The sequence below is a fragment of the Arvicola amphibius genome, chromosome 7, assembly GCF_903992535.2.
Source record: "Arvicola amphibius chromosome 7, mArvAmp1.2, whole genome shotgun sequence".
Lineage (NCBI taxonomy): Eukaryota > Metazoa > Chordata > Mammalia > Rodentia > Cricetidae > Arvicola > Arvicola amphibius.
Genome location: NC_052053.1, coordinates 23,949,545 through 24,237,902, shown reverse-complemented (window position 1 = coordinate 24,237,902; position 288,358 = coordinate 23,949,545). Strand labels below are relative to the sequence as shown.

Below are 288,358 nucleotides of genomic sequence, written 5' to 3'. Positions count from 1 at the left end.
AATGGGTTAATTCAAGATATAAGAGCTAGCTAAGAATATACCTGAGTAACTGGCCAAACAGTGATATAATTGATATAGTTTTTGTGTGGTTAATTGTGTCTAGGGATTGGAAAATGAAAGAATGGTCTCCATTTACATAATGGTGCCCAATATTCGACAATGTAATTCACATAAAGCCTAAGAAAGAAGACAAAAAAAAGGGCTTCTAGACTCACAAAAACAGGAGTCAACTGGAGCTTTTTTGTAGCCACATTTTTTCAGATAGGCTCTATTTGCTGGTGGTGAGCAGAGGCATAGCTTCTTCAAGAGCAGGCTTCTTGGTTTGTGCTGGCAGCACAAATAGCTCTGGTTCTTCATTTCATTTTCCCATCTACCTATATTCTGTCCTGCTCTAGGCCAAAGCAGCTTCTTTATTATCCAGTGGTAGTAAAACATATTTATACCATACAGAGGGGAATTCCACATCAAGAACTATCAACATACTCAAAAGCCAGCCAGAGATACTCTGAAGCTACTTTTCCAGAAATCAGAGCATTTTGCCCCAGATTGCCCTAGCCATTCACATTATTTAGTTGTAAGATGGAACTTTTATCTTTTGCAATTCAGCTATTGGAAGAAGGTGTACTCGTTACATTTTTTTTTTTTTTTTTTTTTTTTTTTTTTTTTTTTTTTTTTTTTTTTTTTTTTTTTTTTTTTTTTTTTTTTTTTTTTTTTTTTTTTGCTGCGTGTTGCTGTCACCAAAGCAACTTAGAGAAGGAAGAGTTCATTCGGGCTAAGGATTCCAAATAGCTAGAATCCATCACAGAAGCAAGGCATGGAGGCCAGTGCAGGATGCTGAGAACTCAGTCGCTCAAGTGCAAGCCCGGAGCAGAAAAACCAAACTGGAAGTAGGGTGAGGCTTTTGGCTCACAGAGCCCACCTCCAGTGCACAACTTCCATTGGTAAGGCCACACCTCTTCAACCTCCCCAAACACCACCTGGGATGGAAAATTCAAATATCAGAGCCTATGAGAGACAGTTCTCTAGTAAAACATCATGGAAACAATGGGCAGATTCTAGACATTTTAAATCAGAGGTCAGAACAGCGAGGAAAGCAATGTTCAAGGAAAAGGTCTTGTTTAACAGGTTTGGCAGGGTACTATAGCTGATTGTTGCAAACCTTTTCACAATTCACTCTGACAGAGAAGTAGCGGTAACTTCTGTGAGTAAAAAAAAAAACCATATTTTTGCCAAAGGAGCAAAAAGGACAAATGGAGGCTTCCAACAATAAGAATCTGTTCTCTTTCTGTTTTCTTTCTCCCTTTCTTCCTTTCTTTTCTTTCAAATAAAATCTTCACTGTAAGTTGAAGCCCAGGGGTTGCTGGAAATGAAATGTTGTATCTTTTGGTTCCATCCTGAAGAATCATGGACATTGTATATTGAAAGTCATTTTCCTCTGGTATTATAAGATTGTGCTGAAATTGCTGTCACTGGCCACAGGGAAGAGTTCGGCTGATAAAAATCAGCAGTAGCACCTCAGAGGCAGCGACTGGCGAGAGCAGGGCACGGAATGGGCTCCCCGGGAAACCTGCTACCCAGGGTTGAAAATCGCACCTATCTTCCATGGAAGTTCCATAGTGTTTACATTCCTCCCCCCCACATACCCCTCTATTTAATCAGTTCTCATCCCTATGAGTACTCAATGATATCTATATGAAGGCATAGTACTGTAAGTCAGCTATGTAGTTATGTTGGGCTGATGATTTTTTTCTAATAAAAAATCTAAACTCTGCTATAATATAAAACAGTAAATTTAACATCTTAACGATTATAAAAGTTATACTTATTTTATTAACTGATTGATTACTCATGGAGAGCACATGTGCAAGCAATGGGGAAGATACGGAGGTCAGAGGGCAACTAGTAGGAGTTGCCTTTCCATCCACCATGTGAGTCCCTGGGATGGAGCTTGGGTTGTCAAGCTTGGAGGAAAGTGCTTTGACCCACTGAGTCATCTTGCCTACCATTCTTAACCACTTTTAAATGTGTCATTAAGTACATGCTGTGAACGATCACCACCCTCTTCTAGAACTCATTTTATCGTGTAGATCTGAACTCTGTATCCATGAAACATTAACTCTCTCTGGGCCTCGGCAGTCACTGCTCCACTTCCTGTTAGTTGTACTTCCGATGGACCACACAGAAACAGAACCTTAAATATTTTTCCTTTTATGGCTGGTTTGTTTCACTTATATAATGCCTTCAAAGAATATTCCTTGAAGACATCCATCCACCCATCCATGTTGCAGTGTGTGGTGGAATAGCCTTCCCTTTTAAGCCTAATTAGGATTCTGTTGTGACATAAGTTACATTTTATTCATTCTTTTGTCAGTCAAGGGATACAGCTTACTGCTGGCTTTTTTTGGCCCTGGTGAAACTTGATGTTGTAGGCAATGGCTCTGGATAATGAATTTCATGTGCTATCATGCTGGGCCTCAGGTGGAGGAGACAGAGGCAAGTCTCTAGGTGTTTGTAGTTTAGATTGGTGTTACATGGGGCCCACCATTTTTGGTATTCCAGTAAACCTCTTACTCCTTCACTCTGTTTTACTGACATTTTGAGAACCTACTAGATACCAGTGAATGGAACAGAATTCAGTCTTGGCTAAATTAAAGATCTGGCTGTGTGCTACCTCTTGGAAGTAGTCTCTTGGTCTTTTGAATGCTGTTCCTGATAGTGGCATCTTTGTTTGCTGAGAACTTTTGCTCATGCTGGGTAGTCTAACCATGTGATTAAATGAGGTTGGTTGTAGTCAGAGACCCTGTCTCCAGAAACAAAGAAAACACACCAAACAGAAACGGCAAGGAGTCGGGCTCAACTGATCTTTTAAGTTTCTCGTGTTTATCAGAGAATGGACACCTCCATTCATCCAGTTTGTCAACCACAACATCCAGGAGTTTTCATTGATTTCTCTTTCATCTCCCTGTCCACATGAACTGTTCATCACTATAGCCCATCATTTTTGCCTTCAGTATGTCTCAGGTCTACCTTCTCCTCCCCATCGCCTCCACCATCTCTGCTGTGTCCAGCAACCATCAGCCTCCCATTCCAACAGCCTTAGCAGCCTGCCAATTCCTTCTCCACACTGCAGCCAGAAAGATGTTTTAAACATCAGAACTGGCAGTCTCGTCACTGTATCCTTTCCACAAATTCCAAAAAAGAAAGAAAGAAAAGAAAAGAAAAAAAGAAAGGAAGGAAAGTTTCTTACTGCTTTTAGGCAGAAATGAAGTCTTTGCTGGCCTGGATTCCCGCCCTGTGATGCCTAGCCTTTGTATCTCTGTGTGCCATCTTACACAGTACAGCCTACTCATTCTGCCCTCATCATGATAAGCATCCAGTCTCTTGCCCTCTGAGTTCATAGCCAGCACAAGGTCTTGGCTCATGCACTTCCCTCCACCCAGGATTTTGTCTTCTCCATTCCTTGACACGCTGTCTTCACACCTCAGCTTAGGTTAGATGCCCTCGTCTGCCTCCTCTAGCTTCTCAACAGAAAAACACTTCTAAAAGTCCTCTCAAGGCACTGGAAACTGTTTTTGTGAAGAATTTCTGCAAGTTGTGAGCTGAAGTTAAAATGAGAATTTGCTATTACTAGTTATTACGTCAAAGGGCAACAGTGGCTTGAGGCACAATGTACTTCAGGAGACCCAGCTGTGCTCCCAGGCATCCCTCTGGACTGTCCCCTATGTTAGCTTTCTTCTTAGTTAAGATAGATCTCTGTGCATGGCTATGATGACACAGCTCATCCAGCCAGCAATCCCAGCTTAAATCTCAGGATGATTTGACAATGATTAGCGTGATGGTATTTCCAGTATCTGTCCCCTTCCCTGGAAAGCAAGGTCACTTTTTCCTCTACATCCCTGCCACATTTCCTGGCCCAAAGTGTGTGAGTAGATTATGATTAGACTCCAAATACACGTGTGCAGAGAGGAGAGAAACGATGGAAATGGGACGGAATTGGGATGAGGGAAGGCTTTTTGTGGACAGGTTCCTGAATTTATATTAATTACACAATATTTTTATTGATTATTTGGGAACTTTACACCATGCACCCCAACTATACATACTTACCTCCCAGTCTTCCCAGGTCTGTGCTATGGCAGAGAGTCGTGTTGATATCTGTGGTCTATACTGCTGCACTGCCTCCATGCTGAGGTCTGTAGCATGTGCTGTCACCAGAAGCCATGTGGAAGTCCCTAACTCATGCTCCTGATGACTATTAAGGGTAAGGAAGCAGTTGAGAAAGACCCAAAAGAGACAAACTAGACAGAAAGCCATTGAAGAGAACTCTTAAGTGATAAGGATGCTGATGAGTACACTCCACAACTGATGGCTTCTGGCAGAGGTGTGCAGCTGGGGAAGGACTCAGTTTTCTTGGAGGGGCTGGCCACTGGGAGTTTGACCATATTCCAGTGAGTATATGGGCCACACAGATTCGACCGTTTTTTTTTTCTCTTCTTCTTCTTTTTTAAATGGGGGTGGGTGTCCTCAGTCCAAGGACATCAACATGACCTCAGGTGGCAGTGCATGCCACTTACATCAACAGGGCCCCTGGATAGTGCAGGACCCAAGACATCCACAGGAAACTCAGACTCCAACAAGGCCTGGAGCAGTCGATGGATACTAGTGAGGCCTCCCAGGAAAGCATGGACCCTAGAGGTTTTTGGAGGTGGTTCAATGAAGAAAAACCATTCTTTATCTCAGATATCCTATCCTTGCTCAGAACCAGGGCAATTGCACAGCTAGGAGCTGAGTGTGGGCTAGCTCCAGGCTAGGGCACACCACCCTATTGTTTCTACTCAGCAAGTACATGTTCCCCCATCTACCACAGTTTTCTCTCACGACCGTTGTATCTCTAGTTCCACCTCTCTCCCGCTCACATTCCTTCATCTTTACCCCATCGCATATTCGTTTGTAGTAGTGTGTTGGGGAAGGCCACTTGTTTGTTTCCCAGCTGCCTACTCCCAAAATAATCACACAGAAACTATATTATTTAAATCACTGCTTGACCAATCACTTAAGCATATTGGTAGCTAGTTCTTATATCTTTGGTTAACCATTTCTATTAATCTGTATTGCCACATGGCTGTGGCTTACTAGCAAGATTCTAGTGCTTCTGTTTCTGGTGGCGGCTCCATGGCTTCTCTTTCACTCTACCCTTCTTTTCCCAGCTTTCAGTTTAGTTTTCCACACCTAGCTCTGTTCTGTCCAGCTGAAGGCCCAAAGCAGCTTCTTTATTAACCAATGGTAATCACAGCATACAGCGGGGAATCCCACATCAGTTGTGGCATGGTGTGGGATTTCCCTTTCTATGCTATGAATACCATTGGTTAATAAAGTAACTGGATTGGCCTGATAGGGTAGATGAGAGCTAGGTGGGGAACACTAAACTGAATGCTGGGAGAAAGAAGAACCGAGAGAGAAGTAATGGAGCCGCCGCCAGAGACAGACATACTGAAAACCTTGCTGGTAGGCCATGAACCTCGTGGTAAAATATAAAATAATGAAGATGGGTTAATTCTAGATGTAAGAGCTAGCTAGCAATATGCTTAAGTAATTGGCCAAGCAGTGTTTTTTTTTTTTTTTTTTTTTTTTTTTTTTTTGGTTTTTCGAGACAGGGTTTCTCTGTGGCTTTGGAGCCTGTCCTGGAACTAGCTCTTGTAGACCAGGCTGGTCTCGAACTCACAGAGATCCGCCTGCCTCTGCCTCCCGAGTGCTGGGATTAAAGGCCAGTGTTTTAAATAATATAGTTTCTGTATGATTACTTGTGAGCTGAGCTGTGGAGCAGCCAGGAACCAACAAGCGGCCTCCTTCAAAAGTGGCATTGGAAACTGTGGTGTGATATATATATATATTCCAAACAGCTTTACATACAAATATTCATGGCAATGAGTCATTAGTCTGATTCAAGTTTTCTGGTTTCTGAAGCATTATAAATACTTTGCCATTACCAAGATTCGACTCAGATATCCGACTGCATCAGGGTGATGTTGCAACTATGCAGGCCATGTTGGCTTTCAGGGACAAATTCTCTGCCAGCTCCTGGCTGCTGCACACCTCCCGTTGTCAGTGTCTGTTATCCTGAGGCTCCCAGGCTCGATCTTTATGCTTGTAGCCTGTGGACAGCACCATTGCCCCACACTCTTGTCTCCCAGCGGGAAAAAGCAGTGCAGACTTCAGAAGCTGCATCACCTCCATGTTAAGAGGGGCAACCAGCCAGTGGGCCTAGGGCTAGCGCTATTCATTAACAACAGATTTCCACAGGAGCGCTGGGTGGCCACACATCTCCTGTGCCAGCAACTTCGCAGTTCATCGTGTGCGATCTTCATGAAGGGTATAAATTCGGCAGCTCCAGTATGCCATCTTTCTTTCCATTTTCATGAGTCCACTTTTTAAAACCATCTTCCTATAAGACTTGCCTTTTTTTCCTTTTAGTTGTTCTGGAGCTGTTGGAGGCTCCGAAGGCTCCTTTTCTGCTGCCTCATCACTCCTCGGAGCCTCCATGGGGCTCTCAGACTCCTTGGAGCTCCACGGCAGCACCAGCCGGTCATAGCCATCTTTGTTGCCTTTCTCAGGCTCCTGAGTGTTTAAACTTGGGATACACTTGATTATCAACCGTATGAAGGCAGATGACTACAATCAAATCCAGGAGGAGTTAAGTGAATTCACTATTAACAGTCGCCGAAATATGGAGACTGAAGTGTGAAGGAAAGCTACGATCGGACACGATTTTAGGCCCAGCACTCGGGAGGCAGAGGCCTGCGGATTTCTGAGTTCAAGGCCAGCCTGGTCTACAGAGAGAGTTCCAGGACAACCAGGGTTACACAGAGAGACCCTGTCTGGGAAAAACATGTGGAGGAGGAGTGTAGAGTGTGTGACCAAGCTGGCCTTGAATCAGAGATCCACCTGGCTCTGCCTCCAGTGTGTTGGGATTAAAGCTGTGCACCATCATAGCCTGGTTGATTTTTTTTTTTTTTTTTTGGGATGAGTGCTTGCTATGTAGCTCAGGTCAAACCTTGAACTCTTTCTTCCTCCTTCTGCCTCACCCTCCTCAGTATTAGAAGTAAAGGTGTGAGCCACTGTGCCCAGCTACAAAATGGTTCTTTTCAAAATACTTTATTTTATCCAGCCCTAAGATTACTTCATAAATACCCTTTTATCCTGCCACATCAGCAGGTTGATAAAGGAGCCATCAAATTTGTCCTCTGTGTTAGCAAATATCATGTGTGTCCCGGCTTAACTTCTTCTGGAGCTAAGCTTTACCCTACTGCCGTAGATACTATTGTTGCAATCACGGCAGAAGGAAAGCATCATGCTTTGTGTGTTGGTGTCATGAAGATGTCTGCTGAAGATAGTGAGAAAGTCAACAAAGGAACTGGCATTGAAAATATCCAATGATGAGCTGTGGCATGTGAAGACATATAAATGAGCCTCAAAAGGAACGTGCTTGGGCTAAATATGGCTATTATGCTATATCTCTGTTTGTGTCTGTGTGTGACAGCATGGAGACAATGCCTCTATGGTTATGCTGAATAAATTCTGCAGATGCTAAGGAAAATAAAAAAATACTATATTTTTAGAATAAGAGTAGCTTATTATACGAATACTTTTTACACTTATTTATTTATTTGTGCACATGTATGTGCATGTGTGTGCCCCTGTGTGGGGCACGTGTGGACGTTAGAGGACAGCTTGCAGGAGTCTGTTTTCTCCTTTCACTTTGTGAGTCCTGGGGATTGAATTCAGGTTTGCAGGTCTGGCAGCAAGTGTTATGCCCACAGGTCCACCTCCCTTTGGAAGGGTTTCTATGGGTACACTGTGTTAACATCTCAAGAAGACAGTAGAGTTCCCATATGCCACACTGAACCTTCCCACACAGAGCTCCAGAGATGCTATGACTCACTTCCTACAACTCACACACACATATAGTGACACACATTTAAATGACCGCAGCTCACAGTTTATTCGGGTTGCCACTCCTCTGTCCTAGTGGCATCAGGAGCTGTGGTGTGCCATGCAGTATGTACCTTTTCATCCAATCAGCCCCAACTGTTCAAGGCCTCTGGCACACCATCATCACTGGACCCTCACTGGAACACCTCTCGGATATCTTGTTGTTGCCCTATTGATTAAGTTTGTGGGGGTTCTTATGTGTGTATGTTGTGTGGATAGGTGTACTTGTTCATGTGTGCATATGTGCAAAGACTGGCGGTCAATATCAGGTGTCTTCTGATGAACCAGCCTGTCTCCATCTTAGGCTTGAAAGGTATTTTACAGTAGAGACTCGTTTCTGTTTATAACTAAAGCACTGTCGCTCCAGGTCGGGCTATGGCCACAAACAGTTCTGTGCTGCCTGTTCCAGAAAATGACAACCTTATCTTTGTTATTATAACCATATTACAACCCTACCTTTGCTTCAAAAGGTTGTTATGACCACCTTGTTACGACCACCTTGTTGGGACCATCTTGTTGGGACCACCTTGTTGGGACCATCTTGTTGGGACCATCTTGTTGGGACCATCTTGCAATCATGCCTGTTTCAGGAGGTCTTTATGACTAACTTGTTTTGCTTATGATCTGCTCCTATAATTCTGCCAGTTTTGTCCACCAAATCACCCATTAGGAAACCACATGCCCTGGGGCTATAAAAACCTTGTCTTCCTTACATCCAATGCTGATCTCTTGAACCCTGGTTTTAGGGAGAGATAGGCCATGTGTGTGTGTGTGTGTGTGTGTGTGTGTGTGTGTGTGTGTGTGTATAAAAAGCTTGCTTTAAATAACTGCTTACTTTAATTAATTTGGCCATGATGATTTGGGTCTGTGGTCTTTCTCCTTGCATCTTTGGGATTAACACTTCCCTTAGAACTTGCCACATCATTTGTTGAGAGATGATCTCTAAACCTGGGGTTTGCTATTTAGGCAACACTGAGTGGCCAGCCAGCCCAGCGATTTGCCTGTCTTGACTCTTCCAGCATTGGGGCTGCAAATATTTGACACCATACCTATCTTTCATGTAGGTTCTGGGGATTTCAACACAGGTCCTCATGCCTGGGTAGCTTAGCAAGCATGTTACCCACTGAATCACCTCCCATGGCCATCTTCTTCTAAGGAGACCAGCCATAATACACTGGGGATATATTCTGCTTTGCATGGCCCTACTTTAACCAATGACGTTGCATGGCTTCATTTCTAATAAGATCACATTCTGAAGTCTTGACAGTTAGGACTATTTTAAAACATACCTGTCTTTTCTTAAAGAAACATGACTGAGCTCATAACAGATCTTGCTCGTTACAGCACGTCATGTTTAGATGTCACACGTCCTTAGACTCTTCTTGGCCTTGTGATTTCTTCGACTTTGTTTTCTGATGACTCCCAAAATTTGATGGCCAGGTGTCCTGGAGAGCACACCACTACCAGCTGCTTTACTCACGGTCTTCCTGGGGCAATGTGTCACTGGAAGGAAGGCCACCAAGGTCATAGGTTCAGTAGATCTTTGGCTATAGCATGATTTATCTTTGTAGACCTTAACCTTGGTCACCTGACATGTCTGTCAGATTTTTATGCTGTGGAGTTATTGTCTTTTTTTCCACATTGTGCAAGTTGGCAGGAAGTTAATACAGCCCACGGTAAAGCAATAAAAGAATGGCGGGAATTGTGCTCTTGTTCTGTAAGGGTTTTATATGTATGTGTGTGTGTGTGTATATATATGTATATATATATATACACACACACATATATATATGTGTGTGTGTATGTGTGTGTGTATAAGTTACATGGAATTCATTTGCATGAAGCTCTGTCTTTTATACCTATTACTAAATTATCCAATCACTTCTGTGTATCAATATGAACTGGTAGGGTTCTTATCCATTATATTTATTCATCCTGCTGGCAAATCGTTCTGGTTTTGCAATTGGGAGTTCTTTCAGTCGAGTCTGTTTCCATTTGGTACAGTTACATCATAGGCATGAATGCCCTCAAAGTCATGTGCTACAGTTTTAAACCTGTGAAGGGGGAGGCAGATTACAGTTAGAGAAAAGGTCTTTAGCAGATGACGAAGGTAAGTGGGGTTGTGAAGGCAGGACTTTAACCTGCTAGGACTGGTGTCTTCTCTTCAGGAGGAAACATGGGCAGACGCTCCCACCTGGCTCGCCCCAGCCCTTGGGTCTGTACGTGCGCATAGAGGAAAGGCCCGTGAGAATTTAACGGGCAGGTAGCTGTCACCATGAGATACTACGCCATGCCTGGGGCTCACATTCTGTACTTCCTGCTCCAGACCTAAGGATTATTAATTCTTTTGATTAGGGTGATAATCTATTCATGGGCATGCAATTGGGCTCACTCTATTAATTGTCCTTTCAGGATATGTTCAAACTAGATGTCTTTCAGATTTGATTATCTCTGAGCTGGATAAGGAAGTAGGGTCACATGATTCATCTTGTCCTGCAGCATTTGACATCACTGGGCCTTGGCGGCAAGAGGCTTAATAGAAGCCATGGGACTGGAGCCTGGGTTTTCCCTCTAAGTTTTCTGCCTGCAATTGCTCCATGCACAGATTCAATCACAGGGCTGGTGTGGCAGTAGGCGTGAATTAGCCACAGCTGAACTCCTGCCAAGGCACAAACATTCTTTTCCTCGGCCTTCGTGTCATGAGAAAGCATTGTACTGCAGCATGTGCTTATTTTCACGTTTGCTAAGGAGCACAAAGGAATTACAACGGTTTTTTAAACAAAGGGTTTGAACTTCTGGGTTTATTCCCTCAACCAAGGTAGAGGGAACATACATAGTGCGTAAAGGCGCTGGGGTCACCTACAGTTCCCAAAGAGTTCCCCAAGCTGTCGTTGTCTCTTCTGTTTAAACAGTCTGTTTGGGGAGTGGTTTGTTTGGGATTGATTTTTTTGATTTGTTTTGATACAAGGTCTTTCACTGGGGCCCAGTCTGGGCTGGAACCCATGGCTATCCTCCTGCCTCAGTGTCCTGAATATGGGCATCATAAGCGTGCATCACTCCCCTCAGCTTTGGGGTTAATTTTCTGAGTTCCTTTCCTTTCTTTCTTGGCTGTCTGAAGATGGTTTCCCCCTGTGTGGTGTATTTGTATTATCCCAGTGCACTAACTCTGGCCTGCGAGTGCATAGCCTTCCTGCGGCAGACGGGGAAAACACATGATGATGTCAGAGGATCCAGAGTCTTCCGTCTCTATCAGGAGTTTACAGACCCAATACAGGACCCAGGTGTAGTATACAAGAAGCAAACTCTGAGCCGGGCAGTGGTGGTGCACGCCTCTAATCCCAGCACTCTGGAGGCAGAGAGAGGTGGATCTCTGTGAATTCAAGGCCAGCCTGGTCTACAAGAGCTAGTTCCAGGACAGGCTCCAAAGCTACAGAGAAACTCTGTCTTGAAGAAAAAAAAAGAAGCAAACTCTGTAACCTTCTTTTTTCACAGGCCATTGGGTGTGAGTAGGCAGGTATCTCCTCCTCTCTCATGCAGCCCGGACTCCCCTCCCAATCTGCTGCGTACACACAGATACAGCTGCATCTCCCGCTTCCCTGGGCAGCATCGATCGTCTCCCCTCTGAGGACTCTCAGATGGATGAAGCACAGAGACAGAGAGCAGCTTAACTCTAAGGGAGGTCCATCATGCTGGCAACTCTCAAAGACTATCCTTGATAGAACTGCTGCATTAACTCGATTTATATGTGGTTAAAAGCTTGACTGTGCTCCGATTCAACACACATTTGTCGGGAGCCAGGCATGTTTCAAGCGCTCAGTCCATTGTAAGAAGGCCTCCCACCCCTACCTTCTGTTTCTCCTCTTCCATCCACGAGCTGACCAGCCTTGCTGCCCAGTAATGCCTTTGAATCTGCCTTCAGCGGTTCTGGATCTTGCGAAAGAAACACAGCGTTCTCTTGCATCACTTGCATCTTGTCTGCACCATTTTCTCATGTGGAGCACGTTTCCTGATCACCTCATGCAGATCAGCACCACTCACCCTCCTGTATCTGCATCCTATACTCTTGGCTGCTACCTCCGTCTCTATACCTGATGGCGGCTTCCTTAGTTAATGTCCTATCTCCCTATTTGACTCCCTGCTCTTGTCACTGCTTTCTGCATGGCACACCAAACAGAAAACAGGCCCTTAGCTGCTTTGGAATGGATGAGAGAGTCAGGTTATACCTTGTGGTGTAACGTCAGTGTTTAAAAACCAACTAGTCTTCTTTATTAACAGGGTTATGCTGGCTCCCAGAAAACTGAAGCAGGAGGATTAAGAACGCAAGGCCAGCTTTATCTACAGAATGACCTTAGAGGGGACAGAGGGAGAGAGGGAGAGGGATGGGGATGGAAGGAGTTAGAGAATCTCTCCTCATTTCCCTGATGGACAATTTAACAACATGGCCTCCTTCCAAGGACATGGATTGAAAACCCAAACTGGAAGAAGTGGATGGCAGACCCAATGTGCTGACATCTCTAAATTCTAGGTTATTCTTTAAAGACAAATTCTTGCTGAGCCTGTGTTGTAAGCAGAGACTGTGCTTTGGTTTCCTGGCCATCCAGATCTGAATAATCACACAGAAATTATATTAATTACAACACTGTTCGGAGGCTCCAAAGCCACAGAGAAACTCTGTCTCGAAAAAAAAAAAAAAACAACACTGTTCGGCCAATGGCTTAGGCGAATTCCTAGCTAGCTCTCATATCTTAAATTAACCCATTTCTATTAATCCATGTATCGCCATGAGGCTGTGGCTAGCTGGTAAGGTTCTGTCATCTTTCTCTTTTGGCAGCTACACGACATTTGCCTGACTCGACCAGAAGTCACTATCTCTATAGTGATATAGAGATAGACCCTGCACCTCTGCTTGGATTTCTCACCTTTCTATATTCTGCCCTGCCATAGGCCAAAGCAGCTTCTTTATTAACCAATGGTAATAAAGCATATTCACAGCATACAGAGGGGAATCCCACATCACTGTGTGGCTTGGCTTTTGGAACCCAGACTGTGGACACTGAGGGAATGAAGAAAGAACAAACACACAGAAACACATACAATAAAACTGTTGCAGGTGGGGTTCTCTAACTGCAACTACAGGGGCCACCTGGAAACTCAATGTGTTTCCTAGGTGCAGCCTGGTAGGGGGTTTTGGGAGGTTAGGAGTGGGGTGGTTTAGCTAGCTTCTGTGGGTTAGTGATCTCGGGCTGTAAACATCCTGGAGGAGGAAGACGCCACAGCTGCTAGTGTTTTCACACACTGAACAACTGTTCATACACACTCATATAGATTCCTAAGGAAAACTCTACCATCCCTCACCCAGCGATGGCTTGCTACCATTGTGTGCTGAGGCCTTGGAGCCCACGCCAACAACACACACTCAACTGTGTTTCACTCATCCAGGGCCTTCTCTGCTCCCAAAAGAGTCTTCCTGTTTTCCCCAGCAGTTCTTGAACTCCAGCACCAAACCATCTTCCTGCTTCACTCTCCTAAGCAGCTGGCTGGGGCTATATGCCGCTGTTATCAGTTTGCATTGTCCACTTAAACAAACAAACAAAAAACCCCCACCAAACTTCCTTTTATTTTGCATTTTAAAAATTTTTATATTCTTCAGCTTTTAAGTAAATGCTTGGGATCAAGTTATGTTTGTAACTAATTGTAATGTTTTCAAAATACGCTCTACCATAGCCTCTTTAAATTGTAGTGTGTCTTAAATCAGAATTCTTTCTCAGAAACAAAGAGGTAATAGTGAGTAAAAGGCCTGGTTATTTATTTTAAAAGAACCACTCCACGTAAATGCATATCATTAACGTTGCCAAAGCATTGATTGCTACTATCAACACTATCAGCAATGCTGCAAAAGACTTTGAAATCAAATTTTCTTCCTTAAGAAATTATTTAAGAATTGGAAATGGGCTAACATTTCATTCTTATTTAGTTATTTAATGGCAGTCTCATGGATTTCCTATTCTGGGGAAGTGGTAGAAATCTCTACCACCTCATCGCATGGAAAGTAATGGCCCTGAAGATGGAGAGAGAGAGAGAGAGAGAGAGAGAGAGAGAGAGAGAGAGAGAGAGAGAGAGAGAGAGAGAGAGAGAGAGAAGCAGAATCATGTAAATGGTTTTGCAGTAGTAATTACAGATGGTGAGGTGCTGGCTGTGTTGAAGGGATTTTGAATGGGATTTTAATTTAAGGCACACTAAATATCAGGGTAGTTAACCCGAGGACAAGCGAGACTTGATAAGCTCGGAGTTATTTTCTTGCCATGGGGGATTACCTGGTATTTCAATAAACTCCTGATTTTATGCAAATGAGCAGAGCCTCTGCTGTACAAGCGGTCCACATCCAAAGCAAACCTGGAGAGAAATCAGCAGAAAGGACCGTGACCTCCACCCTGTGTTTTGTTTGACCAACAGAGGTGGTGTAGGGACAGAATTGGCCGAATTTTAACAATAAGCATATTGTTAGATCTCTCTGAGATTACGGATGAGTAATTGAGGGACCGCAGAAGCTTATATTATGAGGATCTGACATCTTTGTGGGAGAAGCTTGCCTACTGTTCACTCTGGTGAACCGGACGTGGCTTCCCTTAAGCCAATCCTATTCAATCAGCCATCTTTGGGGTGGTTGCCTCTGGGATGAGTGATAGAATGATACAGTCTAAGAATTTAGATCTTTTTTTTGGGGGGGGGGACAGCTCTTGAGGGCCTTCTGCATGTGTTAATGATTCATTGCCTCTCAATTCCAAATTGACCCTTTTTTTGTGCAAAGTGCGGCTGGGCCCTTTTGGTTTTTCTTTGCACATTGATTGAGTTTGCCAGTAGAGGGTGCTAGAGAGATATTATAAGAGAAGGGCCAGCTTGCTGTTTTTTCTGCCCTCACCCACTTCTTTTCTCTTTAGGCTGGGGATTAAAGGATTACACCCATTGCGTCTGCTTCACGAGGCGCTTTGGCAGCACAAGCTCCTATAGGCACAGGGCTTCTCTTACTCATGCCCCCCTTACCATTAGTCACTTTTCAGGCCACCACCCTCCTGCCGTGTATTCAGCTAGACTGTGCCCAGCTCCCGCAGGGTACCAATGCTGCTGACTTTCCCAGGAACCCCTGGGAAACATTTACAGCAAAGGAAAAAAGAAATCTCCCCACTGAGATATCTCCCTTTGGGTAGCTTCCCTGACAAGCTGGAACTCCAGCAAGCCATACTGGTGAGTCACCGATGACCTCATGACTTCATTGTCCCCTGGCTAACCACAGGTCCAGTCTTCAGCAATGGCTCCATCAGTTCAGGGTGCTGTGACAAAGTGTCACAGAATGGGCAGGTTGTAAGCAACACGAATTTATTTCCCATGGCTCTTAGGTCTGGATCTGAGGTCAGTATGCCAGCGTGACTTCGTTCTGGTGGGCTCACACAATGCCAGGGGGGCACACTACTGACTTCTTGTACCCTCAGATGACTGACAGGCTAAGAAAACTCTCTGGACTTCCTTAACAAGGACATTAATCTCGATCATGAAGGCTCCACCCTCGTGACCCAGTCCCCTGTAGTCTGGATCTCAGGGTCAGGGAGAAGGAGCGGTGTCTCCCATGTACAATCTCAGCCTGGGTTAGTGCTGAGAAGTCTACCACTTCCATGTTTAGGGTGTTCCATACTTCTTCGTAGCCAAATTCTCATTTCTCCAATGTCTCCTTATAGCCAAGTCTGGGCAGTAAACTCCTTGTTGAAAAGACTGGCTCATGATGGACTCAGAGTGAAGCATCCAGAGCTGCTAGCAGTTCTGCCACTTCCGTTGCTGTCATTTGTCTAGAGCCTTCATGCCCAGTCGAACAAGCCACCTCTGTCTGTGGCCACATGGAAACCAGACAGGATGTAAAATACACGTTTGGCTTGTAATAAAAAAAAAAGTATTACTTCTTGGCTTAAAAGAAGTATTAGTCATTCACCTTCATTTTATAGAAGAGATATCTAGGGACATGAAAGAAGTATGGGATTTCCTCATAATTGAACATCAAGTTAAAAATGGGTGAGTTAACCATGGAGTTTGGGACAGAACCCTGGTATTCTGACTCCAATCTAATGTTCTCTCCTTGCTGCTACACTGAATTTATTCAGAAAAAAAGTATTACTTTAGCAGTTATTTGCATATGGGTCCATTAGATGTTCATGTCAGGTCCTAGGTATGCTCCTTGACTAGGAGGAGCAGAAATTGAGCAATCCTGGACTTCAGCCTCAGAGAGTCATGGGTTCATTGAACCACAGAGAGGCTCACATTTTTTCTTTGGCATGCTCTATAATTTTAAACAAAAGCCTAAATAATATAATAAACGATAGAGAAGAAGTGGTGGCTTAGTGGCTAAGAGCTCTTCCGGAGGACTAAGTTCACAACACCAGCACCCACAACAGAAGGCCCACAATCACATGTAACTCCAACTCCAGCTCCAGGGCATCCTATTCCATCTTCTAGACTCCATGGGCATCTGCACTCCTACGTGTGCATGGGTGTGCGTGTGCACACACACACAATTAAAAATAAATCTTAATAGAAGATAGCAAATGACACTGAGGTAAAAAAGTTTATATACTTTATTGTGTTCTTATAAAACATATATATATATATATATATATATGAGAGAGAGAGAGAGAGAGAATGGCAGAGGCGACCCTAGCTCCTGCCTAGAAGTGACAGAAAGGGAGTGTGGTGGTAGTGGTAGTGGTTGCGGTGGCCTGGAAGCATCAACAGCAGCGACTTCCTGAAACTATATCAAGAAGTCCCTCTGTGAAAGAGTACCTGTGCCCCAGCCAGCATCCAGTGCCATTCTCTGTATGAGGTGCTCCACTGGATCTGCAACCACCAGAGCCACAGAGCCACCTAACCAAGAGGAGCGATCAACAGAGCTATGACTCTATCTGCATCTGGAGGAGCAACCACCTAAGCCTCAGGTCCACCTGTACCTGGAGAAGCCATCACGTGAGGCTTTGTTCTTCCTGTGCCTGGAAGAGCTATCAAAAGAGTCACAGCCACTAACTGCACCAACTGGAGGAAGAGGGACCCCCTGGAGCAAGGCTTCACCTGCATCGATTGGAGGAAGAGATGGGCAGACAGCAGTGCAAGAATACACTCAACAACATAAAGAGCAATACGGCACCACCAGAAACTAGTGGTTCTGTAACAGCAAGACCCGAACATACCAACACAGATGAAGCAGAAGAAAATGACCTCAAAAATAACTTTATGAAGATGAGTGAGACCATTAAAGAGGAAATGAAAAATTCCCTTAAGGAAGTGGAAGGAAAGACAAAAAATGGAAGAAATCTATAAATCCCTTAAAGAACACCAAGAAAAAACAATCAAAGAGGTAAAGGAAATGGTTCAAGCCTTAAAAATTGAAATAAAAGCAATAAAGAAAACACAAACCAAGGGAATTCTGGAAATGGAAAAGTTGAGAAAATAATCAGGAACTACAGATGTAAGCATAAACAACAGGAATACAAGAGATGCAAGAGAAGGAAGAGAGAATCTCAGGCATAGAAGATATGATAAAGGAAATAGGTTCCTCGGCTAAAGAAAACGTTAAATCCAACAAATTCTTAATTCAAAATATTCAGGAAACCTGGGATACCATGAAAAGACTAAACCTAAGAATAATAGGGATGAAAGAAAGAGAAAAAGTCCAGGTCAAATGCACAGAAAATATATTGGACAAAATAACAGAAAAAAAGTTTTCCAACCTAAAGAATGACATGCCTATGAAAGTAAAAGAAACTTACAGAACACCGAAAAAAAAAGTATTCTTACCACATAATAATCAAACACTAGACATACAAAATAAAGAGTATTAAGAGCTGCAAAGGAAAAAGGCTAAGTTACAATGAAGGCAGACCTAGCACAATTAAACCCAACTTCTCAATAGTAAAATGAAAGTCAGAAGGTTCTGGCCAAGCATTATGCAGAAACTAAGAGACCAGAGATGCCAGCCCAGACTGCTATACCCAGCAAAGCTTTCAATCACTGTGGACAAAGATAACAAGATATTTCAAGGCAAAACCAGATTTAAACAATAAATACCTATCCACAAATCCAGCCCTACAGAAAGTGCTAGAAGGAAAACTCCAACCCAAAGAAGTTCGTTACACCCACAGAAACACAGGCAATAGATAGTCCCATACCAGTAAATCCCAAGGAAGGGAAATGCACACACAATACCACTACCACCACCAACAAAAAATAATCAGGAACTAGCAATCACTGGTCATTAATATCCATTAATATCAATGGACTCAATTCACCTATAACAAGACACAGGCTAATGGACTGGATATGAAAACAGAATCTGTCCTTCTGCTGCATACAAGAAACACACCTCAACTTCAAAGATAGACATTACTTCGGAGTAAAGAGTAAGGAAAAGATTTTCCAATCAAATTAACCTAAGAAATAAACTGGTGTAGCTACCCTATTATCTAACAAAATTGACTTCAAACTAAAGGTAATCAAAAGAGATGAAGAAGGTCATTTCATATTTGTAGTAGGGAAAATTCATCAAGATAAAGTCTCAGTTCTGAACATCTATGTCCCAAATACAAAGCACCCACATTTCTAAAAGAAACATTGCTAAAGCTTAAATCACATATTAAGCCCCACACACTAATAGTGGGTGAGTTCAACACCCCACTCTCACCACTGGACAGGTCTGCCAGACAGAAACTTAACAGAGAAATAAGAGAAATAAGAGATGTCATGACTCAAATGGATTTAACAGACATCTATAGAACATTCCACCCAAACACAAAAGATCATACTTTCTTCTCAGCACCCCATGGAACCTTCTCTAAAATTGACCACATACTCGGTAACAAAGCAAACCTCAGCAGATACAAAAAAAAAAAAAGTAGAATAAGCCCTGTATCTTATCGCATCACCATTGCTTAAAGTTAGAATTCAGCCGGGCAGTGGTGGCGCACGCCTTTAATCCCAGCACTCGGGAGGCAGAGGCAGGCAGATCTCTGTGAGTTCGAGACCAGTCTGGTCTACAAGAGCTAGCTCCAGGACAGGCTCTAAAGCTGCAGAGAAACCCTGTCTCGAAAAACAAACAAACAAACAAAAAAAAACCCAAAAGTTAGAATTCAACAATAATACAAATTCCAAAAAGACTACAAACTCATAGAAACTGAATATTGCCCAATCACCCCTGGGTCAAGGAAGAAATAAAGAAAAGAAATTAAAGACTTCTTAGAATTCAACGAAAATGCACAACATATCGAAACAGATGGGACACTATGAAAGCAGAGCTAAGAGGAAAGTTCATAGCACTAAGTGTCAACATAAAGAAAGTGAAGAAAGCGACTTACCAGCACATCTGAAAGCTCTAGAACAGAAAGAAACAGACCCACCCAGGAGGAGTAGAACACAGTAAATAATCAAATCGAGGGCTAAAATAAATAAAATAGAAATGGGGAAAAACAATACAAAGAATCTATGAAACAAAGAGAAAATCATCAAGACAAACTGTTGTCCAAACTAACCAAAAGGCAGAGAGAGAATATCCAAATTAACAAAATCAGAAAGAAAAAAAGAGAACATAACAACAAACACTGAGGAAATCTGGAGAATTATCAGGTTATATGTCAAAAACCTGTATTCCACAAAATGGGGAAATTTAAAAGAGATGACAATTTTCTAGACAGGGAACACATATCAAAATTAAATCAAGACCAGATAAACAATTTAAATAGACCTATAAGCCCCAAGGAAATAGAAGCAGTCATTAAAAGTCTCCCAACCAAAACAAATAAACAAACAACATCAACAAAAGCCAAACCAAATCAAAACAACAACAACAACAACAACAACAACAAAACAAGACCAAACAACCTAGGACCAAGTGGTTTCAGTGTAGAAATCTAACAGAACTTCAAAGAAGAGCTAATACCAACACTACTCAAGTATTCCACACAATAAAAACAGAAGGAACATTGCCAAACTCCTTTTACGAGACTACAATTACCCTAATACCCAAACCACACAAAGAAACAACAAAGAGAACTACAGAACAATATCCCTCATGAATATTGATGCAAACATACTCAATAAAATACTGGCAAACCGAATTTAAGAACACTCAAAAAAAAAAGTCATTCACCATGACCAAGATGGCTTCATCCCAGAGATGCAGGGTTGATTTAACATACAGAAATCTGTCAGTGTAATCTACTATATAAACAAACTGAAAGAAAGAAACCACATGATCATCTCATTAAATGCTGAAAAACCCTTTGACAAAATTTCATGATAAATGTCTTGGAGCTATCAGGGATACAAGGGGCATATCTAAGCATAATAAAAACAATTTACAGCAAACCAACAGTCAATATCAAATTAAATCAAGAGAAGCTCAAAGCAATTCCTCTAAAATCAGGAACAAGACAAGGCTTTCCACTCTCTTCGTATCTATTCAATATTGCACTTGAAATCCTAGCTAGAGCAATAAGACAACAAAAGAAGATATAGGGGATACAAATCAAAAGGAAGAAGTCAAACTATCACTTTTCACAGATGATATGATAGTATACATAAGTGACTCCCAAAACTCTACCTGGAAACTCCTACAACTGGTAAACATCTTCAGTAATGTGATAGGATACAAGATTAACTTAAAAAAATCAGTAGCCCTCCTATACACAAATGATAAATAGGCCAAGAAAGAAGTCAGAGAAACATCACCCTTTAAAATAGTCACAAATATAAAATAACTCTAACAAAACAAATGAAAGACCTGTATGACCAGAACTTTAATTGTCTAAAGAAAGAATTTGAAGAAGACATCAGAAAATGGAAAGATCTCTCACGCTCTTGGATAGGTAGGATCAACATAATAAAAATGGAACTCTTACCCAAAGCAATCTACAGATTCAATGCGATCCCCATTAAAATCCCAACACAATTCTTCACAGACCTGGAAAGAACATTACTCAACTTCATATAGAAAAACAAAAAACCCAGAATAGCTAAAACAATTCTATACAATAAAGGAACTTACAGAGGCATCACCATCCCTGACCTCAAGCTCTACTATAGAGATATAGTAATAAAAACACCTTGGTATTGGCATAAAAACAGACACATGGATCAATGGAATCGAACTGAAGACCCTGATATTAATCCATGAACATATGAATACCTGATTTTTGACAAAGAAGCCAAAACCAGACAATGGAAAAAGGAAAACATCTTTAACAAATGGTGATGGCATAACTGGATGTAAAAATGTAGAAGATTGTAAATAGATCCATATCTATCACCTTGTATAAAACTCAAGTCCAAGTGGATCAATGACCTCAACATAAAGCCAGTTACATTGACCCTGATTGATAGAAGAGAAAGTGGGAAATAGCCTTGAATGCACTGGCACAGGAGACCACCTCCTAAATAGAACATCAGTATCATAGACACTGAAAGCAACAATCAGTAAATGAGACCTCCTGAAACTGAGAAGCTTCTGTAAGACAAAGGACATGGTAAACAAGACAAGCGACAGCTTACAGAATAGGAAAAGAGCTTCACCAACTCCATATATGACAGAGGGCTGATCTCCAAAATATATAAAGAACTCAATAAACTAGACAACAAAATACCAAATAATCCAATTTTAAAAAAGGGGGGGGTGGAGAGCTAAGCAGAGAATTCTCAACAGAAGAAACTCAAGTGACTGAAAGACAGTTAAGAAATTGCTCAACTCCTTAATCATCAGGAAAATGGAAATTAAAACAACTCTGAGATATAATCTTACACCTGTCAGAATAGCCAAGATAAAAATTACTGAGGATAGCTTATGCTGGAGAGGATGTGGAGTCAGGCAAAAATTCCTCCATTGCTGGTGGGAGTCAATCTTGTACAGCCATTCTGGAAATTGGTGTGGTGATTTCTTAGAAAATTGAGAATCAATCTGCCTCAAGATCCAGTGATATCACTCTTGGGCATATGCCCAAGGGATGCTCAATCCTACCACAAGGACACTTGCTGAACAATATTCATAGCAACATTATTCATAATAGCCAGAGCCTGGAAATAACCTAGATGACCCTCAACTGAAGAATAGATAAAGAAAATGAGTATTACTAAGCTATAAGAAACAATGTCATCATGGAATTTGCAAGCAAATGGATGGAATTAGAAAAAAACATCCTGAGTTTGGTAACCCAGACTCAGAAAGACAAACATGGATAGAAGATATAAAGCAAAGCAGAGGATAACCAGACTACAATCCACAGCTCCAGAGAATTGGGAGCATGGGGCAGGACCAGGGAGGAGGGTGGAAGGGAGAAAAGAGGAAGGAGGAGAATGGGAAAAAATATATAGCTCAATAAAAATAACTTACTAGTTCCAGGACAGGCTCCAAAGCCACAGAGAAACCCTGTCTCGAAAAACCAAAAAAAAAAAAAAAAAAAAAAAAAAACCCAGATACTTCAGATATATTTTCTCCTTGCAATAATTGTCATTATTTACACTCTACAGGAAAAAATTAAATGTGGAACAATGATGAGATTGCCTAATAACACATGGGTCCGTTTGGCTTAAAAATTATCTTTTCAGTTGACCGCACTGCTTCTTTAGCAGTGACTTGTCAATCATTGTGAAACAGCACAACACTCAGACTTGTGTTAGAGTTGTGCTTGCTGTTTCCCACTGCGTATGGAGGCAGGAGTGTGGTCTTTCTCTGAATACAATTGCTTTCCATTTATTCATATGCAGATTATACTCAAGAACAATGCATCATTTACTACATTGTTGGCCCAATTTTATGTCTTGATGCTCTACTCTCTTTGAATTTATTGAATCTATAGTTTTTCTTTCCTTTTCTCTCTCTTTCTTTTATAGCTCAGCTCAAATCAGAACAGACTAAAGCTTGGCAATAATTTTTCTGCCTTAAAACAGAATTATGACTTTTACCATAATGCTAGTTATTTTGTACTTTATCCATAAGTTTGGGGGGGGGGGATGAAAAAGGGATTGAGGCAAATGAGTATATGGTGAGAAGAAGCCTCTCTGGTCTGTGTGCCCTTGGCCCTCTTCCCACCTCAGAAGGCTCTGAGGAGAAGAGAGGAATGGAGAGGAGAGGGGAAGGGGAAGGGAGGGAAAGGAGGGAAAGGAAGAAGAGTTGTTAAAATTTCAAATTGTTTGCTTCAATGCTTCAATTTGCTATAAACATATTTTACAGCATTTCAAAATAATGTCTTAAAGACATTTATTTTAAAGTATTTTCAAGTAAAATCTGTAAGAAAAAATATAAAGTTCTGTGCCTGTGTCCTGTTCTGAAGATTGTTTACATAGCTGTCACCCTTCACATGAGTTCCAGACAAGGTTCAAGGTTCAAGAGTGACCAGGTCCATTAGAAATGGTTACACTCTCTAAATTAAATTAAAAATATGAAGTTCTGTGCCTGTGTTCTCTTCTGAAGGTTGTTTACATAGCTGTCACCCTCCACATGAGTTCCAGACAAGGTTCAAGAGTGACCAGGACTATTAGAAATGGTTACACTCTCTAAATTAAATTAAATTCTGTATCCTATAATACTACAATACAGCAGAGGCATGTGGGGTGCTTGGCTTGGGAATAAGATGCTCATTCATGCCAAAGTCTCCTCACATCTGTTCTTCAGTGGCCAACAAGGATAGAACAGGTTCTTAATGCTTGCCAAGAGGCAAGGCTGTTTTAAAGAAACTCTCGTATCCTGAATCATGTTCTTTATACAGGATGTCGTTCTTTTCTCTGAGTGCCAACTCAGTTTAAATGTTTACTAACTATTCTCTCTCAGTGTTATTTTTGCTCATCAAACAAAACATGCAGAGCAGCAGCATAGACAAGTGGGTCCCTCAGGCAAGCGTCTTAACACATACAAGGTGTGCCGAGAAGAGGTTCGTGGGAGTCTGCTTTAGGGAATGAAAAACATCACCTAGCATTATCTGACATGAAGACTAATTAGTCATATGAGTTGATGTTACCATTACCTAGGGGAGTTGAGTAGACTTGCGTCAAGTCTTCATGCCAGGTTTCTGGGGCTTGCAGGATGGGCACACTGCTTTTGCCCGGCAAGAAGTGGTCGTGAAAGCCCTCAATAAGCTAGGTTCTTAAACATTTTGGACATTTTGGCTAGAGTGACTTAACCATCTCAGTAACCAGTATTGAGATGCAAAGGAAGTTTGCCAGCAGATATTGGGAGAAAATGGTTGCAGTGTGTCCCTGGAATACATTGCCCTGTGTGGTTATAGAAGGACAGTTGATGGCATTGCATTATGCTAAAGCTTTCAGATGATTACATTAGTGCAAAACAGGTCCTACAAGGGAGAGGTACTCAGCCTCTGGTGAAAGCAAATGCCAAGCTAATGTCTAGGAACACTTCACAGGTCAGTGTGTACTGGACCCCCATGAAGGAAACAGATGAGACTCACACAAAAATTATAGCCAAAACCTGAAACAATCCCCTCCGGGGGGTGGGGAACAACCACATCCAAGAACAAGGGAAAACAGAAAAGTTAGGAAATATCAATTTTTATATTATAAACCAGGCACTTTCAGTAAAATGGTGGGCTAGAAGCACTGTCAACATGAGGTTGGTGACGGGCAAAAAACTAAAGGGACCAGGCATGTTTTCTTCCTCCATCCGCTACTTCTCAAATCCATAAATGGACCCAGAAAACAGCCCAGTAAACCTCTTCTCCCCTCAAACTCATCAACTTTTACCACCATAAAACTTTGTTTCCCACCAGACCCACTGACTTCCTCCACCATCAGACTGGACCTGCTGTTGTGATTAGAAACACCACCAGTAGCTGCCTCCCTCACAGTGGGGTCCTATCCCCACCCCTACCAGCTACACTGGGCTAACAGACTCCCGCTAGGAAACCTACAACATCGGGGCAGTAGAGATGGCATCAAAGGGGTTTCCAGTGCTACCAGGGTCACCATCAGTGAAAGGCAAAGCCGCAAGAGCCAAGCCAACAGAGTCAATTCCAGCTGGGGTCCATAACAAGGTTTCAAAAGCAAACCGAGACAAGCTGAAGTCGCACTCACAGTGTGAGGGTTTTGTTTTGGAGTAGCTCCTCGATTCTCAGGGATTAAAGGTTTTGTCACTATCCTGTGGCTCTATAGGGAGACAGTGGCAGCAACAGTTGGGCTAGAGTGGGCTGTAGCCAGCTTTCTTGGACCACCAGCCCCCAAATCATGACACAGAGACTTGTTATTAATCATGAATGCTTGGCCTTACCTTAGGCTTGTTTTTCTAGCTAATTTTTTTTTTTAAACTTAAATCCACGCTTTTCTATTCATTGTTGTGCTGCCCCAAGGCTCACTTACCTCATCTATGTACGGTCCATTTTGCTTTCCTGCTTCCTCTGTGTCTGAGTGGCTGTCCCCCCTCCTTTCTCTTCACCAGCCAGCCCTGCCTATCCCTCTACTGCCTAGCTCTTGGCCATTTAGTTTTTTTTTTCAATTAGACCAATCAGGTGCCTTAGTCAGGCAAGGTGAAAGAGCAACACATCTTTACATAGTTAAACAAATGCAGCATAAATAAATGCAGCACATCTTTACATTGTTAAATAAATACTCTATCCCACAACTCTCCAAGAATGCATGGGACTCAGCCCCCTCCATTCTCCCTCCTTCCCAGCCACCCTAAGGTAAATGGTTTTGTTCTATGGGATCGCCACCATTTCTTCCTCCTACAGGTCCAAATCAACATGACCATGTGACTGTAGATTAAAACCTCCAAAGCAGAAAGCCAAAATAAATATTGTCTTTTAAACTGTTTACCAGGGGTGTTTTGCCACTGTGGTGGAGCGCTGCCCAATTCAAAGTGCAAGGGCATGAACACCTGGTGTTGTTTCATTTCCCCCCATTTTTCTTGATAAAATTGGTGACATAAACAAAAGGGGCAGGGCAGGACATCCATGTATAAGAGGACTTTGTAGGACATTGCATGATTCACTGGAATAAAGTACGGATAAACAGGAGAGTGGAACACAGAGAACACAGCTGCAATTGGGCACAGACATGGTTAATCACAGGTTACAGACATGGCTAATCACAGGCTACAGACATGGTTAATCACAGCTAGCAAACAAGTGAACAGGAAGGACCCGGGAGATCATCTCAGCTGGTAGCAAAGAGGCAAATGGAATACACACCATATAACAATAACAGGGCAGACTGGAGTGACCTCCTGACGTCTACTACAAATGCCAGAAGGACCTCCAGAGAGAGCGTAGGCTCGAGGCTGCTGCTGTGTGACCCGAAAAAAGAGACAGGATGAGAAAATACAGACTTTATCCCAAAGACAAAAATAGAGGGGAATCTTTGAAAACCCACAAAGGAAGCTAGGCAACACTGGCTAGCAGCAAAACCAAAGGCACAGGGTATAGAACAACAAGCCAAGCACAGTCCCAGTCCTGAAGTTCTTTGATAGGGAAGGGGATTCAGAAGCTGATTCCAGAAGGGAAGGCAGATGAAAGCCAGGCAGCCCTACCCTCTGGATAAGGCCACAGACCTCTTTGGCCTCAAATCTAGTTGTGGGTTTAGGTGGTAGAGCAAAACTCCTGGCAAACAGGTTGACTGCAGAGAGAAACACATTTGCACAGTAGATACCATGGTGAGCCCTTGCTGGGCACCATAGGAAGTGAGAATTTATTGTAAAAATCGAAGAACTTCTGAGACTGGGTATCAGGGAGCATCCATAGTCTGAGAGTCTCAGTGTATGAGAGAAGGCCCAGAAAGGCGAACCAGGCAGCCAGGAGGGGTGGATAGCAATAAGTTCAAGGGTGCAGTTGTTCAGATAACCGTTTTATACACTGTATGAAGATGTCTTTGTCCTTCTTCACCTGCCTAAGGCACCTTCTGGTTGGTTTACTAAAGCACCGAATGCCCAATAGCTGGGCAGGAGACGATAGGCAGGACTTCTGGGGGAGAAATAGAAACTCTGGAAAGAATCAGAGGCAGAGGAGATTCACCTGGATAGATGCAGAGGAAGTCAGATGCACAATACTGAAGAGAGGTAATGAGCCATGTGGCAGAACGTAGATTAATATAAACGGGCTAGTTTAAGTTTTGAGAGCTAGTTAAGAATAAGCCTAAGCTAAGGCCAAGCTTTCATAATTAATAAAAAGTCTCTGTGCCGAGTGAGTTCCAGGATAGCCAGGTGGTTACACAAAGAAACCCTGTCTCAAAACAACAACAACAACAACAACAACAAAAAGCCCAAAAAGTCTCTGTGTCATTATTCAGGAGCTGGTCCATCAGGCTGGGAAGTGCCTAAGGAGAGCTATCCCTGCTCTTGGTTTTTGGGAATAACTCTCATAAACTGAGAATAAACTGGAGTTGGATGGCTCTGAGCCTGAGGCCAAGAGGCACATCGGTTCTCAAGTCTATCTGCCCTTCACTGCTGTTAAGCTGGAGGACTCCGAAGAGATACCTACATCGGCATCACGTCAGCAGGGCGGCTAACACCCATGAGGTCTAGAAAGTATGAAGGCAGGGCCTCTGGCATTGCTGGTCTTAGTGCTGCTCTTGCTTCTCACATTCCCAACGGACTAGACACCTCAACATCCCGGGAGAATGGACACTATCGGGAGCATAAGAGAATCTGTCCAGCCACAGATGGCGAAGTTGACCATGGCCAGAAGATGGCCCATACACGAAGAGGGAAAGCCGCATCCGTGAAGATGGCAGTAGCAGACACAGACTCACCAACAACAAAAAGGAAAGATGGGGTCCACAAGTTCAGCTGACCCCCAACTTCATGGAAATAGTTGCCAGCCTCCAACTCTTGAGGATAAAGAAAGAAACTTCTCGGATACTTCGTTTTCCCCTAAATATTTAGCTGTATTTTTACTGCATTGATTTTTACAATTTTTATGATTTTTTTGTTCATCTTTATATGTTTATTTAACTCGTTTACACATTTCCTTACATGTTTTAGGCAACGTGTTTTCTTTTCCTTCGTTTTTCTTTCTTTTTGTTCCCATGTTTTCTCTTTGCCTCCTATAAATTTAATAGCATTTTGATCTGATCATATTGGTTTTAAAAAATTCACATTTTTATTTTACTCCTGGCATTTACTAATTTTGTTTTTTGAACTTTTTCACTATTGTAAAATATTTCCTTTTCTTTCTCTTTTTTCTTCCCTTCCAAAGATTTTGCTTTACTTTTCTTCTCCTTTCTCTTGTTTTTCTATTTTACTTTATTTTTCCATTTTTAAAATACCCTTCCTTGTCTCATTTCCATATCTCATGCATTTACTATTTCCACACTTACCCTACTTCCCTCTCTGTATATAGACAGTCAGTCAGTTAGACAGACAGATGATAGATAGATAGATAGATAGATAGATGTCCAAGACTGACCTTGAACTTGTGACTTTTGTGCTTCAGTTTCCCTTGTTTCCCTAGTATTAGAATCGCAGCTCTTGCCACTACAACTAGCATCATATTATTTTTGAATGTATTCAATGCTGATAAAAGATGGAGTTTTCATTTCAATGTGACAGGGTCTTACTATGTAGCCTAGCCCTTGTTATCCTGGAACTTGCTATAGAGACCAAGGTGGACTCAAACTCACAGATTCACTTGCCTCTGCCTCCTGAGTGTCAGGATTAAAGGTGTGTGCCATCATACCTAGCATAAATGTAATATTTTAAAAATCAATGTCTATATTGTTCATTGGATAAATTCCTAAAACATAATGGCAGAAAACAATTGAACATAAGAACAAAAATCTACAGCCTACAAAAGATTAGTATCCAGAGTATATCAAGAATTACAAATGAGTGGGCCAAAGATGAAAACCCAAAATATAAACAGAGACTATGAATAGGTAAATAACAGAAGAAGGAGCTCAACTATATGCCAGCCATTCATAAGAATGTTTAACTTCAGTAATAGTCAAGAAAATATAGACTATGTCATTTACAACAACCACATTGGCAAGACAGCTATGGGGCTAATAATACCAGACTTAGTGGCAAGCATATGGGAAAATAGAAAATCATGCATGATTGGTCCAAATGTAACTTGGTAAATTATTGTGTAGGGTAGTGTCAAAATATCTAATTCAAATCGATTGAATATGATCATATGTAATAGAGAAACTCATGTGCACACACATACATATGTGCATATATTCATGTATAATTATGGATGTTTGGAGGAAAACGTCAATGCAGTACAAAGGAGCAAATAGTAGAACACATGTGTAAACACATTCATGCCCATGCACATTCGCATATGCACACACATACATGCATCTCTAACTCAAACATACTAAGTCTGAAACGTTCCGAAGTCATAACCTTTTGACCATTGACATGTCCGTCCACAGATGCTGAGTTGCATATCTGATCTCAGATGGTTCAGCGTAAGCATGTTTTGTTTCAAGCGTAAATTACTAAAAATGTTCCCTAAAGGTGCGCTCAGACTAGGTGTATATGAGACACTTGTTAAATTTGTGTTTGTCCTTGGGTCCTATACCTAAGATACCTTATTATTCATATATAAAAACTTTAAAAATATGAAGGAAGTTCAAATTCTGAAAAATTTCTGCTCTCTAGACTTTGGGATAAAAGGTACTCAGTCTGTAGTATGATATAAATGCCGTATACCATGTATAGTATATAGAAGTATCTGTAATGTTGTCTGAAATGTTATAGCTAATATATAATGTGTACATATATATCTTCAATCACCTCATAAACTCATAAGTAAATACTGACAAGTAATTTTCCATCTCCTTTCATAAGGATGTCTACCCACTTCCTCCCTAGGGCACAGGGGTCTTTTCAAGAAATGCGTAAAGTTCATCTTGAGTAGGGAATGCAGTGAGGGCTGCGATAAAATCTTTCCTTTTAAAAGTGAACCTTTCATCACCTATGGCAGCATGTTAATGAGATATAATTTGTGGGCTAACTACCCAGGCAACTATATTAAATATATATTTCTTTGTGTTTTAAATGTTTTTTAGCTGAACGTTTTCAGTGTGGGAACACACAGTAGGAGAACCAGCAATAGTTACTGGTAGAACAGAAAATAAAATGCAAACCAAGGTGAAGGGCTAACGAGCCAGCTGTGAAAGGTCATGACGTAGCTAAGGCGGAGGGAGATCAGCCACGGTTGTGTAACTGTGTAACGAAGGGCTCTCTCCCCATAGAAAAGAATTAATGTTTAACCAATGTGTTGCACTCAGTAGTGATGAGGGAATTCCATAAAACACGCTGTTCTCAAACCCAAATTAAAATCGACCACTTACCTTCTGAACGTCATAACCCCACAGTGTTAGCTGCACTGGGCGGCAGCCCCGCAAATCTGAATCATATGTTTGTGGTTACGACCGACTTTCGTCCTTATAAAATTCTTCCCCTCTCCTTACTGAGTTCAGTTACCAGCCTTATGGGCTCACGGGTTCCTTTCCAGTCCAAGGCTGACTGCCTTGGACAGTGATGTTCCTGCGTGTGTTGCTGAAAACAAACACGGGCTCAGGTCACTGGGAAGGTGAGGACAGCCAGCCAGCTGGCGAGGAGGTCACAGAAACAGCCTCGGGCTGTGTGTCTCCCACTCACCTTTCAGCGCCCTGCAGAGAACAGACCGTGCTGCAGGTGGTGTATTGAACCAGGCCTGGCTTTTGACATAAAATCTTAGGAAAGTGTGCTCCTGACACGAGCTAAAACACCAGGTGCCTGAATTTTAAATCGAAGGTCAATTTCTGGCAATAAGTTGATTTTGGCGTCAGCTTTCCTACCGGGCCTGTCTTTCAACGGGACTGTTTGCTTCGGCAGTGCGTGAAGAACATGAATCCACCATGCCTAGCCACGGCTTCTTTTTCTGTAAATGAGTTGAATAAATTCTTGTGACTTCCAGGAAAAAAAAAATATTACAAAGATTAACCCAAAATTCAGATCCCACGTCACCTTGAAGACTCTGAGTAAATCAATTCCTGTCTTTGCAGTGTGTCTTTGGCCTCTTGTCCTTGACAGATTGTATTGTCACTGGTTAAGTGGGCGGGGTTTCTGTGAATTAGTCCATCACCTCTTTCAACAACTCTGAGCTTCAACCTCCTTTCTGAAAGCTACAGAAACGAAAACAGTCATCCTGCAGGGTCCTTACCTGGATTAAAGGAGATGTGGTGGGGTAACTGCCCAGGCCCCAGCCCAGCCCAGGCCCCAGCCCACGCCCCAGCCCACGCCCCAGCCCAGCCCACGCCCCAGCCCAGCCCACGCCCCAGCCCACGCCCCAGCCCACGCCCCAGCCCAGCCCAGGCCCCAGCCCAGCCCTGGGGAATCTGACTCAGATACCCTCCCTCAGCCTTCAGATTTCCATTCTAGATGGAATGTGCTTATTAATTTTGAAAGTGGTTATTTTGAGCTTAGTAAAAAAGCTTTAAAATCTGATTCCCTACTGCTATTGATTTCAAATACCCTGCTTGTTTCAGGAAGATTAACTTTTCTTTTAATCTTCCATGCCCTGTCCCTCATGCTTCCTTTCTCAGAACGTGAGAAGAGAACAATTCTAAACGCAAAGCCCCAGCATATTCTGAAGGCCAGCATTTTCAGTCGCCTGCTGGTTTCCAGTGCTACTGTGTTTGCTTTAATATGATCCATCAGAGAATAAGAATTTTAAAAAAACTTATTTTTAATAGTCTATGCATGAGCGTTTGCCTGAATGCAAGGGCGGTGCTCACAGGGGCCACCAGGGGGCGTCAGATCCTCTGGAACTGGAATTGCAAAAGGTTGTGAGTGACTGCGTGGGTGTTGGAAACTGAATCTGGGTTTTCTTCGAACACAAGTGCTCTTAACTTCTAAGCTCTCTCTCCAGCCCTGAACACAGGGTGTTTCACGTTTGGCCGCACTCTGTACTCGTATCCCTAGTAGGGAAAACCACCAAAGGAGCCAGGGCAGTTGTAAATTACACTATGTCCATTAGGATGTTGTTTAGAGAAAAAGGAGCTTCTCCTCTCCCTTCTTGACTCTAAGCATAATCGACTGTATTTTCCACCAGTCTGGCCGTAATATATGCTATAAACAACCTCAGAAAGAAAGTGTTGTTTCCGCTCACAGTTTCCATAAATTACGGTAGGAAAAGCAAAGGCATCAGCTCTATCTGTGATTGTGAGAGCATGTGGCCCAGGTAGCTCAAGATGGTCAGGGAAGCAGAAAAGAAAGCAGGAACTGTGGCCAGGCAACGTTACCTTTAAAGGTCCATCCCCAGTGATTTGCTTCTGCCAGCTAGGCCTCCCCACCTGAAAGTTCCATACACCCCCCCCTCCCCCCCGCCCCAAGACCAGTTAGAGACCAAGCACTTAAAACGTGAGCTCGTGTGGGAGGTGGGGTGTTAGAGCCGGAGTCTGTGTATTTGATTCCTGGCTGTCCAGGCCTGACTAATCACATAGAAACTATATCAATCACAACACTGCTTGGCCTATTAGCTCAGGCTTCTTATTAACTAACTCTTATATATTAAATTTAATTATATTTACAATTAAATTAATAGATATAATAATCTTACATCTATTAATCTGTATATTGGCATGAGGCTGTGGATTACTGTGTAAGGGCCCAGCATCTGTCTCTTTTGGCAGCTACATGGTGTCTCCTCGACTCTGCCTACTCTCTCTCTCTGTCTCTGTTCAGATTTCCCACCTGGTTTTTCTCTGCTAAGCCATTGTCTGAAACACGTCATTCATCAACTGATAAAAGCAACACATACACAGAATGCCATCCCACATCAGGGTGGTGAGATGGTTCAATGGTTAAGAGCACTGACTGCTCTTCCAGAGGTCCTGAGTTCAATTCCCAGCAACCACATTGTGACTCACAGCCATCTATAATAAGATCTGATATCCTCTTCCAGCATGCCGGAGTACATGTAGATAGAGCATTCATGCATTAAAAAATTAGGTAATTAATTTAAAACATGAGCCTGCAAAGAAGATTTTAGATTTAAAGCAAAATATCCCCTTTCTAGTCTTCAAAGACTCATTCATAGTGATCCTGTAATATAAAGGGTGACCCCAGCTAAGAGTCCTAGCAATAGTGGGTAAGAAGCCTGAACTGGCCATCTCCTGTAATCAGATGGTAACTACCCACTGTCCTCAGAGAGCCTTCAACCAGGGACTGATGGAAACAGATGCAGAGATCCACAGCTAAGCCCTGAGCAGAGCTCAGGGAATTCTGTTGAAGACAGGAAGGATTGTATGAGCGGCGCGCGCGATGGGGGAGGGGGAGAGTGTCAAGGTCGTCCCAAGGGAACCCTCAGAAACAACTAACCTGGGCACATGGACACTCACAGACTCTGGATTGACAGCTAGGGAGCCTACATAGTACCAATCTAGGCCCTCGACACATGTGTGATAGTTATGTAGCTCTATCTACTTGTGTGTGGGACTCCTAGTGATGGAAGCAGGGCCTGTCCCTAATGCCTCGTCTGGTTTCCGGGAACCTATTCCTCATACTGGATTGCTTTGTCCAGTACTTAGTAGAGCGGGAGGAGTTTTGTCCTACCTCAACTTGATTTGCCATGCTTTGTTGACACCCATGGACGGCCTGCCCCTTTCTGAATGGAGACAGAGGAGGGGTGTATGGGGGGAGGGAAAGGAGGAGGTTGGGGTGATGGAGTGGAAGGAGAGGAGGGAGGGAAACTGCAGCCGCATTGTAAAATAAATGAATAAATTTAATAATAATAATAATTTTAAAAAGCACTTAAACGCAGCTTTAAGAGTCCCCACAACTTTAACAGTCTCAACACTATTTAAATGTCCAATTTAAATTCTCTTCTGAGTCTCAAGGCAAACTCTGTTATCTGTGAGCTTTTGTAAAATAAAAAGAGGTAAAATGTATTTTTCCAATATGCCATGATGTCAAGTAATCATTCCTGTTCTAAAATAAAGGAACAGGAGAACAGCAAGGAAAGGTTGGACCAACACAAGACCAAAACCTAAAAGGGGATCATTACATCCTGGAGCTTTCCTGACTATCATCCTGGGAGGTAATGATGTGCTGTGAACTCCAGTAGCCTTAAATGGCCCTGTAGCCTAGCCACTTGCAGTCCACACGCCCGGCTCCACTCAGTTTCCAGAGTGCTCCATAGCAGATGTTCTACCCTCCTGGCACCTCCAACTTCCTGGTGTCTCCAGGGCAACGGGGCTTCACCCTCACATCTCAATGCAGCAGCACTCTCCTGGGCTCTACCTGCTGGGAATCCAGCCTGTGGGCTTTGTCTGAATTAGACTTCCATTAAAGATCTAGGTGCAAGCCTCCATGACCAAGCAGTTCTCAATACTGAATGTCTAAAAGGAAACCCATCCCATGTGGCCCACACCAAGTCACTGTTAGCTGGAACACCAGCAGAATCTCTTTGAACCATGGCTATAGTGGGTCATTGAGTGCCTAGGTGGCTGAATCTAGGGACACTTGGCCATGCACAAGTTTTGCCAAGGGTGCCCTGGGGCGTGTTCTCTTTAAAGGAAAAATCTTTGAAATGACCGACAGTTTTATGTTGCCCTGCAGTACCTGAAGAATAGTCTTGATACTTCCTTAAATGTGTTAATTCATGTTTGGTTTGGGAGGTCCTTCTGTCTATGTGTTGTTTTGATTGGTTAATGAATAAAGGAACTGCTTTGGGTCTACAGCAGAGCTATAGGGGAACAGAGCTAGGTGGGGAAAACTAAACAAAATGCTGGGAGAAAGAAGGGCAGAGTCAGGGGACCCCATGGATCCGCCGTGGAAGACAGATGTGCTGAAACTTTGCTGGTGGGCCATGACCTCGTGGTGATACACAGATTAATAGAAATGGGTTAAATTAAAATGTAAGAGTTATCCAATAAGAAGCTAGAGCTAATGGGCCAAGCAGTTATTTAAATAACACAGTTTCTGTTTGATTATTCAGTTCCAGGCAGCTGAGACAAAAAAGTGGTTCCTTGCAACATATGTTTCCTACTGTTTTAGTGCAAATCACCTGGATTATCTTTGATAATGCTAATCTAGCACCTGAACATTTAAAAAAATATTTTTATCCTCCACATTTTATTTCAAAGTTTCACTGTAAGTTTACTTAAAAGCAGCTGCAAATACCCAGGTCATAGACTGAACTCTGGGCTGCCTTGAGATCACCTTCACCAAAGTATTGATTTTTGAGTTCTTACTCACAATATTAGATCATGGACACGATATAGATAAACAGTTTCCAGAATGGAATGCAAATGTCCACTAGTCCACTTCCCAGTAGAATCGTTTGCATCTGAAGTCTCTTGAAGCTGGCCCTCCCTGCACACATCTCTTGGCTGGCGTTCTGATATTGTGAGCTCCAGTCACTGCCTGTTAATCTTTGCTCATAGCATTCTAAGGGTTCTCTAGTTTGCATCTCCAAACTTCAAATTCGCAAAGTTAGTTCTAACGGTCTAAGAATCACACGGTCACATGGTCAAGCTTACTCACAACAATAAAAACCACTTCTTTGGTCCCCGATTCCTAAATTTGTCTCTCTTGGGTCTGTGCTCACAATGCCAGACTAAAATAGCTAAAGGGACAGAGATTTGTGTGGGCTCATGGTTTCAAAGAGTTCCAACATTTCATGGCAGGAACGGCATGGAGCAGCAACTTAGTCTTTGGTAGTGGGAGAGAGAGGGGGCTAGGGGTTGTTCTTTACAGATCAGGACCCAGGAAGATGTCCCTCTAGTGGTTTCCTTCTACCAGTGAGCCATTTCTCCTAAATGTTGAGTGGTCTTTCAAAAGAGTAACACTAGCTAGGGACCAAGTGTTAAAACTGAACTTGTAGATGATATTTTATTTTTAAATTGTAACATACACTTAGGATGTAGTAGGTACTTCTGTCAGGCAACAGGCATGACACTTCACATGTGGAGTCTTCAAGAACCTGGAACCAATTTCTATGGAATGATTAATAAGAGTCAAACTATTCTTGCAAAGCAATGTTCACATGCTTGAAACTTGTCTGTGTGTGTGTGTGTGTGTGTGTGTGTGTGTGTTTTAAAGACAGGTTTCTCTGTGTAGCTTTGGAGACTGTCCTGGAACTCATTTTATAGACCAGGCTGGCCTCAAACTCACAGAGATCCACCCGCCTCTGCCTCCCAAGTGCTGGAATTAAAGGCGTGCTGCACCACTACCGTCCAGCTGAAACTTATATATTTTTAAAAATTCCTTTAGATTTGTTCATGTATTTGTTTGCCTGTGTGCATGTATATATGTGCACCATGTTTGTCTTGTACCTACAGAGGTCAGACAAGGAGATTGGATCTTCTGAAACTGGAGTTATAGATAGATGGTTGTGAGCTACCATGTGGACACTGGGAATTGAACTTGCATCCTCTGTAAGAGCAGTCAGTGATCTCAATTACTGAGTCTTCTCTCCAGCCTCTGAAACGTGTTCCTTTATTTACTAGTTTAAGCCATTGTCCTAAGGGAGGTCCACTGTTTATATATATATATATATATATATATATATATATATAATATATGAATATAATTCTAGAAAAATGAAATTTTATAAATCAAGAAGAGTTGGGTCTTAAAGAAAATCTGTACTTTATAACTTTATAAAGATTCCAAATGTCAGTATTCTATGGGTCTTGGAAAAACCTACCATTGTTTTGGTTTGTCTGTTTTTAAGAGACAGGGTTTCCCTGCATAGACCTGACTGCCTTGTAACTAGCTCTGTAGACCAGGCTGGCCTTGAACTCTCAGAAATCTGTCTGCTCTGCCTTCTAAGTGCTGGGATTAAAGGAGTTTGCCACCACCATGCAGCACTATCATTGGCTTATATTTCTTAATCACATACAGAATTATGAACACTTTTCCAAGATGACCATGAGAACATTGACCTGAGAACAGAAGGCTAACATTTTGTGTGAAGACTGAGGGGTTCTGAAATCCTCCCCATAGCCTCACCATGAGCCAGCCTCACCAAGACCACCCTCAGAGTAACTTTCTCATGGCAAAGACTTCTCCTACCTCCACGCTGCAAGGCTCTGCTCAGAAGTCAAATACAGACAGCCTTGCCTCGTCACAAAACAGCAGAGAGATGAGCACCTTGAAGAATGGTCACAGGATGCTTTTATTTGTCAGGTGCTGTGGATCAATCTCTTGACATACTGTAAAGATGCATTACTCTCATTGGTTTAATAAAGAGATGACTGGCCAATAGCTATGCAGTAAGTGTTTAGGCCGGAGAGACAAACTGGGAATAAGAAAGGGGGAGTCACCAGCCAGATGCAGAGGAAGCAAGAAATGAACATGCCATGTGGTAGGCAATATGGGTTAATTTAAGTTGTAAAAGCTAGTTAGTAACAAGTCTAAGCTATTGGCCAAGCATTTATAATTAATAAGTCTCTGTGTGGTTTTTAGGAGCTGACTGATAGATAAAGTGCATCAACAACCAGATGTGTAATTCATCGCCTGACAGTGAATATAGTGGATGCAACCAATTTGAACATCACTGAGAACTTTTCTTTCTTTCTGTGTGCATGGCTGTATTAATGCCCTTGTGTGGTTGTGACTATAATAGTGCACATGCACCAGAGAGGAGGAGTGATTCACTTTGGCTTGCAGTTTCAGAGAGTTTGAGTCTATGCTCCTAGAAGTCATTGTAGAGTAGCACAGCCCACAGCATAGCATCCGTAATTTGTAGTAGAGGCCTGTTTATATCCCTACAAACCAGAGATTGCAGCAGAAACCAGAGTCTGAGTTAAGTTTACTTCCACCAGTGAAGCCCCTCTCCAGTGAAGTCCCTCTCCAGCAAAGCCCCTCTCCAGAGAAGCTCCTCTCCAGTGAAGCCCCTCTCCAGTGAAGCCCCCTCCAGTGAACCCCTCTCTAGTGAACCCCTCTCCAGTGAAGCCCCTCTCCAGTGAAGCCCCTCTCCCTGTTACCAGATCCTGCTAAAAATGTATATAAGCCTGTTGAAGACATTTTCAGCTCAAGCTACAGCAAAATTCCTCTGCCTGCCCATAATTCTTTCTATCTCCAAGAATTACAGGAAAGAATTGGTGTAGTGAGGAGCTGTGGGCTGCGTTCCCGCGGCCCTGCTCCCAGCCGCCTGGCTCTTGCACAGCTAGCTTAAAACCTGAAATAACAACACACAAACTGTATTCATTTAAACACTGCCTGGCCCATTAGTTTCAGCCTCTTACTCACATCTTGACTAAGTCATATTTAATAATCTGTGTAACACCACGAGTGGTGTCTTACTGGGAAAGATTCAGCATGTCTGACCTGGTGGCTGGCTCCATTGTGTCTGTCTCCCTGAGGAGAGGCACGGTGGTCTGACTAACTTCCAGCATTCTGTTCTGTCTACTCCACCCACCTAAGGGCTGTCCTATCAAATGAGCCAGGCAGTTTCTTTATTAACCAATGAAATCAACTCAAACAGAAGACTCTCCCACATCAAATTGGGGTTCTTTGAGTGGGACTTTTGAGCCTCTAGTGGGGGCAGTATGAGAAAAGATAAGAATTTTAAACATTGTTGTGCTCCTATCAACACATCCAATCCTAGGTCTGGTGGACTTGAAACTGGAGATTACCAACTAGAAACTAGAGGGAATTCAGCATATGAGAGGGTAGACTCACAGCAGCTGGCAAAAAGAAGTCAAGGGGGCTCTCACCTTCTAGTTTGAGAGAGAGCAGACAGGAGAAGCATAGGAGTTACTCTTTACTCTAGGGGATGAAAATCAAGGGAGAGAGAACAGCTTTACATCCAAGGGGGCATATCTCAGCCTGGGAATCCTGGGGGAGGGGCCTGATCCTTCCCCCTGGCTCTGGAGGGGCTTCAAGGCCAGGGGAAGCTCTCTACTGTGCTCAAACCACAGCCAGCAATTTCAGGAAAAGTACCACGGGCCGCTAAGGTAGAGGTTCTCAACCCATGGGAGGTTGAGTGACCCTTTTACAGGGGTCACATATCAGATATCCCACCTATCAGATATTTATATTACAATTCATAGCAGTAGCAAAATTATAATTATGAAGTGCTACAAAGAAATTTATGGTTGGGGGGTCAAGTGTTGCAGTATTAGGAAGGTTAGGAATCACTGCACTAAGGCTAGACAGCCTAGCTGTCTCTCAGAACCCATAGACTACATCCAAGTAGTCCCAGGCTCCTCATGAGAACAACAAACAGCCTTTGATTTGCCATCTATCGAAACAACCAAAGAATGGTAAAAGAGACCTCTTCGTCATTGCCACGAAATAAAGGAAACTCTTTCCTACCCACATCCCTTACCTGTTGTCACCTGAAGTGACATTAATAGTGGAGTAGTGTTAGAAGGAAGGAAGGAAGTCAGATATACTAGCATTTCTCTTAAAGAAAGTGAGCAGGAAGTTGAAAGCCATTGCTCTGACTCCTGGGAGGGTGGGAAATAGTAAGGAAGACTAAAGGGTAATAGAAGATAATAGCTCTTTCGAGCTTCTGCATACAGAACAGATAAAAAACATTATTAAAGGAGTTAGGCTGCCTTTCACTAAGTGTGACTATTGTAAGTGTGTTATAATCACTGAAACCTTGTTTTGGCATTTAAGTTTTGAAATTTGGTTTTTAAAAAAGGTCACCAGTGCAGTTCTGTTGCAAATACTTGGACACGAAAACTGTGTAGCCCTACTAATGGGGTTTCTGGTGTTGTTAAAGCAACATAATGCCATACCATTCGGCTGCACTGAATCTACAATGCACAGGAGAACCGTGGAAGGAGTCAGGAAGATCAAAAGTTCTAGAAAGCAATACCGCTTGACACAAGGAGCTGCAGCAGATAGTTACCACGTGTGCCTTGACGTAAGGATGATCAGCTCGAGGAGGGTGGGAGCGCCTGTCTTCTCTGTTCATATATTGCATTCAGTAATATTAACTGAGCACATAGTGTGCTCAAGATGCCCAGGAAATGCTGCAGATAAAGGCATTACTCCTGAATGAAAGGGGAAAATGTAAACAAACTTTGTGGCCCAGGGTGGATGGACGAAGACACTTTTAGAGCTCCTCTCCCATTCATAGGCCAGTAGGGGAATGAGGTTTAAAAGGGGGCATTCCCATTGCTGCCCCATGCCTGCCCTTAGCCACCTGTCCTGAAGAAGGAAAGCCGGATTGGAACCCTGCACATTGCCGTTATGAGGGCACGCATACAAGCTTCTGCATGCCTGTCAGGGATGCTGTTTTGAGGATGGGGTGATTTGCTGCTATCTAGCTGCACAACCAGGCTGGACAGCTTGAGGAGAAGTAGCCTGCCAGTAGTGACTCATAGCACTTTACTAAAGAGGTTAAGATGGTCATTATTAGGTGTGGCTGCTGAAGTCTATTATAGTGAAACCTTGCTTTGGTGTTTGAGTTTTAAAATACTAGAACTCAAAAAAATAGAAAGAAAAAGAAAGAAGAAAGAAAGAAAGAGAGAGAGAGAGAGAGAGAGAGAAAGAAAGAAAGAAAGAAAGAAAGAAAGAAAGAAAGAAAGAAAGAAAGAAAGAAAGAAAGAGAAAGGCCACTAAAGCTGTTCTGTTGCAAATACTGATACATAAAATCCTTATAGTACTAACAGTGTTACCAGAGTTTGAAAATCAAGCTCCTCTTCAGGGTGACAGGGCACTGCCTTAGGAGGTGGGTAGGCTGGACTTTAACTCCACATGTGAAGTCTCCTGGACTCAGTGGAAGCTGCAGCCACTGCGGAGACACCTCAAGTCAGCCGGCTGAATGTCAGGGGTTCAGAGGCAGAACTAAGCCTGGGAGAAGGCAGTCTAGGTTGGAGGCCATCCAGTGGAGGGATAGCGCGGTGGAGGAAGGCCGGAAGAGGTGTTGATTGCAGCTCAGATGCCACAGAGTGGGACTTCGGTGGAGCTAATGCAGGTCCTTCCTGAGCCATGCTGTGTGGAGCTGTAAGGTTTTGCAAACACTGAGCTCGAATTGACCTTTTGCATGTTTTCCATAAACACCCCCCCCCCCCCACATTCATGTTAGATGGACAGACCTTCAGGTTAACAGCCCAGAATTACAATATGAATTAGTCTACAGAAGATTGAAAACCAGGAGAGAATGACTTCCAATTTCTCAAAGATTCTAAACTTCCCTTACATGATGATCCCTGGTCTCAATGACCAGGGGCAGGACAGAGTTGTTATAATGGACGACATAAATTTTAGCTCATTCTAGCTGACATTATTAGTGACCAGGGTCGCTGGTTGACAGGATCTGCGCTGGAGACAGACACGTTAATTTGCCTAATTTGCTCACAGAGGTAATGAATGACCTAATGCCTAATTAGCTAACACTGTCACCTGTCAGAAATGGTGGTAAATGCCAGCTGCACTTTGGTTATCTTCCTATTGCCTACAGATAAATGGAGATATAGGGCTTATCTAAAATGAAAGGCCAGGCAGGGTGACAGTCCGTGGGGATTGGAGTCCCAATGCTTGCAGTGACCGTTGGGAAAGAGCAGCTGGTAGACCAGCTGGCAGTGCCAAGAGGTCTGAGATGTACAAATAATTATAAGCCCCAGGAAGGAGCCAAGGTCCCAAGTCCCAAGGCAACACCCAGGTCCAGGGTTATTTTGTCTCATAGCTAGCATGCCTTTTCTGAGATAACTTTCATAGTGGCTTTTAGATAATTTGGGTAAAATTATAAATGCCTGGTGGGCAGTAGCCATGCCAGGGCTTAGGTTACCTTGGTTATTCCCCAATATGTGTTTGCCTTCCCATTCTGAAAACTTTGTTGTGTGTCTACAAGTACCCCACCCACAAAAAAAAAAACAGATTTGAGGATTTAAAAAAATGGTTTTCAGCAGAAAGTAGGGTAACTTACACCTCAAGTTAAGTTCCAGGGTATCGGCTTCTTGGCTTTAATGTCCATTCTTAAAGAGAAATCACATGCACCAGGAAATGCCACATATCTTCTATTTGGCACTTGCGAATGTTTTGTTCTGATTTGTTTAAAACCCATGATACTAATGTTCTTGAAGCTCTGCTCCATACAGAACGTCAGCAGATTCCCATGGGAACCGTGAAAGAAAGGGTCATGAGGAAGTAGATTTCTGCAGTCCTGAATGAGATGCACCAGCAAACAGAGGATTCATAGTTTCTCTTCCCTATTTCTCCTCCCTCCCTCCCTCCCTCCCTCCCTCCCTCCCTCCCTCCCTCCCTCCCTCCCTCTCTCTCTCTCCCTCCCTCCCTCCCTCCCTCCCTTCCTTCCTTCCTTCCTTTTTTCTTTTCTTCTTTTTTCCTGCCTGCCTGCCCCCATCCTTCCTCCCTCCATCCCTTCTTCCCTTCCTTCTTTCCTTCCTTCCTGCCTGCCTTCCTTCCTTCCTCCCTCTCTCCCTCCCTCCCTCCCTTCCTGCCTGCCTGCCTTCTTTCTCTTCCTCCCTCCCTTTTTCCTTCCCTCCCTCCCCTCTTTCCTTCATTGTTCTCATTCCTTCTTTCTTTATCAAGCAGGGATTGCTTTATGTCCAATATATTGTGGAACTCTCTAGACCAGGTTGCCCTCCAGCTCCTGCCAGTTCTCCTGTACGGACTCCTAAGAGCTGGAATTACAGGTTTTCACAAACATAGCAGGCTACCAATTAATAGACTTCTTTAAAACTATCTTTTCGGAAAATATTAAGCTATAATTCTTTATTCTGGCTACATTGACATCCAGAGATTTGGTTTAGTGGACATTAGAGATAAATAAAGAGGCCCCAGGAAAGCAGCTGTGTTTAATCATCAGACCTCTGTATAAACTCAGAGGGCAAAGTTCCGACCAAGGGGCTCTCTGAGGTCCTGACTTTGGATGTTTTCCTAACGAATAATTACATGGAACCAAAGCAAATTGGCAAGTAGTGGGAAATGATGGGAAGACGAAATATTTGAGAACTGACAGTCCTCACGCTTACTGGACACAGTTTTGATGAGGCTGGCATGGAAGCCGAAAGCTGGCTTGCACTCATCTACAGGTGTTTAAAAGCAAATAAGTTGGTGTGTCACGCCAGGCCTATGCTGGGGCCGAGGTCAGAAGCCGGGGAAAGGTGCAGTGATCAAAGTTAACGAACTAACCAACCTGGTGAAAGAGAAGGATGCCACACCTTCCAGAGGAACCTATCTTCTCGGGGAATGATGCTCTGAGAGCTGGGGTGTCATATAAAAGGCCCTCTAGGGATGGTGTTTCGAAACTGACAGAGAAGTCTGAAACGCTAAGGGAAGAATTTAGAAGGAAACTTTAGAGGAAACCTAAGTTTGCAGGGAAGGTGGTGGTCTAACTTGGAGCTGCGTCGCTGTGATTAGATCTGCAGTTTAACAGCAGGCCCTCATATTGCTTTTTCCTGATATCTGTGCACCGTAGAGTATGGCTTCCATTTTACCCTCTTCTGATAGATCCACGAGACCTGACAAGAATACATATGAGGGGTGAGTAATTTTGACCCTTTCTTGTTTCCATCAGATGAGTGTCCCTGGGATTTGATTTTAAATGCAGAGAGGACGTACATCTTTCCATGTTGGGCATTAAATAATAGGAATAGTGTCCTATATGATACTGAGCCACATGAGAGCTCTGAAATTTTTTCTTCTTTGATTCTTCTGGAGTTGGCCCATTGGTTCCTGTAAGAATGTAGAGCAGAGGCTGGTGGGTTGGCTTTGTGGATAAAGGTCCATTCTGAGCTAGCCTGGTCACCTGAGTTCACTCCCCGGAACCCACGCGAAGGTGGAAGAAGAGAAATGACTCCAAAAAGTTGTCCTCTGACCTCCACGTGTGACTCCTGGCCTGTCCACCTCCACACAACTTTATAAAAATAATAAATAATACTCATAAGGACAATACATAAAAAAGAAAGTAGGTCAAAACACACAAAAACCAGGAGAAGTTTAACCCACTCACAGGAGCAGACAAATTCAAAGTACAGCCTGGGAGTCACTGTGCAGTGAATTTAGCATTTAATTCCAGGACCATAAGCTGTACCTGGGACGTAATGAAAGGGCCCCACAGTGCCGACGGCATTTTAACGGTGTTGAGTCTGTCAGGGGGTAATTTCATATGCTTTGTGATGGACAGACTCGACAGAGAATCAACTTCTGAAATATCATGGATGTTATTCATCTCAAAGGTGGACATAAATCTGCCCAAGCTTCTTGCAAATTGAACTCTAATTTCTGCCTCAGGTTAACAGAACATAATAGAGCATTAGTCTTCATGAGGCTTAAGGAACTTTTGTAAGTGCCCTCTGATTTGCTGAGAATTGTGGGAAATGTCTTGTGAGGTCAGCATACAGAGAGTGCTTCATTCTCAGGCTTAAAAAGACCCTCCTGCCACCTTCATTCCTTCAGGGAAGCCAAGGAGAGAGAGAGAGAGAGAGAGAGAGAGAGAGAGAGAGAGAGAGAGAGAGAGAGAGAGAGAGAGAGAGAGAACGCAAAGGAAAATGGAAAACCTTCCGGCCCAGCTAGCACTTGTGTTTGTGACCAATATTTAGAGCATGAATTTGGAAAAAGAGTGAAAATAGGTTTGAAAAGAAGTTTTGAGGAGAAAACAATATGTGTGAGTCTATTTAACAGTAGCTAGAGATTTTGGAAAGAGCAAAGCATTGGAAAAAGTCAGTTTCTTACGGGTTTGAATTTGGTGGCAAAGTCTCGGGCAAGACTTTCCTATATTATGAAAAGACTTTCATTTATTTGTTTTTAGTTGAAAGTGATGATTGACATATACTTATGGGCACAAAGTCTTGGTGGATTTTTGTTTGTGTGTTTGTTTGTTAGGTTGGCTTGCAATGTTAGGGGTTGAACCCCAAGGCCCCATGCATAGCAGATAAGTGCTCTGTTACTGACCTATATCCTCAGCCCAGCAAAAGGACCAAGAGAGTAAACAGTGAAAGACAACCAACAGCAATTCTCAAAGATTCAAATGGCCGACAAGTATATTTTAAATTTTTCAGTTTTGCTAGTCATTAGGGACATGAAAATCAAAAGCAATGTGCCATCTCTTCACTCCCATTAGAATTACTATCAAAGCCCACTGGTTACAGATGTTGACAAGGTCTAGAGACAAGAGAAACTTTGTATACTACTGGTGGTGCTCTTTTGGGGGTGCCCGCCACCCACCTCCCAAAGAAGAGACTTATTCTTACGTATAAATGCCCACCCAGCCTTAGCCTGGCTTGTTTCTAGCCAGTTTTTCTTAACATAAATTATCCTGTCTACCTTTTGCCTCCGGGATTTTATCTTTTTCTATTTCGGTATACCTTTTCTATCCTTATTCTATGTCTGGCTGTGTGGCTAGCCCCTTCTTTTCTGGCTCCTTGATCTTCCAATTTTCTCCTTCTCCTTAATTTCCCTGCCTGCCAACCCTGACTGTCCCTTCTCCTGCCTTGCTGTCGGCTGTTCAGCTCTTTATTAGACCATCAGGTGTTTTAGATAAGCAAAGTAACACAGCTTTACAGGGTTAAACAAATACAGCCTAAAAGAATGCAAAATATCTTTGCATTATTAAACAAATATTCCACAGCGTAAACAAATGTAACACACCATAAAATAATATTCCACAATAGTGAATGTCTGTCCAAATCTTTGGCCTATGCTTAACCATATTTTACTTCTTTGCTATTGAGCTATTAAATTTGGACTTTTCTCCCAGCACGTGGGGTGTCTCTTCACTCTCAGGTTGATTTCTTTGGTATGCAGGAGGTTTTTAGTTGGATACAATCCCATTTACTTATTTATTTGCTTACTTGGGTTTTCCTATGGAGTCCTACCTGAGCAGCCACTTTCCAAACCAATGTGGTGCAGTTTTTCTCTGGGGCTTTCTTGTGACACAGCTCCAGGTTTTAACACATTAGTTACTGTCTACTCTGAATTGACATTTGGACATGGTGCAAGATTAGGTTCAGTTGCATTCTTTTGCCAGTGGAGATCAAGCTTTCTCAACACCATTTATTGAAAAGCTTTTCCTTTCTTCATTGTGTGTTCTTGGCAGTTTTGTCAAACACCAACTGTCCATTAATAACCGGGTCTATTTCTGGATCTGCCATCTTATTTCCAGCATGGATGTGCCAGGGTCACACTGTTCTGATTGCAATCACTTGTGGGTTTGTGTTTGCTTTTTTGCTTATAGACGGTGTCCCCATGTTTGGCACGGGCTGACTTGAAACTTTCTATATAGACGAAACTGGCCCTGAACTTAGGATCATTCTGTCTCAGCTTCCCTAATGAGCAATTGGATATCAAGGAAATCCAAAGGATATCTTCAAAGTGTATTAAGGGTAGTGGTCCCGTCTTCCTAATGCTGCAACTCTTTAATACAGTTCTTTACATTGTGGTGACCCCCAACCATAAACTCATTTATTGTTGCCTTATAACTGCACTTTTGCTATTGTTATGAATCATAATATAAATATCTGATATGCAACCCGTGAGGGGTCATGACCCACAAGTTGAGAACCACTGATTAAGGGACGATTATAACAAGCATCATACAAGAGAATGCAATTTATGGCTATGTTTGAGCATGGAAAAGGTGGAGATCGACAGATTTAGAAGCTCTAAGGCCAGGTGTCCTTGGCCAAATGAATCACAAAACCCAAGAAGGGACTGAGGTATCAGCCAGCACTCTCTAAAGTCCATCTAGCGATTCCAATACGTGCTTAGAGTTTAGTTCCGTGTGATAGGTGCACACTGCCTCGTGCTTTACTTTTCACTCCCTACAATTGCTTTCTATTTCTACTCAAGGGCTGTGGTGTCTCAAACTTGGCTATTTTAAAGACACCAAGATAGCACACACACATACACACACAACAACAACAACCCAAACACCTATTAGAACGAATAAATGTGGAGAAGCCATAGTTTATAAACTCAGCCATTGAAGATTAACATTGTTTATATATACTAACAAGAAACTCCCTGGAAATGAACTTAATAAAACAATCCCAACTAAGCAGAGTACGGTATATAAACTGAAAAGATCTGTATATGGGAAATCATAAAATATGGATGAAAGAAACTCAGGACAATATAGAAGACATAAATAGATGAATGGAAGCTCACGTTCTTAGGCAGGGAGACTTGATCCTACTGACAAGTCCACACTACACAAAGTAGCCTACAGATACAGTTCCAATCGAAGATTCTCATGCCCTTCTTCACAGAAATAGAACACCCCTAAAATTTGTATGGAACCTGAAAAGATTCAAATGGCCAAAAAACTTCTTTGGTGGCTGACAGAATGGTGGTCGCCTTAGAAGTGCTTTTCCGTGGCCCAGGAGACAAAAATCTCTGTCAGTATCAGACTCCAGGAGGCTTTAAATCTCCCCCAGTGATTCTGAGAAGTAGTTAAGGAGCGGCTGGAGATGAGTGTGTTTCGTAGTGTTATGGTTTGAAGACGCGGTAGGAAATCCAAAGGAAGCTCTCGTGGTCATGAAATCAGCTTTGGTGGAATGAAATAAAGAGTAGAATTGAATTTGGAAGAGAAAGGGAGTGGCAGTGTTTCTTGAGCTCTTGTGTGCACGAATGCATACGAATTACCAGTGGCTATTAAGATGCACGTTTGGAGCCAATGGTTCTGCGGTGGAAATGTGGTTTGCCTTTTTAACCAGGTTCCTGAGCCAGACTGTAATGCCCGCCCCCCCCCCCCAACCCCACCAAAGCTTCCACTCAGTACACTCTGCATAGGGTGAGGGTGGAGGTGAGGGTGGGGGCAGAGGCCCAGTTTCTCTTCCTAACTGCAGCAAGGAGGTACTGTCCCGCTTCTGATGCAGGAGCTTGTCCTGCGGGACAGTAGGCAGCTCCACGGAGTCCTCTTTTTTTTTTTTTTCCCAAATGAGGTATGATTCACAAACTAATTAAGAACCTGTTACTTCTAACGTTTTTAAGGAGGGGACAAAAAAAGCTAATAGTATTTTGTTCCACTTTCTGAACGGTTAAATTTAGGTTCACAAGTCGGATTTGTAACGTCTTAGAGATTAAAGAAAGATGCACTAGACAGTTCGCATCAAGGAATTTACAATCTTTCCGAGGAGGCAGAAAATTAACTGTATTTTGACAGCCTTAGCACAAAATAGATGCGGTAGGAACATAGCGAGGGAAAGATATTGATTAGGGATAACGGCTGCTTAGAAATCGCTCCTGGAAGATGTGGTCCAGCTGGCCTGAAGGAATGAGGAGGATTTTGATAAGTGAGTCATGAAAGGAAGCTGGGAAAAACAGTTCATGGGCAAAGGCTTAGAGCGGAAATTAAACAAAAAAAATACGTTCTGAGCATCCAATTAATTTCAGCTAGGTCACTAGTGGTTCCCCTTAGTGGATTTTCAAGCAGGGCTCTCAAGAATTTCCGTATGATTCTTTGTAAGATGCCTTGCACGGGACAGATACTTTGTTACCACTGATAATGGAAGAAATATATTATGATAAAGTCACCCAAGACTGTAAGGGGTGTGCTTTGTAAATCTAAGTTAGATTGAATTAATCTCCCACCTGCAGAGGCAGCTCACTGCCTTGTATTACATCCATTAGCCAAATGAGAAAGGAAGGATGGGGGCTGGATCAGGGGCTTTAGGGAGAAAGGAAGTCCTACGTTCAGCACGGCTGGTAGGGTTCTCAAAGGCAAAGATACTCATCATGTTCTCATAGATCAGTGTCATAGTGATGTGTATACACAGGGAAAGATGGGGGCAGGAGGGCGGAGGAGAGAGACACACACACAAAGAGACAGAGAGAGACAGAGACAAAGAGAGACAGGGAGAGACGGGGAGAGAGAGAGAGAGAGAGAGAGAGAGAGAGAGAGAGAGAGAGAGAGAGAGAGAGAGAGAGAGAGAGATCTAAATCTGGATTTTTGAAAGAAGATCCACCCAGGCAATTCTTCATGGTTACTTGTAAGAAATGCTGGCAAATGAACGAGACCACGGGATTCATAAATCGCTTCCCTAAGTACACCCAGACACAGCATTCACACCAGGGAACGGAGGAAGTCAAGAAGTGTGCAGAAATGGAGATTCAGAGAGGTGTACTCGCTGGAGCACGCGGTCCACTGTTATGGGAGCACACAGTGCTGCCTTGCAGGACACAGTGGGGAAGGGCAGGGGTCTGGCAGCCATGCATGAGCAGAATGGGTGCTGGGTTCAGGCCTTGAGCAGGATGTTGGCTCCAGGATGTGAGGGTGAATGAGGAGCCACTGGACCATCCTGGGTAATGGAGCTATGGGTTTCTAGGCCTCCCCACCCCACTATTGTTCCCTCTCCAGGGCAAGTCTGTCTTTCCATTGCACACCCCTCTCACACTCTTCTGCTGCCAGTGGAAGGATGCTACTGGACATTTCTACCTTAAAGGGCCTTTCTAAAAAACAAAACAGAAAAACATTTTGTTTGTGCATTTTTTTTTTTTTGAGACATGGTTTCACTATGTAGCCCTGGCTGGCCTGGAGCTCACGATATAAATCAGGCTGTCCTCAAATGCACAGATAACAGTTTCTGCTGCCTTCTGAGTGCTGGGTATAAATGTTAGCATCACCATGCTTGGCTGAGGGTTCATCTGACCTCACCTCCTTTTTCTACATTTTGTGTTTCTTATGATGATAGATTTAAAATTTTTGTTTTATGCGTTTATTAAGATTAGCTCTTTTCTCCTGTTACCCCACCTTCTCCAAGTCCTTTAGCCATTTTTTCCTCAGCTTTCCTCTTAAGTGTTTCTCTTCTTGGTTCACCAACTTGTATTTCTCCAGGCCTGTAGCTAGTCCTCCTTTCTTTGTTGCTGATGTACCCCAGTTCACACTCCCCCAAAGCCTGTTCAATCTCACTGCATTCACCTCCCAATCCTTGATCTCAGCAAAGCCTCATAATATCGCAAGTATAATGATGATGGTTACTTATTCTATCACTGCACATAAGGCTTTTTATAGGCTCTTTCTTTCTCTTTCTGTGTGTGTCTGTATCTCTGTCTCTGTCTCTCTCTGTGTGTATGTGTGTGTGCATGTGTGTGTTTGTGTGTATGGTGCTGGGTTGATGCATGAAGGTTAAGTACTTTGTCATTGTACATCCCAATATCTTATAATTATGAAATTTAGGTCTCACAAACTTGCCAAGTGAGAGTTTTCACCATTCCTACGTCACAGATGAGAGAATGGGAGGACATAGCGAGCCTGCTTGCACAATAAGTGCATGTCCAGTTGATTTGGCATTAGAACAAAGGTGGTCTGAGAGCCAGGCCCCTAAATTCTGCAGCCTCATACTGAGAGGATGACAGCTAGGGACATAATGAACTGAATAGAAACACCTATAGATTTTCCGGTTACATGGGAGTGCTCAGCTTCTAAGAGCCTCCGGGTCTTCATTTGTAAACTGGGTTATTAATATTATTCATCCTGTAGGTGGATTTTTCTGTCCCACCAGTCAGCTTCCAAGTTACGAAACCGAGACTTATTATTAACTATGAAAGCTCGGCCAATAACTAAGGCTTGTTCATAAGGCTCTTATAACTTAACCCATTTCTATTATCTATGTGTTGCCATGTGACTTGTGGCATTTCTTGTCCTCCAGCATGTCTTGCTCCCTCTCCGTCTGGCTGGCCACTCTTCTCCTTCTCTTCCTCCTCCTCCGCCTCCTCCTCCTCCTCTTCCTCTTCTTCCTCCTCCTCCTTCTTTTTCCCAATGTCCTGTATGCCTGAAAATCCTACCTCCCTGTTGGCCATTCAGCTTTTATTAAACTAATCAGACTGACAAATCTTCACAGTGTATGGAAAGATTATTCCACAACACATCTAATGGATTGGTTATAGTATTGAGCTAATGTGTTTATTTTATCAGTATTCTGGTATGATATAGTTTTTATACTTAGTTCTAAGTATGGTACACAATAATTGTAAAACAAACATTATTCACTGTATATCAGATTTAACTGAGAGGTTTATGTGTAGTAGCTCTGTTAGTGGTGATTACAGGAATAGCCAGTTATTCTGTCTCGGTTGTGCTTTCTCTCCATATGTCTTTACATCATCTCTGTGTATGTATGTTTTTTCCCTAGAAAAAGATCTGTATATGTTAAGAATCCTTACCTGGATGCTATGGATGAAGACATCCTCTACCACTTGGATTTAGGAACCAAAACACACAACCTTCCAGCAATGTTTGGGGATGTAAAGGTAAAAGGATTTTGAATGTCAGAAAAATGACTATTTCCTTTGCAATTTTTTCTTTATTATTTTCCCTAAAATAAACTCCACAGCCTTGCCTAAAGACATGTCAGAGGTCCCAAGAGCACATGAAGCCACCCTAATTTAGAACGTGAACATCATGAACAATCATTTTCACTCCAATAAGACATAAAGGCTTCCAAACTAAATCCAATGCAAACATGATTACTTGGCCACTCTGTTCCCTAGAGATAAATATAATTTTATTGACAATGCTGTTGGGTATTCAGAATTCATTATGTCTTAACAGATTCAGTTCAAAACTTAACATCTATGTTTATTACTGAACATCACTAACTCTCATCTTACTAAATCATAAAAGAATTCAAGACTAACAAAGCTCTATTAATCTCTTACTGAGAATGACCATTGTCTGTATTTTGTATCGTTAAGATTTTTACTACCTTGTAAGAAATATTCATGAGGAAGTTGCTTATGGAATAGTAGTGAGAGAATTGTATTACTATGTTACTTATTTTTATCTTATACATAAATTGTAAAAGCAATTCTTGCTCCTTATTTAAAATCAGGAAAACATAGGAAAGAAATTCTGCTTTTAAAAATATACCTTATAATCCTACTTTCTAGACCAGGACACCATCTGCCCACTTTCTTTTCTTCCATTTCATTTATTCATTCCTTTACATTTTTCTATTAGCATATTTTTATTTTACATGGCACTAGGTTACCTAAGGACACTTTCTTACAATATATAATGTGCAACATGCTTGAGCATATCTACTTAGCATCTAGTTTTTAATGAAAAAATGTTAAAATGTTTTTAGACTGAGGGCTTAGACTGGTGTAGTGGTGAAGGCCTGTATGCCCAGAATTTGGGAGGCTGAGGCAGGAGGATCAGAGGTTGACACTCCAGGTCATCTTTGGTTATATAGCAAGTTCAGGGCCAGCCTGGGATAAGTGAGACTCTATTTTTGTCATCGTATAGACTTTTGTTTAATGTTATGTTATTACTATTTCCCATATTATTTTGTTTTGTTTGAAATCCATTGCTCATGGGGTCAAGAGACATGTCATAAGTTATATAAACTATTACTAACTTTTGTAGTAAATGTTTCTGATTAGAAACAGGACTCGGGTGGATATTATTTCTTGTAAGGTTTTTCACATGTAGGTATATTAGTTTAGGATGATTCACAGAAATGGTCAAAGGGAATGAACTCAGAGGAGGTTAAAGTTACTCGCGAGTGGGCAGCCCTGGTACTTAGACCATGTTCTTCTAAGCCCAGTTCCCTGGGATTTTATTCATTGTACCAGGTGGATTCTGAGTTATGAGATCAGAATCCCCAAAATTTAAAAGGGGAATGGGTATGGGAAAAGAGATAAAGAGGGTGAGTTCAAGTAGAAGACGAAAGGAAGGTGGAAGAAGGAAGCAAGTACAACTAAGTTGTCCATTGCCGGTGCTCAGTGCCTCCTCCCTCCATCTCTAAAGGAGCAGTTAGTGTGGCTGGGTCTCCAGGCACCAGCGCAGCCTGTGTCCCCACTCCTCTCCAGGATGCAGCTCCCTGCCCTTGTGCAGCCAACCTCCCTCCTCTGCTTAGTCTTTTTAATACAACCTCTGTCACATATGTCCAGTCTAATATTGAGGCTCCAGGAATCTTTGATCAAGTCAACTTTGGTGCTCATTAACTAGACTGAACCCGAATTCATATGTTAGGTGTGAGGGTCATGCCTCACTGTGATTTATCCAAGACTTTTATATGAGGATGACTGATAGGAATAGAAGAATTGGCCTAATTAACAAATGAAGGCACACTGTATTTAATACATTAAGCTAGGAGGTGTTTTGATACAGCGTGACCTGATAGATAGATAGATAGATAGATAGATAGATAGATAGATAGATAGATAGATCTCCTACCCAGTCCCCTCTTCCTTTCTTCTACCTATGTGCCTGTACTCAAAACACATGGGATGTGTAGACAGGAGGGTCAGGAGTTAAAGTCTGGCTTTGATTACATTAGAAACTAGATATTACCTTCTCTATACAGAGGAGGACACTAGGGATCAATGTATAGGTGGTGTTAAAACACACCTGTTATTTCCATGAGTTTGAGGCCAGCCTGGTCTAGAGAGTGAGTTCCAGGACTGCCAGAGCTGTCACACAGAGAAACCCTGTCTCAGGGAAAAACAAAATAAAAAACCCACTTGTTATATTTATCTATCTATGGGAGGCACAATACAACCAGTACGTGAATAAGCTGAGGTTAAACCCAGGTTTCCCCGATGAAACAGTTTGTTTCTTCCTATATATGCTTTTTTTTAAAAAACACTGCATTTGCTACTCTCTTAGTTGTTGGTAAAACATGGGATCGATGGCTTTGTTTTAGAGATGAGAATCACACATGTTATGTGCACGAACACATGAGTGCGTGTGGTCTCATCTCCGTTGGTCTCATCGCCGGAAACTGGAACATCTTGTTCCCACTTTTCTACCTGGCTGGATTCCCATCAGCCCTTTAGCCACACTGTTTCTCAGAACCACTTAGCTACTCCCACACCAGTACAGTCAGATGGATAACAGACATGCTCCATTTCAAATAGGTTTGTTTCTTTAAAGAGCAACCCCAATCATAACCCCATTTTGATGGATAGGAGGCAAAAAGTGTGTTTAGATGTAGGATCAGAACAGAATTATAATCAGAACAAAACAGGATGTTGGGAGCAGAAGATAAAATCGGCTTTCTTCTTCCAGATTCTGCCCTCAGAAATGTACCTTCATCCAGCACTCTCTTATGTCAGGTTGAGAACATTGTAGGTTTGATTTCTTGACTCCCTTAAGTCTCAGGTCAGCAATTCTGACTACAAAGCAAGGGCATACCCGCCAATACCTGAAAATTCAACCTTATTCCTCAAAAAAAATGGTAATAATTAGTATCAATACTAACTTCGAAGGGAGAGAAGATGGTAGGGTATTCCATTTAAATCTGAATGGAGGCACATTAAAATCTGAAAGGACTAGGTTTGGTGGTGCATGCTTTCAATCAAAACACATGGGAGATTTAGGCATGAGGGTCAGGAGTTCAAGCCTGGCCTTGCCTACATAGTGAGTCCAAAACCAACCAGTAATACATGGGGTCCTGTCTTAAACAAACAAAAAAATGAAAAGGAAAAAAACAAATCTCAGTGATTTTCCTTCATATCTTCCCCATATTTTGATGGATTTTCCTACATGGTACTATGTAGTCTCAGTGGCCTAATACAATGTAAATTGATCTTTAATTCAGAACAAGCATAAAGCAGGTGTGCCTGGTTGGTGGCTGAGCAGGTCGAGTGGAGGTGCCAAGACTGGTCCCTGGCTGGTCCCATGCTGCAGATGACGGAAGTTATGTATATGCCCTCCTCGTGGGATGGGGGTAGGGTGCATGCCTGCACGAGCCTGGAAATGGAGCACTTCAATTCTGCTCATATTCTAGTGGCTGGAACTCGGGCATATGTCCTCCCCACCTGGGACGTCAACATTAACTGTGAACCCAGGAAGCAAAGGGAAGAGTCTTGGCATGCAACTCATCAGTCCCTGCCATACTCACCAGAGATGGAATCTCTCTCTTTTTTTTTTGAGATGGAATCTCTTGAAAACTGTGGCAGAGGTGCTAGAAAGATGCTTTTCAGATTCAATATCTAAATACATATCTTATCATGTCTTTACAGGTGTCTTTTATAAAATCACTGTTACACCCCATAATTCATCCAAAAATTTTAATTTATCTCTAATTTCTAGATTATAGTATAATTACATTTGTCCCTTTCTTTTCCTCTCCAAACTCTCCCATATACCCTTTCCACTCCCCATTCTCCTTCAATTTCATGACCTCTTTTTTCATTAATTCATATTGCATGCACACACACATATATATGTATTCTTAAACATTGTCTGGTTCAGTTCATAAAATGTTGTTTGTATGCATTTTCAGGGCTGATTATTTGGCACTAGCAAACCATTTGGTACTCTTCCCCAGGGAAAAACACCTCTCCTGCTCCCAGCTTTCCTCAGCTGCCTACCGTTCTCTGTGTCGGATTGAGGTTTCTCTCCACCCACGTTTGCATGCCCATTAGCATCGTCCTTGCTCTCCTCACATTTGGGTAGGTGAGACTTCATATGAGAGCAGCTTCTGGTTTTATAGGGGATACAGTCTCCCAACGAACTCCCTGGTCCTCTGGCACTAACAGTTTTTACATCACCTATTCCTCAACGTTCCCGGAGCCTTAGGTACAGGAATGCTTTGAAGATGTATCCACTGGGACTGGGCTCCACAGCTCTGCGTTTTGACTGGCTGTGGTTCTCTATAGTGTTCCCCATCTGATGCAAAAAGAAGTTTTCTTGATGAGGGGTAAAGACGACACTTACCTATGGCCATAAGGGCAAATGTTTGGAGATCGTTGTTAGAGATCATGCTGGTTTAGTAAAGTAGCGTTTGTAGATTCTCCTCCAGTGACCATGACTTTCCTAGCTCTGACTAGTTAGCTAGGTTTCCAGGACCTTCCTTCTTGTCTAGTGAGTCCTAAGTCCAATTAAAGAGCTGTTGGTCACTACCAAGGCATGCGTGACACTACTTCACTCTTAAAGTTACCATGCCACCCTGGTCATTGATGTGCTTCCCAGGTATCATAGCTAGGAATGATTTCTTGTTGGCCCCCTCCTTTACAAGTTTGTATAATGCCTTCTGATCCCAGGAAAGCTCATCTTCAGGTAGGGGCCATTCAGATCATTCCCAGATCAGGAGGCTCTGGGCCGTGCTTCTGAAATGCATGGTGTCTTCAGAATTTTAAGTAACAAGGAAAATCATTGCTTCATAATACTTCACAATATGCATTCAAAATGTTTAGAGGCCTTCTTAATACAGAGAATAGATAAGCTGTATTTATGCCCTAAATTAATGCAACCTGGCAAAATCATCTAAGCACCTGGGAATGTTGGAAGGTGAGTCTGTTCTGGAAATCACCAGGCAAAGTCCTGAGCATACTTTTATTCCCGCCCAGTGTGTTTCTACCTACTTTGAGAAATCAAATCTTTTGGACAAAGATCATTTGGTTTGGAACATAAGTCACAGTCAGTGGCACTGGAGACCAAAGTTGGCTGGTGGTCTTCAGCGGGACGTCACTCCTCATTAAAGCAGCCAGACTGGCAATTGTGTCTGCAGGTGATGCTTAGTGAGTCTGATTTAGGAGTCAGCGTCAGGAACTAGATTGCTCCTGTCCACGCTTGTCATCTTTATGTCTCGAGAAATATGCAGACGTTCCTGTTGATTCCTGCAATGACTACAGTTCAAAGCAGAACCCACACTGCAAACTATTCTAACATCTGTTTTGGTTTTATGGTCAATCTGAACCGTTGTAATTCAGATGTACTGGCCCCACGCAGTGGAGTTCTTTTCAAACTACTGTATTTTTGTCTATAAAAAGGGACCTCCTTGTACTTAGAATTTGACTTCCTCATAGTAAGAAGGTGCTTAACTACTTATAGCAAGAAAGGGGCAAAGTCCACAAATAATCTATAGTAAGTAATTGGAGCTCACCTTAAGCAATGGCCTACCTTGCTCTATTGTCCGTAGCCTTGGTGACTGACTCCCATTGTTCATTACTACCCTAAGGTCCTGCCAGAAAAACTCCTACGACATTCCAGAAAGGATATCAGTGAGGGTAGATGACAAGCAGAGTGCCAGAGGAATAGTTATGTCTTGTGATGGAGAATGACTGTATGCTGCCCAGTAATTACTGTGAAGTGGAAGCAGGATGCATCACACAAACAGACCACCCAATACTTGTGTTGATCTTTTGCATGAGGGGTGCCCACTCTACAACCACAGGAATTCTTCAGACATCCCTGTGAAGGCCCTTACTAGCCTTCCTTGGCTCCTCTGCCAGTGCTACCCACATCAGCCAGGCACCACGAAATAGCTTTCTCTGTTCCAGAAAGCTCAAGTCAGCTTCATTTTTCCTGAATCCTACAGTAGAGAGATGTGAGCTCAAAGGGCAGGCCTGGGCAGTGTTGCCTGATCTTCAAAGGAGAAGTCCACTTTTGTGATCACCGAGAAGGTGCCAGGATCTATGCATGCACCTTTTCATATTCAAGCCCACTTCAGCCTGATTAAGCCTGAGAGCTCTGACCATGGTGGTTTCATGTGTCCCTGAGCAAGTTACTTAATCAGGGATAAACCAGTTTTGCCTACTACGTTCAAATGGCGGCTTCCCAGCATTCCACAGCATCTGCTCTCTGGGCTTCACCCCATACACCACACTGTGTATGCCACACGACATATACACCACAACTCTCACACCAAACTTCACACACCATACCTCATACACACACCATATATACACAGCTCATACACACACCACATATACACACCTCATACACCACACCACATATACACACCTCATACACCATACCACACACACCACATCTCCTACGCTACATCACACCACACTAGCACCATGGCCTGTGGTTTTGTTGCTAAGCGGTTTTCTGCCCAACAGGGTCTGTGTGCTCTGCTTCCTCCCGACCTCTGTTTCTGACACCTGCCTAGAATTCACCCGGTTGCCTTCTCATGCAGGCCTGAGGCAGGCCGCTCTGCTCCCTCTCTCTGGCACATTCTTCTGTCTTTGGGGTTGGTGTATCCCTAACAACTTGTGGAATGAGCAATTACAATTTATTTTTGGTATAGGGTCTTATAATGTGTTCCAGTCTGGTCAAATGCACTATGCAGCTGGGTGTAGGCATGTATGACCACGGCTAACTGCCAAAGATGACCATATTCTAATAGATATGACAACCTTTGACTGCAACATCTACCCCCAAATCAGACAATACAAAAAACCAAATTAGTGGCCTGGATGAAACCCTGTAGTCAACTTCTGATCTTAACAATGACAAGCCCTGCTCCATGACGAGTTTTTCTCAGTAAAGAGCAGAAAGGCCTTGAGATGAGTCCTGTCAAGCCCGAAGTTATCACAGTACATTTAAAGTCAAAGTCTCTTGTCAGGACAGACCATCAGAAAACAGTAAAACTGGCATCTGTCCTTTTATTTTCCCCTGGTTACGGTCCACGTCCTCTTGACACTAAACATCTGTCCTCTGAGTGCCCACCACCACTGCAGTGATTATATCGATGACAATGCCGAGCTGATGCTACTATAAACAAAAACACCAGGAAATACGTCCTTGAACAATGCCAGCACTTAGGATTTTCTTCACTAGGCCAGTACATAATTCATTGCACGTAGTTGCCTTCTTTCAGGCTAATGATGTAAATGAGCCAAATTTTGAACACAACCCAGAACCTCTGCCCTTGCTTAGAAGTAAATTCACTGTACAACAAAGTAAAAACACCAGAACTGAATGTTGACCCTTGCTCTTATCAGAGTGACCTTGACAGATTCCTTTTGCTTCTTCTTGACAGTTCGTCTGTGTCGGCGGGAGCCCCAACAGAATGAAAGCGTTTGCACAGTTTATGCACAAGGAACTCCAGCTGGAGGGAGATGGAGACGACATTGAAGACATCTGCGCGGGTACAGATAGATACTGCATGTTCAAGACCGGCCCTGTGCTCTCCATCAGTGTAAGCACGGGAAAGCTGCAGGCCAGCCAGCCCTTGCAGGCTGGAGCCCAAGCTGGGACCTTCCGAATACAGCTCTCCCCCAACTCTGCCTTGCCTTCACCCATGCAAGGAATACAAGCGAAGAGGCTGACACAGTGAAAAAGGTTTTCAGGGCAGGGCAAAGCTTGCAGGGTCACCACTACCTTTACACTTAACTTACTACTTAACTGTTTGAGGCAAGGACAATGGTCTTCAAGGCTCATGCATCTTTCTATTCTTAATTGATCAACATGCTTCCCTCTCCAGCCGTTTTCCTTCCTCTGTCCTTTATCCAGCTTTAGGAACACTGAATTTTTCATAGAGGCCAATTCTCGGTATCGTTAGAACTTAACATGAGCCGGGCGGTGGTGGCGCACGCCTTTAATTCCAGCACTCGGGAGGCAGAGGCAGGCGGATCTCTGTGAGTTCGAGGCCAGCCTGGTCTACAAGAGCTAGTTCCAGGACAGGCTCTAAGAAAGCTGCAGAGAAACCCTGTCTCGAAAAACCAAAAAAAAAAAAAAAAAAAAAAAAAAAAAAAAAGAACTTAACATGAATGAGCTTGCTAAGAAGCTGCAAGTGCATTTCCACAGAGCTCGTGTGGCATGCTCTCCTCTCCAGAACCTGATAGCTGCTCTGGACACAGTTTGTCTAAAGACAAAGTGAAGGCAGAATGAGATTTGCAAAGTAATGAGAGAGAGAGAGAGAGAGAGAGAGAGAGAGAGAGAGAGAGAGAGAGATTTTAAGAGAAACACATGAGTCTATTTATAATTTTATCACTGAAACATAAGTTCTGAGCCTAGGTTAACAAATGGCTCATTTAGAAGAACCTAAGAGATAAAACAATAGCTCATCCTCTACTTTACTGTTGCAGCAAATGGTAGTTTATTAATCCATTGCAGAGCCAGTGCCAAAGCCCCAAACTTGTCAATCTTGAATACACAGATCAATACACATTTGATTCCTGGATCCAAGAGGCTTACTAAGTTTTTAGAAATCAGGGCATATTGAATGGGGGGCAGGAATGGTGACCCCAGAGGCCCCTGGTTTCCACAGTTTAATATTTTTGATAAAGGGAAGGAGAGGGAGCTCAGGTTGAGGACATCATGACCAAAGCTCTAGTGTTTTTCCAAAGTCTCTACGGCCGTGGGTCAATATTTTGCCATCATGTTAAAAGTGCAATAGCCACTACTGAAACTCAACTCCAGTTTCTACAACTTACAGCATGGAAGGTCTTTCTGAAGATTTGTTAGATGTAACAGAACCACCGGAAATCACTAAATCCTCTAGCCTGTGTTAACTGACCCCTTAGTCTGGTGTCTGTGATTGTTTTGACATAAATGCTAAGTTAAACTAGGCTGTGGTCATGATCCATGGCAATTTAAACTGATTCATAAGTTTGGCATAAGAGCTTCAAACTCTTGAGTGGTATAAACAGAGGTTTCTCTGTCCCTCCCCATCCCGCAACTGCTTCTAAATGATCACTCAGGGGCTTAATATAAATTACAGAATGTTTGGCCTATAGTTCAGGCTTATTAATAACTAGCTCTTACATTTAAATTAACCCATTTCTATTCATCTATATATTACCACATAGCTGTGGCTTTTACCAGTCTGCTTCTTTCTCCCTGTCTTCAGTTTGGCTTCCCTACCTAGCTTATATTCTGCCTTGCTGTAGGCCAAAGTAGCTTTCATTATCAGCTGATGAGATCAACATATACAGTGTACAGCATATATGTATATGAACTCAGCGTACAGAAGGGTTATCCCACAGGAGAGTAGGAACTGAAGCCATATTTCTCCCTTAAAGTCCTTCTGAACTCACATGGAATTAACAGCAAACAGTTGAGGCTACATTTGAACAACAACGTTTGTTTCTTTCCACTGGCTAGGGTGACGTAAGACTGGCGAAATGGCAGCCAAAGTTATGTCTTTTCAGTTCCATGTCAACTGTGTATGAAGAGGGAGGCTCTTCACATAAGTTCGTTGACAAGAGCCTCATAGGGAGACGAAAGCTGACCTGCCCTGGCACACCTGTACTCTGCCCTCCCACCTCCGTTCTCGCCAGTTTAACTGGCAGTAGGATGTCTCTCTCAAGTCCTCACAGATGGACACATCCATCAGCGTGCCACGCAGGCATCACTTAGAGATGACTTGGGTTTTCCCCAGCATGGGCACAGTCTTAATGATTATGTAAATTTATACAAGGGCTGTTACCTTACAAGGAAGAAAAAATACGTCCTGCTCACTTCTGCGTGTGTGAGATGTGTAACGACTCTCCCCTCTCTCAACAGCACGGGATGGGCATCCCCTCCATTTCTATCATGCTCCACGAACTCATCAAGTTACTCCACCATGCGCGCTGCTGTGACGTTACCATCATCCGAATCGGAACGTCAGGGGGAATTGGTGAGATGGACTGTTTTCTACCATTAAAACTGAGCAATTCTTCGTACATCTCTGTGTTAATCCACAGAATAACAACATACATAGAGCCCAACAGAAATCCAGACAAGTTGCAAAGTACTAAAGGATTTAACTCCTCTTCTCCCCCTCATTTCTCTCTCTCTCTCTCTCTCTCTCTCTCTCTCTCCCTCTTTCTCTCTCTCTCTCTCTCTCTCTCTCTCTCTCTCTCTCATGTGTGTGTATGTGTGTGTGTACTTGTAATTCCACTTTCGTTCACATAAAAAAAGTGGAATTATTAGAAAGTATGGTTTATGGTATGTTCTAGTTTGTTCCTTTGTTGCTGTGATAAAAGACTTTGATCAAAATCAACATGGGGATGACAGAGGATGGGGTTCTACGGCTACAGAGCACAGTCTGTCATTGAGGAAAGTCAAGGCAAGACGGAATGCTGTTAGGCCATTCTTCCGGAGGCCAGTCCTCGGTTGAGGCTCCCTTTTCTCAGGTGACTTTAGTTTGAGTCAAGTTGACAAAAACTTTTCAGCACATGGAAAGAGCTGGCTTCGAGCCTGAGAAATTTTATCTAACAGGAATGAGGGTGTTCAGGTCAAGAAAACTGCATGGATTTTTGCCTGTTTTGTCTACTAAGTATCAGACCTTCTAGCAACTAGCGACTAGCAACATGCTGCTTTTGGCTCTTCTTGGTGATCACTGCTGCTCTTTGCTTGGTTGTGTCTTTTACTAGACTGCATAGCAAAAAGGATCATGCGGCCTGCTAGGGAAAGTCTCTGGCTACCTAAGTTCTTCCAAGAGACTCCCTGTCTTGCTTCTATCGTTTCTTAGGGAGTAGATCTTTCAGGGTGTCATTTGACCATGTCACTACATGCAAATGCAGACACGCCATTCTCAATGGGAAGGTTGGCTGACGGAGTGGCAGGGACTACATGGTTACATAATAGGGAGTGAGCTTTTAAAAGACAAATCCCTTTGCGTTGCTCAAGTAAGCATTTTGGAGTGAGAGGAGCTCTCAAAAATCTTCAAAGGATCAGAGAAGTGGCATGTGTCACAGACGGCACTCGCTAAGATCAAGCAAGTTAAAAAGAACCACAGCCTTTCCAGAGCTATAATCTGAGAACAAAGCCAGGCAAAGCCCCGCATATGTGGGCAAACAAACCAAGAAAAAAAAAAAACAAACATTTTTGGGTCGTCTTTTAAATGGAAATGGAGAATATAAGCTTCCAGTGTTGATCAGACATCCTTCTAGATGGTGGTTTTCCCAACAGCATCCCAAATAATCAGTTTCAGGGAACAGCATGCCTGGGAAAGACATGGTTACCGTAATTCTTGGTTTGTAATTCTTCATTTGTGGGATACACTAATTTGCCTTCTAAGGTCACAGATACACATTCTGTTCTCCTGACTGCTGCAATTGTCACTTGATATGAACGAGTCTCCAGTGATATGATGAGTCACTCTAGTGACCATCCAAATCATGATCATGGTCTTGTCTTTCATGATAACATAGTACATACGACAACAAGATAGCGTGATGGAGGCCTGTCAACAGAAGCAAATTAAACTGTTATACTGATGGAAACAGCTAATTCATTTCAGAGTTGCATCTTCATTACTAATGCTATAACTAAGACAAGCTCATTTGTTTTGTTTGAAGCAAAACTGTATTTGAAGATGGAAAATATAGATACTACTTATTCTTTTGCTGACATCAGTTTCTTAACTGAGAAAATACTTTGATAAGGGAAATATAAGCAATTAAAGTGCATTTTTTTAGACAAAAATGCTATCAATGCTTCTTTGATGAATCTATGTGTCACGGCAGTGTAAAGAAAACACATTTTCAGCATCTCAGGACATTCTCAACAATGTAAGCAGTCCCTTATTTTTGGCTGACTTAAAATGCATCTTACCTAACAGAGCTATATCTTCAGAGGCTACTGTGATGTAGCTTCCTCTGTCGACTTGACACACCTAGCATCCTTTGGTGAGAGTCTCAGAAGCATTGTCTACCTTGGGTCGGCCTGTGGGTGTATCTGTTTGGAGAATGTCTTGACTAAATTCAGTGATGTGGGTGTGACCATAGGCAGGGGGTCCTGAATTGTGTAAGAGGAGGGAAATGGAATTGAGCACAAGTAAGCAAGTACATGTGCATTCAAATTTTTTTTTTTTTTTTTTTTTTTTTTTTTTTTTTGCTCTTGACTGTGGAGGAGATCGACTGCTTCTACTTCCTGCCTTAACTTCCCCATAATGATGGATTATAACCTACAACTGTTAACGACATAAACCTGGTCTCTCTGTCATGGTGTTGTATTCCAACAACAGAAATTAAACAAGACAGTCGTCTTGGGTGTCTAGGTGGAAATTTAAAGTATTCTGTAATTAACTCTAGTTTGGCATATTGGAATTTATCCTAAACCAGGATGTGTCTGTAGTCCGTATCCAGGGTTGCTAAAGCATTTTCTGTAAAGTGCCAGATAGTAAAAGTTCTGGGCTTTGCACACTATGCTCTTTCTGTTGCTAGTTCTCAATGCCACATCATAGCTCAGAAATAGCAAGGACAGTATGTGAATGAATGCGCGGTCATGCTGCAACAAAGCTTCATTTACTAAGACAGTGGCAAGTGGCCTGTGGACCAGAGTTTGCGGACCTGTGTTGTGTAGCATCTTTACAGCAGCATGTGCTCGCTGACCACATTTCTACCGAATACTAATGATGTGATAGTCACAGCACCAGACCTGGGGAGAGGGCAACAACCTGGCACTGTTTTTTAACTTGATACACCTCGTATTCTTCCACTAGAGAGCTAGACAAACAAATGACTATAAACAGTGTGATGAGTGTTCAGAGAGAGGCTGCCCAGGGTACCATCGAGATACACCTTCTTCCCCAGGTTATCAGCAGAGATCAGGGCAAATCAAAAGGTGGGTCCTGGAACACCCCAGGAAGCTCACCGTAACCTATATTTGCTCCTTTGATTTAGTTATGCTTGTTTCATTGGTTAGCCCTCCCATGGCTCAGACTTTTGGACAGGAGTGACTCCGGATGGCAGCTGAGGAACGCTGGCATCAGTGTAAAGAAAGGGAGTCGGGAGAGGAAGAACACACCCAGGCAGGGAGAGGAGGAGTTGACAGAAAATGGCATCTCCGTGGGTCCAGGCCCCTTGAGCAAGGCAGGCTTTGCAGCAAGGGAAGGTCAGCCAAGAGGCCTAATTTGCATGGAGCCCGGGAGGAAATGGAGGCTATGTGAAGAGCATCTGAAGGAAGAGTGGAGAGAGCTGCCAAGAAATCATAGTAATCGAGGAGTCTGCAGGGAGATTAAATATCAAGCAGTCACATCACTTTGTGAAAGCTACTTGCTGGCAGGCTCACTTACGTTATTCCTGACCTAATTTATTCAAATTTGAGCCCGAAGGCTGGCACTAATTTGCACATCTAAGAGTCATGTTTGTCTTGAAATCTAAACCCCACCACATTGTAAATGCGAATCTGGGTAGACAGCCAATGAAAATGCCTGTTCTAAAGGTTATCCGACGGCTTTCATACAAAAAAAAAAAAACATTTTTAAAGATGAAAGCAGGGCAATCATTAACAAACAGCATTAATTCGTGTTGACAGAGTAGGTTCCATACTACATGTCACAGAAGTCACTCTGCGCAATCTTCTGGGATCACTTATTTATTCTGCATTGCAGGGATTGCCCCCGGGTCTGTGGTAATAACAGACACAGCGGTAGACTCCTTCTTCAAGCCTCGGTTTGAGCAGGTAATCTTGGACAACGTGGTCACCCGAAACACTGAACTTGACAAGAAACTGGCTACTGACTTGCTTAACTGTAGCAGAGAAATCTTCAGCTTCCCAACCCTCATCGGACACACGATGTGTACCTATGACTTTTATGAAGGTGAGAATCCTGTACACGCCGCGAAGACAGTAGGGAAATACTGGCGGCTGGTTATACAAACCCACAATTGATATTAGAACTGCATACTAGCAAATTAATCATGGAGATTTTTAAGGGGGCAGCAAATAGCCTTTTTACTAAATAAAGCGTAGTATAAGCATTTGAGAAACATGCAGAATGAGTTGATATTGAGAATGGGTTTAATCCTCTATCAGTTTGAATACTAAAATGCAATTAGTGATGTTGACAGCATCCTCTCTCTGCTCATGACTTTTACTTAGATTGTTAACTCTAAGACAGAGGGGATATGCTGGTCCTATGCTTCTGCCATTCACCTGAACACTGGGCAAGAAATAACACCGGGAAATGGGGAGAAAAGTTCAATTAAACAGATCCTATGGGTGGATCTTTTATCCCATAGCCAAGAACATAGGGTCTCTACACCTAGTTTAGAGTTAACTTGAAGGTCATTGCCGAATAGCAGTTCTTATTCTAAGGGATGAGGGGCAAGGCAAAACCAAAACAAGACACAACAAGCCCCAAGGACAGACTGTGTTCATTACAGAAGAATCTACACTACCTTGATGTCATAGTACATTGGATTTCCAGCAAATCTTATGCTATAGTTGTATTCATAGAATAATCACAGCTAACCTTAAGATTTCATCATCTTTTACTTTTCTCTATATCAAAGTTTATGTAAGACTTTAAGAATCTAAAAGCCATGCACGGAGATAGATTGTATTCTCTTGGCATTGTCCAGGTTAGTGAAGGTGTTTGAGGTACTGATGGACAGACTGTTCTAGGGTGTCGGCTCTTAAGCCCTTCATTGAGAGGGTCACCCACCCATGCGTTTGTGTCATAGCTCATAAACAGAAGCCTGGCAGCGTTGGTGTTCCCATTGGCCCGTGAGATACTGTTTCAAATGTGAATTATTTTGCCAACATTTGTAATTTCCAGAGCTGTTCATATGAGAAATTCAGATTTTTGGCTTCTCGGAATGACATAAAGTAGCGTTAAGAGCTACAAAATGTTCCACGCACGACGGCCCTGGGAAACCCTGGCCCACATCTGGGGCTGCTTATGATCTGTGAAGTGAGGCCACACCGATCTACCTAGTCAGACCCTTCCATTCTCATTACCCGTGGCTTCTGAGCCGTGTGGGTTTGCCTCAGCATAAATAACACCGTCAGAAGTGTTGGCAGGCAGCACCGGAGAAGAGAGAAGGAACAGGGAAAGGCTTACTGTCAGGACAGAAGCCACGGAGAACAGGAGCGTGGGACAGGAAAGGCTTCCGGAAGGGACAGTGTAAGTAATGGATGGCAATTGGCTTCCATCCGGATACCGCTGGGTAGGAAAATTCAGGATGCACACATGGCAGCGGGCTCGGGGTTAGGTAACATCAGACTGTACTCCGTCTCCTTCTGTCCCCACTGGTCAACCGAAGTGAAGTAAGCCCGAAATAATGGGACAATCTGGAAGGGAAAACTCAAGTGAAAGGCTAGCATGGAGCCCGAGAGGTCTGTGAGGGACAAAGGACACCCCATTTGCCTGTTTAGCCATGGTGGTCATACGGAGAGTGGCAGTGTCCAAACCGTTTGCCTCAGGAGCGTTACTGAGGCATGGAGGGTAAGAAGCCTCTCTCCCCCACCACCCTGCCTGTCCCATGTCTCCACCTGGCCTGGGGCCCTGCCACTGGGACAATCTGAGTTTTTCCTCAGAGGAAAACTTTCTCTGTGACCTCCTCACCCGACCTCTGATGTCCCCGCTGTCCTTTAGAACTGGGGCACTCCTTCCTGTATGGATGTCCTACCCTTTTTAATGAGATTTGAGACAGGTACATCCACGCTCTATAGTCCTTTGGAAGAAAGATTCAGCAGCCAGGTTAATTCCCCAGAGGAGGATCACTCCAGAGGTGGGGACAGAAGCAGAGCCCTGCACCACTGGGCAGTCTTTGGCCGACAACAGCGCCACCGAGGTGAGACATCAGCCGCTAAATCACTCTGTCCTCTCTCAGGCCAGGCCCGCCTAGATGGAGCCTTGTGTTCCTTTTCAAGAGAGAAGAAGCTGGACTACTTGAAGCGAGCATACAAAGCCGGAGTCAGGAACATCGAGATGGAGTCGACGGTGTTCGCAGCCATGTGTGGACTGTGCGGTCTGAGAGGTAAACTTCCTGTGAATGACAGGACGCCGCCCCTCTTTAAGGCCGTCTTAGGCTCATTCTTTGGGAGGAGGGAAGGGGGCCCAGATAAATTTTGTTTTGTGTCGAACGCATGCTTTAAAATTACTCAGAATATACATTACCTCATAGTGTTTGGTGAGCAGGTAGGACATTGCTCTCATCACAGTTATGAGGAAACAAAGCTCAAGGACCAAAAAACCCAGGGCACACGCTGGCTGATGATGTAACTAGGACCCAACTGCAAGCTCCTTGTTCTCCATCTTGGTGGTGGCTGCTGGTTTCTCTCATAATTGAATTTGTTGAGAAAGGATGCAAATGAGAGATTCCTAAAATAGTCTATCAGTCATAATTTTAATTAGCATGGTCAGGAAAAGGTAGGAGGGGAAGGTGCCATTTGGGAAAGGCCACATGGGAACCTGGGAAGCACGTTCCGGAAAGCGTAAATCGAAAGCTAAATATATCAGGAGCACACAGGTGTGCTGTGGGAGCAGGTGGAGGCAAACACGGGGTGGAACGGTGAGAGATGGGAGGTGTCGGGGAGAGGGGCAGGTTGTGAGCCTCCCTGTTAAAACGTGGGCTTTCTGTCTGGAAAGAGGGAGGCGCCGGAGAGCTTTGAGTAGAGAAGTTTCGATAGACTTTCTCTGGGTTCTGAGTTCTCTGGTTCTCTGGAGCCAGAGAAGAAGCAGGAAGGGGACTAAAAAGGACAGCACAGCTTCTAGCAAAGCACGAAGAGCCAAGGTGATAGTGGAGGGTAATGGGATGACGTCAGGCTCTGCACGGGTGGGTTCAGAAGAGAACCCCAGCAGGAACCGCTGAGGGTTCGGTGTGAGTTCCAGGTGCGAGGCTGACTCTATGGATTCCCAGAGGAGGGAGCTTGTCACTATGGGGATAGAACATGTTTAGGTGAGGATTTGGTGACAGTGACATGCAAATGAAGGTCAGGTAAGCAGGGGGACTTCTGACTCAGGCTCAGTTGGAGGGTTTGAACTGGAGGAGTATTTGTTGATGGTGTAAAGATGGCATTTGAAAAGAATATAGTAGAGGAGAAGCAACGAGCATAGGCATAGATAGGAGGAGGCCAAAGTTAAAGTTAGGGACATGAGGAAGACTCTGAAGGGGATCAGTGATGTCACAGAACCTGAAGAGGATCAATAATGTCACAGAATACCAGGAGAGTGTTCCCTGCTGCCCAGAGGATAAAAACATCACAAAAGAATCCTGAGTTCTAACATTAAAGTCAATACATTTTCATATGCATGCTATAAACACTGCACTTAGGGTAACATTTCTGAGGATGGACTTTGGAATGAGAGAGATTCTATAAGGAGATTAATTAAGAGCCACTGTTTTTAACCACTCCTGCTTCAGAATACACGTCCAAGTCAATCCCTGTACTCTACAGGTGAAGACCCACAAACTGTTCCTCGTGCCATTTAATAGTTCCCCTATCATGTGTAGGTATGTGTGTGATGTGCATGTATGTATGTATGCATGTTAGCATGTGTGTGGGCACATGTGCATGCATGGGCATGTCATGTGGAAGCCAGGGATCAGGAATCAATCTCAGTTGCCCCTCCACCTCAGTCGGACCCTGAGCTCACTGATGTGGCTGGTTCTGCTGAGCAGATTGCTGGGGTGGGGGGGAACACTTCCTCTGCCTTTGGAAGCTGGAATTGCATGCAGGTCTCTACACTTACCAGGTGTTTAGTTAGGTTCGCACAGCAAGCAGTTTAACCACGAGCCGTGTTCTCAGACCCCACCCCGCCCGCATTTGCAAGCCCATCTAGAATCCTCATTTTCAGAGAAACCATAGGCCCCACTTTCCCCTAAACAAATTAGCAAGCATGGGGCCCACTTGACCTCACTTAGGCAGCAATGCAGAAGATTTCTGCTCCGGGAAAGGCCTTCTGGGCTTTCTCTATTATGGAAACAAGTGACCGCTTAGTTCATACCTCTGCAAATATGTAAATGAGCAGATTCTGATATCCAATATGGTCGAATGTAAAATGCTGAGCCAGCAGGCTGCAGGTGTAGGTGTGGTGATCGCCATGGGTTCTTTTTGCAAAAGGAATCTATTGGCCCCCAGGGACGACTGTAGTCTTGTGAATCCTGGGTATGGTATCTATCTGCCTTTGTCTTTTGAGACTCCTGCCGAGACCAGAGGGAAGCTCTTCTCTTAAGAGAGCCTCTTTGTCCTGGAGGCAGATCTCATGACCTTGCTCTGACCTCCACCTGCAGGTGTCTCTCCTTCACAACTTGCCTTCCTCTCTCTTTCTGCATCATTCCACTCTCGCTGCTGCTGAAGCTTTGGTTTCTGCTTTCAGCATCCCTGCAGGTCTCCGTCTTCCCAGCCACGGCCGCAGCCTCCTTTACATCCTGCAAACCTCTTTTGGCTGCCAACAGGCTCCATCCGCAGCTCTGCAGCTCCTCCATTCTAGTTCACCCAAGTATTACTGTCCAGATTTCTTCACAGTCATGGGGGCTGCTTTTATCCCTAAGACATCATTGTTTTAAAAAGTGCTTCTGTGCTCTGTTGGCTGGGGAAGATCCACTGTCAAGGCCCAAGGCCCGTGCACGGGTTGCTATCATGTTTCATTGCCACCGCGTAGCATCTTCTCCCTCAGCCCTTCCCAGAGGTAAAGCTTGGGCACTGCCACACAGCCCTTTTCCGCTTTAGCCCATTTACTGCCCACTCTGTGAGCTGGGAAAGCTTTGGGGGAAGGGCTTCTCATGCATTCACGCTGCTGCTCTAGCAGAAAACCTGAAAGGACATGAGGCAAGCAGCATGAAGAAGTCCCACCCGACCCCAGAGCCCAGAATCCACAGGCTTCCAGCTCTCGAGACACTGACTCCCCCTCCACAGTTATTACCAGCCCATTCCACCCTACGCTCCTGGCTGCCTTCTCTGTCTTTTTATACTGTCAGACAGCTGAACAGCCAACAGGAGTTCACAGCCATGTGAGAACTGATTGTTTCTGCCTTTGGATATCACCGTACGTTAACACAGCTCCTTCAGGAACCCGAGTTCTAACTCGGAGGACTCAGTAGCAGAGTTGGAACCCAACCCAGGCAGAAGCGGATCATTTCTGCATCTCTCTGGTCCATGGAGGGCTTGTGTCCATGTAGCTCACCACTTATCTTCACAATTAATATGAGGCTTGGCCTCTCAGGGGACCATTGTATGAGTACCCAAGCCCAATCATTAATATTTAGATCATTTATTTTGCTTTTCTGTTGCATATTCAACACCATTAGCTCAATTTCTGGTTTGCTTATACATTAGCCTATATGCATTGCTTTAGCGTCATGCCTGCTCTAGTTCGCTGTCTGTTGCTGTGGTACACACTCTGATGTGGGGAGGAGAAGGTTTGTGTGGTTTACCCTTCCACCTTACAGTTCATCAGGCCCTAGGATGCTCCTGGCTGGCTCCCCATGGCTTGCTCTGCCTGCTTTCTTATATGACCCAGGACCACCTGTTTGGTACTGTCCACAGTGAGCTGGGTCCTCCCACATTGATAATTAATCAAGAAAATGCCCCAGAGGCGTGCCGTAGGCTAGCGTGATGGAGATGGCTCCTCGACAGAGGGTCCCTCTTCCCAGCTGACTCTAATTTGTTTCGAGTTGACAGAAAACAAATCAGCCCAGTGCATAAAGGTGATATTCATTCTCTCTCCACTGTGATGGAGCGCCCGAAGAAAGGGAAGTTTGTCATTGCTCTATGCCCAATGCCTAGACTAATGTCTGCCATATGGGAACTCAATACATATTTGCTGAGTGAATGAGCATAAAGAATGGCAATGAGTCTCTACTTGACCTTGGAAAATGGCCATCGAAAACCAGCTCCTCCATTCCCGGGTCACATTAGTGGTGCAGAATTGTTTGAAGGACGGGAGCCAAGATTTCCCTTTGCTGTGGGATTTCTGCAAACCTGCAGTCCTGGGGTCTGTTATTGTTTGGAGGTGGACAAACCGCCTGGAACAAGGCCATCAACACCCATCTGTCATGGCTGTTCTTTTGCTCACTGCCCCAGACAAATGCAAAAGGGATCCAATGCCCCCTTAACAGAGATCCAGGTAAGGAGATAGTGGACTTCTAAATCACCCAGCATCAGCGAGCTGCCCCTTCAGAATAATGCAAAACCACTGAACAACAGAAAAGCAACATAATGTTGACTAGGCGCATCTGTGACACATTTGTCCCTCTCTTAAAGTAAAATTTACTCCCGATTAAAGAGGGATAACCCTCTTGGGCTGTGAACTTGAGATAAATACATTTAGCCTGTATCTAGTTTTTAAAGTCAGAGCTGCCTTTTGCCACAAGCTTGCACAGTAATAAATGAAACCTAATATTTGTCTAAGATTAGGTTCTGCTCAAGCTCATCTCAATGCCTTTAGTTTTCTGCAACTCACGGTGGCTTTGCTTTAGAGTAAAGGAATAATTCCATGTTATTTCTTTTGACAGCTACTTGTAACTTAGGGAGGCATTCATTCTTTAGAGAATTTCTTTGAAACTGTTCAATAAAAGGAAACAGAAACCCTGACTCCAATTCAATTTTTTAAATTCTTCTGTGGATGTTCTCAGCAATGAAGGATCTTTGTGTCAGGGACCTGCATGGTGACCATCGATAAAGCCCAAAAGATGTTTCCACAAAATTTTAATGGCTATTTTAGGTTTGTAGCTGTCATATTTCTTAATCCCAAAAGGGAAGAAAAATCGGGTTTTTGAAAAATTGTTCCACAAGGATATTTGGCAGCCATTTGTAGATCTCCACACCTTCATGAGAGAAATAGCAGCTTGGGGTTCGTTAACGTTCCCACCACCATCTCTGGAATTTGACCTCAGCTCTGTGTGACTTGGGCCATTTGCTCCAGAAAGACTGCTGCTTCTGGCAGCATCCTTCCCATGGAAACACAAGGCTGTGGAGCGGGGTGGTTCCTGGACCAAAGCACCCAAATGTGTACCATTCAAAATCAGAGGCCAGTGTTGTGCTGCAGAGACTGCGAGCAGATACTTATCTTACTTCAGCCAACAAACCATAAGGACAGGGTGGTCCCAAGAGTTGGTGCTGGAATCTAATAAAAAGTTAAGCAGACACAGAGTAGCGTTGCATAGCCGTGATCCTGCCATGATCGTTCACCTTTCAAATCTGAAAAATCAGGTGTAAATGTGTAGCTAACTTACTATTTTATTTGCCTGGGGTAATGGTGAGGAGTTACCATATGGCTCCAGCTGGTCTTGATCGCTTGCCTCAACCTCCAGGATTCAGGAGTTACAGATGGGGTCACCACACCACACCTTGTATTACTTTTTTTGTTGAATAATAACTGTGCAAGTTTCAATATGTGTACAGCCTGTATAATGATAAAAATGGGCTAATTAATATATCCATCGTCTTAAACGCATCCTCTTTTCTTTGAGATGAAACATTTACAAATTCTAAATTCTAACATTTAACTATTGTTTGTCTTGTAAATTTGACAAAGACAGGATTAAGAAAATATAACTTACTCTGAGATACTCTAACATATTTTGAATTAAAGCCGGTATACTTTTGGTTGACTGGCTTTAATTCTAATCCTAGCCTTCTCTCACCACTGCCAACACACCCTCTGTGTAGCTGGCACAGCCTATACTGGCCTCACTCTGCTATGACCCCAAGACCAGGGATCAGGGACTAGCATCTCAGGCTCCATGGCCTGTCTTCCCAAGTCATCTTTGTTTCATGACCCGGCATTCAGCAGATCAAAGTCCTAGCATCATCGCTAGGCCTCCTCAGGGATGACAATATGGTCTTCCTACTGACAAGATGATGTGAGGCCCGAGGTGGAAACTGGGAGGCTGGGAGGCCCAGAGAGACATCCTTTTTCTGAGAGGATGAAGCCAGGTCTGGAGGGAATATTGAGCAGCCTAAGGAAACACGGCTGAGCAAGAACAAGGATGGAACGGGTCCAACATCACGGCCTCTTGGCTGTTGCTTTTTTAAACAGTGTTACGAACTGCAGTTACTACTAGAAATGAGGAGTGCACACCAGCACTGCAGAGAACACTAGCAAGAGCTTTCAATGGCTCAGGGATGTTTAAATAGCATTTAAAACTAGGAGAAAAGAATCAGAGGTGGGTATGTAAGTGAGTGGGCATATTCATAGGGGTCTCAATTTCAGAAACACTACCCAGGAATTCAACGCTAATTGTAAATATCTGGACTGAACTCTGGGCTTCTTGGGTGAAAATGAAAGCAACTTGTGTTATTCTGCTCTCATTATGGTAATGAAAGGAAGCATCGGAGGTATTTCCTTTCTTGGTTTGTCTTGGCAAAACTTTCTTCCAATGTTAAACTTTATTCGGAATTATTAAACAAGTGAAATTGTCAGCTATGCTGTAGCGGGAAGCATCTTTAGTAACACTTCTGTAAGAGATGAAGGGGAATCAGAGGGTGCACTCTGAAAGCTTACTTCCGGTTAATTCAGTGTGTCTTTGTGAACTTAAAGAGTTAGGGTCCAGGTATGTACCTTTGTGGTAACTTAGTTTGATTTGGGAAAGGAGTTGAAAAATCTTTAAAGTAGTTTTCAGAGAGGTCAATGAAAAAGACCTGTTTTCTACAAGTATTTACTGCCTGGCCCCCTCTTGTTCCAGGTGTCTGGGATGTAGCATGAGAATCTGCATTATCTGTAGTCTCTGGATACAGGTGGCCAGCAGACCAAGTTTTGAGAAACAGAAATAGGTTATTTGTATGTCCCCAGTCCTGCTGTCCCCTCTGACTTTGTGATAGGTCCCCAACAGCCTGAGCTCAAGGTCTCAAAGGAGACACGGGCTTAGGCAGGTGGACCAGGACAAAAGCGTGTTAGCTTTATAAACTCAACCATTGAGGATGGAGATGGAGCAACAGAAGATGGAGCAGAAAGGGGGAGGAGCTAAGAGGAGTGGCCAGATAAGCGAGGCCAGGAACTGTAACACAAACCTTTGATGGGTTCCCAGTTTTCCAGCATCCGGCTCATTTGGTTTCTGCTGTGTGCATGGGTGTTGGCTTCCAGCCCTTTTAGCTTTGTCCCCCATTAATGCAAAAACCTTGCTGGAGGTTTGATTTGTATCAGAGAAAGGCTGTGAACACGGCAGAGCAGAGAGTGGTGTAGCATCTAAAGGATTTTATATGTGAGCCCTAGAGGCTCTGGCTCCCTAAAATTATCCGCAGATATTTTGTGTGCATAGAAATATATGTCTTTTTTTTTAATGTGACAGAGACACAGTAGCAACTTTCATCAGCTTCTCTGTACAGCCATAGATGATGCCAGAGGGCTGGAATTGCTAGGCATTATGACAAGACTCAGCACACAGTAAGCTCTGCCTTAGACCTGTGTGTTCCCATTACACTCTGCCTGGGTCAGGTAGCTGGCAATGTTCTTGGTGACAGGTAGGTCACTAAATGTCCCTCCAGCCCCCAGGAGCTCCTTCCATTCCTAATCTAAGGATCATGGCAGCAAAGCTCCAGGCTTCATTTTGACAGGTTGTTCTGGGTAATTAGTCCCTTTTATTTGTTCCTGGAAATAGCTGGGTGACAACATCATTTTACATGAAGCTTGATAGGGCTCTCCAGGGTGAAGAAAGCAAAGCCAAAGATCGCTGTTACTTGTTCTCTCCGGATCTGACCTGACCCTTGAAATCCAAGGGAAACGGTCTACTCTGGACTCGAAGCCCACTCTGTGGAGAGCACAGAGCACCAGGTTCCTTTTATCCTTCTGCCATGTGAGGGATTGGAGCTGGACTCTCAATGGTCCCTGCATCTGCCAGCCACACTGCCCTTCACGGACCTGCTGCTCATTAACTTGAAAAATGTGTGTGTGTGTGTGGGGGGGGGTCGTTAACTCTCCTGCTTTGGTCACCTGTTTAGCCAAGTTGCTTTACAACCAAGCGAGTGAGTTTCGAGTAAAAAGGACCCTAGGTGGTGAAATATTATTCAGATATTATTCAGCTCTTCTCCAGTTGGATATTTTCATTGCTTTTTACTCGACTGTGAGCATCATTTTGATGGGTGGGCCGGGGCAAATCGGAACAGTTCACCGTGTACTGGAGAGGAATGGATGCAGCTGTTTGGCAATTTGGGGGATTTACTGGCTACTTACTTAGCAGTTGCATCATAATGGGCCATTTGTTTAATTTTCCTAAGCCTTCGTTTAATCATCTGTCTAAGGGAACAAACTGTTACCTCATTCACGACATGGGTACCCGAATTATGGGGTCATAATGACTGAATGCAACAAGAAATAAACCAAACGAAAGGACACACGTATTGGAAAATATTTGCAAGTTGAATAATAAGATGTTCATACCACAAATATCAAAAAAACCCCATACAATTTAATAGCAGGGAAGCAAGTAGCCCAACGATCATTGCCCTGTGACAATGACAATGGAAAGGCAAACAATTACAAGCGCTAGTAAGGAGGTTAAAAATAAAGGCACCCTAGTATGTTGGCAATGGAGATATGAAGGAGCACCTCCATCGTGGGAAACTGCACCACGGTCTTGCAGACTAAAAACAGACCCACCACAATATCTGACAATCTTACCACTGAATGTCTAAGTTAAAGAACTGAAACCAGTATGTGGGAGAGATGACGCCGCCAGTGTTCACTGCTGTGTCACCCACAACAGCCACCATAGCAATAACCACCCAAGGGGTCACCAGGGATAACTGAATGAATAAAATACACATAGACACACATAAAACAGAACACGTCCGCCTTATAAGGAAAAAGATTTGGGGGTTTGGGGCAGCACAGATGAACACTGCAGACTCTGCGGTAAGTGAAATAAGCCAGGGATGGAATGTGATCCTGCACAGTCTCATTCATGTGTGGAATCGAAAACACCCCTGTGAGAAGAGATTAGAATTGTGGCTACATGAGACGGGAGTGGAGGGGGGTTGGGGTGGGAAGGGTGGACATGTTGGCCAAAGGGCACAAGGCTGCAGCTAGATGGAAGAATAAATGTTAAAGTCATAATGAATATTGTAAGAATTGTTGATAATTATGCATATGTCTAAATATCTAAATGAGTAAATTTCAATTGTTTTTTATGAAAAATAAGGATGTGAAAGGATGCATATGTTAGATTGATTAAGTCTTTCTATAATGCATATCTCTATTGAAATATTTCACTGTATCTCTATAGAGAGGTATCAATTATCAATGGAAAGTAAAAATTTAAAAGATAGCATGAGCTCTTGTGATTATAGTATACTTCTTCCTAAATTCATACATCCCAGTGACTCCCAAAGCAGCGAGTCAAGAAATAGATATTACCCAACTCTATTTTTGTGCCGGCACAGGTTGCCCATGTCCACAGAGTTGACCCCCTTTGCAGAAATGCACTTTTAGATGCTGACCAAGGTTACTGCCTCCGTTGTCAATCCTAAGGGCTCAGCACTGATCCCAATATAAGTAAGCACATTCCTTGAAATCAGAGACTTGATATGAAACTGATAATAAAAACTTGATATAGTATCCACTTTTTCTGTCTGGATTTTCCCAATAAGACAAATCAAAGATACTTCCCTTGGATCAAAAAAAATGAGAACTTTGCTTTCTCAAATGTATGTGTTCTTTCCTGCACATCATTGTTTTATTTCCTAACACAAGATTTCCCTCATTCTCTGGAAATTAAACTCTCATGTGTTTTTGGTCTTTCATGCGCTAAAATCTTATTTCAAGCATTTGATTTACGAGCTCAAAATTTATCAGAACCTGTGTTTACCGTTTTGGGTATCTTCTGGCCAGCATCCCACAGCTGGTTCATTGAACTTGCCTCAAGCACATTCATATGCTGCCCCCAGGAATAAACTGTCATTTCAGACGTATCCTTGAAGAGGAAGAGCCTCCTTCCAGCATTAGCAAGTGCAATTGAAAGTCAGGAAGTTTGTGTGCCTTGGATTTTTGTTGTTGTTGTTGTTCTCTTCTGAACACAATACTTTCCTTATTCTACAAAGGAAAGGAAATTTTTAATATTTTCAATTAACTAATTTAGATGAGTCTAGGAAGGAAGGAAGGAAGGAAGGAAGGAAGGAAGGAAGGAAGCAAAGAAGGATAGAGAAAACTAGAGGATCCAGTGGATTACGTCTGTATTACAGAGGAACAATTTAAAATGTACATGTTGTGAATGCCAGCACTTTAATCTAATATCCTATAGAACAGATGAGCCCGTTCGCATCACTAACCATGTGACTTGCTTTCCTAGCTGCCGTGGTCTGTGTGACACTTCTTGACAGACTCGAGAGTGACCAAATCAATTTGTCCCACGATGTCCTGGTGGAGTACCAGCAACGGCCACAGCGGCTAATCTCGAATTTCATTAAAAAACAGCTTGGACTTTGTGGCCAGATGTCATAACTCAGAATCCCACCCATCCCCTGTGAGTTGGTAGATACAATTGCAATGCTGAAGCCATGTATTATTGTCTATAACATCCTTATGTAATTCTCATCCTTGGACTAAAAAAAGAAAAGATTTTTTATGAATCCCTTTATCTTAAAGTAGGACTTATTGTAAGAGAATTTAATACTCATGTGAAATTAAGTTCAATCTCCATTTTAGAACCAGTTAACCAAATCAGTGTAAGAATTAATATTTTAAACTCATGAACTGTGCCATTTGGAGCTTCATATGCAGCATTAATTAAGCGTACATCAAAACAGAGCAGCCATTTGTAGATGGTTGCCAGTTGCTCGCTGAAGCAGATCCAGAAGCGTGTGTTAGGATGTTGTCAGCACTTCGAGGTGTTGGACAAGTGACAAAAATCGATTGTGCACATTCAAAATATTTACAAAAATGTGTCATTGTAATATTGGTCTGCATGGAAGAATTATCCTCAGGGAAATATGGCCATGCCTTTTTTTTTTCTATCCGTGCACGATTTCAGTGCAAACAGAATGGAATTAGACATTTTTCAATGTCTCTATTTGTGATTTTCACAGATTGTAATGGCTTGAGATCACACTTTTTTTTTTAAATGAAACCCTCAGTAATGTAAAGACCTTTTCGCTTCAGAAATCAGAAGTGACTAAATTGCCTTCGAGCAAACTTTTTTTTTCCTGTAAGGAAATATATTGTGAGAAAGCCGTATTTATGGACGTTGTTGTTTCAGTAAGAACTGGATAACTAAAGAAAGAGTTAACTAAATTGAAACCCGAAATCAAGATGGTGAACAAATCCCTCTGTGTAACTTTAAGGCAGGTTTTGTTCTGAGCCTGCACGTAAGCCTCCTCTGATTGATCCCGAGAGGCAACGTGCAGCAGAGACTCCAGTCTGATCCCACCTTGAAGGTCCTTATGAACATTTAGGAATTGGAGAGACTGGATGGAATAACAGTGGAGGATGCCTTGCGAATTTGTGTAATACATAATGTTGTGTATTTATATTTATATGGTTGAGGAACAAATAAAGCTTGGCTCCTACCATGCTGCAGAGTGTTTGGATCCAGGACCACACACAGCAAGATTCCCGGCTGGAATCAGCAGGCTCCCAGGCTAGCTGAGTCTGAACCAGCCTGTGCCTGTGACAGGAGTGGATTTCTCTTTTAAGCAGCAGCAATAAAGGAACCCCTACAAGGTGTTTTGGTTGTGAACTTCTTTTGGAAGCAGAAATGCTGGGAGTGCAACTTTCCAGGTCTCCCAGTAATTGACCATCAAACACAAACATCTGAACTACAAAAGCGAAGGGCGAGGCAGGAGAGCGTCTCTTCGCTTGCCGGAGTTTTCCTTTCCTTCCTATTTCGTTAAGTGAAAACCACTTCAAAGCAGTTCAATAAGCTTTTGGGTTGAACTTTTATCTGGCTGCCCTTGAAAATCTTGTTTGCTTCCTGCCTTGCTGCGAGAAGGGGAGATTCTGAGAGATGAATGAGAGAGTTCCCACCTAATCTTCCTGTCACTTCCTGACCAAGGGTGTGCTAATGTTCTCCTCGCCTGTAGCTCCCGTGTCAGCAAATATAGTGTCTGGCCAGATACCAGCAAAACTACTTTGAGAAGTCTGCCTCCCTTCGTTTGTTGTTCCAATAGTCAAGGAGTCAGATGAATGGACAGACTCTCCTGCATCATTCCTCCATCTAGCCTGCTTTCCAACACGCCACTCCCCCACTACTTCGAGTCCAGATACCACCTTCTGTCTTGTAGACCTCTGCCAGGGTCTCGCTCTCAGTAGCCACACCTCTCTTCTGAAAGTTCAGTTCAGTGCTCACAGAACATAGGCCCTACTTCAACTCCTGCTCCTGATTTAAATCCGAACTCAGTGTTCCCGTCCTCCTGAGCCTCCAGTCAAGTCCATGCAGCCTTGCTTCCCACAGCACTCTCTACTACTTCAAAGCATGCATCGTAGCTTGAGATTTTGCCGTGATTTGGGTCACTGTTTAATGAATCTTTAAGGTCTAGACACTAAGACTCCTGAGGGCAAAGAATATGTCTGCTTTAATGACCGTGCCGTCTCCAAGCACCTAAAGCAATGCTTGTCAGTCCTGGATGCACAGATGGATATTTGTCAAATGAGGACTGTATTTCTGGAAGAGCCCTAGCTTTAAAAACTTTTGCTGTACTGAGCAGGTTGTGGGCATCAGCTGATTAGCTCCAGGACACTGTCTTGTGTTTCTCAACACTGGGGCATATTAGGGCTGCCAGGAAAGCTCATCAAGAGCATCGCCTGAGGCCTCACTTCAGACACACTCAATAGGCCTCATTGAGAGTAGGCCTAGGCAGGTCTGTGGTAAAGGATAGCGGGGGAAGACAGTCACTGATTTAGAAAAATGTATCCTGCAGGTGCCCCTCCAGCTGAACTATTAAATGCCTTTGGCCCATTCTCCACGGGAGTCGTTGCTCAGGAATAGTATCTAAATCATTTTCTATTCTAAACACTGACTGTACCCAGGAAGCCTGGATGGATTAAGCATACATGTGTACTATTATCTGTTCATAATATACTAACAATCTAATAATCAAACATATCGTTAAGTCAATGGTTCTAAATAACTGGATTACCTTAAGAGATAACCCTTTCTATAGGAATATATGCCTGCATTTAATAAGTCTCATAATCTCTACAAGGACTGCAGCTTTAGAAACATGGTGCTCGACTTATTTTGCTAACAGGCATCCCATGTGGGGTAGAAATGAAAACGTGAATGAAAGATACATGGACTCCCTTACTTGCCTTCAAGCCATCAGGTCCTGTCTTTTGTCATGGAAGGAGATTAAATTTGTTCAACACATACAGAGTTTCATAAAGCCACACTGTTCCTCCGCAGGATCCAGCATGCCTCTGGACACACAATAAGGAGTCTGAAGATCCGGCCTATAATCCTGATATCCGATTTAGAGCCAAACAAACTAATCTTGCTGATCAGGTTTCCTTTGGTTCCCTTTAAAGATGAGATTTATGTTTGTATGCATATACACACATACATGTATACACACACAGATGCCCTTTGCTCCTTTAGGACTTTCTCCATCTTTTAAGAATCTTAAAATAATAATAGGGTCCTCATCAGAACGTCTCCTTAAATGAGTATCTGGAAAAATTTATGATTTGTAATCTGCTTCATTACTCACTCCCTAGTGATGTCCCCGCTTCTGATGTACTCTTCCCAATAGGTGTCATTCAAGGTAGAATCAATTTAACATTTATTTTTCTACAAACTGAGCATAGCAATTTTCCCTTGAGAACAAACCCCACCATTTAAATGCTTTGACTTCTGAAACATTAAATGTGATATTAATGATATCTTATGAGCAGAAAGTAGTTTTAAAATTCATTAGATGAACAACCTTGAAACAAGTATCACATATTTTGTAGAAGATTGGTCTAGAATTACCCTGCCAAGGTAGTAATTTAGGGTTGTGCTTGTTTTTTTTCTTTCATAATTTAAATTTTCTAAGGAAGTATGTTATCTTCTACAAGAACCTAAGTGTCACCACTTTGAAGGACTGTGTCTAGTCCAAAGTTATAAAAATTATCCAAGTCCTCCAATTTTGCCCCATCTCCCATTAGACCAGAAAGAACAGATCTTTAGAAATATAGGTTATGCTTTCAATTTCAAAAATCACATTATTTTTCACCTAAGAGAAAAGCCTCTTTGGAGTTACATTCCACCCCCATCTCACTCCCCACCACCGACATTACAACCCACAGAAACACTGATCAAATAAAAGCAAAAGGACTGTTAGTCAGGCCTCGCTTTGGGTCAACGGTCAGCAGTGAGCAGCGTCCACCTACCCAGACCTGCTCCCTGCACCTCCCGGGTGGATCTGCTGTCAGGGCTATCTATCTGCCTTCTTTCCACTGAGATCCCAGAAGGCTCATGCCAAATAGGACAGTTTCTATGATTGTCCTAGGGTTTCAAGGGCTTGGACTCCAAGCAAGCCATGGGCAGAACAAACAAACACATTTATAAAGAACGCATTTCATGCAGGTCACGAGGTTAGGTATCTTGAGACAGCAAGACGGTCGCTTCCTTAGCAATTCACAGCCTTGTATACGTGAAGGACCAAAATGACCCGTGGGTCACTGCCATTCAGAGAAAAATAACATAGACTCCAAAGGAGAAATAGAAACAAGCATGTTTTGAGGGGTCAACAAAAGGGGTCACCATGTACAGTAGGGAGATGTGAGAACACTTCCTGGACAAGATGGACGTCTGAGGCAAATTTTACTTCAGGTGGAATTTTGGTGAGAACTCTGTGTACAATGCTTTCAGCAGATGGCAAGCGGGAAACAGGAAAAATGACCAGGGCTAATGTACTGAAGCCTTCCTGGATGGATCTAGACAGGTAATTTGCGTTATGTGCTCTATAAACTAAGACAAGGAGATTGTGTTTACTGTGTAGACTAAGAAAGGTCATTGACAGTTGTGCAGTAGGGGCTGTCAGGGGCTGTCAAGGGTAGGGTAGTTAGAAGGAAGGAGAACGAGAGCGAGATAGGGACCTGCAGCGAGAAAAAAATGCCTGAGTTCAGGGGACTAAGACTGGGCCACCTGCATCACATAATGATGAGACCTCCAAATTCATCATTGTTGCTGTAATTGCATTAGTATGTACACACACACACACACACACACACACACAACAAGGCAAATGCCTTCAAATTTTCAGTTTATAAGTCAGTTTGGGGGGTTGGAGAGATGACTCAGATGACTTTGGAAGAGGCAGTTCTTCCAGAAGTCCCGAGTTCAATTCCTGACAACCCCATGGTGGCCTACAACCATCTATAATAAGATCTGATACCCTTGTCTGCCTTGCAGGGATATATACAGGCAGAACACTGTATTCACAATAAATAATTTTTTCAAAATGTCTTTAAAAATAGGTCAGTTTCTATATATCAGATAAAAATTTCTTTTTTCATGTGAAGATGATTCATTCCCAAAGTCTCCTTTTGCTGCAAGGCTCAGAAGAGCTCATAGGTGATGGAGCTGGAATGGCCAACGCTTAAAGGGCTTCAGAGTGAGAGATGCCAGGGATGATGTCAGCAGTGATGGGATAAAAAGTCTGGTGGCCGTTTGGCTAATACAAAACTAGATTTCCAAAAGAGGTGTGTGTAACACGCAGCCCATTAAAATGTGAAAATCTGGTGCATGCTGTAACACGACTGGACCTCTAGGGCATTACGTTAAGTAAAATAAGCCAGTCACCAAAAGATGAAAATGTTCTGAGTCCATTGATACATGCAATTCCTAGAGCAATCAAATTCAGAGGAAAAGGAGGTAGAGTGATGGTGTCAGGGCCTGAGGCAAAGAGAAAGGAAGGATTCTAGTTGAACAAATATATATATATATATATATATATATATATATATATATATTTCAATTTGAAATGATAAACGAGCTCTAGAGGTGGTGATGATGGTTGGAAATGAACATGAATGTCCGTGCCAAAAGATTTGGATGGTAAATGCTTTATACAAACACACACAATGGAAATATAAATTGCTATGAGTAAAAGATTCAATCTGTTTGGTGTTTTTTAAATCCCACTAACCACTAACTGAACCCATATTAGGGAGAAATTTCATGTTAGTGGTCTGATTTTCACACCTAGGGGTTGGCAAACAAATGTCTCTGAGAAGGTTGCTTGGGGTGGGGAATCAGAAAAAAAAAAAAAAAACAAAAAAAAAACAGGCCGGGTCATAGCAGGGAGAGTGGACTAATTTCTACTTTTGACCCAGCAAGATCTCTGCCAAGAGCCTTCAGCCTTGCCTCAGCCAGCCCCAGCACCCTGGCTTCATCTATTGTATCTGCCCAAAGTCATTTTTCAAGGCGCAATTCATCAGCGTCGGGAGTTCTGTGAGACGATATGACTAACACATCAGCAGCTATCAGAGGGGATGATTAAATTTAAATGACTCACTGGAGAAAACAGAAGAAGAAAGGCATCGGGGACTATTTCTACAGGATCAAAGACTTCAGGTTTAAAATGACATTTCCCCGCACCAGCCCAATATGCCTCGTCCTGGGTATAAACGCTTTTGGCCTCAGTGACGGCAGAGAGCCTAATAATACTATTTATAATAATACTATTTCTCTTTTCTGGTTGTCATTTCCTATGAGACTCGGTGGGACTAAATGCCCTGCCAGAGGAGGAAAGAAACTGGTGTGAAGAACAGGAGCAGGGGGGGGGGGGGTGGTATTGAGAGGAAGGGAGATGGTTATAAAATGGCATCCCAAGAAGGACAAGGTTTACAGGGCTCCTGCAAGGTGGAGACTAAGGACGTCTACAAGAGCCACGTGAAACGTTTGTGGAAGTGAGCTGAAGCATGCAAGACCAATAAATGGGGGAATTCCAGAGTGGAAATGGAATTCCCTGAGAAAGCCCAGCTCTGTCGCTGAAGTCAGGTTTGGGGTTTGAATTTACATTTTTGGGGCTCCCACTGTAAAATGTAGACAGGAAAATGTGACACTCCTGGTACGATAAACACAAAAGCGTTGTCAGGGGGCAGACATACTGAAGTGGAAGGGGATCCCCACAAGACAAGACACCTCACTGAAGGAGACAGACCTGGGCTTCGAAAATGGGACCCAGCAAGTGACTGCCAGAGAAAAGCTTTCAAGTGGCTAAAACAACAGAAACGGAACGGGAGGTGGAAAAGCAAAAGGCTACAGAAATGACGTTGGTGGTCCCAGCAGCCCAACACCAGCTGCGTGCTGAAGAGCCTTCTACACACACTGAACAGATTAACACATTTAATCCTCACAACCACCTGATTCCTTGTGTACATGACATGGTCTTTCTACGTGTAGATGAAGAAACGGGGTCAGAGAAGTCAAGTAACTTTCTCCGTCACCGAATTAGTATTGGCACAAGGGTACATTTTTTTTTACCCGTCATAGAGGGTCTTAAGTAACACATTAATCCAAGGTCCAAACTTTATTTCTAAGTGAAATAAAATTATTTGAAAAATTGTAATCGTAAAGACTAATTAGCAAGTAAGTTAAAAATCAGATTAGGCACAACCAAAACAAGACTTGGTAAAGGTCATGATAGCTGGAAAAATCTGAGGGACAGAGAGAAGCGAGAATGGCAAAAGCAAATAGCAAGACCCAGACCAGAAGGACAAGGGCCAGGAACTTCTGGGTGGCCACAGAGACAAGGGTCCCGTCCTGCTGGGTGTCCCTCCCGCAGCTGTTCACTTTCACTCCCAAGTATTATTTCATTTTAATAAGCCTCAAAAGGAGACCGATTTTAAAACAGTCTTTCCAATCTAGGCTTGGAACAGTTCACTACTAAGGCAGTCTTGGCAATGCGTGGCTCTTAAGTATACTGTGAAGGTAAGCGGTTCAGATTAGCCCAGTGTTTATAAATGCCGAAGAAGTGAATGCAAATTGTTTTTGCAATTTTTATAAATATTAAGAATTTTAAGCATATGTGGTGCTAAAGCAATACTGGCATATCAGGGAAAATGTGTAAAATAGAAGGGAAAGAAGACAACGAATCTTTCCTACATATAAAGTCATAAATTCTCTGAGGACAAAAGATATTTTATAAAATTAGTGAGAACGACGGCATCATTAGAAACATGCATTTGTCACAGTGGGGGTGACTTTAGGCCAAGACAGTGGGAGTGTATTTCAAAGAAGCAAGCAAGAAAGAAAGTACTGTTAATGTTTTCATGACCAAGTTGATCATGTCTGAGGACATAGCAACGTTTACCTGAATTTGAACATTGCACAATGTCAGTATGCATTGAAATACCAATGGTGGCCATAGAGAGCAACAATACCTAGGTCATTTGAAAAATGACAGGGGTCTGGGATATGGCTCAGCGTTTAAAGTGCTCATTGTGTAAGCCTGAGCAACTGAGTTCAGGTCTCTAGCACCCATAGAAATCCAACCATGGTGATGTGCACTTAATCCCAGTTCTTGGGAGTCAGAGACAGGGAGATGCTTGGAGCTCAGGAGCCAGCTGGCTAGTCAAATCCCTGAGCTCCAAATTCAGGGAGAGTTCCTGTCTCAAAAACTGAGGTAAAGAGTGATTACAGAAGACACCTATCATTGACCTCTGCCCTCCACATATGGTGCACATTTGCCCCTGCATACCTGCACAAGCCCACATGAACATGTACACACAGCACACACACAGACTCGTAGACGCGCAGCCCACCCACTGCAGGTAGGGCAAAAATGACGAATGCGAAAAATTCCCCGAGAAATCGAATCTTCAAGAAACGTTGCACTGGGGGGACTTTCTGGGAAGCTGCCAACCCCGAGGCTGTCTCTCTGTGCTGTGGCAGAGTTGAAGAGTCAGAACCAGACAAAACAGACTCTTCCAAAATTAAGATGAGATGAAGAGTTTCAGAAATTCACGATGGTGATGCTAATAGAAAAGTGGGGGAGAAACAGACGGGAAGAGCATGCGCGGGAAACTACGAGGAACCGCTGTGTAGCACCCCAATGCGGAAGGGAACAAAGAATCCTCCTGAATGTAAGCTGGGGGACCCTGGTGGAAAGAGACTGGCAGTCCTACCCACGGGACGAGCCACCAGCCTCCATAAGTCTTAAAGTCAGCAGGTTTTTCCAAAACAGGACTTCTTCCGCAGCTGGATAAATCAGCGGTGAAGAGCAATACCATCCTGTCTGACTTGATAGGCAGAACCTGGTCGCCACCTTGAAAGACAAGCTAATGTTTGAAACTGAGCTATCCTGGGGTCCTAAGAACAGGCATGGGCACAAGATTGGAAGCCTGAATTTAATCTTCCACGGCTCCAGGCTGCAAGAGGCAGTCCTGGGAAACAGCTGTGAAGAGCGGGTCCGCAGGTGATGTTGAGCCAAAAAGGTGCCGGTGGCTGGTGGTTTGTCCCAGGTAGTTCCCAAAAAAAAAAAAAAAAAAAAAAACAAAAAACAAAAAAAAAAAACAAACAAACAAAAAAAAAAAAAGTTACCCCATTGGTGTGCACCCGGGACAGGTATCAAATACTGAGATAAACCGAGTTTGGTGGCCCTAGCCCCACGTGAGGGAACAGATCAACTTCTGAATACACGCCCACAGCAAAGGGTTGTAAAGCCTGAAACAAGGAGCAGCAGTCACATGACATTCTGGGCTGAGTCTCTCTAGCAGGCTGATTAAGGATGTGGACCAGCCCTCTGCCTGTGCAGAAAGATGTCAGTGATCTGGTTACTTCCCACAGTTGCAACACAATTGGGAGGACCAACAGCTACGACCTGGACAGTCCGGAGGATACAATCTGGGGAGCAGCGAGGGCAAGCCCACGGTCTGCAAGGCTAAGTGTGGCCAGAAGGCTCCGGCATTCAGAGAGGAGAAATATGAAGTATAGACAGCTCTGGTGGACACTGAACCCTTGGCAGGCTCAGCAGCAGCAGAACCGTGGGAGGTACAAGAGTCTACAAGCTCCTCCTGCATGCTTTTGCTATATGCGTAGAGCCAACAGTCTCCAAGTTTCAAGGGTTCCAAAAGAAATAATGGCCACAAAACAACATAAAATTGGCCTTATAATTCACAAATCCAAGCAGTGACAAATATCTGAAAAAAATACATTAAAATGCAAACAGAAAAAAATAATGCCTAACTCCAATAAACTATAAACAAAATAGCTAAAATGGAAGCATTTAAATAGAATCATGAATCATCTTGGACATAAATACTGTTGAAGGTAAATGCAGATATTTATTAGTTCATGAAGGATTCATGTGAAAGTTTCAAATCATCTTCCTGGAGATTAAAAAGCATAAAAGCAGCATTAGAGTTTATGTTCTGTTCCCCCTAAGGACCGAAAGACATCCTTGATTCTACAGAGGCCTGCGGCATGTGGAGACGCCGTTGTCCTGTGTGAAGTTCAAAGCAGACTAGTCACTCAGCAGCTACTGTCTTAGTTCTGTGAATGGCTCCCTTGGGGGCCTCGGCAGTGTTTGGCAGACATCCATTCAGGGTTCATCCTGAGATGTATCCACAGCCTTGCAGTCAGTTCCACTCAAACACACCAGACGTCAGAAAATGTAGAATTCAATGTCCTTCTCTCCTGGTTGGTTGATCAAATGTTATTATTTCTGGGCTTTGACTGAGGTCTTTTCAAATGTCTCTTTCTTAAATTTTCTTCCATCACCTATTTGGAAAAATGCCTCCAGTTTTTCCTCAAATTTCCTTTAATTTTTCTTTATTTTCGTTGGTTTTCTACTTTGTCTAAGAGTCGAAGAGACAATGGAGTTCAGAGACTGACGTAAACCCCGAGGAAATATCAAGCCTGTGAGGGAGAACTATACAAATACATGCCAAATAGAAGCCGTATCGATTATACATATATATATGTATGTGTGTATATGTATATATATTATATATATAACATATATATTATATATATTACCACATTGGGACTTTTGATACTAGAAAGTAAGCTGTGCTCTTTAGTGGGGAATACAATACTCTCATAGCTGGTTCTTCTTATAGTGGAAATTATTGCTATGAAAGTCAGTACTCAGCAATTACGGTGATACCCAGAAAAATTGGAATGTTCCTTTCTTCTATTTTGTGAAGAGAATGGAAATGGCAGTTGAGGAGATGAACTATCAAGATGGTGGGATTATCTGTGGAGGTCACAGGCTGGGATCAATGTACTAGAAAAGCTTGAAAAAGACCTTGGTTGGGCTCATTGCATCAATGGTAGCAAACAGTGAAGCCTGCTTGAGTTCCTTTAAGCAGAAAGGCAATCTTTAAAGGCTGTGAAAGTTTCTAGAATTTCTATGAAGGTCACAGAGTCAGTGTTTAGGGCTTTCAAAACAAGAAAGATGCTCAGTCTGCATCAGGAGACTGTTCCAGTAAAGATCCACTCTACCCCAGCTAGTCCTATGAAACTATGCTTATACCCTGAGTATTGGGTACCGTAAGACTGGAGAACTGTTACCCTGCAAAACTGAAGGCCTCCATTGCTGGACATCCTCCCTCTGTCATGTAGGTCTTTTATGAAGTATTCAATTAGCATCTCTGAAGATCACTGTATCACGAGCTGTTGTGGAAACTGAGCCTCTTGTTCTGAGACATGGATATAGAATGTGAGAGATTTACTGATCATGATAATGGTTTGGATAGGCAGACAAATACAGCCTACCAGCGGTCTACTTCCATGTGGGCCCTAGAAAGTCCTGACAGCCTACATGCTGTGTGTGAGAGAAACCAATCAATGCGACAGACTACTAGATTATCTTAGCAGAATGTGGCAGATGATGGAGCCATGACTCAGACGAAGAAGGTTTTGTGTAAGAAAGACATTTATATCTAAAAATTAGCTTTGAGCGGATTTTAGGAAGATGGCAGCAGAAGTGGGTTCAAAACAAAATCCTCAACTAAAGAACAGAGAAGGCAAAAAAACACCAAGGCTCTATGGGAATGATCTTGAAGACTGAGTGACAATGAATTACCATCGATGACAAAGTATGAGCGAGGCGAGGACACCATTGGGACCTTTAGCTGTGTTGACATCTCTTTAATAAATAAAGCTTGCCCGAGAATCAGAAAAGTTCAACAGCCACACTGGCCAGCCTTACAGGCAGCAATGACACACACCTTTAATCCCAGTAGCCACACTAGTTTGCCATAGAAACCAGGCAGTTGTGGCACACACCCTTAATCCCAGCCCTAGAGAGGATTATAAACGGGAGGAAACAGCTCTCACACACAGTCTCATCCTGAGATTGCTGGAGGCAGGACCGCCATTGTCGGCTGAGGTAGAGGTAAGAGCCAGTGGCTGGCTGCTTTGCTTTTCTGACCTTCAGGTTGAAACCCAGTTTCTCTCTTTGAGATTTTATTACTCATGCTTCAGTTCTGTGACATCAGAGCAAGGCTCAAGCTCATCAGAGGGACTTGAAAACCCTAAATTAGCCAAACGGCGACTTCTGGAAGTAAGAGGAGTTCCACAGTCCCTGCCTTGCTGTAGTGGTAAAGCCTGGAGGAACCAGGAATGTCTGGGCCCTTTGATCCAAAACTAAACCCATGGAGCTTCTCCCAGAACAAAGCCCTAAACAAGGAGCAACTGAAAGATGCAAACTGAGCAGTACAGGAACAAGACAGGAAAAAGAAAGAAAGATGATCTGAGTAAAAGTAGGGAGTACACATCCCAAGAGAATACTTGCTGAAGGTTTGGAAAATGCTGCAAGATATCCAAAGAGAGAGTTCTGGAGCAATACCATTAGAACTATATTGAGCCATGATTAGTTCAAGAAAATAAAGGAAGTCAGTACCAAGACAGGTGAGGGAGGAAATGGATCAAATCTTAAAGTTAACACTAGGAAACAAGTCAAGATGCAGAATACCATTTTTAGTATAATGAGTGTGCACCAGACAGGCATTATGAGAATTAAAATGAAAACAGCAACGGCAGCAGCAATGCCCCCAAAGAACTATAATTTTTAAAGTACTAAGAAAAATTACAGGAGAGATAAGTGAACATTAATCAGAATTAAGAAATTAGGTAAAATAACTTGGGGGCTATTATAGACAAGAGAAATATATTTCTGAAAAGAAGACTAAGCCAGAAGTTGCATCCAAATGAAAAAAAAAATGCAACAAATAACAAGTTGTGGCCGAGCCTCCAGGGAATGACTGTAGAGTGGGAGGAGACCACCGGCAAGCAGCCCACCACAGGACGCAGGTGAGGTAGTGATGGAGGACAGGAATGAGAGAGGAAATCACCCACCTGAGCGCAAATCCCAGCCAAGCGTGGCCACTGGGGGTCCCAGGAGAAAGAATTTCTAGGTGTGGAGGCCAACAAAAAGGAATGGGCATGGGCTAGAAGTTGAGAAGGTCCACAGGAAGGAACAGAGTTGGGTCCACAACAACGTTCTGGAGGACTCTCCAGGTAGCAGAGGTAGAGCAGACATAAAGAACTTCAAAATAAAATAATGAACTTTCTCACCAACCAAATGGACATTTTAAAAATGACATTTTTTGTTTTAAAAAAAAGCAAATTGAATTTATCAGTATATTAAAGATATCATAAGCCTTGAAAAGTTGAATTTCTTCTTGGATATTAAAACAATCAATGCAATATATCGTATTTTAGAAGAAATAAGAAAAAATACATAACTAAATTGATACAGAAATAGTATTTGACAAAATTCAATATTGTTTCATAATACAAACCCCAGCAAAGTAAGATTAGAAGGAAACTTCTACAATATAATAAAGGCTATAGTGAGAAACTCACTGCTAATAGTCAAAACAATTTTGAAAATGAACAACGCTGGAAGTCTCATATTTCCCCATCCCAAACAGCACAAAGTGAGAGTAATTCAACAATGTGATGCTGGCCTGCAGAGAGATACACTGAACAAGTGAAAAAGAATATGCAGTAGCTAGAAAAAAAAAAACATCCTCACATGTATGCTCAAATGATTTTTGACAAGGGAACTAAGATGAATCAATGGAATAAGGACAACATTCTCCACAAACAATTCTGGAAGAACTAAGCAGTCACCTATAAAACAATGCACTCTCATCTTACTGCATATAAAAAAAAAAAACCCTAAAAATGGACTAAGATCTAAAAATGCTGAAACTATAAAATCCTTAGAAAAAAACAGGGAGACATCATTGCGACACTGAATTTGGTAATGACTTTTTACGTGTGTCACAGAAAACACAGGCAATGAAAGAAGGAAAGAAGGAGAGAGTGAGGGCGAGAGGGTGGAAGGGTAGAAGGGAGGGAGGGAGAAAAAGTGAAACAAACTTGAACATCATCAAAAAGTTGTCATATATACCCCCAAGATAATGCCAAAGGGTAAAAATCTAAGACTAAAAAAACCGGAGAAAATATTTGTAGACCCTTTATCTAATAAAGGATTCATATCCAGAAAATGGAAACATCTCCTACTATCTGAGGACAATAATGACAAATGATCTCATGTAAAAATGTGTAAATGACTTGAATATGTGTTTCTTCAATGAAGATTTGCAAATGGACAAGAAGTACTTGAAAAAATTCTTGGTGTTATTAATCAGGGAGATGCAAGTTGAAATCACAAGGAAATATTAGTCTATCAATGAATGCCCACCAGAATGGCTACTATTTAAAAAGAAAAAAAGTAAGGGGGAGAGTAGGGTGGAACAACATGTGATGTGAAGAAAGTGAAGAAATTGGAACATCTGAGCACGGTTACTGGGACTGCAAAATGTGGAGGGCACTGTGGGAAAGAAACATGGAAATTTCTCCAACATTAAATGTAGAAGTAGTATATAATCTACCAACACCACTCATGGGTATAATCTCAAAAGAATTGAAAGCAGGGATTCAAATGGATAGCTAACTATATATCAATATTTATAACAGCTCTGTACAAAATGTAATATACACATAGTAGAATATTATTCAGCCTTTAAGAAGAATAAACTTCTGATTCATGCATGATACAGGTGAACTATGAAAACATAATGGTGAGTAAAAGAAGCCCATCAAATGCCCTCCTCACACAAATAAATTCTGCATCATTCACTGACGTGATGCACTTACAGTGCATCACATTCACAGGGCTAAAAACTAGAGTATTGGCTGTCAGCGATGGAAGGAAGAAGGAGGGTAGACTTAGTTAGTGGGCACAGAGTTTCAGGATGCAATGACACAGTTCTGAAGAGGGATGGCAGTGGTGTTTGAGTAATAATATGAATAAACCCAATGCCCTCAAGTGCACATCTACAATTGGCTAACGCAGCACCTTTCACATTACAATTACATATATGTACCACAAATAAAAACCCAATGCCATAAAAGACAAAGCTACAGAGATGGACCAGATTAAAGGAGCATAAAGAGCCAATAATAAAAATCAATAGTCAACTTCTGCCTGGAACCCTGATGTGAAAGCAGAGGCTACAGAGGCTGCAAATGGCTCAGAGGGCTGAAACATGAGACTAGATGGGGAGGTCTTATAACAGTGATACGTTTTACTGGGCTTGGTTTTCTGTACTTAGAGAAGCTAGCATTCTGACCTTTAGTAAGCAGACATAGACTCATAGAACAGAAAACTTACTCTTAAATGGTCAGGGGAAAAAGTGTGTGTGTGTGTGTGTGTGTGTGTGTGTGTGTGTGTGTGTGTGTGTGTGTGAAAAGGGAGAGAGAGAATACGTGTACATGAATATGTGTGCATATGCATATGTGTGCATGTATGCATGTGTGTGCATGTATACATATGTGTATGTGTGCCCACACATATGTGTGCAGTAAGAACAGAGAAATGATAAAACACCTTGAATGTGAAACAGTGCATGACTCTTATTAAAGAAAGGTATTACTTTTTAGGTTTTAGCCTTTTTGTAGAGTTGAAACTATGTCCATCAAGAAGTTTTCACAACCGGAGAAAACATCTGTAAAGTGCAGTGTCTTCCTCTACGCTCTATAATATGGTATACGAGCCGGAAACTAGACTGGAGATTTAAGAACACCTGCACACAGACAGAGACACAAGGACACGGGTCCTCCTTGAAACAAGAATGCCAACTTTATTGTGTTCCAGAGAAGCTTATATAGGGATCCTTAAGTGATAGCCATGCCCCAGCTCTTGGGATTTTTCAGCTGTAAATCCCACCAGGAACCTCTCCCCTGCCATTAGGAACTCATGAGGGTCTCGTGCTCAGAGCAGCTGCAGGCACAGATAAACAAGTTGTTCCACTCCAGCAGGCAAAGGGTCTGAGGCAGGCAAAGGAAATCAAGGGGCCAGGGGTCTGCAGCCCCAACAAACATCAAGAACTGAGATCAAAGGGCCGAAAGGACTGATCAGAATAGCATAGTAAGAGGCCCTCGGGAAATCTGAAAACTTTAATAATATAACAAATACTGAAGAAGTAGAATTTATAAACAATCCCTGGAATAAATTTGAATCTGTGTCATAAGAGGGAACTGGCTTTGCTGACTATGGCTAGCCAGAGTGACTGGAATCAGCAGAATTTCAGTGACTATTACATCATAAGGAAGGCAGGGAAATGCTTTGTGCAGCCAGGCAAAAAAAAATGAAGTAAATTGTCAGGGAAAGAAACCCATTTACAACTGGCCTCCTGACATTTATGCTAAGGGAAGAAAATGTAAATATGGCATTTTATTCCCGAAAAACCGATTTGCAACTATAAAGGCCTCCAACGGTCTTATTAACACAGTCAAAATACGGTTCCCACAAGTAACTCCGAAGGAATTTTCCCTAGGACAGGATTCAGGCCACCAAGATGACAAGTGGGAAGCTAATACAGAGCCCACGGACATCAGCAAAACACGCCGACTTACAAAGTGAGATGAAAGTACAGCCTGAGCCCTAGAAAGGTTACTATCACTGTTTTGTTAAAAGGCCCTGTTGTCAAATTACCTCCTAGATATTCATGTTTGTACCTATAGACCTGAGCTGCTCTCAGCCTTCATCAGAGAAGCTTCTTTCTGCAGAGGACAACCGTCAGTACTGAGATACAGAACTAATCATAGTCCTGAGAATAAGTGACTGTGAATGGTCAGGCTAAATGGGACATCTGGTCAACCTCTGTGCCCAAGCTCATGCAACGCTGAAGAAGAGGTGGAAAGATTGTGAGAGCTGGAGGATACAGAGGGCTGCTGTGGAACGCTGTCATCATGACATGGCCATTGCACCCATGGGCGTACAGTTGCTATGGTGACCGGTGCAAGATTAAGTCAGCTAAAACTGTAGTATGCATGGAAGAGGATCTCGTGAATTTCTAGCCTAACTGAAGAGGTACGGGTAGTCAGGGGAGAATCACTTTTGTGGTGTATGACCACTGAAAGGTTGCTGCAGAGACTGGACCAACACTCACTAACACTAGCTGGACTGAACTATTTTGTTTCTATAATTTTAAAAAATGTTATTTTATGTGTATGGATGTTTTGCCTGCATGTATATCTGTGTACCACTTGTGTGTCTTGGTGCCCTCAAAAGCCAGAAAAGGGAAGAACACGTGGAACTGGAGTTATAGACAGTTGTGAGATACCGTGTGGGAACTGGGAAACAAACCTGGGTCCTATGGTGCAGTGAGATCTGAACCAGTTCTCTAGCCCCTTAGCAGGTTATTTAGTAAAACGAGAGGACATGAAGATGGAGAAATTATGTGGGGCTGGGAAAGTAGGAAGAGGATGACATGAGGGGCTAGGGAAAATGATATTTACATGATTCCTGACAGCAAAGATACAATGGATTTACAACAAAAGAAGAAAGAGTATGATGTACACAGCTATTATTGCTGTTTATGTCATAATGCTATTTTATCTTGACTTTTCTGTGCATAAAGTGTGGGATAATACAATGAGTAATGATGTCATATTTTGACTTCCTGTCAAGGAGCACCAGAATTCTCAGTAAGGAGAAAAAGAAAATACAAATGAAAGTGGAAGACATGAAGTAAAAACCCCATTGCACCTGAGTGAGAAATAACAGAATGGACTAATATACTAATATATGGGCTCTTCACATATCTTCACATATTTTATATATATATATATATATATATATATATATATATATATATATGTATACATATATATACGAATGCATGTTTGGATGTACATGTATGCACACAAATGTATATTCTAGCAATGGTCATAGAAAGGGCCTACAACAGAAGGAAAATCCAGCAGCAATATTGAACCTAGGCATCCAAACTGGTGTCCTGGCAGGTTATTTCCCATCCCTGGGACACTGGGATGCTGAGCTTGTTAGAGAAAATTCTAAGGTCCAAAAAGTAAGTGTAAAGAAGCCTGGCTAAGTCTGTTATGCCAGATAACAAATGTGACAGGTTTTGAAAGATAGTAGTGAAATATCTTCTAATTCACACAACTCTTCGGCAGAGGAGGCCAGCCGTTGCCACACATCCTGTCAGGGGTGCTCATGTCTCAGCCCCTTACATCTGAGGGAGCACTGTGACTGCTCTGAGGAGTGCAAAGTCAGCCGTCAGGCCAGGTCTAGCAGCATTTCACAGGCCTTGAAGTTTTAACACGCTTACTTCTCTGTTTCTTCCCAGAACCCAGCTCATAGAAAGCATGTGTATCTAGTCCAGTGTCGGGCGCAGGTGAGCTCCTAGCCAACAGACAGCATCCTTTGCCAGTTAAACCAGTAAGTGATCATCTAACCACCCCGAGCCTTGAGATCACTGTGGCCTCAACTAGCAATTGACTGCAAAGGATCAAACATATTGTGGCAGATAAAATGACTCCAGAGATCCTGTCTCCTAAACCCAGAATCTGGAACTGGATTATATAGTAAATGACATCAAGATTACCAATCATTTGGCCTTAAAGAAGGGAGATTGTCCTCACTAGTATGAGTTCATAGTCATTGCAGGAGTCTTTACTAGTGGAAAAGAAAAAGGTAGAAGAGGAGGGTAAAATATGAAATGTGGGAAAAGCTATACCTGTCACCCGTGGTGTGAAGAAAATTAAAGGGGACCTCAAGCCAAGAATGATGGACATGTTCTAGAAGCTCTAACAGACAGATTCTGTGCTTGAGCCCCAGAGAGCAGCATTGTTCTGCTCACACTTTGATTTTAGATTACAGGTCCAATTCTGATTTCAGATATCCAAAACTATGATAAGACTGGACTTCAGGAGCCTTTTACTTCATGGTAATCTGCTACAGACATGATAAGGAATTAATGCAGACTCTGGAGTCTGTAACAGATCAAACCGATGGGGTGATAAAAGATAAAAACCAACTAGTTTTGAGCACAGGTTTCTGTTCAGAGCACTAGAAACAGGAACAGCACAAGACACCGAATCTACCAGATTGTTTAGTCAGGCTTACTGAACCACTGCTCAAGAAGGGGATAATTGGAATGTGAGAATGACTCTTCAATAGATTATAAGACTATACATTAAAATCTATGACCAGAAAGATACAATAAAATCAATCATCTTTGGAGGCTGTCAGAAAACCAAGTCATTATTTTAAAAAAATGTTAGGAAGCAAACAAACAATTTGGCTTCTTCTCTTATACTACTAAATACCAGGAGAAGAAAAAGGGTTACTTTAAGGTTCTGAGCAATAAAGGAAGAAGGCCTGCTTATATTGGATGGTGTGTCCCACTGAGCTTTATGCTGCTGTGACCAAAAACAACATGGGAAGGAGAGGGTGTATTTCATCTTACAGGTGACAGTCCACCATCCAGGAACTCAAGGTAGGAGCCTGAAGCAGAAACAACAGAGGAACGCTGCTTATTGCCTTGCTCCCTCTGGTCTTCTTAGTTACCATTCTCACACAGACCAGGCCCACACCTTGTCCACAGTGGGCAAGAGCCCTTCTGCATCAACTAGCAATCAATAAAATGCTCCACAGACATACATGCCAATCTGATGGAGGCCATTTCTCAGTCTGAGGTTCCTTCTTCCCAGGGTGCAATCATAGAATATTCCCATATGTAGAGCTGGATAGAGATGAGGGAGTTGGCAAAAGAAGGTGAGATGCAGCCAAAGTGGCAGGATGTAAAACAGGAGGAGTAACAGAAACCAGAAGAACCTGTTTTCTTATTGCTGTCCCCTGGACCAGTAGCTGCTAAGGTATCAGGGAGACAGAGATTAAAGCCCGTCAGGTGCCAGCACGGAGCTCATTGTTGATCTTGCTAAGAACAGTGCCAGAAGAGGACAAGGCTGGACCTGAACGAGCGAACCAGCAGTGGGAAGACAGGAGAGGCTTTGAGTGTTTACAGGCAACTCTTTGAAGCTGCTCCCTGAGCAAAAGCAAGAAATAGCTGGGTAATTAGAAGACAACATGGGGCTGACAGACATTTGCTCAAACACTGGAATTTATTCCACCATATTTGGAGATTCAAGAAAGGCTTAAAGATAAAAGTAAGGAAATGAGCTGTCGCAAAACAATTCTTGTAGCGTTGAGAAGGAAGGAAAACCAAAATAACATGAGAGCAACTCCCTCCACAAGAGGAAGTAGAAGGGGAGCCTAGATTGCGGGTTCAGGGAGGGCCTTTCTACAAGACAGAAGACACAGTCTTCTTCCAGATGGAGACAGCCCGCTGCCCTCAAAGATTGGGAGATGAATCAAATGGGGCAATTTAATAGCAATGGAATTGAAGGTAGTGTTTCCTTCCTTTCCTCTTCTTTTTTCTTTCTTTCAAGATTTATTTATTTTAAATTGTGTGTGTGTGTGTGTGTGTGCGCGCGCGTGTGCGGGTATATGCGGGTTCATGCACGCATTCATGCATGAATTTGAGTATAGATGCCTACAGAGATCAGAAGAGGACATCATCAGCTCTCCTGGAGCTGGAGTTACAGATGGTTGTGTGCTGCCCAGCATGGGTGCTGGGAACCGAACTAGGGTCCTCTACAAGAGTGGCACATGCTATTAACTGCTGAGCCATCTCTTCAGCAGGTTCAGTTAGCTTTGAAACACTACCAAGAAATTCATTTTTGTTAAGTTATAACCCCAAACATACAGACACATGTACAAGTGCCCATGTATATAATGCTTGGTGTTTTGGGGTACATACTTCTTTTTTTCTTTTTCAAGCCATCCAAGACAAAAACCAAAGTGCAAGAACCAAATTGTAACAGAGCACTGGACTGGGAAGCAAGAACATGTCAAGAGAAGGAAGACTCCCAACAAGGGACAGGTCTTCCTATCACAGAAATGTATGTAGACTGGGACTATTATACCAGAACTTAACTGAAAAAAAATATTCTTGATGCATATGTACATTAACAAATTATGCTTTTAATTATTTGCTTTTTTATGTTCCTTTTTTTATTTTCCTGGAATTTGTCACGTAACAGTATGTAAATTACATACATGATCCTGAGAAACATTCTGCAGTCACATTTGGTTAAGCAATATGACACCTTCAGGAACTTGTGGGGCTTCAATCCTTCCTGTCTCCCTAGCTACCCAAGGCAATCCTCACGTTGATTTTTATTTTCTTGCTTTGCCTCCCATGTATCCATAAACATTACAGATTATCTTGGCAGGTTTTTGTCCTTTTAGATAAATGAAATATGACACTTCATTCCTTTTGGTAAATATAATGTGCATATTGATAAAAATTCCCCCATTTTATTTGTAATTTCATAAACAAATATACCATAATTTTCATATCTGTCCAGTTTGATGAAATTTCGTTTGTTTTCTTTTCTGAACCCCAGTGTCTGCCGCCCCACACTGATGTGGGGCTTCTCAATTGCACACATCTAGGGGGAGAGTTGCTGAGTCAAAGGGTAGAAAAACCACTACCTCAGCAGGCAAGGGTGCCCTTTGTCATTTTAAAGATACAGAACAGAAATAAGTTCAGAAAGATGAAATAATATACATTTATCAGTTGCCTTCAAATAGAGATATCAAATTAATGTAATGAGTGCAGTGGGATTTCCCTCTGTTTGCTGTGAATATCTTTTTATTACCATTGGTTAACAAAGAAGCTGCTTTGGCCTATGGCAGGGCAGAATATAGCTAGGTGGGAAATCCAAGCAGAGATACAGAGAGAGAGAAGGTGGAGTCGGGGAGATGCTAGTAGTTACCAGAGGAGTAAGATGCTACACCATTACCGGTAAGCATAGTGATACATGGATTAGTAGAAATGAATGAATACATATGTAGAGCTAAGCAGCAAAAATCCTGAGCAATCAGCCAAACAATTATAATTAATATTAATATTAAGCCTCCAAGTGATTATTCTATAAGCGGCTGGGGTACCAGTGGGCGGGAGAGAAACTGGTCCAGCAGAACCGGGAGGGACAGAGAGAAGTCTCCAGATACAAGTGAGTCCTGACCATTTTTAAGTAAAGTGAAAGAAGACAGTCTGAAATCCAAATGCTAAAAATGCTTATGATTTTAGTGTTAGCACACTAACACGTGCTTCCTATTTCCTCTTCTTTCCTTTTCCAGACAGTGTCTGATACACTCCTGTACACATGAGACTGCCCTTGAACCCCTAATCCTTCCGCTTTCACCTCCCAAGTGCTCCTATTACAGATGCGTTCACCACATAGGCGGTTCTGCCCCTTTGGCTTTGTACCATGCAGCCTAGGCTGGCTCCACCTATACAAAGCCGATGGAATTCCTGACCCTCCTGCATCCATCCCCTTTGCAAACGCTGGGGTGACAGCCTGTGCCACCACACACAGTCTTCCCATTTCCCTGCGGCTACTACCTCCATTGACAATGCTGACTGTCTGGTGGCTGGATACTGGTCATTCACTGGGGGTCTGAATAAGCATTTTTTTCAATCTTGTTGTGTGTTTTTTCATCATTTAGATTTCAGATCGTTTCTTTCATTTTACTTAAAAATGGTCAGGACTCACTACATTCGTGTAATGTCTCTGCGTGAAGACAATTGACAAATGTATATTATCTCATCCTTCTGAACTTGGTTCTAGATCTTTAAAATGAGAAGAACCATATCATAAGACTGTGAGGATGATCAGGCATATGGAAAGCACATACTGATGCTAAGTATTCAGCGTATACTCAATAATTAACAGCTACTATTAGTACAATTAAAAAAATAAAGAAAACTGTTAGCATCGGAGTCTGGGCACAGCCAAGGGCTAGACTGCTGGCCAGATTGCAACTCGGCTCTCATCATGGCAACACATGACATCTTCATTTCTCTCAGAATGGCAGTGCTACATGCCAAGAGGGTAGTACCAGCTAAGAAACTTGAGCTATTAAGAGAGTTTTAAAAAGAATTAACATTTCAGTACTGTTTGAATGTGATCCCAGGACTCTGGTATGGATGCCCAAGTCTATCAAGATCCACAGACTCAGCATCATCTGTGTCTTGCTGTTCGCACAGGGTGTTTTCTGGTTACAGCAGGTTTTCATGGGTTTTTAGTCAGGGCCCCATAAAAACAACATTTCTAACCCCTTGAAAAGTACCCAAGACAAATCCATGCCCAATACTCCCCACCTTTTCCTAAAGACCCCCCCCCCCACCACTTTTTGATGAAATATTATAAATGATGCAAAGAGCTGAAGTAGGAAGGAATTGGAATGAATTGTGAAGTATGGGTAAGATTTTTTTCCCCTGTGGAACTCTTACAAATAAGGCAATGTATACCAACAGGCTGGCTTGGTTTTCCTTAAACTCACGATGCCGGGGGTGGTCATGAAGAGTCCCAATCAGACTGTTTTTCACGCTGCTCGTTTGTCTCTTCCTGCATTTTCCCTCCCATTCCTTCACCTCCCCTGCACTTTCTCTCTCTTCATCTCTCCCTCTCTCTTTTTGTCAGTGGGGTCTCCTGAAGTACAGGCTGGCTGTAAACTCGCTATATAGCCAAGGATGACCTTGAACCTTTGATTCTCCTGCTCCCCATCTCCTGAGTGCTAGAATAACAGGTGTGTGCTACCACATCGAGTTTATAGGGTGCTGGGGATCAAAGTTAGGGCTTTGGGCATTCTAGCCACACTCTGTCCTAACTGACCCTCATCCTCAGCCCTGGATTTTATGGTTTGCAGAGCATTCTCCTAACTACCTAGAGACAACAACCCCATGCTAGAGGAAGATGGGAATTACAGGGGAATCGCAATAAAGAGGGGAAAAATGGCTAGTCTTCCTACTACTACACAAGAAGTTTTAACAACACATTTTCTTGCTAAAATCTCTGCTTTTTAAAAATAGCTGAAAATTTATGGGTGAGTTTTATATGAAATACTTCACTTCAAGAAAATCATTTAGGTATTTCTTAGGCAATTTGCAACTTTTGATATTTGAAGTATCATAAAATTTCAGTGTTCCTTCTAAACAACCACACAGCCATGTCTTCCCAGACAAATACTCCATCAGTATTCCCATGATGGAGAAACCACTTCTATTGTCTTCTTAAGCCAAATTTGAAAATAGAGATGGTTCAGACAACTGACTTGCAGTAAGCATGATGTATCCAACTGGTTTCTAAATATAGAGAAAGGCTGACACTCCTCCTCCTACACACACACACACACACACACACACACACACACACACACACACAAAACCAATAGATGTGTAACTGATAGTGGAGCTTCCATAATTAAATGTCAAATGGTGGAAGAACAAGCTGAAAGGAAAGTAGCTGTGGATATGCTTCCTACAAATGGTTATTTTAAACTCCTGGAAGAAATCCTCTAAAATAACACCCTACCAAATGACACCATATATACCAAAGTCCCATAACTTTGGTGAATTTGATAATAGTGCATGTTACCTAAAGAAAAATGGAATAGTGCATAATACTTTGAAGATTAAAAAAAGGCAAAGCTGTTTAATAAATGCTATGATTTCTATGTCTGGTGGTTTTTAAGCATCCAGAAGTGGTGATCATCATTATCCATATCCATATACTGTTTGCGTGTGCCCTCTAGGTTTTGAATACAGTCGACTCTGTGTCCTTCCTTGGAGGCTTCAGAGGACCAATTTTTGGTAGCATCTCTTTGGCGTACTGTGTCTTATGGAGTCCAGCTTCACGAAGCGCTAGCTCAAATCTAAGTCTAGGATCAGAAGTTATCTGCAGACATAAAATACAATTTAATTAAACAACTCATTTAGTTGAAGTAAATTTTATCACTAATTTTTATACTTTTCCAAGTCGCATATTTTTTTAAGGTATAGATAGTTAGATGTCAATAAATCTTGCTAGCTCTGTGATTGCAAAGTTTTTAATAGAAACGTTCAAACCGTTTTTGAGATCACCACTTTCCAGTGCATTATTTATTTCCAACATAAGCTACATTCAGTAGTATGTACTATATTAATCAAATACAATATATTAAAATTATTAAATGACGAAATAAAAGAACCTTACTTCCAGTACTATTATTATTTATTGCTGGCTAGAATCATATAAAGCATTATAAAATAAATCTACTTTAATAAATAAAATTAATCTTCAGAATATATTTTTTTTGTTTTTTTTTTGTTTTTTGTTTTTCGAGACAGGGTTTCTCTGCAGCTTTAGAGCCTGTCCTCTTTTTAAGTAGCTATCATTAAGAAAAACATATTAAGCATATGAGTGTGCGTCCGCATGCAGGTATATGCACCATCTGGGTGTGCAGTGCTTACAAAGGCTAGAAGAAGGAGTGGTAATTTAGTTAAGGATGGTTCCATAATTTAGTTAAGGATGGTTGGCCTAATTCTAAAATTACAAGCAGAAAGAATGTAGCTATGGAATTTAAATTTCTTGCAGATGGGAAAACAACCTCCAAAATACAGCTCCCCAAATGATAGCATGGGTAGCAAACACCCCATGATCTTGGTGAACTTGGCAGTATTAACTCCTAGAACTAGAGCTGCTCAGAGCTGAGGTGCTAGGTGGATGCTGGGAACCAAACTCCGGCCCTTTGCCAGAGCCCCAGGGGCTCTAAACCACTAAGTCACCCCTCCACCATTTAGTCACGTGCAAGGTATACATCAACACATGGTCACTCCCTGAAAAAGAGAATCTGAGGTTGGCCCTTTATTTCAAACAGAACTGGAAACGCCCATCCATCCCATGCTAAGTGGGAGGAGACACACACATAGCTCAACTTTTGTTCGTATTTATACTTGACTGGACCTTAGTCCCATTCCTATGAATCTTAAATATCATCACACTCTCTATCATGATAAGAGGTGGCCACAAACGGATTTATACCAATGAGGTATTTTACCTGAATCTGAAGTCCAACCCCACAAAGGGATTAAGTCATAAACTTTGAAGATAGTTTCCTCAGTGAGTTCCTGAGAGAGTGGAAGTAATAAGATGTGTGCAGATGACATGCACACTGTGTGGGCTATGCTTCATGTGGAGAAACACGGAGGTGTCGGGGGTACTGCTTCCAGGAGGATGACCTCAGAGAAGAAACAACTGGGCAACAGTGAAATCTGACTTAATCTTTAAATCAGAGGGAGGAAGAGAGATCAAATCACGTACAAATGCCGAGAGAAAGCAGGTCGATTTTGGGATCAGGGGAGTTGGGGCAGAACACTCTGCCACTGAGGAGCTCTATCAAGAAAGGACACTCAGAACTGGGGTGTGGATTTCAAAGTCTCGATGTCTGTCCATGTTGGTTACTTCTGCTTTTAGCATGAAAGTGTGGATCTGATCATAAAGTCAGAATAAACGAAGGTGGTAGGGGAAGAAGAGAAGGAGGTGGGGTCAGGAGTCCTTTGACTTTCTAGTCATGAAGTAATAAATACCTAAGCATGCCCAGAAGTAGTTAAGAAACAACTGTCAGAAATACCCTGAAAGGAAGATGAAACAGCAACCAATCAGAAGCAGGGCTGGTGCATTGGGAACAGAGCTGGGGTAGTGATGTGATGTGGGACTCCCCTCGGTATGCTGTGAATACGATTGGTTAATGAATAAAGAAACTGGCTTGACCTGATAGGGTAGAGTAGAGCTAGGCGGGGAAAACTAAACTGAATGCTGGGAGAAGGAAGGCGGAGTCAGTAGAAGCTATGGAGCCATCACCAGGGGCAGACATGCTGAAACCTTGCTGGTGGGCCACGAGCCTCGTGGTAAAATATAAAATATTGGAAATGGGTTAATACTAGAGTTGGGCTGTGTGTGGCACATACCTTTAATCCCAGCACTCGGGAGGCAGAGGCAGGCAGATCTTTGTGAGTTCAAGGCCAGCCTGGTCTACAAGAGCTAGTTCCAGGACAGGCTCCAAAGCTCAGAGAAACCCTTTCTCAAAAAACAAAAAAAAAAAAATACTAGATGTAAGAGCTAGCTAGAAATACACTTAAATGATTGGTCAAGCACTGATTTAAATATTATAGTTTCTGTGTGATTACTTTGGGAGTCTGGGCTGCTGGGAAAGGAATAAGCGGCCTCCTTACAACAGTGATACATTGGAAACAGGGCTGGACTGGTGATGCACTGGAAACAGGGCTGGGCATGCACTGGAAACAGGGCTGGGCTGGTGATGCATTGGAAACAGAGCTGGGGTAGTGATGTGAGTGAGGCCAGGAATAACCCAAAGGTCCTTGTTGGAGAGACAACCCATTGAGCCTAGGATCCAGGCTTTTCCTCTTCTGTCCCCATTTTTCTCACACATTTTAAGGAGTCACACTCCCTCTGTGATCTGTGTGCAGTTAATTCCCAAATTCTGCCCAGGATTCACCCAGGCCAGGGCTGTGAATCTTTGACTTTTTTTATTGTTCATTTTTTTAGTAAAAATTAAATGAAGAGGGGAGATTTCTCCTCCCCTGAGACCAGTAATCGGTTTCTCAAAAGCATGCTTTCCACCTCTTCACCCTAAAAATGACATGAACGAAACTAATTCTCCCCAGGCTTTGTTTCCCCTTCTGGATTCTTGCATGGTTAATGGCAGATCTGCAAAATGGCAATAATCCGCTGACTTACTGCTGAATGCAGGCAGTATTCTAGGTAGTTGATATTCATTATTTCTAATCCTCACAAGAACTTTGCAAGTAATTATTTTAAAGATGAAGAAAACAAACATAAAGATGCTAATAGCTTAGGCAAGCGCACATAACCAATAAATCGAGGGTGTGGCTTTGCATGCCCAATGCGGGCTCTTCGCGGTGGTCCTTGTCTAGCCTGGAATCATCCTCGGCTGCTCATGACTCTATCACCAGCACTTCCACGCCCCCATCCCAACGCCCATCCACTTTCTATTCAGGATACAAGGATAAATTACGAATGTCGTTATTTAACTTAGCCTGCTTTCAAATACCCTGTCTACACACAGGATCCAGGTCAGTCTGAGTAGAAAGGGTTTTGTGTATCGCAGTTGGGCCCTCGCCCGTTTCTACTCTCACGTTTTATCACTCAGCCTGTGCCCCGGTCTCACAGTGAAGACACTCAAGGAAGCGCCTCCTTCCCCTCTGCCTGGGAAAACCCTGGTGGTTTGGTCCTGCTCTCTAGGACTTTGCCTTCCTCTGAGCTTAGCCCCTTTAGGGTGCGGCTGCCTCCCCACACGGGCAGTTGGTTCTGGAGATACACGCATACGTTCTTAGAAGGAAGTCTCGCTATGCACACTAACATTTTTTCCCTTTAACTGTAAACCATCTTGTTGCGGGAGCTTGTGACTTACACCTTCATCATCTTTGGATGAATTTAGGAGCTACTGCCCCAAGTCCTCAAGCTCAGATCTCCATCTCTCTAACCTGCCAGACAGAGTTAACCATTCTCTCCCCACAGGCGGCACAGAAGTGGCCTTGCCCTGGTGCGTCACTTCTGTATATCATGCTCGCCGTCTTGACCTGGACCCTCTATTCCCTTCCTCCAGGAGAGACCAGTCTGGCTCTTTTGGGATAAAAACAAGAGCTACATGCTCACACCGAACCAGAATACAGTTACCTATTTCTTAAGTACCTGTTTGACTATTAATGAATGGAGTTTGCATCTTACTGTTCACTACCAAGTATGCCGCACACAGGAGAGGCACTCTGGATTCATTTGGTTTCTTCAGATTTGGGCTTTTTTTTTTTCTCTCTAGGTCTATAAAATTCCAGACTGCTTTCTTCCTTAATTTTGGCTATATCCATTAATTCGTATGTTGTCTTTCCCAACCTCCTCCTCCTAAAAGTTCTTTTCAATCTTCCTTTTCAGTTCCAGCCACAACTAACACGGAGTCTAAGCTCCCACCAACAACTTTGTGATCCCTCAAGGGCGTCTCCACAGGAGGTGTTTTACCCTTAGCTTTAAGAACACACATAACCTGGGACAGCGGTCTTCAATACTGCCTGTCAGTCTCATCGACTGCTTATTTAATGGGATTTATGTCGTGAATTTAGATATAAATTCTTAATACAACAATAGAGATATCCATGAACTATAAAACAATATCAATAACCTTTTTATATCAACGACTTTTGAATAAAACATTGTTTTTCAGTGACAGACATGATTTTTTAAGCTGTTTTGGTTTATGTCACAATTCTTTAATATTTAGATTCACGCAGTAATTATGCATTATCATTTGGAAGTAAATATATGCTAATATGAGGGTGCTGAAATGTAAATCTTGAAAATAATTTGTACCTCAAAGCACCCACTTCAGCAGGTCTTCCGACTCTCGGCGTGGATTGTACACCAATCCCGCTAATTCCCCCAATTACCTGCTGCTCGTTGTACGTAGTCAGTGTGAAGAGAGGCTTCTGAAGGATGAATTCATCTTCACATTCAGGGCCCGTCCTAGCTTTCCATGCCATTGTGTCTGACATCATCCTAACTGGATCAGACTGAACAACAACAACAACCTGAGAGAAGAGAAAGTGTTGGCACTCAGAAGAGGGCGCAAGCTAGAAGCCTCTGGGTAAGATTGTAAGTCTGTTTCATGACCATTATGGAAGTGTTATAAAATAGAAAATGGTAGAGGAAAGAGCAAAGGAATGCTAAATCCAGGCCAGTCCCAGAGACTTGCAAAGCAGTTAAAACACATGTCAAGCGAGTTATTTAACTATCATGGTCATTTGCTAATGATTATGATTGATTTCAGATACAAATGTATTTGTCTGGCAAAAGTCAAATGGAATCTTACAAGGAAAACCTGTATCACTGGAAAATGACAAAAAGCAACAAAACTTCATTTCAGCAGCAATCGATCTCTGGTTATAAGTACCAACACCATGAGGCTCTCAGGTGAAGTCGATTGTGCCCTCATTATCGGAAAAGCTGGGAGAACTTCCTTCCTAACTCTGCGAGTAGACTCCCTGGGTCCATTAGAGACAATGAGTTACCTTTCCACTGTAAAATTCAATTGCAGAGTCATTTTAACACAAAGCCATTGTCCTACGTCAAAATAACTGCTCTGGCCCAAATCTTTTTTTTTTTTTTTCTTTTTTCTTTTTTTGGTTTTTCGAGACAGGGTTTCTCTGCAGCTTTTTTTTTTTTTTTTTTAGAGCCTGTCCTGGAGCTAGCTCTTGTAGACCAGGCTGGCCTCGAACTCACAGAGATCCGCCTGCCTCTGCCTCCCGAGTGCTGGGATTAAAGGCGTGCGCCACCACCGCCCGGCTTCTGGCCCAAATCTTAATGAAAAGAAGCCACTAATTTTGTCATAAGCACCGTTATTAACACCGGCTTGTTAATTCTGCAAGTCAAGAATTCGCGTGGAGTAAATGGTATGTTAATGCCATTTCGAAACAGCTGTAGTAAAATAACTGTGGTCAAAAGTAGTTTAATTATTATAGGCTTCCAAGCTCTAATGCCTTAATACTACAGTTCCAAACCCTGACTAGAGGTGAGGGAAACAGAAAATGTCCTCCTTCAAAGGACTACTGGATAGAAAGAATTCTAGTCACATGGACTCTGTAGTTATCAAAATTGTGTTTGCAATAAGAATTTTCAGTAACTGTGACAGTAAGCCTGTCTCCAGGAAGCCATAATATGTACTTATTTGCTAATAATTGAATAATTTGTGTTTTTCGGATTTATCACAAGGAATTTATGTTCTTATACTTTGAATTCACCCCTACAGCCCCTTTTATTGAAGAGGAGGGTGATGTAGGAGCCGTCTCATCGTGTCCCAGTGGACGCTTACTAGTTATGTGACTTTGGAGAAAGCACCTGACCGCTTGGTTTCCTCCTTAACAACATGGGGGCCTTAAAAACACTTTCCTCATAGGGATGCTGAGGAGGTTAAGCCAAGCTTCACCAGAGAGCATTGGAACAGGGCTTTGCAGTTAGTAAGCGCTCACAAATTATCTCCGATTACCACAACCAATGGGGCAGGTACTGCCATTATTATCCCCATTTTCCAGATGAGGAAATGGAACCAAGGCAGATTAGGTCAACGACTCAAGTTTTTCCTGCCATTGAGTACTTAGACTGCTGTTGCAGGACTGAAGGACACCCAAAGTCAAGCATCATCCATGGGTCTTGTAAGACTTCTCACTTAGAAACTACACAGCCACTGCCTGAGCAGGCTAGGTTGTGCAGCCATCAGTTCAAGAAATCACCTGGGAGTTCAAGTTTAGGAAAATTGCCACAGGAACTCCCTCACATTTCCCAATCTCTTAAATCCTTGCATTTGCCATGTACTGTCTACTTTCATCTACTTCCACCTAGTTCTATTAGGCAGGGCAATGGGAGGCTTTTATTTCTCTACAAAAGGGCTATTTGTAACGTGGTACTTAACAGACTTGTTGGCTGTGGGATTTTTTCCAAGCCCAGGTTCCCACTCCAGAGTGGATTATCTTGTTCCACCACATTTTTGAGGACAGTCCTTTGACTGGAAACAGATTCACTGCTGCAAACAGATACTGTGTGGATAATGAACTAGAGGAGATAGGGTCGCATTTAGATCTTGGGAGAGCTTTTGAAACGCTGCTGATAAACTTCTTTAAATATATTAAGAAGCTGGACCTGGTTCAACATAAACCTAACTGGCTCCTGGGAATGGAAACCATGTCCTAATTTGGAAAAGTTACATTTTTCTATAGCAGATGTCATGAACTGAGTCCCAGTAATAATATCATTAGCGCGCTTAGGAACATTAACAGAGTAAAAGATTTCCAAATCGAAAACACCTGTTTTCGAAGGGCTTCCAGCCGCCTCTCTCGCTCTTCCTCTTCCTGAACTTCTTGAAGGGCCACTTTTTTTCTCTCCATCAAACGCTTCTCCAGTAATTCTTGTCTATATTTAACCCTTTGGGAAAAAGACACAGGACAGGTAGGTGTACAATAATTAACTCACACAGTACAGTGTGACAGGAGACATCTCAGGGGGACATTACCCCCACGGGGTGATTTGACTTGTTTTGATTTCTCAGATCCAAACAGTGAGAGGCAATTGACTGTGATTCTAGTAACCAGAGAGATACGGGAAAGCTTGGAGTGAAATCCAGCTGGACTCAGTGTTCGCGGCCACCATTTAAACTCTGACCCCGACAGCGAGCTGCCAGAGCTACAGTTACAGTGCCCTGAGCAACAACCACCCAACCCTGAGTTATGGCACAGCCTTCTGATGACAAGCTTGAACACAACTTGAGGGGTTAGAAAGACTGTATTCCTGACTAAAAGCTCATACTTTTTTAAAGCAGGGCAAATAAATTACTGTAATAATGTGCTTCAATTATTTAGGTTACTATTACTTAAACTACACTTTATATGTAGTGTGGTTCAGTGAAGTGGGCTTGTGGGCATGTTAAAAAAAAAAAACCTTAAACATTGCACTCTGACATCTGTAGATGGCAGCAAAAACATGACTTTCCCCCTTCACCATTCATTTTCCATCTCCTTCCAAATCATCAGACATTAAAACATGGTGTTTTTAAAGCACAGCTCCGTGCCACGAGCTCGCCTAGCCTTCTCTGTGGCATGTAGCCTCGATTATTGCTGTCTTCGTGTCAGGAGGATTCGATTGACTTTCAGAGAGGAGATTTGCCATTTCACAAAGCAGGCACCTGGGCTCTCAGGAGGATTGGGCTACGCTGGTCCTTCTCTCGGTGACAGCTTAGCTTTATCCTGCTTTGTCACTTTAGGTACAAAGGCCCTTTGCCCCTAGTATACCTAGGCCGGTATTTTCTACAGCAGCATTTTCTCTACACCTTGTGTCTTTAGGTTTTGATATTCGCTGAGTGCGCGTGAGGCAAAGGTCTTGCACTAAGTGCTTCATGATTTCTTTTTTAGGCTCCACAACAATCACAGGTAGGGGTATAATTTTGTACGTATAATTTTGTCTTTTAGAGATACAGCAATGGAGGCTCAGACAAATGGTGCAATTTGTTCAAAGTCTCATGCTGATTAAGCGGCAGAGCAGAGACACAACCCAGAATGACGGTTCTCAGCTCCCAAGCCTAGCCTGCAGCCTCCCACCCCCTGCAATTAACCTCTGCGAAGTTAGAGCTCTCCTCCGACACCAACTGCCCCCTAAACATCCACTGTACTAGACGGTGCAGGCATGCTGAGAAAAAGTCTTCCTTAGATGCTGGTATCTTCACATAGACACAAGGCATGCCTAAGAGCCGAACGAGGGAGGTCTCCTGGAGGCGGAGAAAAGAGAGATGGCCACTTGTTGGAGGTATTGTTCAGGTTGTAACAAAAGCTTCGTGGAGGAGCAACATTTGAGCTGGGTCGTGAGGGTGGGGATTTGGAGAGGCAAGGAGTGTAAGAGCAGAGAGTATGGGACAGCAAGTGTGGGACTGGCGCGCAAGAATGGGCACCCTTTTTGTCTTATCCTGGTCCCAGAGAGCATGGGACAGAGTAAGTAAATGGTAGCGGAGAGGGACAGGCAAGCTGTGGTGGACTGAGCCTGGCTGTCATACCGTTTCCTCAGATGTGTCCCGGGAGCGGTGCTCCCGACAGTCAGCTTGCTCAGGAACCGGCAACAACGGAGATGTGCAGGGAGGGCTCAGAAGGAAAGCGTGTGAAACAGAAAAGTGACAACGGACTCTGAGCAGGGCAATCCTAGCCTTCTCTGAAGGTCGTGGCCATACTGTCGCTCTCTTCTGTGTCAGGAGTCAGTACCAACCGAACCAGTGGACTCAAGAGCCACAGCTCAGCAGGCTCCCCATCTCCCCTGCCTCCATGTAGGAAACTGTTTCCCATTCTCTCCGTTTTCACGAAGGCATGACACAACCCAACCTCCTTAATGAGGTTCTCCTCAGTTGCACCGAGTACAAGCTAAGTGAACTTCTGTGAAGGTTCAATTAAAAGATACCCTGGGACTTGCCTGTTACCATATGCTAATTCTCAGAACCTTGGCAAGTTTCTCTTCCTGTGGGACATATAGGTTGCTTTGTCTGCAACAAAGTTTTTGTCTGCTTTGTGGGAGAGTAATAGCCGGTCCTGCCAGGGGAGCTTGACTAGTGAGGGAAAAACTGCAAATGAGGCTTTGGCATTTATTTATTCCCGTATCATGTAGAAGGCTGACTTTTAGTTCATTTTGAGGCTCATTTTTCACGTAATAGATGTTTATTGAGCTCAGTGCCAGCCATGAATCAAATATTGCATTGGGTATATGCAGTCAATATGGCTGAGACACATGAGTCTTTGCACAACAGACACTACAATAGAAGTTTCAAAATGGGCAGCTGTGAAATGGGGGCTGGGGGTCTTTGATGGGACAATGAGGCGGAAGTCATGGGGGAAGGACCTTTGCCAGCCTTGGGAGCCAGTCTTAGAAGTATTCTGAACCTGAGACTCAAAAGAGGAATCGCTTCCAGCCAAGAGGGAGAAAACGGAAAGAGTGGACTAGGAAGAAGAAAGCCCAGAGATGAGAAGTCATGGCAGGCCTGAGGAACTGAAAAGAGATCCAGTAAGACCCAATACAAATGTGGCAAGATGCAGGGCCACAACGACTCAGGCTGAAGGGGTGAGCTAGCCACACTGTGTGGCTTTGTGAGGAAGAGAAAGCACTGGCTGCTCTTTCAGAGGTCCTGAGGACAATTCCCAGCAACCACATGGTGGCTCAGAATTATCTATAATAGGATCTGATGCCCTCTTCTGGCATGCAAGTATACATGAAGAGTACTCATAGATTAAAAAAAATGTAAATACATAAAGTTAAAATTAAAAAAGAAAGAAAATAGAAATAGGTTAGGACTGATTTCCAAGGAAACAACACCTAAGAAAGGAACAAAGAAAGCAGAAACTAAGGAAATAAGGAGAATAAACAGTCCCCAGAAAAGGTAAGAAAAATGAGATCTAAAACGTCAAATGCTACAGAAAGATTTATTATAATCCAAAGCGATTACTGCATTGAATTATGGGGAGTCGTTGGTGATGCTGGCCAGAGCAGACAGCGGTGAGGTGGCTGAGGAGGTAGAGGGAAAGGAAGAAGGAGGGACAGAGGGCGAAACCTTTTAGTAAGACGGATTCAGGTGGGAGGCGGGCACAGGGTGGGGCTGCAGAAAACACAAGCTGGTTGCCGAGACCCAGCTCCTCAGGGAATGTTCTCAAGGTTATCCAGACAACCTTAACCTTTGAGTTAATTCAAGGGCATGGGCAACACAGTGATTCTCAGTTTTTAAAGATGCTGTGGCTTAAACGCGAACAACACTTTGCGTACAAGAGGAAGACCCCTGACGCTGCTTGTGCTCTGGATAGCAAAATGCCTTTTCCTGAAGAGAAGGGATGCAGAAAGGAACTCTTGGGAGAAGGCCAAATACTCACATATTCATGGGGGAAGAAAATGGCCACGCAGTAAAGCCAATCATTTGGAAAATTTTCCACATAAATACTTTCAGTCATTTGAGGTAGCAGATTTTCTCCAAATTAAACTGTTGCTATGAAAGTCAATGTCAGGAAATGGCTAAACTCAATAGTTTCTAAGCTGTGCACTGAATCCCCAAACAGGAGCCTGGCGTTCATTTTCTCACTCTATTTTACGCTCCCTGCGTCCACAAAGGTGGAACGCGCTGCCGAAGAGGCATTAGCAACTTCTCTTGGGGGAGGAGAGCGTCATATTGTTCGTTCACAAGCAACAGCTGCTGCCAAGTCAGGCCAGGCATTAGCAATAATCGGAGAAGGACTCTAAGCTTCCCGGCCTTCGGGAGGCTTGAGGGGTGGTAAGCTTTCCTGTAGAAATAGAGAATCTGCGTGTCATTGAGGAGACTTGAATATGTACTGCACTCTAAGGAGTGAGTGGACCTCAAAGTGTGGTAACACCAGGTGTCATTGAGCCCTCAGAAAGATCTAGGCAGACTTATATAGGAAAATCTAGGTCTTCCTCCTATCTAGAATCATGAGCTAACTGCAGTCTAAACGGTTATGGCAAACAAGTGGGGAAGACTTTGCCAAGAAGGGCATACAGGGACAAGCACTTCAACTAAGAAACAATAATATTCTCATAGGACAACATAAGCAGTAGGTAAAATAGAGCAAAGAGATGGAGTTTCAGTTAGGGTACAGTAGCCAACACTGAACTTCCCACTCTTGTGTACTGGGGACATGATTTACTCTGCCGAAGTCAACTCTGTAAACAAACTTCCTTCATAGAGGTGAAGCCATGAACCTGAACACTCAACATGACAGTGTTAAACAGGTACCTGCTGAGGTCTCCTTGCCAGAGGGACCACAGCAGCCGTGTCATGGGGAACGGGGTTTTGCCTGTTGGGAAATCCATTCTGGATTCAAACCTCGCTCAGAAGAGGATTCTGCCCACCAAATGGAGGAGAGCCTCCCGTTAGCAGTCGGGGTGCCCAGGGAACAGTGTGTAAATTGAAACAGAGGAGGTGAGCCAGAAGCCATCACCTTCCAGATAGGAGTCTGTCCAGAGCAAACACTGAAACCCCGGATTACACCACCATGATTCATCCCTCCAGCCCCACAGAAGGGGAAATTGGCTCTACTCAGCTTTGGAAAGAGCATCAGCAGAGATGGATCCCCGCAAATAGTTCTGTGAGTCCTGACTTGAGGCGGTGACAGATGGTACAGATGTGCATGAGGCAAGAACAAAGAGGACTCAGAGCATGTTTGCAGAGCCAGGAATGGATGAACCAGGCCAGCTCCAGACAGAGCCCATACTCATAGCTTTTTCATTTGTGAGACTCCTGGAACTGACTCTATATCAATGCAGTTCATCAACATTGCTATCGTCCCACCTCCTTGGTGACAAACACTACTTCAGGTGCCTGGGGTACAGCAGTAGAGAAGACGAAAAGAAACATTCCCACACTATGATGTTTTACATGACTTGTGGTTTGCTTTGTATACAGATGACTAAGTCCATACTCTGGTGTTGACGGAGGCTGCTTGTTCGCTCCCCAGCTGCTAAGACCTGAAATAATTTCTCAGAAACTATATTATTTGCAATATTGTTTGGCCAATAGCTTAAGAGTATTTCTAGCTAACTCTTATATCTTAAACTAATCCATTTCTATTAATCTGTGCATCACCACGAAGTTGTGGCTTACTGGCAAAGTTCCAGCATGTCTGTCTCCTCTGGCAGCTACCTGGTGTCTCCGACTCTACCTACTCTCTCTCTCTTTATATATATATATCTCCTCCAGCCTGGCTATAATATTCTGTTAAGCCATTGGCCAAAAGCAGCTTTTTTATTAACCAATGGCAATAAAACATTCATAGCATACCAAGGGGAATCCCACATCACTCTGGTCTGGTCAAATGGTTCTCAATAAGTTGGTTTTGGATGCTCACATCCTGGGTTGGAGAGCCATTTCTTGGATCACTATGGGACAATGGTTTTTAGCTGTAACCATAATTAGAACCACTGGAACTTACCAAAAACAGATGCCAGGACACTACAAATTCCATTGACTCCTACTGGTGGGGTCCACGCACTAATACTTGGTTAGACATTCTCCCAGCGATGCTCATGAACAAGAAAAGCCCAGGTTGGGGACAATGCCAGGCAGCTCGGCCTGAGCCTAGCTACCTGGAGGCTGGGCAGCTAGCTGCCTCTACCCCCTGGGCCTCTGATTTAAAGAAACTGAGTGGAGCCTGCAGTCAGCATTTCCAGTATATTTCTGAATGATAGGAATGCTGCTGGCCTGGGGACCACATTCTGAGAACTGCAACATAGATAAATATATACATTAAAGGGACTTTACCTAACTATTGTTATCAAGGCAAAAGCAGGTACAAATTACTATCTAGGCAGGGCTTATTTCTGTCTGTGTGCTTATACATCACAGTTACACGCTTTGGGTCTAATCCAGACTAGAAATTTCTGATGGTGCTGTTGGCATCCAACCCTGCCCTCTCCTACCTGCCTGTGTCTCCAAAACATATGGATGGCAGACTCCCGGGGTGACCACAGCATTCTCAGGCTTGGAGTGGTATCATTGATGGGCAGTCTTAACAGCAGTTGTTACAAAGCTTGTTTTTCCCTCAGATGAACAAAACATATCTTGATGACAGCTGAAAACCTCAGGCTCATATTTAGAGTCTGTTCAGTGAACTCAAGGCGGAAGGAAGTAAGTCAAAGCTTATCCACCTGAAAGAGGAGGCATGGGCTGTTCACCCTGGGAATAGACCTTTGAGCCGCAAACAGATGGGTATTTTATCTCCAGCAGCGAAACCCACAAGTGAAAGTGAGGTCCATTTCCTGTTGGTTCTAATAGGTTCTAAGCCAGATACACCACCTTGAGATGGAATACGGACTTGACCTGGGAATGCAGAACTGAGAGCAAGCAGGCTAAGGTGTGACTAGGCAGGCACAGGAAGGGTGTTGCAGACGGCACATTGGTCTTTTTCCCACGTTAATCCAACAAGCTACTTCTGCCATTGTTCATTATCGATCTCTAAACCCATCCCTAACTGCTTCTACGTGACTTTCTGTAATCCATTTTAAATCTTTACATACCCTCACTATTTTTCCTACACAACTCATTGCCAACAATATAATAAGTGGGAGTAGAGAATATAAGCTGTGGTATCTGCTGAGATTTTAAAATAATAATAAAACTGACAAAAAGACGATTTTTCCCCCTAGTTATGTACCAGAAATGTTAACACAGCTGACAATAAAATACCCCTCTCTGGAGCAGACTACATGACCCCACTTATAATTGCTCCTATCTACAGTTGTCTTCAGCTGAAAACCAGTGTTTCTTGGTGACAATACTTCTGTGGCAGCCCCTGAAATAGAGGGTACCTAGGGGAGATGATTGCTTTGATCCCCAGTGACACTCACAGAGATTTCTCCACTGACTTTACAGTTACACGGCTCTCTCTCTACCGTGGTTCTTGGGCTTCCATACTGGCTGTCTGGGCCATACCCACCACTGGCAGTTATTTGAGACTGTAACCAACAGTCCTTTCTTTCCCAGTGGTCATCCCTCTTCTACAACCTGCTTCCTTAGACCACCTTGGAGCTTATTAGCATCAGTTATGACTGTTGCCATGGGAGATGCTGTTGATGATGCCAGTCTCTCAGCTCCCTGTATCCGCTAACAAAGACTGCAGACTGCACGGCTCTGGGGACTCATTCTTACAGACTTCCTAGCAGCTTCCTGCTGGCTCCTAGTTCATCTTACCCTACCTGCAGCTCTAGCTCAGCAAAATTTGCATTCCTCAACATTGTTCATTGGGTACTGTGTACCAGACATGGGGGCTAAGTCTCTCTCTTAAAGTTTACAATATTTAATTCTTCCTCTAGCTTCCCTTCCAGACCTGATCAGGTTTTATTACATTTTCTTCCTGGTTTTTGAATCAAAGACCCACAGCCACCAAAATCCATTGATTATCTTTCTTTCTTTTCTTTGGACAGCCACCATGCCAATTCCCAGCCCTAATTCTTTGTTGAATGTATTAGACATTGACTGAAAGCTTTACAGCACGTTCAACGCATCCCACGACCATTTTCTGTACTCCATCTGTTTTGGCATTCATCCTTCTTAGTTCATACGTAAGTACTCCCCCTCCTGAGCAGAGAGAACCTCAGGCCCTGCTTCGCTAGAAAAGGGCCTTTGGCCTTCCTTTCTCATGCCTTGTCCTGACGACCTTGCCAAAGTTCATCTTCTCGCATCCTCTCCATGAGCCCAGGATCTCATTCCCATAAGCCTAGCGGTTGTGCTAGTATCACACTCTGAAAACAGACCTCTTCCTTGCTTTTGCTCCGATCTCCATTTCCAGCCACACTATCCATGCTCTCCTCCTGTACATACAGCTTCTTCGAGTGGGGTGAGCAATGTGTCTCTTGGCTCGGACTCCCTTGTCTGATGCCATCTTTCCTTTTCCTTTCTCCTTATTCTTTCTACAGAACCATTTTGTAATTGAAGGAGCTCTATTCTCTGTGTGAGATTCTTAGTTTGGTTCATGCTGGCAGAAGTCTGGGGTCCGCTCATTCCACTCCCTGGAAATAACTCTCTTCAATGTTACCACAGGCTCTGAACTGTACACTCTGGGGTCTCTTTCAGAGTCTTTTCCTCTGACCTGTTGGCAATGACCAAACTGATGGCCATCTCTCTCTTGGAATGTGTCCCCTCTTTCTGGCTGCTCCCCACAAACTCTATCACTAACTCTTTTGCATCTGTCCACCCAAGGCCCCAGCATGAATCTCCTTTATTTTCTCAATTAAAAAAGACTCAGAATCTGGACTCCAAATGTAGGCAGCTCACTGAAAACATTAAACTTACCTCTCCTTCAAAGCTGTAAATAAATCCTTTGATCTTCTTCATCTTTCTTCTGTAAGTTCAGGATTATTCTCAGACAAATCCTTCACGAGCAGCTGTGCTACACTGAGGGCTCAATGCAGAGCTACTGACTTACACACTGAGCAGAGTTCATATAACCGATGGAACAAACTCACAGCACGTCTAAACAGAAACCCACAAGGCCTATTACAGCCCCTTAGGGGTAAGTCACGTGTGTCTTGAGTAGAGCCAAGATTCTGTACAATCAGTTGTTTGGAGATCACTATAGCTAAGGACAGTTAAGTTTGTACTGCTAATAATATACCTTATAACACGAATGTGAAAACTTTCAACCTAAAATATTCATAGTAGATTGATTTTAGCTAAGAAAACCACTCACAGAGTGTATTACTTTGAGCAGTGTGACATCTTGGGGCCAAGTAAGTCTTGAATATGCTCAGGGAAATGACTGAGGTGACTTTCTCTTTGGATTTATTAGCTCGAAACTGCCTTATAAGTTAGAGATGTCTTCTAAAAATAACAACTTAAATATTAAAATAGTTGACTTTTTAGTCTTCTTCTTCTAACAGAAATTGAAAACCAAAGCCAACTGCCTATTATGGCCAAATCTAGAAGTTAATAATTAAACCGCACTGTGGTAGACATCTGTTGTTTTGAATCTCTCTAGCATTTACTGTGGTGGTTGAGAATTGCCTCCCAGAGGCTCGAATATTTGACTATGTAGTCCCCAGTTGGTGGGGCTATTTGGAGAGGTTTAGAAGGAACAGTCTTGCTGGAGGAAAATTGCCACTGATTGGGGGAGGGAATCTTTGAGAGCTTGAAGCCTGGCTCTATTTCCAATCCATTTTCTTTGTTTTGTGCTCCTGATTGAAGATGTAAGGACCGAGCTAGCTTCCTGAGTTTCAGCTGCCGTGTCTGCTGCTTGCTGTCATTGCTTTCCCACCAAGAGGGACTCTTCTCCCTCTGGAACCAATAGGCAAAATAAACTATTCACTAAGTTGTGTTGGTCATTATGATGGTTTAAGTGAGAACGTCACACATAGGCTCCTATGTTTAAATACAAGGTCCCAGTTGGTAGATTATCTGGGAAGGATTAGGAGGTGTGGCCTTGTCAGAGGGAGTATGTTACTGGGAGTGGGCTTTGTGGTTCTAAAAAACGTATGCCATTCCCAGTGTTTTCTACCTTCTGGATGTGGTTTCAGATGTGAGCCCTCGGATGCTAGCCAGTTGCCTGACACCTGCTACTTCTACTTTGCCAGATTCTAACTCTCTGCAAGACCCAAATAATAAATTTTCTCTTAAGTTGTCTTGATTACAGTGTCTTATCAAAACAACAGAAAAGTAACCAATGCCTCACCAAATGCTATCAATCCTCTCCTGGTGAATTGCATCTCCTTATCTCTTGTATGTCTGTTGAGGGATTAATTCAGAGAATTGCTCCCCTTCCTGAGAATAAGGATGTACCTGTAGTCAGATATACATAATAATAATAATAATAATAATAATAATAATAATAATAATATACCATAGAGATGACAACTGTGGTTGGTGCTGGGTGAGCATATGACTTCAGCTGAGACAATCAGAATCTTTGCAGTTTATACTGTGGATACGGAAAAAGGAAATCTTTCCTCTCCGAGGACACTATGCTAGGAAGATCTGAACCTGGAGCTACTAGTAACCAATCCGCCTCTTCTTCCTAATGTCCTTCCCATCCTCACAGAGGAAATTTATATCCATACACAGCCAGCTGCTAGAAAAGGAAGAGGAGGGTTGGAGGGACGTAAGACAGCTGTTGACTCTCTGAAATAGGACCCAATGCTGGGCTTCCATGCTTTTCTGTCTAAGCTATTTTATGTGAGGCTCTTTCAGTTGTCTGGGGCGGTGGGGAAGTCCTGATTAATAAACGTTTTATTTATGAAGAAAATATGTATCTTTTAATCTCTTTAATAGACTATCATACCACCAACAGAGCTAGTTAGTAACTTTCAATGAGTAAGTTAAGTCCTGAGTGGATGTGTGTTGTTCTACAGGGGCATGGACATGTCAAGGACTCCAACGTCTCAGGATCCACAGGTGTCGCAAAGGCTTCCCCCAGTGGAGCTGAGAGGGATGATGGCCAAGGTTTTTGCTAGCCTGTGTATTCATGTTGAGTGTGTGTAGAAAACTTCTGCTCTAGCTTTCTCCCCGGATGTTTATGGCCTGAAAATCCTTCCCCTGTGGAGATTGCCTCTACCAAGATCAGCTAAACCTGCCTCCAAGTTCAGTCATACAGAATAACCCTGCTTCCTTGTTTATCTCTGTGAGCAATGCCATCCTTCTTGTTGAGCCGTATACAACCGCCTCCCTATTTAACTGCATATAACAAACATGCTGAGTTTCCAGGGTACTGTGGCTTCTCCATCAGGACGTCCAGTCCCCTTTTCTGTGTCTATGTGTGTCATTTCTTCATCTCCTTGTTGGCCCACAGGGTTCCCAGAACCAAGCCATGCACAGATGTGGCACCTACTGGCTCATTTCCCAAACTGATGACTCATGGGATGTAAATATCTCACAGCATATTAACATGTGGATGGCGATACGTGTGTTCAAGCGAGTATTGGAAAACGTGAAATGCAGTAAAAAGGTGTCTTCACAGAGAGTGGCTCTAATTATCTATAATACTCCGGTGGCATATACAAGGAACCATCAAGAGGGAGGCTTAATGTGCTTATTGTCCAAATTTGTTTGATAGCAGAAAATTTGTCACCAGAATCTAGTTTGGGGAATGCTACTTGCTTGTTATGAGCCAGCAGGGGTTTTCACACATCCACTCACAGGCATGCACTATAGTTTTATGCCTTTCTTCATTGCTATATTACGTTTCCTTTGCACAGGGGCTGTGGCTTCATTTCCTCGGGTACTGCCAAAGGCCAACAACGTACACGAGACAAAAACAAGCGCCACTGGATGACAGACACAACGAATGGCGAATGAAGTGAATTCCGATGCAAAACATCCCACCAGCTGCCCCAGGAAGCAGGGGTGACAAAGAAATTATCAATACAGTAACCATATACCTCCCATTATACCTAATAAATAAGTATACCTATAAATAAGTATTGCTTTGTAGGATGTTTAGTTACTTGAGGAGTTGGAAGAGAAGAGGGAGCGAAGGAGAACAAACCTCATATCTGATTTCTTTGAACAATCAGGAACGTTAAAAGCCAAACTTGACAGATTTATTAAGACTGGGACTAGGGAGGAGCATTGTGAACATCAATGCCCCACTGTTTTTCCTTTATCATGAACTGAAAGCCAAAAGATCACTCTGGCAGATCACTGTTAGCCTTATTGCCAATACAAATTCACTTACTAAATACTTGCATATGAAAGCACCAAGTGCACAAATGTGCAACAATCATATTTCTGCAAAGCAAATAAAAAGCCCTGAAGTGGTGGTTATTTTTTTATCATAACTCAACTAAATTATGAAATGCACAAGTGAGGCCTGCCTTTGGGGGTATCTGTAAGCGTGCTTCCAGAGAGGCTTAGCGGAAGAGGCAAAATCCTGTCCAAATAGGGGTAACATAATCTCAGGGGCTGAAGTCGCTAACTGAATCAAAGGGGACAAAAGGGAAAATGAATTAAGGGCTGGCATTTCCTTCTCTCTGCCTCCCGATACACTCAGATGTGAACAAGCAGCTTCGCTCTCCTGCCGCCACAGTCAAGAGCCAATACTACCAATACCACCTTTCCTGCCCCGATGAACGGAAGCTTTCAGAGTTATAAACTGTTGTGGGATATTATTTTAACTAGACAAAGATGTGTTACGTTTGTTTATGCAGTAGAATATTACTTTCACTGTGTAAAGGTGTGCCGCTTTTGTTCATGCTGTATTTGTTTAATTATGTAAAGTTATGCTGCATCTGTCTCACCTTGCCTGCATGATTGGTCTAATAAGGAACTGGATGGCCCATAAGTAGGCAGAGAAGGCGTGGGCAGGGCTAGCAGGCAGAGACAATAAACAGGAGAAATCTAGGCTCAGAATGAAGAAAAGGAAGAACAAGAGGAGGAGGAGGAAACAAAGAGGAGGCACACCCAGGGCAAGAGAAGCCAGCCAGCTGCCATACTGACAGACAGACCTAAAGAAGCAGTGAACGTAAGATATACAGAAGAAAGGTAATAAGCCGAGACAAAATACAGAAGAAGATAAACAGGTTAATTTAAGTTAAAAGAGTTAGCCAGAAAACGTGCCTAAGCTAAGCTGAGCATTCAAAACTAGTAATAAGTCTTTGTGTCGTGATTTGGGAGCTGGCTGGTGGCTGAAAAGAAAAAGCATAGTATAATAAACCAAGTAAATCCTTCTTAAGTTTCCTCCTGCCAGGGATGTAGTCAGTCATGAGCAAGCACGCTGCTGTAACAGAGCAATGGGGACTACCCACTGTGTGGGCAACACTGGACTTTGGAAAGTACACACAGGAGCTAGCGCTTGCCACGCGATCCCTGGCACCATGAGGAAATTTGCAAAGTGGATCTCGAGCTCATAAATGGGTCGATGGCAGACTTCGTTTAGCTTCGTGATTAATATGCGTTTGAATTTTTAAAAATCTTTAAGATGGTAAATGGGCATTTTAATGGCTGTATAAGAAGGGAATTCATGGATGCAGGTTTGCTTAGCAAAATAGAAGCTTTCCTTAAGTTCTTCTTCTACTTTTATTTGTACAGAAAAAAAACCAATGTTTTTGAAGGCAAGAAAATAAAAATAAAAATAAACATGAATAGCTAGTTTCGTTGGACGATGCTTTAGAACAGTGGTTCTCAACCTGTGGGTCATGACCATATCTGATATCCTGTATATCAGATATTTACATTACGATTCATATAGTAGCAAACTTACAGTTATGAAGCAGCAATGAAATAATTTTATGGTTGGTGGTCACCACAACACAAGGAAGTGGATTAAAGGTTTGCAGCATTAGGAAGGTTGAGAACCATTGCTTTAGAAGAATCCTCAAAAGACACATAAGATTTTTGATGACTAAAAGTCCAACAGATGTGTTTTATAGAACTTACACAAACCATGCTAATAAAATATGCTCCCATGCGATCAAATTCTGATTCCTAGCTGGGCCTCATCTCCCTTAACTCCAGGTGATAACAGGCTGTAGTGGCCACCTGTGTTTCTAAGACAGACACTGCACCATGAAGCTAGCTAGAGCGGGCGGCCAGACTTTACAGGCATGTTGGAAGATACAGCCTCGAGACATCACAAGCAGCCCAACCCTTACCCTCCAGCGAATGATCTAAGTAAACAAGAGTTGTAAAGTCTGGCTTCTCAATAGTGCTTTAAAACCCGCTTCCCCTTCTCTTTCTTCCTTCCCATGCCTCTCAGAACTTTTACAGTCAGCAAACATCAAAAGGACCCGAGAATTTTTTTAAAAAAAATAGTGATTCAGCTGCCCACAGCAAGGTAGTCAACCTTGATTTTCTTTCAGTCTAGGAAATGATCACCAAACAGCTTTAACATTTGAGGCAAAAAAACATAAACCAAACCAAAACAACAACAACAAAAGCATAAAAATTGACTTTCATAAATACCTTTGGGGAAGATCGCTGCCTTTTCCTCTTTTTTTGTCTTTATTTATTTCTTTTTTTTTAAGTAACCTTTCTTATTTCCACTGTAAGAATATTATAAAGTGTTTACGTCATCAGAACTCTTTGGTGAGGGCTGGAAAGAGAGCTCATTTGGTAAAGTGCCTGCCTTGCTAACATCAGAGCCTAGGTTTAGATTTCCATGGACCCATGCAAAAAAAAAAAAAAAAAAAAAAGCTGGGCATGGTGGCACACACTTACAACCGAGAGTTCTAGCACTAGGGTATGTGTGGGAGGCACTGGAGGGTCGTTGGTGATGACTGCCAGCCAATCTAGCTTCATTGGTTACCTCTAGATATAGTGAGAGACATTGTCTCCAAAAATAAAGAGGGAAATGGAAGAAACCTAACAGCACACAAACATGCGCACGCACGTGAACATATACATATAAATTACCTACACACACACTTGTGGTTGACACTTAAGGAATTAACCGTCAGGTCTCCAAGAGCACACACACACACACACACACACACACGCACGCACATCCTGTACACATGTGCACTTGAACACACAAATGTGCACATAGACACACACACACATGCAAACCTTTTTGTTTAGCCATTTGAAATATACTTTAAGAAAACAAACAATGAGATATACTAACAGTGGTTGTTACTTTTCTTGGATCCTTTTCACTTCTTGCCTTCAAAGCTGACTTACTCTTGCTACTGCTAGAGTGTCAGCCAGCTTCTTTGGTGGCTCGGCCCCCACTGTGCCTCCCTGAACAGTCTTTTCTCTGCCTAAAGACCCAGCCTTCCAGACCAAGCCCTGGGATAAATGGTTAGATTTTCTTTAGCAAAAGACAACAGCAGTGCCCCTGGCTTCCCGCCAAGGTAACCGTAGCATTGAGCGTGTTTGGGCCTGAGCAGAAATGAGGCTTCAGAAACCTGGTGGTTTCCTTGCCTTTTCCACATAAAGTGGGGTAGATATGTCCTCACCAGCCTTCCAAAGGGCATCCTTTGGGATGCCTCTCCAAGGAAATGGAGGAGCTTCGGGAGGAGCATGCTATACCAGACCAGAGGAATACAACGAAATTGCCTTCCGATAACACACAATGTGTAAAATTTCATGCCTTGTCAGAATTTTAACCAAACCCCTAAGTGGGGAGTAAAGAGGGAAAGGGGAACCTGAAAAACACACAGAGGAGGTGGTCTCAGGCACATTGCTGGTAGAAACAAGACATTTAATGCTATTAAAATTCTGTTTTAATGAATTCTCAAATATCGGTCTATTTTGATATAGTTGACAAAAGGCAATAAGAAATAGGCTGTGCCTCCTTGTCCACATTCTTCCCAGAGTAGAGTAACAATTTGAAAAGCTCCTCAGAGAAGAAACCCATCTCCCTTTCCAAAGACCACAGTGATCAGGACTACAGAACACAGGCCTGTGTCCCCCGCCCTCCTACAGAGCTTAAACATGACCCCTGTAAATAGTGAGGCCCGCTGGTTCCACGTTAAGCTAAAAAAGGGGGTATCAGTGCTGCTTCTTATAGAGGGGCTTTTGCTCTGACCTAAGCTGCTGGCCAGTCAGTCCCATTGCCTGAGGCTGAGGCAGGTAAATGGCTAAGATTTTAATTCTTAGAGGCGTAGCCAGCCTTGTCGCAGGCGTGAAAGGTGGTCACAGGCTCACTGCAGATTTGCAGTTTACCTTTTCTTTCAAGAAATACTGTGTCTTATTGTTTGTGTATGGATGCACACGCCACGGTTCATGTGTGGAGACCAAAGGACAAGCCTGGTAAGCTGGCTTTCTCCTTCTGCCTTGATATGGCTTCCACGGACTGAACTCAGGTTGCAGGCTCACACAGCAAGCACCATTGCCCACTGAGCCATCCTGCCGGCCCCACATTATAATATTAATTGTCCTCTTTCAGATGTCACAGGTCACATCTGTCAAACTCTATTTCTGTGTTCTGAATGTGTCATGTCTTCCTATCGGCTCACGTGTTTGAACATTTTGTCCCCAGCTAAAGGTGCCGTTTGGGAGGGCTTTGGAGTCTTTAGATGGAGCGCTTGGCTGAAGCGAGGCTGGAACAGGGGGTCTCGAGGTTTGATAGCCTACCCCCCTTTTCTCTCTACTATCTTCTTGCTTCCTCACAGTGAATACAATGTGACCAGCCATCTCAAGAAAATAAATAATGTACCCCATTATTTCAAACAAGAATATTCCTGAAGACCTCCTTCCGAATACGCCTTTCTGATAACCCTGTCCCTGCTTTCCGAAAGACTGTCGTCAACAAATCTGTCCTCTGCTGAGATCCTGGGCTGAGAAAATAATTTTATCACTTTAGCCAGACACAGACAATATTTCCTCCTTGTGTGCGCTCTTTAAACAGAAACATCCTGTGTAGACAGCTCCAGCTCTATGCTTTAGAGTGATCACATGCCAAACTGGCATCCAAGTGGACAGAAACAAGCCTTTCCGAAAATAGACCACTCACCCGCCATGATTGGAGGAAGCCCTGTCTGAGCCTGCTCCGACATGAGGTCACTTATGGATGTCCTCGGAAGGGAGGCTTTGTGGAGGATGCTTTGATTAACCAGAACCTCTGAGTGTGAGGGAAAAACAAGCCTCGAAAAGCCCAGGTCTTTTAAAACGTTTGCAGCTTTCAAGCCCACACACGTTCGCCTGGTGATGATAGCCCTTTTCTGTTTGTGGGATTTGAAAATGCCGTAAGATTAAAGAGCAACAAAAACTTAACAAAGGGAAGACTTCTCTGAGCATTTGATGGAAATGTAAGACTGCTTCCTCTTCAATTAATAAGGCACATTAAAAATGCAAACAGTTGAGTGTTTATAGAAATGCTATAAATGCACACTTTTTTTTTTTTTTTTTTTTTTTTTTTTGGTTTTTCGAGACAGGGTTTCCCTGTAGTTTCTAGAGCCTGTCCTGGAACTAGCTCTTGTAGACCAGGCTGGCCTCGAACTCAGAGATCCGCCTGCCTCTGCCTCCCGAGTGCTGGGATTAAAGGCGTGCGCCACCACCACCTGGCTATGCACACGCTTTTTAAGTATATAAAAATATCATGTGTTTAAAACTGCCTATTTGTATTAAAAATTAATTTTAAAGATATTCTCATTACATATACATACATTTGCAAAAAAAATAATTTGCCACTCAACTAATATTTCGGCAGTGCCATTTGCCCTCTCTTTTAGACTAGGTGTGAAGAAGACTGGGTTATTTTTCATTTATTTCCAAGAAATATTTGGAATGATATTTATAGTATTAAGCATAAGGGAATACATCAGAATTAAAAATCAAAGTTACCAGAGCCAAGTAAGAGGAAGAGATGTTTCCAGGCAACTGCCACAAGTTAATTGTCACAGCGAGGCCTGGAGCTTGCCTCTCGCAGGGCGCTTGCTGTCCAGGTGGGAGTGTCAAAACTATGCCTGTTCAACACAGTGTTTCCAGCCCTGTCTCAGCAGCAGGGGACTGGGATTAATTATATTGTATTTCTCAGAGAGTGGGCGGTAAGTCAACGTCACTAAAATCTGTTTGTAAAATGCAGTCACTTGGGTCTACCTTGGGCTCTCTTCAGGGAGGGCCCCGACATGCACTGGAGTGTGGAATCTTCTGCTTTGCTGGGATTGCAGCCTCTTGTAAGAGCACTGCAGGGGAACTCGCCACCAGAGGTAGACGTTATTCTAATGACCAGTGCCTTGGATACAGCACTAGCCCTGCTGTGTTTCCCTGTGCCAGTAATGCTGTAGGCCTCCTGGTCCAGAGAGCCCACTTGATAGTGGCCCCAAGTGTTTGACCTCTTCTGAGGGAAACCTGCTCTTTCTCTAGCATCCTGTGGGGCTTTAAACACAATGAGTTCATAGTCTACAGTGTTTGAGTGCTTGGTCCCCAGTTGGTGGCACTGTCTAGGACCACTTAGGAGGTGTGGCTTTGCTGGAGAAAGTGTGCCACTGGAGGCAGGAAATAAGAGTTTACAGACTCCTACCATTCTAGTTTGCTTTCTCTGCTCCCTGCTTCTGGTTCGAGATGCAAGCGCTCAGCTTCTGCTCCAGGCCCCGCCTGTCTGCTGCCACACTCCCTACCTTGATGATAATGGAAGCTAACTTTCTGGAACTGTGAGCCCAAACACCTTGGTCATGGTGTGGTATCGCAGAAGTAGAAAATCACGAATACACTCCCGTGTCATCCACTGTGTTTTAGTTCCTGTAACACACTCGAGACAGTTGTGTGTGTCCCCAAGGCTGCTGGATCCTCCCGGGCTCACACTGATAGGTCTGTGTAGGCTAAGGTTTCCATTTATTTTGATAGGGATCCATCCTATTGCTGCTCCTGGGCATGCGTGAAACCCTCCTTCCACCATGTTTTATGTGGGCCCACTAGGAGGAATGATTTGTTCTTTACCCCTTGTTGATATTTACAATTGATTGACACTTACTGGCTTATTCTCTGCATTTGAGGTATATAGCTTTATGAATGCCATAGTCTCCAAATGTTCTAAGACACTGTCTACTATAACCCTTGTACTAAGATATTTATTGACTAATTGTCTTCCAAGGTACTTTCCACATTTGATAATTTTGTATGAAACTACAGCCCTAATTCCTATGCTATATCAGCCTTCCGGCATAGCTCTGGAGAGTCACCATCATTTAACATTCATTTACCATTGTGAAGCTGATTATCAACCTGACTGGATTAAGAGCTGCCTACAGCATTAAGGGATGTATTCTGCTGGGTGTGTACCAAGAGGATTAACTGATTGGTGAAGATCTGACCTGAATGTGGGTGGCACAATTGTTTAGGGTAGGGGTCCCTAACTGAAATAAAAAGGGGAAAAAGAGAAAGCTGGCCTTCTTTCTCTGTTCCATGTCTGCTGAGAGATGAGCAAGCAACCTCGTGTACCCTACAACCACAGGGAACTAATACGACCACGCCCTCCTCGCCATGATGGACTTATATTCTCTCAAAGCATAAATGAACCACATCTTCCCTTCCTTAGGTTGCTTCTTGTAAAGCATTTGGGGGGCAGTGACAAGAAAAGCAACTGCTATAAACATCAAGTAGTTTTGTCCTTCCTGCTCATTATTACTTCCTGAGAGCTTCTGCCTGTCTCTTAAAACTGAGGCCGGTGTCTATTGCCAGGCTTTTCCTGGAGATTGTAAAACTCTTGTCAAAAAATATGTCTTGCACCCTTGAGACGTGCCTCTCATAGCCAGCTCAGAGGCTCTCTTTTTGGTTGTAGATTACCTAGTAAATCACTTTTTAAAGGTCATGTTCAGCACATCTCGAGATTTACTTGTCTTCCAAAGTTGCCTGCATTAGGAAGCAGCTATGGTAGAAACATGCCCTCCATTCCCAGCCTCATTGGTTTCCTGCTCAAGGCCTGAAAGTTCTCCAGCTGTCACCCATTGACTTCAGACTGGCCCCACAAGCCAGGACCAGAGCAAATCACCTGCTGAGCACAATATAACTGTGGCATTCTGGGAAAGTGAGCTGGGGAGATGGCACAGCTGAGAACAGCACATTGGGTCTTGACACTAGCCCTTCCATGGCAAAGCACAGAGCCCAGCAGGCTCTCCTGGGGACTTAGTTACACACCTTCTTCCTTCTGCTGTGGAACTTAGGGCTCATACATTTGTAAGAACCCCATATCAGCTAGAGAGAACCAACTCTTTTTGTTGTTGTTGTTATATGTATATGTATATATGTTTATATACATATATTCTTTTTTAATTTTATTGATTTTATTGATCTCTACATTTTTTTCTGCTCTCCTACCTTCCTCTCCCCTCACTTTCAACCCTCTCCCATGGTACCCATGCTCCCAATTTACTCAGGAGATTTTGTCATTTTCTACTTCCCATGTTGATTAAATCCATGTACGTCTACTCTTAGGGTCCTCATTGTCTAGGTTGTCTAGGTTCTCTGGGATTGCGAATTACAGGCTGGTTTTCTTTGCTTTATGTCTAAAAGCCACTTATGACTGAGTACAAATGATAATTGTCTTTCTGGGTCTGAGTTACCTCACTCAATATGATGTTTTCTAGCTCTATCCATTTGCCTGCAAATTTCAAGATGTTACTTTTTTCTACTGTGTAGTACTCCTTTATGTAAATGTACCACATGTTATTTATCCATTCTTTGATTGAGGGGAATTTAGGTTATTTCTAAGGAGAATCAACTCTTAAATGTTAAATGCAAGCCAGTTCTTAAACATGCCCATTATTATGCATTAAATTAAATAAATTCATAATGAAATAGGCTATATTTCCAAAAAAGTATTAAAAACTCAAAACTCATCACTTCTGATTATTATACTAATTTTCACATTATCCATGCCTGAGGTTAATGATGCCTATTATTAAATCGGCATTGCAAAAATAAAATATCTTAGTGTATAATTGCACACCTCTTACAAACTCTGTGCTCAGTGACACCCAGCTAGTCATTTAAAACAGGCTACGGCAGAGGCATCTACACTGCTGAAATTTGTGCAAACCACAAATTAGAACTTACCTCATTACTTCTAGGCCTGCCTGACGAGTTGGCAAATATTTACCAGCACATTATTGCTTATGAACCAATTTAGCACTAAGCAGAAAACCACAAAAGCATACTATGGTTAGGGGTTAAATTTCTCATTCTTGCTTCAAACGTTGCCATTTCTCACAACCTGCTTTCCTTCTGTATAGTCCAGCTTCAAGCCAAGACCCGTGGAAATGTCACCTATATCCAAAAAACTGACCTAAACAAAGTCCACACTGACTTACTTATTGGACTTACTCTTGAAGCTGATGTTAAAAAATCTTCTACAGGGGCTTTTACATCTTTTTTGTTTGTTTGCTTGACATCTGCTCAGTACTTAAGAACACTGGCTATTCTTCCAGAGGACCAGGGTTGGATTCTCAGCACCCATATGGAAACTCACAAACTGCCTGTATCACGTGTACCAGGGGATTCAATATCTTCTCCTGGATTCCATGGGCATTGTATGGCTGTGGTGCATAGACATACACTCAGGCCAAAATACACATAAAGTAGAAATAAAAGAAAATACTTTTTAATTCTCTCACAGAAATTTTGTATCTTAGATATGTGAGCCTCCGCATGTGTGTTTGCATCTGCATCATATATGTGAGCCTCTGCATGTGTGTTTGCATCTGTGTCTCTGCATGCATGCTTGCATCTGCGTGCACCTCTGTGTTCTAAACAGTAGCTGCATTGTTACTTTCGACTGACAAACTTTAACTTAAAATATCTTCAAGTCCAGCTTAGTAACCGCTAAAATTTGAGAGAGGAAGGTCATTGTATGTCTTGGAATCAATACTGGAGTGCTGAAGAAGGAATTTCCAGAGGAGGTCAGCCGACATTATTACGGGAGCAGAAAACTGACTCAGGATAGCTGAGGAAAGTAGGACTCCTTACATAGCAACGATAAGGCTAATGGCACACTGCAAGATCCTGGAGAGTGATTGGGAACTTTTTACAGAGGCATCTTTGTTCTCTGTTTCCAGCATGAGTAAGCCAAAAAGGATTCAACTTACAGCATTTTATCAAAAGAACTTTAGAGGAATTTAGTAAAAGAAAATTGTCTTCAGATTTTTTCTCTTATGTTTTTAATCAACTATTTTAATCAGGGGTGCCTAGAATCTTAATTTGAAGGTAGAGAGTCTTATTACTAAAAATGATCCCCTAGATAGTCAGTAGAATGTGGGGTAGCTGAATTTTCTCTACAAATAGATATAGACTAAAGAATGTACTTCTTTCTTTCTTTGTTGGTATGCATGCATGCACATTATTTTAAGTATGTGTGTGCATGCCTATGTGTGCTTTTGCATTTGTAGATCACAGGCCAACACTGGGCATCTCCCTCATTCTCTGCTTTATTTTCAGAGTTAGGGTCTCCCTGAACTCAGAACTCATCAGTTCAACTATGCTGCCTGGCCAAGTCAGCTCTAGGGATCTGACCGTCTCTGTCTTCCCAGCTCTGGGACTGTGCGTGCCACTGTGCCTGACTTTTTGTGTGGGAGCTGAGTCTCTTAACTCATAGGTTCTTGCTCTTGTGTGACAAGCACTTTTTCAACTGAGCAAACTCCACATCCCTGGAGTCAAAGTTCTCAATTCAACTGAAGATCGTCTTTACTAAGGCTCCCCAAAGCAGTGAGTTTATATAACCACAGGACAAGAATAAAATACTCAAGAATCATGATACTTAAAATTCTGTTCTAAGTGATGTTCCTGAGTCCCTTAGACTGCAGAATACCCCAGGGCCTCACATAAACTGCTTCCCCTGACAACTCACCCATCCATCAGTGTGTCTAGCCCCATTTGAATCTATTTCAGTATTAAGATGTAAATCTTCCTATAACAATTGCACTCCTGTTGTTGGTTCTTTATTACTCTTTACTCTTTGCGGGGGCCCACACCCCAAATAAATACACTGAGTCTTATTCCCACTTTTGAATGCCCGGCCTCAGCTTGTCTTATTTCTAACCAGCTTTTCTTAAATTATCCCGTCTCTTTTGCTTCTGAGCTTTTATCTTTCTCTATTCTGTTACCTTTCTTTACATCTTATTCCATGACTGGCCCCTGATGTCCTCCTTGCCTTCTCTTTTTCTTGTTCCCCCATAGTTCTCTCTTCCCAGGTTTCTTCTCTTATTTATTCTTTCTGCCTGCCAACCCCACCTATCCTTTCTCCTGCCTAGTTATTGGCTGTTCAGCTCTTTATTAAACCAATCAGGTGTTTCAGACAGACAAAGTAACACAGCTTCACAGAGTTAAACAAATGCAACATAAAAGAATATAACACATCTTTGCATCATTAAACAAATATTCCACAGCATAAGCAAATGCATCACATCTTTGACTAATGTTCCACAACACTCTCCTATTCTTACTACTACTTCGATGGTCAACACAGTTTCTACACAAGGTTCTTCTAGTATCATAGGGTCAGTGAAATCTCTATAATGCATCATAAGTAACTGATTACCTTTAAAAATCAAAGGTATTAGCTACTGTGTGTTCATTCACTAATTGCTTAAACAAACTAGTCAAAGTCCTCAGAATTTACCAGATGTAAGGCTTCCAAGGGACTTCCATAAATTGACCTTTACTTACCAGTCTCTTCTCTCCCAACAAGCCTTTCTCTAAACCACCAACCTAGTCAGAAGGACATTTACCATTCCTTTCGTCTTCTGACTCATCTCTGCTGTACCCCGCCTGGTGAAGGGATATCCCCACAGCATCTGACGCTTGTCCTTACCACGCATACATCAACCTCCCACCAGGCCAAGGGGATCTTGAGGACAGGGATATGTGTTTTTGCTCATGACAGTAGCCTAATAATAATTATCAAGTTTATAAATGAAATGGGTAGCGGATCTAGCAATTAACCACCACTCTGCTCCCTTATTAGAGGCAAACTATCGATTGTTTCTCTATGAGAAATGACCCAACTCTGTGACCATTATAGTCACTGTTTTCTGAGTCATGCTAGGAATCAGGGTCCTCCAGATATACAAGAGTGATGATTTTAGTGGGTGCTGGTCCACGCCTTTGCTTTCTCTCCTAGTGGTGCCTATGAGTTCATCAGGGTTTTGGTAAAAGACTAAGATTTTTACAAGAGAAAAGAGAGTATCACTGACTTTTTGAAAGGTAGCTGCAGGAAGTAATATTTCTTATGATTTTGAGCTTTTATTTCCATTTACAGATGATCATTTAAAACTACTATCCTGTAAGTATGGTCTGACAAACAGGAAACTTAACCAGGAACTTGGTTTAAACTTGCCCTAGGTTCCATCTGCATGTTGCCAGCAAGGCAAACTTTATGTTCTTTGTTGAAAAGAACAGAAGAGCCTGTGCAAATTCAAGGCCATCACCTCCTCAAGGAGTAAGGGCAGGTGAAAACTTTCCTTGCAATAAGAAAAAAACAATCAAAGAAATCTTGGTTTGGAAACAGCTTTATCCTCACAAAAATGACTTCTTAAGAGAGGCCAGTAGGTTGGCTGGGTTACAGAGGGCTATTCCATGGCTGTATATAGGCTTTCAGAGAGCAGCACAGGGATGTGGCAGTGAGGTACAGATTCAGAAAAATGTCCCGTCTGTGAAGAGCTCTTATTGCTTTGATTAGTTTCCTCTAAGATATATGAGGGAACTTTAAGCATGGAAAGGAACTGTCTTATAACTTTTAAAGACATGTTGATATTAATTTAAAACTGATTGCTGCATTCTAAGTTCTTTTAAATTATTTCTTTCTAGGTACGTGCTGTATCACCAAGCCGTAGTGCAATCCTTTAAAGTGTTTCCCTCTGACAGACCCTAGGTATTTCATGACGTTTTCTGAAATTAACTGAGATTTTTGACTCCAAGTCTTGCGTCACGGGAAAAGTGTAGGAACATAACAGAGATTGTCTTATGACAGCTATAAGTAGAAATATTGTTAGCATAGAGTTTAGGAGGATCAAAAAAAATCTCTTCCTTTGAGAGGAAAAGGGTCAAAAGGCACAACTCCCCTCTTCAATGAAAAGTCGTGATTATGCACAGGTGTCTTTCCACATCCTGTGTCATAAAGCTATTTTTCTATCTGATTTTCATTGAAAGTCTGGAGGAATACAGGATTGAATTTATTTCAGGAGACTTTGAAGAGCAGCTCAAGGGGATTGGGAGGTGCAGCTGGCGACTCCGGCAATGATGGCAATCACTGTCGGGGAGGGTGACTAGGGCATGGCTGGCGTGGCGGTGGGTAGTCTTGACTGTAAGAAACTAGGTTCCTGCACCCGTAATTTGAATCTGAACAGGACCACATTTCTCCCAGGACACTGGTTTTTTTGTTTTGTTTTTAAGTATATGTAGCACTTCCTTAGTATTAAGTTCCTTTGGACCCCCATTCCCCTTAACTACCTGTAGACAGGAGACTGAGATCCAAATCAGGGCTGATGAATTAAGAAATAAATCTGACCTGGGGACCAGAGCTGATCTAATGATTACTTTTGTAAACATGGTTTTGTTTTGTTTTTGTTTTCCGATACAGGGTTTCTCTGTGCAACTGTCCTAGCTGTCCTGGAACTAGCTCCGTAGCCCAGGCTGGCCTTGAACTCACAGAGATCCACCTGCCTCTGACTTCGGAGTGCTGGGAAAGGCGTGTGCTGCCGCCACTGCCTGGATGGAAACACGATTTTATTAGAGCAAAGTCACATCCATTTATTTAACTACTGTCACATCTACCTTTGCCCTATAACAGCAACTGCTGTTCGTTTGTCTGACCAAGGCAATGATGGCCAGGTTTCTCCACTGTAAAGATCCATTGTTTTCCTTTTCATATGGTATTTCTTAGTCATAGCTGGCTCTATAGAAATATCCCATTTCTCCCCCAGATCCTTCATTTAAAGTGTCTGACATCCACTGGTATTTGTCTGAATTGCCACATTAAGAATTAAAAATTGGGGCTGGTGAGATGTCCCTGCAGATAAAGGATCTTGCTGCACCCGAGTTCAGATCCCCGAGATTCCATGTAGGCACATCTGTAATCCCAGGGCAGCTACAAAGGAAGGGAAGGTAAACATGGGAGGATGCTATCCGCTGGAGGACACAGCACAATGACAGAGAGACTCTGTGTCAAACAAGGTGCTGCTGGGATGTCATTATTTCTGAGTCTCTACAGTATCGTTTTCTAGAGGAAAAAAAAGTTAAAGGAAAAACTCTTAAGTTTGTATTGATGTTTTCATTCCATAGTACTTTGAAAATTTTATTTAACATATGCTTAATCCTCGTTTTGGTAGCTGTAATATGTCCATTTCTATGTTTGATCTATGTTTTATCATTTCTATGTTTTCCTGTAAGGATAAATTATTACACTGTACCAATATTAGTGTTATCTAGTGGTCAAAGCCTAGGATGTATATCCTGGATAGTTTAGCAGTCCATATTTAAGTTTTTTCTTTTGAAAATTACATGCATTTATTTATATTATTTATGAGTGTATATGAGGTCACAGGCATGACACGGTGAGTATGAAGGTCAGAGGGCATCTGTTGTCAAGGTCAGTTCTATCCGTCTACCAGGTAGATAGATGTCAGGACATTCATGTGGCCATTCTTGGTGACAAGAATCTTTGCCTGATGAACCATCATGCAGGCTCCATATTAAAAGTTTTCTTGCCAGGTGATGGTAGCGCACACTTAAAAGGCAGAGGCAGGCGGATCTCTGTGAGTTCGAGACCAGCGTGGTCTATAGAGCTAGTCCTAGGACCATCAGAACTACACAGAGGGAAAAAAGACAAAAAATTCTTTGTCCTGTGAATGTTTCTTATAACTCCTCTCTTAATGAGAGAAACGAAATAAGAAAGAAAGAAGAGGAAAGGCCATGGATGTTCCCAGGTGTGATGGGGGAGAAAGATCATTGTAGATCTGTGGGCGAGCATAGTGAGAGCAGGGACACCTGGGGGAGTCCAGAGAGGACATGACCCTAAGCCATGTGGGGAGAGGCGGGGAGGAAGGGAGGGGAACAGAGAGGACCCAGGTGCAGCAGCCAGGAGATTCAAAGAGTAGACAAAAAGTTCAGGCAGCCAAAATGGTTGATAATACAGAGAGAGGAAACTGGGAGAAGGGCAGCCTAGCTCCTGGACTACAGAAGTTTAGGGTAGGGAATGGGGCATGCCAGGCAGAAGGACCCTGTAATAGGTAGGGTGCTAGGGAGACAGGGAGAACCTGGCTGTCAGTGTCTGCTTTGATATGCTAAGTGGGCACCTGGCCATTTGTTTCAGGTTTGAAGCCAAACATTCTCAACTCACCTAACTAATTACCTAGTCATCTCTAACTAACAACATGAGCCGGCTCCATGGGTAAGAATGCTTGCCAGGCAAGCGTGACAACCTGGGCTCAGCTCTAATTGCCCACATAAGAAATCAGGCAGGCTTATACATGTGCCTGTAACCCCAGCGTTAGCGATGGTACTGGGGCTACTACAGGTTCCGTCAGAGACCCTGTCTCAGAGGAAGACAGGAACTGGCAGAATAAGGCAGCCAACCCCCCCACTTCCCAGCCTCTGCACATCCCAACAGGCATGTATATGTACACTGTGCTCACACATATATACTTACTAACACACACAAATAAAATAAAGATAGCGTTCTGTACATCCTCATAATAGCCTTGGATAAGTAGTTGCCCTTTTCTTAGCTAACTCCCAACAAAGTAGTGGTACAGGGCAACCATATTATCAAATGGTGAATTTGGGCCGAAATTCTTGTACTGTGCTTAGGACTTCTCTCAAAACTTTATCAAAATACAATATGAATGGAAAGGTGAAAAGAAAAACAAAAATATAAGTAGTCCATGCCCACATGAAGCTTTGCTTTTACTGGGTAACACATGCATTTTGGAGCCTCTAGTTCTGCCCTGCTTAGAAGTGTTGGGTCATACCCAGAGCCCTGTGTTGGATGCTTCCCTGTGGAAGAAACAGGCAAGGGATGCAGAGGAACGGGATATGAACTAGCTTTAATGGGATGCCAAGAATTTTCAGTTTCCCTTTCTTTCAAATTATCTACTGGCTGGTTGAGCCTAAGAATGTAAAAATAACTAGCATTCCATGGAAACCCGTGAGCTGTGCCAGCTAGGAAAACATGTAGGCTAATGGCAAAATTTCTGTGACCTTGGTCAAAAAAAGTTAGATTAAAAAAACAGTACAATACATCCAGGAAAATGAAATATAATAAAAAACAAATCTAAGAATAACAGGAAGAGCAGGAGGAGAAACATGGACCAGAGGCATAGAAAGTATTTTCCACAAAAATCATAGAAGAAAATTTCTCTACTCTAAAGAAGGAGATGATTATCAAGGAAAAAGAAGCATACAGAACACCAAATAGAGTGAACCAGAAAGTTCCTTCAGCACATAAAAATCAAACAGTAAGCATACAAAAAAAGAAAGAATATTAAAAGTTGCAAGATAAAAAGACCAAGTAACATACAGAGACAGACCTATTAGAATAACACCCAACTTCTCAGTGGAGACACTAAAGGCCAGGCGGGTCTGGGCAGACGTTCTACACACTCTAAGAGACTATCTACTATACCCACTAAAACTTTCAAATAGCATAGATCAAAAAACCCAAGACATTCTGTTACAAAGCCAAATTTAAGCATAATATCTATCTATCCATATCCAGCACTATAGAAGGTTCGAGAAGGTAAACTCCAACACAAAGAGGTTAACTACACCTAAAAGAAAACACATAGAATAAATAATCCCAGACAAGCAAATCAAAACTGGGGTAACACAAACACACACACACACACACACACACACACACACACCACCACCACCACCACCACCACAACAACAACAACAATAGAAAAATAACAGGAACCAACAAATACTGCTCATTGATATCTCTCAATATTAAGGGTCTCAGTTCTCCAATAAGACACAGACTAACAGAATGGATGGAAAAACAGGATTCATCCTTCTGCTGCATCCAAGAAACATATCTTTATATCAAGGATGCACATCACCTCAGGGTAAAAAGTTGGAAAAGATATTCCAAGCAAAAGTAAGTACCTAAGAAGAAAGCTGACGAAATAGACTTCAAATCAAAATTAATCAGAAGAATTAGGGAAGGAAGCTATACACTCATCAAAAGAAAAATCCACGCCAAGGACATTGCAATTAACATCTATATACCATGTCACCCAAGTTCCTAAAAGAAACACTACTACAGCTTAAAGCACGTATTGATCCTCACACACTGATAGTGGTAAACTTCAATACCCAACTCTTTCCAATAGACAGATCATCAAGACAAAAACTAAATAGAGAAATGCTGGAGCTAACTGACATTATAAACCAAATGGATCTAACAGATATTTACAGAACATTTTACCAAAACACGAAAGAATATACATTCTTCTCTGAACCTCATGAAACCTACTCCAAAACTGATTACATATTCAGAAAAAAGCAAGTCTCAACCCTGAATCCTGTCAGACCCCCATGAGTTAAAGTTGAAAATCAATAACAACAGAAACAAAGATAGAAAACTCATGGAAACTGCACAACTCTCAACTGAACAAAAAATGGGTCGAGACAGAAATTGAGAAAAAAAAATCAAAGACTTTCTAGAATTGAATGAAAATGAATAACCAACATTCCCCAAACTTATAGGAGACAATGAAGGCGGTCCTAAGTGGCAAGTAAGTCTACAGCACTAAGTATTTACATTAAAAAATTGAAGAGATTTCACTTTAGTAACAGTACATCTGAAACCTCTAGAAACAAAATGAAGAAATCATAGCCAGAAGTAGTAGATGAAAAATCATCAAACTTAGGGCTGAAAATAATAAAAAACAAAACAAAATAATACAAGGAATCAAAGAAATAAAGAGTTGATTCTTCAAGAAAATTATCATAAGGAGCTAGGCAGTGGTAGTGCACGCCTTTAATCCCAGCACTCGGAAGGCAGAGGCAGGTGGATCTCTGTGAGTTCAAGGCCAACCTGGTCTACAAGAGCTAGTTCCAGGATAGGTTCCAAAGCTACAGAGAAACCCTGTCTCGAAAAACCAAAAAAAAAAAAAATTATTATAAGGAGATAATTTAAAAAGCTCTATTTCACATAACTGAAAATCCAAAAGAAATGGATAATTTTCTTAACCTATACCATTCACTAAAGTTAAATCAGATAAGCAATTTAAACAGACCTAATGAACTCTAGGACTTTATAACCCCTAATGAAATAGAAGCAGCTATAAGTCTATCAACCAAAAAAATGCCCAGGGCCAGATGGCTTTATCACAGAATTTTACTTTCCAAAAAGAGTTTACACCAACACTTCTCAAAGCATTCCACAAAATAGAACAGAAGGAGCTTTGCCCAGTTCATTTTATGAGAACACAGCTACCTTGAAGCCCAAACTACATAAAGGCCCAACAAGAAACAAGGATTAGAGACCAATTTCCATATACACATAAAGGCAAAAATCCTCAGTAAAATAGATGCTAACCAAATCTAACAAACAACCCATTAAAAAGATCATCCACCATGACCAAGTAGGTTTCATCCTAGAAATGCAGGGATGGTTTAACCTATGTAAATCAATAAGTATAACCCACCATATAAACGAAGTGAGAGAAAACACACAGAAACACACACGCGCACAAACACATAATCATCCCCTTTGGTGCAGAAAAGTACCTTTGACAAGAACCAATGCCCTTCCATGATAAAAGTCCTAGAGAGATTAAGGATGGAAGCGACATCCTACAACATAATTAAGGCTGTTTACCTCAAGCCCATAGCCAATATCAGATTAAATGGAGAGAAATTTAAAGCAATTCTACTAAAGTCAAGAATAAAACAAGATTTTTCACTCTTTCCTTATCTACTCAACACAGTGCTTGAAGTCTTAGCTAGAGCAATGCGACAACTGAAGACCAAGGCATACAGATTGGAAAGGAAGAAGTCAAGGTATCTTTATTTTAAAAGGATATGATAATTAATACATAAATGACCCTAAAAATTTCATCAGGAAACTCCAACAGCTAAACACTTTTAGCAAAGTAACTAGATAAAAATTTAACTCACAAAACAGTAGCCTTCCTATATACAAACGTCTGAGAAAGAAACCAGGGAAACACCACCTTTCACAAAAGCTTTTAGTATAATTTATCTTGAGGTAACTAAGCAAGCAAATTAAAGACTTACATGATAAAAAAAACACTTTAAAATACTGAAGAAAGAAATTGAAAAAGATATCAAAGATGAAAAGCTCTCCCCATGCTAATGGAAGAGTAAGATTAAAAATGATGACCTTCCAACCGAAAGAAATCTGCAGATTCAAGGCAATTTCCATCAAAATTCATATACAATTCACAGATTTTAAAAAGAAAAATTTTAGCTTTGCAGGGAAACACACAAAAAATGATGATAGCTAAAACAATCGTGAATAGCTGGGCATGTCTTTCCTTGGGCAACTGAGGAGAGGGTGCCAGAAATGTCCAGATCCTATTGCCATACTCATGAATATCTTGCATATCACCGTAGAACCTTCACCTGGCTTTGGATGGAGAAAATGACAGAGCCCCACATAGGAGCACCAGACTGAGCTCTCAAGGTCCTGATGAGGAGCAAAAGGAGGGAGATCATGAGCAAGGAAATCAGGACCGTGAGGGGTGCGTTCACCCATTGAGACGGTGGGACAGATCTAACGGGAGACCACCAAGTCCAGTTGGAATGGGACTGATGAAACAGGGGACCAAACCGGACTCTCTGAATGTGGCTGACGGTGGAGGAGGACTGAGAAACCAAGGACAACGGCGATGAGCTAGAACTGTACAGCATGGACGGGCTCACTGTGAGCCTTGTCAGTTTGGTTGCTCACCCTCCTGGACTTAGGGGGAGTGGGGAGGACCTTGGATTTAACATAGTGAAGGGAACCCTGTGGGAGAGTCTTCTGTTTGTGTTGATTTCATTGGCTAATAAAGAAACTGCCTGGCCCATTTGATAGACCGCCCCTTAGGTGGGTGGAGTAGACAGAACAGGAAGAGGAAGTGAGGTAGAAGGATCAGTAAGATGCCACGCCTCTCCTAAGTTAGGCAGACTGCCGTGCCTCTCCTCAGAGAGAGAAGCCAGACGCAATGAAGCGCCAGCCCAAGATGGATGTACGCTAGAAACTTCCCGGTAAGGCACCACTTTGTGGTGCTACACAGATTATTAGATATGGGTTAATCAAGATGAGTAAGAGGCAGAAAATAATGGGCCAGGCAGTGTTTAAAAGAATACAGTTTCTGTGTAATTATTTTGGGGCATAAGCTAGTCAGGAGGCTGAAAGCAGGGCGGTGGGAATGCAGCCCACAGCTAATCACTACAGAAGAACCCTGATGGCTCTTTGGCTTGGAGAGGGAGGGAGTTGGGGTATGGGTGGAAGAGAGGGGAGGGAAGCGGGAGGAGGAGGGGAGGAGATGGAAATTTTTTATAAAAAAATAAAATAAAATAAATAAAAAAATTAAAAAAATAAAAAAAACAATCGTGAATAATAAAGGAACTCTGGGAGGTATCGCCATCCCTGAGCTCAAGCTGAACTAGAAAGCTATAGTATTAAAAAAAAAAAAAACAGCATGGTATTGGTGCAGAAACAGATATGTTGATCAATAGAACAGAACTGAAGGCCCAGACATAAATCCACAAACCTATGGACACCTCAAGTTTCGATTTTTAAAAGAGCCAGAAATGCAGACTGGAAAAAAAAGACCACCTCTTCAACAAATGGTGCTGATCACACTGGATGGCTGCATGTGGAAGAATGCAAACAGATCTATACTTAGGACCCTGGACAAAACTGAACTCCAAATGAGTTGAAAAGAGTGGCTCTCAATTCTCTTCATGTTACAATCCTTTAATACAATTCCTCATGTTGTGGTGACCACACAACTGTAAAAAAATTTTTGCTACTTCATAACTGTAATTTTGTTACTGTTATGAATCATAATATTAATATCTGTATTTTGCAATGGTGTTAGTTACCCCTGTGAAAGGGTCATTCGATGAAGGCGTAAGTCACAAACAATCCCACACCAGCTTGGAATTATGATTAATAGAATGGTTATTTATTTAAAGGAAAAAACTTACAGATCACGGTCCCAGCCAACAGCCCTCTGCGCGATCAGGAAGGGAGCCTAGTCGCTGGAAGCAGAGCTGGAAGCCAGAGCACGAGTGGAGGGAAGTGGCCGCATTTTTAAAAAGAGAGACCATGACCCAATAGGCTGGTATCTCAGCGGCTATTAGCTGAAGGAGCGGAAGGAGCTCCCACAACAATTCAATGTGTGTGTGTGTGTGTGTATGTACATACATTCATGTGCATCCCTCTGTGTGTGTGTGTGTGTGTGTGTGTGCAGGTGATCCAAATGAAATTGCCAAATAATGAAGGGGATATAGTGCCGCAACTAGACATCTTGTCACCAAATGGAGTTTCCAGTACAGGAATGGGTTACATCTAACTGAGTTGTTGGCCAAAGGAGTCCCATAATTCCCCTTTCTCCCTGAGTTAATGCTCACTTACTGCTTTCATGTCATATATTGTGTACTTCTGTGAAAATATCCCTATGTAACCCAGTGCCATGTACAAGAAGATACACCAGTGAAAATGAAACGGAACAAAACAAAAACAAAATAAAATCAGATCACAGGCCAAGAGAGAGCAGCAGTATAGAACCCCTACCTTTTCTGTCATTCTGCTAGGCCATGGGATCCATAAACTTGTGCTGTAAAGAGCCAAATAATAAACACTTTGGGCCTGTGGGCTGTAATATTTCTGGGACATTAATTAAAATCAATCATTATAACACATAAAAGGAGCTAGAGACAAATGATTAAGCTTGGATCTGCTCCCATAGAACTTGAGTTATAACACAGCAATCTCAATTTCATATTAAAAAAATTCTTCAGTCATTCAAAAATCTTAAAACCATTCTTAGCCTGCAAGTATTACAAAAGTTTGGCAAAGAACAGGATACAGCCCAACCAGAGAGCAAGGGAAACACAGTTGACTGCAGCGAAGGATTGCGGCGCATGGATGGGGTGATGGATCTGAGCAGCCCTGTGCTCTTAAGCCACTGAAGAGACAGCAGGAATTGCATCCTGGATCCCTAAGCTTGAGGAAGCTCGTGAACTGTTCTATAGAGAGAGGCTGGCTCCCAGTCTGCCATTCGTGTGGTTGACAGGACGTGTGACATACACAATAACCAGAGCATTGGTCTGTGAGCCCAACAACCACTCAGATCAGAGAAGCCACCGTACCCACTGTCTGTACGTGGTACCTTTACTTGGACAGGGCAAGCTAATACTTAGGCCTCTATATAAGAAAATTGACTTGTTTTTACATATAAAATTGTCTCATTAAAATAAATGTAAATTCCATGCTGATACAAATTGCCTAATACATTTTACTTGCAATAATCCACTTCCTGTAATAATGCTTCTCCACGCTCCCAAGCCATAAGGTATGTGAAGCATCATGATGGGCTGCTTTGGTCAGGGATGGCTTTCCTCCTGAACTTTCTCCATGATAAACAGCAAATGAACGGATACATACTTCAAGTAAGCAATTCTCATAGAAGAAAGACCTTAAAGAGATGGGGATGGATACAGGGGAGGGAGTGCAAGCACCCTCCACATTTAAATGGTTTCCATGGAAAGAAGGCTCAAATTTCTTTTATTTGCTATCAGGTACTAGAAGGATCATTAATGTATTAAACTACTGGAGACAGACTTGGGCTTATTACCACAAAGGAGAAGGAACTCTATCCCTGTGCTCGAAAACCCAGCATGCTCACCATGAAAGATGTGCGCGTGCCTAGGAGGGATGAACATGAACTGGAGAGGAAATAGAGGGAAGTGAAACATGAAACATGAAAACCATTGACTTCTGAGAGCTAGAACCCCTCATGCTTCAACCTAAGTATTTGGATATGGCATTCTTTGTCAAGAGTAAACGGCAAACACAAATGACCAACGAGAAAGGCAACTTCTTATTCCTCCAGTTCAACCAGAGTGTAGACCAGTGTGCTTCACCCAACAGCCACAAGCCAGGCTCAGCGGTTGGCTCCAGTGGCATAACCCCATTATATGGTTCTTCCTGAACAACTATGTATTGAGAATGGGCTCCCTATGCCATGCCAGATAGCAAAGCATGGGGACAAAGACGGATGCAAATCCACTCTCACGGAATTTATTGGACTTAAAAGTTTAACAAGTAATTTTAAAAATTGTGTTAAGAGTGCACAGGTCAAGGACACTGTGGTTATGTTTAAAGATGATCACAAATTCTTTGCTCTTCTACCTTTTGAAAGTTTGGCTCAAAATCCCTTTCCCTTACCTTTGAATGGGCTTTTTAACTACATTGCCAGTGTATAAAGTCTCACTATGAGGTTTCAAAGGCTGTGTCATGAAAGCCACAGGTTCTACCTTCCCTCGTGGAAAATGAACCATGGAACCCTGAGGCATCATGAAGAAAGCCCAGCTTCCCTGAGGTTAACTTGCTTTGAAGAAACCATACATCATGGGAGGGGATATACATTACTCAAGGTGACAATTCCTGGCTGTGTCAGTGATCTGTAATCCACCATGAGAAAATACCTGAGATAATCAACTTTAAAGGAACTACAGATTTATTCTGCTTTACAGCTCTTGGGGCTTCAGTCTGACCCAGTTGCTTTAAGTCTGGGGTGAAGCAGAACATCATGACAGGGACAATGTGGTAGATAAGAAACACACACACACACACACACACACACACACACACACACACACACACGGGGGGTGGTGGGAAGACTGAAATTAGAGAAGTTGATGTCTTCTTCTATGGAATGACCCAATTACATCACCTCCTTCTGTTAGCCACCATCTGAGAAGTTCCATCATCCCCCAACAGTGCATGAGCTGGGGAACAAGTCTTTTGGGGAAAACTCTAAGAAGCAAACTCTAACACCAGTTCTTACTAACAACCCAATTAAAAGAAACCAGCGGATCATTTACTCAGTCCGGTCACTGAACTTTCTCCCAGCCATTCACATCTTTCCAAGGTGAAATGTCAAACAATATAGAACAGACAGGCATCCTTTCCATGCCTAGTTTAAATATATGACCTGCTGAATCTGTGAGCATAGAACATCATTATTGTTTTTGCTAGGGAGTAAAATGGTGACTTGATTTTTTATTTTTAAATTTTTTATTGATTTTTTTTATTGACCGCTACATTTTTCTCTGCTTTCCTCCCTTTCTCTCCCCTCCCTTTCAACCCTCTCCCATGGTCCCCATGCTCCCAATTTACTCAGGAGATCTTTGTCTTTTTATACTTCCCATGTAGAGTAGATCCATGTATGTCTCTTTTAGGGTCTTCATTGTTGTCTAGTTTCTCTGGGATTGTGATTTGTAGGCTAGTTTTTTTTTTGCTTTATGTTTAAAAGCCACTTATGAGTGAGTACATATGATAATCGTCTTTCTGGGTCTGGGATACCTCACTCAAAATGATGTTTTCTAGCTCAATCCAATTGCCTACAAATTTCAAGATGTTATTTTTTTCTGCTGTGTAGTACTCCATTGTGTAAATGTACCACATTTTCCTTATCTATTCTTTGGTCGAGGGCCATGTAGGTTGTTTCCAGGTTCTGGCTATGACAAACGATGTTGCTATGAACATAGTTGAGCACATGGCATGGTTGGGCATCCTTTGGATATATACCCAAAAGTGGTATTACTGGGTCTTGAGGAAGGTTGTTTCCTAATTTTCTGAGAAATCGCCACACTGATATCCAAAGGGGCTGTACTAGCAATGCAGGAGTGTTCCCTTTACCCCACAAGCTCTCAAGCATAAGTTGTCAGTGTTTTTGATCTTGGCCATTATTACAGTTGTAAAATGAAATCTCAGAGTTGTTTTGATTTGCACTTCTCTGAGGACTAAGGATGTTGAGCATTTCCTTAAGTGTCTTTCATCCATTTTAGATTCCTCTGTTGAGAATTCTCTATTTAGATCTGTACTCCATTTTTATTGGATTATTTGTTTCATGATGACCAATTTCTTGAGTTCTTTGTATATTTTGAAGATCAGAACTCTGATGTGGAGTTGGTGAAGATCTTTTCATCAACTGTAGGCTGTCATTTTATCTTGTTGACCATGTCCTCTGCTTTACAGAAGTTTTTCAGTTTCAGGAGGTCCCATTTATTAATTGTTTCTCTCAGTGTCTGTGCTACTGGGGTTATATTTAGGAAGTAACCTCTTGTACCAATGTGTTCAAGTGTACTTCCCACTTTCTCTTCTATGAGGTTCAGTGTGGCTGAATTTTTGTTGAGGTCTTTGATCCATTTGGACTTGAGTTTTGTGCATGGTGATAGATATGGATCTATTTTAATTCTTCTACATGTTGATATCCAGTTATGCCAGCACCATTTGTTGAATATGCTTTCTTTTTTCCATTTGATACTTTTTGCTTCTTTGTCAAAAATCAGGTGTTCAAAGGCATGTGGATTAATATACAGGTCTTCAATTCAGTTCCATTAGTCCTCTTGTCTGTTTTGATGCTAATACCAGGCTGTTTTCAGAACTGTAGCTCTGTAGTAGAGTTTAAAGTCAGGGATTGTGATGCTTCCAGAAGTTCTTTTATTGCCCAGGATTGTTTTGGCTATCCTGGGATTTTTGCTTTTCCATATGAAGTTGAATACTGTTCTTTCGAGGTTTGTGAAGAATTTTGCTGGGATTTTAATGGGCACTACAATCAATCTGTGGAGATAAGATTGCCATTTTTAGTACGTTAATTCTACCTACCCAAGAACATGGGAGGTCTTTCCACTTTCTGGTGTCTTCCTCAATTTATTTCTTCAAAGATTTCAAGTTCTTGTCATACAAGTCTTCTATTTGTTTGGTTAGAGTTACTCCAAGATATTTTATGCTATTTGTGGCTATTGTGAGGGTGATGTTTCTCTGATTTCTTTCTCAGTCCATTTATTATCTGTGTAAAAGAGGGCTACTGACTTTTTGAGTTAATCTTGTATCCTGCTACATTACTGAAAGTGTTTATGAGTAGTAGAAGTTCCTTGGTAGAATTTTTGGGGTTGCTTATGTAAACTACCATATCTTCAGCAAATAGTGAGAGTTTGACTTCTTTTCTGATACGTACCCCTTTGATCTCCTTTTGTTGTCTTATCACCCTAGCTAGGACCTCAAGAACTATATTGAATAGATATGGAGAGAGTGGACAACCTTGTCTTGTTCCTGATTTCAGTGGGATCGCTGCGAGTTTCTCCCCATTTAGTTTGATCTTAGCTGTTGGCTTGCCTTTATTATATTTAGGTATGTTCCTTGTATCCCTGTTCTCTCCATGACCTTTATCATAAATGGATGTTGTATTTTGTCAAAAGCTTTTTCAGCATCTAATGAGATGATCATGAGGTTTTTATTTTTCAGTTTGTTTATATGGTGGATTACCTTGACAGTTTTTTGTATGTTGAATTATCCCTGCATCTCTGGAATGAAGCTGACTTGATCATGGTGGATGATGGTTCTGATGTGTTCTTGGATTCTGTTTGCCAGTATTTTATTGAGCATTTTGCATCAATGTTCATGAGTAATATTGGTCTGTAATTTTTTTTCTTAGTAATGTCTTTATGTTGTTTGGGTATCAGGGTAATTGTAGCCTCATAAAAAGAGTTTGGCAATGTTCCTTTTGTTTCTATTGTGTGGAACAATTTCAGGAATACTGGTATTAGTTCTTTGAAAATCTTGTAGAATTCTGAGCTGAAACCATCTGGTTCTGGACTTTTTTGGCAGGGAGACTTTTGTTGACTGTTTCTATTTCTTTAGCAGTTATAGGTCTGTTTGATTTGCTTATCTGGTTGTGATTTAATTTTGGTAAGTGATATTTATCCAGAAAGTTGTCCATTTCCTTTAAGTTTTCCAATTTTGTGGAGTACAAGTTTTTGAAATATGACCTGATGATTCTCTGGATTTCTTCCACATCTGTTGTTATGTCTGCCTTTTCATTTCTGATTTTGTTAATTTGGATAATCTCTCTCTGCCTTTTGGTTAATTTGGATAAAGGTTTGTCTATTTTGTTGATTTTTCTCAAAGAACCAACTCTTTGTCTCATTGATTCTTTGTATTGTTTTCTTTTCTATTTTTTGACTTCAGCTCTCACTTTATTTCCTGCCATCTATTTCTCTTGGGTGAGTTTGCTTTTTTTTCTAAAGTTTTTCAAATGTTCTGTTAATTCACTAGTTTGGGATTTTTCCAGCTTCTTTATGTAGGCATTTAGTGCTACAAACGTTCTTCTTAACATCTTAACATTGCTTTCATTGTGGCCCATAAATTTGGGTATATTGTGTGGTCATTTTCATTGAATTTTAGGAAGTCTTTAATTTCTCCCTTTATTTCTTTCTTATTCCATTGATGATTCAGGTGAACATTGTTTAATTTCCATGTGTCTGTGGGATTTCTGGAATTAGTGTTGCTGTTGAATTCTAGTTTTAAGCCATCCTGATGGATAAGATACATGGGATTATTATGTGATATATATATATATTATATATATATTATATATTTTCATTTTCAACTCTTGCTGAGATTTTTTCTTCTTCTTGACTTTTTAATTTGACCCACTCATCATTTAGTAATGTCATTTAATCTTCACGAGTGCCTTATCTAGGGTTTCTGTTGCTGCAGTAAAACACCATTACCAAAAAAGCAAGTTGGGGAGGAAAGGGTTTATTCAGCTTATACTTCCCTGTCACAGTTTATCATCAAAGGAAATCAGGACAGGAACTCAAGCAGGACTGAAACCTGGAGGCAGGAGTTGATGCAGAGGGGAGGGAGGAGTGCTCCTTATCTTGCTTGTTCCCTCCAATTTGCTCAACTGATTTCTTATAAGCCCGGGGCCCTCTACAGAGATGGCACCAACCACAATGGGCTCAGTGCTCCCCCATCAGTCACTAACTAAGAAAATGCTCCACCTGTAGGCTTGTCTATAGCCGATCTTATGGAGGCGTTTTCATAATTGAGGTTCCCTCCTCTCAGATGACTTTAGCTTGTATCAAGTTAACACAAACCTATCCAGCACAATGATGTAATTAATAGAGATTCTTTTGTGGTTGATTCCAAACTATATTGCCTTGTGGTCAGATAGGATACATGGAGTTACTTCAAACTTTCCATATTTGTTTAGCTAGGTTTTGTGTCCTAGGATGTATTTTTCTCTCATGTTTAATACTGTGGGGGCACTGCAGGGCACAGGTCCTTTTGCTTCAGGGGAGGGCCAGCAAAGTATCTCTCCATATTGGTGTTAACATTGAGTGAGAGAAAGAAAATGCAGTTTCAAAATAAGCACCGTACAAAGAGAAACTTTCAGTTATCTGTATCACAAACTATGGACCAAGGCAAAGTGTTTTTGCTGGTGGTGTCCCACCCTGAGCTAAGGAGCTATTGACATTTATTGGGAGAGTTAGGTTTTATTTAATAATGTGGAGCATGGCATATGAACCACACTCCAGGGTGGAATCCTGCTGTGGGCAATGGTCTTTTATCCTGTTACTTGTATTATTTTTAATAAAACACTGACTGGCCAATAGCCAGGCAGGAAGTATAGGCAGGGCAATGAGAACAGGAGAATTCTGAGAGGAGGAAACAGTCTGCAATCATCACTCAGATGCTGAGGAAGCAAGATGAGAATGCCTTGCTGATGAAGGTACCAAGCCACATGGCTAACATAGACAGGAATTGGCTAATTTAAGATGAAAGAGTTAATTAATAAGAAGCCTGAGCTACTAGGCCAACCAGTTTATAATTAATGTAGACCTCTGGGAATGTCTTTGGGACTGAATGGCTGCAGAACTGGGCTAGACAGAAACCTCAGTCAACAGAATCCATGCTCAGAAGTAGTTGGTTAATACAAACTGGACTTGTTGGGTTGGGGGTATGGTAGGGTGAACATGAAGTTGAGTGGGCACAGGTGAATGGGGTAAAGGTGTGGGAGGAGTTGAAAAAGAGTAATGATTATCAAAATTCATCATATGAAATCTTCAAAGAATTAATAAAAACATTTTTAGTGTTTTGAGCTAGAAATGCGGGTGCATGGTTGTGTACCTAGCACATCAGAGGCTGAGGCAGGAGGACAGAAAGTTTGAGGCCAGCACGAATTATGCAACACAACTCTGTCTCAAATTTGTTGTTGTTGCTTCTAGGCAAAAGGACTTAGGATAAACGACTCTCCAAAAGACGATAGCACATAGACGTCCTCTCTGAAATGAGAATATCTGTGGAAATATCATGGGTGTGTCCAGATGAAGCAAAAACAATGGCTGTTAAGGAAATGTAGTGGTGTTCATTTTATATTAAGACACATCATAAAGCATTCCTGAATATTACCTATCCTCTACCAAACACACACCAAGTAATATTCCACCTTATGGCCTGAACAAGTTACCGTAAAGACAGATCAGCTTGTCATGCAATAGAAACCCAGTTGTCTTTTCAATGGATATGATTTCTAAAGTCCTAGGTCAAAGTTGTAAACAATAAAGTAAGAACAGCCTGAATGGCTAAACAAAAGACACTCTCAGTGTCTAAAAGGGACCATGGGTGAGCAGCTGGACTTGCATATTTTACAAAATAAATCCTGGCCTCCGACCTTTAGAATGACCCTCAGCTGTGCCATCTTTCCCAGCTGGTGCTCAGTCTGCATGCTGGCCCTAGCTTGCTTGATTTCCCCATTAGAATGGCTATGCTTGCTTTTGTTCATTAATGTCTTAGTTTTCATGTTTCACTTCCCTCTATTTCTCTCCAGTTCATGTTTATCCATCCTAGGCACACGCACATCTCTCGCGGTGAGTGTGCTGGGTTTTAGAGCACACGGATAGAGTTCCTTTTCCTTTTCTTATTTCTGTTGCAACTCACAGGGTCCATAGTAGAGGTGTAGACAAAATTCATTAAGACTTCAGAAACCCTACATTTGTGGAAAATGTCCTCCATAGTCTGGGGCATTTAAATGCTTGGTCCCCAGTTGGTGGCACTGTTTGGGAAGGCTTAGGATCTGTGACTTTGCTGGAAGAAGTATATCACTACAAGCTGGACTTCAAACATTTTAAAGACTTGCTTCCTTTCTAATGTGTTCTCTCTGTTTCTTTGGCTTCAAGATGTAAGCCCCCAACGTCTCCTGCTCCAGTCCTCAAGCCTGTTGCCTGTGGCCTGTTTGCTGCCTTTGCTCCACTTCAGAGACTCTAGCCCTCTGGAACCATAAGTCCAAATAAACCCTTCCAAAAGTTGCCTTGGTCAGGGTGTTTTATTGCAGCAATAAAAAAGTAACTAATACATCCTCCAAGGGTTCTTCTTAGTACTAGTGTCAAAATCCTTCTCTCTGAATTATTGATTTGGGGCTGGGGAGCTAGCTCAGTGACTAAAATGCTTGCTTTGCAAGTGTGAGGATTTGAGTTCCATTCCCAGAATCCATGTCGGGCACAGTGCTGTGTACTTGCCATCCGGTGTTGAAAAGGCAGAGACAGGCAGATCCCTGGAGCTCACTGGCCAGCTAGCCTAGTGTCCTGGAAAGCTCCAGGAAGTAAGACCCTGTCTCAAAACAGGCAGGAAAAAAAATGCATAGAATTCCTGACAACAGTAAAGGACAATAACAATGAGGTTATCCTCTGGCCTCTACACAAATACACATACACACACACAAAGAAAAACATGTTATTGGTTTAGTTGATTTGGGGGTGTCAGGAGCCTTGGGACCTTCGGGTGTCCCCAGGGGTCCCCGGGTGATTCTAATGCTGCAAACAGAAGAACTACTGATCTGCTGACATTAGCCCCAACTGGTGAAGGTCTCAGAACCTCACTGTCCACTTGTTGTCCTACTCAGCTTCAGTTTCTGTTCATGCAATGACATCAAGAGGAGCTGTTTTGCTAAGTGAACCTGCATCTGGATATTCTTATAGTTACCTTACAGGTAAAAAATTAATACATAAAACTCCTGCAAAGAAAGTAAGATGAGAGAGGCTGCTTATTTATAAAAGCATAAGAACCAGCAATGAAAATAAATAAACAAAAGGTTGAAATTACATTTATCAGGAAGATTGCTCGGTGGGTAAAAATATCTGCCAGCAAATCTAAAAACCAAAGCTCATGTTCCAGGATTCATGTGTTAGAAAGAGAGAACCAACTCCCACTACCTGTCCTCTGACTTCCACACATGTGTGCATGCATGCACACATACGGACACACAGAAAATAAATCTAATTTAAAATTACATGTATTGCCATAAAAAGTAATTAAAAAGTATTAAGAAAGGAAATCATCTAATAGCTATAAGAGAAAGGGACTCAAGAAATGTTAGGGGGTTGTCTTAGGACCCCCACTGATGTGACAGAACACCGTAGCCAACAATGTAGAGAGGAAAGGGTTTGTTTGGCTTACACTTCCACATTTCAGTCCATTGCTGAAGGAAGTCAGGAAAGAAACTCAAACTCGGTGGGAACCTGGGGGCAGGAGCTGATGCAGAGGCCATAGAAGGGTGCTGCTTATTGGCTTGCTCCTCATTGCTTCCTCAGCCTGCTCTCTTTAGAACCTAGGACCACCAGGACAGGGATGATACCACTCACAATGGTCTGGGCCCTTGCCCATCAATTACTAATGAATAAAATGCCTTACAGGCTTAACTGCAGTCTGATCTTATGGAGACATGTTCTTAATTGAGTTCTCTCCTCTCAGATGACTTCAGCCTGTGTCAAGTTGAAAACTAGTCAACATAGGGGTTGAGTTTTTTTTATATTTATGTGTGTGTGTGTGTGTGTGTGTGTGTGTGATGGCATGTGCCCTACAGCATGTGCATGAAAGTCAAAGAACAATTGGTGGGAGACAGTTCCCTCCTTCTACCATGTGGGATGTGGGGACTGAACTCGGGATGTTAGGCAAGTGCCTATAACTGCTGAGCCAGCCACAGATTGAAGATTTTATTAAACATCTACAAGATTCATAATAAGGAACAGAAGCCCTTTTGTATGGAAGAACAGTCTAATTTTTGTTTATGTTGCAATTATTAATAACAAGAGGAAGTGATGATGCTAAAGAAATGTAACAAATGAGGTGTAATTGCTGAGTATGCTCAGGTCCTCCCCCTCCTCCTCCCCCTCCCCTCCCCCTCCTCTTCCCCCTCCTCCTCCTCCTCCCCCTCCTCCCTATTCAACACAGAGACTCCACAGTGAAGTTCTGAAGACGGAATAAACAAAACAACAAAACCAGAAGTAACAGAGGGCCACTGAAGCCACAAAAAGCCGCACACCGAGGCGACGTTGGTTATGATAGTGGCCAACCCAGGTTACTTAGGAAGGATGTGGGAAGAGTACATTCAGAACCACATGGAAAATGAGATAGGACCACCCCATGAAAAAGAAGCTGGAAGGAGCTCCCACAAGCAGGTGGGAGAGATAATTTGAGAGAAAGCTAGGAAAGCCAAATAGCAAGGACCAATATTAGCTAAAAAAAAGGGTCTGGAAAGTGGAGCTATACCAGTGGCCATGTCAGAGGAGCAGCAGGTGGCAACTGACTTCAGGGAAACAGCCCACGGGGAAGCTAAGCTCTGATGGGTGAATCTAGGATAGGCAAGGCCTGGAGAATCTCGGCCCCCGGGACGTCTCTTGCTACTGATGTGCCTTTGCAAGTTTACCGCTGCCATTTTTCTCTGTTATCCAGCATGGTGTGAATGGGCGTGGGGAAATCCCCACTGCCCTTAATGTCATCCTGAAAATATCCTGTTCTACTGGGTATTTTTACCTGTGTATTATTATGAAGATGATTTTCTCCTAAGGAATACTGTTTAATTGAAGCAAAGACTGTATACTATAATAGTGTCAGTTTAAAAAGGATTTTGATGATTGAGGGGTTTTAATAAATACAGTGAGGGATTATGATAGAGATTAGCTTAGTAAGAAAATTAATATAGGTTAAAAATAGGATGAAATATTGCCCATGCCCCTGATAAAAACAGGGGCTACAGAGGATAGAGAAATAAACCAAGGGAGTATCACACAGTTAGAACACATGAATTTCTATCCAGGAGCCATAGAGATTGTGGCTTAGGTTAATGATGAAGAGAAGCAGTTGAGCCCCAGAAGCCCTGCTAGCTCAAGTTCTTTTCATCTAAAGGTTGGGAGATGTGCTTACAGGTTTCTGTCTGCATCATAGCTGAAACAAAGCTTTAAATATGACTGAAGGTTAGGCTATGATATTTGCTAATGGCTTTGAGGTTAAAAAAAAAAGAAAACAATCTAAAGTTTAGGAAGGCACATGATTGAGTGGGGGACTCGTTAGGCCAGGGAACAAAAACAATGCAGCTCAATTATTATTAGCTGATGTGACTTTCATGCTAGCATTGGCTGGTGATCAAAGACGATGATTAAATCCTTGCACCCATGTCTGCCCTCAGTTTCCTGATATGAAGAACTGACGATTTAACGCAGAGCTAACTGATTGTTTCTCATACATAAAAGTTTATGTTTGTGATGTTTTTTAAAGAATCCTTATAAGATTGCCTTTCGAAATAATCAAATGATTGCCCCTTTCTTTGTAACCACAAAATGCAGCCTGCCAGTAAAAGAACTGGCCGAGAAAAATACTTTGCTTGCTCACACTCTGCTAATCTACAACAACTTGCTTGCACATGAATATGTGTGGGTTCTTGGAAAAACTTGTTTTTCAGCTATAATACATAAATCATGTAAGGGATATGGAAACCATGCTGTTTTTTTTACTTGTATTTATTGTAAGCATTCACTTGAAATAATAGAATGTAACCACATTGTAATTTTTATATTGCTTGAAATATTTTGGTTAGGTATATAAGCTGTAAGAGAAAAAAATAAAGTTAGTTAGAAGGGAAATAGCAAGAATGGGAGAAGGAAAACAGCAGAAAAGATGTAGAAGGAAAGCTAGGAGGAAGACATCAAGACAGACAGAAGGAGCACATCTAAATAGAGATAAGAAATAAAGAACTGAGACAGAAGATGATAAAAATGACCTTAAGTGTGAGTGTATGTGTGTGTGTGTATTCTTTTCCTTCTTTGCTTGCTCCAGAGAATTAAGTTTTACTCCCTCGGATAGAAAAGTCAAAGGTCTGCTGACCCTGTAGGCTCGGCCTCAAGCCCTGAGCTGCTAGAAGCTGGTTATCATGGCAGGAATAGAGTTGAAGAAATTAGACAATATGAGGAATGAGCATTTTGTAAAAACTAAAAACAGAAGTGGTAGTGGCACATGCCTTTAATTCCAGTACTAGGGAGGCAGAGGCAGGCAGATCTCTGTGAGTTTGAAGCCTGGTCTACAGAGTGAGTTCCAGGGCAGCCAGGACTGACCCACAAAGAAGCCCTGTCTCAAAAAATAATAAATAAATAAATGGAAATATTTACATTCATGGCTATGCTGAAGATTCCTGTTTCTATTCCCTACAAAATGAAAGGCATTCTCTATTTAACATGTTTGAATTGATATTTTACTTTGACATTGCACTGGATTGTCTTTGTGTTTTTGAGGGTATTGTGACTGGCATCATTTCCTTGATTTCTCTCTCAGTGTATTTGCCACTGGGATATAGAAAGGCAATTGACTTCAGTATGTTAGCTTTGTGCAATGGCACTCTGATTAAGTATTAGTCAGTCCTATGACTTTTTTTGGCAGAGTTTTTAGGGTCTCCTATGTGTAGAACTACTGTCTCCAAATAGGGGCCCTCTGCTTCTTTCCCCATTGGGTCCCTGTAATTTTCTTCTTTTGTCTTATTTTTCTAGCTAAGACTTTGAACATTACATTGAACAGAGGTGGAGATAGTGGACAGCCCTGCCTTGGTCCTGATTTGAATAGGATTGCTTCAAGATTTTCTCCAAATAGCATGATACTTGTCATAACCTGTGGGTTTGTTGTACACAGCCTTTGTTATGTTGAGGTATGTTCTCTTCAAGCCTACTGTCTCTAGGACATTTATCATAAAGGGATGTTGAAATTTGTCAAGATGTCCTTTGGGCATCTATAGAGATGATCATATAATTTTTGGCTTTAAGTCCCTGTAGATGATGTATTACATTTATTGAACTATGTATAGTGAACCATTCCTACATCTCTGAGATAGAGTCAACTTGATCTTGTTGAAGGAGATGTTTAATGTTTGTGTGTAAATTCAGTTTTCCAATGTTTATTGAGATTATTTTAACCTGTGTTCATCAGGAAAGTGGTCCATAGTTTTCGTTTGTTGTTTTGTTTTTATCTGAATTGAGTATAAAGGTGATACTGGCTTCTTAAAAGGATTTGAAAGTAGCAGTTGTGGCTGTTTAAACAGGTGGTTAAATTCTGTTGTGAACCCGTCTGGACCTGGACTTTTTAGCTGGAATATTTTTCTTTAAAAGTACAGCTTCAGTTTCCTTGTTTATAGCAGATTTGGTAAATTATTGGTCTCATCTTTGTTTAAATTTGTGTGTTAGTGGCATCTAGAAATTCATGTTTCTTTTAGGTTTTCCAACTTAGTGGAAAATGGGTTTTAAAATATGCCCTCATGGATAAATATGATTGGCACTTATTGGCTATCTCCCTGTTCATTTCTAATTTTATTAATTTGGATCTTCTTTCTCTTCTGGTTACTTTAGATAAGGATTTATCAACCATTTATTTTTTTCAAAGTACCAACTCTTTCACTGATTGCTTTTATGTTGTTGCTATATTTTTGTTTTTGTTTTGTTTTTTTTGAGACAGGGTCTCACTATGTAACCCTGGCTGTCTTGGAACTCACTCTGTAGAGTGGCTGGCCTTGAACTCAGAGATCCACCTGCCTCTGTCTCCCTAGGGCTGGGATTAAAGACGTGCACCATCAGCGCTTGACTTGTTTCATTGATTCCTAAAGCTTCTATTTCACATCCATTTCTGCCCTGGTGTTTGTTAATTTTATGTCTACTGCTTTGCAACTTGGTTTGTTTAGGTTTTCCCACACACTTCTGGTGCTCCACCAGTATCTGAGTTCTTTTAGAACTTTGGCTGTGAGCTCCCACAGCTATGAAAGCTTTTATTGTGTCTCAGAACATTTTTTGTATGTTATCTTTTCATTTATTCTGAGATTTTAAAAATTTCCTTTGTCATGTATTCAAGGACCTGTTTATCAGTCGACAGTGTGCTGATTAGAGACTCCATGAGTCTGTATTTTTTTATTTAACATCCAGAGCTTTTTTTTTTTTTTTAACAGTAAGATCCAGGGTTAGTTTTTGTAGCCGCGGCTGACCCTTCTGCCTCTGGCACGTTCAAACTTCCGGCCCTTGGAGCGGACATAGAGTTTGGTGTGGCTGTGTGGGGCTCTTGGGGCCTTGCCAAAATGCCGGTACACCTCTCAGCCCTTCTGAGGTCCAAACAGGAGCACAGTGTCATGGTCCTTGGGAGACTCCAAAGCCATCTGGTCGAAGGTGAGGATCTTACCCCTAAGCCTTGCGGATGCGACTTTGGGCCTGGCTGCTCACCCGCAGTGCACACACCTTCAGTTTGGGCACTTCGAGAATCCTCACATCATCTGTGACTGTCCCCACAACCACAGCCGTCATGTTTTCTAGGCCAGGAAGCTTCATCTTTCTCGGTAGATGTCCTGGCTCTTGGGTTCCTTGTGCTGAAACTTTCGGTCTTTGTTGTGGCGGATGTCAACATCCATGATGGCGCCTCCTGCTCGGCCAGGTCTGGAAAGGAGTCTGTGTATTTTCACGAGACTGGGCAGTTTCTTTTGCTAAGGATCTTCAGCTGTGTGGCCAGATGTAATTCATAGACTTACTTCATTTTCCTAACTTTGATGAGATTTGCCTTTGCGATCCACTGTGCAGTCTATTTTAGAGAAATTTCCATGGGTTTTAATAATGGAAAGTCTGTCGTGTTTTGGTCGAATATTGTGTAGACTTCTATGAGATGCATTTGGTCAAAGACATCATTTAACTCTGATGTTTCTCTGTTTATTGTTTGGATGATCTGTCTATTGGTGAAAGTGGAGGACTCAAATCACCTACTGTTGGTGTTTTGGGTTTGGTTTAATGTCCAGTAGTATTTATTTTATGAATATCGGTGCACCTGAGTTTGGTATGTATACGTTTAGAATTGTAATGTCCACATGGGGAACTGTTCCCTTTACGGGAATCAAGTGTCCCTTGGCAGTAATTTGAATGTAATTGAGTCCCATAATTTCACTGGGAGGAGCACTGTTAAGAGGTGTGGCTTTGTTGGACTGGACATGGCCTTGTTGGAGGAAGTGTTGTGGCAGTGGACGTTGAGGTTTCCTGTGCTCAGGATACTGCCCAGTGTGTCAGTTGACTTCCTGCTGCCTGCAAGATGTAGGACTCTCAGCTACTCCGCCAGCACCACATCTGCCTGCTCCCTGCCGTGATGATAATGGACTGAACTTCTGAAAGTGTAAGTCCCCTCAATAAGATGTTCCCCTTATAAGAGCTGCCATGGTCATGGCGTCTTTTCATAGCAATAGAAAACCCTACCTGAGGCACCTCTTTATCTCTTCTAATTAGTCTAGGCTTGAAGTCTGTTTTGTCAATCACTCGGATGGAGATCCCTGCCATGGCACTGTTTACTTACAACACTCTTCCCCATCTTCTCACGTCAAGGTAGTGTTTAGCCTTGAAGGTGAGGCATATTTTTAAGAGAACAACAAAAAGGAGGGCTCTCTTTCCTAATTCAGTAAGCTAGCCTGTGTCATTGCATGGCAGAATTGAGGCCATTAATATTCAAAGTTATTGTTGAGAGATCTGTATTAATTGCTGTCATTTCTATTTGGGGTCTGTTGTTTGCTTTGCTGTACTTTTCAGGGCAGCTATCTTGATATCATTTCTTTTCTTCCCTAAAGCCTCTTATATTTGACCATCTTTCTTTTCAGTCTGAGGTTTTGTTTCTAGTCTTCTTCACTGTAGGGTTGACTTAGTGGTCAGAAGTTTCTTTAGCCTGTTTATCGTGGAAAGTTGTTCTTTCTCCTTCTCTTCTGACATATAGTTTCACAAGGTAAAATACTATGGGATGGCCTCTGTGGTCTTTCAGAATTTGAAGCACATTGCTCCAAGTTTTCAAACCTTCTGGCTTTTACTTAAAGTTTCCATTGAGAAAGAAACGGTTATCCGGTTGGGCCCACCTTTACATATGACTTAGCCCTCTCTTCTAGAGCTCCCAATACCCTTTCACTGCCTTGAGCGTTTAGGGTTTTATCTATAACATTGCATGAAGAGTTGCTTTCTGTTCTGTCTACTTGGCATTCTCCATGCCTCTTGTACCTGGATGAGCATCTCTTTTCCTAGATTTGGGGAATTTTCTTCTATGAGTTTTTTGAAAACATTTATTTTGTAGGCCGTTCACCTGGGTTTCTTCTCCTCTTTTAATGCCTATAAATTCGTAGCATTGATATTTTCACTGCGTAGTCTATATAAAACTTTTAAAAAATGTGTCATCTTCTTTCATTGAATGGTCTAATTCTTTACCTTGTCTTCAGGTCCTATCTCCTCACATTCCTACTTTGCACATGATGCATTCTGTTGATAAGGCTTTCCCCTGATATTTTCACTCATTTTTTTTATTATACTTGTTGACGTTTTCATTTCCAGCTGCATTTCACTTTGGGTTTCTTTTAGCATTTCTGTCTCTCTCTTGAATTATATTTTCATATCCTGAATTTCCCTCCTTATTTCATTCAGCTGCTTTTTGTGTTTTGTTTCCTTGGGCTTTAATCAGGATATTCTTCCTGCCCTCTTTAAGTTCATTCAGGCATTTACACATGCTCAATCTCTTTGATTATGTTCATAATTGTTCTTTTGAATTCTGTGTCCTATGTTTTGTCTAAGTTGTTCTCACAGCCATCATAGAACTGGTGATCAGGGAGAATGTAGGGTCTTGGTTTTTGTTTGTTTTTTTCATTGCTTGTCTTTTTGTGATAACTTGGGTATCTAGAGTTAAGCTGTTGGCTGTGACTTTTGACAAGTGTTTCTAGTTCACCTGTTTTTGATTTGTGTCTGCTGTCACCTTGATTTGGTTGCTTTTTGGATCAGCTAGGAGATGTTTGAAACTCAGGCTGCGACCATTCTGTGCTGATTCACAGATGGGGTCTCTGGGTTGACTCTAGCTCAGTTAGAAGAAAGCATAGCTTCTGAGAGTCTGGATTTCCCAATAGTATGGATGATGTGCTGGACAGCAGAGTAGGTGAGTACTCCCTCTGCAGGGTGAGCAGACACTGGCTACAGGTCCTTGGATGGTACAGGCAAAGGATACAGATCTGGCATAGGTTTTCAGATGGTATGGATGAGATACTATAGGGCAGGGTAGGTAAGGGCTCCCTCTGCAGGGTGAGCAGACACTGGCTACAGGTCCTTGGATGGCGAGCTTAGAATGCCAGAGAGAAAATGATTTGGCTTCCACCTGCAAAGTAAGAGGCAGATTCCCGCAAAGAAGGTTGAGCGAGTCCTGGGGTAGTGAGGACAGGGCACCCTGAGGAGAGAGTGAGGGTTCTACCTCAAAAGTGAGTGTCATGAGTCCTGCAAAGTAGGAGAGGAATCCTGGGAAATGGAGGACTTGGGGGTATTCCATGGGGGAGCAGGGCTCTTCCTAGCTACTGGGTGGTGGGGAGTCCCAGGTTTGTGGTATCTGAATGAAAAGAGCCAAGAGGAGCAGGGGTCTTGCCAGATGCAAGGGCAGCTGGGAAAGTCTCAGAAAGACAAGGAGCTTGGAGTGTCCAAGAAAGTACCTGAGGTACTTTATATATAAATTAAACACTTAGAAAATATTAACTTCACACATTGATTTTTCCTGGAAACATTTCCTAGCAGCCTTTCCACTGATGAAAGAGCAATGTCTAACAGTTTCCAGATTCTGCTCCTTAGTGAACCTGGCTGGGATGGTGGGGCTGGGGGGGGAAAAGTGCAGGAATGGAAAACCTAACAGCACAGACTCATTCCTCAATGCTCTAGAATAAGCTGAGTCCAGAGAGGCCCTGCATTTGGCATGCGCCATGCCCTACATGACACAAGAGCAGGTGAGTTGTCCAGAGAACATGGAAAAGCATGTATTTCTCATAGTTCTAAAAAGGTCTTATTAGGAGCACAAGCCAGTTTCTTCAAATACTAGGAGCTAGCAGGTTCTGGAAGGATAAAGAATTAAGAGGGGACTATCAGGAACATGGGTGATGTCCATGTATGGACTGTGGTAATAGAGGTGACGTTAAGGATAAGACCGGTTATGTCACCAGCAGATTCCTTGGCCCCCCACCAGAGATAATAGACACAAAGGGCATCAGGGCAAGGGCAGTGAAGACCCAGAAAGATGCAGGAGGATGGGCAAACAAAAGCAAGCTTCGAAGTAAGTACCTAGCGGAATACCAGTTCTCTAAAGCGGGCAGTCTGCCGGCAGCTGCAACCCAGCTCTCCTCCTCCAGGAGACTGCCGAGTTTGACTGCACACGTCATTTTATGATCCAATGGCCATCACTGATGACAGCGGCTATTCTGCAGCTGAGGGTGACTGGTTTGAATTTAAGTACACTCAAAGTATAAAATGCAGTCCAGATGTTAAGTACTTCAGATGAGGAAAGGGCTGTAAAATACCTCATTAATGATTTTTTTATATCGGTGATATGTTGAAACTATAATGTTTGGGGGTAGTTATTGAATTAAGCAGATTATTAAAAATCAATTCCACATGTTGCTTTTCATATTTTTAAGTGGATGCCAGAATGTTATGGTTCCATCGCTGTTTTTGCACCCTGGAAAGGGACTGGACACTGAGGTAATTAAGAGAGTCAGTCATCCTATCCAAAGCTCCATCACCAACAGATACTGTGGTTTGTATCCTTCCAAAAGATAGCATCTGAAATGGCATTGTTCTGCAAGGAGAGATTGAGATACTTTTTAAATACATGCGTGTGTGCACGCCTGCCCAAGGATACAGATGTGTGCACACCATGGTGCGCCCATGGACACCAGAGGGAAGCCTTGAATATTGCTCCTCTCCTCTGCCCTTGTTTAGACAGGGTCTTTGCTCACTGCTTATTCCAGGCAGAGTGGGCTGTGAGCTTTCACAGAGTCTCCTGCCTCTAGCTTCTTTTTTGCACATTCATTGATTCTTTGTGGATTTCACACATTCTCACTTCTCTCCCTTCCCTCGCATCTACCACCTTCTCTGCCCTTACAACCTCCCTCCTAAACAAAACAGAATCTAAAAGAAAAAACAAAATCCAAGCAAAATAAAGAAACAAAACAAAGAAGAAAGAGAATGAGGAGGAGGAGAAGATGAAGAGGAAGAGGAGGGAGGGGAGGAAAGAAGAATCTTATCATGGACACCGTAGTGTGCACACAGTTTACCCTTTAGTCCGTTCATCTTTATTTGCAAGTGTTTATTACCACAAGTTACTGGTCTGGCTCAAGGCCTCTGGTTTCTGCTGTACCACTGATAATGGGCTGCCACTGGGGCTCCTCTTGGACATCCTGTTGTTGTTCTGTTGTTAGAGATCCTGCTGTTTTGGATCTGTGGGTTCATCCCCTGCACATCCCCAACAGTTAATAGATTTGGTGGACGATAGCTTAAACCAACTCATCCCTGTTTCTGGGCCTGGTGATGGGCTGGCTGGTCAGATGGCTAGCTTTGCCTCATGGTCACTGCTGGGATGACCCCTCTGGCACTGCCTCGGCCAGCTCACCCACTGCGGAAGGCAGCAAGGAGCAGGGCCAGATCTCCTGCTCTCAAGCCCTCAGATCCAGGTCCTTCTTGCTTATATTGTCAGGGTCAGCTGTACTCTTTCAACCAGCGAGGCACAGGGTCCTCTCTCTGGATTGCTGTAGGGAACATGCTGGGAAGGTGGGATGTCAGTTCTCCTGCTCTCATGCCCTCAGGGCTGGCTCATCAGCGACCCTGACAACAGGGTCAGTTCTAGTGTCCAGTCTCTATCTTGGCCACTGGCTTTGTATATAACGGTCTGGCTTTAAAGAGGGTTCCAGAGATCTCACCTCGGGTGTCCATACTCATGCAAGCTGACAGTCCACTCACCGAGCCTCCCAGCCCTGGAGGTAGCTTTAATGGAAAAGTTTCCTTTTTTCTTTGCTACCCTATATCTGGGGGCCTAATGAAGAAACTGGGGTCAGTTATTGAGAAATCGAGGAACCCCTAGTCTTCAAATGGGGAGGATACAGTGAGTGAGCTCTGTTAGGAGCTGATATCGTATTACATATAAATTTTGAGCAATGATTTTATTTTTTTTATTTTATTTTATTTTATTTTTTTGGTTTTTCGAGACAGGGTTTCTCTGCAGCTTTAGAGCCTGGAGCTAGCTCTTGTAGACCAGGCTGGTCTCGAACTCACAGAGATCCGCCTGCCTCTGCCTCCCGAGTGCTGGGATTAAAGGCGTGCGCCACCACCGCCCGGCTCTTGAGCAATGATTTTAAAAATAACACTTAATATTTATCTGTTCTCAACAGGAAAATATATGGCTCTGAAAAACAGAAGGTAGAATCAAAGTAAAATAATCTTCAACAATAAAAAAAAGAAATCGATGATACACAGATGAACCTCAAAAACATTATGCCAGAAGAGAACACAGATGCATCCCATTTGTCTAACATGTCTAGGACAGGCAAATTCACTGTGGCAGAAAGAGATTAGTGGTTGGTGGCTCGTGGCTGGAAGTGGGATAGACACCAAGACAAGTGAGCAGGCGAGAGCTCTAGATGTGACAGAAATCAGTGACAAGCTAGCTGTCACCGTGGTGGCACAACTCTATAAACTTACTGAAAGACCGCCGAGGCAAATACTTGGAACAGGGGCCTTTTGTGATACATAAACTTTTCTTTGGTTTAATGTTTTTAAAAATATAGCTGGGTTTAGTAGCTTCCGAGAAAGTGCCAGAATTTTGCACCTTTTTATGAAAGTACAAAAGTATCCTAACAGCTACTGATTTATTGTTAGGGCAGTAAAAAATAAGACAAAAGCCACTCAGAAATAAGATAGTGAAAAAGGTCATTTCAGAATGTTGGCCAAAGATACAGATGGAAGATTACAGGCAAAAAACATGGGGTGTAAAATAAGTTTTAAAAAAATAACCAAGGGCAAAAACAAAACAAAATAAAACAAGCAAATGTAAAACCCAAACAACAAAAACCAAATAAACAAAACCTCTTAGCCCCCTGCAGAAGATCAAGCCAACAAGACCAGTCAACAGTCTAGTGGGTACAGAAAGAGAGAGAGAGAGAGAGAGAGAGAGAGAGAGAGAGAGAGAGAGAGAGAATAAACAGGACATATTGGAGAATGGGGACTGAGAGGAGAGAGATGGGTTGGGCATGATTAAGACAGATTGTATAGATGAAGTTGTCTAAGATGAATAACAGAAACTAGAACAGCAACAAAACAACAGCAACCATTCTCAGGGTGAGGTTTCTTTCTCCGACTTCATCTTCAATGACATGAGTTCCCAAAGTTAATTAATTTCAATACTTCATAAACATCCCAGCCTTTATACCTCTGCACTCCCCGTGGCTGCTATCTGAAGGCAGACATTTTCTCTCACCTAACAGGAACTTGAAATTACCTTCTTGGTCACAAGTGTCTACCTCAATGAAGAGAATTTCTAAACTTTCACTGGAAAAAAAAATCTATGAGAACCTGAGAGAAAAAAAAGAACCAGAAAGCTATTTTGGCAGCATATTTTTAGATTGGAGATTAGATTTTGTGTATATATCAAACAGCTTTCCTTAACATTATTTTAGTGCAAAAAGTCTACAGATTATGTAAGAGAAAACGGACATAAGAGTAGCTATTTTTGAGAATACTGGTCCTGCTAGACAGCCTAAGAGAGTGACTGAACCGCATGGTGCCCATGCGGAAGCATAAACAGATCAGCTTTTATTTGATCTAATTAAGAGTCCATAAGGATATAAAAGCATAATTATAAATGTGATATATAATAAAGTGGCGTAGCCAATCAAAGGGTAAGAATGAATCATTATCAACTGGTTCTGAGATAATCATCATTCACGAATATAAATCCCCGATGGCTACATGGGTAGTTTTCAGAAGAGGCATGAACAGCACTTTCTCTGTCTTAAAAGCACAGGCAGAATTTTGTTTTGAGGATAACCATGGATCATTTGAAGGTTGCTCCGGATCTTGCTTGTGTGCGCCATGGTTCAGGAGCAAAACCTTTTTTTTCTTTTTTTTTAATTGACAAATAATCACTAATTCTTTTAAAATTTATTTATATATTAATTTTATGTGCACTTGTGTTTTGTCTGCATGTATGTCTATGTGAGTGTGTCGGGTCATGGAGTTACAGACAGTTAGTTGTGAACTACCATGTGGGTGCTGGTTTTTGAACCCAGGCCCTCCAGAAGAAAAGTCAGGGCTCTTAACCTCTGAGCCATCTCTCTAGCCCCGAGCAGAACCTTTTCTAGTTTTTCCTTCTGCAGCAGGGGCTGACTACACATCACTGCCAGACCGGGGTACCTTTTCTAATTGCTCCAATGATATCATTTGCTAGCAGCAACAAAACATAGCTAAGTTAACAATCTTCAGTTTGACAAACACGTTTTGCTTTCTTCCAGATAGTTGCGTTGAACATGTCTGCCGCAAATTCACATGTGCATGCCTTCATTTCCAGTGGCTTTGGGAAAGGGTGAAGCCTTTCACCAGGGCATGAGTGTCCTTACAGGAGGAACTTGTCCCTCCTAGTCAATGCAGTGAGCCTCCATCAGAGGCTGCTTTCTAAATGCCAGGGAAGGATTCCTCATCAGAACCCTGGCCCATGTTGGGTTTGTAGCCTCCAGAACTAAGAAAATAAATCTCAGATTTCAAAACCTCCCAGTGAACACATTTTTTATGACAGCTCTAGCTGAATAATACAATGGTACTATATTTGGCAGTATACTGAAGGATGTTTGGTTTTTCTTACACTTGTATTTTTGTCTGGGTATATATAGATAATATATATGTACTCTGTTAAACAGCTGGTAATAGCAATGAATTCCAGATAAGACAGTGCATGAGGACAGGCATTAAGGAACAGCTTGCATTAATATAAATGGTTTCATTTCTATAAGAATGGCTTTATTACTACATATTTTAAAAATATTTTAAAATCTAAATATTTTGACAAAACTCCATTAAAAGCGTCTTGTCATAAGAAAAAAATCAGTTCGTGAAAAATCACTTTTATTAAACGTTCTTACTATGGTCCCAGCAGTGAGTGACATTCAGTATAGATCTGATACTTGTAATCTTTTGAAGTAGATACTATTTATGCATTCATTATACAAATGTCAAACTAAATGACAGAGACCCTAACTATAAAAGATAAAGCAAGGCTCTCATGGTAACACCCCAGTTCTGGAGTCTTCTCTCTTGTGCTCAAGAACATGATCAAAATGGGGTATTTAGAACATAGAAGGCTAGTGGAAACACTGACAAAATAATTTGAATAAAATGAAATGTGGATGTCATTGTTATGTCAAGCCACATGAAACCGTCAACACGCCGCTATCTTTAACTGCAAAATTAAAGTTTCATATTATTCAACCACCAATTTCTTGGTGAATGTGCTAGTCTCGTGAGCCTTCATCTTCCATATTCAATTATGAAGTAATCGAGCAGAACTATCAAACTCTCGAGGAGACATCTGCATACCATGGTGGGAAATCTGGATGCTAATATTTAGGTCTTTTTCTTATGTGAAGAAAGTGCCTTAGGTGAAAATATTAAACATGATTTTTATTGTATTATACCAATAAAGAAAAAATGTTTACCTATCTACCAAATTTCTTAGTGCCAGAACAGTTACAGATGAATCTAGGTTCTGGTCATTGTCAAAAGTGAAAGCTTTTTACATGCTAGACTACATCTCAAAACAGAGAATGAGAATTGCATTTCTATCTGCATCCCCCCCTCCTTTTTTGGGGGGAGGGCAGGCTCTCATGTCCTAGACTGGCCTCGAACTTGCTAAGTAGCAAACTATGACCTTGAACTTCTGATTCTCCTGTCTCCATCTCAAGTGCTGAGAATGCAGGCATGCACCACCACACCTGGCTTTTGTGGTGTTAAGAACTGAACCCAGGACTCTGTGGATGTCATGCAAGCCTTCTTCCAGTGGTGCTACTTCCGCAGCCCACACAAAATCACAGGTTTTGTTTTGGTTTTTTTTTTTGTGGAGAACTATATCTTGGAGATATCATATTTGAAAGCCCTTCCTTGGTATGCAGGGACTGGCTTCACAATTCTTTAAATCTGATATAGATAGATAGATAGATAGATAGATAGATAGATAGATAGATAGATAGATAGATAGATAGATAGATGATAGATAGATGATAGATGATAGATAGATGATAGATAGATAGATAGATAGATAGATGATAGATAGATAGATGATAGATAGATAGATGATAGATAGATAGATAGATAGATAGATAGATAGATGATAGATAGATGATAGATAGATAGATGATAGATAGATAGATGATAGATAGATGATAGATAGATGATAGATAGATAAATGATAGATAGATGATAGATAGATGGATGGATGATAGATGATAGATAGATGTATATATTTATATATACATATATATGTATATATACATATATATACATACATACATAACTCATATGTATCACAACTCTTAAAGGTGCTCAGCTCTTTAGCTTTTCAGCTTTCCACTGTTTTCCAGTGGACAAGACGGAGCCTGGAGGAAGGTAAACAACCGATGTTCCCAAGGTCGTACACTGTTCAAAACCGAGTTAAGAATAAAATCCTGAGCTACAGCACTTGGTTCCCAGCCCTTTTTGCTATGCTGCAGTATGGCTATTTTTTCCTGTTATGTAATACACACTAATCTGATTTTCGCTTTCTTCTTTTCAACCGAAGCTCTGAATCAGCTAATCTTGCTAATTACTAGGACAGGAAGCCGAAGACCGAAAATGGCTCTGCAATCGGAGAAGCTCCCCGCGATGAGAGCCGTTTCTATTAGAAGCACGCCCCAAATGTTGGAACTCCACATCTGCTCTGCTTTCCGTCCCCCTTAAGTTCCCGTGGCTCTCTTTCTTTTCCTGGGGGAGCTTAAACGGCCCCACCAGCCTCCTGACCTTTGCCTTTGCATTGCCCTTTGGTGCACGGCTATTCGGGGGCTGCGTGTCACACATCACAGCCGTCCGAGGGTAGCCACTTGTATCTTGGCCTTCACTTGCTGTTTGCCTTTTGGTTGTTTGACCTGACTTTGAGCTTGGGCTTTGCTATCCTCTTGGTTCCATACTCAACTCTTAAGGACTGAGATACCAGGAAAACAGTATGATGACTATCCAGGAGACAGTTGGGACAAGGAGCACCTATAACTCCACAGACAGGTTCTAATTCTAACATCTTCCATAGGAACTCTCCCTCAGCCCTAGAAACTTCCTTTCTGTCTCCTTGATCTCTTTATGTAACAGGGGTTTCCTGAGAGGGAATGCAGTTCTTCATTTTTGGATTTTCCTTTCCAAATTAGGATTTTTACTGTTTTCTTTTAGGCCCCGATAAGGTAATCTTTAAAAAACATTGTTTTAATTTCTTGGTGTAACTCATAAAATAAAAAGACGGAGCTCATTATCTCAAATGTCCTTCCCAGCTCTGCAGTTACATAATTGTAGGAAACTCTAGGGCACATTTTCATATCTGGTGCACAGAGTTCACTGGAACATCCACCCAGCTCTGGATAATCATGGATTGCCTTTCTCAGCCTCAGTCACAGTGCGTGGACCCCTTTCTTATTAAAATAATGGTTTCCTCCTCCAGGGTCAAGATATGAAGTCACAGCAGCCACCAGCATCATCTCCCTCACGCAGTGGGCGACCAGTTGCCAGAAAACCCTCCGTGAGATCTTTAACTAGGAAGCCATCAAAGGACCGGAATGGAAAACTGGAGATTTAAGTATGAAAGTGAGAGTTTAAACTATATTATCTATATATCGCTTTATCTATTTGTAGATATAAAAATTGAATGGCGATATCTGATGTGAAAGACCCTCGCTCTGATTACCGCTTATCCTAACATCTTGCAGCAGGCGCTCCCCCAGCTCAGGATCACCGTCTCAAGTCCCTCCCCCCCTTACCTTTCTCTGTCTTTCACTGACTGCTCAGCCATGAATGCCTTCAGTTCTTCTAGTCGCTGGAGATCTCTCGTTTCCATGTCTTGCCACTTCTGCTGCTTCTCAGCCCAGTATTTCCTTATCTGCCATATAAATGGTACATCAAATGTGAATTAACACGAGACAACATGGAGGAGGGGCGACATCACATCATCGCTCACACGTGAAGGTCAGACTGACGGATGGGCTTTTTTTTTTTTTTTTTTTTTTTTTTGGTTGTGCTTTAGAACTGCCTATAAAATATTGGCAACGGGGGAAAAAATAAATGAAAACATATAGGCACAAGTCTCGAACTCTCCTCCGTTAACGGTTTCTGAAGTGGAAATGTAGTGTGTACTGAGACCTAGGTTTTAATCTATGGCTGAAATCATCGACTTTCAGGGAAACGCGCACACACACACACACACACACACACACACACAGTGTGTGTTTCTGCCTCTAAAGCATATGACCTACCAGTTACCTACAAGTATTTTTATTCTCTTATGGTAATGCAGTCTTTAGCAAATATAACATTTGAAACTATTTTTACCTTAAAAGCGTGGGTTTATTTATGCTAATGGACAGCCGGATGCTAAAAGCTTTATGCTCCCGGGGAAATGGCAGGAGATGGGCGGGAGGAAGGGAGGGAAAGAACGAATTAACAAGGTTGTGGTAAAGAGTAGTCTCGACCTATGTGGTAAAACAAAGGTCGTGCTTCTCGGGTTCACGAATGTGGAAGGCATTGTTCTTCCGGAGCCCGTTTTGCCTCTCTCAATGGAAGCAAGCAATAGGCACTCTTGGTAGGGAGGAGAAATCATTTCGGGGTTCCACAGTGTGCATAGGCAACTCGAGCTAATAAAAGCCCCTTCCTTCTATTACTCTAGGCTGCCATATTGCTGGCTCAAGACACTGGATCTTGCTAGTGAACGACAGAGTGGCACCTCAGTGGTGGCAGGCAGCGGTCCGCAGGGTGGCTGGCTAGCCTCACCTCCAGTGTGGCACTTTGTCTTCTGAGAGTTTGGGTATGAAAAGCTAAGTGGTTTCCCAGCTGGCCCTAGCAGCTCCCTGGGAGCCTCTCAAGAGGCAGCCTAGAGAGGCAGTCGAAGGTCACAGCCAGAGCAATGCTGCAGCCGCAGGGGAACGTGGCACAAAGTGGTACCCACTCAACATGACTCAAGACAGAGTTTAAAGAGAGAAACCAGAAAGATGCCAGCAACAAAGATGGTGTGTGTGTGGGGGGGGGGGGGAGTGGAGGGTAAAGGAAAAGCAGTACAGTCCTTGTGATAAACTCCAGGAATCCCCAAGTGTCAGGTAGGATAATTATTATAGCATCTCCATTGCAAGTACAAGCGATCTTTAGACGTTTCTGTTTTGTTTTATTTTCCAAAAAAGTATCTTTCATTCTCAAGGTGCTGCTGCTACTTCAAAAGTAAGTTTGAAAAAGCACACGTAAGAGACAGAAGAGAGCTTCCCCCTGGGTCACACCAACGCAACTGCCATGCGCTTACTCTTGGCATTGGCCTGGGAGAAAGAGCAGCGCTCCTCCTGCGGACAGGCTGCTAAAAGCTCTGTCTCTGATAGGACTGGATGTGTTGCCTTTTGCAGACCAGAGAGTATGCTATCCTCTTCCCTCCCTTAATCCCTCCTTTCTTCCCTCCATACCTCAGTTCTTCCTCCTTCCCTTTCTGCAGTCCTTCGTCATTCATCATTTGCAGTGCTCAATCCTGAGCTGTGCCCGGGGAAACCTGATCTGAAAGTTTCTCACAGTTTCAACAGGTCAGAGCACCCCTTCCTGCTGCGACTACAATCCTGTGGTAGCGTGCTAGCTCGCTCACTCTCTGACACAGCAAACGACAAGCACTCCCCAGAATGCTATTAACTATGACTTTAAGAACACGATCACATCTTTCTCACATGTAATTCCATCTAGTCTTCATTTTTGTATTGTCTGAATGTGGCATCCTTTGCCTGTTCTTGTCAGTGCTCTGTGTGGCCTTCCAGGGCACCCCCCCCCAGGTCCTTGTCAAGCCTTGCAGCACCTGAGTCATAACCTCAAACCTACCCTGCCTGTCTGGGAGACATTCGAATTTCCTTTGAAGCTGCCATACTTATAGGTCTTCTATGGACCTGTGTTCTCCTTTGGCATTTGGCTATCATTGGTGCTCTACTCCTAAAATCTTCAATTATATAGCAACTGACTCTTTGACAAGAGCTGGCTCCTCTCCACCTCCATCGTCCGGGTTCTAGTACAGTTTGGTTTGACCCTCAACATGAGGCTTTGCTAACTAGTACAACCTCTCTCCTGCTTTTGATTGCAATACATGTGATTTACTAATCTTGGCACTTTGAGTGTCTTCTAGAACACTGAATAACCATTTGATTGATGATACAATTGTATGAGTAGGTACAAAATTCATGGCTTTAGTGGGACCTTCAGTGACCTTTTCAATGAATTCTTGGTCAATAGTTCCAAATTCCTCAACATTCCAAGACACATTCCCTATGTTCTGTTCTGCTCTGTCCCGGCCTCCTCTTTCCCACTCATCATAGGCCATGAGGAAGTTCTAACTTTCCTTCATATCCCACCAAGGAGAGGAAGGGTTATCATTCCTTCAGTGGTCATAAGTACATGCTCTAAAGACTCAGAAAGATCCTTACCCCGTGTGCAGGACTCAACTCTTAAATCTCCCTGCCTACCACCGGCCCCCTCTTCATCCCACCTCAGCTGTCTGTGCTGCTTCCTCCTCTGCGATACAGTTAAACACAGACCTCTCCAGCTCAAATCTTCAAGGAAGACTATTTGAAAACCACAAGGATGGTAGTAGCAACAGGCCATTCAAAGTTCTTTCTCATTAAAACATCTAAGACGATTTGCTGTTTTCCACTTTTCCATCTAAATTATTTCCCGCTCACAGCATTCTTACCTCTGCCTTCTGCAGAGGAAGGATTTACCAAGCAACAGGGAAAGGAAGAGCAATTCTATGCAAGTAGTCAATCCAATTATGTCAGTAATGATCCAGGCAAACCTGCTGCCTTCTCTGGTGACTCACAAGGGATCAAATCAAACAATCATTTCAACTTTTATTTTATCAATAGTTGGTATTTCTGTATGTTTCCATTAACCTTTAAGTCTACTGTTAAAACATTATTGGCCTTGGCACTCATTTGTTCAGTAAATATTTGTTAAGGACATGCCTGGAGCCATATACCATACTACTTACTTGGAATATGGTATTTATAGCAATTGTCATCAAATTGGGACTTAGTAGAGGAAAGACACAGTAAAGAAATAGATGAATAAACAAGTCCTTACATATCCTGCTAATCCCTAAGAAGGAAATAAGTAGGGTGATGTTTCTGAAGAGTTCGGGTGTCTTTATTAGATGTCGTGTTCAGATGCTTTCAACGGGACTTTTGGAGGAAAGGTTGAAAGATGATGGCGAGACACCTTTGAGGAGCTAGAGATCAGTGGGGGACATGGAAGCTGTGGGTTCAATAGCTTTGGTCAGGAAAGAACTCTCATGTTCTGGAAATCAAGATGAGACTGAACTAAAATTAGCGGGTAAATCTAGGAGACTAGAATTGGTTGGTAAGTCAATGCAGGAGTCCAAACTGGAGAGCTGGGGGGTCCGTGACTCTGACACAAGGAATTTCAATCCAGCAGTGACGAGGTGTGACTCTGCATGGAAAGGGTTCTGCCTGGTAGCTGGAGAATGAAGAGCGAGGTGCCAAGGAGTTTGCAGATCACCTAGAAATGTAGGGCAAAGGTGGTCACTTGGGCTAAAAACTGGAGCGTGGTGTAGGGGTGAGGCGTGCTTGAGTGTGGGATCCGCATGCTTGTTAAGCTTTGCTTTGCATATTCAAGGCCTGGACTAAAGAGCAAGCAGTGAGTCCTAGCATTTTGCTTTAGCAACTGTGAGACTGAAGCATTAGTAACCGAAATGAAAGAGTGGGTTCCTAGCAGGCTGGGGGTGGGGAAGCAGAAGGTCTATTTTGGGCGAATAGATCCTGATATGCCCACAATACCTCTAAACAGACACAACAGACATCTGGAGGGGTGAACTGCCACAGGGAGAACTCAGTCCTGGAGGCCCATATGAAGCATCTATTTACAGGAAAAATATCTGCTGTCCAAGACTAGGGAGAAAAGGTGCCAACCTTATTTACATCTTCATTTTCACAGCTTTTCCTAGGAGAATGGCTTCCCTTCTCACCTCCGAGGTGACATCTCATTATGTTGTCAGGCCTAGAACAAGCAGCAAGCTCCCCTGCAGCAAGGACCCTTGGCTTATTATTCATTATGCTCCTTGCCTTGATTCTTTCACATGGCACTTCCTGGGATTGTTCCCCGTCTAGGGAGCCTTTGCTATGTGCCTGGGGTTGTGCTGCCCTGCCTTTTTGATTGGGAAACCCTTCTTGGCCCTCTTTTAAGACTTATCCTTCAGAACTGACTTCTTAGCCGTTCTTCCTTTCTCCTCTCCCACATACGGCAAGGTGTGCCTGCTAGAGCATCGTTTTTTTATTATTATTAAAAATTTCCACCTCCTCCCCTCCTCCCATTTCCCTCCCCCACTCCCCCCATTGTTTGTTTTCTTGGCACAGCATTTCCCATACGGGTTTTATTATTTAGCATCGTATTCCTTGTACTTTGTCTGGAGTCTGGCGTTCACTAGAGTTTGGATGGTCACTGTTAGATGAGCAGACACTTCTAGTCCCTGGCCCAAGAATAACAGCTGTGGATTGGAACTGGTCCAGCAGTTTTATTTGTAAGAGGGTGAAGTCTGGACTAAGTACTTCCCCAAGGAGTGTTCCATTCACTTCTCATCAATTAATAGGAGCAGAAAGCGTGGATCGAGAATTATTGGCTCTGCAAGCTTCAAATTAAAATCCTGGCTAAGCATGTTCAACAAGACCTTTGAGATACTTGTTGAGACACAGAGCCTAGATATGCTGGGTTTTAGATTTCTTGTGTAATCTTTAAAACATTCAAGTGGAGGCTGTTCAGACAGTTAGTGGAAGTGATAAATCGAATGTCAAGTTCTTGGACATGAAGTTTCTAACAAAACAAAACAAGCTCTCATCGCCCTGCTCTCCTCGGGGGGGATGCTGATTTGTCCTGGATGCAAGCGGTCCCTTTTCCAGAGTCCCCCATCATGGTCATTTTAGTAGACTTATACCACTGAAGTGTGGACAAAGCAAGGAAAATAGTCTCTGCACAGAGTTATGTATCAAAATGTAATGCTAGTTTTTCCAGAGCATTTAAATTGTTTCTATATCCTATCTTCCTTTAGCAATCTTCAAAAACAATTTGTTTCTTATTAACAATCCTGCTAGAAAGCATGGTGTTTATGCTTTAAGCATACATCAGAGTTTAACCTTAAAAAAACTTAGACGAGTGTCAAACAGCCATTAAATTCACCATGCAATAAGACTTTACTTATAGATAGAAAGCAGAAGCTTAGAACGAATGCATTATCACAGGAAAGGGGTTGGCCTCTAATTTCAGGCTAGCTGTGTGATATCGAATATTTGAACAAACAGACTGCTGTACCATGTTCCTGAGTTATTATCTCCAGAACTTTAATCACTTTGCAGCAGGGGGTCATAACACTTAACCAGACATGCAGACGATATGGGACACAAAGGTTAAAAGATTCAGTCTTTTCCCCAACAAAGCATTAAGACAAAGCAAACTGTGATTTCATCTTCTGGTTTCTAATTTATTTAGATAGCTCCCTTTCAACTTGCAGCCATCCTTTCTCCTTTTGACCTGTAAAATGCCACCCCATATAACAATGTAGCATTTATCATATATAAAAACACTGCTGGGTGTCATAATGAACGTATTCATTTACTTTTTTCTGCTAATTTAACACATGTAATACATAATAGTACAACCACCTCTGCACTGGCACATGATTTATGACCTCTTAGAAGGCAAGGGACATTTCTTATACAATGGCATTTTGTATCTAGTATCATCTTTTAGGAAGGAAATAAAGACTCACTGTACCAGATTTTCTTTTACTTTTGGGCCACCAACCAGCTCCCCCAAATCATTACAGAGACTTCTTATTGGTTATGAATACTTGGCCTTATCTTATGTTTGCCCCCTTAGCTCTGTTAACATAACCTGTTTCTCTTCTATATTTTGCCTCTTGGCTTTTTCTCTTTCTCCCTGTGTGTCCCACCTTTCTCCACTGCTTCTCGTGTCTTGGCTGGGTGGTGGCTGCTTGGCTTCTGGCCACAGGCATCCACCCTTCTCTTTTGCCCTCATCTCTCCTCCTCCTTTCTCAAGCCTACATTTCTGCTCCTTTCTGCCTGACAGCCCAACCTATCCCTCTCTTACCTAGCTATTGGACATTTGACTTTTTATTAGACCGTTCAGGTGCCTCAGACAGGCAAGGCAGAATAAGCACAACGTAACTCTACATAATTAAACAAATGCAAAGCAAACAAATGTAACACACCTCTACATAGAAATAGTCTGCAGATAAACAAATGTAACACACCTCTACATAGAAATAGTCTGCAGATAAACAAATGTAGCACAGCTCTACATAGTTAGTCTGCAGATAAAAAATGTAGCATACCTCTACATAGTTAAATAGTCTGCAAATAAATGTAACACACCTCTACATAGTTAAATAGTCTGCAGATAAATAAATGTAGCACAGCTCTACATAGTTAAATAGTCTGCAGATAAACAAATGTAGCACACCTCTACATAGTTAAAGTAAGTTTTCAGATAAATGTAGCACAGCTCTACATAGTTATAGTCTGCAGATAAACAAATGTAACACACCTCTACATAGTTAAAGTAATAGTCTGCAGATAAACAAATGTAGCACACCTCTACACAGTTAGTTTGCAGATAAATAAATGTAGCACAGCTCTACATAGTTAGTCTGCAGATAAACAAATGTAGCACACCTCTACATAGTTAAAGTTTTCAGATAAATGTAGCACAGCTCTACATAGTTATAGTCTGCAGATAAACAAATGTAACACACCTCTACATAGTTAAAGTAATAGTCTGCAGATAAACAAATGTAGCACACCTCTACACAGTTAAAGTTTGCAGATAAATAAATGTAGCACAGCTCTACATAGTTAGTCTGCAGATAAACAAATGTAGCACACCTCTACATAGTTAAAGTAATAGTTTTCAGATAAATAAATGTAGCACACCTCTACATAGTTAGTTTGCAGATAAATAAATGTAGCGCAGCTCTACGTAGTTAAAGTAATAGTTTGCAGATAAACAAATGTAGCACAGCTCTACATAGTTAAAGTACTATTCCACAACGCATCTGCTAAACTGATGCAATGAAATACAATGCAGATAGGAGAGAAGCACTGAAGTAAATACTCCTGGGGTTTAGCTCATATAAATCCCAGTATTCCTGAAAGGGATAGTGTTACACAACTATAGACAAGATTAATACTTTATACAGTAGCCTGTCATTGAGCTTGATACAAGTCCTTACCAATCACTGAACTAATTTATAATGTCATGGGGACATGGTAATTAATCCCAAAACCATGCATACCTGGTCCCTCTGAGTCAAGTTGCTTGGGAAAGCCAAATCAAGCTATTTGATGCTAAAGATGAACACTTAGCCACTCTTACTCTTAATCTTTCAGTCAATGTTATCTCTCCTGTACTTTGTACTAGAACAACATCTCAGTGATTCGACCTAAGACTGACTTAAATTTCTGAATTTAAAAATACTAGTATTAGGCTGGGCGGTGGTGGCACACGCCTTTAATCCCAGCACTCGGGAGGCAGAAGCAGGTAGATCTGAGTTTGAGGCCAGCCTGGTTTACAAAGCAAGCTCCAGGACAGTCAGAGCTAAACAATAAAACCGTGTCTCAAAAAACAAAAAACCTAACATCAGGTTGGAGAGAGAATGGTGGCCCAGCAGTTAATGCTTGCTGCTCTGAACAGACGGTCCCAGTTTACTGACCCGTGTTCAGGCCAGGTGGCCCATCACCGCTTTAACTCTGGTGCCGGGCATCTGAAATCCTCTTCTTACTCCCTAGGTAGCTTTGTGCACCCAGTGTACACGCCTACACATAAACACATACATGTACATCTTATTAAAATGAAATTTAAATTGTAAAGGTGTTTCAGTGATGAATTTGCAGGAAATTTATCCTATCAAAGCTCTCTACATGAGGAGGAAACCAAAGCTAGATCTTTGGTATCCAAAAGAGGAAGTCAATTTTACAACTAACTACCTGGTTATTTGAATTTCATGGGTCTCTTTCTGGCCAGAATCCAAATGCTCATGTTTCTGACACATTCCCTTGCCCCAAACTTGACTATTTCAGACTCTGAACTACAAACTGATAAACAAGTTCATCCCCGGCTAGTAAGAGAATAAACTACCATACATTTTCTCCTGAATAATTGTATCAGACTATGAATACAGAAATAGGACCAGCAAGATAGCTAAGTGGATAAGGGCAACTGCCCCCTATTCTGGTGGCCTGAGCTTTGCATGGTGGAAGGAAAAAGCCAATTCCTGTAAGCTGTGATCTGACCTTACATGTGTGCCACAGAATGCATGCGACCTATACATGTGTGCTCTGGAATACATGCATGCATATATTTACACACATAAATAATTACAACTTTTGACTAACAAGACTCCCCCCAGAGAACTTAATTACTAAGAAATAAGCTTTTAAAGCGCAACAAGCATGGAAATTGACAAAGATCAACATATAGGTTTGTTCATTATAGCCTTAAAAGAATGAAAAGGGCAAGAAGGGAAATATCCCACACTGTGAGATTATCAAATGAATTCTTTGATAAAACACTACACAAGCAATAAGAATACTGTGGCTCACCACGCCTGTCTGGGCTCTATGCATTGCCATACAGTTCGTGAACCAGGCAAGGGGCTGGAGATTGAAACACACAAAGACAGACAGACAGAGACACGGGTCATCCTTGAAACAAAAATGCCCCTTTTATTGTATCCAAAGGCAGCTATAGGGATCCTTATCTGATAGCCTGCCCCAACCAAACACACCAGAAACCACCTCCTCTGCCATCAGGAACTCCTGAGGGTCTCGTGCTCAGAGCAATTGCAAGCTGTCTCAGAGCAAAGGAAAACAAGTTGTTTACAAGAAATTCAGAATCTGGGGGTTCACAGCTCCCAACAGAATACTACATAGGAAAGGGGGAAATATATGAATATTGACAAGGGGAAAATAAAGTTTAAAATAATACATTTATGTTTCTAGAAACGTTTGAGACCATTGCTGTTAAAAAAAAAAAAAAACTTCTGGAAGTGACGCAGGTCTGGAGTGTTTTTCATAGTATTTTGTATGTTTGTATTTCTGCAACAGATATAAAACACTTTGTAATTACAAAGGTTTGCTTTTTTACAACTTAGGCAAAGAAAGTACACTTTTAGGAAGTGCATCAAGGAGCATTGTTACTATTCATTCCTGAAGTTTTCAAACTATCTTCTTGTATCAAGCCCAATGGCAAAATACTGTATAAAGTATTAATCTTGTCTATAGTTGTATAACGCTTTCTGCCACCTTGTGTAACCTACAAAGTGAGTTCCAGGACAGCCAGGGCTGTTACGCAGAGAAACCCTGCACCCCCCCCCCAAAAAAATAAAAGAAGAAAAAAAACATTTCATGGAATCATGATTTAATTCTATGACATAGGCTTTATAAAGGCCTCATACAAAGCTTCCATTAAAAATGCTGCCAATAGGATAGGTCACTCTTCCTTTCAATATATGTTCCAGCTTCTGACTTACTGAAATGTCCATCCGTAACAAATGGGAACTAAAGCCTCTTTATTTAACTGAGTCCAATTCCTTTTTGGTTTGCTGACAGATATGTCAGCATTCCTATCCCTTTCATTTCTTGCCGATTTCTCATATCAGTGATTCTTACTAATTAACATACAGTTAAAAAATAGGATAAACTAAAAGATGTGCCCCAGGAGAGTTGAAGGGAAAGGGAGAGTGGAAATGCAGGCAGCAAGGAGTTGAGGGGCACAGAGCTGTTGTAGAATGTTGGTCACAGCTGTGTCACAATTGTTTACCGTGTGGAACATTTGCTTCACGATGCAAAGATGTGTTGCATTCCTTTCCTTTATGTTGCGTTTGCTTAACTATGTGAAGCTGTGTTTGCCTGTCAACATCTGATTGGTCTAATAAAGAGCTGAATGGCCAATAGCCAGGCAGGAGAAAGGGTAGGCGGGACTGGCAGGCAGAGAGAATAAATACAGGGAGAAATCTGGGACTAGTAGAGGAGCAAGGGGAAAGGAAGCAAGCAAAGGAGGGGTCAGCCACACAGTCGTGTGGCTATAAGACGTGGAATAAGAAGGAAAGAAAAAGATATTCAGAAACAGTAAAGGGAAAAAGCCTAGAGGCAAAAAGTATATGGGATAAGTTAAGAAAAGCTGGCTAGAAAAATATCCAGGCATTCATGAGAAAGAATACGCTTCCTGCCGGGCGGTGGTGGCGCACGCCTTTAATCCCAGCACTCGGGAGGCAGAGGCAGGTGGATCTCTGTGAGTTCGAGGCCAGCCTGGTCTACAAGAGCTAGGTCCAGGACAGGCTCTTAAAAAAAAAAAAAAAAAAGCTGCAGAGAAACCCTGTTTTGAAAAACCAAAAAAAAAAAAAGAAAAAAAAAGAATACGCTTCCACGTGACTTGGGAGCTAGGTGGCAATGGCCTGCCAAAAGAGCCCAAACAGTAAAGAGTAAACTACACTGAGCTGCTTCGGCACCTGTAGTAGACAAGAGACAGCATGGTGGGGGGAGCAGCAGACAGGAGCAGAGACCTTTAGTAGAAAGAATGATGCTCAAACACAACCCACCAGGGCAGGAAACTGGAGGGCCATCACCACCCTCCTTCATTCCAGCCTCCCATCTTTGCTAAATGCAGCCAGAAGCCAAGGTCAAGGAAAACGCCAGACAAACCAGGAGTCACTGAATGAAGGGTGGGGATATTCGACTAAGTATTTAGAAGTAGTTAATACCTACATGCTTGCAGAAGTAACATTTGAGGTAGTGCTCGCTTTGGCCACTTGGGTGAGCAATCCTTCATAGCAGAGCTTCCCACACAAATTGGCAATAAGCTGCTTTCTGTTGTGATGTATTCTATGTCCATATAATAGGATGAGCCAAGAAAGTATTCTCGGGTAAACACATTAGTTATCTCATTCTTAATTGAAATGCCAGGTGGATTTAAAAATAACTGTCATGGCTTCTTTAGGAGGAAACGTCTATTTTCAGGATGGGCGATATTACATAATGATCGTGTCGTCTGTTGACACTGCTAAAATGAATTTGCTCATAATCTTGTTTAATTTCTCTTTTCACTGTTCATTAGAAAGGGAGTTGATATACGAGGGATGTTGTATTTTGAGACACGAAGTGTCGGGGAGATTAAAAAGTAATGGGGCCTCGGAGTCGTTCAATCATGACGTCCTAGGGCTCAGGTGATTTTTGTGAACATTTAATCCAAACACTTCATTTTACAACTGAGAGCACAAAACCCCACACAGTCTGCATAATGCGCCCAAGGTCGTTCAACATCTTAGGGCCCCTGGGACTGTCATAGCTTCCTCTCGGCTTCAGCATCGAGGCATGTGCTGTGTACAGCTAAGTGGTTATAGGTGGCGCGTGCAGCAAACACACCCATCCAATATCCTGTGCGTTCCCGCACCATGCACTGGGAGTTAAAGAAATGAAGAAAAAAAACCACAAATTGCCATTTCTTATAAGCATGCTTTCTAGAAAAATAAGTGATGGTAGTATTAAAAAATATGTATGCCAGGTTGAAAAATGCTGAGACAAAACTAGGCCAGGAGGACAGGTCACAGTGGGAGGAGAGGGTCATGGAGGATGTGCTCGCTAGTGTGGGTCCTTTGCTGAACTAAGAGGGCTGTGTAGACGTCATGGAGGACGAAGAGGGTTGTACCTAGAGTAGAAGCAGGTGGGAAGGGGTGGGATTTGAGATCCAGCACACGCTGGGGACCGCCCAGGGAGGAAGACGAGGCACACAGGGCCTTTGAGACTGGTGCACTTTGGATTTTACTTCAAATGGATGGGAACTCTGTTGGTACATTTCTGGCCCGGGGGGCGGGGGTGATACAATGCAGAGGAAGTTTTTATGAAGATCAGCATTGGCTGCTTTTGTATAAAAGAATGTGGAGGTGGAACATTTTAGAGAGAAGAGTTGGGGATAGAGGAGCTAACTTAGGAGACCAAGAGGCCACTGCAATGCTTTAAAGTGATTTTAAAGACAGAGCTTCTATCCGTGTCAGAAGGTAAATGTATGAAAACAGGAATCGGCAATGACTGTTGGGCTGAGCCCTGGGAGAACAGAGTCCGTTGGTGGTGAGAACAGGAAGAAGAGATAGGTCTGGAGGGAAAGACAGAACGACAGCATGAGCATTTAGATTTGAGATAGTCGGGTATGTCAGTGCAGACTTCAAAAGGACTATTAATCGATACTATCCAGCATATAAATCATGTAAGGTTATTTTAAGTTGAGATCCACAAGATGTACAAACGTAGCAGACTAAGCCCAACACAATCCCAGTTTAAGAAACGGTAGAATGAGGAAAATCTGTCCAAGTTAACTGAGAAGAAAGTACCATTGTGGTAGAATGACTTGCTTAGAAGTAAGTCAAATTGTTTCCCATAGACAAGGCTATGATCAGTTCTGTCGTGGTAGTTCCAGAAAGATTGACCCACTGGGGTTAGCCAGTGGAGCATAGAGTTCAAGTGTAATCCTGGCCAAGTGCAGTGTTGCTGAAGTGGGAAGCCGCGGTGGCTCAAGAGTAAAGACGAAAGTGTTCCACATTACCAATCACCAGAGAAACGTGACCCCACTGCAGCTGGGAGAAAGGGACAAAGGTGATAAGAGCTGGAGAGGATGATAAAGTGACCATGTGCACATTGGAGGGGAGGGCAGATCGTGGAGGGGACAACACGGAGGGTCTTTCAGAGATGAACCAAGAACCCCCATAACCCATCAATCCTAAGACTGGGGCTCTAGTAGAAAACTGGTGTGGTGCAGAGGCATCCACGTTGGCGTGCTCACAGAAGCACTATTTGCACCCATGGAGAGATGAGAACAACCCACGTGCCCGTCCGCACAGGAACAGTTAGGAAGTAAAAACACACATGAGTTGAAAGAGCTGACCTCTTGTCAGGCGTGGACTCTAAGTCATTGCTAAGGAAACAAGCCAGGGCAGGGAGTCAAGCAGCGCATGATTTCACCCAGGTGGAAGTGAAAACGCTGATCTCAGACACTGAGAGGGCCGTGGTTCTTGTAGCCTGGGGATGCGGAGGACAGGGAAAAGTCGTCAGAGAGCACTAAACCATAGCCGGAGAGGCATAAGAAATTCTCACGCACTGTACCATAGTAGCCCTACTGATTTACCGTGCATTTTTACAATGCTTGAGGAAAGGATTTTAAATGCTTCACCATTTAAAAAAAAACCGGTACAGGCATAGATAAATTTACACTGACTGAAGCACCATACACATGTACCAAAATATCACGATGCATTAAAACTATGTGTTTCATGTGTTAAAGGAAATTAAAATAAAATTTAAGAGAATTGGAGCTGGACACTGAGTTCAGGCTATGGAATGGTGTTATTGTCTGAAGAAGGGTTGGGACCAAGAAAGGATTTGATAGAAGACATTATGGCATACATTTGGAAAAGATCTGGAGGATGACGGGTGGTGGGACAAAGATTGGGACAATCTTGAGTAGGAAAGGCGATGAGACTCAGTGCTCAAACAGTGGACCCTGGTTATGAAGCGTTATGAAAGAGGGCTGTCGGGGCCATAGGTATGGACTCCAGTGGGTTGGTAGATTTGATCGTAGAAACCTATGGAAACTCTCTCCGGTGAAAGTAATGTCAATATGTTAAAAAGAAATGCAGCCATGGCAACTTTCTTCCATCTTCCTTAACCCTGCTCAAAAAATATCAAAGAGGAAATGAAAACAGAGTTCTTAAAAGCAGCTTGTAACATAATTTTATCATGATTATCTGATTTCTCATGGAATGTTTAAATTACAATGCCTCGTTAACCCACAGAAATCATAACTATGAAGAACATGGAATCCGACTGTCAGTTTGGGGCACTTTTAAAACATAACTCCACTACAGCAAATAGGTACTGCTGGAGAGTTTTAATATTGCCCTTTTCCTATCTGCTAGACAGATCTGTGTGAACAAGGGTAGGGCTGGGGGAAAAATAACCCCAGCTCCAATACTTTGGTATTGGCTTCTTGAAACTGAGGTTTCTCAAAATGGATTCATCTCAAAATTAATAACAAATAGCAATCCCAACGAGGGCATCAAACAGTACAGCATCATTTCAATGAATAAACCAGGACCACCGCATCTAAGCCCAAACCCTAGTCACCCACTTCAGGGCTCTGTGACTCTGGGGAAATTATGGAACTTCTCTATTGGGTCACAAAGTGATGGTCACATGGTTATCCATCCATCAGAGTTGGTAAGATTAAATGAACACAGGTGTAGCATTGAACACTGCAAACACTGTATAAATGTTCACTATATCTGATCATTCTGAATAATCAAGACTTAGCAGGGAAATATAGCCAAACATGGCACCTGGAGTTAATCCTTAAATTTCTCTAAAGCTGCTAACTGGGAAATACTGCACAAAAGAACAAATACATCTGGCCCTTGGTTATCCTAGCATTTTTTTATATGACCTTTCCTCAAAATTGTATCAACGGATGGTAAGGTCTCTTGCTGGGCATGAGACTACATGCCTTTAATCCCAGCACTTGTGGGGCAGAGGCAGGCAGATCTGAGTTTGAGGCCAGCCTGACCCTACAGAGTGATTTCCAGGATAGCCAAAGTTACATAGAGAAACCCTGTCTCAGAAAAAAGAAAATTATATATGAAGGCCCCATCATGTTTTACTGGAGCGATGGTTCAGTGGTTAGGATGACTTGCTGCTTAAGTCTGGTTTTCAGCACCCACACCTGTTGGCTCACACCTGTTGGCAACTAGCTCTAGAGCATCACCTGCAAACCTCTGCTTGGGGGTACAGGTACACAGGGCTCAGCTTTTTATGTATGTGTCGGAGACTCGAACTCCGGTCCTCGCACTCGCATAACAACGAGCCGTCTCTGAAACCCTGACGTTTTCATTTTAAAAAGACAGTTCAAAACAAGCAAGTTAAGCTTACCGTTGGCCATTTCTGGATCGTCATTCTACAATTCCTGTCACTTGTGAACTTTATGTTGAGAACTTCTTTCAACTTCAGTCTCATGTAAACAGGGCGGAATCGGTTCACTTAATAAGGTTACTAGGCTCATGTTAAAATTTTTAATGACCTACCAAAGAACACTGGGAGCACTTTTAACACTAGGTGATTCTTGATTTATTTCTTTCAGTCAATTAAATGTCCTGCTCAACATTAGTTCCTTAGCCTATAAAATACTATCTAGAGGACTGATATTAAATTTTCAAAAGAGAAAATTGGAATCCCAGTTTAATTTTGAGTTTTCTGCATAAAACATCTACCATCTTCTATCTAGCCATTGTTAAATGACATTTTTCTGTTATTTAACTCTGTTCAGGCTGATTCCATCAAATTCTAAAATTAAAAAAGGGGGGGCTGAGGAGGTTGCTCGGTGGTTAAGCGTACATACTGCTCTTGCAGACAGTCTCATGGGTGTTCCCAGCACTCATGATAGGCAGCTCACAACCGCTTATATCTGTAGCTCTAGGAGATCTGATGTGTTCTTTAGATCTTCATGGGCACCCACACCTATGTGACTCTCTCTCCTTCTCCTCCCTCTCCCATGCACACATATATACAAACAAAACTAATTTTTTAAAAAATAATAAAGCTAGGCAGTGGTGGTGCACGCCTTTAATCCAAGCACTTGGGAGACAGAGACAGGCAGATCTGAGTTCAAGGCCAAGCGTGGTCTACAAGAACTAGTTCCAGGACAGGCTCCAAAGCTACAGAGAAACCCTGTCTCAAACTACAAAACAAAAATAAGAAAACACCCCCTCAAACTGCAAAACTCCACACCTAGGAGTTATCAGCTGAGAGGACTGGAGAACAGCCAATGGGAGCAGTTCTAGAGGCTGGGCCTCAGTTCCTAGGCTCCCTGGCTCGCTCCCTGGCTCCTCAGCTCCACTGGGACTTAGCTTTAGTGCAGATGGTTCATTTGCCCAGAGTCTCTCTCATGAGAGTGAGGTCAAGTTTTGTTTGGAGGGACTCAAAGACGACATGTTTCCAAAGTCCCCAAAGGCTATGGCTATGCTCACACTGTCATGTCTGTTTTCTGAGAACATGAAAAGTGCTGAAAGCCAGTGTCAATCATCTGACAGTCACCATATTGCTAAGTGTCTCCACAGTGCTTCTGCGCTGATGCTTCAGCTAGCGCAAGTGAAATATTGCATAAATTGACAGCATTTTTATTTTATATCATTTTATTTTAACTGCAATCCAGTTAGCTGTCTTTCGCTCCCTCCTCAATCAGCCTTGGTCTCTGCTCAACCTTAGTTCCTTACCTGCTTACCCCAACAGGTTGGGGGGGGGGGAGAGTGTCAGTCAGAATGGGAAAGGATCCAGAGGAAGCAGAGGACCCTGGCCAGGGTGGGCAGGTCCCATCTCTGAAGGTCTGTTTTCCAAGCACCACCATGATTTCAAACGGTTTTTTCCCCCTACTCCCTAAAGCCTTGTAATCGTCATTCCCCTCCTTCCTCAGCATCAGAGCACTTCACGGGGATGAGAGGCAATCAGTCACAGGCATTGGAAGGAAATTGCGGAGGACGGTTCCATGTCCCGCAGTTCCTGTGGTGCACACATGCATGCGATAGCAATTAAGGGCCGAAACTGAAACAGGAAGATTAAGAAGAAGAGTTACTGAGCCCCTACTGCAGTCAGGGCAAAAAGTTTATTTCAGGACCTGAACTTTGATCAACTACAGCTAAACGAAGCATGCTACTAAGATGGGGGCACTCACACTAGGAAGCAATCAGATCAGCAGAGGCCAGAGTAGGGACAGAAACCTATGACTTGATGATACAAGGCCAAGAAATGAAAGAGGAGCTGATGTAGGTATTGATGAGATCAAAGGTATCTCCTAACTGCCCTGAGCTAAGGTGTAATCATCAGTACTCCTTGAAGGGGTCATGAGTTACTCTTAAAATTACATTAAAAAGATGTGTATAGATTTTTGTGTTTATCAATAAGCATATAAATTTGTATATAACTATTGTGTGTAGTCATATTCAAGTTAACGAATATCAAACTCAATATAATTCACCCCATTTTGTAGTTTTTGTTTTTTCTCAATGAACACTTTTATTATCCTGATAAATTTTGAAACTCAAATCTTCCTGTATTACTAAGAGCTTCTAGTGACATAGCAAGAATTGTATACTATCTTTGTGGCAGGGCAGGTAAACAGCCTTTTAAAAACTACTAGAAGAGGGACAACTTATTTTGGGGTGTCCTCGTACAAATGGCATGAAATTTGCAAACTGAAGAACCGGGGCATAAGATGTACCACATTGGAAGGCACTTGGAACACAACAGGTACATGGATGGAGAATCGGCCCATCTGGACCACTGGGATATTCTACTGCTGATATACCTTACTAGAAGCCCATATCACTACCCTGTATATTAAGCATCTGGGTGGAGAGAAAGCAAACGCAGCCCAACGCATTACTACCTGTGAGGGAGGGCAGCAGAGTCGGTGCTGAGAAAGTAAAGGCACTACTTGGAGGCACACTGCTTCCTTAGAGGAGACCTTGAGATTTGAAAGCAGAACCCACAGCAGAAGGCATATGTGTATAATTTACAATAAAGTCAGCAAGTCATAAAGCTTATGAGGAACGGTGTACATTTTATCTTTTTGAACTGTGTGCTAATGAGTCTGTAGTCTGCAGTTTATTGCCACCTAGACCCAGGGGATGCACTAGTGAATCAATGGTCCTGCGGTTCAGGGTGAATCACTGCAGTTAACTGCAAGCTCTATGTTCTGATTAGAAAGTTTCATCTTGCTGGCACTAAAAGCCAGCTATGTAGCCACCAGTGCTGATCAAGTACTGCCCTTTGAGGGGACCTTACTTTTGCCAGCTAAGAACAACCAGGAAAAAATGAAAATGTGCTGTGCCCATGACTCTGGTTTTTTTAATCTGGCTTAATAGTATTTCCTCTAGTTATGATTAGCTGATTGCTATTTGAAATGTCCGATACGATTCCATGGTATGTTTCTAGCTACCTTCGGTTCTACCAGTCTGCTACAACAATATTAATATCAGTAATTACCATATTATTCATAGAGCTCTTTTTGGGTTCCAGTCGTGTGCTGTTTCCCATGTTCTGTCTCAATTTTCCAATATTATGCAAATAGATACAAATGCTGAAACTCAGGAGATAAACAGTTTTCCCCATGGTCACACAGTCAGCAAGTGATGCCTCTGAACTTTGATTCGATCTGAGTGAGGAAAAAATAAACCTATGTGTTCAATGTACTTGGAGCAATGCCCCACTTCTAATGGGCTGAGTCTGGGACCCTTCACGCTTGCTACCCACTTTGCAGTTCGTTGATTTCTCTTTCCACAATGGCTCATCCTCTAGGCTTTCCTTGGAACTAATCTCTTTAGATCCACTTCAGTATCTTTGAATCTGCATCCGTTTGGGTTCCTTTGTCATGAGGTTGCCAATATGCCATAGTTACAGCCAATACATGATGAAAACAAAAGCATCTTTGGCCTACTCTGCCTCCTTAAATTCTATTTCGGGGCAATGGGCCTGCCTTGGGGATAGCAAACTAATACGAAGTCTCGTTCGAGAATGCTCATCTTGTCCTCAGGCAGCTGGAACCTATTCCCCACCCTGCACAAAGGCTCAAGGTCAAACGAGACATGAGTACAGCTTAGTCTCAAAATGCCATTTGTCCTCAGGAAGTGCCTTCTCCTTCCCTATCTGCAGTTCCCTTTCTAGCCTGTCCTCATACAGGGATATAAGGAATCTTCGCTCCTCCTGAGCCTGGATGGAAGTCTGAGCCAGGAAGGAAGGATCTGGAATGTCATGTACCTGTAGGTGCCAACCTTCGCCTCCAATGCCTACACTAATTCAGCCCTCCGTGCTCAGGATTTCACTGAGTCCTCCCTACCCCTCCTTATGAATGGTAGCACAGGGTGACAGCTGGGACACTGTCATTCTGCTGCTTCCTGGTAGAATTCTGGGCATACGGTAGCCTCCTTCAATGCTGCCGTATTCCAGACATTGAAACCCTATGTGTTTCATAGGATTCTCATGTATTAGACAAAAGTCACACACTGTCGTCTTAGATAATCACCTCATTGCTGGTCTTTGGAGGTGGCTAAGAGATATCACCCCACTTCGTCTTTCTAGTTTCAAAAGATCCAAGGGTAGGACCTTTAAATGAAGGTCTTTGGTTCCTTGAAGGCTTCAATAAAGGATGATCATAGATCTAGTCCACTATTTACATTGTCCATCAAGAGGAGTCTCTTAACTGGTTGAGAACTTTCCTAGCCATCAAGTCTGCAACCTTTATGTTGAACAGCTCTTCAAAATCTCTCTCCTCCATTTAGCTATAAGGTGCAAAAAGAATCCAGGCAGCACCTTCAGTGTCTTGGGAAATTCTCAGCTCTATAAAGCTCATTACTCAGGAATTCCTTCTCTGTACTTCATAGTGTCCCCAAACTCTGGCATCTCCTGATGGTAACCGGCCTTTCTCCTGTTTCCAATACTGCTCACCACATTTGCTAGGGTTCTCATGAGCCACGTCTTTAACATCTATTTATACTAATTGATTGTTGAATATAATCTAGTCTTTTTTTATATTAATCAACCTCCAAATGATAGCCTCGAAATTCTTCTGGCTTTTCCTCACTTCCAGTTCCAAATTCCTTCTCCATGTTTGGTATTCTAGATTCCAACACTCACTTTAGGGTTTTGTCTCTTTAATTACTGTGTAAAAATTACCACAGATTTGGCAGTATAAAACAAGATTTTTATTAGCTCAGAATTCTGTAATTCAGAAGTTCTGCACAGTGTAGCTGGGCTCTCTGCTTTTGAAGTTATAATTCTGAAATCCAAGGTTTGGGCAAAACTGAATTATCATCTGGAGAAAAATTTGCTTCCAATCTCATTCTTGATTTTTGACAGAATTATGTTCCTTATGGTCACAGGACTGTGACTTAGAGCTTTTTGCATTGCTTCACTGGGTCAGTTCTGCAAGGCTACTCATGCTTTCTCTGCCTGATGACTCCCTCAGTCTTTGCGCCATCAATGGCAGGTTGTGCCCTTCTTGTCCTTCGACTCTGTAGCCATCCTGGGCAAGCAGCCAGGCCTCTTCTCTAAAGGGCTCCTGTGATTGGGTCATTCTGATAATGTCGCTGCTTTACAGTCATCTGTGGTGTCTGATCTAAGCATCGGAGGAAACTCCATGTTATTTCCACTTCTGGTGAGGAAGGGCATATAGCAGGTTAGGGAGGGAATCTCGGGACACCTTTCAAGTCAGCTTGGTCAGATATACTTGCTGGCTCCTCTCAGTCCTAATGGTTCAAAAAGAGTTGGGTTTACATCTAAAGATCTTAAGTTTTATCAACATTCTGTGTCCACCTTTCCTTCTCCACCCCCAGCTCTTTAGGTCCGTATCTTTGATAGAACACTATCAAGTTATATTGTACCTCAAAGGAGACTTCAAAGTTTTTATTAAATTTTTCTTTCATATGGATGCACAAGTTCCCACACTGGGAGACCAGCTTTGACATGAACTATAAATTCTCTTGGGAGAACGCAGCTTCTGGAATCTTCTGAGCATCCCAGGCCATCTAACCTGCACCCCCTTTTCACTGCCATTGCTTGATAGCCTGCACCTTTGGTTTACACGGTTGATAGCCTGCACCTTTGGTTTTACACGGTCTCCCCCCCACAGCTTGTCTGCAGGGGGCATGCAATCTGGGTATGAGCCAGAACATTTGAGTGCCAGCATCCCACTGAAGCTGTGTCTTTGGGCATTTCCTGAATTGATGCCACATGGACCTGAGAATTCACACAATGGTGGCTTCCTCCCTATAAAACATCTTTGAGGTCAAACTGAAGACTGTATACCCACTGATGGCATCCTGATTTCTCTAGTAATGCTTCCTAATTTGGTTGCTTGCAGTGCTGTTAAGCGTTGGCTAAAAGTTTTCAGAGAACTGCAGAATACTACACCAGGGAAGCCATAGTGAAGAACCAGTCTGCCTCCATCTTAGGCTTAAAAGTCATCTTATAGTGAAGATGAACTAGGTTCATTTCTGTTTGATTAAAACTGTTTCTCAAGGATTGGGCTGTACCCAGCCTATAACCTAAACTACAAATTATTTTGTACTGTTTTAAGAATGGCAATTGTCTTTGCATAAACATGTTAGCATTTTGTAACCCTATCTTTGTTTCAAGGTTGTATGATGACCTTCTTGTGACTGCCTGTTATGACTACCTTGTCATGCCCACCTTGCAATCATGTGTTTCCTGACCCCGTGTAAGACTAACTTGTTATGCTATGTCCTACTCCTGTAACCCCGACTATTTTGCCCACCCAATCCCCCATGGGGAAACCCCGTACCCCTGAGCTGTAAGAACCTTGTCTTCCTCACATCCAATGCTGACCTCTCAAACACCACAGTAGGTGGAGGCAGCCTGTGCACATAAATGAAAAAGCTTGTTTTAATTACTTCCTTTAATTTGGCCATGATTTAAGCCAGTGGTCTTTCTCCTCCCATCTTTGGGATTAACATTACATCTCTAGTATATGAGCCTTGATAACAACTTCATTCTGGGAGAAAGGCTGAAGCTACTCTTGCCTTGGAATCATGGAACCCTAGAGTTGGCATCCCATAACAATGAACCTCCTAAAATCCTATAATACGGAGCAATTTTTTATGGTAGTTTTACACCATCCTAAAAGGCACATACGGTGAAAGGGTGATTACAGATCAGTCAGCTAAGGCTATCTAGCACAACAATTTTCTTACAATAGTCCTATGCTCCTTCATAGAACTGTGAAAATTACCTACCAGATAACAACTTAGCTGATTGTGGTTAATCAATATCTTCCTTGAATCTTGAGATGAAACCACGAAAAGTAGTAGTCTATCCAATTGGAGTTTTAAACAATAGAGAAAACATAGTCTAGGGTGCTGGGCCACCTATAAGTGTAAACTTGAGCATGAGACCCAAACTAAAACACTATCTTAGCAAACGAGCCCTGAAAGATAAATCGCAGGGAAGAAATGCTAGGAAGAAGAGGGTATCTTGTCAAGACATCCTCCCGTGAGGTCTTAGGCATGGCAGAGCTTCTGTCTCCTCTGCTGCCTCTTTATGAAGAAATAGTGTCGGGGTGAAACTGCAGGTGGGGGGAATGGAGGGGAAACAGCGCGGGCTAAGAGAGCAGCACATCTCCGTCGGGGACATTTTCTGCAGGATTATCAGATAGGGAAGATTATCTGTCAAACTGCTTGTAATGCTCTGGGGAAAACGAACTTCCCAGTAAACATAAGAGATTTAGTCTTGGACGCAACCGTGGAAATACAAATTAAAACACTAACAAGGTGCTTTACACATTTATCAGATTGGCAGAATTCAAAAAACTATAATCGTACAAAGTTCGAAATCATATAAAATTGAAATATACTGATCCTACAACATAATCATTTCCCTCCTTAGAAGCAACTAAAGATCTGGTTAGGCCCCAGCTGTCTGCATGGAGGCTACAGCTGCACGCCAGGCCAGACAGCAAACCTTTGCAGGCTGAACTGAACTCTACTAAGGAAAATGGAGAAATTGGCAGCCGTGTCTACTATGGAATATTAAACACCAATTAAAACAGTTCTACTCTATACTATTAATACAGGGCTGCTTTAAAACACAAGCCTGGATGGGGAGAAGTGTTACAGAATTGTGTGGTATGATATAGTGCTGGTGGAAAATTAAATCAGAGCCTACATGTGAAATGTTCTAACAGCTATATATACTGGGATGACAGACAAGTGAAGATGCTGACTAAGGCCTCGGGCAAGGATTTCAACCTCGTAACGCTCCACTTGCTCTTTCTGAAACTGTGGAACAATGTAAAGCATATTAAAATTTCCACTGCTACATGATGGGTCCCTAAGATATTAATCTCCATTTAAAAAAAAAATTCCCTAAATGGAAAAATATTAAGAAAATAAATCAGATACCTTGGTCCTATACGATCTCTGAGAGTTGCAATCAAATCTCAGAACAACAAGCACAACAAAGTCGCCACAACTCTGCACACACAAGATACTTGGTCTTGCATTTCCTACATGCCCCTCATCATGCAAGGCAAAATGGAGTAAAACCCTGTAGGCAACTTAGCGGAATGCAGCTGGAGCCCCAAATACACTAGGCATGTGGACATCTTGACATCTTTTCAGCATCTCCTTCCTTAATGCTCCTAGGTTAAGGCTTCCATTCTAAAATGTGGAAGAGATGCAAAAACTAATTATAAGCCCAGCTATAGATTAATAAACAGAATAAGTACAAATAAAAAATCTATGAAAGAGAAAACTTCCCAGTAAACATATTTCGTCTTGGAAGCAACAGTGGAAATACAAATTAAAACACTAATGAGGTGCTTTTCACATTTATCTGAAGTTCTTTATCTCCATGGTGCCTTCTTTCTTTAGGCTTTCCTAGTCCTGCCATCAGCTTCGCTACCAATTGTCAATCATTTCGTCCATTACTCCTTCTGTTTTTGCTCACTTGCTTTGGTGTTTCTGAAATCAAGAGTCATCTTTCTGAAAACTCAGCCTTTTTCTCACATTTTAACAATCCTTCCTTTCCCTTCTAGAAATCTAACGCACTGGCAACAAAAACAGTGAGCAATGCCCTGCCATGGTAGCATCTATGCCAACTACCCAACCTGAATCTGATTTCCGCAATAAAATGTGCTCCCTCCCATTATCAATAGACTCATTTCATTTGTCTGACTCTGTAAGCCTGCAGGAAATGGAACTTTAAGGCCCTGTACATGACACTTAATGTAACTAATGCTTAGATGTGCAGCGTTTTCTGTGGTCGAACTTGGAGAAAGGAAATGCTATGAAAGCATCCTAGAAAGAAGACAACACTCAGCACATACTTTCAGACATTGTACTTTCATAATAAAAAGTTGATATGCTGCCCCACAAAGATAGTTTACTTGCATTATTTGAAACATGATCAATATTTAGTAATTGTGCAGTTATTCCTTTTAAAAATTAACTTCATGTGAGCCTTATAAAATCACCCAATTCACTACTTTGGGTGAATAAATAGAATTCAATTTGAATTTTAAAAAAAATGTAAGCAATTGACTTTGTCAAGTTGTCACAGGACCTTTGGTGTGTTGCTTTGTACCCATGCTGCTTCCCCCTTCACCAAGTCTGCTGCTGAAAGGGCACGGCACAAGTCAAGGTGAAGGACAAGAGTCAGAAATCAAGCAAAATTGGTTTATAGACTAAAAGTTCATAGTTGCTTTATCTCCCAGTACTGAACTTTGACGAAACACCTAAGAACCTAAGCAAGGGTTTCAGACTTTATGGATCACACAGCCCAAAATGTGAACTGTGGTCACAAGAGCCACAGGTCATCCACCAATGACGATGATGAGTGAATCAGTCATTCTCAGCACTGTGAGGATCTTTTTCCAAAAATCATTTTTCCCATCATGCGGATCAAGTCAATCCAGCTGCACTTCTGGGCCCTCATGTGCAAGACTGGTGGATCTGTCAGCAAATCGATTTCCTCTCACTGGTAACAAGGTAGCCACTGTTTGTGAATGATTTCCAGAGTCAGCAGCTCCATAAATGTTGCTTGATAACTCTGATAGCATTTTCAACTAGAGCGCCTTTATTGCGAATTCTAAACTTTTTATTGTAGCAACAGACAAAACATGTAAATAACAAGATAATGAAACCGGCCTTCCAGCACTTCTATGTTCTATAGACCAGCAGCACCCTTTAGGGATTTGGATGAGATTTTGGTATTTTTAAGATTTAGAAATGAGCATTTGCTCCAAAGGAGGATGGGAATTTGCTGTGGGTGAGATTTTGGTATTTTTAAGATTTGGAAATAAGCATTTGCTCCAAGGAAGAATGGCAATCTTGCATAACTGAAAAAACTCTAACAAATAGTAAATCAAGAAGTCTGTAAGGGCCTTTGGGCATTCCGTGAACTGTGCACAGCCCAGGTACATTGTATTCTGCCAAGCAAGTACACTTCAAAGTGTCATTTGCCACATTACCATAAACCAAAAAGCTCTCCCAGTGCATTAAAAGCTTTCCCACATTCCTTCTTAGTGCAACACTTAAGAATAGCTACAAATTTTGCCTCCCCCCCCCATATAGAATGAACTTAGTCACAGATACCTGTGTTTGTGCAAGACAACATGTCACAAATCTGACATTCACAAAGGATAAAGCAAGACTTTGCTCGATTCTCACAGATGTTCTCAAGACACCCCGGGGGGAATTCTATGTCAAACACCAAGGGGCATCAAAGCTCAAGCAAGCAATGGCGGACCCGCTCACATATTCAGGCAGACAGGAAGGTTTTACCTTTGTCTTTGTCTCCTCCCTCTGCAGCAACTCCTTCTCTTTCCAAAGTTTCTCTTTCTCCTCCTCCCTTTGTCGTCTTCTGACGGAAATTTCCATTTCCAGTCTCGCTAGCTCGTCCTGGTGGGCTCGCCACTGAGAAACCTGAAACGCACAGAGATGCTTTATTTCAGTAACTATGTGCTGTCCCATGATTCCACATGGGACAAGTTTCTGTGTAGAGGACTCGTTTTTCCAAAGGTAAATACAAATTTTTGTGCATTTGTGGATATAAGTGTACATGCTAGTATAGAAAACAGCTTAAAATAGTTCATTCAGACACTCTTTAGCTGAACTCAGGAAGTGATAAAATTTATGGTTTTCCTGCAAAGAACTTCCATAAAATTGTAGGGCAGGAGAGTAAACCCACCTTTGACAACTGCCTGGAGCACTGGGACCCACTGGCTGGGTCTACCTAGGGATCTAGGATAAAACCAAACATGTCTAGAGAAAAAGAGGTCACTGCAATGATGCCTAACGATTTTCTGCTGTACTCCTAGATTGGTTCCTAGCCCAATTGTCATCAGAGAGGCTTCGTCCAGTAACTGATGGAAACAGATGCAGAGATCCACAGCCAAACATTAGGTGGATTTAGGGGAATCCTGTGGAAGATGGGGAGGAAGAGATTGAAGGAGCTAGAGGAGTCAGGACATCACAAGAAAACCCACAGAAATAACTAGCTAGCCTGGGCTTAGAGGCTCACAGTGACTGAATCAACAACCAGGGTGCCTGCATGGGACTGACGTAGGCACTCTGCATATATGTGACAGTTGTGTAGCTTGATCTTCTTGTGGGACTCCTAACAGTGGGAGCTGGGGCTGTCTCTGAATCTTTTGCTGGCTGTAGGAACCCTATTCCTCACACTGGGTTGCCTTGCTCAGCCTTAATACATAGGGAGGTGCTTAGTCTTACTATAACTTGATATGCCATGTTTTGTTATCCATGGGGGGCCTGTACTTTCCTGAACAGAAACAGTAGTTTTAGGGGTGGGGGACATTGAAGGGTTGGAAGGCAGGACTGGGAGGAGAGGGGAAAGTGCAGTCAGAATGCTATATACACACACACATATATATGGTAGACGGAGCTATCGTGATGACTCAGCAGATAAAGACATGTGCTGCCAAGCTTGATGAACTGAGTTCAGTCCCCACATGGGTCAGAAAGTCTGTTCCATTCCTGTACGTTTCCCTCTGACCTCCATATAAATGCTGCGGCACACGTGTACCCATTCACACAAACACACAAAAGAAATAAAAATGCAAATTTTTTAAATTAAAACTTTGTTATCTAGACTATACATGATTTGGAAAAGGGTTCCAAACAATGATCAAGGAAGAACCATCTGTTCTATGCCGTTTTTGTCTGGTCACTCAGAAATAGTGTCATCAGCTGTGATGGCCGCTGCTCGCCGCCTCACGATATTTATCCACGTATTCACCACAGTCCACTTTCCCTCCCACAGATATGAGAGCCCCCTTTTCACACAGTGATCTGCCACAATCCTGGGGCCTGGTTGGAACACTGATGTTCTGTGCCTTGTTGTCTTTTGACTGACGTCACCATTTGGAATACTTCTCTGTCCCCTGATCACCGCAATTTCATTTGCCAGAGAAAATATCGTGACTGGGTTTTTTTCCCTCCACCGTCTCACAACAGCATCCCGACCTACTCGCCCACGTAGCTGAACACGAGTCAGAGATCATTCAAGAACCAGACTGCTGGCTGCATCAGATTTGTGTCTTACAAACTGATGAACAACCTGTTACAAAGATCTTCGAAACATGGCTTCAGTTTTTCTTATGATTAGACTTCCTGGCATGTAGTCATGAAAATGTAATTTAAAAAGTAAGGTAGAGCAGCAATCAAGGAGGATACTCAATATCACAGGCCTCTATACACATATGGACATACATCCACATACACACATACACATATATATGGATGCATTCACCGACTCGCATATACAACCACCACCCAAACTCTGGGATTGGTCCTAGGACCTTAAAAGGTTTAAGAAGTATTGACAGATTTCAGTCTCATTTCATAAGTATGGAAAGTAAGTATAAATTAAGATGAAAACATAAAAGAAACTTCCTGAGTATGGGTATTGCTATTGGTAGACAAGTACACAGCTTTTGCCAATATGTAAATATATATCACACTATAAAGTACATATAGCCTTTCATTCATATCCCTGCCTCCAGGAAATTATCCAAAACCATTGTGCTGGTTTTATTTTTTTTTTTTTTTTTTTTTCTTTTTTTTTTTTTTCTTTTTTTTTTTCTTTTTTTTTTTTTTGGTTGGTTGGTGTTTGATCAGTTTGACAGACTTGAGTCAGCTGGGAAGAGGGAACCATAACTGAGACAGTGCCTAAACCCATAGGACATTGATGTGGGAGGGGCCAGCTCACTATTAGCAGCGTCACCCCTGAGCAGGTGGTCATGGGTTCTTTAGGAAAGCTGGCTGTGCATGTCTGCCTCCACGGCCTCTGCTTCAGTTCCTGCCTCTACATTCCTGCTTGAGGTTCTGACCTGACTTCCCTTCAGGGTGAACTAGAAACTGTAAGCTGAAATATTTTCCTCCTAGTGTTTTTGATCATGGTGTTTTAACCCAGCAACAGAAATCAAACAAATAATACAACCATCAACTAGACAAGTGCACAGAAATGTACCGCAGCAATGCTCTCTGCAGAGTAGTTTAAAACAATTTGAGAAAAGTCTAAAGGCCCAGCAATAAACGTTAGCTTAAATCAATTTTGGTAAATTCATACAGTACCTATGGTTGAGAAAAGATGCTAAATTTCTGTATGTTTATGAAAATGTCTAATATTTTAGATGCAAGACACAATGTAAAACAGTATCTATAGTATGATCTCATTAGCATAAAGTATCTGTTTATCTACATAGAGACACTTGTAGGAGTTTTGCCCACAGGATATATAGCCTCTCAATATTAAAACATTTTTAAAAGTTATTAACCTTCCTATATCTAATATATCGTTTTTAAGCTGGACACGTTTTTTATAAACATATGTTTTATAAACAAAAAATGAGACTAAAGAAGAAATTATCAACTTTTTTTTCTGGTCCTTCTACACATCTGCCTGACAATGTAGTAAGGAAAAATACACAAGTGTGCAAAACTCCTCTTACTAAAGATAGTACACTAATTTTGCAAGTATGATTCAAGCATTCATTAATAACACACAATATTAAAAACGGAAAAATGTCACCCAAATATGAGTAAAGTGCCTCTAAATCATTTCGCTTCTTTAAATATTTTAACTTCAAAATTTTAGTTTTCTAAAAGTGTGTTTTGCCATGTCTATGAAAATAAGCAAGAAAACACCATCTCCTGGCTTGCAGCTACAGTATCTACCCCATCAACCTCTAATCAGCGTGGCTTAGTTATTTGGACCTCAGATGTAAAATACATTGTCTGTGCCTGGGAGCCTGCTGCGTGCCTTGCTTTTTAAGTCTTTATCTGCAACTTCTACAATCCAGATCAATTGTCCTGACAGCTGTTACCAACAGTCTCCCTCCGGAACACTCGAAGGGAGGAGTCTGGCCTCTCCTCCACCTGTTGGCAATCCTGCAAAGAAAGGATTCTTTCCTTTGCCTGTCATGACACAGCTTTCCCCGACCTTCAACACTGCATGGTTCTCTCTCCCTGCCCCCTTACTGGTTCAACCCCATATACCCTCTTTCTCCTCCAGTCTTACTCTGATTTAATCCTGTTCTGTGAAGTCTTGCCTTGGAGACTGACTGCAAAATCTACATTAGCAGCTCTTTCCGCCTGCAATCCAGCTCTAAATTCTTAAAGACTCCTATTTGCTAGTGCTTCTAGCATCCAGATTTCCAAAGTTAAACTTGGGACCTGTGGTGCTGTTGAAGCTTCATACCAAGCCCCCCAGGGTACATATCTCTCCTCAAACACCTGTTTCTGTCAGTGGGGCCACAAGTCTCCCTGAAGTATGGATTATTTTCATTGTGTAAGCCCAACAATACAAATGTTTCTTTGCATTTCATAACAATCTTATGTACAACACGATGACTTTATTTACATATATATAGTTTGATGATTTATATATGTATTAATGCTTAGATGAGATTTCCTTTATGATCAATTTCAGAACCATTGAGATTGGTTGTAATTGTCTAGTTAACTCAATCTTTTGGCTAAGTGTATTGAACAAGACTGGAAGGTTCACGAGGGTAATGTCAATTGATTAAGTTGACTTTCTCACTCACAACCCCACATTAATCTTGCTTGTATGTACTCCCTAAGCGAGCTTCTTCCTTGGCTCTGCCTCTAACGGCCATTCTTCCTGATACTCTTGTCAATGGTATGTTGACACCAATTCAAATACTTTCAAGAATTTTTATTTAATCTGTATGAGTGTTTTGCCTGTATGTCTGTGTACCATGTGCATGCCTGGTGCCTACAGCAGCCAGAGCAGAGTATTAGATCTCCTGAAGCTAGAGCTAGAGTTATAAGAAGCCATGTAAGTCCTGGGAATTGAATGCAGGTCCTTTAGAAGAAGAGTAGCCATTACTCTTAACCACTGAGCCATCCCTTAAGCCCCCAACTCATTCTTATCTTTAACGTCAAGGAGTGAAAGATGCAAACACTCCCTACTTTGGAATGTCCTTGATTTCCCTTTGTTTCACAAGATGGTTTATCACTCATCAGCTCACAGCTTTCAAAAAACACTCTCCAGCACATGCACCACTGTCTCTTACTTCACACACCATGCCATCGCTACTAATATACTGAGCATCTTGTTTCCACTTAGAACATATTTCATATATTTGCCTTCTTATACTGTCAAGCAGGGCACTTGTGCATGATAGGTACCTAATGATAACCTTATACGTAATTAACCAAACTAAACAATTTGCCTAAGTTGCCATTTTCAGGCATTTTTAAGTACAAAGAATCCCTCTTTCCATTCTTGAGAAAAAGGATGGTTTCGTTTTTTTTTTTTTTAAGGCTGCAGATAGACTGTACCACAATTGTGAAACTACAGGTAAGTTCGATAATCACAAATTATATGTCAGGTAACATAAGAGAAAAAAGAACAGGGCCAGGGAACCCAGAGAAAGACATGAGCCTTCAGAAACCAAGCTGCTTCCCCTTCATTGGAATCGCTGCAACAGTCAGGGGCCTCTGACGGTTACCTGAAGCCAGTGATTCATGACATTGTTGATTATAATTGTACCCAAAGACATGATTATAGAAGCCAAACTTGTGTGATCTTGACAGTGAGAATCGGGCTCCCTAACAATGGGTACTGTCAAACGGGGCTTTTCAAATCATACAATAAGGCAGAGAGCAGTGGGAAAGGGGTACCTTTTGAGGTGGGGGCAGGGATCTTACCCAGTGGATCCTCAGAAAGATTTAGTCGTGGAGAGAAAGACAACCCGTTGCTAGATTTTTCTGAGCGGGCCAATAATCAGAAAGCTGGCAGGTGGGCAAGGGAATCAATAGCCGCACAATAGACTAAGAGAGCACAGAAGCCTTCTGAATGATGCTGAGTGAGAGGAAGAAAAGCTCGGAAGAACATTCTGGCAATTTCGTTTTAAAGGCTCTGCTAATTACATGGCTCTAAACAGAGCATGCAAGCATAACTGTGACAGTAATAACCATGAAAGAGCACTGCCTCCTGGTAGCCAGGTGCACGTTTTAAGAAAAGTACTATTCACATTATTAACCATAGGACGTTTTTCCAGGTCTGTAGTTAATGCTTTAATATTCCTGCCATGTGTGCCCATCTCTGAATGAGGCATTAGCCCAAGAGAGGACAAACAGCACCAAGAGTGTGTTCATCTGTTACAAATAACTTTAGGACTTAACAAGAGTGCTTAGCATGTACTCCTTGCTTCTTGCCATAAAGTAAAAGGAATGGTTAAAGTGAAGTTAATATGGACACACATTCTCGGAGGGAAGATGCAATGACAAACTTAAAAAAAAAAAATCAAGCCCTGAGGACTTCAAAGGCAATCACTGGAATTAGCATCAAGGTAAGTGTTAACACCTTTTTACATCAAAGTTGTGGGCTTCAGAAAACACATCCGCTCTGTCAACGCTGTATAAAGAAAACAAATACTGAACACAGATGTTTGTCTCCTCTCTGCAACTATTCCTATTCTGAACAAATGCTTCTCAACTTTCTTATATTCAAGGAAAGATCCCAACAGTTTCTGCTCTTCTGATTCTATGTCACCGTTCACTTATATAGAAAGTTCACAACATATGAACAGACTCTGCAGTTTAATTTGCAAGCATAATGAATAGGAATGAGAAACATCAGTATCTTATAGGCCTTTTAAACAACTACAGATAATTAAACATTAACGTTACCCCAGCCCCACTTATGGAGGCATTAAGAAAGCTGTAGTTATTTTCAGGGAGAAATAAAAAAAGTCCTGTCTGACCAGGACATAACTGACAATATTAAAAACTACATTGACCAGGGCTTATCTTATGCTTGGCCTATACTATGCTTTTTAGGGCATTCTATGATGTGATATAATCCTAAAATTCTCAAGCCTGCCCTTCACCCTTCATCTGCCTACCTCTTCCTTGCCCTACTTAAGTCAAAGCTTGGACTCCTTCTCTCCTGGAAGGCTCTAAGTCAACATCTCTAGACCAGATGATTCTTTTCTCCTTGGCATCTTGTCACCCTACTATACAACATGGATCAAATCTTCGAATGGGTTCCCAATTTAAGAGCTGGTATAAATTTGTGTTAAGTTGCCCAGAATTTAACATGGCATGGGGGTTGGCAAGGGTTCAGTAAACTCTTAAGAGTGTTGCCCCATTGACTTGTTCTTGAGATCTGCTCAGATGATGACATGCATGTATCTGCCCCAGGATTGGCTACAGGAGGAGAACGTTCCATACCTCATGCTTCCGTGCCCTGATGCTCTACTGTGGTAGGACCCTAGAGTCCTGTCTATGTCTGTGCTTCCTGGAGTTCACCAGAGCTTGCCTGATTGAAAGAATACCCAGAAACTTTGTCAGGACTTCCAACAGCCATTTCATATTCCTTCAAAGGTTTAGGGTCCATGTGTAAAAACAAGGAAATCCTTTCTCTTTCTCTTCTCCCTACATGGTCCTGGAAGTTTCCAAATTCAGTTCGGCTGAATAGATGTCGAATTTTCATTTTATTAAACCTTTAACAGTTTGAGAGCTCCATTTAAATTTTTCCCAAATGTTCCACCGTTTTTCAGGACTACAGACCTAGGCTTTTCTATCTTATGTGCCCCATTTCTGTCCAACGTCACTCCAGAAATAGCCCCTGTGATTGTGCGGATGTTAAGGCTTTCTGTTCCCCACTTGCCTTTTCCTCTTCGCTTCACAATTGTCCTTTGGGTTCTTGGGTAACTTCATAAGTGCATTTTTATCACCCCTCTTTGATAAGTGCTTTCCATTTTCTGGGGCTTTTTATGAGTCCTTTTCAGACTCTCAGAGATTGTGCGCTCTTTATTATCAGGATTGCTCTATATCCATTACTTTCCAAACAAAATGTAAGGCTTGACTTAATTGTACCCTGGATGGCCTTACCTTAGTATAAAAAACAAGGCTTTTATAAAGAGAAACTAAATTCCAATAAGCAGAAAATAATCAACAGCTGGACTCTTTGTCTCTGTAAAGGACAAAATTTACAAACCTACCAGGCAATTTTATATATGGAACTGAAAAGCCAAGCAGTCTCTAATGCAGTGATTTAGAGCCAGGAACTCACTTGCCTATGGATCACTAAGTCTTAGAAAATCACTTTCCAATGTGAACACTAGCTTTTCAACTTTGATAGGCATTCTACAATCTGTATAGCCAGAGGTTAGGCATAGAGGAAGGGACTAGGGATGAGTGAAGGATCTCCTAAGCAAGGAGAAACAGAATCCACAGTTACAGACAGATGGTACGGTGCGGGGGGGGGGGGGCACTGGGATGGAAGTGTTGAATGGAAGTGGGAGAGAAGAGGGGAATAAGAAAGAGAATACAGGGAGGTACAGATAACACCAAGAGTCATTTGAGACATCAGGTGAAAACCTACTACAGAAGAAGCTTCTTCACATACACACACGAAACGTGTGGGGGTGGGTGTAGAAACAAATAGGGCTTTGTCTCCATTATTTGGTGATTCTAACAAGATATATTTTGCCACCAAGTGAAACCTCCAGAAATGAGTTGTATCAGAGTTGTTGGCCAAGCGGCCTCATGGAAACTTCTAAACAACTCGGGTGATTATCAAGGCTATTTGGTGCTCTCCACAAACTAAGTCCCTGTTGCAGAAGACAACACCTGCTTATTTCATTGAACAGGAAGAAGTCATGTTGGTGCCTAACCGGAGCCTTCATCCCTATTGACTAGTGTTCTTGGTACCGGAAGGTACTTTGCATGCTACCAGAGGAGAAAAATAAACATAAGCTACAAACCCTTCGATCTATAATGGTGATTTGGTTGCCTGATACACTGGCGCAATACTGGCACAAAGGTCATGGGAGTAACCAATCTCTTTGCTTGGATTTAAGGTGTACTCCGTGAGATGGAATCCATGCCTGACATTGCTCAGGTGGCTGCGAACCTGAGACCTAGGGGAAAACCAAATATTTAACTGTTCTGAAGGAGCATAGCAACAACATGACTCCTAACATAGCAACGTCATGACTCCTGACCACATTCTTCTATACTCACAGATCATAGTCTTGCTCGGCCATCGGAGATGCTTCCTCCTGCAGCATATGAGAACTAACACAAAGACCCACAACTGGACAATGCGCAGAGAGTGAGAGACCTTGGAACACCTAGTCTTAAATGGGATGGCATCATCAAACCCCTCCTGTCAGAGCTCAGGCAGCTATTCAGAAGAGGAGGCAGAAAGATCGTAAGAGCCGGAGAAGATGGAGTACACCAAGGAAGCAGTGTCTTCTGGACCCAGCAGGACTGGTGCACATATAAAATCAGACTGTGGCAGCATGCACAGGGCCAGCACAGGGCCAAGGCAGGGGAGTCGCAACTCTGCGAGAGGAACTGGACATGAACCTCCATCCCTAACCCAGGAGCTATTTCCAAATGTCAAGTGTTCACAAAGGAAAAATTAGTATTCTCTAATGGAGTCTCACTGGATATATAAACTGTTCTCAAGGGCAGGCCCACTGCCCAGACATCGGTGGCCAACACAAAACAAGCTCAATGGTATTTTGGGATGGGTTTTTTGGTGTCTCGTAATGCTTTGTTTGGGCATGGTTGGTTTGGTTTGGTTTTCATTTTTTTACCTTGTCTATACTGATTGTGTATTGTAATTTCTTTGTGTTTTTTATGGGTTGTATGTGTGTGTTTCTCATGTCTGTTTTGTTTGTTGGTTGCTTGGTTTTTTATTCTGGTTTTCTCATTTTATTTGCCTCTTTGCTTTCTAAAGAGAACAAGAAGATGTGGAGTTGGATGGGTAGGGGTGAGGAGGACCTGGGAGGAGATGATCAGAATATATGGTATGAAATTTTTTTCAACTTACAAGAGAAAAATCAGTAATACTTTTTAAAAAATCACTTTCCAGTTCTTAAGTTTAAAAGGACTGAGTTTTTTCAAACAACTTATAATTTGTATTGTAAAATCAATGTTGTGAAAAGGCACTTTTTGTGTAAGTGGGAAGAGAAGAAAACAGCACTCCTCAAGTAATGCAGTGGTAATATTTCTAAGAAAATTTTGTTTCTGTTATGTGTGCGTTCATTTTGTGGTGCAATATTCTTACCACCATGGGTCATGGTCAAAATTTGAGCTTCCCAAGGCTAAGGTGCGACGGCTTCACCGTCTAAAGAAAAAGCTATCATGCCGATAGCATTGAGGACAGCCCTTCTGATGTCAGTTCTGAAGCACAGTGCTGATTGGAGAAATGAGGATTTGAAGTCAAAGTAGAGTTTGACTTGGGCCTTTTGTGACTTATTCATGGGTTCTCTGGAGCTCAACGTTTAGCCATTTTGAACTTCAGGTTAATCTAAAGTGGAGTATAAAACCAGAATGCAGGAGTTACAAATACACCAATCTGTTGGTCTCTCCAACCGAGCTCCCTCACCGTCTCAGCAGTCACCAGCCTCACTGTATGAGAACGTCCCTGAATCCATTCTTCCTGCTCCCTCCTTACTGAGGCCAGAGAAAATATCCTCAAACTACACACTTGGTCATATTTTATTCCTTTTCATGCCCTCTCTTCCCTAGTTTAATAGTTCCCACATATTAAGACTGTGATTTTGATGTTTTATTAACTATGACTGAAGATCCTATTTATCAGCTTTCTGTTACTATAACAAAGGCATTCATATGAGCCTAGAAAGAAGAAACACTTTTGCTGAGTCTCAGGTGTCAGTCCATGTTCACTGGATCCCATTGCCCCTGTGTCAAGCCATATGTCATGGAGAGGAATGCATGGTTTGGGCAAGCAGCTCATCTCGGGGCCACCAGAACGCAAATGGGATAAGAGACTTTAGGCAGAATGTGGCCCTCTGCCTAAAGTATGACCAATGACCTAAAATGCTCAAATAGGCCTCCTTCTCTGAGGGTTCTACCACCTTCCATCTGTTCTTGGTATCCTATATCTGCATTCATGCTATGTGTGTAAAGTCACATCCTTGTTGGACAGAAGACACCCATTTGTTCTATTTCCCCGAGAAATTATCCCAATTCCTAACGTAAACAAATGTTTAGCAGAGGCACTTTAAACATAGGGAGTAATTCATTATCTTTAATAAAGTTTATTCATGAGTGACGTCATATGCATATGTCACCATCGTATTATACATTCCCTGTATTCTGGAGACAGTATTTCTGTAGTTTTCTATTGCTGTGGCAAAGACCATGACCCAAAAGCAACTTGGAGAAGGGAGATACCAGCTTACACTTCCAGGTCCATCGCTGTGGGTGGCCAAGGCGGAAAGGGATGGCGAAACCAGAGGAGCGCTGCTGCGGACCTTGCTCTCCTCATCGTGTTCAGTTTGCTTTCTTATAACCCTCTAAAACCACCTTTCCAAGTGCGGCACCTGTCGCAGGGGACTGAGCCCTCCTACATTAATCGTTGATCATGAAAATGCCCCCACGTGTTTGCCTGTGCGCAATCTGATGGAGGCATTTTTCCCTGGAGACCCTGGCTTGTTTCAAGAGGACAAATCCAAACCAACACAACCACCATGCTAAAGCTGAAAAATGAACCTCAGTAAAACTTAAACACCTCTGTCATCTTAAAGACATCCTTTAAGTAAGATCATTTTCTGCCCAGCCCTAAATTTAATTCCAGCATTATGGGCTTACATGACAGAGCAACCCAACCCTAGAAAATATAACCTCCCTTTGACTCTTTGGCCCTAAGGTTTCTACTTTGGTTACAGTTACAAATGAAGTACAAATTACATACCTTAGGACATTTGCCTAACAAGGCACTCAGTTAACTAACACAAGAGAAACGGACTGTTGAAAAGATGCTGTCTAAAAATCCTTTCTTGTAACTAGAGGACTGAAATGTCTAGAGGGGGAGGGGAGAGATCCGTAGCATACCGAGTGATTCAGCATTAGCAAACGATTTTCAAGTCACAGTTTATGTTGACATAAACATACACCTCAACAGTCTGGGTTTCCACTACAGTTATGATGGGAATAAATAGGACCTAAGTGTTCTCGTGGGTCAGTAAACACAGAAGGACTAATTTTTGGGGAGCAAGACCATCTTGGAGCTGTGAAACAGGAGACGCTGGAGAGAACAGAAATTAAAGAAAGCAATTAGAGTGCAGGAGAGATTAGTTTATGAACACCCTACCTTATAAAGAACCCAACAGAACACCTTCGGCAGGAATATTCTTTTTTTTCTTTCAGCCCACGTCTTCCTAGCCAGAGCACAGAATCAACAAAAGATGATCTAAGGATCAAAGCAGGACTTGCAAACGCTTTGCTTGAAGCTCATTACATCTCACCTGTGCAGGAGGCCAAGCAGAGAAGTCAAACAGAGCACAGGAAGATTAGGGAAAATCGTGAAAGTAGCTTCCATTATCAGCAGGGCCCCTTTAACTTAGTAAAAAAAACAAACATTTCAAACTAGGTATACGTGTACTGTCTGAATGTATTTTTCTAGAAAGCACAGCTGGAGTACAATGGGGGAAAAGGCAGTATCTTCCAAACCGGGGTAGAGAAGGGTAGAAAAGAGAGGAAGATGAAGTATAAAACACAAAATTCAGGGCCAATTTTTGTGCATAGAAACCTCCCTCAGGTTATCACCAAAAAATGCTAAAGGGGGGCGTAACACATCCATTACCTGAGCATTCATGAGAAGTTAAACTTCCCCCCGGATTGAATTCTGTCCAAGAAGACATTAAGAAGGGGAGCCAGGAGCTATGGTGGTATTTACAATAAGTCCATAGAAATGGGGAATCTTATTCTTCCCCATTAAAGTCATAGCAAACCTCTAAAATGAATGTTCTGAGTAGATAAACACTAAACAATGTGGAATCCATTCATTTTATGTGCGCGATTTAGACAATTTTCCTTGTTAATGACAACTCCGCTGAAGCTCATTTAAGCACTCTTCCAACTTCCCCAGCACTCTGCTTATGCTTCTCAGAGGAATAGATATGAGCCCGCACAGAAAATTCCATACTAGTCAGCCAAGGAGACGACTTTGTCCTAATCCATAAAACCGTATTAAACTGAACACATAAAGCATGATGGTGTGACTCTAATTGCCACTTAGGCTGAGAGATTTAGAAATTTGAATTTTGTCTTTCAAGGCTGCCCCGATTGCAGGCGTCTGCTTACTCATGATTATTCTCAGCTAGAGAAACATTGAAAATAACTTCATATTTTCCAAAGAGTTTAGTGACTTGTGGTCCTCTGGCTTTTCCATGCATGTAAATTCTCTATTCCAATCTCACAGGTCACATAGTCAGGAGTGTGAATCCTGGATAGTATTGTCATTTGTTTATAAAGTAGAGCGTAGTCTGCCAAATTCACATGAAAATGATTCTAACTCATAATCAAACATGTCAGCACTTATACCAACTGTGCAACTCCATTAGATAGCTAGACCCACATTCTCCCTTCACCCTCTGGCATCTCCAGGGCATCCTCTTTTTCTCCATTCCTTATCGCTCAGCACATGGGCTCTCCAGTACCACAAATAAGCTCAAAGTTCCCAAGTTCTCGGTTTCATTTCATGTACCCAACTAACTGTGAGTCTCTAGCTGAGATCTAAAAGCCACAAACTCAGAAAAAGAACCACAGTGCCTCCCTCAGAACCTGATCATCTAAGTTGGTGGCATCACCGGTCACCCAGTTGGCCAAGTCAAGAGCAACCCTAGATGTCCCCTTTCTAGTACCTTTTACATCCTCGAAGCAGAGCATTCAAGAAAACATTGATCATCTAATGACTGCTTCCAAAACAGGCCTGCCCCTCTTAAATTTTATGTTGAATCCTTCCATAATGGAAAAATAAGATCACTATGAGACTATTGTCCTGTCCCCAGCCTTTGCACAGGTTCGCGTGCAATGATAGAAAGGAAGGAAACCAGGCATTTACATAGTAAGTAGTGGCTAAGACGGGATGCACATCAACCATGCCCCCACCTGAAAGCACCTAGGTGCCTTTGACCCTGGCCAGATGTTGCCATGTGAGAACAAAGATAAACATCAAGTGATAAAAATCAGATGTTCTAGTTTTTTAGCAGTTGAATTTCTGTGTAGAACTTGTCAAATTTTAACTCTTATTCTTAATAGCCAAATACTAAAAAAAAAAAAAAAAAACCCACTCTGGTGGTCAGCAGTCAAGTTTCAACCTGTCCTTTATTAGATGGAGCCCAGACTCTGCAAGAGATACCAGGTCCTTCGTTATCCATCAGTGAGCATTTCTTTCCATTGCATGCAGCCTGGATTTTCCTCATGCCAAACTGCATGCAGCTCTTCACACATGCTGTGCCACTGGTAGCAGCTCTCCTGTGTTGGTAAAGACCTACCACCACCTACCCGTCTCTTCTTGTAAAAGCCAAGTAGTTATTTATTTCACCACGCTCAGCTCAAGCATATCTTTCTCTGTAAACTATCCCAGAACCAAAGGGACATAACCATCATTTTGCCCTTAGTGCCATTCCCCAAAATAAGTCAAAATTATTAACTCACCCTTAGAGAGTAGTGGCATCTTACTGAGGCTGTAGTTTCCTCGGCTTTTTAAGTCAGGCATGATAGCACATGCCTTTAATCAGATTTAGGGAGGCAGAAGCAGGTGGAGCTGGGAGTTCCAAGCTAGCTAAAGCTATAGAGAAAACCGTATCTCAAACATATAAGATCAAATTTTCTTTAACACCATGTGAGGGGAACATAAAAATGTCTGACATGTGTTTACACAGGGTAGTAGACACCTTTTCTAGTTGTATTGGCACATAATTAGTAAATAAGTTAGGCATTGTATAATATAATTATAGTAGTATATAATTTGTATAATTAGTAAATTAAGGTATGCATTGTGCTTATATTTTAAAATTTAGATTTATGTATTTTATGTGTATGAGTGTTTTGCCTGCATGTATGTATGTGCACCATATGTGTTCCTGCTGCCTGAGGAGGTCAAAAGAAAGCACTGGACTCCCTGAAACCAGAGTTCAGATGACTGAGCTGCCATGTGGTGCTGGGAATCGAACCTGAGTCTCCTACAAGAATGCTCTTACCCTCCGAGCCATCTCTTCAGCCCCACACTGATTACTTGATAGCCAAAGATTGTATGAAAGGTCATTAACAATTGAGTTAGCTAAACTGGTTTCCTGGTTTGGTCTGGTTTTGTAGAGAGAACATTTAAGCCAATTCCAAGCCCACAACTCCATTTTACTAACTCTGGTCATCACCACACTGTATGTTAAGTCTGAATTTCTTCATGCTACAACTGAAAGGTTTACCTCGAGCAAAACCGTCCCTTTTCCGTCTACTAAACAACATTGCTACCTTCTGCTTCCTCTTCCACATTCAGTCCTACTTACAAGCCGTGTAAGTATAGCATTGGAAACCCTCTGTCTGACTTAATCTGACTTAATTTACTAAGTACACAGCCCACAAGGTTCACCCCCATTGTCATAGATAGTACAATTGCTTTCTTTTCTTGGCTAAATGTTTCATTGTGTCTGGAGTACATTTCACACACACACACACACACACACACTCACCTCTTGGTGACACTCGCATTATCACTCTATGGGGCTCTTTTACAAATGCCAAAATGAACATGGGCATGCTGGTGTCTTGCATAGTGCTGATTTCATTTCCTTGGGAAAACACGAAATCAAGGGGTTGTTGGGTGGGATGGTAGCTCTAGTTTTAATTCTCTAAGGAACCTCCGTATCGGTATTATCATCATCGGGGCCGTTTGCAGCCCCAGCAGCTCACAGGGCCCCCTCCCCTCTGCGTCCTCACCAGCACTTCCCTCGTGTCTTTAGTTTTAATTAATGAGTTTTCATTGGCAACTACTAGAGTAATACTTTTTCCTAAATAATACATTTTCCAATTACGTTAAAGATTTGCTAAAGCACCTTCTAATTGGACCCATGATTTATGAAGTAGTATTATAATACATTTCTTAGGAATTCAAGAAACAGACAAAAATATTCAAGTTTACAACAAAAACCAAAGAGAAAAAAATCTCAGAACAGCTGACTAGATCCGCTGGCTGAACGATAATCAAATGAGACTCTTCCAACAGCACATCACTCGGGGGCTGTTAACTGTGCAGATTTCTAAGGCATTGAGTCAGCTCCAGTGTACGCCTAAGCCGGGAGTCTCAGACCTGCAGTCCACTGCTTACGTAACGAAGCGTGGTAACTGCATTGCCGCACTTCCCACTTTTGATGCTCCTGAATCAGACTAAGCTTTTTTGTTCAGGAAAGTTCCTTCATATCCAGGAAAATGAAGCCTTCGTGTGAAACACATAGACCGCCAATCCAAAAGTTGCCTTTCAGTCCTCATGATTAGTCAAGGCGTTAATGTCAACCCCTCAAGGTATAGTGTGCTTCCGGAAAATTCTCAAGAGAATGATAGCTGCTAAGCATTGTGGGGGATTGCTGTTCTGTGGTACTGAGTTTCGGCTATGCAAGATGGGCCATCACTAAAAGCTTCGAGCACTGTGACTGTTGGAGAGGGTTGGTTCAGTAGCTCAGACCTCAGATTGTATAGGAGCTAGGCCATCTTTTGGTAAAGTCGGCATTGAATAGTGACTTCGACTTTTTGCCCACCTCTGAACACCTTTTCATTCACCTTTTGGCCTTGACCAAACTTCTGGCTGCAGGTGTTGTAACCAACTGCTCACAGGCATGCCCCAGCCTCAGCTCAATCTCCTCACTGGCACCTGTACCTCTCGCCTTCTGCTCCTGGGTTTCCTGTCCCCTGGCCCCCAGGGGGGAGGTATTTGCAGGAGCCTGTGCAATAGCAGGGAGGTGCACAGCCTGTGACTGATGTTGGATGGGAGCTGGTGTGTACCCCACTTCTCATTCGTCCTTTGGAAGAACAGCTTTGGAGCATGCTCTCTGGGGCTCCTTGCAGCAGGCTCAGTGTTGCTCCCCAAAAGAACCAGCAGATAACACATTCAGGACATGGCCTTTTCTATGACTCTTTCAAAACCCTGTTTTCCTTCCTTGAGCATTTGCCAAATTCAATTACCGGCATGCCAGCCCTTCACTGAACTGTTTTAGGGAATACTCAGAAGTCACCTTTGGAAGCACTTTAGTTTTAAGGGAAAGTGACTACCAGAGCATAGCCTATGCTAATTCTATAAGGGACAAAAGGACACATTGCCCCTTCCTTTGGTGATTATTTTTAGCCGTATCTTGAGTGAAGCTAAATTGTGGGATTAATATATATATATAATATATATATACACATATATACACATATATATGTATATATATGGTAGCATTGTCTCTTCTGTTGGAACCACAAGAAGACATGTGACTAAAATATTTTGGATTCACCAAAAGCAGTAAGATCGACTTGCTTAAAAGTTGGTGAGGATGAAAGCCATTTGTGTGTCCGTACTGCCTTATTTCGCTTACACACTTTGTAACGCAGCCTTGTGGAATTTGTACAAGACGGAGGTGGCTTTGCCTGGGAGTTGGCTCTAACGGGAGGAAGTGCTGTTCTCCACGGGATTCACAGCAGGCCTGGTGACAGGAGCTGAACAAGAGTGACCTTGTCACTTGGCGGGGAGGAGGTTTGCAAACAGCAAACCTGCTCCCAGGATCCTGGTCTCCCCACTCACTAAAGCAGTGACCAGATGGTACAGATGAGATCTACCCCGCAGCCACTCAGAGTGATCTGCAGTAAAGAGTTTGCCACTTTGACAGCAGAGCCCATTTCTGGCGTGCCACGTGGTGCAGCTCTTGTTAGCAAGCACAAGGAAGTGGGTGTGTCGGCTGTTCTTGGTGGTTGACTTAACTACATCTGGAAGTAACTACAATCCAAGTGACCAGGAATACCTGTGAGGGATTGTTTATTAATTAAGTCATTTGAAGTGGGAAGCCTCTCTTGTAATTCAGATCTGTGAGGTGGAAGGGACACCTTTAATCCAGACCTTTTGAGATCAGAAGATCTGCCTTTCATCTGGGCCAAACCTTCTACTGGCAGACTCTATAAAAGACATAAAAGATGGAAGCTCTTTATTTGCTCTGTCTTGCTGGCATGGCCATTTCTTCACCGGCAGTAGAGCCCACTTCAACACTCTGGCTTATACTGAAGACCGGCTGAGTATGTGTAGCCTTACAGAATGACTTCTGGATTTCTTGGACTGTCCCTTGGTAGACAGCCATTAGTGGATTAGCTGGACCACAGCCTGTAAGTCATTCTAATAAATCCCACATACATACATATATATATATATATGCATATGTCTATATGAGAGAAAGATTTATTCTATAAGTTCTGCTCCTCTAGAGAACCCTGACATAATCAGCGGGCCAATTCAAGATGAAGCATTTCCCAAGTTTCCAACTCAATTCTTGGGCACATGTTATCTTTTGCTACATATGGATGGATTATCTCCACAGGCACTTTGGGAGGGGGCATTTTTCCTATTCTGGAAACTGATGAGCAGACAGAAGCCACCTATATGCATCCTATCAGGACAGCTAAAAGCCGTCACGGGTAAGGGCTGGCAAAACAGTCCTGAGCAAAAGGAGCAATCTGAGCCGAATGTGAGGTCAAGAAAATACAGAAGAGAAAATTATACAAATATATCCTTAATGTTTAGAATGATTAAGCACCACTGCCTGCATGAAATAGGCCACTCATTGTTTCAATTTAATCAATCTCACCTTCACTTTCAGTACCTAATGGGATTAATGAAGCCAATTTTTAGCTACACTGAGAATTTTATTTGTCGTTTCTAAGTCTCTCAGATAATAATTCACCATTATCTGAGTAGCTGGAAATATATGAATTTTTATTATACCGAAATCCAATGAGAGGAAAATGTTTCATATTTTTATTTAGGGGTTGATCTATCATTTAAATACTTTTAAAACCAAATGTGCTTCTTCTGTCACAGAAGTAAATCCCTCTCCTGGTCTCTTCATTTCCCTTGCCGCTTCAGCGTGGACATCTTGGGCATCTTGCCTCCTGTGCCTCTTTCCAGGACCTAGAGTAACCCTTACTGATCTTTGCTTGCCCTCCTCATCCTCCTCCAGTGGAAAACACAGGCCTGATGCTTGGCTGTCTACCATCAGGACCAATCACATGTCCTCCCTGAGAGGAGATGAAAGGAGCTGGGCAGGTTTAAAGACAGGATGCAAAGATGGTTTCCTACTGATAGCAGGGATTTCTGGAGAAAAGTCAAAAGGCTCTAAGTTAATTTCAGGTAGGATAATCATCTTGAGCCAATCTCGGCGACAGGCAGAGAAAGTCCTGGGGACGGGGACTGAAAACCAGGTGCCGTGTGCAAGCTGGTCTCCTTGACAGAAGGACAGACTTCCCACTCTGCATCACTGGTTCATGGAAGGTGAAGGATGGTTCTTGGAGAAACAGGAGAAAGGATCTGAATGGTAGCAAGTAAGAAAGTACGCGATGACTGCCAATGCTTTGATTCTTTTCTTTGCCATTGCTAGGGAACTCCATAAGCTTAGCTGTCCATCACAGGGGCCAGGCTTTCTGGGAAGGTGGGGTAGACCCAGAACTCCAAACAGAGGTGCAGATCCCCCTGCTGCAGACACAGGGTGGATATACAGAGGCTTAGTGCAGAGGCCACAGCAGCTGATATAAAGCCTGATGTGGGAGTTACATCGTTTCTGGACCAGTAGACGTTCAAGGAGAACTGGCATAGAATCAACTGTCTGCACTCCTGCTTCTTCCCACTCCATAGGACTGCATGAAATTCATAATGTATCCATCTCTTTAGCCTTAAAAGGCACCTTCAAAACTAAAGACTTTTGTAGTAAGTGGCTGAAGTAACAGTTGTGTTAGCTTAATTTAATCACCCGACAATGCCTATATACACCACACCAGCCCACATACCCCATAAGTGTATGCAGTAATTGTTTGTCAATTAAGATAAAGATTCAAAGCCTTAGTGGCCTTAAGGTGAATTCATTTTTCTCTTCTAATGTGATATGACCTCAGAAGGGGGTGGAAAATGTGAGAAGCAAATAACCCACTATAAAAACAAGTCAATAAGAACATGTTTTCTGTATCATGAAGTATGATTGTGTAGGTGTGTGCCTGGCAAGGATCAGGAGGAAATTTTTCGTAAGAGTCATACGGACCTCCTGTAGATGCTGTCGGGATAAAGGTGAAGAAGAGTGAGATGTGTTCTTTAGGGTGATGGCAGGTGCCATTGCTAGGGGACAGCAGTGGAGGAAGTGTTTTCTGGTAGGTGCCAGTTCACACCCAATGTCTCGGGCTTCTTCAACCTGTGACTACACATGAAGTCACATTAGTGTCGTGTACCAATGCATCCTCTACCACAGTCGCTCACTTTCACCATAGAGGGTTGTCAAAGTCTTTGTGGGGCTTCATGGAGGATATAGTAACAAATACGTGTATAACAGGCTTCCCCTCCCCCAGCAGACCTGGGCGTACCTTCATCTCTGCTCTCAGCTACACCTGCAGCAGCTCTCCCTAGAACTCTCTGAACACCGTGTCCTTCTCTCATGAAGCCATCACACCTAGAACAGCTAGACCGCCCTGTACTGACTTCCCTTCTGGTTTCTGAGCCACCCCAGATCTGGGGTCCTTACAAACACAAGTCATACACACTCAACTTTTTGCCTGAAAGAGAGTCACGGTGTTGTTCCTCTAGTGTTACCTCTCTACCTTCTGAGGCACCCAGATGCCTTGAGAGGTGAGCAGCCCAGGATTGTAGGCTCTGTTTAGGTTTGGCAGGGTGGACCCTGCTACCTTGCATCTTCTGGAGACCATTGTACTCCCTTATCAGTCCCTTGAGGAGTCAAACCTCAGCCACCATCTCCTCAGAGAAGATGCTGGGTCTTTCTGGCAGTTTCCTGGCCCCTGTTCTGGGCTCCCAGGCCACTAAGGCTGCCACATCCACAGCAATGTGCTGGGAGAGAAGTTACTTCAGTTACAGGTAACTCCAGGTCACGAGTATTACATGAAATTCAAGATTTTACTGGTTTCCGGTAGATCCCATTGTCTCTGGACGCAAATAATGCCTCTCTAGTTTTAGGGTCTGATGATTCAACACACAGTATATGAACCTACTCATCACCTATGAGCTTGAAGGAAATGCATACTTTCAAGTTCCACCCTAGAATCTGCACTTTAAAAACATTCCCAAGTGATTCGTGTTTATATTAAAGTTTAGAAAGAGTGTTACAGATCCTGTCCCTAGTATTTTCCATTTTACAAAATTATGTCACTAACAGTGATACTACTCAGTGGTTTGAATTGTGAACAGAGGCTCCTAAGTCCTTCTATACTCATAGCCATCACAGCCACTGTCACTCCACACGTAGGTATAAGCATGTTTTCTTATGGTGTCACATCCAAACACCTGCACAATCAAATACATATTTTACACTTGGCGTTATAGTTTTATTTTTTACGTGACATTAATATTGAAATTGCATGTATAGATTATGTTTTCTGTAGTTTTCATTTCGAGGTTGTAAAGTTTCATGGAGTATTTGTTATAAACCAGAGACACAGATTCTGAAAGAACTGACAGCCACTACCAAGGTTATGTGAAGTCATTTAGCAAACTCTTGGGCAGGGAAGCAAAAGGGTCAGAGTGGGGGGGGTGGTCTCAGGTTGCTTGTTCTGGCCGCTGTTTGAATATGGATATTGGATCACAATATCCTGGCGTTGGGAACCACCATGGGAGAGAAGGTAACTGTAGTGCAAGTTAGTTAGACAAGTGAAGGTAGACTAGGAAAGGAGTGGGTTGTGGAAGGTCCAAAAAAGCCGCGATGAGAAGGGTCCAAGAGGACTAGGTCAGAGCCGGATGGATTTACATAACCTACAAAAGTTAGCAGAAAGGCTAGCCACAAATCTGAGGGCAGCTGAGAGTGAGCAAGGCCAGCTCATTTTACTGTGGCAGGTGCTAAAGGGGAATATAAGAGGAGAAGAATGAACACTTTTGCTCGTTTTTTCTCTGGGCAACAGTTTCTTTTATTCCCACCTCCCCACAAGCAATCCTGTACACATGAGAATGTCACTGTCTAGAATCTGCAAAATGACTTCCAGTCCTAAGAAAAATGCCAGTGAGCGCCAGCATTTCTGACTGGGTCAGTTTTCTGTGATTCAATGACCTTTCTGTTTCTCACAGATAATAATTGGTCCCCTCTCATACAACAGCATCAATGACAGAGAAATAGAATGTTACTGTATTTTTTTCAAAGTCAAGGAAGTTAACATAACTGATTGCTGCATTGTTGAGATATGGATCTGTAATAGGTTTGCATCCAGAATACCTGTGTGCACGAGTGGATACCATGCCATTTTCTTCTAGGAAGCAATTAGGCCTTTCCTTTTTCAAAAATAGTAAAAAGGCAGCTTTGTTAGTAATGCTTTTCTGTGGTGGCACACTAGGACATTTGGGAGAACAAAGGGACTTAACAGTTCGGTGGCTTTTGGCATTCTCTTTATTCTCCGGTCCCTGTCAATCTCATTTTATAATCAAAGTATATTCTTTGGAGATCTCTGACAGCTGGAAGTCAGGGTCGCAGTCGGTTATTTATTCAATATATTTGTAAAGAGGTTCTTGATAGGGAAATTTTAAATTGGAAAAATCCCTAGAGAAACTTTTATTGCCTCAGAAAAGTATAAGCCGTCATGGCAACTCTCAAATACTATGCATTTGTGATAAGGGCTTCCTCGCATTGGAAGTTCTGGAAAGCATCCCTGTGTGCACCAAGGAGTCCGTGGTCTTAGCCTCTGCTCACTGAAAAAGACAAGAACTGTCATGAGCTTCCCTTGCCTCCTCTCGCTCTCTTTCTTCTTCTTCCCTTGCCCCCTCTCATTTCTCCTCTCCCCAAATTAAAACTAATTTATGTAAAGAATTGTCTTTAAACACTGGTATGTATTTGCAAAGTGATTATTTTCCCTGAAGCTTAAGAAGTTGACCAGGTCGAGAAAAGGCAACACGAGCTTTTACTGGGTTTGCATTCGAACCTGCTTCATTTCACTGGTGGGTAACTTAAGCACTGGGCACGTAGGTTATGTTAGGTGAGCTGAGACTCCATTCAGTCATCCACAGGGGCATTTCCACTATCACTGATGACTTTCCTTTCAGGCATCTGAAATGCTGGGAACTGAGAAGGCATCTAACGTGGTCATTTATACAGATAATCATGGCTCTGGACAGGCAGGGATAGCGTCAGTAAGGTCATACTGAGCACCGTTATTTAAAGGTCACATTTGTTAGAGAGTATGTATGCCTTGTTAATATGGCAGATGGAAAAAAGTACGATGCTTCGTGCTAACTACCAGCCTATAAATAAAATTGAAACTGCCCGGCTAACACCAGAACTCGGTCACACATGCAAATCTACTAGAGAGATACTGAAATTGCATTTTACAAGCAAATCACAGAACTTATGAAATGGAGATAATTTAGTCCAACTCTTTGACAAATGAAGTAGAGGCCTTGGGATATTGCGATCTATTCACATCAACACAGAGTTAATACCACGGCAGAAACCATTATTCAAGAGATTCTCTTATGAAACAAAATTATGAAGACTAGTTATAGCTTTAAAACCAATTAGGACTTGCAAATCAATATTGAAAATGTATTAAATGTGTCACCATTGAAGAATATTTCCAGGGTCACTGCACATGGTTCCTCAAGACAGATGAACACACAGCACAGCTCAGGTGCGTGAGTCCATAGGCATGTGGGAGTTGGGCCCAGCACAAGCTTGAATGCCTGTTCACAGCAGCCTTGGCCATTCCATAAAAGTCCCTTTAACAATTTGGGGACAAGTTAGGCTAAGGTTTTACCATAGTCGGGAAGAATAGTAATTGCACTAAATACACTACTGATATTTTTTAAATAAAGTGGCCTTCAATGAAAGCTGTGCATGACAGATTGAGATTTCTCTCTACTCCAGCATTCTTAATTGTTTTTCTCATACTTGTCCTTCTTTCCTACTTATCAAGACTTGACTGTTCTCTCCAGGACTTCTTTGTTGTTTCTTTGTTGTTGTTGTTTTTTTTTTGTTTTTGTTTTTTTTTTGTGGGTTTTTTTTTTTTTTTGTTTTTTTTTTTTTTGCGGTCCATCTTGCTGGGGTGGATGCCCACATGGACGGTTGTACCGTTAGACTTTTCTTCCTGCACCCATTCAGTGGAGAGGATGTCTTCTGTACCCCAGAACCACTTCTCAAATCTTTTTAACTTTTATACTGTCCTCGGCCACCCTAAATACCATCATCCTTTCAAGTGGATGAAACATACTTCTAACTGGTTATTTAACCAAACATACTTTTGGTTCTTTGGAAAGAGAAGAAAACATGATCTTCCTCCAAATGTAAGAAGGTATATTGAAATGCTTTTTACAGCTGGTCAGTGGTGGTGCACACCTTTAATCCCAGCATTCAGGAAGCAGAGGCAGGTGGATCTCTGAGTTCCAAGACAGCCTGGTCTACAGAGCAAGTTCAAGGACACCAAGGTTACACAAAGAAACTGTGTCTCAAAACATAAACAGAAACAAATAAAAAAAGGGCTGGAGAAGATGGTTCAGTGGTTAAGAGCACTGACTACTCTGCCAGATGATCCAGGTTCAATTCCCAGCACCCACATTCGCAACACCCACATGGTGGCTCACAACTGTCTGTAACTCTGTTCCAGGGGACCCAACACCCTCACACATGCATGTGGGCAAAATACCAAAGCATATAAATATAATAAACTGAAAAAGGAGAAGGAGGGAAGAGGAGGAAAAGAGATGCCATTTGCAGTTTTTGCTTTGGTCAAAAGTCACAAAGGGATGGAACTTCATTTCGGCCATGGTAACCTGCCAAATCTTCACCTGCTGCCTACTACTGACATTTTCCCCAATGGTTTTTAAATGGAGAAAATAATGACTAAATGCTACGAGGTGTTTGCTAAATGCCAAGGATGTTACCATGTGGTTAACACACATGGCCTCATTTAATACAGCACAGTGTGGATAAGGCTTTGTTTATTCTGTTTTATTCGAAAGCAACAGAGGCTTAGCGGGTTGGGTAACTTGTTCGATGTGAACAAACTTGCAGGTAACTGGAGCCAAGTTAATCTGAACCAGAATCAACGGCCTAGCCACTGCTCACAAATAGTTCTAGCCTTAATCACTAAGATATTCATCCCTTCCTGACTCAGTCCATAGACAGTCTGCAGGTAGCAGTAATTTTTTTCCTTAAAATGTAATTCAATTTATTTGAAAATGGAATCAATGACTGAATGTTCTTCTGAATGATTAAAAAATAACCAGTCAGATTTTAATTAGCAATACCAGCCAACTAGCCACCAACAAGGTATTAGTTATATGTGATAAATGGAATTGGGGTTTGATAGCTTCTCAAAGCTCTAGTTTTTGTCATAAGCTAAGTGGCAAGCACAGGTAGAGCCACCCACTGACCAGGAGGAGGGGCATCCCTCAGGAAGACTGGGTAGGGCCAAGTTTTGAATAGCTGTTCCAGTAGAACCTGGTTTCTACCACTTTTGTTAGAAGTAGTTATAGCTCAGCAAGCCTAGATCAAGGTGTGGAGCCCAGGTTCAAAAAGGGTAGACGTCTGAGAAAAATGACCTCTGGGTTGGGACCCTGAATAATTTCAGTGATTCAGAAATTTTAGACATGTAAAACCATAAGAACCCCACCTTGAGAGAAAAAGTTATTCTAAAGCTTTGGGTCTGAGCTCTTAATGCTTTCGTGCATATGAAAAGGAGCATGTTCCTGGGAAGAGGATACCATCATCTGGTATCAGATGATTTCCAGGAGCAACTAATTCAGTAACCATCAAGTAGCCAGAGCATGGGATGTATAAAAATACACACAAGACAGAATCAGCAAGGACAAAAAGTTATCTGAAAATTACCAGAAATAGTCTATAAAACAAAAATATATACTATGATCATAGAAATACAAGTTGAACTTGAAATTTTAAGGAATTCAAACTTGTGGGAGAAAAGGCACACATGGAGTATGAAAATGCCATTATGAAACTCATCACTTTGCTCAATTGATACACATTAATAACAAGGTTTGAGAGCTTTAACCGAGGTACTCTGTATGAATAGATAAAGCTGCTCTCAGCAGACACGAGTTATTAAATGAAAATCTCATTGCCAGCGGTGAGCTAACTCCTATAAGTTATTAGTCAGGGACGGCCTCTTAAGTCAGCAAAATATAGGATATTGCCACTGCTCTTGGTGGTCCATCAAAACTGGAAGATAAGGCCTTTATTGTTGAAGATATCACATCTTTTGGTTGGAGGTCATAGATAAATTAATTTATTAACTTGGAAACTCCTTCCCTGCTGGCTAGCTTTCATAGTACCAGAAGGTGCTGTTCTGTGACTGCTGGGGAAAAAGGTCATCAATGGGCTTACTGAGCTGTGGACACCACTAACCTGTCATGGAAGCCGTATGGTGCAATAGTGGCATGGTTGTTAAGAGCTGTCTTATGTGCTGCTTTATTGCTGTGAAGTGGCAGCATGACTTGTCTAAATCAGGATTTCTATTGCTGTAAAAAGACAAAATGACAAATGGCAACCCTTACAAAAAAACATTTAATTGAGGACAGCTTATTTAGAGGTTTACTCCATTATCCTCATGATAAGCATGGCAGCATGCAGGCAGACATGGTGCTAGAGAAGGAGTTAAAAGTTCTACATCTTGATCCACAGGAAGTGAACTGTGTTCCACACTAGACAGTTTGAGCATATAAGACCCCAAAGACTGCCCCCCACAGTGACACACTCCCTCCAACAAGGCCATAGCTTCTCCAACAAGGACACAACTTCTAACAGTGCCACTCCCTATAGGCTAAGCATTCAAACATATAAGTCTATGGGGGCCATATCTATTCAAACCACTGCATTTCAATTCCTGGCCCCCATAGGCTTGTAACCACAACCTAATGCAAAATGTATTTAGTTCAATTTCAAAAGTCTCCATAGTCAAACACAGTTTTAACAATGTTAAAATCCACTGCTCAAAGTCTCTTCTGAGATTCATGCAAACTCTTAACTGTAATCCCCTATAAAAACAAAATCAAAAAGCAGATAACATACTTCCAACACAGGATGTACATAACCATTCCAAAAGGTAGGGAAGAGAGAGCATAATGAGGAAACTCACTGGACCAAAGCAAGACAGAAAACCAGCTGGGGAAATTCTAAACTCTATCTCCATGTCTGATGTAAAAACTCTTCTCCAACTCCATCCAGATTTGTTGACTGCAACACACTTCTTTTGCTTGAACTGGTTCCACTCCCTGTTAGCAGCTTTCCTTGGCAGGTATCCCACAGCCCTGGCATTCTCCATCCTTTTTCTCAAAGGCAACTCAGGCTTCAACTTCACAGCTTCACACAATGGCCTTTCTAGGCCTCCATTCAGAGACACCCCTAACACAAACAGCAGCTTTCCTTAGCCACAGAGAAAGATTCCATAAGCCCTTTCTTTTTTTGACACTAAAGCCAGAACCACATGGCCAAAATTGCCAAGTTCTGTTGCTTGCTGGTGCTGGAAAATACCCCCCTGACTCAATTATGTCTTCACCAACTTTGGTTTCAATGGTTTACTTCACTGTCTAAGCTTTGGATGTCTTACAACTGGATCTGTAGAGAAGGCTGGCCTCAAACTCAGAGATCCTCTCCAGCCTCTGCCTCCGGAGTACTTTGGATTAAAGGTAAACACAACCATACCTGGTTTTAGCATTCTCTCGTGTTCCTTTTAAGAAAGTAGAAACTTGGGACCTTGCCCTGATGTCAGCACTCCCTTTATTCTATTTCTTAATCTATTTACCACCTTGAACACTGGATTTGATTCCAATCTTCTTCCTGATACTCTTTTCTCCTCAAATTGTAAATTTTGTTTTTTCTCAGCTTTCTCCTTTTCCTTAAATCTTCATTAGAGTTAACACTAACAACCATATGACAGAGTCAATACTAGGCTGTTTTGAGATTTCCTCTGCCAACAAAATTAATCCAAACCTCTTTTCTATGGCCTCTGGCAGACTCTTCTGAAAAGGGCAAAAAGCAGCCTCATTCTTCAACAAAATATCACAAGACCCATCTCTAGGCCACATACTATCATTTTTCTCTGAAACCTCTTGACCCTGGCCCCCACAGTTGAAATCGCCCTCAGCACCACTATCTCCCATGTTCCTACTAGGGTGGTTCATTAATCTCCACTTAAAGCATTCAACTGTTTTTCTAATACTTAGTCTCAAAGTCTGTATTCCTCCAAAAACCTGGTCAGGCCTATTACCACAATAACCCAATCTCTGGTAGCAACTTCTGTCTTAGTTAGGATTTCTATTGCTCTAAAGAGGCACCATGACCAATGACAACTCTAATAAAGGAAAACATTGGGACTGGCTTATACCTTCAGAGGGTTAGTCAATTATCATCATGGCAAGAAGCATGGCAAACACGCAGGCAGACACAGTGTTGGAGCTGAGAGTTCTACATCTTGATCCAAAGGCAACAAGAAAGGGAACTGTGTCCCACACTGGGCATGGCTTGAGCATATGAGACTTCCAAGCCTGCCCCCACAGGGACATACTTCCTTCATCAAGGCCATAGCTTTTCCAACTAGGTCACACCTTCTGATGGCACCACTCCCTATAGGCCGAGCATTCAAACATAAGTCTATGGGGCCATACCTATTCAAACTACCGCAAGACAACTTATAAAAGCATCTAATGGGGGACTTGTTTACAGTTTCCTAGGGTCAGTCTATGATCATCATGCAGGCAGGCAGGCATGGCACTGGAGAGCAATAGCTGAGTGCTTACATCCTGATCCACAGGTCAGAGGCAGAGAAAGAGACAGCAAGCCTGGGCTTGGCATAGACATTTGGAACCTCAAAGCCTACCTCCAGAGACACACTTCCTAACTTTCCCTAAATGGTCCACCAACTGGAAACCAAACATTCAAATATATGAGCCTGGGGGGGGGGTACTCTCATTCAAACCAACACAAGCGATAACCAGTTTGTTTCTAATAAAATTTGAGACCTGTTCCATAGGAGGTGACTCATACCTGGTACTATAAACCTGGTCAAAAGCAATGGCAGGAAAAGTCCCAGATTCTAGAGGGAAAGAATTACTATTCTTTAGTGAAATGGGCATAATATGCCCATTAAACTGCCTCCTTAAATGCTTATGTTTATAGCTATTGGTTAGTGTATCGATGTCAGTTTTGATCAGAGTGGCAGTTACTGCAGGGACTCACAACTAGTCCAAGTGCTGAGAAGTGTTTGCTGAGTGCTCAGCCATTAAGGGGAATCTATAGCACTTGTCTTGAGATGAAGGGAAGGGAACACCACAAAAAAAGGAGGCAGAAAAAGGTAAGAGCCAGAGGAAGGGATACGTGTTATTTAACACTTCCTGACATGATGTGGGTGTTCTACCCATGAACTCACAACAGATGTGATTGCTTTACAGGGACCTTCAACATTTTATCACAGATGGGGGAGGGACTGATGAGAACTCTCTCTGCCATGAGGATTTACAAGCAGCTAATGACAGTCTGGGAGAGCACTCATGAAGCACCACCTCTGAGGAACTAAGGGCAGTTAATGGTTGTTGGGAGATGGGAAACATTTTCTCAGTGGTATAGCCACTGGTAAATTGTCCAGCCTCCTAGAAATAACCCTTCATCCATGTTCACATGAGCAATCCAAATTTAAATCACTGGGACACAGGAGAGGAGGCTCGGTAGTTTAAATGTAGTTGGCCCCCACAATCTCATAAGGAGTGGCATTATTAGGAAGTGTGGCCTTGTTGGAGTATGTGTGGCCTTGTTGGAGGAAGTGTCACTGTGGAGGCAGACTTTGAGGTCTTATATACGCTCAAGCCATGCCCAGTGTCTCAGACTACTTCCTGTTGCCTGGTATTCAAGATGTAGGACTCTCGGCACCTTCTAACAGCACTGTGTTTGACCTGATGCCACAATGTCCTACTATGATGATGGACTGAACCTCTGAACTGTGGGCTACAGTTAAATGCTTTTCCTTTGTAATAGTTGCCATGGTGATGGTGTCTCTTCACAGCAATAGAAACCCTAACAAAGACAGGGAGAGCATAAAGGGCATTAGTGAGGGAGAAGAGAATTAGTGAGACTGGAAGGGAGAAATGGGAGTGTGAATATGGTTAAAATTATTATACAGGCCAGAGAGATAACCCAGTGGGTAAAAGCACTTGCTGAAATGCCTGTGTCCAGATCCCTGGTACCCACACAAAAGTGGGAATGAGGTTTGACAGCTGAGGTGGTTCTCTAACTTCCAGCAGGCACAAGTGTACCCTCATGTACATCATATACACATATACAAAAATACATTTATATATACATATGTATATGTATATACATAATGTTATAAAAAAACCATTATCATGTATAGTTGATATATGGTAATAGAAATGCTTAAAACTTTTAAAAAGAATAAACCAGGTAAGTTCAATAGCAGATTAGAAACAGGTGAATGAAGAAATGATAGTCTGAGCCAGGCATGGTAATGCACACCTTTAAGCCTAGCACTTGAGCAGCAAAGTCAGGGGATGGTGGATCTCTGAGCTCAAAGCCAACCTGATCTAAGTTTGAGCAGCAAAGGCAGGGGATGGTGGATCTCTGAGCTCAAAGCCAACCTGATCTAAGTGAGTTCCAGGACAGCCAGGGCTGTTACACAACAAAACCCTGTCTCAAAAAACAAAAGCAAAAAACAAACAAAACAGAACTGATAGCCTGCACAAATGTTAAAGGAGTTATCAACCACTTTCTGATTGAATTTAAGTCCTGCTCTGTAAGATGAAACCCATACCTGGCATCATATTGGGACCAACAGTCTGTGGCTACACATGTCATGGGCCATAGGAGAGAACATACTATTATTCTGATAAGTCATTTATAATATAGCATTCATTTATTTATATCCATAGATGGGTTCCTCTCTCAACCCTCATCAGAGAAGCTTCCTTTTTCTATAGATGGTGATTAACGCAGAGGCCTGCAGATAGTCAAGGTACAGGACATAGGAGATTGGGTAACGCTCAGCCCCAAATGGGTTAACATGCACCCTTCTGCCAAGGGTCAGGGATCATCATGGAAGAGGAAATGGAAAGACTGTAAGAGTCAGAGGTGGTGGACTCCACCAGGAGACTGTATCTTTTGGACACCAGAGCAAAGTTACACATCTGAACTCTGCAGCGGTGACAGCATACACAAGGCCTGTTGTTCACACTGGAGCCAGACAAAAATCCTAACATGGAGAGCGGAGGTGAGCATGAAACTCCATCCCTAGCTGAGGCTGTACTGATGATTAATAACTGCTGCAAGGGAGAGAGTCGATTTTCTTGAAGGTGTGGCCCCTGGCAGGTCAACCCTGCCACATGTCCAAGAGGGAACAATCAGCACAAATTGGACTCGATGGGGCTTGCAACAAAGATGAAGACACAAAATTGGGTTGGGGGGGGGGGGATGAGAGTAGATCAAAAAAGAGTGAAGAGCAGAAGTGATATAATCTACTCGTGCGAAAGTCTCCAATAATAAAATACTTCAAAATAAAAAGTTAAAAAGAACCGATATCGTGCAAAGATAGGAATTAGTGAGACTAAACCAGGCAGGATGATTTGCTCTACAATAACTCAAGGCTTATTATAAAGCTATGTGAATTAAGACAGGACTGCACTGGCCCGTGATCGCAGACCGGCAAATGAAACAGAGCGGAGGGTCTGGAAATAGATCCACACATTTATAGTCGGTTCCCGTTCGGTGCAGATGGAACTGCAGGGCAGTGAGAAAGTACAGAATAAGCTGCTAGGACAACTGGCCATCCTTGCGAGAAACAGTAGAATTGGGCCTTTATTTCATTGCATGAAGAAAGCATCCCAAGTAGATCATAGGCCTTTGGGTATCAAAGGCAAAGCAGCAAAACTTCTAGAAGATCAAAAGGAACATGGGCTCTCTGACTGAAAGGCAAGAAAGGATTTCTTGCACAAAATATAAAAGCACCAGCCATAAAGAACAAGGATGCCTACACACTTCCTAACCACCACAGGCAAGACCTTTACGTCTGCATCTCCTTCTGTGTGGACACCATTTCCCCTAAGTGTTTCCTTCTTACCTTTCTCAAAGATTCCCCTGCTGTCACCGTCTCAAAGAGGTTTCCCAGTCTGTGAATTACTAAGCTTCTTCCCCTTCTAGCTTTTGTGTGCTTTTCTTTGCTTAGCATTTCTCCCGCTTTGTGCTTAGCACGCACCTCTCTTAAGCACAGATATTTTATGTCTCTCAGACTTCCAGAAGGTAAGACCCACAAAGTTTGGAATTTGGGATTCTTTCCCATGTACTTTGTCGAGTATTAGCATGAGACAAGCACTCACTAAATCTTCCTTGAATGAACAAGTTTACCCATTCTTTCTCCCTTTCCATCCACGCACTAACGACAACAGAAGCATGGCTGGAGATGTCTTTCTCCTTCCTCACACAGTCCTGTACATTTTATTTCCTAAATACCTTCTGCCCCTTCTTCTCTTATCACTGTAGTTCAAATGTCCACCATCCCTCTTAGACTGTAGCAATGGAGGCTCAGCTGTCCTTACACCCCTTTTCATCAAACTCCTCCTTTATCTTGCCGACCCCAGTTATCGGCTATCTTAAAGCATGTCCCTCCTCTGCCAAAACCTAACAGCTCCCATCACACATTTACAGTAGAATGCTATCTCCTTGATGTTATTCACAGGACTCTGCAAGATATCTAGTACCTCTTTATCTTGTCTCTTCTTACTCTGTGACTGATAAGAAGAAATATCGAACTGGTTTTGTACCCCAACACACTGTTTATGAAAGACAGACTATGAGTTCTCAGTGTCTAGGAAGTCCTCCCATGCCCGCATGGGAGCTGACGTCATTCTTTGGCTGTTGTTTAATTGGTGGCCTCCTCGACGTTGACCACTACAACCCACTCCTATAGACTTCTTTCTTTCTCCTAGAATCTCTCACAGGATTTATCGCCCTCCAAGATGACTGTTTCTACATCTCTTGTCTCTTCTACAGGAAGCTGAGGTCGCTAAGAATGTTCTACTCATCTCTTAATGCCTTGTCCCTATAACAGTGCCTGACACACAGGGTGGGGCAGTGTACAAAAGGCCTGTTATTGAATGAGGAAACGAATGACTTTCATCGTGTCAAAGAAACATGATTTTGTAAAAATCAAAGTATATTATTAGTCATAAGCAACTTAGCTGCTTTCAAATACTCAGGCATTCAATACATACCTTTTACAAATCCCATTCTTGTCAAAGTAACGAACTAGGCAAAGAGCCCAGAAGAATCATTTTAACTGTCTCGTGTGGTTCTTTCATGCCCGGAAAGTTGATTCTCTTTATTACAAACGCCTCAGGCACTGACAGATCATTTTCTCGGGGTTTTGTTGCTGTGGTCGTTTAACTTTATTCCTTTCCTATTCTGTCTGTCTTTCTCACTCACAAAAGGAGAATCTCCAACAAGCCACTACAGCCAAACGGTTACAAGACCATACATATAGGAAAGACTCAAATGATTATTTTTAGATGTTTTCAAAATGGGGGTTTTTCTTGGAGTCCATAGGAAACTAACTGGAATCATTTGGGCTACAAGCAGCCTGAGAGCCAACACCAAGAAGACACTGCTCGGTGCTGGAAGCTCTACTGGGGGGGGGGGGGGAATATACTTGAATATCCCTGAAATAGAAACAGATTTTCTTCTAATAAATGATGGGCTTATTTTCTTTTTTTGTTGCCCAGGGAAGTCTATAAAAATAGTACATTAAAAGATAATCCTTGCCTGCATGTTTGCAAACCATCAATACTATTTCAAGACACTTTTGATGAAAGCTTTTCCATGCTCTCCAGGGTAAAAGCAAGGAACTGGGACTTGAATTTTTCTGCACAATTATCCCTTCACTCGGCAACTAGTGATTCCCCAGTATGATGACGCCAGAGTGAAAGGGCAGCTGCAAAAGGCAGATCTGTCCTGAGGGCCTAGTGGCAGAAAACATTGTGTGTGTGTGTGTGATATAACACAGAGAGCCCTGGCATTATGAAAACAGAACTGTCTCATGCACAACTGTTCAGCTAAGTTAATGTTATCAACACATTTCATGAAATTTGCTTAGTTGTGAACATCAAAGATTTAAGTGATGTGAACATACATAGGTATAACAAAATCCCTGGTACAAGTTAATGGCGGTATTTACTGCATATCCTGTGGGTGAAGATGGAGAACAGCCAAAGCAAGCTGGCTAGCCAGACAAGTCATTTAAGTGCGTCTTGGGTTCAATGAGAACCTGCCTCAGCAAACTTATGGAGACCAATTAAGGAAGATTCCCTGAATCAGCCTCAGACTTCTCCATGCCTACAAACACATGTGCATGCATACTTGTATGCCACTACACATACAAACATGGATCCACACTGCACAAACAAAACTCACAGATACATGCAAAATTACTTTTTTAATCATTAATATTTGAGACTTCTTTATAAATGTATCTGATTCTTTAGATTATTAAATATACAAATATATTTTGATTAACCTGTCTTATTACCTTGTTTGTCTTTTGATCATTCTGAGGATATCTATCTAATCATTTTTTTCTTTTAGAGATAATACATCTGGTGTCATGTCTAAGGCCTCTTTTTTTTTCCCAACTCAAGATTGTAAAACTTTCCCTTATGCTATCTTTACATGTAGATCTATGATCCTTGGATCATGTTTTGTAAAGGGTATGAGGCATGACTTGAAGGTATTTGTGTGTAACGTGGATAGTCAGTGGTCCACAACAATTGTCCACTTTGGATTAATTTTATATCTTGGTTGAAAACCAACTGGGCTTTAATGTATGGATTTATTTCTGGATCTCCTATTCTGTTCCACCAGACACATTTATGATTCCCTTTAAATTGTCATGTCTCTGCTTTTCACAGGTATTTTTAAAACCCTTACTTCGCAGCTCCCAGTTGGGACTTTCCCCTCTTTAATTATCCAGAACTCAACATTACAGCTGGCTTATTTTTTTTATTGCACACAGTCACAGTAAGATACAAACATCTATATCCCAGACCAAGTACCTTCATTTGCAAAACATCTTGTGAGATATTGTTATGACTTGCCATTGAGATATAAGGCTCTCATCATAAAGAACATTAAAAGGTACAGCCTCTTTTAAACTTTATAAACTAGACCCAAGGCAGACAAATCAGCCTTTAGAACCAAGGCATTTTAAGAGTTGGACTACTTGCAATATTTTACTTGGAAACAGTATGTAGGTTCAGCAAGTATTCAAACCCTGTAGAATTTTAATTAGCTACCTGCCAAGACCCACCAACAGTACAAACTAGCTGCACGTAGGAAATGCTATCTGCCGCTGTGACCGAAGAAAGACCTTCTGGCATTGATCCTAGGGTTCCTAGAGGTTCTCTTGCCTCGCTCAATGTTACACCTACATATTCCCCACAGGAACTTCTGTACGAATGCCTCCCCACTGTAGGGCCTATAAGGAAGAACACCATGCTAACGCCGATTATGCTGATGGTGCATGGCACAGTCAACCGTGCCAAGGCATCAATAAGTAAATGTCTGAAGTTGGCAAAAACTATTGAATCTTTAATTCATGTGGTACACTGAACATCTAAAATTCTCCGGTTATCATCTTTTCCTCCTGCTTCTAACCAAGGAGAGGTATATTATGTATGAATAACTAACATATAAGGTGTAACTTCTATATCTATTTCCTGAGACGACGACAGAAATGTAAATGTAAATAAAACAGATGGGCACTAAGTCTGCTGTGTGAAGGACACATCCTTTCTCTGTATATGGTCAAGTAGGCAAGTGGCTGCTGACAGTTAAGCCTGGGAGACTGCTTCTAACTGCAAGGTAACCCGAAATATGGTCTTTTGTCTGCAGGATCTGTTCCTGCATGTGCTGTGCTACGGTTTGAATGTGAAGGTCTCTGCCAGCTCATATGTTCGAATGCTTGGTCCCCAATCAATGATCCTGTTTAGGAGGTTATAAAACTGTTAAGAAGGTGGGTTCTTTCTGGAAAATAAGTCATGGAGGTAGCTTTGAAAATGGCAGCCTGGCCCTGGTTCTGGCTAAAGGTCTCTGCTTCCTGGTCCCCTACTTGTGCTGGGCTAGAATTTCAATTCCAAACCTGTCCAGCACTGTGTTCTCTGACCTCTTGGATTCCCATTTGGTTTCCAGCTACTTGGCATCTATTCTTTGTTGGTCTTTTGGCATTCCCCTGTACATTCAGAGGTTACAGAATGGAAACGGGTCTAAGGATTTTCTCTATATACATTTTCAAGGGTCTTTACCCCTAAAATCCTCTCCACCTTAAATCCACCTCCCTTTGCAGCTCATATTCTCCTATCAACACTGTCTTCTCCACTTTTGTGATATTCTCTGCATTCCATATTGAAAATAGCTTCATAAAGAAACTAAGAGTGAATGTTTCTTATTTTACAACTAAGCATTGGTTGTCAAATACCTACAGAAAATACAAATTTGACTATATAGTTTCAATGAGAGTCAAGCCCATAAGTTATTCATTACCCTGAAATTACTCTCCGAAAAGACACTATCTGGATTTTAGTATTTCATTATCAGATTGGTGGAACCCAATTCCAAGGCTGATTCTCCAACAAGAGGAGGCTTAAGTGCCTAGATATAGTAGGGAGGGCCTTGGATCTTCCCCAAAGCAATGTGCCTTACCCTCTCTGTGGAGTGGATGGGGGGGGGGGGTAAGTGGAGGAAATGGGAGGAGGAGAGGAAGTGGGAACTTGGATTCATATGTATAATGAAAAGTTTTTGTTTTAAAAAAAATAAAAATTAAAGAGGAGGTTGAAGCAAGAGGAAGTAATAGAGAGAACCGATATAGTGAGGGGTCCCTATGTAGTGGGGACTGAGCTCAGAGGCTGCTTATTCAAAACTCTGTTGTCTAAGGCACAGTATCTCATCTCCCTCACTATATTAGGATTTCATATCCAAGTCATACAGCCAACTAGAAATGGGAACAGGGGCACAAAAATGAGACGGAAGAGAACCACAACCCAGGTAATTTGATTCATGCCTGACATTATACCCCAGCTTTATAGGCAGCCACATTGTATTTTTGAAGCTACAGCTAACATCTTAACATATACAGTGTTGATAATTAAATCCTATACTTTGCTTCCTAATGACTTTGCGCATGATATACTTGCCTCTACAGCAAGCTTCCTCATAAATAAAGCAGAAAGAAGGTAATAGAAACATCACTATGCCGGGAGGTATTGAGAAGGGAGAAAAATGACTGCAGCTTATATACTTCCCTTCAACAGAATTTACTGAAGATCTATCATAGGCCAAAAATTGGAAAATGTATCAGGGGGAGAGGAGGTTCATATAGTACCAAGAGGAAGAAAATGTGGGACGTTGCTTGCCAGTGTGTTGCTAACGTGGATTTCTCAGTGTGCTGTCATCACAACTACTGACAAGCCAGAGGTAGGTACCAGGGGCCAGAGAAAACAAAGAATGTGTTAAGTCTAATGATAGACTCAATTGTCTTCCTGCAGTGAACAGGAAGTCTCGAAGTCCAGGCAAAGGGAGACTGGAGAAACACGCCAGCAAAGCCAACAGCAGCAGGCAACAGGGCAGGGCTGGGAGAGAGAACAGTGAGTGCTGTAGAGGAGGCAAGAGAATGAAGTCCAGTGACTTGGTCTTTCTCACGTGCAAAATACAGAGTGGAGGGTGATGAGAAAGGAAGCGAAGAAGGGAGTCTCTTCCGATTGAAGGGCCTGGAAATGCACCAAGAAGTTTGCCCATTATTGTGAGCCATGGCATGCCATGGAGGAGCCTAGCAAAGGTTAAAAATAGCATACTCTTCAAAAACAACAAAAATCCCTTTCTCCTCCTCTTGCCCTACTTCTACTAGTACATTTTTGTTGCTGCTGCTGTTGATGATGATGATATTGTTGTTGTCATTGCTGAGAACAGGTCTCGCCGTGCAGCCCAGGGCCAGGGTGAGCCAGCCCTAGCCCTCCCAGTCCTCCCGCCACCACCTCGGACTGCTGGAAGGTATCCATGTTATCACTCCAGGCTCTGAACTGAATTTTAGACAGAATTCTGCCCCCTATGTAAGGGAAAGACTTGAAAGGGGTAGAAAATAAAATGAAGTGTTATAGAGTACATAGTTTGGGAACTGAGCCAGGCCCAAGTATGGAAGGGAAAAGGGCACAGGGTTAAATCGGACGAATATCCAACATTGTCAAATGAATGTAACGGTGAGGGAGAAGAAGGCAGCCAAGTTTCAAGGGGGAAAAAAAAAGCACCATTTACCATAAGAAACTCAAGATTTCCATTTTTGATGTTGTGCTTGAGGCATCTGGAGATATCTAAAATTAATATAATCAGTGTGTCACTAGGCAAAGGCAGGAGACACTTATTCAGGGCTTGGAAAATATCTGAGAGAAGAGTGGACAACAAAACAATGAGCCAAGGAAGAAACTCGGAGGATACCAGGGTTCTAGAACTCTGGGTGAGCAAGGAGACCTAGGACATGGCAATGGGAGGTCCTTAATAGAAGTAAAGAAAAAAGATGGAGAGAGCTGGGTGATTGACAGAGCACATGGAGAGGAGCAGCATGGGGATGAAAACTTAATGGGTTAGGTCACATGGGGTCAACCTATAACCTTGCACAAAAAACTAGAGGTCTGAGAAACAGGAAGAATGCTATAGGAAGGTTGATTTTTTGGGGGGGGATTTTGATTCCTTTAACCAATGACTTTTGGGGTTTACGAATCCGATAGCGTGGTGTTGTCTGTGGACGCGACAAATTAAAAGCGTAGGGAGAGGGTCTCACCCTCTCTGGCTCACGTGCTCTCTTGGGTGGTGGGAACGGAGTAGGCGGCTTGCTCTTCAGCCCTGGACAGAATGGCTGGACGAAGGCAGCAAGATCAGCAGCGAAGTCTAAACCGTTCTGTATCAGTGAGGGTTCACCCCTAATGGATAGCTAAATGACTTCTTGAGAACCTGTGGACTCCCTAGGTGCAGAGCACGACTTTGAGACCTGAGGTTTCCCTGCAGAGAAAACACTAAAAAGATTGAGGGACATGAAAACGCAATTAGGAAGTCTACAGGCTCCAGTGTTGGGTGGAAAAGCAGCAAGTGTTCGGGAAGACTGAACCTGAACATGCAGGTGGCATTGTTTGGAACTTTCACAGGAAGCCTGGCCAGGAGCAGAAAAACATGTGGTGTGAGGAAATGAAGAGGGGTGATTTCATTTCCCAATGATATAATTTTCTTGATAACCAGGCGGTTGTCTTTCGCTGAGTCCAGGCATCGGGTGCATAGTGTTAGGAGAGTGCAGGTGGGCATTATAATAGTCACAAAAGGGATGGGCAGAAAGAGGGCATGCTTCCCAGGGGGCATGAGAATCTAGAGATTGGTGTCTTCTCCACAGCCATACACAGTCACTTGGCATGGAAGCAAAGTCACTGGCTAGACCTAGACATCTTAGGGAAGCCTCCTCGGTTGAACTGTGAAGATGGAATGGAAGAATTGCCTGTAAAACTAACAGGATGGTCTGAGCTGGACACAGGGAAGGGCTGCACGATTTGTGGGAGTAGGAGATATGAGCGAATGCTTCGCCCTGTCTCATCCTGAGAGTGAGAGGCCTAACCAGCTCTACTTTGCGATAGCAGCCATTACTGACAGACCACCAAAAAGACAAAGAACAGGCATTCAGCATTCCAAAATTTCTTTAGTGCTTTTCTTAAGACATAAATCATCTAACTCACTTCCCCAAAGACCTTTTAAATTCTAAGCCTGAGAACAAAATTATGGTTAAATGTTTAATTAATGTTTATCATAGCTAGTGTATTAGTTTTTGAAAGGTCAAATTTATGATACAATGAAGTAATATTTTTCCCACATTCTGTGGGTCTAATACATAGCACACCTGGGGCCAACAGGATAATAAATACCTTCCATTATTCTGTGGTGTTCTTTGTATGCAAACTTGTGTGGGGCCGAGATAGATAGTGTTGAATTTCAAGCTGAATGAGTGAGTATGAACCCTAGGCAGTTCCTTCATCTTTCAGGACTCTGCTTTCAGCTATAAACTGATACTGAAGAAATAAATCTCACGGTTTCTTCCATGTCAAAAATTGTAGACATAATTGAACATTGTAAATTACTGCACAGTGTACAGATTTATCTTTCCTTTTATAATACATCTTCATCTTAGCTATTTACTGAGTCCTAGCCCCCATTAGGAATGCAAATTCTGATGGCAACACTCTATCTGCAGGACAATAAAATCTACTTCACCACAACTTTGGGTTCATATGTCTCCCCCTTTTAATCCCACTCACCTGCTGGCGGGTGCATTCGTTCACCCTTGTCTGTTTTCTGTTGCTATAACAGAACATCTGAAGTTAACTCCTAAAGAATTTTGTCTCGCAATGCTGATGGCTGGAGGGTCCAATTAGCATGGTGCTGGTATCCTAAGGAGTATATCCAGCGGCTTCACATCATGATGGAGAAGCAGAAAGAGAGCTGACGGCATGCAAGAGGGTGCATACCTTGCTTTAAAATAGCACATTCTCACAAGAGTGAATGGACACTGGGAAGAGCACCAGTCACTGTCTGCCCAGGTAGTGTTCCCGAGACCTAACTGTCTGCCCAGGTAGTGTTCCCGTGACCTAACTGTCTGCCCAGGTAGTGTTCCCGTGACCTAACTGTCTGCCCAGGTAGTGTTCCCGTGACCTGTCTGCCCAGGTAGTGTTCCTGTGACCTAACTGTCTGCCCAGGTAGTGTTCCCGTGACCTAACTACCTTCTACCATGCCCACCTCCCAGCACACAAACCTTGGTTGACACACTCAAATCCAAACCCTGGTAGCCTTTTGTGGTCACATCTCCCTGGAGAGACTGTGCCTGTGCTGTCTCCCAGTCCACCAGGCACTGCAGCTCCCCTCACATGTCAGCTGAAGCTTGGGATTGAGCAGACTGTCACTCTATGGAGATCAGGAGGGCCTCAGTGTGCTGAGGACACACTGGACAGCGTGATGTATGGGAAATAATCAAAGTAGCACTTGGTCACAAACTGGGGTCTATAAGTCCTATAGAGCCCCCAGGTCTGAATTCAACAGAATAGGGGCTGTAAATCAGAAAACACACTCTCAGACATCAGAATCCAGGTCCAGTAGATCAGGGGCCTTTCCTCTATGATCCCAAAAAGACTTCTCTTTTCGTTTCCTGGAACCTTTGCCCTCTGGGTCCCACAAAAAAGGAAGAGGGAAGGCCTGACAAGGGGAATCAAGCACGGTCCTCTGATGTCACTGACAGCTGGTGGCTAATGCTGACTTTTGCTGCCCTAGCAAGGCCATCGCCTTGATTGCTAGCTGAACCGTCCCTAAAAAGTGTCCCTACTGGGTCCTGCACATTTTCATCTTACTAGCCTATCAGGTTGTCACTTCTTGTCATTCTACCTTAGTTTGGGGGTTACATACCTTTGTTTGGGGATCCAGGTAGGCACAAAAATCCTGCCTGGGCAGGATACCCTTGAAAATGACCTCTTACAACTGGCCAACACTCTAACTAGGACACCTAAAACATTGATGAGCAGGATTTCATTAAGATCTTTGCAGCTTCCATTTGGGAATAAAAAGTTGAAAAGAATGTCACTCCTACTTGCACAGCAAAAAAATTCAAAAGCTGATTCACCTTCATCAGAATTTTTCACAAACCCATCAGCAGAGACCACAGGGCCATAATTGAGTTAGGACAGAGGCCTCTAAGGACACAGGTAACATGCGAGGTGGCTCACCTACAGCAGAGCACCTGCAGATGAGGTCACTGTGCAGAGGTGCAGGAAGACGGCAGCTAGGCCTCTGTAATGAACTGATAAATTTTAATGATTTTCACATTTTGATGATTTAGCAGAGCATGAAAGGCTAGCGCCGGCAGAAGTGACAGACACTGGGGAATTTGTGCCCACTCTCTGACTCTGCTGCGCCCATCTCAGAGTGCTCAGAAAAAAGAGATTGGGGTCAGGGTCTCCAAGGAAAGGGAGTCTCTAATGGCAATGCAAATGTACAAGGGAGGAACTGAAAGTGGGAGGGGCATATTACAGATACATGGGGAAGGGCAGCAAGCACACAGAGCAGGCCAACAGACCTTTTGGAGCTGGAAAGAGAAGGAAAAGATCCTCTTCTGAGCATGGCAGGAAAGTATCTCCGCAACAAGAACCACTAAAGGCACCAGGCAGTTTGTCATGAGGGAAAATGTCCTCAGGGTCACTGGAGAGGCTGAGCGCCAAGGCCCAGGGACTGTGGATAAAGAGGCAGGGAGAGCACCCCTTCCCTGGAGGCACTAGCGCCCAGTGTCCAGTGACAACCTAGTGCAGGGAAAGGGGCAGAGTGAGAGGCCAGAGAGTCACAGGAAAGTCTAAAGCTCCCTGTCACACAATAAAGTCACAGCCATCATGAAGGGAATAACTGGACAGAGGTACCTGCATCAGGCATAAGAAGGAATGAACTGCAGAGACAAAACACCGTTAAGTTTTGCTCATCCAAGGACATTGCCAAAAGAGTAAAGGGACAAGCAGTGGACTGGGAGAAAATAAAAAGAAACAGAACGCATAGGGAGAATACGTATAGAGCACACAATGAGGAACAGAAATTCAGGGGACCTAAGAGGAGCAGCTAAGACTTGAGTGGAAGGTTCAGTGGCTGGACGGTGAGCATCAAGGTGCTCGGTCTTTACTTTAAATGCATGTGGAAGCTGTAGGCCCTCAGCGACCAGCATGAGCTCTGGCTGAGGCAAGACTAGTGAAAACGGGACATGGAGGATGTCGGCTGAAAAGCTGTATAGCCTCTTTGGGGAACTATTTAAGCCTTGTTCACTCAAGCTACCGCCACACAAACCTTGTCATCCACCCGCTCTGCTTCCCCAGATGCAACAGAAATAAGCATGTCTGTTCAGGAAGGCATGTCTGATTCTGTTCGGAATAGCAAAACATAGGAAAACCATATAAATAAACTGTATGTGTATAAAATAGAATACTACACAACACTAAAAAGAACAAATTACTCCAATGTGAAACAAGGTACAAACAAAATACAATGAGCATAAGGAGCAATAGAGGCTATATCCTCAATGGTTTGCTGTGCATCAAACCCTGGAGTAGACAAAACACATCCAGAGAGATGAAGCCAGAAGAGAGGTAAGCCATGAGCAAGCTTCTGAGGCACAGAAATGTGTTTTATATGCACTATATCGTACTCAATGTTTCCGTGGAGTAGAATAAGTGAACTTCACTCCATCGCTCACTTAAGAGCCTGGCTGCACATAGTTACCCCAGAGCAGCACAGCATGGCTCATGGCACAGATCAAGGGCGAATGGCAATGCTCGCAGAGGCAGTCTAGCAGTGCAAGGACTTGCCCAGCCCCTGACCCTGTGTTCCCTGTCAGTCTCCAAGGGCAAGAAACACGTGCCAGCTCTGTAGCCTGAGGGAGATCAGCCTAGAAGAGGCAACTTCTACTTTCTTAGGTTCTAAACTCATGAAAAGGAAATCTCCCTACTTTTTAAAACATGTCAAGCCAGCATGTTTCTAATTTTTTTTCAAACAGGCATTTTTTTTAGATATATTAGAACTATACCATAATACTTGTCAGGCTTTTCTATTAAGAGAATAAAACTTCTTGCTGTGTCCCCCTATATTAGTAAACCAAGATGACTGTATCTTGTTGCATGTGAACACAACTTGTTCAGTGGCCCCTGTAACTGCAGAGGACCATGCACTTGCTCCAGCAGAGCGGCAACATGTGCCTTCAGGTCTCACATGGAGACAGCATCTCTGCATCTGCCTGTGTACAGCAGACACCCACACTCTGTCCCTCCTACCATAAGCTCGCTGAGCATACTGAAGCCCCCTCACTGGCTCAGAGGAGGAACAAAGCCCCAGCTACAACCTCACACCTTGCTGAGGGCTACACACGGCCACTGCATGTGCCATAGGAATCTTCTTGGCCATTTCAGCTCTTCCACGTGAACAGGGTCTGGCTCAGTGTCAGACAGGTCCATCTAGCCACACCTGGAAGCACCTCTGGCCGATGTTAGATGTCACCATCAACATTTCAATATTGACATCCTGTTACGGTAACTTTAGGTTGAGCTTTATAGAGAAGTGCTGAATGCTGGCCATTTTTTACCTGAATGAATTGCAATATCCTACAGTTCTCATCAAGATGGGCTTTCCAGAGAGTGAGCTTCAAGTAGAATTTGGACAGATGTAGACTTTTGTTTTTGGTTTTGGAGAAAGGGTTTCTCTGTGTAGCTCTGACTGTCCTCGAACTCACTCAGTAGACCAGGCTGACCTTGAACTCTGTCTCTGCCTCCTGACTGCTGGGATTAACGACGTGCACCACCACCACCTGGCATTGGTAGATTCTTAGTGTCCACCCTGGTATCAAAGCACCCATTGCAACGGCGTACCTTGGCCTTAAGATCAGCACACAGCTCCTGCTGCCGTTTCCTGTCCTTGGCCAGCGTGCTCTCCATTTCATGGGCTGCACAGGCCTCGAGGAGGGTCAGCAGAGCTTTCTGTATGAAGTCTTTCCTGCTTTTGGTCCAATTGTCTATCAGGATTCTTCTCTGCTCTCCAGCAAAGTGATACTGGTCACAGTATTTCTCATGTTCTACCTACAAAGGTAACAGACAGCAGTGACTTAGCATTCTGAAACAGGCCTGGATTTTATGTCACTGTTAGGAAATGGATAAACTTCATTATAATCAAGGCTTTTGAACAAGTAGGGACAAACATCTTCACCATGACCAGGAACAAGACACGAGCTCCAGTCTTTGGAGACTGTGCCTAAGTTGGCAACTAATGGTACCACTGACTCTATATTCTAAATGGCAATGTTTCAGCGGAGAGCAATCTGTCTCCCATATGCAATTTTAAATATTCCACTTTAAATCAATTTTGGTATTTTAAATGATTACATTATGTTTCCCTTAAACAGCATACTTTGATAAAACACTTTCTAGTGCCATGATAATCGTAGAAAGTCACAGTTTCGCCTTTTGTCACTAAAGTGATCAGCTGTGAGGATGCTTAAGAGTAGTTCTGGTGATAACACCTTCCGGACTCCCCCGCATGAGGGACATGGCTTCTTGTGGGGAGGGAGGGGCGCAGGCACCTCTTCCCTGGGAGGCACAGAGTGCTGGGGGAAGCGCAGAGATGGGGGAGTCTGGTGTGTATGAAATGGCTGCAGGGGATTCAGAAAACAAGAGTCGCCGCTGGAAGGGACCTTTCCCTTTCCTAGTATGTCCCACACCTCTGAGTCGGATCAGTTATTTGATCCCTACGTGGCTAGGGTTTAGGAAGAAAAGATAAGATATGCCCCACATAAAGCAATGCTTCAGGTGGAATTAATTAGGATCAGGATGGAGCAGGCCATGGTCTGACTTGAACCAGCTACAGCACACAGTCTGTACACTTCTTAGCTTTGTTCTATGAAGCTAAAAATACACTCAACATCTGTCAAGCATCGAGGAAAGGAAGCACATGCTGTGCAGAAATATATGGTGATCAATCCAACGTAGAAAGTAAATGTAAAAGTCTTTATCACATCAATAGTAATAAAATATAAAAATCTAGAGTTACGCTTGATGGCTGGCTGCAGAGGCAAACAGAACTAAGAGGGAATAAAAAGAAACCTAATTTGATCAATTAAGAACTTTTTAATGATCTATAATGAGTTACTTAAAGACCAAAATTAAATATTTACTACATGGGGACCTGACCCAGCACCGTCAAGGGAAGGAGGCCCACAAGCCTGGCCTGGGGTGGTGAGAGAATGCCTCCGGGGCCTGCCCCGCCACATACTGTGGTGAGCAAATGAGAGAGAGAAAAAGAGAGAGAGAGAGAGTTCATTTCCTGTGGAGAGAGGCAGATCTGAAGAGGTGAAGGAGGTGTGGCCTGGTCTGCTTGCGCCACAAGGGACCATGGAGATGCTCAGGCCTAATCTGCTGCCAAGGCTCATGTCCGGGTGTGTGGCCCTGCTGCAGCCCCAGTCTGGGTTGTTGTCCTTGGCTCCTGATGATACTGAAGGTGAAGAGGATAGGGCTGTGCAGAGTTGGTCCTGCCCCTCGCGGGCTGCAACACTTGGGACAGCAGGTCCTATACCTTACCTGGGCAGCACAATAGAGCTGACCCTGTTTGAGGGGGCATAGGCAAGCTGGTTCTGAGGGCATGAGAGGGGAAGAGCTGTCCCTGCCCCTCACCTGCCGTACAACAGTGTGGGCCAGGAGAAAATGTCCCCCTTACCCATCACCACCTATGGCAGTTCAGAAAGCTGGCCTCTGGGTCATGAGAGCGGGAGAGCTGTCCCTGCCCCTCACCAGCTGCAGCAATCAGAGTGACTCCTGCACCTCCGCTGGCAGCGAAGCAGAACTGACGCTGGTGGTGTTAGGTGTGCCGGTGAGCCGACCTGGAGGCTGTGCTGCATCTGGTGAACCAGCCAGGGCAGCCCTGGAGAGCTCACCCGGGGTGGTGAGGATATAGGAAAGTTGATGGGCTGGCAAACTCGGCTACCACCTAGACCCAGAACCAGGGCTATGAGTTGGCCTATCCCAACATCTATCCCATCTATGATCTGTAGGAGCACCTGAAGGGGGCCAGTCCTGCAGATCCAAAGCTGCAGGACCTCCACCTCCACAACAAAAAACAACAGGATATCCAAGAGGAGTCCCAGTGAGGGCCCAGTATTGATTGTGTAGCAGAAACCAGAGGCCTCGAACCAGGCCGATGACTCTACAATGAGCATTTGCAAGTAAAGATGTATGGACTAAAGGGTGTCCTATGTGACTCACTGTGTCACACTGCAGCTTCCACAATGAGGTTTTTCTTTTCTCTTTAATTTTATTTTTATTGCATGGGGCGGGGGGGGGGGCAGTTGCAAAGGCAGGGAGCAGATACAAAGGGATGGGGTGGGGGGATGAATGGGATCTAGGGGCATGATGTGAAAGGCATGAAGAATGCATAAAATAAACAAAATTGTTTTTATCTCGAAAAATTAAACAGATATTTGCTACACAGGGTTGGCGAGTGGGATGGAGACGGGGAAGAAGGGAGATGGCGGCCACACCAGCAGTGTACTCTCCCGTTTCCTCGGCAGACATTAATGATAGCGATGGCGCTTCATCCTTTGTCTCATGCACTGAAGGACTTTCACAGGAAGTCATTTCCAGACGCGCGTGAGCGCATACGATTGGCTTCTTCATTTGAAATGGTTTAAAAGGGACCCATGTGACATTTCACAGCCCGGCTCATGTGTGTTATCAGGGAAGTTATACTGAGTTGATTGGGAACATAGTAATTTTTAGATTCTTGATATCATAGCCATGCCCACTACAGCATGAAATACTAATTTCCCAGTTTCTTCTCAGGTAACTTTTAGTTGTGTCTTTGGTCCCTGAGGTGGCATTTGTGGTTGGTACTATGTGGGAAGCAGGCAGAGCTGTGGTAATAGAGGCCAGTAAGATTTCCCAGGGTAAATGCTGGTTCTCCCAGGCCTAAGATGAAAGTGGACCGGGATCTATGGGAAGAAGGCAGGCATTCCAGTTTCAGGCAAGCGCCAGATACGGCAGAATCTCCATAGTGAGCAGGTAAGGAGTGGGGTGAATGCCAGGGGAGAAACTGCTGTTCTTCAGCTGAGAAACTGTGGGGAAGGTCTTCGGGCAAGTGAGGGCACAGTACTGGCCCTGGCCTTTCTCCAGACTTTATGGACTTAAAACAGGACCCACAGAGGCTTGCAACCTGTGTCTTCTATAGTGGGGGAATAAAAACTTCTCAGAGCACTAGCATCTCAGGGTTTTCTCTGCTGTGGAGAGACACCATGACCATGGCAACGCATAAAGAAAGCATTTCATGAGGGTGGCTCACTTACAGTTCCAGAGGTTCAATCCATTATGATCGGGATAGGGGAGCATGGCAGTGTGTGTGCAGGCAGACATGGTGCTGGAGCTGAGGATGCTATGTCTTGCAGGGAAACAGGAAGTTGACTGACTGACACACTGAAGGAAGCTAGAGATGAAGAGACCTCAAAGCCTGCCCCCTCAATGACACACTTCCTTCAACAGGCCACACCTCTTAATAGTGCCACTCCCTTTGGAGGTTATTTTCTTTTAAACCACCAAAACATAAATTTGTCTTACTAACTAGGAACCACTAAACCCTGCAATTCACAGGCACGTAGGATATACACATTCATCATCCGGATGCGCTCACCAAAAGATGTCTAGGTTTGTGAGGAAAGTATCTTTGTAACATGTCCAAGTACAGAGTCCTTCTGCCAAGGAGATTTCCAGGGTACTGATCTAAGACAGCCTGGTAAATCCACTGCTCTTCTTCACTTAGCTGGAAGTTTCTGGAAGCAATAAAAACATCACAACACAGACATGAGCAATCATGGACTTTAAGGGACTTCTAATAATAATCAGAGGAGGTGGTTTTCTTTGAAGATAGTGTCTTACTATGTTGTTCAGGCTGGTCTCAAGAGAACCCCAGTGTCACCCCCCTACCCACCTAAGCCTATGAAGAAGGACCATGGGAATGCACCGACATGCCCAACTGAAGCATTTTTCCTTAGTGCTAACCACTGACCACTTTCCAGAGAAGTACTAAGCCTACCTACAGTGAATTTATTCAGTTGTTGGTTGGATCTTGCCAGTGTTCCAAGCACAACTTGAAGATGTTGGTGAGACACAATATTCTCTTAATATTTGTTCTAGTTTGCCTTTAGCAGTATTCTATTTTTTATTTTAATTTATTTTTCAAAGCGATCTTTTCTGCCTTTAGCAATATTTTAAAAACCTTCACCAGTGAACGAAGTAGATAAACACTGGAAAATAGCTATTAGGGATAAAGACTAAAAAGGCATTTTTCTTATTCAACAAAGTCCCCATTTCTACACTGGAGAAAAGCACAAATGTAAATAGATGAACATTTTACACAAAGGAAAATTAAGACAGATTGGAATTTATTTGAGGTCTGCACTCCGAGGCAAGTCAAATAATCTTTTACTTTATTCTCTTTACCTCCTGCTTAGTGGATAACACCACTGACTGGTGGTGGGAAGAACAATGATGCTGTATTTCTGGTGACTAAATAATAACTTGGTTTTTGTTGATTTCATGACATGCATTGTGTGTGTGTGTGTACATGAGCGCCCAGGAAGTTGTAGAACCTCTAACCGGAGTCAGTTCTCTGCCTTGGGAGCACATTCCGCTCCTTCAGCCAATAGCATTTAAGATACCAGCCCACTTGGGCATGGTCGCTTATACTGTAAATGCAGCTGTAAAGTGTGCACTCATTCTCTTCTAGACTCTGTTCTTGTTTGCACAGAGAATGGTTTCCTAGGACAGTGATCTTTAAATTTCCCTTAAATAACCCTTTATTATTCATAATTCTGAACTAGTGTGGGATTATTTTGTGATTTCCATCATCAGTTCTCTCCTACCATTTTGCTTTCAGGAATTGTAATCAAAATTATGCAGCTTGGTGGAAGGACCTTTACCAAGAAATCACTTGTAAATAAGACCCTGCACATGCCTAGTCATGAGTCCACTCCATTCCAACATGCCTAGTCCCTTCCCACCACTTTTTACATATATAATTTATTTAACATTATTTTATGTGCATTAGTAGAAAGGTATCAGATCCCACAGAACTGGAGTTACAGACAATTGCAAGATGCCATGTGGGTGCTGGGGATTGAACCCGGGTTGCCCAGAGGTGCTTTTAAACACTGAGCCATCTCCCCAGCACCCCGCCCCCAACTTCCCACTCTTTTTAGGTGCTGGGATAATTCATGATCTACATGAAGTATTGACAAAGTCTGGTGCAAAGTGAAAAAGTTGCACTGTCAGTTTGAACTCTAAACTGAATTAATGCCTCTTTATATGCTGATTTTATTTGCATGTTATTATTACTCCCGTTAAGTAAATTAGAATAATCAAATACAGATGCAATCAGAGGAACTATTAATAGTAATGAATATTTCTTTGATCCAAGACAGATCACCATTGTTTATTTCTACTGTTATCAATGATCTTACAACTTAAATTATGCAATTCAATTTTTCCAGGTATCTTTCTGCCTCTGAGAAACATTTGACATTGTAAAAAAATAAGACACCTTTAAGTGAGAGTAACTAATGGGAATCCCACCATCCTCACACAAGGTCATCTAGTTTCTTCAGTCCACTGATAAGAAGCAAGAGAAAAACAATTTCAAAAGAGAAAATTCTCCATGCCTACTACATCCAGGGATGAAAAGAGAGGGTGAGAGATGGTCCATTCAAAGGAAACTGTTCAGTGTGTCATAATGATCTAATGCAGGAAAGGTATCAAATGTATTCATTCATGAATACACTGAGTGTTTTGGTTCCAACTGGATTGGTTCTGCATATGCAGACAGCCAAAGGCTTCTGCAAATAAAACATCTCAAGTAGGAAAATTAACCCAGGAGAAAAGCTTCCCTGAGTACACTTGGCATTTAAAGTGCCCTCGGGTTGTCAAGGACAATGCCTCTGGTCCCCTCAAGGACCATTTTCACTCACGGTAACGTGCATGCATTTTAACAGTGATTAGCAGGATAAACTTTTCAGTACCATCCCACAAGTGATAGAAGACCAGAACTAAAGTCCACGTCCTTATTAATGTTTTAAATTATTTCTAAAATCAAAGGGCCTTGAGCACAGCTGTATTTCCATTTTTATCTGATTCATATGTACATGGGTTTTTCCCCAGAAGGAATAGGGACAGAACCCTTATCCAGTAAGTGTCTGACCTTTTTAAACTACTATCCATCTATACAATGGTGGCTGTTTCTTAGGGGGATCTCCATCACCAAGATACTGTGAGTCTTGGCTGGTGACATCTAGAGACCTTTCTCTTCTGTAGAAAAATTTCCTGGGCCAGAGAAGAAAATTCTGAGACTCCCCTCCCATGCCGTTTCTAAGGTCAATTGCTAATAGCAGCTGACTATAGACATAGGTCAACAAGGTCAGCCAGGTAAATTCTCTCCAAAGGGGCCAATGCTGGTGCCAGTCTAGCTCAATTGACACCAGAGTCAGCCTCCACCAAGATGCCCTCCTGCCTAGGCATTCTCCCCTCTTCCTCACAATCTTAGCGCATCCTATAATAACACCAGTGTTCTAGGAGCCTGTCTTGGTTTTGTTTGTGCAGAACTCAGCCTAACATAATCCACAAGCAACCTTACCCATAATTACTTGGAGGGTTTTGCCTAGCGAATAGTGGTGCAAGATTGTAGCTGTCCACAATGTGTGAATGGCAAACATTGACTGAAATGCTTCGCAAATGCAGGCGCACATCAAGCAGCACACACTGCTATAAATAAATACAAAGGCAACAGAAGAATGTGTGGCATTTGGTTTACTTTTATAAATTGTGTGAATGTATTAATTAGTTGCTATTTTAATGACATTTTAAAACACTTAAATGTTTGAGATGACTATAAAACATTGAAACCAGATATTTCAAGCTAAGCACTGTACAGCAATGACATCTGTTTTGACCTTCTCGTTGATTTGAGAAGCTCCACATCTCAGCTGTCTTGTTCTATTTACTAAAATTACACCAGTTGTAAGTCATTTTTCTAGTGCATAAAAAGTAAAATTTAAAAAAACATGCTGAAAGGAAATGGCATGTTAAATATCATAATATTATCATTTCTAAAATAGTTATAGCAGTTTCCAGAGAAGCAGGCCTAAATCTTAAGGCAAATATTCACATGGGCAATAATAACAGAACAACTACACATATCCATTAGATTGCTGTTTGGGAGGTAAGAGAAGATTCACCACTGCATACAGACCTTACATACCTGTGCAAACACATGCACATGCATGTGCAGAGAGATAAGAGATAAGAGAGCTGGCACAGTAAAATCCAGAAGAGTGAGTGTAATCATAGCAGAGTTTCCTCAGAGAAACAGAGCAGCCATTTCTTAGAAACATGCCTTTTAGCCTCTAAAATAAAATTATATTCGACATACAGGTGCTTCTAAACAAATCAAACCTTGATTTTTTTTTCTTATTACAAAAACAAGTGCAGAGTTAGTTTTTACCTTACAAAGTTCAAGTTAACCAGTTCCCTGGGGATTAAGGCAACAAAACACACTAAGCTGCATGGTTAATTTTTAAAAATCCCATATATACTTTCTGAAATAGAAAATTGCTTAAGTTTTAAAGTTTCCTAAACACTAAAAGATCCTAAATTTTTGCGACTAGAAATCTCAGACAGGTGCTCAAGAGACTGACCCAGAAGTTAAGAGCACTAAGACCCAGGTTCGATTCCCAGAACCACATGGCAGCTCACAGCCATTTGAATCTCCAATCCCAGGGGATAGGATGTGCTCTTCTACTCTCTCTAAGCAACAGACAAGAATATGGTGCATAGGTATAAATGCAGGAAAACACCCACACATATAAAAACACATAAATTAATTAAAAAAATACCTCAAACCAAAAATTTGTTAGCTACTTACCATTTCTATTTTATTGGTCTATCCAAATTTTATAATTAAAGGTGTATTGTAACTTTTGTTTTCCTTAGAGCACATCCAGACTCCTCAGTTTGCTTGTTTACCAAGCACCTCTAACATGTCAGGATTTCAGTGTGCAGAGACCGAGACATGTGGCACTCAGTCCCCACTCACTCGCCTCCTCCTACAAACACTGAGGTCCATACATACCATTTCATTATGATTTTATAAAAGGTGAAGGAAATCAGGTCATTCATAAAACAAAGAGCACTAATGTAGATGGATGTTTCTGTCCCACCCAGGCCCGCAGCTAATTCAGTCCCAAATAGACACACAGAGGCTTATATTAATCACAAACTCTTTGGCCTATTTCTCAGGCTTATTATTAACTAGCATTTGCAACTTAAATTCACCCATAATTCTTGTCTATATCTAACCATGTGGCTTGGTATCTTTTTACAGTAAGTCATTCTCATCTTGTTTCCTCTGTGTCTGCTGGTGACTGCCTCTCTGTCTTTCCTCTTCCCCAGAATTCTCATAGTCTGGTTGCCTCGCCTCTACTTCCTGCCTGACTACTGACTACCAGCCAGCCAGTATTTATTAAATTTATTAAACCAATACGAGTGACAAATCTTTAGTGTAAGAGCATTATTACTGTGTATAAAAGCAAACTGTGATGGAAACATTCAGTTTGACCCTGGTTGAATTATCTATTAAACTTCATGCGTTTGAGTCATCCCAAAAAGCCTATGTTAACTCACTTATTCACTAAGCTTCTATTGCTAATTATACTGAAGGCTTCAGATACACTTTAAATCAGTACCAGGCATGAAGCAACACACATGGGCCCAATAAGAAGACAACATCCCAGCAACCTGAAGAAACTAATAGTCACTTCAAACCCACGGCATTCAATGTAGGCAATAAACCCATACCAACAGAGTGGAATATTCCAGCTGCTGCTGATAATAATCCCAAATCCTGCAAGCTTGGACACTGAGACACCTGCAGATATCACCAATATTGGTAAGTGCCGAAGAAGTTACACAGACCCTATACAAGTGCCCAACTCAAACCAAAGCCAATGCAGACTGTCCAATCAACACCCCAGGAAACATCGTTGGGAGATAGACTTGCCACAAAAGTTACCCTGTACAAATAATAGAAGCAACTGGTGAGATGCACAAATGTTAATGCAGGGTCACAAAAACACGACACAGCAAAGTGACACACGGGATATCTTAAGGAAACACAACGACTCCCTAGCAAAAGACATGAAAGAATTGCCTAAAAACAAACGCAAAATATAGACAATTCAACAAACTACATGTGAATATGACATTCAGCAAAGACTTAGCCTAAGAAAGAACCAGTCAGGAAATAAACCACAATGAAATCCACACTTCATACACTAGTTACAAAAATAAATGAAAATGAGTGACTGTATGAGGTAATGTTTGTTGAGGAACCTATTAAAGGACTCCATAATGTATATGTACTTCAAAACAATATGCAATACACAATATAAATTCAATATTAACTTTTAATTCAAATAAATACAAAAAAGTCATTAGAAAACTTAGAGCTAAGGACTCAATAAATATAATTAAAATATAGTTGAGATCCTCAGTCGCAGAATTCATCAAGCAGAACAAAATGTTTCTGAGATTAAAGACAGATTTTTAAATAATCCAGACACATCTTTAAGAAGAAAAGCAATACAAATTACAAAGAATGAAAGGGGCCTTTGAGATGTATCTGACACCATTAAGTGAGCAAACCTTTGCATTATGGGTATTCCAGAAGAATACAGGGAAAAGCATAGAGAGTCTACTCACCAAAATACTGTCAAACAGTTCTGAAACTTACAACAGGTAGACCTATAGATCCAGGAAGTTCAGAAGGTCCCTTTACTCGATTTGACTAAGACACATTCTAAGAATATATTCTGGACAGTTAGAAGCACAAGGCCGGGCTGAAGAGGTGGCAGGCCCAGAGAAGTGGCTGCCGCACAAACATGACAATCTGAACTTGACTCCAGCACCACATGAAAAGCCGGACATGGTAACACTCACCTATAATCCCAGCACGAGATGGAGGCAGGTGGTGACAGAATTCCAGGAGGTCAATGGCCAACCAGTCTAGTTTAACCGAAAACTCAACACCATTGAAAGTCTATCTCCAAAGAAGTGGACAGCATTCCTAAGGATGACACTGAGGTCATCATCTAGCACACACACAAATGTGCACGCATGTGCATTCATATACAAACAGACATCCATGCATTTTTAAGTACATAACAAAGGATCCTAAAAGCAGCAAGAAAAACATGAAAAGTCATAAGAGGATTTTGTTAAGCTCCGTGCATACTCTCCATAGAAACTTTAGATGCCAAAAGAACTGTGTGAGTGTTCAAGCCCTGATCAAACAGCAGTTTCCCTCACATGATTAAATGTTTTACAAATAACAGGCAAAAAATAAATTGTCCCCCAAAACCCAGGTACATTCATACTGGAGCAACTTGTTACAGATTAACAGAGTGTTAGCAAACAAGGTAGTCTTTTACTGCCAGGCTGTGTTTTTCAGTTACAAAGAGAGGACCAATCACCTTATTACTTGTCTCAAAAGGTAATCTTATAAGAAATCTTCAGAGAATCACAAATCTAAACTTTTATATAATATATAATATATAATATATATATATATATATACACATACAGAGAATCACAAATCTAAACTTTTATATACATGGAAACAGTCCAGCTCTACTTTTAAATCCTTAGGGTGCAGACCCACTCATCAGTAGTTTCTTACGGCAGGAGACTGAGGGCAGAAATGGGTGTGAGGAATTAATCATCACCTTTCGTGAACCAATCCTAGCAAGGCACACCTAATGATAATTGGGCTGCTTTGCTCTTGCTCCCTGACCTTAAGGAGTTCCTCATACAGCTATGTGCCTTTCTAAGACTTTAGATTGTTGTCTTGGCGTTTTCGCCTCAAAGCTATTTGACAAAACACCTTAGTCTACCTTAAAGTGACTTTTTTTTCGAAGCTTTGTTTCAACTATGATGCATTCTGAAAACTGAACACATCTCCTGGCGTTAAGATTAATAGAACTTAATATAGTTGGGCTACTGGGACTCAATTGTTTTTCTTAATCATGAACCTAAGCCACATATATGGCCCCTCAATAGAAACTCACGTGTTCTAGCTGTGATATTTCCTTGTTTTATTTTTTTACCATCAAAACGCTATTTAAACATTATTATCGATTAGACAGTACAGCTTAAGAAATCATCTTCATGATAACCCACAGGTAAAAATGCTCAGTACAAGGGGATGTTTCCATGAACTAAACACACTGCATTACAGGCAGTGGGGGAATCGCCCTACGCCCATTCACACCATGCCAGATACCAGAGAAAGATGGCAGCAGCAGACATATAAAGGCACAGAAGAAGCAAAAGACATTCTAGAGTCTGGTCTCCGGGCCTTGTCTAGCCGAGACTCACCCACCAGTGAGTGGGCTGTCACCTGAACTTCAACTGCCACCTGTTTCTCCTCTGACATGACCACCGGCACATAACGAATGATACCCTGACATTTTACAATTTCTAACAGGCAAATAAAATTAAACACAGCCAACTCCAGGAGAACTGTGTGGCCTATTCCACAGCCCTGGGGCTACAGAGATCGCTCCGCAGTTAAGAGCGTTTGCAGCTCTCCGAGGGACTCAGTTTTAAGCACTCCTCTCAAGTGGTCCATAACTGCCTATATCTCCAGCTCTGGGGGATCTGATGCCGTATTCAGGCCTCCACACACATCACATGCACGAGTGAATTCACATACAACACATATCACATGTGTGCCTACAAATAAAAAAGTTTAAGCTTTTAAAAATGAGATTCATGATTTGTCTTGATTGGATGCACTCTGCCATAGGCAAAGTAATCTGAAATATATTTTATTCTTGCAGCAAACACAAAGCAGGTTGAATAACTGCCAAATGTGGTTCCTGGTAAGAGAACATTGAGCTATAAACTAGAATTTGGACGAAAATTTTCTTTTGTAGCAATGCTACTAAAGCGATGTGACAAAAAGAAAATTGTCTGCAGTGCCTACCCATCCCTCACCAGCCACAAATGTCAGCTACAGTGGGAAGGAATTTCCCCTGGGAAGGCACCAAGGAGCGTGGGAGTGCAGTGGCCAATGCTGGCTGCCTGCCTGGGTCAGCTAACCAATGGGACTGCTCGAACCCTTGGAGAGCAAAGCATCACAGGGCTTTCTCGAAGCTTCTCCCTTTCTTACTCACTCTTGGCATGCAGTCAGCACAGGTCCACATGCAGAACTTGACACTGACCGTTTTCAGGCACTGAACCTTCCCGACCTCTCTGAGAGCATATTTTCAGGTTATGCTGCAATTTTCTGGTTTGCTTTTTATATAATTAGAAGGTTTTTATTATAGTCATTTATTTTGCATCTTGACCGAAGTTTCCCATCCCTCCTTTCCTCCAACCCCCCCACCACCACCACCTCTCCTGAGCTCCCCATTCACTCCTCCCTTACTCCATTTCGATTCAGAAACCAGCAGGTCTCCCATGGATAGTAACAAAACATGGCATACCAAATTGTAGTAAGATTAAGCACCCTCCCCCACCTTGTTTTAAGGCTAGGCAACCAAGTATGAGGAATAAGGGACCCAAAAGTCCGCCAAAGAGTCAGAGACAGACCCCGCTGAACTGACAACCAGGGGGCCTGCATGGGAATGACCTAGGAACTCTGCGTGTGTGTGGAAGCTTTGTGGCCTTTTCATCAGTGAGCCCATGTCATCTGTTGTCTTCATCGGGCAACAGACACACAAGCGTCTTAGGCCATGTTGTCTTCTGCTGCTGGCCTTTCCTAGTTCATCTTTAGGCAACAGAGTACCCAGTTTGCAATGATGCAAGGGGAAAGGTACGGACACTGACAGAGGTACACCATGTTGGTAAACATAGGGACACAAAGAAAACCCATGAGCAGGACCCTGGTGATACTCCCTCAGGATAACAATACCCAAGGCCTCATCACTAAGTCTTAGAAGATGAACTGAATAGTGAGACTTTTTACAGATGAACCAAATTGTGAAATTTGCTACAGTTTGTGCTGGGTACGGCGGTACAAGGCTGAACACTAGGGCTTTGGAGGGACGGACGGTTCAGGAGCTTAAAGCCAGCCTGGACTCCATGAGATTCTGTCTCAAAAACTTAAGAACAAAAATAAAAGCTAAAAGGAGAAGAAAAGGAGAACCTAACATAGGCTGATTTTTGGAAAGGAAGTATAACAATATTCTTAACACCCTTTGACTCAGAATGTCTGCTTCCAGAAGCCATCTAAGCAGAATAATCACAGAATTGTTAACACGGTGACAAGCCGATTCATTTCTAAAGTTTCTAAACATTGAAATGTAGAGTAATTACTACTCAAAAATGGGAAATTGGTTGAAGTTGTATAATCGCATATTATACTAGTATGCGTCTAAGGAGAAACTGCTCGTAAAAGGATATCTAGCAGGTGACTTAAGTGCAGGAGAAAGTCTATTAACATTGAACAAAACAGCACGAGGGGGATTAAATAGGGAAGCAGTGGCTATGTGCATAACTTTCCTTTTCATGAACAATACACACAAATCTTACTCTAAGATCACTCTGGGGTTTAGATTAATGCCATTGGTCTTCTTCACCTTATTTCTACTTTAAAATGTTGGAGGAGGCCACTTGTTGATTTCCCCACTGCCCGGCTCGCTTAGACCAGAAATAATCACACAGAAACTGTTAATTAAGTCACTGCTTGGCCCATTAGCTCTGGCTTCTTATTGGCTAACTCTTATATTAATTTAACCCATTTTTTTCATCTGTATATTACCACGTGGCTGTGACTTACTGGGTAAAATTCCTAGCATCTCCCGTGGCTCCATGGCTTCTCTCTAACTCCGCCCTTCTTTCTCCCAGCATTCAGCCTAGGTTTCCCCGCCTAGTTCAGTTCTGTCCTTGCCATAGTCTCAAAGCAGTTCTTTATTCATCAACCAATAAAAGCAATACATGGGCATAAGGACCTCCCACACCATTAAAATTTTCTGTAATGTAATTATTTCTGAATTCAGAGACAAATACACAAACTGAAATTTTCTCCGAGTGCTAAAGCACTGTCTTGAATGGAACCAACAAAAAGGATAAATGGAAATAATTAAGTTGAAAAACATGATACTAGAGCATTGGCCATGTTCGTGAGGCCCCACTGTTAAACAGCACTCAGATTCAGATCTCAGAATATTAATTATGAGCCAACAGTATAAAATTTAATATACCTATCAACAATAAATTATAAATTACTTGTTATCTTGCTATAGTAGTCTACATATTGACTTTGGATCTGAGACAGCTAAATGAACCATCACACAATTATGTCTCATCCATATGATTAATTCATCCAAATATGAGGAAATTAAAGCCACAATCTCTTTGGAATCTAAAACAAGCAATTAAACTTCGAGTTCTTAATGACACACAGCCTAAGCAGACTCCACAGTGCTTTGCCTGCATGACAAACGAAGGGCGGGGCTCTGTTGTACTCAGATTGCTTTATAGTGCGTTGCAATAAATGAGGCCATTCTTTAAAACCATGCTATCCAAGATGCTAGCCACCAGGCACGTGTGAGGCTGGACACGTGTTAACATGCTAACATGCTTTGTAGTAGAAGCATGTTTCAAAAACTTTATGAAGAGTATGTGTAATGCTCATTAATAATCTAAAATATTTGTATGTTGTAATTATAATATTTTGGAAATATTAGTTACAATATTTGAAAGTTTCACCTTTTTCTTTTTAATACAACTGGTTAAAAATTTTTAATTACATATGTGGCTCACGTATTCCCATTAAACAGCACTGATCTAGGACGCAAGCTGGTTGACAAGCTTCCTGGCATGTGTGACTAGCTTCCTTATTTAGAAGGCAGAAAGGACCTCATCCACTGAATTATGAAGGGCTCAAGACTAGGGAAATGGCCATCCTTCCTCTGAACTGCAGTTACTTAAAGTGTAAAACAGCTCTCTTGTTTGTTCCTTTGATTCTTCCAGGGCTCGAGATGGGGTCTGGCTGTGTAGTCCAGGCAAGTGTCTCACTCCCAGTACTGCTTCTGCCTCCTGAGCGCCGGGCTTACAAATGGGCACCTCACCTGACAAAACACAGCTATTAAAATGAGAAACTCAGGATTAATGTCATGGTTGTCATATCATGCAATAGGTACTCGTTAAATATCAACTATCTAGTGAACCTTAAACTTAAAATTTTAAGCCCGTAATTTGTCTTATAAAAGTAAAAACCAATAATGTCAAAATGTTTATAATTTCACTACCCGGGGTGATCGTGGTTATTTATTTGAATGACTGGGTTTCTGGTCTTTTTCCTGTGGTTGTATAGATGTAAATGTCATACTTTAAGAAATACCCAGAGAATTTATGTTATATAACCTACTTTGTGACCTGCTTTTTCTTACATAACACATATTACCGCTATTTGTGTCATTAAAAATCCCTATGGATTAGAACCAGCGTGGCACTGTGCTGTACGGACTCGGCAGGCCAGATGTTACTGCCGCCTAATGGTTAGCTGTTTAGGGTCTTGGTTTGCTTTCTGTTGCCGTGGAAAACACTGTGCCAAAAGCAACTTGGGGAAGAAAACGCTTATTTCATCTTTATAGTCTATCATAAAGGGAAGACAAAGAACCTGGAGGCAGGAGCAGACGTGGAGGCCATGAAGGAGTGCTGCTGACCAGCTGCTCTCTCTAGCTTGCTCAGCCTGCTTTCTTAGATCACTCAGAATCACCTGCTGAGGGGAGCACTACCCACAGTGAGGCAGCGCCCCCCCACCCACACATCCATCATTAATCAAGAAAATGTCTCAAAGATAAGCCCACAGGCCAATGCGATGGTAGAAATTCCTCAATTAAGGTTCCTTTCCCCAGATAATGTTAGTTTGTGTCAAGTTGAAAAAACACTAACCAACTAGGGTAGTCTTAATGATTCTGCTACCAGTAGGAAGAGAAAAATTAATATTGAACATACTTGAAGTCAAATATTTATTTCACTTCAATGATTTTGTCTTTCAATATTTATGAAGAGACAATTATTCTCCTTATATTGAGTGTGTGTGCGCATTTGTGTGCGTGCGTGTGTGAGCATGCGTGCGTGTGTGAGCATGCGTGCGTGTGAGCGTGCGTGCGTGCGTGCGTGCGTGTGTGTGTGTGTGTGTGTGTGTGTATACACATAGAGGCCGGAGTTGACATTGGATATCTACCACTCTTTGCCTTATACTGTGAGACAGGTCTTTTACCGAACATGGGACCCACCAGTTGTTGTAGGCCAGGGGGCTCTGGGGTCCTCCAGTCTCTATCTCCTCAGTGCTAGGATTTCAGATGTGACGTCACATTTGCCTTCTTCTGCGGTTCTGGGATCTAAACTCAGGGCCTCATGCTTGTGTGGCAGTCACTTTACTGCCTGAACCATGTTCCTAGTCCCATATAAAGATTTCTGGTGCCATCGTGGCTTTGAAAAATATTTTCTGGCTTTGAAAAATATCATACGCCAATCATCTGTAAATAGCTATTTCCCTTGTCCTATTTTTAACCCTGGGTAAAATTTATGCTATGCCTGACCATTCTTTACAAGGTAAATATTTGAGTTTGTTTTCCATTTCTTTAAGTAGAGAGGCTCATGTGTTTCTGACTCATTTGTGTTTAGAATGATCACTGTGACATCTCAGGACCTGGCATCTCAACCACATGAGCTGCCATTCCTGCCCCCACACTATGTTACTATGGTACATGAATTCCCTATGCTGAGCTGCTTCACAGCATAGGACAACCTCTCTCTATATCTCTGTCTTTTCTTTCACTCTCTCCTCTGTCTCCCCTCTCTCTCCTCTGTGTGTCTCTCTTCCTCTCTCCTACCTTCTGCCTCCCCTAAGGTTTATCCCTTACTAGATCATCCCCATGAGCAGCACACACATGGCTCATTGCTATCGCTCCTATTTTAAATGAAATTAATACATAAACAAGTGGAGAGCACAGCAAAGGGAGACCCTGTTCTCCTTGGCAGAAAAAAAAAATCTCAAGTTGTTCATATTCATTCTTTTCTATCCTTCCCCTCCCACTCACTCAAATTCACTCCAACCAGCCAGTTACTTCCCCTTCTTCAATGAAAATGGTACCAACAATTCTTTTAGAGCCAAATGACAGCCATCAGTCATTGACACATGCAGCATTTATTCAGTGGGTCATCACCTCCTCTGCATATAGTACAGGCTGCTTTCTCTTCATCTGCCTTCCCTCTCTGTCTCCATCCATCCATCTATCTATCTATCCATCTATCTGTCCATCTACCTATCCATCCATTCATCCATCCTTCCACCCATCCATCTGTCTTTTGTTACTTCTCCCTCTCCTGTTTTCTCTGACACAGTCCTGCTCTCATGTATGGGAAGAAGGGGGGCTTCTTTCTGTTGCTTTGGTGATCATACCCAACCTCAGATTGCTGACTCACAGTGTATAAAACTCCAGCCCAGACCTTCTTCCTGGCCTCTGAACTCAAAAGCCCAAAATATTAATATGGACACCCCAAACTCAGTATGTTCAAGCCCTGCCCCTCCCAGACAAAACCACTCGCTTACAGTCTGCCCACCCCCATCCTCTTAGCTGCCCAATCCAAAGAAACCATGTGCAGCAGGGAACTCGGGCTGCTCCTGCTGCACTTCCTGGGCTTGTTAAGTACAGCAATTGCCAAAGTGATCCTGCTGCAGCAAGAACCAAGTCTTCTCACTTCTCTCTTCTCCACAGCATCTAAGACAGTGGTTCTCAGCTTGCGGGTCGCAATCCCTTTGTAGGTTGAACGACCCTCTCATGGGGTCACACATTATATATCCTGCATATCAGATATTTATATTTTCATAACAGTAGCAAAATTGCAGTTATGAAGTAACAACAAAATATAGTTTTATGGCTGGGGGTCACCACAACATAAGGAACTCTATTAAAGGGTTTCAGCATTAGGAAGATTGAGAAATCACTGCTCTAGGAGCTTCAAGGTCATTCACAATAAAAGATGAGGTTGCAAAACATTTCTAAATATCCTCCTCCTTGAGTGAGGATAGAGCTCAGTGATATATTACTGGCTGAGCATGCATGAGGCCTTGGGTTCAACTCCCAGCAACACACATAAACAAATGCACACATATACACATACATATAAACAAACACACACACATACACCGTTAACCCAAATAATACTTTTCCATTCACTCTTAACCTCTTGAACTTCATCCAATGATTCTGCTGATCTGTCCTGGACACTGAACCCTTGTAGGACATACTCATTGAACATGGGCTGCCATATTCTTATTCCAATGTCTGCATGACCAGCTCTTTCAACTCACTTCATGATTTCATACCGTCCAACCAAGACACAGCACCAGGTTTTTCTTATCCCAGAACTGCAGTCTACCTTCTAAAATCCCAGCACATTCTGACTCTAACCTATGACTCTGTAGCACACACAGCTTCTAATACTGTGGACATGACTGCCTCATCAACCTTGTCCACACGTCCGTGCTGCTGATTTGATCACAAGTGGGTGGTCTGAATGGGAATGGCCCCCATAGGCTCGTATATTTGAATCTGAATGCTTGGTCATTGGGGAGCCTTGCCACTTGACAGAGATTAGGAGGTGTGGCTTTGTTGGAGTGGGTGTGGCCTTGCGGGAGGAAGTGTATCACTGAAAGGGGAACTTTGGGCTCTCTTCCTGCTGCATGCAGATTCAGATAAACTAACAAACTAATTAGTTTGTCCACATTAGCTACCACCCCAGCAACCATGTCTGCCTGTGTGCTGCCGTGCTGGCGATAATAGACTAAACCTCTGAAACAGTAACCGGCCCCAGTTAAATGTTTCCCTTCTTAAGAGTTGTTGTAGTCATGATATCTCTTCACAGCAATGGAACACTAAGACAAGTATTGAGAGTTTTATCTGATTTATGCTTATAGACACTAAGCATTTGCAGGAAAGGGGGATGATTTTTTTCTTCATCTCTTTGCTGTCTTCTACTTTGCTGTTCAATTAATTTGCAAAATATCTTTATATTAATATTTTAATCTTTCATTTCACATGTTGCCAATATTTTTTTTCTATTTGTTGCCTTTTTTAACCTTTCTTTTGTCTTAAATTGACTTGTTTTAGCCAAGTGTGTACCTGTACTCTCACCTGCAGTCTCCCTCCCCAGAGCCAACAAATGCTCTCGAGTTTTGTGCATTGCTTCAGAGACATGCAAAGGCAAAACTGAGTGATTGTGTTGAAGCCCCTCCCTGCCTCACACAAATGGACTACATACTGCTTTCCTCTTTTCTATAATCACAGTAACACCTGGATGTCGCCCCATTTTGTAAATGTGTGTTTTTCTACAAAACTAGCCTTTCTACAGAATTAGCCCGTCCTTTTTCTGTTTTTCATTGCTGCAACAAAAAAACTATTAAAAGTGTGTGCATATATAAGTATATTTGTGTGATGTGTTCTTGAGATGTAGAAATATTGTGATGAAGGAGATTCATTTTGTGACTGAATAATTTACAACAAGCATCTATATAGAGATGAATTACCAAATAAAAAATAAGGAAAATATGAAAGCAAAGAATTAAGGAGGGTTGGGGAGAATTGTGACCCTAATATAAAGCATATAATTTGGGTAATAATTGTATCAAATTAGGAAAGGTTTTAGTTGCAAGCAACAAGAAGCCCAGATCACACTGGCTGAAGGTGTGATATGGACAAATGGTCCTTACGAAGTATGCGCATGCTCACCCAGGCATGGGAGCAGAGGCTTTTTACCCCAGGACTCAGGAGACAGAGGCAGGCAGATCTCTGAGTTCCAGGACAGCCAGAGCTACATAATGAAACTGACTCAAAAAAACAAAAGCTAAAATGAACCATAAATAATAAAGTATGCGCACACTCCCACAGATGTGCACATACACAGACCATGAGAATTCTCCCAAGACCCAACAACTAGTAGCAAAAAGGAAAACGATCATGTTAAAGTAACATGAGATCCTGATAAATCAGAAGTTCAGTTAGTATTATGTCATCTGCAGGCTTACTAGCACGTATTCATGTGCCTTTGCGTGCAGAGCGGCAGGTGGCTGCTGCAAACCACCTCTAGATTCCAGTTCCCTATAATCCTCCAAGAAACCTCTCCGAAAACTCATCTGACTTTACTATTCTTTTCTGCAATTAACGGCTGCATGGCAGTCCTATTTGGTTAGGACAAGGATGCTCATTTCTTCCCCGATACTGCCAGTCTAAGAGGCAAGGCCATCTTCTAGACTAATCTAGAAGCTCCTTCATGAGCCCTTTCCAAGGAGCTCAACAGAGAGCACTGTTGATTAAGGATTTTTTTAAATAAATATTTATCAAATAAAACACAACATCATTTATTTTAAATGCATTGAGTTAGCCAATAAGAAGCTAGAGCTAAGGGGCCAAGCAGTGATTTAATTAATACAGTTTCTGTGTGATTATTTCAGGTCTAAGCTAGCCTAAGCATCGAGGAACTAACTAACTAACCTTGCAACACCCAGGGGTTTTTTATTCAACAAACTACGTCAAAATTATATTGGTTATATTGCAATCACATATAACTAGAAGACGGTAAATCGGAAGCATAGTGACCCTGAACACAAATTCAGATTCAGTATTCAGGAGTCAAGGAGTCATGTTTGATCACCTGCGTATGTCTTCTAATTGCAGATCAAAGTCTTCAAGTTTCTTTTGATATTTCTCTGTCAAGTTCCAGAACTCATTAAGGACTGACGATTTCAGATCCGGGTATGGGCACTCCAAAGTTTCTAGCTCCGTAGGGTGTTCGCTGAGCAGGTTAGCCTTTTCTGAAGAGTCATCTACTAACTGCAAGGGATTATTATTGTATTTAACAAAAATAAAAGCTGGGTTGAAAGGGTCAATCACGCATCGCGCCGCACTTACCTTCACACTCCAGGCTGAAAGGTCTTTTTCTAGTTTCTGTTGCTCCTGGTCAAGCTTTTCAAAGGCAGCCTTGGACTGTTTCCTGACAAAGTCGACCTAGAGGATGTGGCGTGTGGACAGGAAGTGTGTGAATTACTGCAATGCACTCAAGGTTAGTTCCATAGAAAGACACAGTCTCAGAAGCCAGGAGGGGATGAAAAATTAGGGAGGGAAAACCCTTTTGCAGATCTGTGAAGAAAAGCAGCCAGGCAGCCCAAGGCTCTTCAAACAAGCAAGCCTTGGTGAGGATTCCACACCCATCACCAAAACTGGGCTCACCACCTAGAACTGACGGTCACCCTGTTCTACATTTGAGTTCATTGATGGTAAGGCTTCAACCACACCTTCACTCTCCAGCATCCTTGCTACTGGTCTACAGTACTAGGCATAGCTGCCAGTCTAGGTTGGTGGTAAAGCTCTTGATTACCTGTAAAAGCAGTACAACATTATACTTGGAGCTGACAAATAGAACACAGGGTGGCTGGTTAGGGACCACGGAGAAATAAGGGGCAGAAGGTGCCACAGCTTGACAGAGGAAACAGCACACCTACGGGCTCAGATTAGGAGTAGGCTTGCTATATGAAGGGCACAGAACAAAGGCAGCCTCTGTGCTACCGAGCTCATGTGGAATGCGACAGTGTGGGGCAGGAGATGTGATTGAAGAAGGAAAGAGATTCAGTGGAGGGGGTTGTATGTGGGTGTGAGGACTGGGAAGAGCCCATGGGAAATTTTAGTAGTCAGACGATTTAATCTCTCTGTACTGGGGCAGAGTCTCAAAGTGCCCTAGGATGAAGGCAGGAGGAGGAGTTAAAACGTGGGTGCCTGGCCATATACCCAAGCACATGTTTAAGATGTTAAGGAGCCCGCTACTTGAACACACAAGGCAGGTGTCTGCTTCAACTGTTCTATTTGGGACAAAAAAAAATGAAATATTACATTGTGTTTTTAAAAGGCAACATACTGACCTCTTCCAGAACCGTTGATGAATTAGACCCGGTATGGCGGGGTGCATGCTGGGAAGTGTGGCACTGTTTCTTCAGGTCTCTTCTCTGCTGATGAATGGGATGGATCACAGCTTTGAGATATGTGCACCATTGTTCTGCCAGCTCTTTCTCTGTGGGAAGTGAAATGGAATCAGGGAGACAGATTACTGTCTTAAGTAAAGAACAGATTGTTAGCTTGTTGACTTTTCATATTTGTTTAGAAAATTAAACAAGTGTTACTAAAAGAACATGGAGTGACCAACTCCCATAGTTCCAAACAAAATCCCCTTTATAAATAGGCTCAAAAGAAAAACTCACCAAAATTCCTAAGCTCACAAAAGCATTCATTTCCAATGCTCTCTTCATTGAGACAAGATTTTATTTCAGACTCCAATTTACATCTGAAATAGACATAATCTCCATCAATTTCTTTACAGTCATAATCACACATGTAGGCAGGGTAGGAAAAGTCCACCGAATTTGGTTCTGGTCATCATCTCATATGTTAAAGCCATGTTCCTAACATGGGCAGAAACAACAGGATGAGCACGGGCAGTGGCCCCCGCAGGTCTTGGCAGCATGTCACACTAAGCGTCTGAGGATACTGGGAAGCCACCCCACCTGGTCAGGATTCAGTACAGAGAGAATCCCAAGGGAGCGGTTACAGATGAGGGGTGAGAAGTAACAACAGGGGCTGGAGAGAGGGAGAGCGGACAGCCTGACCTGCGAGGAGGCTACTTAAAGGTCAGAGCTGATGGGAGTCTGAGACAGGTAAATAGGAACAAAAGAATATTTTGTTTTTATCCAGTAATGATCAATAAATCTTGATAGTCTTTTACTACATGTTTAAAGATAGTTATTGCTAGAGTAAAATCAAATGCACCTCTTGGTGGGCATTCAACACATTTATGTAACACAGTCCACAGGAAGGAGGTCTGGAGTAAGCCTGATAATTTCAAATAAAAATTTACAACTTTAAATATTACACAAATTTGATATTTGGAAGTTTTATCTAGTCCTCTAAGCAGATTTTTAAGGTCCTAACTTATGCCTCTGTGTGCGTACATGTGCACAGTAGAGGTCAAAGGTCAGAGGTTGACGTTTGGTGTCTTCAGTCACTCTCCACTCTACAGCTTTTCATCTTTAAAGATGTATTTATTATTTTATGTTTGTGTGTTCTGCTTACACATGTACATACACCTTGTTCACATGTATGATGTGTACCACATACATGTCTGGTGCCACTGAAAATAAGAAGAGGGCTTCAGATCTCCCAGGACTGGAGTTAGACAGTTGCCAGACTCTCTGTGGGTGCTGGGATTCTCACCTGGGTTCTCAACAAGGGCAACAGTGCTCCGAACAGGCGAGCCAACTCTCCAACCTCCACCTTACTTTTTGAGAGGGTTTCTCATTCAACCCGGAGCTGGACAGATCAGTTGGACTTGCTGGCCAGCCAGCTCTTACGGATCCCCTATCCCCACCTCATTAGAACACATGTGGGCCGTCATGCCAGGTTTTTTATCATGTGGGTAATAGAGATGGAACTTGGGTCCTTGCGCCTCCCTCCCAAGCTCTTTACCAGCCGATCTGTCTTCCAGGCAGCTTCCCTTGGTTTTCCTAGCAAGGCTGGAGAACTCTCCTTTGACGCAAATGGGACCTTCTGGGGAAAAGAGAAGCCTGGCAGCTGTAAGATGACGGAACACAGGAAACAAACCCCAATGTTTCAGTCCCCTCTTCCCACGTGCTAGTTTGTTTACCTTTTACAGACACATTAGCCCTCTAAACCCAGTCAGAAGGTTGAGCAGCGGAGCAATGAGACCTACTTGGTATGGCTGTTTTCCAGACGGAGGTTAAGCACAGCTACGATTAACTTTTTGCCTGGTACATACACAATCATCAAGGAAAGGTTAAATACCATTGTCCCCCTTATCTTCTGCAGGTCTAAGGTCCTCAAATGAGGTCTTTGGGTAAAACATAAGACTCTTTTCCTTATTAAAGTACAGATTGTGTGTGTGTATGTGTGTATTTTAAAATTTTTTGAGACAGGGTCTCACTTTACAGCCCAGAGTAGCCTGGAACTTGCCCAGGCTGGCCTTGAAGTTGTAGCAATCCTCCTGCCTCGGTATCCTGAGTGCTGGGATTACAGGTGCCATCCCTCATGTCGGGCAGATATTCTGAGGTAAACAAGTACAGCATTTAAGCTCCTACATCACCCATACCTCTAGTCGTGCCCCTACCATTAGAGACTTTTCCTATTGCTTCTAGTTTTTCATTCCACTGAATGCGATTGAGAATTACCTTGCATTCTAGAAGAACATGGAAAATTACATCAGCATTCTTATTTGTGTTCAGGGTTTAGTCCTTCTAAGTTTGCAGACAGTGGGGTCATCCTCACTCCTTGCCTCCAACGTCTGTCCTTCTAGCTCAGCCAAAAGAAGGCGTTTCCATGATGCAATGCACATGATTCATCTATCTGGCTCAGGATCAACTCGGTCCACACATTAGGGAGGATCCAGAATGGCCGAGATTTACAAAATGGAAGAAAAGGAAAACCCTTCCCAGTCCCTCCATTGTGTGTGCTTACATAGGTGACAACCATGATTAAAGTTAACACATGGCTCTCTTTATTGTATTTCAATTTATGCACGTTTTCAAAATAGTTTTGTAGTGGCCTTGAATATTTTCTCTATTAGAGGTGATGTTTGAAGGGTTTTGGTGTATCTGATTTGGTTTTTATAGCTGAAGTATATTGTGCAGTTCATAGCATTTTATTTTCCTGGTTTAAGATGAATCATAATCTAAACCCCTTGTATAGGGATCACTACACAGAGTACAAAGTTCACATTGTCATGAAAGTACACAAGTCCAAAGCAAAGGAAATGGAATTTGGAAACCTGATGTAGACTAAGATCACAGCAAAATCTTCCTAAGAATGGGTATATGCAATGATGTTTTTTAAAGCATGGTATAGATACTACAATGTCAAAACAAATGGGTAAGCCTGAAATGGAAGATAGACATCTGCTTTTTCTTTTGGTCATTGCTTTTGGAAAAAATTTTTGCAGAGCTTATAATTAAGGTCAAATATCAAAGTACTATTTTGTCTTAATTCATCTTTGACTGCTACAAATAGTAACAGGGCTCAAATCAAAGCTGAGTGAGTCACAGAGCAGCCTCCATTTGTATTGCGAACTCCTCAGCTCCTTTTTATTGAGAGCATTTATTAATCCTCTTCTGTGTGCCCACCATGAAAAGACGGCTGTGACGTTTGCCACTGAGGTGCCTCTGCTTTATAGGGACGAGTGTGCAAACAAAAGTGAGCATATGTGATCTGTGTTTGCACACAGCCAAGCCTGAGATGGGGAGTGCAGAAGAGGGAGAGAGTGGCCAGTACAGGTGGCTGTCCTTTACCCCATAAGTGAGCATTGGCCTATCAACACATTCCCCGCCTTCCAGAATAAGCTAAGAAAATGTGACTCTAATTCCAATGACTCAAAATTTTGATTGTGTGGTTTAACTAACATGGACCGTTACAGATGTAAATCAGTCCTGGGGATGCCCAGGAGCTCCCACACATCCCCACTGACCTGGGGGGACGCCCAGGCTCACCTGGCTCCCTGCAGCCGCTCCTGTTCCTGCCACCACACCTGCTTGTGTTGTTTGATCAACATTTGCTCTTTAGCCACCTTTGAAGTCTCCATGGCTTTTCTGATCTACATTTTAGAGGACAAACAAAAGAGTAGCAATGTTCAAACTTGAAAACAAAAAATTTCCCCCAGATCTGGGGGAGAATTGCAGGGGAGGAGCAAAGTGGTGAAGATACTCAAAATATATGCATGAACTTCTCAGAGAATTACGAAAAAGTCTGTATTTTTGAAATGTATTTCCACAAAAGAAAGGCTCCTGTTTTTTCCAACATCACTGGTACATCTTCTAACACGCAATTCCCCCTAAAATAAGGACTGAATTAAATATCAGGGAAACGAGAGCTGTACACCAGTGATGCCTGCCAATAATCCCAGCACTCAGGCCAAAGAGGCAGGAGAATCATGAATTCAAGGCCAGCCTTAATGAAACAGAGTTTGAAGCTGTCTCAAGAAATAAAGAATCAATGCAAAGAAAGACAGCATGGCCTGGAACACTGGCCATTTTGAGAACCCTATTTCAGGTATGCAAAAAAGGTGAAGTTGTTGGCTTTTTCATTTGTTTTATTTACTTTTTTGCCTGTTTTTTTAAAAAATAATCTTTATTTACTGTTACTTTATGTGTATGGATGTTTTGCCTGCATTCATGTCTATGAATCACATGTGTGCACAAAGGCAAGAAGGGGGTGTCAGATCCCCGAGAACTGGAGTTACTCATGATTGTTAGCCACCGTTTGGATCCTGGAAATCAAGCCCAGGTCCTCTGGAATAGCAGCGAGTGGTCTTAACTGCCTAGCCTTCTCCCCAGCAGTGCCCACATGTTTCCTACAAGATATTTAGATAGCAAGCCTGGCGGTGGTGGCGCATGCCTTTAATCCCAGCACTCGGGAGGCAAAGACAGACAGATCTCTGTGAGTTCGAGGCCAGCCTGGCCTACAAGAGCTAGTTCCAGGACAGGCTACAAAGCTACAGAGAAACCCTGTCTGGGAAAAAAAAAGATATTTAGATAGCATTATTCCTATTTTATACACAAGGATGCCAAAGGTCAGAGGTTCAAAGAAATCGAAAAGTTTGAAAATACCAGTCATAGGCCCTTGGTGCTGGGTTGGATTTAATCTGAGCTCTCATCACAAGATGGGAAAGGTTCATTAAATCCATTGTTAGGGGAGACCTGGCTTTAGTCCCAGTGTCAGTACTCAAGAACAGGGCCTGGAAAATGGAGCTGCAATCATTCAACTTCACGGCTTTATAAATAAACTTTTCAGACTTGGGCAAATAGTTATTGAAAGGCACTTAACAAATACTGAAAACTTATGAAAACAAATAATACATTTTCAATAAAATGTAGTATTCCCCAAGTTCTGTGGCCTTTTAGCATGCTACACACGAGTGCTTCGGAGACTTGCAGCCAACTTCTGCCAGGTTTGGGTCTGTTGCCATCTCTCTGATCTGTGCCCAGGAATAAAGCAGCCTCTTTCTCAGCTGGCTTCTAGATGGGTTCAAATGGCTGAAGATGTCTGCTATGGAAGCTTGGAGGGAAGGAGTCAAGGCTGACACATCATAACCCCCTCCTAAAGCATTACCTACCCGTCTCTTTTCAGAAGGTTTTCCGGTTCTCCAGTGCACCCAGTTTTCCCTGGACATGGTTCCAAATAGCTCAGAGGTTTCCTCCTGGGGAATGTGGTACCACCCCATACCTTTGTTTCATCCCTCTGACCTGAGGGTGGCAGTGGCATCGTTCACCCCTATGTTGCCTCACAGTCCCCTGCTTCTTAGCCCTATAGGTCTACCATCTGCATAAACCATCGTCCAACACTGAATGTTGCTTGACTCCAACCCCCCAAGCAGTGTCTGATACTTGGTTAGACTCTGCTTATAGCCACATGGACTCTGAACTTTGTGATTCATGTTAACACTTTTAGATATGTATGCACCTACAAATCAAAGCTGGAGAGATGGCTCAGGGGTTGAGAGCACTGACTGCTCTTGCAGAGAACTCAGGTTCGATTCTCGGCACCCACAAGGTACCTCACAACCTTCTCTAACTCCAGCTCCAGGGCATCTGAAAACCTCTACTGCCCTTGTGGACACAAGCTCACTCAGATACACATGTGCACACAATTACAAAATAAAACAAATAAACCTTTAAAACAGAAAGTACAAATCAGAAACGACAAAAATATACATATTTCATAATTTCACTGCTACTACACTATTTCAGTACTTTAATAGCTGTAAAATAGCAAGAATGAAGATGTAAAAACTTGAGACAAGTTCCAAAAAGGGATCGTCATAATGCATGCTATTTCCAGCTGCTGTTCACTGATTACTTTAACCTTGAGTTTATCTTTGCGCTGTTCCGGTTTCTGATTCAAAATTAGGGACATGAGCAAACAAACTAATCCAAAGGATAACTTTAAAAGGATGAAGTCAAACCTTTTCCATAGAAGTTCTTGAGAATGTTATCACTATAAAGTTTTTTTTTAATTTGGTAGGCGAGGGAGAAAGTCAGGAACGTGAGGGGTGCGTTCACTCATGGAGACAGTGGGACAGAACTAAAGGGAGATCACCAACTTCAGTTGGAATGGGACTGATGGATCATGCGACCAAACCCGTCTCTCTGAATGTGGCCAACAGCGGGGGCTGACTGAGAAGCAAAGGACATTGGCGCTGGGCTCTGATTCTTCTGCATGGACGGACTCTGTGGGAGCCTTCTCAGCTTGGTTGATCACCTTCCTGGACCTGGGGGGAGTTGGGAGGACCTTGGACTTAGCATAGAGTGGGGAACCCTGATGGCTCCTTGGCCTTGAGAGGGAGGGAGGGGAGGTATGGGTGGAGGGAAGGGGAGGGAAGAGGGAGAAGGAGGGGAGGGAAGGGGGAGGAGGAGCGGAGGGAGGGGGGAGGAGGAGGGAAGGAGATGGAAATTTTTAAATATAAAAAAAAATAAACCATGAGAAAAAAAATTCAGTTTCTACCTAATTAAAAACTGCAAGAATGAGGTATTTCTATGTTCTGACATGCTAGCACTTGAGTTAAGAATGTCTAAATCTTATTTCAAATTTTTAGCATCTACATCCTCTAAAGTTTCTTGTAACAGACAGAACTTTTAAAATTAGATTCTTTTGACATATTTGGTCCATGCTGTACAAAAAATTAAAACATATTGGTGGAAGATGTGAACATATTTTTTACAGCTTAAGGAAAAAAATCAATGTTGTTGCCTTTGGGCCCAGAGAAAGACCAATTAAATAGACTATAAAAGTCAAAAATCAGGTTACCGGTTTTCACTAGATACTTCCAATACTTTGTACAACATCTTAATTTTTGGTTTTTTTTTGTTTTGTTTTGTTTTGTTCTTTTGGAAATTCAACCATTGACTCCACTTTTATCCTCAGGCCACAAATGAAGAAAAAGCCTTTAAAAGAACTCAGAGATTTAGAGTTGTATCTTCATCAGCTGAGATGAGCTAGTTCATTTTACTGGGCAATAAGCCTGGTAAAATCATTTTTAAGGTGGATGATAACTAATGCAGAATGCTGATAATTTAAAATACTTTGAGGGAACAAAATCAAGAGTAATGAATTTAGTAAAAGATCAGAAAACAAAGCCCTACTGCGTCTGATTTATTATGATTATTTAAGACATGAGACCCCCAACTAAGCCTTCTGAAATACTACAAAGACTATAGGTCAGAGAGTCCCAGTTCAGAACTAAACATCCCCAAGCAGTGTACAGCTGCAGCCGCCGGGCACGTGCGGAGACATTTGACAAAATTCACTAGGATGTGATGTGAGTTCTAGCAATAAAGAAGTGTCAGTGCCACACAAAGGGAAAGACTGCCCTAGGATGCAGTTCCTCATCGGTCAGGCTGGCAGTGACGCGGATATTTAACAAAGCACTCCATGAGCCTCTGGTGAAAAGCACTTCCTCTTAAATTCTCATGGGCATAGAAAATGAGACAAGCCCCGCAGAAGGGAATGTGGCTATATATATGATGTTTTCATAATTGATCAACTATGACCTAGCAGCATGATTTATAGAAATAGCTCTGGAAACCATCTTGGCAAAAAGGGTCCATGATTATTCACTGTGGCACCATTTACACCGAAGACTGGAGGACAAAATCCTATCAGTGAGTGTTCTTTCCGATGCGAGCTGAGCCTGAATCTGAGCAGCTCTCTAGCTATAACTAACTATAACAAAGTGCAGGAAACGCAAAGAAAAAAACGTGTTTATTGATGCAGTATGATGCAGTCGGCATAACTATGAGGAACTATAAGACTAATACAATGCAGCTTCTTCAGGACGTACAAGTTATAAACCTACAAGAAACCTAGTGAAGCAAAATAAGAATGAATCGCCATGTCTGGATTGTATTCAGATGCCCATTTGAGGAAATTTTTGAAATACTCTTCTGAGGCACCCAAGGAAATTTAATAATACTAACTAGTTAAACAAATTATTGAGAAGCTAACACTTTCATACATGGTAGTGGCATGACAGGGCTTCTAAGTTCTAATGTTTTAGAGTAACATACTCCATGTTTCTACATGAAATACTATGATATCAATGATTTGATTCAGGGCAGCTTAGCATGGGGGAAAGTGTGGTAGCAGCATAAAGAAAACCAGGGCCAAAGCCGCTCCCGTTTGAAGCTGGGTGATGTCACACAGTGACTCAGCACACCGTTCAAACTAATTGTGGTCATGTGTGCAGTTCTCTATAAGGTTAGAAAGGCTTAATGGACGGATATTTGAATTAAACAAGACATACCTATCTAAAGCAAAGGAAGTCAAATCAAAATAATTATGAAGATTGCTTTTAAACTTAATAAGCTACAAATGGAGACACGGTGTACCACAAATTGGCCTCAGTTTCCAGCCCGGGTCCACTGTGCAGCTTCAGATTAGAGACTGGTCGGTCCTTGGGAAGCTTGATTATTTACCTCGGAGTCTCATACATGAGCATTAGAAGCTGACCATGCTCAGTGACACAGGGATTATAGAGAACAGTATCACATTACCCCACACCCCTAGATCAGTAACGACATCCTGGCGAGGATGTCATAATAGCATGACTAACAGAGATAACATTGGTAATTCTAGTTAGTACAGACTGTTTGGCATATAAACATCAATAATGCTAAAATAGATTTTAAGAGCCTTATATAATTGCCAGCTATTTAATCCTATTTAAGCCCCAAGTCTTCTGAAGAAACATTATTTAGTAATTATTTGCATCTTAAAAAGTAAACTAAAGTGTCAATGTAAATTCTCTAAGTTGAATGAGAAGAAAACAGCTCCCAAAATTCATGTACAGTACATTCCTAGCACATCTTCCTTAATCCAGATGTAATAAAAATGTAAACTAAATGAAGAAAAATCAAAGTATCGGAAAGTTCTGTAACAGTTCTCAAAACACATTCATTCTCACTACCCGAAATGCAAAACAACAGACCAGACACGGTTGCTCTCAAAAGGCACTTCCTCACATTATGAATCTGGGGGGATTGAAAATGGAATCAAAAACTTAATATAACAATCACTACAGACGGGGCCATTTTCATTAATTAAATCTACCAGAGTACAAATCTTAGGTTCCGTTATTTCTAGGAAAAACATGTAACCAAAACGCTTCTTTGGAGATTGCAGTCTATTATGAGAAAGGTCAGTGATGCTGTTTAGTAGGGCAGCTGAGAGGCGCATCCAGGGCCTGAGATGACACCCAAAAGCTGACAATGAAGAACAGCATCTCATCTTGTACTTAGTGATAAAAATGTAACACTTTTAATAACTAAAGGCTTAAGTGTAGCTTCTGATTGGGAGCGATAATTAAAGAGAAACTAGCCTTGGCCAAATACCGACGCTAACGCACAACTAATCAACATACAACCCAAATGTCTTTTGTGATGCATCTCAAGTGTATGAGTAGGTGAGTGTATGGATACAATTATTAATATATATTCTAATATTGACAAAGATGTAGAGGATATGTTGTAGTAATTTTACTTCAGAAAGAAACTTGGTAGATCTCAGCGCAGTAAAAATATTCATTCATTTTGATACAATCATAGGAATTCACCCTATGGGGTAGAGGATTCTGACACATGGATTCCGACATAGTACAATTTAAAGACACAATTCACACTTTACTAATTCTCAATTGGCTGTAGTATTTTCTCTATTTAATCACTGCAGACCACAAAGTTCAGTCTCCTACTTAGCTTGCAGACACTTGACTAACAGTGTAATCTCTTCCCCTGTGGAAGGCACTGTTTGCTGGGATAAAGAGGTGGTCTGTCAGATAAGCTTGGGAATAAAACTATATTAAATACTAACTGCAATAACACATGCCTCCGTTCTATAGTAACTAGTCCTGATTCTAAAGGAATTCTTAGAAAAAGGTTTTGTTTTGTTTTTTAAAGGAAACAACATTGTTGGATTTGAGATCTCAAGGTCAGTTAGGCAGAACTGGGGAGACACTATTAATAGTTGGGGTTCTAAAAATTACTTGGACAGTCGCCTGTTTTCTATTTCCACTATAAATATTATCATCCCTCCTAGAAATTCAGTTTATCAAACTTTAAAAAAAAAAGCTTCTAACCTTCTTCTCCGCGGAAGCAGATGCTAACTTCGTGGCCATGGTTAAGGCATGTAACTGTTGGTAGTCTGCTGGCTTATACCTGAAGTTTCTCGTGCCGTTCTTCATATGGAATGCCAGGTTATCTGGTTTATGTAAAACACAGAATGACAGAGAAATGGTGTCACATTATTCAAGCTCAAAATTTAGTTAGGGGTAAAATACTGAGGTTAATAAAAGATGATTACAGCAGTGTGTATAGAATGTATCAGAACATGGCAGCTGCAGTCCTTAAAGGGCGTTGCTTCCAATGGGGCGTAAAAAGGACAATTCTGTGAGCTAGATAGAACGTTGCCAGTGCTAGAAATTATGATGCTACTCAATGTACTTGCATTTCAGACACTTTTAAAAATATGTTCGTCATCAACAGTAAATATTTAAGCATTGTATCTCTATTAATCAAACTGCATAAGTAGATATTGAAGCACCAATGAATTTCTAACTCAAAGTTAAATTTGAAAAACTTTTTAATTGTAGTGATATTTCATCTGTATTTATTTTAATAAATCTTGCCTGAGGCAAAGTTCAGAGAAGCAAAACAGCCAGCCACTGGCTCTTACCTCTACCTCAGCCCAAAATGGCAATCCTGCCTCCAGGAATCTCAGAATGAGACTGAATATATCTGAGAGCTGTCTCCTCCCATTTTATATTCCCCTCTAAGGCTGGGATTAAAAGAGGGCACCACTATTGTTCGGTTTCTATGGCAAACTAGTGTGTCTAATGGGATTAAAGGTGTGTGTCACTGCCTGCTCCATAAGGCTGACCAGTGGGGCTATTTTGCTTTTCTGACCTTCAGGCAAGCTTTATTTATTAAAATACAAATTAAATATCTCTACAATTAACACTAAATATGTAATAGTTCAAATAAAACTCTATGTAAAATATTTGTGTACTCTCCATCCAAAGGCATATAGTATCCTAATTGAGCAGATTAATCTTTTTGATAAATTACAAGAAAAGGTCCATGAAGGCCAAGGCATAAATCACAATAACCCAAACAATTCTAATAAAAGTGCACATTTGCATCCATATGAATAACTAGTATCTGCTAGAAGAGAATCCCAAATGCTGTCAGGAAAAACATCTCAGAAGAAGGCAACGGTGTCCTGGCCATAGGTGTGACTAAAACAGACCCTTATGCAAGAGAACTGGCCAGTCATTAGGCATAAGCAAAACCAGTTTTCCTTATTAAAATTTTAGAATCGGCATTCTCAGTTTGTATCATTTTAAAACTGCATAATATGCTATAAATCAAAAAGGACAGATGGAAGTAGGGGAAAGACACCTGAGCTGTCATTTCTCTGAATCATCACGGACAACCAGTCTTTTTATCCATGCTTTCTGTATCTGTCAAGCAACAAGAGACTGCTTAAATTTCACAGACTGATTTTCTAATATTTTTAAAGATGTGTTGACTTAATTATTTTCAAAAGTGATAACTGGGAGTGGCTGTCATAACTCTATATTCCAGCGTATTTTTTTCTGTGCTGCTCATCCGTGTGTGTGCACCTAGTGAGGGTGCACATGTTTTGGTGCACACATATGTATGTGCACAGCGGTGGCGAGAGGTCAAATCTGGTGTCATTTCTCAAGAGCCAGCCTCTGTCCCATGGGACGCTGGCACCCCCTGATCCATTTCTCTGCCCTCACAGGGCTGAGGTCAAGCACACACCACCAGACCAAGCTTTTATATAGAACTAACTGGGTCCCCGTACTTGTGTGGCAAACATTCTCCCGGCTAACCCTGCTTCCTCGGCCCTCTTCTGTGCCATTCGTGTTCTTGATCACCTCTACTGTTTTCCCTCTTAATCTTCCTTTATGTCATTGCGTCTACTGGTGAATACTTGATTAGTGGGGGGCTGGATGTCTTGAATTTTTGGAAAGAAACAGACACATCAGTTGAAGAATGAACTCTTCACTCTCACTGGGATACAGTGTGGAGAACGTAGAAGTGGATCAACCCTTTTCAGGAGTGACTTTCCTGCTGACAAAACTCTGTCAGCCGGCAGCCTCTACTGTCACCTCCCTCAGGGTTGGACTTGGCTGCAGAAAACAGCCTCATCCAAAAGCAGAACCTCCTGGGGGGACAGATAGCCCCAGACCACTGACTAAGCAACAGAGGTTATTGAGCCGACTTGGCCTGACACATGATGCTCTCGTGTGGAAAATGTACTTCATAGCTTCCTGTTGCCTTAGTTTTCTCTTGGGCCATCCTGGCTCCTCTGCCTTCTTTTCACAGGTGTGGGTCCTGATAAACACCTGGCACCCCCAAACCTGCCTCAGAACCTGTTTCCTGCGCCCCCATCTACAGCCGCACTGAAGTAAGCAGACATCACTCAGAGAAAACGCACCTCCACGACAGACAGGCTAATTAAATGGGGTTGAGTTATAGCGCCCTCATTTCATAAATTGCCGTTCCATACACAGTAGGGGAAAGTAGTCACCTCTAATGGTATTTACAATAACATGAATCTTAAAGGGGAGAGAAAGTAGCAAAGGTCAGTGACTCTGAAAGCCCCGCCAGCGTATCATGTGTAAATCGCCCACTGGCTTTGTGAATAAGGTTAGAAACTCTAGTGTGTAATTTCCCCTGGGTCTGTGTCACAAACATTGTGTTTTGAGGCTCTAATAACACTGGCGCTCTGCCCTAAGGCTGCTCTCTGCTCACACTCACATGGTATAAGAAAACAGGCTGAGCAAGCCAATAAATAGCGTTCCTTCCTGGCATCGGTTCTTGTCTTCAGGTTCCTGCCTTGAATTCCTGCCCTGAGTTTCCTAGATGACAGCCTAGAGTCCTGCCAGATAAATCACTCTCTGCCTCCCTAGCCCTCGATCATGCTCTTGATCACAGCAATAAAACTTAACTAGGACATAGGTCTCCTGCGCTTACACCAAATATACTAGGTGTTCAACTAACTCTATCTGAGGGCATGAATAAAAAGTATCTGGATGTCTTCTAGCTGCTCAGGAGAACACTGATAATTTCTAAGAATACAGTATCTCCACTTTCCCAGTCAAGCTTACAGATAGAAATGACAAATATAGAAGTCCTTTAGGCCTGTTGGGTAAGTTAAGTAAAAGAAGCAACAAGGAGCAAGACTGGAGGAAATGGGGAAAGACCAAAGAAAACTCCATGCCAAAAGACAAACCAATACTTCTTTTCATTTTATAATACGGGCACCAGACACATAAATAAGCAAGTCTCAACAAACCTGTATGAGGCTCTCAGCTCACACTTCCCGTGCCTCGTCTGTTTTTCTTCACACCACATTCTTCCAACTAACTTCCCTGTCTTAAGTCTTTCTCTGTCTAGGAGACCCCAGTAGTTCTTTGGTTCATAGATGAATTTTTCCTCAACAGATAGCTCAGCCCCTTTAGATTCGAAATTCCTTTTTCTTGGATTCAAAGATTCAGAATCTTAAGCACAACTTATAGATTAAGTTGTAAGGGCTAGTTAGTAATATGCATAAGCTATGGGTCAAGCATTTATAATGAATAATAAATGTTATTTGGGAGTTGGCTGGTGGGACAGAATATTCTGCCTATGAGCAGCTTAGCTTTTTCATGTGTGTGTATTTATTTTTGTGATAAAATTCCCCTTTCAGACAACTTTATAAGTACCTGGTTTTGTATAATCTAGTCTCCTGGTTTGCCAAGGGGAAAAATGCAAACTACACAGCATTCCTTACCACCTACACATGGTTTTATTTTATATTTGTCTTCTTGTTTGCATGCATGTGTGTTTGTGTATGTTTGTGTGTGTGTGCATTAGTGAGCATGTGTGTGCCTTGATAAACATGTGGAAATCAGAGAATAACTTGAAGAATTTCTTCTTTCATTCCTCCAACAGGTTCCAAGAATCAAACTTGGGTCATCAAGCTTAACAGCAAATGTCCTTATTTTACCCCTCTGCATTTTGAATATAAAAATCTCACCCTAGAATCACCTCTAGAAATTAATGTTGCAAGTAAAAAACAATTTGTCTTCATGAACTTGATATCTGGCTTGGCCCAACCCATATAGAACTCATACATACTTGAATCTGTTGACGTAATTAATACTTGCTTTTCAATATTATTGTACACTTCTGAGGAATGCTTAAATTTGGGCATTACAAAAAATGAATTCACTTGTAGCGTTTATTTCAAAGAACTGAACAAACATTCAGATTTAGAATTTGGAAAATTTAGACAATTAATTTGGTCCAGTTTCTCCTTTTAGCATTTGGGATACCTGTGATACGGGGAGAACAAGAAAGATCCAGCAGCCAGTGACTAGCACAGCTACTTCACATAATAAAACTTTCTGGAAATAATGCTTAATTCATTATCAGTATGGTGAGCCAAGCCAGCCTGAGATGAAACTGCTGGGTGGCAAGCCTAAATTAAACAAATTTGCCCTACTCACTGTGAACGTCCATCCACACGTTGTGCAAAGCTTGCGGGATATTTCACTGTAACGGGCTGCCCTGACTCCATTATGGTTTTCAATAATACGGAACTATTTACTATAACGCAGTTCTTAAGATCTCAGAAGAGCAAAATGCGCAGTCCCCGTGCCCTTCGGATAAAGGATTGTCAAGCAACTCTTAAAGCAACACTTCCAGATTCCTAAACAAGGGCGTGCCACCCAGGCCACTAAATATCCAAAGCGGGTGCCTGTGGCTAAACGCTTCATTGAGTAACTGCTGCCTGAGCAGGGTCTCCCACGTTAAATCATTTAGGAATGCTTGGGTTTAGAAAGTACTCCAGGTTTACACTACGTGACAGCTAAGAAAGGGCTTGAATGCTGTCAAGATGAGAAGCTTTCGAGACAGACTTAATTACTGAAAACATTTAAAATTAATGCATTTAGGAAAAACTTCTTAGAGTATAGGATGAATACTTTTATACACATTATAATTTAATATGAAGTTCTGTTTTACAGATATGGCAGAAAATCTGAAGAGACGAATTAACTCACGACCTTCAGATACCCTCCCCCTACTGCACCCTCATCCGTCCCCACCCCTTGCTGCCCAGGACAAGTGGGAGAGCTGGCCCTGAGGTCATAGAGTGGGAGGGCTGTCTCTGCCCCTCACCAGCTGCAGCACTCAGGAGAAAGGCCCCTGCACCTTGCCTGGGCAGCACAATAGAGCTGACCCTGATGGTATAGGTGAGGGAAAGAGGGCACTGAAAACAGAAGAACTGGTCCTGTCCCTGGCCCTTGCTGCTTACTGCCTAGGGTGAACTAGCAGGGGCAATGCTGGAGATCTCACCCTGGTGGCGAGGATGGGGAGAGCTGGCGGACTGACCAACCCTGCAACTACTCAGGCCCAGAGTTATGAGTTGGCCCACCCCAACATCCACCACATCTGTGATCTGCCAGAGCACATGAAGGGGCTGTGGTCCTGCAGATCCAAAGCTGCAGGATCTCCATTACACAGGGCAAGAACAGGATACTTAAGAGGAGTTCCAGTGAGGGCCCAGAATCAATAGTGTAGCAGAAACCAGAGGCCTCAAACCAGATCAACAACTTTTTGCAATGAACACTTGAACATAAAGCTATATGGATAAAAGCGTTTATTGCATGACTATGTCACACCGCAGCTTCCATGATGAGATGTTTTTTCCTGTTTTTCTTTTTTCCCTTAAATTATTTTATTTTATGGGGTGGAGGAGGTTGCAAGGGCAGAGGGTGGATATGAAAGAATGGGAAATGAATGGAATCGAGATGCATGATGTGAAAGACACAAAGAATAAAAAAAAAGAAAGCTAAAAAAAAAGCAAATTAACAAATGCACATGGACTTAACTGAGTCTCTACAGGGTAGGTAAAAAGTCAGGACTTCCCTAAAGAGGAGAAAAATCAGTAGCAGAGTTATAATTTATAAAATGAAGTAGGTTTTTTTCCCACAGCATTAAAAGTTGATTTGACCTGTTTTCTGGATGGAAAAACTTTTAATATACTGCAGAAGAAAAAGTTATATTTAGACTTCAAAATTAGAAAATCTACAGCTATATTAAAAATTGATAATCTTAGGATATTTGGTAAAATCCTTGTTATCTTAGGAAATTTATCCTCATGGGTAACTGATTAATCCACATATCCATACAACTATTGTATGGATATCAACATGCAATAGCTTTGATGTGGTATCAAATTATAATCAGTTTCATATGACAGCTCTCACAATGTTTTAAATGTCAGTTTAAATATTATTGCTAGAATCTACCTTGAGTGGTAGTTTTTTTCCCCCCAAATATCCAAAATCCCCTTTTAAATTCTAAGCAGAATGGTGTGTGTTTGCTTCATTATGAAACACTGTGCATTCTAGTTTGCATAAGATAAAGTTTCTGCCCTGGAAAAACTAATGGAGCCAAAATGAGAAATGATTAGAACTGAACACGGTCAGACTGCTCCGTTACATAACAAATACCCCAAGGACAGATTCAAGCATAATGCGAAAGGTCTCACTCGATCACTCGAAAGAAAAACTGATTAAGGAATTTATGGGAGTTGTTCTCTTTTAATGTTTTTTTTTGGGTTTTTTTTTTTTGTTTTTTGGGTTTTTTTTTGTTGTGTTGTTTTGTTTTTTCGAGAGAGGGTTTCTCTGTAGCTTTGAAGCCTGTCCTAGAACTAGCCCTTGTAGACCAGGCTGGCCTCCAACTCAGAGATCTGCCTGCCTCTGCTTCATAAATGCTGGGATTAAAGGCATGCGCTGCCACCACCACCACCAGCTCTAGGATTTGTCCTCTTAAAAGACCACAAAATACATTGTAGTAAATAACAGGAAACTTGAAGAGAAAGGATTCTGCAAGCTAGATAAGAGTGACAATCTCTGGACTATAGGTGGCAGTTAATTTTGACTTTGTTATTGCTGAAACACAACTTCTAAATTTTTATCACAAAATAAATACATCACATAGACACACATGAAAAAGCTAAGCTGCTCCAAGGCAGAATATTCTGTCCTGCCAGACAACTCCCAAATAACAACACAGAGACTTATTATTCATTATAAATGCTTGGCCCATAGCTTATGTTTGTTACTAACTAGCTCCTACAACTTAAATTAATCTATATTTTTAACCTGTGTATTGCAATGTGGCTTGATACCTTTTTTTCAACTTGCTTCTCCCCACATCTCCTGGCAACTCTTTCTTTTATCAAGCCCATCCACAAGTCCCACCTAACCTCTTCCTGCTTGGCTATTGGCCATTTAGCTCTTTATTAAACCAATGAGAGTGACACATCTTCACAGTGTACAAAAAGGTTGTTCCACAACAACTGCTAGTAGTTAATCATATATAGGGAAAATTCTATCACAGTTTCTAGTATTTTAGTAGTTATAAAAGAAACCAAATTTCCTGATATCAAGGATCTTTTAGACATGAAATAAATAAGTACAACTAGCCACACTGAAAGAAAATTGAGCTATTTATTACAATCTTTCCTACTAGAAGATAGGACATACTAAATAAAATATAGTTTGCAAATCTTACAATTAAAAAATTCTTTGGTGATATGCAAGAAATTCATCAGTATGGCTATAGGAACTGGCCTTTTCGGGCTCCCTCTCCTCATCTGCCCAAGGAACTAGCTGGGGGCATCACCATAGAACCTCCACCTGGCGATAGATGAAGAAAATGACTGAGCCCCACACTGGAGCACTGGACTGAGCTCCCAAGGTCCTGATGAGGAGCAGAAGGAGGAAGAACATGAGAAAGAAAGTCAGGACCGTGAGGGGTGCATTCACCCATGGAGACGGTGGGACAGAACAGGAGATCACCAACTCCAGTTGGAATGGGACTGATGGAACATGCGACAAAACCGGACTCTCTGAATGTGGCCGACAGTGGGGGCTGACTGAGAAGCCAAGGACAATGGTGCTGGGCTCTGATTCTTCTGCATGGACGGGCTCTGTGGGAGCCTTCTCAGCTTGGTCGATCACCTTCCTGTACCTGGGGGGAGTTGGGAGGACCTTGGTCTTAACATAGAGTAGGGAACCCTGATGGCTCCTTGGCCTGGAGAGGGAGGGAAAGGGGTATGGGTGGAGGGAAGGGGAGGGAAGGGGGAGGAGGAGGAGAGGAGATAGAAATTTTTAAATATAAAAAAAAACATAAAAAAATAAAAAAATTCTTTGTCAGACATTGGTGGTGCACACCTTTCAATCCCAGCACTCAGGAGGCAGAAGCAGGTGGACCTCTGTGAATTCAAGATGAGCCTGGTCTCCAAGAGCTAGTTTCAGGACAGGCACCAAAGCTATACAGAAAAACCCTGTCTCAAAAACCAAAACAAAACAAAAAAATTCTCAAGGACAGTTTTAATGTTCTGTAACAACAAATAAACATCTTAAAATTTTCAACTTTAAAGGTACTACTTACAATAATGTAAAATTGCATAGAAAATTACTTTTTAAAAAATTGGCAGCCAGGCAGTGGTAGCACAGGCCTCTAATCCCAGCACTCAAGAGGCAGACACAGACAGATCCCTGCGAATTTGAGGTCAGCCTGGTCTACAGAGTGAGTTCCAGGGCAGTCAGAACTACACAGAAGAAGCCCTGTCTTGAAAAACAACTACATGAAAATTGTCTGGCTCTATTTGGCCCTGGTACACAGAAGGCTAGTTTCATTTAGCCTTAGAGATTATTTCCAACGTGTTTGTATACACATACAAGTAGTCATGTAATCTGTATACAAATGTAATAAATAGTGGCATACGCACTTGTTGAATAAATTTGTTTTTATTTAATAATATAACTTGGCCGTCTTTCCTTGTCAATTCGTTACTTTACTACTGTACATAAATCTACATGAACCTTAATGACCATAGAATATGTATATTCATTAATATGCTGAAAATGAGCATCTGAGAGAAACATTTCGATTCTTAAGCACTAATTTGCTTATTTTGTATGTGGGGTAGGTGGGCATGAGTTGTGCATACTGTTAGCTGACACACGTGGAGGTCAGAGAACAATGTACAAGAGCCACAGTGTTCTTCCACGAGGGTACCAGAAACTGAATTCGGGCCATCGGCTCACAGATGAATGAGTGCCTTTGCGTGGGGAGCCATCGTGTTGGTCCAAGAAATAAATTTTTCTAGAAAAAAGTAATTCTACCCTTTTACTGCAAAACAAAATCAATAATCAGATAGGAAAGCTCTAAAATCTCTGCCCCTCTCATAATTCATAAACATTGGCTTAGGAAGCAAATTCCACACATACTCAACCTTTTGGAAAGGTCTCTACTTTTATGTCAGAGAGACTAAATCAACCTTGCTTTAAAAAGGATTCAAATGCAAACCTACTTATCCCTGTGCTTTTCCAGGCTGGAGAACAGAGTTGGGTAGAGAGGGCAGTTAACCCCGGGAAAGAGCCAAGAGGGGCCAGTCTCTGCGAATCTCTAGAATTCCACAGGAAAAAAGAGTGAGAGCAACCCAAATGGTGACCCTTTGGGCCCTTTTCTCCCTTGATAACTCCCAAAGTTACTTCAATAATTCTCATAGCCTAGATAAGAGGAAGAGACACCTGTCTTAGGTACTATGCTCTGCATTGTAAGGTGGGAGAGCAGAATGGACGAGTTTACACGGCTTGTCCTGATAGCCTTAGACACTGTGAGGAGAAACCACGATGGGACTCAGTGCTGGGAAATCCGCTTGAGGAAAGCAAGTCACTGTTTCTGAGAATGTCATTCCATGAGACGACGGTGGTGGTGAGGGTAATCCCAGCACTCATGACGCTGAGGCAGGAGGATGATGCATTCAAGGCCAGCCTGAGCTATATAAGGAGACCATTTCAAGATAAAAACAAAAACAAAAATTTCTTCCCCATTTTGCCCTTGAACATGGGGCTGGTAGGAAAAGGACCCTGCTGCTGATGGAGACTCCCCGCCTCTCCTCCTTGCTGGATGCGCCATTTGGACATCCTCATGTTTGACACTCTGTCAACCGTCCATTTAGACACTGACTCCCCAAAGCACCAGGACCTACTGAGAATATTTCACCTGTCCCTTCTTGAGTGCTTTCACCCCGTGTCTCTGGCAGTATGGGTGTCACGTGACCTCCTGCTCTCGCCTCCCTGACAGATCTCTCAATAGCCTTTCAGCGCTCACCAGCAGGCCCCGTCGCACCACTACTTGACTGAGTAATGCCTCAACAACCCGAACAGACCAGAAATCCATCACGCCAAGTGGGTTCTTATTGCTTTCCAGGATGGAGTGCAAATCCAGCATACGTGACAAGAATCTAGACCTTTGGTTATCCTTTATCCTAAACCTCTGAAGATCCCCAAGCACACAATGCTATGGAAGAATGATGGTACCCCCAAGAGATGCCCACATAGGATCTAGACCTCAGAATGGCCACACTGCATGGCAAAGGGAAATGAGAGGAACAGAGAGAAGTGAGGATGCTGGACCGTCCGGGTGCCTGGTGTAATCACAGGGTCTTCACAAGAGGGAGGCAGTGCACCGTGGTCACAGGAGGAGACACAGTGATAGAAGCGTAGGTCAAAAACGAGTGATGGCGCACATAGTGTCTCGAGGACAGAGGGATGAGAGCAATGCAGGTAAACTAGAAGCTGCAAATGGGGTAGCGAACAGAGTCCCTCTCTAGAGATTCCCCATGCTTGCTGGTTAACCTGATGTTGGTCACTGAAACCCATTTTTGAGGTCTGACCAGCAGAGTGTGATGGCAATAGTGTCACTGAAGCCACTGTCTCTTTAGGAATTTTGTTCTCCACAAGAGGAAGCTGAGAACGCTTACCCCCCCCCCCCCCCACTTAGCTTTGCACACACACTGGTCGTTGGCATGCCCGGTCCTAAGCTGTTTCTGTAGTCTGTACTTCTTAGCCTCATCTCAAGCATGCCACTGGGGACTTTCTAAGTTCAGACAGGTGATTTTCCCCTCCCCATCCTGTGGTGGTGACGCCTCATCTATATATCGCCATGGCTTCTCTTATTGATGCGTTTACGCCAATGTTCACTGAACATCTACGATATACTATATTAAGGGGGAAAGACTGCATCCAGGTACTTGTAGAGACTCCTTCCTTAAATATTTCATTTAAACCAGCCCTCTCCACTCCTAATCACTCCATTAGGATCCTACTTGTCAGAGCCCCCAGACCTGATCATCTGTCAGTCATTTCTGAACCCCCAGATCACTTCCTGGAGCATCATGTATTTGACGTGCATGGGTGTTTTGCCTGTGTATGTCTGTGTATCATGTGTTTATTTGCAATGCCTGTGGAAGCCAGAAGAGAGCATCAGATCACCTGGAACTGTAATTGCGGATTGTTATAAACCACCATGTGGGTGATGGGAACTGAACCTGGGTCTCTGGAAGAAGAGCCAGTGTTCATAAACACTGAACCATTTTTCCAGCCCTTTCCTAGACCGTCATGGCCCTATTAAGTTGCAATAATGATGTGAAAGCCTGCAATTTCTAGTTAACTTTACTTTGAATTTTATACAGTTTTATACAGATCTGATGTGACTTGAAGAGGAATGGTTTCAGGCGCCTTCTTTAACCAAATGATTAAAAGCCCTGTCCTTTTTCCTGTGATGAGTTGTCACAAATACGCTGCTCCTTTCTCTTGATTACAAGCTAGTTCATTAAAAGAAAAGTACGCATGCCAAGGCCACCAGCAAGGTTATGAAGTTCGATAATTAATGGCATTTTGATGTGCTTTTCCCTATTACTGCTGAGAAATTTCACCATCTGAAGCTTGAAACTGGCAGAGACGGTATTGTGCTAACATCCCCTCTCCGCTTGCATCTTCCTTCCTAGCAGACCCCGGTTCTGGGCAAGGCTGGAATAGTGTGCTTTTGAGGCGGCTGTTGGTCGTGCAGTAGAGTTCCAGTCAATGAGATTGAAGCAATGAGATGTAAGAAATCAGGGGCCAGATTTGGTTTCTCTGGCAGCCCCACCCCCACCCCGACACACACACACTTCCCTGTCCTTCCATTCTTCCTGCCAGAAATGCAAGGGTGAAGCCAGATATGGAGAAACAGTTGTAGGGGGTCTGCTTGCATGAAAAAAGATACACACAAACATCACAGAGAAAGAAGCCGAGAGGAAGCCGGACCATTGGCATCAAGATTCTGCTGTTCTTACCCTGCACCGTTCCCTCTGGACATGGTATTATGAGAAAAATAAATCCCCACGTTACTGCGGTCAGGTTCTGTAATTTCCAACCACACAAAATTCTCAACTGCAAAAATACTGGGATAATACAGAAAAGAGCCTTCGGGGCCCCTCCATTTAAAGCAGTCTAGAAACTGTTCTAGAGAATTACACAGCCATATAGACGGATGTCTTCGAAAACATTACTGTCATTGCTTCCCCAAAAGTATCACAGGAGATTGCCATCTAGCAAAATCCTCCGTTGAAAAGCTCCACTAGAGTAGAACGCTCAGCTTCAACATGGGGAGGAAAGTGCGTAGAAGGGTGTGTGGGTGGTTCTGGGAGAAGAAAGGAAAAGTACTCCACAATTTAATTAAGCTAAAAAAGCAATATAAAAAAAGACGCGAGGCAAAAGAATGTGTCTGTGGATTTGTAATGTCCTAGAATGAATAGTTTTTCCACAAAGGATCAATTATACAGGAAGCAATTTTCTTGTAAATATTATATGAAAGTTTTTTAATTTCAATAAAAAATAGCGGTCTATTAGCAACAAAGACTACGAAACTGCTCGGTGACAGCACGGTGAGCTGTAGGGGCTAACGTATCTTGAGGGAATGGAATAGTTATAATAGGTAAGCAATGTTTATTCGCGGTGCTACTGCCAGGTGAGATTTGAAAAGATTTCTGTGCTAATAAGTAAAGGAGAAAAGAAAAGTAAAATTTTCACAATTAGAGGTGTTAAGATGACATTTAGAAGGAAATAGAGAAAACGTGACAGGAAGGCAAAGAAGGAACAAAAAGAAAATCATTTCCTGTTTCCTTTTTCTAGACACCTCAAGTTTAAGTCATTAAAAAAAAAAAGTCTCATGTCTCCTCTAAATGCAAATTTGCTCCTGAGAGGAGGCAGAGTGGGGTGACTCCGAAGCTGGTAATAGTCTCCTGAGCTAATCTTCAGGAAGACACACGCCATATACCCAGTCGGATCATTACTTACTGGTTGATGTGGGCAGTGTAGCACTGTACCTCGGTGAGACTGGAGGTAAGAGGTACTGAGAGACATTAGGAAGTTAGGGAAGGCCCAGCTCCACCCCTTTCCCAGGTAGTTTCAACCTACTCCTAATGGAAGTGGCCAGCTTCAACTCTCTGATTTCACAACCTCTTGTGAAAGAATCACATTGTGTAACCCAAACAATGATTTTAAAATTGTTTTGTGAAAAAAATTAAGTTTTTATTAAAGCTAGAAATAGGAAAGGAATAATAGGTTTCTGTCTTATAGATTTTGCCTGTGGAGTAGGAATGGGGGTAAGAGGGTCAGTGATCATACATGTCAAGGATAGTGAGGAGCTTGGTACATAGGAGTTCCTTCTTGAATTTAAATGTACCATCAAGAGCTGGAGAAATTGCCTGGTGAGTAAGGGCACTTGCTGCTCTTGCAGAAGTTCTGAGTTCGGTACACAGTACACAAGTCAGCTCACAATGATCTGTAGCTCCAGTCAGGTGACCTGATGCACTTTTTCTGGTCTTCAAGGGTACCAGCCACTTATGTGGAGTTTGGACATACATGCAGCCAAAACATTCATACATGTAAGATAAAAATAAATCCAAAAGAAAAACGAATGTGCTATCAAAATACTTGGATTCAAGCCAGGATTGGTGACACACACCTTCAATCTCAGCACTCAGAAGGCAAATGCAGCTGGGTCTCTGAGTTTGAGGCCAGAAATGGCTGGCTATATAGTGAGACCCTACCTTAAATAAAAATAAATAAAACTATAACAGTCAATAATAAGAAATACTAACTACCACTTGTTAGTAGTAATCGATAACAGATAAATTAAAATGATTAACTACAACATGCCCAATCAAAAGAACAAAGATCAGCGTGTAGTGCATTACTCTGAACTTGGGAGAGAGAGATGGGGAATTCAAGGTCAGGACCGTATAAACAGAGAGAGGTGTTGGGGGGAGGGGAACACCCAGGCTTGCAAAAGGCCGGGGATGTACCTCGGTTGGTTGAGTGTTTGCCTAGCATGTATAAAGCCCTACACACATAAAATTAGGTATGGTATTAATTATTCCAGCACTGGGGAGGCAGGACCAGAAATTCAAAATTCAAGGTCTTCTTCAGTGAATTTGAGGCCAGCCTGAGATACATGAGATGAAGTTTCTCCCCCCAAAAGAAATTCCAGGACCCTGGAGTTGAAGAGATTTCTTTACCAAATGCTAATCCAAAGTAGAAAGGTAAGAAGTTGGGCAATATTAAACTAAGAACCTCTGTAAGGAAATGAAAAGGCAACTGGCAACCCAAACATTATGGAAATGTATTTGCTGTCCAAGCATTTTCCTCATAAAAGTGTGGGTCCAGAAGTATATTTCAAAAGCACATATAAATTAATAAGATAAAAGCTGACAAGCCATTAAAAAAAACGGAGCGGAAAACCTGAACAAGACAGTTCACAACAAAAAGACACCTTCCCATACTAAAAGGCATTTGACTTCACTCGTTAAGAAAATCCAATTTAAGTCGCAATATGATAGCACCATCAGCATGCTATGGAAGCTAAAACAGAAAACAAAATGCTCAGTGGCAGAGAGGAAGAGCAGAACAACAGAGCACTTACATGGCTAGTAGGGGCGTAAACCGTGTATTTTCTTCAGGAAAATTGTTCAGCTATTTTTGTCTTGCTATTCTAGTTCTACATATTTCAGTGGAAATGTGCATGCATCATCATCATAAAACACAAGCAAGCATACTCCTAGTAGTCCATTAAAGAGGACCTCGATGCCATGGTCTGAATGCTGACATCAGCTCCAAAGGGATTACGTTAGTTGGAGGAACCTGATAGGATGTGGCAAAGACTCCTCTCTCTTCGTTGAAATTAGAGTCCCAAGAGGGGAGACCCAAGAGATGTGATTTCTGTTAGCATCACTGTGGGATGCCTCTCAAAGTGAAGAACACACCCTCACCAGCCATCAGCTCTGCAGGCTCACCGCCCCAGAACCATAAGCTGTGAGGATGTGCTATTGACTCATTATCGGCAGTGGTAGAACAAGGTGAGGCAGTCACAGATTCACTTGAATCGTTAGTTACTGGGGATTTGAGGAAGAGTGAGGAATAAAAATCAACCAATCTTAACATCCCAAATACCATTTGGATTTAGAAAATGATACTCCTGGTCCTGTCCAAAGGGAAATGTGAGAAGACACAAGGTGTGTAAACAGCACACGCGACTCTTCTTCCAAGAACAGTATTAAATTAACTGCTACCAGATCTCTCTCGCAGCTGCCATCTGAGGTTTATTTGATATAATAACATGACAGAATCAACAAACTTGCTGATAGGTACTCAGCGACTTTTCAAACCAAATCTGCACACTCTAATAGCAGAGCAGGTTTCATGCTCAAAGACACCAGAACTTGTTAATATTATAGTAAGCTTAAAGGATGACACATAGCTTATGCATAAATACAAAATTCTAAAGCAAAGTACAAAATAAGAATATTCTCATTTAATAAAAGTGTATAAAAATATCTAGGCTGGGGGAGACGTAAAGTGCTTAACAAGCAAGTATGAGGGTCCTGGATCTATGTAGAAGCTGGGCATGGCAGTGTATGCTTGTAACCACAGGGCTGGAGGAATTAGAGACAGGTGGATCCCCTGGGAGCTTTCTGGCTAGCCATCCCAGCCCAGTGATACACATTTCAATGAAATACCCTGTTCCAAAAAAATTATGGTGGAAGAGATGCAGGACACCTCATGTAGACCTCTGGTCCCAACACGTGCACACACAAGTGAATGCATACAAACACAGACACCAGCACAGATATACACACATGCACACTTATGTAATTCATTCAAAATGGGACACACACACACACATCCATTTTTGAGTCAGAGTTTCTCTGTGTAGTTTTGACTGTCCTTAACTCGCTCTGTAGACCAGACTGGCCTTGATTTTATGGACCCACCTGTCCCTGACTCCCAAGAGCTAGGATTAAAGGTGTGCTTCCCCACGGCCCAGCACTCACTTTCAATCCAAATCTTTAAAAGTAGGAAGGTATGCCTTTAATCCAGATCTTTTGAGGTGGAAATATCTCCCTTTAATCTGGGTCATGCAGTAAAGAAAGAGCAACTTGTTGGTTCCTAGCCACTCAGCCCCAAAATATGCACACAGAACCCATATTATTTAAATCACTGCTTGGTCTATTAGCTCTAGCTTCTTATTGGCTAACTCTTACATTTTAATTTAACCCATCTCCATTAATCTGTGTATTGCCACATGGCAGTAACTTCCTGGGTAAAATTCTGTCAGACTCTGGCAGGGCTACATGACTTTTCTCTAACTTCTCCTCTTGTCTCCCAGCATCATGTTCACCTAACTTTGTTCCCCTACAGCTCTGCTATAGGCCCAAAGCAGTTCCTTTATTAACCAATAATATTCACAGCATACAAAGGGGAAACCCACATCAGGGTCACACCTGCTGCTATTGGCCTATTAAAGGATAAAGTGGTGTTATCCACATCATACTTGAAAACATGTCTTCTGGTTCATTCTGCCCTCATAAGAGCCTTGGAAGGGGTGAGATGCAGATCCCAGACCAGCACCTGCTGCTCACCCTGAGGCATCTGTACAGCCTCTTGCGGGGGGGGGGTGGAGGTTTTCTAACTGAAAGAACCCACTGGGAAGGGTGCAAGTCCCAGCAGAAGCACAAACCTTGCCAAGCTCCACTGGGCTCAGAGACAGGGCCTGCCAGCCTATGTCAGAAAATTGGCCCAGCTGCTCCCAGTGAAAGAGAGCAGCCAGGTTCCCTTCCTTAACTGGTCAGAGAGGATACTCATCAAAACCCTTCCAGCACCAGGATGCTTTTTGTGACTGCTGTGTGTCCTTGGATCTGCCGCTTCTTAGTTGTCTCTGTCAGTTATAAGAGAGTGACGGGGAGAGAGAAATTATTGAATGCACACATGCTTCAAAAGAAC

The 288,358-nt window shown here is 42.4% G+C and overlaps 2 protein-coding genes and 2 pseudogenes across 2 annotated transcripts; 1 reads left to right on the top strand and 3 right to left on the bottom strand.

Moving 5' to 3' along the window:
- The first annotated feature begins 43,021 nt into the window (after positions 1-43,021).
- Positions 43,022-78,870, top strand: Upp2 (uridine phosphorylase 2). The gene is made up of 7 exons (XM_038337760.1): positions 43,022-43,414; positions 51,004-51,121; positions 58,591-58,749; positions 61,059-61,173; positions 64,876-65,085; positions 67,103-67,249; positions 77,498-78,870. Exons 1-7 carry the CDS (start codon positions 43,353-43,355, stop codon positions 77,647-77,649), a joined length of 963 nt encoding a protein of 320 aa, XP_038193688.1. The 5' UTR covers positions 43,022-43,352; the 3' UTR covers positions 77,650-78,870.
- A 23,191-nt stretch (positions 78,871-102,061) lies between these two features.
- On the bottom strand, positions 102,062-264,676 carry Ccdc148 (coiled-coil domain containing 148). The gene is made up of 12 exons (XM_042055372.1): positions 264,600-264,676; positions 261,309-261,391; positions 260,973-261,121; positions 259,969-260,064; positions 259,712-259,890; positions 242,628-242,766; positions 238,829-239,035; positions 194,611-194,751; positions 168,947-169,065; positions 109,180-109,297; positions 106,771-106,911; positions 102,062-102,208 (listed from the first exon to the last, which is right to left on the bottom strand). Exons 1-12 carry the CDS (start codon positions 264,659-264,661, stop codon positions 102,062-102,064), a joined length of 1,581 nt encoding a protein of 526 aa, XP_041911306.1. The 5' UTR covers positions 264,662-264,676.
- On the bottom strand, positions 157,064-157,504 carry LOC119819096 (annotated as a pseudogene).
- Positions 195,994-196,429, bottom strand: LOC119818741 (annotated as a pseudogene).
- Positions 264,677-288,358: the final 23,682 nt, after the last annotated feature.

What these genes read in the sequence shown, in the direction of transcription:
- Upp2 (XM_038337760.1), top strand. Translation starts at nt 43,353, where the DNA reads ATGGCTTCCATTTTACCCTCTTCTGATAGATCCACGAGACCTGACAAG. An exon ending in GACAAGAATACATATGAGGG is followed by an intron (nt 43,415 to 51,003) that starts GTGAGTAATTTT and finishes TTTTTTCCCTAG; the next exon opens with AAAAAGATCTGTATATGTTA. An exon ending in GCCCTGTGCTCTCCATCAGT is followed by an intron (nt 58,750 to 61,058) that starts GTAAGCACGGGA and finishes CTCTCTCAACAG; the next exon opens with CACGGGATGGGCATCCCCTC.
- Ccdc148 (XM_042055372.1), bottom strand. Translation starts at nt 264,661, where the DNA reads ATGTTGATCAAACAACACAAGCAGGTGTGGTGGCAGGAACAGGAGCGG. An exon ending in CATCAACGGTTCTGGAAGAG is followed by an intron (nt 260,065 to 260,972) that starts GTCAGTATGTTG and finishes CACATCCTCTAG; the next exon opens with GTCGACTTTGTCAGGAAACA. An exon ending in GGGAGGAGACAAAGACAAAG is followed by an intron (nt 169,066 to 194,610) that starts GTAAAACCTTCC and finishes TTTATATGGCAG; the next exon opens with ATAAGGAAATACTGGGCTGA.